This window comes from Canis aureus, chromosome 11, assembly GCF_053574225.1.
Source record: "Canis aureus isolate CA01 chromosome 11, VMU_Caureus_v.1.0, whole genome shotgun sequence".
Lineage (NCBI taxonomy): Eukaryota > Metazoa > Chordata > Mammalia > Carnivora > Canidae > Canis > Canis aureus.
This window is the reverse complement of record NC_135621.1, coordinates 15,130,178-15,373,970: the sequence shown is the minus strand read 5'-3', so window position 1 is coordinate 15,373,970 and position 243,793 is coordinate 15,130,178. Positions and strand designations below refer to the sequence as shown.

General features: G+C 44.1%; 1 protein-coding gene, 1 long non-coding RNA gene and 1 pseudogene across 2 annotated transcripts; 2 read left to right on the top strand and 1 right to left on the bottom strand.

Moving 5' to 3' along the window:
- Positions 1 to 728: 728 nt before the first annotated feature.
- Positions 729 to 11,083, top strand: LOC144323421 (uncharacterized). The gene is made up of 3 exons (XR_013388861.1): positions 729 to 2,065; positions 4,991 to 5,122; positions 8,786 to 11,083. It is a non-coding gene; the product is annotated as an uncharacterized LOC144323421 (long non-coding RNA).
- An 8,002-nt stretch (positions 11,084 to 19,085) lies between these two features.
- On the bottom strand, positions 19,086 to 147,134 carry LGR5 (leucine rich repeat containing G protein-coupled receptor 5). Its single transcript, XM_077913842.1, has 18 exons — positions 146,923 to 147,134; positions 89,956 to 90,027; positions 73,111 to 73,182; positions 64,151 to 64,222; positions 47,499 to 47,714; positions 45,461 to 45,532; positions 42,766 to 42,834; positions 41,371 to 41,442; positions 37,965 to 38,036; positions 37,737 to 37,805; positions 36,299 to 36,370; positions 32,666 to 32,731; positions 31,524 to 31,595; positions 27,569 to 27,640; positions 26,387 to 26,512; positions 25,174 to 25,319; positions 23,309 to 23,392; positions 19,086 to 20,903 (listed from the first exon to the last, which is right to left on the bottom strand). Exons 1-18 carry the CDS (start codon positions 147,132 to 147,134, stop codon positions 19,912 to 19,914), a joined length of 2,628 nt encoding a protein of 875 aa, XP_077769968.1. The 3' UTR covers positions 19,086 to 19,911.
- Positions 147,135 to 192,844: 45,710 nt separating this feature from the next.
- LOC144322958 (ATP synthase F(0) complex subunit j, mitochondrial pseudogene) lies at positions 192,845 to 193,036 on the top strand (annotated as a pseudogene).
- Positions 193,037 to 243,793: the final 50,757 nt, after the last annotated feature.

Sequence of the window (243,793 nt, the reverse complement as noted above, 5' to 3'; positions counted from 1 at the left end):
TTTGTTTTTTTAAGATTTATTTATTCATGAGAGATACAGACAGAGGGAGAAGCAGGTTCCATGCAGGGAGCCTGATGTGTGACTTGATCCCAGGACCCCGAGGTCAGGCCCTGAGCCAAAGACAGACACTCAACCACCCAGGTGCCCCTGAAAAAAGTTTTATTTTCTTAGGGCTGTGTTCCATTTACCACCAGGAAGTCCCCTGGCTTTCTGCAGGTGTTCTTCAGTAGTGCATTTATTATTTAGGGGGTCAGCCCGGTAAGGACATGCTGCCCCGCCCTGCCCTCATTGCCATGGCCCACCACCCCTCACATAGCCTACTCAGTAATAGTTAGGCTGTACTTTGTATTACTTGAGGTGTCTGCAATAAATGTGAAGAGTTTTTCTTTTTTTTTCCTTCTGACATCTTTGAGGTAGATAACAGCTGTGTCTTTCATAGGTAGTAAAATGGATGTAGAATTTGTCTCCACTCTTCATTTGATCTTTTTTTTTTTAATTTTTATTTATTTATGATAGTCACACACACACAGAGAGAGGCAGAGACATAGGCAGAGGGAGAAGCAGGCTCCATGCACTGGGAGCCCGACGTGGGATTCGATCCCGGGTGTCCGGGATCACGCCCTGGGCCAAAGGCAGGCGCCAAACCACTGCGCCACCCAGGGATCCCTCATTTGATCTTTACAAGAGAGAACCCACCAGAAGTCTTCAGAGACTCCACAGAACAATCACATTTTTTTTCTTCATTTCAGAATCAATCTGATGGGCCTCGGTGGCTCAGTCAGTTAAGCATCTGCCTTAGACTCTGGTCATGATCTCCGGGTCCTGGGATCAGCCCTGTGTTGGGCTCCCTGCTCAGTATGGAGTCTTCTCCCTGTCCCTCTGCCCACCCCCCAACTCATGCTCTCTCTCTCTTCTCTCTCTCAAATAAAATCTTTAAAAAATCAACTTGAGCTTTGTGCTAGGTATATGCAAAGATGAGAAGAGAGGCCCATGAATCTAACAGAAGAGTATGTGCCAAGGGAGTTTTTTTTTTTTTTTTTTAAGATTTTATTTATTTACTTGAGAGAAAGAGAGCATGATGGAGGGAGTGCAGAGGGAGAAGCAGCAAGCCAGACAAGGGGCTCCATCCTAGGACTCTGGGATCATCACCTGAGCCGAAGGCAGATGCTTGACCAACTGAGACTGAGCCACCCAGGCTCCCTGCCAAGGAAACATTTTCAGAGGGCTCTGAGTTTGGGCTGGGAAAGGTTGGGAAAGTCTTCTTGGATGAAGTGAATCATCGGCTAACTCATAAAAGTTAAGGCCAGTAATATTTTCAAAAATTACATGCTACTAATACCTGAATATTGTAGAAGGGTTTTCACATTGTCTATAAACCTGTACATTTTTTTTTACAACTTTCTGAAAAGCTGCTTCAACTTTGTACTAATTTATTCACAAATATTAGACATGATGACGAGTCTGACACGTTAAACTCCATACCAGCCTCATATGTCCGTCTCGGGGCATATTGGGCTTCCAAATCCACATGAGCATGTTGAATAGGAGTCAGTCTTGTCAGGCCCAATTTAAACAGCCTTGATGTGCAGAGTCTGATTGGAATTCCAACTGCTACAACTGACGTTTTCTTTTTTTCCCCTAACTCCGTGGGTAATGCATGAATAAAATGCTCCTCTGAACATTTACCAGGATCTGCAGATGCTGCAGAGCCCTGTTCAATCCCCGCCAAGGCTACAAACTTCTGTTCCATGACTCTTGAGACTCACAGTTATTTTTCTGTCTATAAAAGAACTACCTGGAGACAGCCCAGCTTTTACAGTGCTTTTAACTGATTTTTCCAAATGACATATTTTAGCCCAACACAAGAAATGTTTCAGTGTGGGACTCAGGAATAAAGTAGTTCCATTGGGGAGCAAAAAATTTCACATGAGCTTAGAAGGAATGTGTGCTTCCTGGTTTCATCAAGAAAGCAGAGGATCCGAAATACCTGAGGCAAATTTGATTTGTCTTACGTGATTTTTCCGTGAGTGCTCGTGGGCCTGAATCTTTTTCCTCCAATTTAAAGGTACAACTTACTGCATAGATGATCGCGAATAGAATATTAACAACATGTGAGTCAATTGCATATCACAAACACCGTAGAATAACAAATATTTTACTTATATAGAAGATGTTAATAAATTTGGGGGACCACCCAAAATATAAATGAATGTGACTCTTCAAAGATCCATCTTCGGTAAATTGGGTAAAAGCCTAAATCCCAACAAGAAAACTGTTTGCACAGCTTTTCTAAAAGAGGATACTGCACTTGTCTTTAACTTGGTAACATAAACTTCAAGATTATCAAACTTCAACCAAAATCAAAGGTGGTTTGACAATAGTGTTTGGTCAATGAAGCAAATTAAATCTTGCAAATGCTCTTACCTAGTGATGTAAGCTTATGAAAGAATGATAGCCAACAGCCTAAGGGAGCTGGACCGATTAGGAAGAGTGATAGAGGACTGGTGAGCTGTTTGCATTAGTGGAGATAATCGGGACATTGTTGCCCGGGCCAAGACAAATCCCCCGCTCAGCACATCATACACTCAAAATGACGAGACTGCCTGTGGATAGCTTTGGCATTTCATGCTGGTCGAAACGGAGCCACAAAGGAATAGTTTCAGGAAATAGAGGGGTATGAACCAATGTGAATAATGAAAAAAAACACATAGCTGAAAGATCTGGATGTGATTTAGCTCCACCATTAACCAGTGCGTAATCCTAACAGGGCATTTCATTGCTTCTTGTCTGTTTCCACATACACAAAATAGGTAAGGGGTGCCGAGAGATTATATGGCAGAAATCTTTTTTTTTCTTTAAAGATTTTATTTAATCATGAGAGAGACACACACACACACACACACACAGAGGCAGAGACACAGACAGAGGGAGAAGCAGGCTCCATGCAGGGAGCCCAACGCGGGACTCGATCCCTGGTCTCCAGGATCAGGACCTGGACTGAAGGCGGCGCTAAACCTCTGAGCCACCCGGGCTGCCCCAGAAATTATCTTTTTAAACATAGAAATATCTTGAGGGCAAAGAGATGGTACAAAATAAGTTTGCTTTGTAAAATTTTGTGGACATACCCTACCGTCAGTTGGAGCATGTGATCAAATACTCCAGCACAATTTAGTTGCCGTCCCTAAGAAACAAGGGAAAGCACTACCACTTAAATTTAGTGGTGTTCCTGCCCAAAATAACAGGTAAAACTAGCCATTAGCAGATGGTATTTACTTCAGGTTTAAGTCAGAAGAGAGCAGTATGAAGATCCTGTGTCACCAGTTCTGAGGTTCTGAGGTTTCTCAGCATGTTAGCTTATTTGGGTGGTGTAATGGGGGAGAAGGACCACTTAACTTGGGGCCCCATTTCCGCTTCTTGAAGGGTGGGGAAAGCATGCATTGCTAACTGAGGTGTAGAGAGTAGCCAACACTCTTGGAGTTGCGCCTGAAGAGCGTGGCACCATTGACCAATTCCGGCTGGCTTACTCTTGCAGGCCAGGCAGGAGTAATAAAGTGACCTCCTAATTAGGCAAGAGTTTGTGTGATCCCCAAGCTGGAAGACAACCCTCTGGGGACATACTTAGAAGAGAAATGATTTTTTATTTCTTTAACCATAATTTTACTCTACCATAATGATTCCAAGTCTGGGGGAAGCTCTAGTCCCAGTGGTGGAAAGAAAAGAAAACCAGAGAATGTGTAACAGAGGGAAATCGGTAGCATTCACTTTTGGCTGTTGATTAATGTGCTACTAAATAAAGGCAACATGATATAATTGGGGGGGGGGTGGGGAGGATAGAAAGCATGAATCCAAACAGCCGAGAATAAAATCCAAGGCTCTCAGTATCTTGCCACTTGGATGTCCTCCATGTCAGAACGGACAAAAATGCAAACAGCAGTGGCTTAAACGAGGTGGAGGTTTAAGTACAAATGCAAGTAAGGAGAGGCTGCCCGGCGTGGCACCGCATGGCCAGAGAACCCCAGAGCCCCAGTCTTGCTGCTGGGTGTGCGCGGCCCGTTCTCCAGAGGTCTGCCGCCTGAAGGTCCGCAGGTCACTTCCTGCATGTGGCTGAAGGGCCGAACCGGCAGGTGGTGCCGTCGAGCCTGTGATCAGCGGACTGGGGCCTAGGGAGAGTCAGCCTGGAGGAAAGGGGCCTTTTTATTTTTATTTTTTATTAAAAAATATATTTTTAAAGATTTTATTTTATTTATTTTTAAGATTTTATTTATTTATTCATGATAGACACAGAGAGAGAGAGAGGCAGAGACACAGGCAGAGGGAGAAGCAGGCTCCATGCACCGGGAGCCCAACGTGGGATTCGATCCCGGGTCTCCAGGATCGTGCCCTGGGTCAAAGGCAGGTGATAAACCGCTGCGCCACCCAGGGATCCCTAAAGATTTTATTTATTCATGAGAGACACAGAGAGAGAGAGGCAGAGACCCAGGCAGAGGGAGAAGCAGGCTCCACGCAGGGAGCCCGATGCGGGACTCGACCCTGGGTCTCCAGGATCCCGCCCTGGGCTGAAGGCGGTGCTAAACCACTGGGCCACCCGGGCTGCCCAGGGGCCTTTTTAAAATTCACACAAAGGGTCACCTGGACCCCAAGTTCTATGGGAAGGTGGGCCTCTTTCTCAATTGTGCGACAGCATCTTGGGGGGTGGTCTCGATGCGAGGTGGCTTCTCCAGCCCCAGCCCTTTGGTTCACATTACGATTGGCAGGAAAGAAGAAACAGGAGAACGAACTTTCCCTCTTGAGTACTTGCCAGAAGCTGAACGTAACCACATCTGCTCTAGTCTCATCGTTTGGGACAGGCGCATAGCCACGTCAAGGGAGGCTGGTCTAGTCAAGGATGAAGGCCACCTGAGCCTCCCTGTCACACCACCATCAAAGGGTCAACAGACTATAGGGTGACGTTAGTGACTTTCTAATGGCAAACCACTAACATCCCTTCCAGGTCCGTAGTCCTGCTCCATGAATCTCCCGTTTGGTATAGAAGAGGGGAAAGTGCGTTTCCCAGGGTGAGTGGGCCCATGTAGGTTCACAGGCAGCCATTCGTACAGGAGCTAACACTGAGGCCCCAACTCTGGTAAGTGCTTCAGGTTTGTTAACAGTTAAATCCTCACAGTGCTCCTATGAAATATTTTTTTTTCTTTTTACTTATTTATTCCTGAGGGACAAAGAGAGGCAGAGACCCAGGCAGAGGGAGAAGCAGGCTCCATGCAGGGAGCCCGACACGGGACTCGATCCCCGGTCTCCAGGGTCATGCCCTGGGCCGAAAGCAGGCGCTACACCCCTGAGCTCCCCAGGGGTCCCCCCATTTTACAGATGACAGAGCTGAGAGAGGTTAAGGAACTAAGCCACCAGCATCGTACATGACAATGCAGGAAGGCAGCTACAGGCCGTGCCCTGCCCTGGCAACTTCCCTGAAGTCTAAAGTGAGCTAAGCTGGTCCACCGAGAAGCAGTCCTGGAGCCTGGAGGGAATTACTGAGAAAAGCTCTTTTGGGTACTGAGCTGGAAGGATGCAAGCCTGGAGCTTGGTGGCCGCCTGGCCAGCATGCCGTGAAGGGCCCGGGAGTGAGGCCCAGAGGGAGGTGGCGCTGAGGGTGCCGCAGGATCCGCTCTGCCTCAAACCAGAGACCTACCCCTGAAGGATCAGGCATTCAACAGCTTTCATTCTCATCAGCCCACCTGCCTCCCCTCCCCTCCCCGCACCTTTTTAAAATGAGATTCTGAGATTCAGCGGAAGTTCTGATCCTCGGGCGACCCGGCAGGTTGACCAAACTCAGCACCTGTGGCCCCATACCTGAAGAACCAATGGCATCACTGCCTAAGACACTGGGGACAGAAAGTGGAGCAAGTCCACAACCTCATGAATAAGGCCGCTCGAGCAGTGACTTCATGTTGAAATCGAAGAGTCTGGAAGACCGGATGGTCAGAGAGTCGTATATCTAGAGATGTAGGGACTGGGGCTGGGATGAGAAGCCGGGCTGGCGCTGGGGAGCTCTACTGGAAATTCAGCACCCACCGCAGGACCTTGGGAAAGCTCACTGGACTCCCCAGGGCACCGGCTCGGCACTTGAGCATGGAGGAGCATGGGTGAGCGTGGGTGAGCATGGGTGAGCATGGAGGAGCATGGAGGAGCGTTGGTGAGCATGGAGGAGCGTGGGTGAGCATGGAGGAGCATGGAGGAGCATGGAGGAGCATGGAGGAGCATTGGTGAGCGTGGGTGAGCATGGGTGAGCATGGAGGAGCATGGAGGAGCGTTGGTGAGCATGGGTGAGCGTGGGTGAGCATGGAGGAGCATGGAGGAGCATGGAGGAGCATGGAGGAGCATGCTAACTGCTGAAGCTTCCTGAGGGTAAGGAAGGCCTGAGGAACACACTGGGACCGAGGAAGTGGAATAGGCAAGTAAATTAGCTGTGATATAATTATTATCCTCAACTTAGGCCAATACGTATTTGGCAAAGGTCTACTGGACGCTTGGAAGCATCGTGGTGCTGAGGGATGGGATGGACTTCAAAGAGGTGAGAGAGGGCGCAGCCTTCTCTGTTGGCGGTTCCCTAGTGTGGGGACGTACTGACCCGACGCAGCGATCCTCCTTGCGCCTCTGGGCCTACAGCATCTGGGGCATCTGGGAACTTGCTAGACGTGCAGGAGGTCAGGCCCCCTCAGACCTACGGAACTGGAGTCTGTGTTCTAACGATTCTGGGGTGATTTTATGTTCATTGGAATTTGAGAAGTGCTGCTGTAGGGTAGAGGGAAATTCGTGTTTTTTTATGCAAGAGAATAAGAAATGTCCGGAACCATTGGAGTATCTACTTAACTATCTGGAACACAGTGGCTGTAAGTCGCATGGTTTTCCTCAGGCTCTGTCCCGTTCTGCGTGGGCACCCACCAAGTCTCAGGAACACTACTCACCGCAGATCTACGTCGTCGTCGATGCTCTGTTCTAAAACCTGCTCGGGAATGGTGCGAGCTCCACGAGTCTTAAATCTTCATGTGCTCTTGAAATCTAAGAGCTGTTGGATGACAGCTGCTGGTGTAGTCACAGGGACGTTGCAGGAGTGACTTACTGCGGTGTAACAAGTTTCCCCCCGAACTAAGCGGTTTATAACAACACAAGCTTTTGCATCATCAAGTCTGCGGGTCAGGAATCCGTCAGGGCCGAGCCAGGCGGTTAGGTGCTCTGGTTCAGGGTCTCGTAAGGAGTTGGAGCGAGCTGTTGGCGGGGGTGCAGGCCCTCGGCCGAGGTCTAGCTGGAGCCCAGGGGTCAGTCTGGAGCTTGCTCACATAGGTGTTCAGGGCCTCGGCGTCTTGCCACTTGGATGTCCCCATAGACTGCCTAAATGGCTCTGTGTCATGACAGCTGGTTTCCCCAGAGAGAGAGAGCCGGGGGACACAGAGATATGCCAAGACAGAGACAGATGACACCAAAATAGAAGTTGGCGTCTTATAACCTAACGTCGGTGACGGCATGCCATCACTTTTGCCATGTGCTACTGGCCATGCAGACCAACCGGGTACAGTGCGGGAGGGGATTACCCAAGGGCGTGACCACTGCAGGGGGAGATCCTGGAGCCCGGCTGCTGCGGTGGGGGAGGCAGGTTCCCTATGAGCAGGGAAACCCATCAGTAGCCCAGGTGCAATCTGGGCAGCCGGAGCCTCCTCAGTCTCCGCAGAGGAGGCAGGCCAAACTATAAAGGACTCACAGATGTCACACCCATGCTTGAACTACTTCAGGAGCTACTGATCCCAGCACAAATGGATTCTAGTCCTAACTGGATGGGGAAATGAGGGGAATATGGAAGCAAAGAGCCTGTTCAGTTGAGACAGCCTTTGCATTCCAACCCCTCTGGGTGCAGAGTGGTCCCAGCAGTTCTTCAATTCATCATTGTGTCAAAAAGTGGGGAGGGATGTTTTACCTGAAAATAGTCAAACTGATTCCTCTAGACAGGCCATACTCGTTGCACAGAATGACCTTCCCACATCAAAGGTGGGTCTTTTTGACCTAGAGCCACAGAAGCAGGGAACAAGGAATATAACCAAATGTCCAAATGTTGGAGAGACTCCTAAACTCCTCTTATCAACAGGCCAGCAGATGGGAGGGGGGGATTTCTATCACTTTGGTATCATTTCCTTTTATTTTATTTTATTTATTTATTTATTTTTATTTTATTTATTTAATTTTTTACATATTTTTTTAATTGGAGTTCAATTTGCCAACATATAGCATAACACCCAGTGCTCATCCCATCAAGTGCCCCCTTCAGTGCCCGTCACCCAGTCACCCCCACCCCCCATCCACCTCCCTCATTTCCCTTTATTTTATTTTTTTTAAGATTCTTTTATTTTATTTTTTTTATTTATTCATGATAGACACAGAGAGTGAGAGAGAGACAGAGACACAGGCAGAGGAGCCCGACGTGGGACTTGATCCCTGGTCCCCAGGATTATACCCCAGGCTGTAGGCGGCACTAAACCACTGCACTACCAGGGCTGCCCCCTCATTTCCCTTTAAAATGGGACTGCAGGGACCCCCAGGTGGCTCAGCGGTTGAGCATCTACCTTCTGCTCTGGGCATGATCCTGCAGACCCGGGATCGAGTCCCACATCGGGCTCCCTGCATGGAGCCTGCTTCTCCCTCTGCCTGTGCCTCTGCCTTCTCTCTCTTTCTGTGTGTTTCTCTCATGAATAAATAAATAAAATCTTTAAAAAAAATAAAATGTGACTGCACCCTTCTGCTTCAGGTGGTGCCATCTGCTTCTTACTCAGCCCCGTGCATCTCCGCCATTGGAACAAGCATATGACCAACCCAGCTTGCTTTACATCTCATTGTCCACGAACTATTTAAGTTGGAAAAATTGCACAGAGGAGCTATCGTCCATCTCCAAGAAATTTTGGCTGGACATGCCTCAGTCACACATGACCAATATGTAAACTATATTTTTCATTAAAAAGGTGCTCTGAAGAAAAATTGGATATTCCAGAGATCGTAGCAGGCAAAAATCAGCTACACAATCTTTTTCTAATCATCACAACAAAGCAGCACATCAAGAATTCTCATTTTTCTATTGGAAAATAAAGTTATGTTAATCAGAAACAACGGCATTTGGTCTACTTTAGATCAAAGGCCCCTCCATACCACAGAGGGCCAATTCCCGCTCTTGTTAAGACAAAAGCCTTGGGTAAAAAAAATACGACAGTACTTTTTTTCTTTTTTTGTGGACCATTTCCTCATTGTGGCTTCCAATAAACCTCTCAGTGGTTAGCAAGTTTTGACCAAAATGTTGAGCAAGATCTTTTCCTACGGGGGAATGGAGATTTAAACTTTGAGGTCTCAATCAGGTAGGCATCAGATAAACATGAATTGCAAATCCCTCCAATGAAAATAAATTCTTCAATAATTAATAAAGCTCCGTGCCCCACTTCACCCTGGATTTCTATAGTCAATTGGAAAATGAACTTTGTTGACAGATGCGGTTTACTGTGGGTATCAACCCCGTGTCCTAGCGAGCACTCTGGAAGGGGAAGTGAAGACACCTGCTCGTTAGGAAGCACGAGAGCTGGGATTGGCCCCCAGGCCCCCGGCTTCACAGCCTGAAGCTTCGGTCACCACGGTCACCACGTTCGATTCCTCCTCCACGTGACCACCCGTTGCATGTTTACTACCTACCTGATGTGCTGTAATGTGAGCTACATGAATTCCCTGTAGACAAATGTCAAACACAGGAGGGAGATGCTTTACAAATATTTCTCTTAGTCAAGGCTTTGGCCAACATTTCCACTAATTTTTCTTAAATTTGAAATAAGTACCATCCTGTCTGCCTCTACGACTCTCCTTTTCTCTACACTCCAAGGCTACTTCACTTTTCCATTTGTTTCCTATTCCCCTAGCCTTAGCAGGGCTGGCTCCACCCCCCCACCCCACCCCGCCCCCAGGGACCCAGGCTCCTTGGGCCGGAGAGCAGGAGCCCGTGTGCCTGCATCAGCATCACCTGGAGGGCCGGTTGGCGGTTGGCCCATGTTGCTGGGCGCCAGCCCTGGAGGTCCTCGAGCACTAGGTCTGGAGCGAGGCCCGAGAATGTCAAGTTCTAGGTTCCTAGGGGCCACACATGGAAAATCAGTCGTGTGGCTCCTGAAAGAAAGAACCTCTGAGGGGATCCCTGGGTGGCTCAGTGGTTTAGTGCCTGCCTTTGGCCCAGAGCGTGATCCTGGAGACCCGGGATCGAGTCCCACATCGGGCTCCCTGCATGGAGCCTGCTTCTCCCTCTGCCTGTGTCTCTGCCTCTCTCTCTGTGCCTCTCATGAATAAATAAATTAAAAAATCTTTAAAAAAAAAAAAAAGAAAGAAAGAACCTCTGAGATCTACCCTTACTATTTACAAGGCGAGGGATCCAATCTGTGTTGATCAGAACTTGGTGGGGGCGCCTGGCTGGCTCTTGACTTCAGGCTGGTAGGTTCAGGCCTCACGTTGAGTGTAGATGACTTATAAAATAAAATTAAAACAAAAACAGCTTTGTACTACGGCTTCCTCATCTATAAAACGGGGGTGATAACAGGACCCATCTCCTAGGCTTAGCTCCTAATTCACTGAGGTGTCCTACAATACCGACACCGCCTGGCATAACCAAGCTTCCAGGTAACAAAATACATCTAATACTCAAATCATAGTTACTAGCCAAAAAAAAAAAAAAGTATTCCTTGATAATTACTTCTCAGTAGAGAAGTGTTTTCTTCTGTCATGACCCTGGCCTCTCAGGCTACTTCTCTCAGGGGAGTAGATGAGCTAACCTTTCCTAGAAAGTCCAGGAGGGGCTCTGGCCTGCCCGTGTAATCCCCCTTCCTCTCTTTTTGGAAATTTGGAGCTAAAAATATAAAATTTGGAGCTAGTCTGTGCACAGGAACCATCAGTCTGCTGCCCCCTGAAGTAGCAAGGGGAAAGCCGATGCCCCTGTGGGAGGCCTGGGTCACCCAGGGCTGCCTGTGTCTGGGAAGAGAAGACCGCTGATCCTCGAGAGCTCGCTCATGGAGGCTTTGAAGGCACACCCTGCAATATTAAGTTTATTATTAAAAAATGTGACACATCCACCCATTATGTGCTTCATTTTTTCTGATTTCTCAGTTCCTTAGAACGCAGGCGGAGAGAAGGGATGCACGGGCCTGAGGCCTCTGATGCGGGGTGAAGGCTGGACCTCCACTCCGTGATGTCCCCGCCTCGGTGGACGACAGGCCTCCGGAGTCTGTGGCCCATGAGCTCCGGGGAGGTTGCCTTGGGCCACGGAGTGCCTGCGGCCTGAGCTGAGAAGGGACGGGGCTCCTCGGAGAACGCCTTCTGGAGACTGAGCTCCGGTTCTGGGGGCCCAGGGATAATTCGCCAACGTGGAGCGAAGCACCCTGACTGGCAGCCGAGCGGGCCTCTGGAGGGGTGGCCCTGCGGCCCTGAGCCCAGGTGGGGGACAGGTGAGGCTGCGGCCTGCCCGGGGGTCCCAGGCCCTTCATGGGGTGGGGGTGGGGGTGTTCATGCTAACCAAATTCCGTTGGAGCTTTCGGTGCAAGCACCCATCCCATTATCATCTGACTTAGTTAGACTGCCTCAGTGTCCTAACTCTGAATTCTTTGGAAAGACTATCTGATTGGTCTGGCTGGAGTCAAGGAGAATATGATAGGGGTGGCTGCCGGGAAGCGGTGGCAACCATGGTGCAGCCATGGGCTGGACAAGAACCTCCGATCTGTTTCCTTTACTAAGGAGAATCGAATTCAGTCACATGTACCCAACGGGCCAATCCAGAGCCCCCAGACTCTTCTAGAAGATCCATGCCCAGGCAGTCTGACAGGGAGATGACGCTGAGTAAGTCCTGAGGGTCGGGACTTTGGCCATATGCCCCTGACTTCTCATCACCACCATGATTAATTGGATCAGGAAGGGTTACATGACGCAGAGGCAGCCTGTGCATCACCTGGGGAGTGGTGTCTGGGCCTGCGTAGCCCCCGAAGCTCTGGCCCCGGGGACAACAGCGGTCCATCAACGTCTTACCCTTCTAGGGTAGGAGTGGAAGACCCAGGATGAGCCACAGCAAGGAGAGCAAGTGGGGGTCCTACAGTGAGACTTGGGGCATGGTGGGGGCTCCTGGGAGATGCCAGGTTGAGGTCGTGAATGACCCCAAATTATAAATAACCCCAACTGTGCATTAAAAAGAAGTTACAGAGTGGAGATGGTCCATTGGTAGCAGTGGAAGGAGTGGAAGCACAACGACTGGGTCACTTTAAAGGTGAGAGAAAAAAAAAAAGAGAAAAAAAATAAAGGTGAGAGACCCATAAATTTAAGGGGTAAAAAGAATGTTCCATTCCTAGAGCTGGGTTGAAGGCTCCTAGGTCTCCAACACCACATGGAATTTCTTAGGCCCAGCTTTATTGTCCCTGTGTTCCTATGAGATTCTTGTTGTTTGTTTTTTTTTTTCAAAAAAACACTTATTATTTTGAAAGAGAGAGAGAGAGTAAGCAAGCACATGCACCTGGAATGGGGGGAGGGAGCAAAAACCTTACACAGACTTCCCGGAGCACAGGGCCCAGGCGAGGCTGGATGTAGCCGTCCTGAGGTCACATCCCAAGCTGAAATGGAGAGTCAGATGCTCAACTGACGGGGCCACCGAGGCTCCTGCTTTTCCCATTGTCGTGGTGTCCTCCCGGCTGCTCTACTCTCCCTCAGCATGGTCACAAGGCCCTAATTAGCCACAACTACTGACTGTCACCTCAGCACTTTAGTGTGTACAGCGTAGGGTAGAAAACACAGGAGAGGAAGAAGAAGGACAAAAAGGGGGGAATAAGGATTTGAAACAACCGAGGTAGAGTTTGGTATGTGTCCACCAGCCTGGCTACACATGACCTTTGGGCTGGTGCCTCCCGTGACTTTGGGCTGTGACCCTCCGGCTTACTTGGCCCTTACCTGCCCCTCTCATGACCCGGGAGAGACAGCAGCAGGAGAGAAAGAGGCTTCAAACCTATTGTACCCTTGGAAAGTTCAAGTTCATCGGTAGTTTGAAGAAGAATGAGAGACAGTGAACAGCCGGAGAAATTAAGAGCCGCCCACGATGCTTGAGCGTCTCTAAGAGGGGGTTTAAGTTCCAAGTCTTTGCTCCTCGTCGTCACGAAATGGATGGACAGAATGCCATCACTTGTGACCCACAGCTCCGTGCTCCAGCCTTCAGGACGTTGGTTTACGATCTCACCGCCTTCCCCAGCGAATTCCTACATCTCTAAAATTTCCTCTACGTTTCCGACACCAAGTCCCATGTGTGGGTTTCCTTCCCGCAACCACAGTTCAACCCTCCCACTGGTTCAGATGCCAGTGGCAAGTCCCAGGTTGTGCTTCTGGCAAAGTGGCTGCAGATGGGATGCTCCAAAGACACCCTCCTAGGGTTCAATTAATCTATGAGCTGGAGCGGCTCATGGGACATAGAGGAGGAACATTTTACTTCTTGGACCACTGGTTCGTTATAAAAGGACATAACTTGGAAATCGATGGAAGAGATGCGTCCAGCAAAGTATGGGGGAAGGCGCTTCTTCCACGGGTACTCCAGGACAGCCACTGTCCCCACGTTACATGCTCACTAACCTGGAAGCTCTCAGCCTTTTGGGTTTCTATGGAGGCTTCATCACATAGGCATGATTGATTACATCGTTGGCCACTGGTGATTGGACTCAATCTCCAGTCCCCTCCCCTCCCTGGAGCTCAAGAATAGGGTCAGGGCTCCGGGCGGGGAGGTGGTGGGGTGGGGGTGGGGGTAGACAGAAGCTTCTGACCCTCTCATCACAGGGTTGGCTCCTCTGGCAACCAGCTTCCATCCTTAGGTGACCTAGGAGTTCCCCCAAAGTCATTCCTTAAAATAACAGAACAGACTTTCGTGGTTCTCATCAGTTAGGAAATTCCAAAGGTTTTAGGAACTCTACTAGGAATGGGGAATAAGACCAAATACATATTTCTTATGTTAAATCACAATACCACACTCTCCAAGAATTCATCTACAACATTGAGAATTGAGAAGTTAACCATTATTTGATGTAGCTTCTCGCTCGATATAAGAGACTGTCTTTGGAATTCAAGACATCTGACGAAGTGAATCTTGCTTACATTAAGCCCAACTCTGCCTCCCTGAATTATCCACCAAGTGGTTTTTGTTCTCTAAAAGAGTAATTTGGGTCATCCAGCGACTGCCTTTCAAGTGCTATTATGTAAAATCCAAGTTTTATTTATTTATTTTTATTTATTTTAATTTTTTTTAAATCCAAGTTTTAATCATAGCTCCTTATTTTTTTATCTTAGAGAGTCACTTCTTCACTCTGACTCTCAGTTTACCTACAAAATGGCAGATGCCGCTTTGCTTATGTCCTAGGGCTGTTGGTAAAGGGGAAAAAAGACAGCAGTCATTTATTAAACATCGGCTCTGTTCCAGGTGCTGTGGTGAGCGCTTTATACACATTGAGCTCTTAATACCCCTGGTCCTATGAGACATTTGAGTGAGGACAAAGTCGAGGCTAAGAAAAATTAAATATTAAAAAGAAAGAAAGAAAAATTAAATATTTTGCCCAATTACCACACAGGTAGCAACAGAACTAGAATTTGAACGGGGGTTTGACCGGTGGCAAATCCCTGGGCTTAACCATTTTACTATTTGGCCTGCTATGAGCTGCTACTTAGGAAAGCACTTAAGCACTAAATTTCAATTATTCGAATATCTCAAGTGCTTTTCTTGAGCTTCTTTTTCTCTGGGAAAAACATTCTCAGTCTTTTCTTTGGAAGATTTTAAGTAATGTCTGCACATGATGTGGGGCTCGAACTTGCAGCCCTGAGATCAAGTACTGCATGCTCTACGGGCTGAACCAGCTGCACGCCCGTCAGGTTTACCTTGATGAGCTATCATTTCCCTATATCCACATCATTAGATTCCCTCGACTCATGGACGAGCATGTTTTTAATGTTCCAAAACTAGGGGTGGTGGAAGGGGAGGAGGGCGGGGGGTGGGGGTGAATGGGTGAGGGGCACTGAGGGGGGCACTTGACAGATGAGCACTGGGTGTTATTCTGTATGTTGGCAAATTGAACACCAAAAAAAAAATAAATTTATTATTAAAATAAATAAATAAATAAATAAATAAATATTAGTAAAGCTTAAAAAAAAAAACCTACAGTAAGGATGCCTGGGTGGTTCAGTGGTTGAGCATCTGCTTTTTGCTCAGGGCATGATCCCAGCGAGAGTCATGGGATGGAGTCCCACATCAGGCTCCCTATAGGGAGCCTGCTTCTCCCTCTACCTATGTCTTTGCCGCTCTCATGAATAAATAAATTAAATTATTTTAAAATTATATAAATAAATAATAAAACCTACAGTAAATCAGAAAACGCAACTTTTAATGTGGGCTGACACCAATTAAGAAACATTGCTGAATGTTATTCCACCCAATATGCCATGTATTCAAACCGGAAAAAACAACATGCTTATTGTATGTGTTCCAAATCCATGTATCAATGAGAAGGATGCCATCATCCCTGTTACCATGTTAGTTTGGGTAAAAATAGATGAGGATGCAGCTAAGTTGCATAAAATTTTACTGGAGAAAAAAGATGTCTGAACATACTTCGATGGAAAAATTTTTCACTAAATTGCTGCTTCCCCACCACCTCTTAAACTTAGTTTTTCTTCTCTGCTTACTTTTACATTCTAAGAATTTATAGATAACTTAAAACTTTTGTGATTAATATGGCCAATAAAATCTTTAAATGTTAAAAAATAAAATAAAATAAAATGTAGCAACCAGAATGGGAAGTCACGTCTTAATGTGGCCAGAGTTGGAAAACCCAAGGCGGGCGATGCTTCTCCAGTGCATCACATTCATTTTCTTCTAGTTTCTTCATCCAGACAAGCTAAGGCTGTGTTATCATCCTACCCTATAGGCTTTTAGGGTCAGACACGCTGGAACCTGGCTTTGAGATGAAGGAGTCAGTGTCGAATCTGAGTCCAGCATCTTCAGAAATGCTCATAAGGAGCTCATTGAAGTGGGGCTACGGTTACAGGAACAGCCTCCCAGACCTAACTGTATTTTAGGGCCTCAGAGGCCTAAGAAAGAAGAGTGTCAGTGTTCAGTGGTTTGGGGCGGGACAGTCTCTTTTATCTACATAGTTGAACTGTAAAACCAAGTTTCCAAATGCAGAAGAGCATGAAGGGAGTTCGTGTGATCGCAGGGAGCCCCATCTCGTTATCTAGGACTCGTTCTCATGGTGGCTCATGGGCCCCTGAGCTACATGTAGGGATAAGATTCAGAAAAAAAGCCAAACACTGTTAGTTTTTCAGATGTTGAAGCTTTCCAGGTTCTAAATAATACACAGGGAGGTTGCTATACTTTTATTGCTTTTCACTACCTTGCTTTTCCATTTTGGGCCAAAACAAAATGAAAAGATGTTTTCTTTTTTGTACGAGAATGATTTTCTCTAGCAGTAGTTGTGAGAATAAATTATGTGCAGTAACAGCCACCTATTTTTATATTAGAATGTCATTTAAAACGATTTGTTGGGGGTGACCTATGAAGAGGGAGACTAAAAACGATGAGTTTTACTGACGTCACCGGTTGAATAGTAAAGCGAAGGTAGCTCCTTTGTGAATAATATCTTAGTTTAAAAGGTGCCTTTCTGGGCACCTTTTCTTGAGCTCTATATTCAAAGGAATCTGAAAAAAAAAATCTATGGAGAGGCCGTCTAGAGTGGCCAGTCACTCCTGCCATGCTGTTGAAGCTTCCTTTCCTTCACTCGGGTTCCTATCGCGTATTTCCTCGTTTATATTTGTGAACTGTCTACCTCACCTCCCCTAGGGTGCAAATTCCAGACCAGGCTTGGCGAAGAAACCCCAGTACAGGATGCGGCTCATCGTGGGCACACGTATTTGTCGAATGAGCAAATCCATCTTGAAAACACAGTTACCCCCCTAGACTAGCCCCCCAGTTGACAGTCCTCTGGTCTTTGTTTTTGCTGCTGTTCCATCGGTCGCCGATCGATTGTATCTTTCCTGCTTCTCACTGTAGGTCTATTTATTTGCCGATGCAATTCCAGCTGTTCCCATTTGCCATAATACAGTGGAGAGCATTTATGGGACGCTGATAGGGCTGTGTTTGGTGGGAGGAGTATCTTAACTAGGTTTTGCTAACAAAGTCATAGAGTTTGTGGATTTTTAAAGGAACACGTCAGATTGGATTTCCCCCTCCCTTAAAAAAAAAGCTACATCGCCAACTTGTGTTTTCTTGAGCGGGGCAGAAAGAGGCAGGCTGTGGGACTGGTCCCTAATTTCAGGTACTCTAAAGCAAGTACGTTGAGAGGGAGGACTGAGCTCCATTGTTCTAGAGGCAACTTTTGTATCCGCTGTCTGGGGTCTGAGGAAGGAGCTCATGTGAGAACCCTGGTGTTAGATGAAGACAAACCAAGTGCGGGCGGCCCAGTAGACACCACAGTGCGGGTGGCCCAGTAGACACCACTGGATACCTGGTAGGGTGGTTAGGTTGAGGCATATGGTTACACAGGACGGGTGGTGGTGAGCTCAGGGCCGGGGACTCAGTGTTCAGTAAATATGGGTCAAATTAAATATGGGACAAGGCTGGGCCTCCAACCAGACTTGACAGCCTCGCTTCGCAACCCACATGGGGGCAGCTGGAGTCCCCGCTGGAGCGGGGAGGGTTTGGCACAGGATGTCGGGGAAAATCATTTCATTTCTTATGTGTCGGGGGATGGGAACTGAAGGGCAACAGCACATTTCTTTGAGTCCTTGGAAGACGTCTTGGCCTTCACGTGGTCATGAAATGTGGTTGCTTTTCTTAAAGGGAGGATGGATAGAAAAACTCATCTTCATGTTGGATGATTTTAACAGTGATTTGTTATTTATATCTTTCTTTCTAGCTGTGGATTTTTTTTTCTTTCTTCTTACACTGCAAAAGAAATAGGTTCTGGCTATGAAATCCAAATCCTCACCGGGGGCAGTAAACTTTACCAAGTCGTTTGCCATGATAAAATTGCTTGTTAGCCCCACTTAACACGATCCGGGAGTTGGTAGAGACACCTTGATTTGTTCTTGTGGGGGATTTGCTTCTTAAGTCCACAATACCTAAAATGTTAAGGTGCAAATACATAGCAGAGGTACTTATTCATCAAAAAAACAAAACAAAACAAAAACAAAAACAAAAAACAAACATTTAGGAGACCATATATTCACCTCTGGGCTCAATAAAAAAGCTGAAGATATATTGTTTTATAGTCACACATTTTATTACAAATTTATCTTATTTTGTACCCAATAGAAAAGCAAGTTTGGGATCTATTTACAAGTACTATACATTTACACATATTATATACAGTTAATGAGTTTTAAGAAAATGGGCAGAGAAGCACAATATATACGGAAGATTATGCCACTGTACATGGTTCATTATCATGGCCCTTTGTGTTACTGGATCTTTGCTGTAGTAATAAATACAGTTCTATATTTACACATCTTATAAAACATCTCATAAATGTATTTTTTTCAATTCCAAGTTAAAACATCTGATCAAAATAAACATGCTTATATAAAAATAAATCTACCTAACGGTCTTTTGGTTTGGATGTATTGAAGCTAATGTAGTATAACAGACGTTACAAATTAATCCTTTGACCTTTAGTATTTAATGATCTTGCTTCATAAGATACTTAACACCTGTATTATGTATGGGATAAGCAGAGAAGTCATGTTCCTGACATCAAGTGGGTTGGTCCAGAGAGGACACAGCTAAACCCAAGCTAAGTAAAAAGGCTACGTCACCACATCCCCGGTTGAGTCCAAAGTGGTTTCAGACATCATTGCATGGAGCTACCAGCAATGTGTGTGCGAGAAGCTTCTATGCCAGTGGATTTCACTTGTGCTGGTTTGTGTTGGATCAGTTCCTTAAGATGCACATCGGTTCGGACCACCTGATAAAGCCTCCTGCAAGGAGCCTGCACTCCCTTGAAGACCAACCAACCAACCACCCACCCACCCAAACCCCTCCCAGGTTGCTCGCCGTCTTTCCCAGGTATATCCATCGCCGGCAATGGACTTTTATTCTGAGCTCTGCACCGCAAGGAGGCGACCATGAATGCGACAAAGCAGACCTGGCTCCTACCCCGAGAGCCTCGGTGGCCAGGTACGCATCTAAGCTCATGTTCCTTTCAAAGCACTTGTAGGCAGTTGTACATCAGCAGGAACCATCTGCTGATACATAAAACCTGGCGTCTCTAAGACTGACATGACTGTAGCTCGTATAGCCTTGCATTATCCACTGGGGGGTGGGGGTGGGGCTGGAAGGATCCTTTGTGAGGAAGGGCAAAGGGCGGGGGCGGGGGGGCATTAAAAACAGAGTCCTGGGGGCCATGGTCTTTCCTTACTGCCTGTTGAGGACTGTCTTCTGCAAAGAGCTGCAACCATCTTCTAAGGGTCTAAGACGTGACTGTAGGTCATGAGGCCTTGCACTATCCACTCGGGGGAGCCCTGGAAGGATCCTTTGTGAGGAAGGGCTAAAGGGCGGGGGGGGGGGGGGGGGGGCGGGCATTAAAAGCAGAGTCCTGCGGTCCCGGCCTTTCCTTCCTGCCCGCTGGGGACCACCTTCCATCTAAGCGTCTTTTCGGGTCTAGGTCTTCTTTGGTGAGCAGGTGGCTCCGCCCCCGGCCCCCAAGTCGTCAGCCGGGCGGGTTGGAACCGTGGAGCGTCTTCCGGGAAGGCTTGGCGGCACCGCCCCGGGGCCCGCACAGCAGCGGCGGCGGCGGCGGCTCGTCCCCACCCCCACCCCCACCCTCACCGTCATCCTCCCCGCGGGCGGGGGCCGCGTCAGAGGCACGGCACGAAGGGCACGGAGGGCAGGCGGCAGCCCTGCGGGCCGGGGCGCGGCGGCGGGTCGCGGGCCGCGGCGACCAGGGCCTGCGTGGCGTCGCCGGGGGCCTGCTTGTCGGCGTCGTCGGAGCTCACGGACGCCAGGCTGGGCTCCCTGGGCCTGGGCCGCCGCGGGCCGCCCGCCGGCGCCGGCCTGAAGTGCGGGTGGAAGAGGATGTAGAGCAGCGGGTTGAGGCAGGCGGGCAGCGGCGCCAGCACGAGCAGGACGAACCTGCTGAGCTCGGGGCCCGCGGCCGCCACGCCGAGCAGCGCGCACAGGCGCAGCAGCGCGGGCGGCCAGTACAGCACGCAGTTGGCGAGCAGCAGCAGCGCCGCGTGCCGGGCCGCCGCGTCCCCCGCGGGCGCGCACAGCAGCCGCGCCGCCGCCGCGCCCATCACCGCCGAGCACGCGCCGTTCAGCAGCTGCAGCGCCGCCGCGAAGGCCGCCGGGCCCGCGCCGCCCGGGGGCAGCGCCAGGCACAGCGGGGACGCGCCCCGCGCCGCCGCCCCGAGCAGCGGCCCCGCCGCCACGGCCGCCGCCGGCAGCGCGCACAGCGGCCCCGCCCGCGCGCCCCGCGCCCCCCGCGCCCCCCGCGCGCCCCGCTGCAGCGCCGCCGCCGTGAGCACGAACACGGCCGCCTGCGCCGCGAACAGCGACACGCACGCCAGCAGCCGGCAGCCGCCGCCCTGCTCCCAGCGCGCGCCGTGCCGGGCGAAGCTGCCGAACGTCGCCGCGTCCACCGCCGCCCGCGCCGCGCTCGCCGCCCCGGTCAGCAGGTCGGCGGCCGCCAGCCAGCCCAGCAGCCGCTGCGCCGGCCACGCGCCCGCCGGGGCCCGCAGCGCCGTCCACGCCACCGGCGCGTTGCAGCCGAGCGCCAGCACCGCCACGGTCCACACGCCCACGCGCGTCAGCCAGCTGCCCAGCAGGTCCTCGCACAGCTGGAACGGGCCTGCGGGCGGGCGGGCGGGGGGAGCGGGGGCGTCAGCAGGGCCGGCGGGACCCGGAGGGAGCTCCGCCCCCAGCACCTGCACGCCGCTCCCGGGACACGGCCTCCCCCCCACCTCCACCCCCAGCACCTGGAGGCCGCTCCGGGACACGGCCTCCCCCCCACCTCCACCCCACCTCCACCCCCAGCACCTGGAGGCTGCACCCCCCACCCGGACCTCCGCCCCCAACACCTGGAGGCCGCTCCCTGGACACGGCCTCCCCCCCACCTCCACCCCCAGCACCTGGAGGCCGCTCCGGGACACGGCCTCCCCCCCACCTCCACCCCACCTCCACCCCCAGCACCTGGAGGCTGCACCCCCCACCCGGACCTCCATCCCCAGCACCTGGAGGCCGCTCCCTGGACACGGCCTCCCCCCCACCTCCCCCCCACCTCCACCCCCAGCACCTGGAGGCTGCTCCCCCCACCTCCACCCCCAGCACCTGGAGGCTGCCCCCCCCACCCCGACCTCCACCCCCAGCACCTGGAAGCTGCTCCCTCCACCTCCCCCCCCCCAGCACCTGGAGGCTGCTCCCCCCACCTCCACCCCCAGCACCTGGAGGCTGCTCCCCCCACCTCCACCCCCAGCACCTGGAGGCCGCTCCCCCCACCTCCACCCCCAGCACCTGGACACCGCTCCCGGGACACGGCCCCCCCCCATCTCCACCCCCAGCACCTGGAGGCCGCTCCCCTACCCCCGGACCTCCGCCCCCAACACCTGGAAGCTGCTCCCCCCACCCGGACCTCCACCCCCCAGCACCTGAACGCCGCTCCCGGGACACGGCCCCCCAGCCCCGGACCTCCACCCCGCCGCCCCCCCACCCCCTCGGCCCCTCCCACGCCCCGGTCCCCCAAGCACCTGCGGTGGCTCCCTCGGACACACGCTCACGCCCCCTCATTCCCCCACCCCGCCCCTCCAGCCCCCCCAAGCACCTGCGGCTGCCCCCCCCACACACACCCTACCCACCTTAGCCCCGCCCGCCCTTCAAACACCTGTGGCGGCTCCCTCCCCCACAGGCCACCCCCTACCACCACCCCGCCTTCCAGGGACCTCTCGGTTGCTTCCCCGGAAACCCCTCCCCGCCTCTGCCCCTCCAGGCGCCTTGAGGCTGCTCCCCTCCCCCCAAAAAAACCCTCCTCTCCCCCCTCCACTCCCCCGTCCACTCCCCCTCCCCCCTCCCTTCCCCCTCCTCCTGCCAACACAGGCTGCCCGCTGGAGCAGCTACACGCAGAGAACCGCGGGGGGGGGGTGGGGGGGTGGGATTTAAGTCCCTTGATCCCAGTCCCCCAGGGACGGAGGACTCGGGGCCAGCTGCAGGGCCAGCTCTCCGGGGCTTCCCTCTACATGTTTTTCTAGAATGCCTCAGGAATGTTCTGGAAGCAGAGAAAGAGCATCTCGAGGACGTACCCCACAGGAGTAGAAGAGGCAGGGTGGGTAGTGTAGACGTGCATTTCAGGAAAACCTGGTCTCAGGTTGATAAGGACATTTGATGTCTGAGAGCAAGAGACAGGCTAGTTGTTGAAACTAAGATCTCAGCCCTTCTCGGCTGTTGTTTTCCTTTCGCCTGGCCCACCCTGTTCCTGGGACTGGGATAGCTCTGTGAGGTCCATATACAGGATTTTGCTGGTCTGTATGGACTGTTATTTGCTTTAATCAAATGGCTATTTAGGGAAGATGACACTTTAAAAAAATAAGTGATAGGGACGCCCGGGTGGCTCAGCGGTGGAGCACCTGCCCTCGGCTCAGGGTGTCATCCCGGAACACAGGGATCGAGTCCCACATAGAGGGCCCCGCGGGGAGCCTGCTTCTCCCTCTGCCTGTGTCGCTGCCTCTCTCTGTGTGTCTCTCGTGAATAAATACAAATTTAAAAAACTGATGACGTGAAGCAAGACAGCTGTATGCCAGCTCAGGCTGGATGGCCAATATCTAGGCAGATGCTCAGGTGAGGCGCCTGGGTGTCTCCGTGGGTTAGGGTCAGACTCTAGGGTCAGGCCCGCGTCGCTGTCCCTGGTGTGGTCCGGGGTCAGCGGGGAGGCGGCTCGAGAGCCTTTGCCTCCCCATCTGTTGCTCAAGGACACCCCCACCCCATGCTCCCTCCCTCCCTCTGCCTCAAATAAGTAGGTAAATAAATAAAATCTTTAAAAAACTGGCATACGCTTTTCTGACTGACTCCTCCGTTTTCACTGATCTGAGTCAAAGGTCTTCCGCAGAAACCCTATGACCGGACACCGACCCCAGGGCATGGGCGTCTCTATCCTAAAGGTCCCCACGGGAGGGATAGAAGAGCCTCGGAAGCAATTCTGCTGGGACAGGTGGCGGGTATGTCACCCCGACCTCAGGGGCAGGGCGGAGACGCTGCTCGGCTCACCTGGGGCAGGTGAGCACTGCGCCGAGTGGAGGGCTTTCAGGTCTTCCTCAAAGTCCAGCAAGAAATCTTCAAGATCCCGCTCATCTGCAGGAACGAGAAGCCCTGTAATGGGGGTTCTGGGTCTCTTGGCTGGAGACCACATCCCAGGGGAGAGAGGCCTGCATTATCCTCAAGACACGAGATGGCGCCAAGGGAACTGAAGGCCAAGGGTCCCGCGTTCCCCCCGGGGCTCTGGCTTTCTTGCAATCTATTCTGGGGATGTTCTCCTCGAGCTACTGGATGACACAGGATTCCGGGGAAATGGGGGTGAGGGAGGGAGCCCCAGGCCCCCCCCACCCACCGCCGTAGCGCCTCAGCTCTCATTCTGTTCCCTGCAGCTCACGAGGGCCCCGAACCGCACTGACCTCACACTGGGTGCCAGCCCCCCCAACACCGGGGGAGCCTCGTGGGCGAATGTTCTGGGCTGTGCTCTCGGGGCCCAAGAAGGAGAACCAGGTGCAGTGAGTTCAGCCTTTCCGGGAGATTGTGCTTAACAGAGGACCAAGCAGGACACTAGTGGTGCTCGGTTTAGCGCCTAGTTCTGCAATGGGAGCTTTCTGATCCAACACACGGCATCACTGCCCTTAAAAATAAACTCCTTGAAGAACATTGACTCTCTTGTTATCGTGTATCCTGGCACACGTGAGGCATGCTTACCTTTTTTTTTTTCCCCCCTGAGTGACTATAGTAAAAATTAGCATGGATGAGGCAGGGAGCAAAAACTCAGGGAAAAACCCGAGCGAGATGCCTCCTGTGGCCTCAAACAAAAAAGCCATGGGCTACAATATCAGCTCCTTAAACTGATGCGTGTACATGAAGAAATGGTGGGGTGCCTGGGTGGCTCGGTCGGATGAGCGTCTGCTTTCGACTCCGTTCATGATCCCAGGGTCCTGGGATTGAGCCCCGCATCGGGCTCCCCCCTCAGTGGGGAGCCTGCTTCTCCCCCTCCCTCTGCCTGCCGCTCCCCTGCCTGTGCTCTCTGTCTCTCTCTGTGTGTGTCAAATAAATAAATAAAATCTTTAAAAGAAAAATAAATGAAGTAACATTCAGACAGACACAATCACACTTGCTTGGGAATCAACAGATCATTAGGGCCCAATGGAGGAGAAGCCCGTCTGTGCAACTCTGTGCAAACTTGCAAGGCTGGCAGGGAGAGGCGAGTGGGAGCCGCGTGGCGTCTCCCCATTCCCACACGTGTGGTTTCAGGGGCATTGCTGTCTGTTTAAGTAAGCTCTTACTTCAAGGGGAGCCAAGTGCCTTACAGACATTATCTCATTTCACCTTCGTGACAGATACCTCTGCGGGGGGTAGGAGGGGAGAACGTTTCAGAATTAGTTGGATAAGAAGTGGGGTGCTTAGGCCCTTCTGCTCCCATGCGGAGGCGTCTAAGTGCCTGTACGGTCCGCTTCTCTCATGCCGTAAGAATAAAAATGGATTTTATCTTCTGGAGAAGGACGCTCAGAAACACGGCTAAAAAAATAAAGCCAATGAGGAGGAGGCCCTTTTAAAGGTTTGTGAAAAAAATAAATTAAAAGTTTGTGAAAATACTGGTGATGATTAAGAATTATCCCCGAGGATAGTACATGCTAAGGGGGATTGAATTATTAATAAAAGTATGAAGGAGTCACCTACAGAAAAGATGAACTTTTAGAGTGAATCTTAAGGGGGTATTTCTCTTTCTCTGGGCATCTCTAAATACTGGGATTGTGTCCCGTCTTGCTGGGGCTGCTTACATAGGGACTTGTCCCGAGTTCAGATGACCCGTTTGATGATTTTTCAAGACCCTTCTGGATAGGATTTCATCACTGTGACGTAGCAGGTCTTACCTTGAACTTGAAACATCCCGGCATCCTTCTTATGAAGGTCATCTGTACTGCTGTTGTCATCCTTAGTCCACTGATTGGAGATTTTATAGACATTCTCACACACCCCAAATACACAACACTGGTAAGCATAAGGCATTTCTATGACCCTTCAAATGAACGAAACCAAGCAAAAAAACACAGGCTTAAAGACACAGGTTGTCAAATACCGTCTTCATCTTCTTTCACTCATTAATTCTGCCTTTGGGTCTTAGCCTTAATTAATAATCTAAAATAATGACTGTGTACAAAGATGTTCATTACTGCGCTATTTATAATAACAACGGAGTCATTAAAAGTTATTGCCATGAAATGTTGATAGTTGCTGAGCTTGGGCGATGCACAGATTCTATTATTGTCTCTACTTCGGTGCTTGGGAATTTCCATAATAAGGAAGTCGAAAAAGAACTGCTAGGAAAATTGTAGCACCATTAAAAAAGTGCTTATAGTGTGACATAAGGTAAAGCAGTGAGAACATGATGTAAGTCCGTATACGTACTGCGGTTCTAACCGTTAAAAATATATCGCAAACAACGAAGGAAATACAATAAAAAGTTGTTTGGGGGGCATTTTTAGATTTTTTTACTCTCTTCTCCCTTCCTAAATCTCTTTTGGGGTTATGGTTCTAAAAGTATGTAAAATGTAGTGTGTCTTAAAAAAATATGCATGTATATGTACCCCCCCCCCCACATACCTACTACATACATATATGTATATATATGGTCTTTCAAGGGATTTTTTTTTAAACAGTAATATGCATAACAGGTTTTAAAGAGCATTACTTCCTCAAAGAAATAGCCATTTCGGACATTTTATTAGAATGTATAACAAGCTAGGTAAATCTTAAAAAGTAAGCAGGACTGCGATCATGTTATAATGTTATTTAATTACGTGTCCTAGTTTCTACCCCATGGATCGGTGGTTTTCCAACTCTTCCGGTGAAGGCTAGGATGCGGGGGTTTGGGGGGCATCTTCGAGGAAGAAAGGAACTGCGGTCAGGATGACGCTCTCCCCCTGCAGGGGTCGTCCTAACCGTGCCGCAGGGGTGGGGGACTTGAGGGCATGAAATGCAATTCAAAGGAGTCCCATGACCTCATAAATTTCGAAAACCACTCTAACACGTCTATTATTTCGCATGACCACAAATGTATCTTATTAGTTTTAATGACAAACTCACTTGAGTTCTGGAAAGTTTTCAGATGATATCAAGCTCTGTAAGGCATGATTTCCTGTTAATTTTAAGTGAGTTAAACCATGTAACCCCGTTACAGGAAAGGACGACAGGCGGTTGGACGACAGGTCCCTGCAAAACATCAACAATTGGCTTTTGGTCTGTGTTAGCAGAAAGTGTCGATGTTAAAAAAAAAAAAGAAAGAAAAAAAAAAAAGAAAAAAGCAACCTAAAGATTATTAAACTGCTCCATAAGGACACCTAAGCAGGGTCCATACCCTGGCAGTAGAAATAACCATTTTGGGCTTAGCTCCTGATAACTTTTAGGTTTACGATCAGAGTTGCAGGGCCGGGGGGATGTCTCGGGGGCACCTGCACTGTCACTTCTGCGTTCAGCTGCATTTTGCCTGGTGGGGACATCAGACATCAGAAGGAGCTACAGGTCATCCGAGAAGTGCGGTGGAGCGGATTCAGCTTGGGGTGGGGGAGGCGCTGTGGGTTTAGTCCCTTGGGTCCCCGCGCCCCCGGCTGACCAGCTCCTTCCCTCTCGGTCCAGTCGACAAGGGACAGGCTGGAGGGAGTCCCGCGCAGAGGAGAATCGGGACAGGAAACCTCTTCGTCGGGATGGCAAATAGGAAATGAAATCCCTTTAGGGGGCACCCGGGGGCTCAGTGGTTGAGCAGCTGCCTTGGGCCCAGGATGTGACCCTGGGGTCCTGGGATCGAGTCCTGCATCGGGCTCCCAACGGGGACCCTGCTTCTCCCTCTGCCTGTGTCTCTGCCTCTCTCTCTCTGTCTCATGAATAAATAAATAAAATATAAAAAGAAAAGAAAAGAAAACCCTTTGGAACTGAAATGACATCTATTTTGCCCCACCTGACTGCTCAGAGAAAATGGAAAATTTCACCTCAATAACCAGAACCAGCTGCCACGCAGATCGTCAATTAGGCGAGTCAGGGCCCATGTGGTCTTGGTGGGGGGGGCCTTGGAGGAGGGAGGGCCTCCTAGGGGGAGGGTCAGCAGGGGCGTGGGCTCCCCCCCCCCTGGTCCCATCCAGCTCCAGGGTGCAGAGCACTAAGGGCCAGGCAGTGTGTGCATCGTGGCCTCTTCAGCAAAACCAATGTTTCCGATGAATTTAGGTGGCCCCCAATTACATAAAATATGCCACCAACGAGCCATGAAACACTCACAGCTTTCTTAGAGATGGCATCGTGGAAAATGCATTGGGATGAATGATGGCAATTTTGTTCCAGGCTAAATTCCTATTAAAAAAAAAAAAAAAAAAAGAAAGGCAAGTGAGAGGATTTTACATATATATAAGATTGTGTGAAGTTTTACCACATATATTCATTCTTCTGCCAAAACTTAGCTTCCATTCAGGACAAAACACTTAGGCCATCACATCAGCCTCGAGATACAGATGTCTATAGTACAAAGTGACTAAGGCTGGAGCTTTACATCAATCTTGTTTTAAATTAATCAAGGGAATATTATTCAAGAGGATATTTTAGATTTTACTCTGCTAAAAAGTTGACTTAAACATGCTCGTTAGATTTTATGAGGGCAATTCTGAGATGAGTAGGGGCAGAGGAGGAGTTAGGGACCTCAACTTCGGAGGGTCTTCCTCTGACTACCAAGTAAACTTGGAGAACATCCTGGAGACGTAATGAAACTCAGCCACACGCTGTGGCTGAGTTTGTCAGGTACGTCGGGGCCGCAGGAGAAACACTGAGAAGTATTAAAAAAAAAAAAATCCCAGTAACAGAGATGCACATTTAAATTCTTAACTGCAAAATAAATCAAAAAGGGGCTAATATGTTGGGAAGTCAAATTCTTTGATTACCAGGAAAAACCTACAATTCACACTCACACACACACACACACACACACACGCACTGAAATGGAGATGATTCAGCAGGAATAAGAACTTACACATTTCAAAGAAAGGAAAAATGAACTTAAATTTTGTATTTTTAAAATGCCGAACTGGGGATGCCTGGGGGGCTCAGTGGTGGATCATCTGCCTTGGGCCCAGGGCGTGACCCCGGGGTCCTGGGATCAAGTCCTGCGTTGGACTCCTCCCAGGGAGCCTGCTTCTCCCTCTGCCTGAGTCTCTGACTCTCTGTCTCTGTGTCTCTCATGAATAAATAAGTAAAATCTTTAAAAAATAAAGTGAAATGCCTAACTAATGGGGATAACCAAGGTGTAGGCCTGTGAGGAACCTGAAAGCGGCCACCATCCACTTCCCGGTGGCTCGTATGAGGCCGGCCCTCCTGCGTTTCCCTAGGGAGATGCTCTTCGCAGAACATTCATAGTCGAATGTGAAAGGCTCCCTAACCTGGATGAAACTTTTTATTTTGGTCCATCATGGGTCTGGGAACCGAAAATGATTTTGGCCACGAAGGGGGGGTGGAGGCAGTGGGAAGCTCCAGTGGAGGCTGGGCAGTGGGAGGAGGAGAGCGCCCTCCAGCAGCTCACAAAAGCTCGAGGGCCAGGGGAGCAAGTCATCCCCGCCCGGCTCTCCAGCGTGGCCCCCTCCTCGGCCCTGGCTGTGACCTTGACCCTGGCCGCGACCTTGACCCCTGCCCCCCCCCCCCCCCCCCCCCCCCGGCTGCCGGGTGGAAGCTGGCCCCGCCAGGCCCCTCACCGACACACCCTGGGCGGCCAGGTGCGCATTCTGGCCGCAGGTACCGAGGTCATGACTGCACACTGACCGCTGGGAGGTTAGGAGCCCAGGGTGTTGTTTCTGCGTGGCTCTAACCCTCAGCTCGGGGCTGAGGCCCAGGCAGTTAGTGCCTCTTTCAAAGCTGCAGAATGAGGTCAGGGGCTGGCCTCTAAGCCCAGCTGACACAGGGTCTCGGCTGTGGCTCAGAACCTGCTGGAAGCTCTTCAGTAGATGGTGCGCTCGGGGTTTGGGTGCCAGATACCCAGGGCTGCGCTGTGTGGGCCACACAGGACAGGCCTCAGGGCCGGGGACCCTGTGCTTCTGGCCCGGGGACGGCCACCGTGGGGCAGAGGCCTGGCGATGCCTGGGTGCATCGGGGGCTGCAGGACCAGGCTGCGGTCGCAGTTTGAAGGCGGGGCGGGAAGGGTCGCCTGCACCTGGAAGGAGACCCTGAGGCTGGGGGCGCGGTGACCACGCTGGTGCCCGAGCCACAGTGCGTGCGGAGGATGGGATGAAGAGCGGGGCGGCGTGGGGCACAGGCCGCTCAGGAGGGCGGGGACCCGGGGCAGAAGCCTGGCCCACCTGGGGACAGGTGGGTGACCCGTAAACTCTAAGGAGCCGCGGGAATTCAGGGGGACTCAGACTCTGGCCTTCAGGGCCTTCTGCTGTCGGTAGGGGGCCGCCTTTCATTTCATGTGACTGTGAGAAAATCTACGTATGCATTTCCTGTGGAGACACTGGAGTTCTGCGACAGCAGCGACTTGCCGGGGCCGCAGGGACCGTTACCAACTCTATCCGCCGTTTAAAATGGGACCGACTTTGGGAAGCAGCCAAAACTCCAACTGGGTGACCACGGCAGGTAATGGAAATAGGTTAGGGATTTTTGTTTTATGTCTGTTAAAAAAAAGTGCAAGCACTTCACAAGCTCACACTCGTGACAAATAGGGAAAGGGCAACACGTTTAAATTCAGAACAAGATAGTTTTCATGGTAAATTTTTAGGAGAAGATAATTAAGGATAAATTTAAAATGTTTGGAGGACGAGTATTATTTTACAAAGGTGTAGGGACGCCTGGGGGGCTCAGTGGTGGAGCCTCTGCCTCCAGACCAGGGAGTGACCCTGGGGAACCGAGATCGAGTCCCACGTTGGGCTCCCTGCATGGAGCCTGCTTCTCCCTCTGCCTGTATCTCATGCCTCTCTCTCTCTATTCTCTCATGAATAAATAAATAAAATCTAAAAAAAAAAGACTATTTTTCAAGGGTATAGTCTCTTAAGTATTAAGAAGAACTTCGGGGTGGGGGGCGCCTGGGCGGCTCAGTGTGTTGAGCATCGGACTCTTGATTTCAGCTCAGGTCATGATCTAAGGGTGGTGAGATGGAGCCCTGCCAGGGGCTCTGTTCCTGGGGGGAGTCTGCTTGAGATCCTCTCCCCTCTCTCTATGCCACCCCTCCCCCTGACTCTCCCTCACTCTCTAAAATAAATAAATAAATCCTTTTTTTTTTTTTAAATTTCATTACTTGAGAGAGAGAGAGAGAGAGAGAGCACGAGCGGGGGTGGGGGCAGAGGGAGAAGCAGATGCCCCGCTGAGCAGGGAGCCCAACGTGGGGCTCACCCCAGGACCCCGGGATCATGACCTGAGCTGAGGGCAGATGCTTCAAGGACTGAGGGACCCAGGTGCCCCAATAAGTAATCCTTAAAAAACACAAAGAAATACTTTAGAGAAAAAAGCGTTTTTAAGAAAATATACCGGAATTTAAAGATTAGATATTGTCATTATCCATCAGAATCACATTGAAATTCAGTTTTGAGATGAAAAAGATTTAACTGTCCCAGAAAACAATCTGTTACCAAGGTGTTTTTTGTTTTTGTTTTTGTTTTTGTTTTTTTGTTTTTTTAGATGTATGATTAATAGATGGTGTTTTCCCTCATGGAGTGGAATTAGATACTCTATTTACAATTCTTAATCATCTGGTCAACAGGAGCGTTTGCCACGGCAGTGGTACTCAACCCTTGGGGTACTTGCTCAAAGTAGAGTATTTTGAGCAAGTACCCCACTTGCAGATGGTTAGGAACCACCTGAGATTCTGACTGAGGAGGTGGGTGGGGACGCCTTCCTTCCCGCAGCCCCCTGATGATTCGTAAGCCCTTTGCAACACCTACTGGGAACCGTTCACCCAGGAGACACGAGCAGGTGGGAAGAACTGGGTGGTCATCCCATCCCTGTGTGGGAAACAACCCCTAGCAATTCCGGGCTGCTGGCAGACACACGTTTCGTAGGCAATTCAACGACTTGGCCTCCTTCTTCTTTAGCCAAATTCCAAGCCTGCAAATTTACTGCTTTTGCATATATTCCTGGACATGATCACGAGCAAGATATTTGCCTTTATGTAGCATAACTCGGCACAAAGGCCCAAGGAAGCCAGCGTAGGGGGAGGATGCTGGGGAAGGGGCTGGGGAAAGTGCCGGGAGGCGGTACTCACAGCGCCCGGAGGCTAAGCAACTGCTGGAAAGTGTCAGCTTTAATTTCATAGATTTCATTATGTCGCAGGTCTCTGAAATGACAGAGGTCCAAGATTGATCCAGAGTCAGTGGCTTCAAAGATTAGTCCTCGGAGAAGGGCTACAGAGGGATTAGCTGCCCTCACCCAAAGGAGCAGGTGACTGTCAAGCAACCAATTTAACAATCTTGCTTAGCCTAAAGAACGGCATCGGCATCCCAACCTTTACATGTAAGTGCTGCCTCTTTCGAGGCAGGAGTTCCTCGGGTGGACGTGGGCCTCCGCCCCAAACGCGGGCATCGCTCAGCCACGTGGTGCCTGGCTCTGCCTCTGGGCCTCAAGAGCACCCAACCCTCACCTTTCAGGGACAGTTCTGCCCTTCTTTCTCTCTCTTAGGTGCCCGAAGGCATTCAGAGAAAAATGAAATGGGAAAAGATAGATGGTTAATAGTGTTCTGATCAAAACTGAAGTATGCCTTGAAAGCAGCAGAGCCGACGTTTTACGAAGGCAATTTTAAGGAAGGAGTTTCAAAATGTTTCATATGGAAGTGGCACCTCCTCTAGAGGTGGCTGCTGTGAAACGAACACCCCAACAGACCCCAATCCCTCCCATTTTTACAAATAATACTGCTCATTGGCTATGTAAGCTTAAAAAAATTCAAGGCTCGGGCAGCCTGGGTGGCTCAGCGGTTTAGCGCCGCCTTCGGCCCAGGGCGTGATCCTGGGGACCCGGGATCGAGTCCTGCGTCGGGCTCCCTGCATGGAGCCTGCTTCTCTCTCCACCTGTGTCTCTGCCTCTCTCTCTCTCATGAATAAATAAATAGCATCTTAAAAAAATTCAAGGCTCGAATGACACCAAAGTTCCATCATAAGCCAAGTTTGGGGAAGGGGGAGGGCGGAAGCATAATAAATGCTTTACTTACAGTGAAATGCCTGGTAAAATAATATTATCTATGTTTCCCGAACTTAATAGACATCCTACCCAGTCACACCTTGTGCGCGTGAGAAGGGAAAGCGCCAAATGTCTCCCCGGGGACTCGCGGGGCAAGCAAACCAGTGACCCCTGGAAATGTGAGTCTTGGCTCTCGTTTTTTGTCAGGCGACTTAGAGACTCGTATAGACGTACATTTTCTGAAGTTTCCGGCAGACTGAAAAACTGGGTAAATCTTCCAGCAGGTTGTAAGACAGATCTCTGGAAAACAGAAGGTACGAAAGGGGAAGTCTGTTACATATTAATCCTAAGGAAACATGCTCTGCTCTCCTTTCCCATCCACAGGGACGCATCTCCCAAAGGCCAGCCCGACCGTCTCCCCGGCCCTGACGTGGAGCCGGTAGGCCCGGGCATTATTGGATTAAGCGTAGAGCCAAACATTTACTGAAATGTAGCTGTTGTGCTTCTTTAATTGATTTAAATAAGTTGCTTAAAGGATTTATTTATATTTTGTTAGTGATGATCTACAATGTTCTAGCTATTATCTTACCGAAATGACTACAAATTAAATTAAATGATTTGTGCCTCCCTGAGCGCTGCTATAGCTCTACAGCTAAGAGAATCACTGTTGGTTCTTTTCTAATCAACTTAAAAAAAAAAAAAAGCCAAAAACCAAAAAACAAACACACAAAAAAACAACCCAACAACAATTCGAAACGTAGCACTAACTTTGAAATCAATCACCGCAAGGGGGAAAACAACCTAAGAAAGTCTTCAGCCAAAACTCAACAAATTATAGAATAACAAAAACATATGGACGTATTTAGGGTATAATATAACTAATCTAAAACAAGCCGTGGTAATTTGCAGAAAGCTTAAAAAAAAGAAAGCTGGTAGATAAAGTAACATAGATACTTTAAAAAAAAAATTCCTGTCTCATGTTTAAAAAGTTATCAGCTAATCAACTAACACACTTTCATGCCTGATTCTAATTCTTAAAACCAGATCAGCACTACGCAACTGAAAAATCCACACTGTGCTCGAGGAGGGTTTTTCATGATCTTGTTCTCCTAGTCGATCACTCCCTTCTACAGTTACTGCATGAATGGAATTCACACAGAAATACAGTTCACCTACTACACATAAAAATGCAGATGAAGCTGTTTGCAAACACAAATTCATAGTTTATCCAAGAGGCTCGAGACCAAACTAAACCAAACCAAACAAAAAATAGGAAAAAAAACAAACAAACCCCAAAACCAGGCCCCACGCCTATGCACAGATGCACCTGGTCAACAAAATGCTGTATATTTTTAAAAAAGCAGTGGTTGTGAGAAAATGCACGTATGTCTCATGAAAGCCGCTCATGATTTGGTTCACTCATCTGCAGGTGGCCCGGGGGTCGTAAACCCGCCCGCGCGGCTCTTCCTCCACGATGCACAAAACCTTCTTCTACATAGACACCGTGTCCCCTTCTACCACCTTCCACCTAATGATTTTCCCGGCTAACACCGACTGAGCACTTGTCATCTATAGACACCATGTTCACGGTGTCACCTAAGTCATTTCTTTCTTTCATTTTTTTTTTTAAGATTTTATTTATTTATCATGAGAGACAGAGAGAGAGAGAGGCAGAGACACAGGCCGAGGGAGAAGCAGGTACATGTGGGGTGCCGGATGTGGGACTTCATCCCAGGACTCCAGGATCAGGCCTTGGGCTGAAGGCTGTGCTAAACTACTGAGCCACCTGGGCCGCCCCCTAAGTTATTTCATTTGCTCCCTGTGGTCCCCTCATGAGGGAGACGCCGATCACCACTGCGCAATGTCCAATAATTTGCTAAGGTCACCAGCTGCTTAGTGGGGAGAGCCGGGCCCAGCCCAGGCCCTCCCATGGGGGCAAAGAGGCCTGGGGGTGAGGGTAACAGGTGCTCAGCGAGGACCGCAGCCCGAGGTGGGGGGCTCACACACTGATGCTTCCAGAACATCAAGTGGAGTGTAGTGGAGGCTGTGACCCTGGCTTGTACTTTCGGCCTCCCCTGGTTCTTCAACTGGGCCAGTGCAGGTGGCCACACAGTAGGGCCCCTTCAGTTCTCCCCTTGGAGGAGAAGCCTGCTCCACCCGCCCTGAACAAGTCCCAGTGACAGGCCCAAGCACATTGGGAACGACAAGCTCCTGCGGGTGATGGGTTTGCTCTCTCAGGCCTTTCAGCTGGAGGAGGGGGGCTGGGGAAGGACCAGGGGCCTGGGACCCCGGGGGGCCTCAGTGGTGGAGCACCTGCCTCTGCCCCGGGCATGACCCTGGGGTCCTGGGTTCCAGTCCTGCATCGGGCTCCCTGCAGGGACCCTGCTCCTCCCTCTGCCTGGGTCTCTGCCTGTCTCTCTGTGTGTCATAAATTAATAAATAAAATCTTTATATAAAAAAGAAAGAAAAAAAGGGAAAGAAAGAAAAGAAAGAAAGAAAAAAAGAATGAAAGAAAGAAAGAAAGAAAGAAAGAAAGAAAAAGAAAGAAAGAAAGAAAAAGAAAGAAAGGAGGGAAGAAAGAAAAAGGAAGGAGGAAGAACGGCCTAAGGGAAGGGAGAGGGGTCAGAGGAGCTGGGGCCGCCTGAGCTCGTGTTCTGGGTGTGAGCCCTGGTGGGTGTAGCCCGCTGGACCCTCATGCCCTGCCCGGGCGGGTGTCACCCCCTCGACCCTCATGCCTTGCCCCGAGGGAAGGGGCGCGTCTCCGCCGCACAGGTGGGGAAACGGAGCCCCGCGGGGACGAGTAACCGGCCCACGACACCCCGCGGGTACCTGCGGAGCTGGACTGCGGCCCCAGCCTCCCGCCCGCCCGCCTCCCCTCTCGCGGGGCCTGCCCCGGCCGCAGCGGAGACACCTGCGGTGTAGACCGGCTCCTTGGGCCCCGCGGCGAGCTCGGACCCTGCTGCCCTCCTGCAGCCCCGAATTCCCGGTCTCCTCGTCGGTATCACACCTCCCGGGCAGCGCGGGATGAAGACGGCGCTTGCCCCATCCCCCACCCCCATCCCCCCATCCTCACCCCCCCCCCCCGCCGAGGCTGTGGCGGGGGCGAGACCACGGGGGGGGGTGGCGGAGGGCGGGGGGGCCCGTGGCCGAAGGTCCGCCCTCCCACCCCACGTTGAGCGGCCCGTAGCTGCGCCACTAGGGGCCTGCGCTGGAACCACAGGCTGCGAGTGCCCGGGTGCCCGGGGAGAAAGAGCTCACGAGGCTCGGGGGCCGCCACAGGAGGCTCAGGGTCCTCGCGCGGACCTGACCCTCGGGGTGGGGGGGTGACCCTGGAAGGTCAGGACAAGGCCCTTCAAATCCCCAGGGCCTTCTGTTCAGAGAGGGGAGGGTGGGGGGCTCCGCGTGCCCGGAAGGCCCCTGGGAGCCGTTTCTACCCGGGGGCGTCAGGCCGAGGCACCGCACCCGCACCTGCACCCGCATCCATCCTGCCCCCGCACCTGCCCTGCCCCTGCCCCGCCCCGCACCGCCGCGCACCCACACCTGCACCGCACCTGCCCAGCACCCGCACTCACCCTGCAGCCGCCCCACACCTTCACCTGCACCCGCCCCGCCCCGCACCCATCCTGCACCCGCACCCGCAGCCGCACCTGCCCTGCCCCCGCACCTGCACCCACACCTGCCCCGCCCCGCCCCCGCCCCGCAGCGGAGGAGCGCTGCTCGCCGCCAGTAGGCTGGTTTGGGCGCGTTTGCTGGTAGGGGCCGGGGCCAGGGGAAACCCGCGGGGGACGGGTGGGCCTCGGGAACGAGGGGTCCCCGCGACCCCCCGCGACCCCCCCCACCGCAGGGAGAGCACTTTGTCCTACGCACAGCACTCGCAGGGCGGGCAGCTGGTCCCAGGCCGCTCCAGGGAGGGACGAGATCTGGGCGCCGGTTAACGTCCTGTGGAGACACAAGCAGGCGTCGCTCGTTCACTGAGGCCTCACACGCCCGGGTCCTCCCGCCTGGGTCCTCCCATCCCACATCCTCCCGCCCAAGTCCTCCCACCGAAGTCCTCCCACCCGGGTCCTCCCACCCAGATCCTCCCACCTGGGCCCTTCCACTCAGGTCCTCTCACCCAGGTCCTCCCACCCAAGTCCTCCCACTCTGGTCCTCCCAACCCATGTCCTCCCACCCGGGTCTTCCCACCCAGATCCTCCCACGCAGGTCCTCCCATCCCACGTCCTCCTTCCCCGGGTCCTCCCGCCCAGATCCTCCAACCCAGATCCTCCCACCCAGATCCTCCTATCCTGCTCCTCCCATCCCATGTCCTCCCACCCGGGTCCTCCCACTTGGGTCCTCCTGCCCGAGTCCTCCCACCCTGGTCCTCCCACCCAGGTCTTCCCACCCCCACCTAGGTCCTCCCCCCGCCCCGGGGGTCCTCCAGCCCGAATCCTCCCACCTTGGTCCTCCCACCCAGATCCTCCCACCCAGGTCTTCCCACCTCCACCTGGGTCCTCCCACCCAGGTCCTCCCGCCCGGGGTCCTCCAGCCCATGTCCTCCCACCTGGGTCCTCCCGCCCAGGCCCTCCCACCCTGGTCCTCCCACCCTGGCCCTCCCACTCTGATCCTCCCACCCCCACCTGGGTCCTCCCGCCCAGGTCCTCCCACCGAAGTCCTCCCACCCAGGTCCTCCCACCCTGGCCCTCCCACTCTGGTCTTCCCACCCTCACCTGGGTCCTCTGGCCCAGGTCCTCCCACCCAGGTCCTCCCACCCTGGCCCTCCCACCCTGGTCCTCCCACTCCCACCTGGGTCCTCTGGCCCAGGTCCTCCCACCCTGATCCTCCCATCCCCCACCTGGGTCCTCCCACCCAGATCCTCCCACCCTGATCCTCCCACTCCCCACCTGGGTCCTCCCACCCGGGTCCTCCCACCCGGGTCCTCCCACCCAGATCCTCCCACCCGGGTCCTCCCACCCAGGCCCTCCCACCCAGGTCCCCCACCCTCACCCAGGTCCTCCCACCCGGGCCCTCCCAGCCAGATCCTTCCACCCGGGTCCTCCCACCCAGATCCTCCCACCCCCACCTGGGTCCTCCCACTTGGATCCTCCTATCTGGGTCCTCCCACCTTGGCCCTCCCACCCTGGTCCTCCCACCCCCACCTGGGTCCTCTGGCCCAGGTCCTCCCACCCCCACCTGGGTCCTCCCACCCAGGTCCTCCCATCCGGGCCCTCCCAGCCAGATCCTCCCACCCAGGCCCTCCCACTCAGGCCCCTTGGGTTTCTGGGGAGCCGCCTGCACAGAGCCCAGAGCCGGGCCAGGTACCTACAGGCTCTCCAGGCTCGCCGTTCCCGTCAGGTCTGGAAACTCGGTTATTTGCGAGGCACCGTTCAGAGTCCTAGGAGGAGGGGGACAGGAGCACCATCAGAAGGAGGGTCCAGGAAGGGGCAACTTTAGTGCCATCTGCAAAGCGCTTTCACCAAGTGAGACGGTCACTCGGTGTGTACACCCCCCCCCCCCCGCCCCGGGGCAAGTGGCCTGTAAGAGAAGCACTTACAGAGTTCTTAGCTCTGGTAAATGTTGAAAAGCGGACCTTCCGACAAGCTGGATGGGGTTGTCATAGAAATGTCTGGAAAAACGCAAACACCGAAGCCTTAGTACAAAAGTTGAATGACAAATGGAAACCTGCTCAAAATTCCAACAAACACAGGGATCCGTGTGCCCTTGCCGATGCCGCTCACGTGGCATTCCCGATTCCTCGGTACCAGCAAAGCTCGAGGGCATTCTAACTCTGAGGACACTTTGGGTGAGAAATGTGTAAGAATGAGAATTTCTGACAGCAGGGCAGAGAGAAGGGACAGGTGGCGGCTGGGGGTGTCCCCGAACCCTTCTCTGCCTCCAGTGTCTGTGGAAGAGCCACCAGGAGGCCGGAAGGTGACTCAAGGTGCTGGCAATTGCATCGTTACAGAAAGAAAGTTGAAGTTCTCTCTCCACGTGAAGGTTAGACCCTTGGGCCGAATCTTCCCCTAACAGACGTGAAGGACTCCTCGGATGATCTGAGAGGAAATCGGATATTCTGCTTTTCTGGGGGGTAATATTAGGTTTTTAAAAGATCACCTACTGCTTTAAAAGGTGAGGCATTCTTAGAACTTAAATATTTTGAGTTACAGTAGTCTGCAGTGTAGAGGTATCTGGACCGTCTGGTCGGTGAAGCCCTGCAGATAGTTCGTAGCGGAGACGTCCCAGCTCAGGGACGTTCAACACACATCGCTCGGCGTCAGCTGTGCTGGGTGTGAGGCGGGACTGTGCGAGTCTACAGGTGGAGTCATGAAGGGGGCGGGCGCCAAGTGCCTACCGCGTGCCTGACATTATCCCAGGTTCTGGGAGCTCGAAGAGGATGGATAAAGTGTCGCTGCCCCAAGGAAGCTCGGAATCCGTGGGAATGGAACACAGCGTGACACGTCCCGGTTGATAAAGCACTTCCACATGCAAAGCTCAATCGACCAACTCAACGACTTTATGGGATCCATAGCACAGACACTTAAATACTATTTATCTCATTTCTGGAGGGGAAAACTGAGGCTCAGATACTTTGGCAAGGTCAGCGTCTCCCAGAACTTCACTTTTCTAATTTGTTAAATGGGATAATAAATCTGAGTTGCAGGGTTTGTGCACAAATTGCTCTACACATTAGTTTGCTAATGCTCCTGTAACATCCGGCATAGTCCCTGGGTTGGAGTTGTCACCCAACAAACCTAAGTCCCCTTCTGTGCCCCTGTCCCCTGCCCTCCTCCCTTGAGTGGGATAATCCATAAGAGAAAGAGCTAGAGCTAGAATGTCAGTTTTATAACTAAAAGTGGAGCTCTCCTCAATGGATGACACTGTCCCTTGTCCATATCATATGCTGGGATGCATGCCATCGGGTTAGCCTGCGTATACATATGGACGTACACTGGGCGCATACGAATCCACACGCTTGTGTTCTAAGTTTCGCAAACACAACTAAGGACTACAGCTTTCTCGGGAAGGAGATTTCCTGAGAGATCAAGAAAAAACCTCATATAATGTCACTTGAAATGGGCCCTGGAAGACAGAGTTTCAGTAAGCATAGTGAGAGGATGGAATCAGAGGGGCAAAGGACGTAAGAGTTGGGTTCTACAAGCACTGTCGACGTGGGCTGTGGCGTCGGGGGTTGAGGAGAGCTGTGGAGAGCTAGCTGGTCAGGAGACGGGACTCTAGACCATCCTGAATCTCCGTATGTTTTGCAGCAAGACGGACGCTGTGTTTCAGGGCAACAGCTCTGTTCCCGGTGGAGATGGGGGGCGGTTTGGAGGGGCGATGGACGAGGTGGCGGGGATGAGCCTCAGGTTGACAAGAATGTTGAGGTAAAGGCTAGCTGAGGCGGAGGACGGGACCACAGCCTGGGGACATGGGGACTAGGTGGCCAGTGGGACCACATAGACTGGGAATTGGGGATCTGTGAGAGGATGGGGAAGCCAGGAGAGGGGAGTTTCAGGGAGAAAACAGTGAACACCATAAAATACTGGGTGGAAGCACTAATAAATTTTGGGGATTGTTAGTCCTTTCTCGAGTGGTATTAGCATATCAAAAGAGTGATTAAAAAAGCACCCAAACAAACCCAGTCTTGTGGCTGGGAGGAAAAAAGAAGCAAAAGCAATGCAATTTGCCAACTTTTAATATGTAAATACTCTCTAATGAGGCCTAATGTTTATTGGCAATAAACCTTAAAACACTTAGTTTGCCAACATGCTGTCAGGCTATCTCAGAAACGATGAATGGTATTTTTTTTTTTTTTTTCAGTTGTCAGGGCTAATTGGGATTCCAGCTCATTTGTGACGGATACTACACGGTTCCAGAAAGCCTCTTAATCAAGTTGGCATGGGATGAATATTTGCCAAGAAATGCCCCTAGAGTCCTGTCCAACAGCTGTCCGTACCCTCCTCCTGCCTATTGGGGCCCCTCCTGCAAGACCAGGCCAGTCCTCCGCCCCGGACCCACCAGCTCTTCTAACTACGACCCATCTCACACCTGTGTTCACCTTCCCATACGTCTACCCGTGGCCCATCTTCTGTCCATGCTGACGGTGGAACACATAGCTCATTAATTACAAGCCATAGCTCTAGGTCTATTTTATGCTTTTAGGGCGTATGAATTCTGATATACGACTTTTTAGAAAATATGCACCTTTCTAGAATTACAGCCTAGCTTATGATTGTATAAACGTGACTTGGTGCTTGGGTTTGATAACAAATAGATGCAGAGACCTAGCATGAAACAGTCTTCCCCACAACACCTGCAGTCAATGGAATCTATTGCCATAAAGGACTCCTATTTGTATATAATAATTTATTAGGACACTTGGCTGGCGTCAGCCTCCAACTCTTGGTTTCAACAATGGTTCTGATCTCAAGGTCTTAGGATCAAGCCTTGCATCTGGCTCTGCACCCAGCGCGGAGTCTGCTTGAGTTCCTCTCTCCCTCTTCCTTTGCCCCCCCCACCCCCGCCAGCTCCTTCTCTCTCCCACAGAAATAAATAAATCTGTAAAAAAATAATTTCCATTTCTAGTATACTTGGATTCACGTTCTGAATGACTAGCTGACCTTGACAATGATTCTCTAAAAATCAGTTTTATTCCTTAGAAAATAGAGATATGTAAAAGTAAGTCCTAAGATTACTGCGAAGGGAGACAAGGCATCTGGGGGAATGAAGCACAATGCCATGCACGCTTGTAGGTTCTAGGAAAAAAAAGAAACTTTTATGTTATTTCGGCATTCAGCTAAAACCCGGCAAAACATCTCTGCGTACGCTTCTCTGTAAAGAATCTTATTTTGATAAACACAAAACTCGAGACCATACAGGACACCCATTTTATTATATTTAAAAGTGCAATATGTATTACATTTCAGGATGGAAAAGAAGCAAAAAGAACCCCGGCCACTTACATTGTAATAAGAGAAGGATTGCCTACAAATGCTTTCTCCGGTATCGACTTGATATTGTTGCTGTGAAATCCTCTAGAAAGAGAGGGAAACATTTGTTTTAAGACAATGCCATGGAGGGTGACCTCATGTAACAGTACCCCCTTCCGGTGGCAATGATCACCATCTTCGATAGCCAGAGGATAAGGCTCATTTCTTCTACGTGTTTCGAAGCGCATGTGCTCTCTAGGAGGAAAAATCGCAAGCTGTCATCTTGAAAGAGGAATAAAGAACCTGAAAATAACAGTGGTGCTTTATGGAAACTTACACCCTAATGTCATAAAAGGAAGACTCATCTGTTTCCATCCAGGAGGGCATCGCCGTATAACCACTTGGGAAAGGGGGAGCCATTGCTGGAGAGAGGATTATGATCACTCCTCTGACCCCATATGAGGAGACCAGAAAACAATGTTGGCCTAAGCTGCTGTCAAGTAGAGATTTAAGTAATCGCCTTTTGAGGACAAGGTGTCCTGAGCTGAGGGAAGGCGCTCAGTGCGTCGGTCTGAGCACACTGACCCTCCTGTGGGTCCCATGTGGGCCGCGGCTGGAACGAGGTGAGGGCCGGGCCGTAGTTGGGCTGCCGGACCACAGGCCGGAGGGTTTCCCAGTCAAGCCACATGTGCGGTTCCTGAGGGAGACCCCACCCCCGCCACCCTGCAGGCTTTCTCTTCCAACGGGCTCTATTGTCTACTCCTTTAGCTGTGTGTCTTACTTCCCTTGGCCAAGAGAACAGCCTCCATGTCCTTTCTGAGCTCTGGAACATTCCTTATGTATGTTATTTATATTTTTAGATACGAAGAAGAGCTAACTGAATGGAGTCCTTCAAAGACAACGTATGCAACCTAACAGTTGAAAGCTGGCTTAACTCTGGTAAAACTGTGGGTCTGTAAAAATTAAACATGATTCACCAAGTATCTAAAGGATAGGAAATGACGTAGGTGAAAGCACCGAGCGCGGTACTAGACACATGCATTTCATTTCTCTAGTCCTAGACCTACATGACCTTAAAAAGCTTGTCTTTCAAAATACTCAGCAGGCAGCTGAATTCCATGACAGTTCTCTATAAACGTGTGAAGTGTATAAATGTAGGGGAATATAGCTGAGGAAGAGAGCATGATTCAGAGAACTATGTATTTTTTTCTCATATACGTATATTCGAGAAATCCATTACATGTCTAAAAAAGATGATCTGATGTTTGTTGGCAGTAGAATAAAATATATTTTAAGCGTACTTAACCATCATTTATACAAACGTTGAAAACCTTCTCGTCAGTCATGCTCTGTACAAAAATCAAACATATTTTAAAGTGAATTCACGAAGAATAGACTTTTCCCATTAAATCTGTCCTAAATACTCACAGTTCTTTAAGGTTGGAGAGTGTCCTGATGGCGGTGGGGAATTCATCAAGATTATTATAATTTAAGTCTCTGCAAATAAGTAAACAGTATTTTCAGTTTTTAATTTAAAAAATTCATGCATACGACACATACGGAGACAGCTGACATGCTCTTCCAAGGGGCCACCGAGGAAAGCTCTCGTTCCTTCTCTTCGCGGAGAGAGGGTCTGGGCTTGCTGACCGAGCCCTTCACCAGCGTCTGGCTTAACATGGTCATCACACGGCTCAGGGCACCGAGGTGTTGACAAACAGAGGAGGCCTAGAGCCGTGGGCAGGGCTGGCCCAGCAGGAGGGGGCCGGGGCCAGGCTGAGGGGCCAGGCTGAGGGGCCTGCGACCAGCTCTTCCCCCGAACCTGGCTCAGCACTCCTCCTGCCTCCCCTCCCAGCTCCTCCCCCATTCCCACCTCACACGCTGACTTTCCCCCTTGCTTTTCTGTGTCCCCTGAAAGGGCACCTCGGAGGGCTGCTCTGTCCCTGAGGCCTGCAGAATGCCCGGGATTCCCCAGCCCGCGTCCTCAGAGGCTTCTGTGCTACGGGCCCTCCCAGGAAGGGCATGAGGCCTAGAATTTCTGCAGGGTCACAGGACATGATTCAGACCAGGAGTAGGTTTTCCTTGTCCTTTGAGGCCAAGCTCCATGTTACCCCCCCCCCCCCCCCCGCCACGCAGACACAGCAGGGCCAGGCCGTTTCAACCCCTCGTTTCCCTAGCTGTCCTGACACCAGTGGCTTTTCAGTCCCATCACTCAGACTGACTCCGCCTCGTATCTACAGCTTCGGATGGAAAAGCCATTGCGTCCTGGGCTCGGGGGAATGGCAGGTGTCCCGGATGACGCAGAGGGACCTTTGGGCCAGCCGATCAGATATGCTCAGATCTTCCTCTATGGGGAAGGACCGCTTTTGAATTTTAAGGGAGATCATCTGACCGAGGCAAGCATCGAGAGCCCTGCTTGTCGGGCACGGGCCATCCTTAAGCGGTAGTGCCGCCAGGAAAACTGTGTCTGTTGTGGACATAAATTTTCTTCCTGTTTGTGAATCTCTCCAGATGCTCTGTTTTGATTAAACGAGGACTGGGTCCTTATAAATGACTTGGGTCTCTTGTGAGGGAAAGGAAGAGGTTGGGAGGAACCAATGTACTGATGCTCTGTAGCCCTGGGCAAGGTGCCGGGGCAGGGGGGCGGGGTGGGTGGCGGAGGGCAAGGAGACTCAGATGAATTTGCCCTGAAATGTTTTACTCCTCGGTATTTACATGAAACCAGGTCCTCATCTCAACCAAGGGCGGGGGAGGGAGACTATTTATGGAAATACCCTTGAAAGCCAGCATTGGTTTTTGTTCCTCCTGCGTTGGACGGGAGGGTGCTTTCCACTACTAAGATCCCGCGCCCAGCCCTGCAGCCCCAAGAGCCCCAAGTGTTTTCCAAGAGCTCGCAGGAACGGCTGCCCAAGCCCCTACATCGACCTCAACGGTCTGCCTGGTCCGCCTGGGGAGCTCCATCTGCGGCATCTCCCCACGAGGGTGGTGCTTCCCTCCCAAGAGGGAACACAGAGTGGCTTCAGCAACCTTGGGCGGGAGGCTGTGAGCACCCAGGGGCCTCGAGAAGGCCACCAGCCGCGGGTGGCCCGTCGGGAGATCGTCACACCCGGACCCGATGAGCAGCTACTCCGAGCACGTGCAAAAACTAAGCTCCAGGTGCAAGTGGCCGACAGGCTCCTTGGCCCCACAGGAGGTGGGCTTTGGTGTCTCACCCCACAGCCTGCCCAGAGCCAACCGTGTGGGTTCGGTGGTGCTGTGTGGCTTATTGCACTTGAGTGTTAACAGCTTGGGGGCAGGAGGGGCACAACTGGAAGCACGTGCCCTGCTCCAGACACTCCGGGCGCTCGCTGCCTGTCTCCTCACTAGGGCGGTGGGGGGTGGCTGGCCAGGGGGGCCCCGGGGCTCAGCGCTGGACTGTCTCTATGAGGTGCCAGCTCAGATCTGGGCTTGTGCCCTGACCTTTGGAAGCAGTGCGCACGGGCAAACACGGATGTCCGGGCCAGGCTAGAGCAGAAGCGAACCCCAGCCATGCAGCCGCCTAGATGTGTCACGCTGGCAAAGCGACTTCACCCGACTAGAGCTTAGCATGGAAGGCTGATAGCTGCTCTCACGGGGTGCACGTGGGGTCAGCTGAACCCGCGCACCTGGCTGTGCGATCCCCGGAGGTGGGTGCACCCAACAAATGGTAGCCGTTACTCCTTTCTCGTGTGCACTTCTGCTGTCTGTTAGGGGGATCCCTGCTCATCTCAGATCGGAGAGCCCTGATCGGAGAGCACTCGCCTGGGCGGAATCCTCGTGGGGGGTGCAGGGAGGAGCAGACTCGCGAGGAGATGATCCCTGACACCCACAGCCCACGTTCCTCAGCAACCCGTCGCTGCTCGGCTGAGAACATCTCATTTAGCTTATAACGGCCCTAACTAATTTACCACCCTCGTCCCATTAGAATGAAATCTCAGTTTTGCTACTTAGCTGCGTGTGCACGCGCGTGTGAGGTGAAGCCACCGTAAATATCTGTTCAGAGCAATTAACCAAACCAGACAGCAGGTTTGGCTTTAAGGCCATCTTGATTCTTTCAGAATACTCATGAAAACACTGAAAAAAGGAAACAAATAAAAGGTCAACTCACAAAGTCTCTAGGCTGTGGAGCCCATCAAAGCATCTCTTTCCCAGGGAGTGAATTCTATTGTTATGGAGATGCCTGTAGGAGAAGATACAGACACAGTCAGGAAGGCGTGCGCGTGGAAACTTCTCGCATTCTGATTGCTTTCATAAAAAGCAAGAAACTTAGAGAGAATGCATTCATTACATAGAGGAAATGCTTTAACTTTAAAAATTTTTTTTTCCCTGAAAGGCCAACTGACCCATCCACTCTCATCGTAGATGAGTCTGTGCCATAGAATTAATTAATTAATTTATTAATGAACTAATTATTTTTATTTTTATTTTTTATTTTTGTACCATAGAATTTTTTTTTAATTTTTTATTTATTTATGATAGTCACACACACACACACACACACACAGGCAGAGACACAGGCAGAGGGAGAAGCAGGCTCCACGCACCGGGAGCCCGACGTGGGATTCAATCCCGGGTCTCCAGGATCGCGCCCTGGGCCAAAGGCAGGTGCTAAACCGCTGCACCACCCAGGGATCCCTGTACCATAGAATTTAATAGGCGATGACAGTCTTACCTTTTGGGTCTGAGACATCAAGGCGCGTCGAGTAGCATGGGCAACACGACCGATACAGGGAAATGCAGGTTGTTAACATAGCTTTGGGACGTCGGGCGTTAAGCAGAGATTCTGGTCATTATTGACAAATGAAGGATGGAGGGAAAGTCCTAGCCTACCGAGCCTATTTTCTCTTACAGTTGCTGGCCTAGAAAGGGCCTCATTCCTGGGGCGGGACCCAGGCAACAACAATTTTAGCCACAGGGGATGGTGATCAGGTTTTTTTTTTTTTGGCTGCCCAAGGAGATCAGTTATCTCGACGCAGTATTAATGCGTATGATTATCATCTCTGGTTCCCTGGTGAGTCAGTTAAGTCAGGGCCAATGAGAACAGCTGTGCACATGACTGAAAACTGGACTAAGACCGAAGGGATTTTTGGAAAATGGGCCTAAGGAGCAGAGGGTGACAAAGAATCGCTGGATCTCTGCAAATCCACTCCTTCAGGCGGGGGAGAAAATTAAAGCACGGCCCCAGCTTCTGGTGGGTCAGGAGCATCATGTTCACATGCGTGAGTCAGAGCAGAAATTGGCCAATATCACCCCAGGTTTCTTGTCCTTTAGATTAAGGTTCTGTTTGTGTGTTTTCCCAAAGATCTTATTTATTTGTTTGTTTTACTGAGGGGGGCAGGGGGCGGAGGAGCAGAGCGGGAGGAGAGGGAGGGGAAAGCACCCCCAGCAGACTCCGTGCTGATGCACAGCCGAGCCTGGGGCTCGGTCGCATGACCCTAAGATCACGACCTGAGCCAAAACCAAGAGCTGGACACCCGACCGACCGAGCCAACCCGGCGCCCCAACTGAGGTTTTTGTTCTAATAAATCGATGTGGGTTTCATGTGAGATCTTTGTGACATTTATTGAAGATCTTCCACATGCAACACATGGGGGAGGGCACTGAGGGTGCCTAAAAAGATGGTTATTATTTTTCAAACTATGACCTGAGACCCATTTTGGTTTACTTAACATAATGAAATCTCAACCCATCGGGGGGAGGGAAAAGCCACATGAATGCACAGCTCTCTGTCAACGCTCTGTCCCTACCTCCCTTCCCTTGGGAGGAGCTCAAAAAGGATTTTCAAGCCTACATAACACGAAGGGCGCATTGCAATTTGGCCTGAATTCTAAGTATTGCCAGAAATGAGGAGCTTTGATTCCCCGCAGTCCCAGGGCCAGCGGGCGGTGGGCGACCGTCGGGGGGCCAACCGTGAGCTCCGGGACACAGCACTGCTGTGTGGCGCCCAGCAGCTGCGCACTGCATGTGGCCCGAAAGTCTTCATGCAATGAGAACAGTCGTGAGTCGTTTGGGGGAGGAGCTCGGGGGGTTTTCCTCCCTGTAAACATCCCTACTCGAGGTCTGAAGGACCAGCACTTGGGGCCAGTGTCCCGCGGTGCAAATTCAGAAAGTGGAGAGAGAGAGAGAGAGAGAAAGAGAAAACTTACAGAACCACCAAGCTGGAGAGGTTCCCAAAGGCATAGTCTGGGATGTGGCGGATTTTGTTCAGGGCCAAGGTCATGGCCTGCAGGGCTGGCAAACTTCTGAAAGCCTGCACGGGGATCTCGGTCAGCGCATTGTCATCCAGCCACAGGTGGCGCAGGGCGTGCAGGCCGCTGAAGCAGCCGGGGGGCACTGCGCTGATGTGGTTGGCATCCAGGCGCCTGGGGAGGAAGACAGAAGGCTGGTGACCAGGGCCAACCTGGGCAGGACGAGGACTTGGAGGCAAAACCATCCCCGTGTGATGAACAGGAGGGCGTGGGGCGCGGTGGCTCTCCCGGTGGGCCCTCCTCGCGCCGCCCGGCCACAGCTGCTGGGGCCACGGAGACCCCCGGGCTCTGATTCCCTCCAGGCAGGTGGGTCACACGCCTCTGTGCACGGAAGTGGCCCCTGGGCCACGGTCTGTCAGGTGTCCCCGCTGACGCCGGGAGGTATGCCCCTTGCCCTCCCCTCACCCCAAGCTGAGTACCTGCCTTTGCTTTCTTTTTCTTTCCTTTCTTTTTTTTTTAAAGATTGTATTTATTTATTTATTTATTTATTTGAGAAAGAGAGTGAGCCTGAGGAGGAGGAGGGGTAGCAGGAGAGGGACAAGCAGCCTCCTCCCTGCCCCAACTGCAGGGCTCGACCCCAGGACCCTGAGATCGTGACCCCAGGACCATGAGATCGCGACCCCAGGACGGTGAGATCATGACCCCAGGACCGTGAGACTGTGACCCTAGGACCCTGAGATCATGACCCCAGGACCGTGAGATCGTGACCCCAGGACCATGAAACCGTGACCCCAGGACCCTGAGATTGCGACCCCAGGACCATGAAGCCATGACCCCAGGACCCTGAGATCGCAACCCCAGGACCGTGAGACCGTGACCCCAGGACCCTGAGATCGTGACCCCAGGACCGTGAGACTGTGAACCCAGGACGCTGAGATCACAACCCCAGGACCATGAGACCGTGACCCCAGGACCCTGAGATCGTGACCCCAGGACCGTGAGACCGTGATCCCAGGACCCTGAGATCGTGACCCCAGGACCGTGAGATTGTGACTTCAGGACCATGAGATTGCGACCCCAGGACCCTGAGATCATGACCCCAGGACCGTGAGATTGTGACCCCAGGACCCTGAGATCATGACCCGAGCCCCCAGCAGATGCTTAAAGGGCCGAGCCTCCCCGGCGCCCCTGGGCCTCTGCTGTGCAAACACACAAACTCACCATCCCACTGCTTTGCCCACCGAGCTGTGGGTGAGGATCGGGGGTCATGCAGGCTGCAGGGCGAACCCGCAGTGAGAGAAGATGCAGCCGCTCCCCCCCCCCCCCCCCCCCCCCCCCCCCCCCCGCCCATTACTCAGCACAGTGCTGAGCGCGCAAAAACTGCCAGCTTTCTGGCTCCTTCTAACCATCTGCATGAGGCAGGTATTTGTTTCTCCCAACATTTTAAATAATAATAAAATTAGCAGCTTTCCCAGCTTTTGCTTCTTTCTTCCACACACCGTTATTTATTTATTTTTTTGCAGGCCATTATGTCTGATAGAGGTCTGGTCCCCAGGCTGTTGCAGCTTCAGAACCAGCAGAGGGAGTGCAATGCACTTACTTCGTCCCTACCCAACAGAAACTCCGGCGGTAGTGACAACGACTGGACTTTTCTTATTGGAAGTTGCAATTTTCTGTAAGGTGCGTGAACAATGGAACCACCACCACTCTGCTATGCTTCCAATGACCCTCACTCACTTTTCCAATTTGTTCGTAAGGCTCACACATTTGTTTGCATTTCCAAAGCTAGGATTTAAAAAAAAAAAGGGTTGCATTTTAAGCAGCCCATGTATTAGGAAGGATTAGAAAATCACGAGTGGATTCTGAAAAATGTTTTAGGAAGCATTTAAGACTAAACAGATGCAGGAGGCACACCAGGATCATGAAATAATCCCTTGCAAACCAAATTTAAACAGTTTAGAAATAGAAGTCTCTCTAGTGGGGAGCTAATCTCTTTGGAAAGCAGCTTCCTCGCTTTTGGTCACATTTGTCACTTCACTCGTCCCCGGCTCCTCCTCCTCTTGACCAAATGGGGACAAGTGATGCCTGGCCCTGGACCAGGTTTTGACAATAACTGAGATAAGGTCACCTGGGATGAATTTGCAGGGTTTGGGGTTAGAGCCCCCTCACGAGCACATCTCCAGGAGGGCAGCGGTCATGGGAGGGAACAATAAATGCAGGTTCCAAGGATCTCAAGGTCCTGCCAATAAACAGAACCCGAAAGGTTTAGGAAAACCCAACGCTGCCTCCTCCTCATGCCTCCAGTGACAACCCGTTCAGCCCGGGTTCAAATCAGAAATGATTTCATCAGGGGGAGGAGGTGATGGTTTTCCTTTGACCAGAAGTGAAGCACGGAGGGAAACTCTCGTAACGACTACACCGATTAAAGACCGGGGACTTTATTTAAATAATACGAGCCTCCACGTTCTGGGTGACAGATTGTAGGATCATGGCCAGTTGCTTATGTGATGCAGCAAGTGGCTTCTAGAGGCCTGAAGATGACTCATCTTAAAGTTCGGTGCAAACATTGGGGCCCATTTACAGTGAAGGCTCTCAGCGCGAGACAGAGGCCTGTCTTCTTCCAGCCTTAGGTTCCCGCTAATGTCCCTGCTGGATCTCGAAGTGACCCGGGTCTCAGTTTTCAATGTTAATAAACCCATTTCTCTGGATAGATGAATTTATGAAAAAAATTAATTTATCGTTTATAATTTAGGCATCACTTTTTTTCCCCTCGAGAAAAGAACATGATCTGCCTTCCACATTGTAAGCTTAGGGCAATTTTGCACAGTTCTATCCCTTCACGTACCAATACTCCCAGGTGTCCTGAGTGTGGCACTAAAACGGGTCTCTGCCTCAATAGTTCCTTCATATATTTGCAAATGACATATCAGATAAAGGGATAGTTTCCAAGATCTATAAAGAACTTCTTAAACTCAACACCAAAGAAACAAACAATCCAATCATGAAATGGGCAAAAGACATGAACAGAAATCTCACAGAGGAAGACATAGACATGGCCAACATGCACATGAGAAAATGCTCTGCATCACTTGCCATCAGGGAAATACAAATCAAAACCACAATGAGATACCACCTCACCCCAGCGAGAATGGGGCAAATTAACAAGGCAGGAAACCACAAATGTTGGAGAGGATGCGGAGAAAAGGGAACCCTCTTACACTGTTGGTGGGAATGTGAACTGGTGCAGCCACTCTGGAAAACTGTGTGGAGGTTCCTCAAACAGTTAAAAATAGACCTGCCCTACGACCCAGCAATTGCACTGTTGGGGATTTACCCCAAAGATACAGATGCAATGAAACGCCGGGACACCTGCACCCTGATGTTTCTAGCAGCAATGTCCACGATAGCCAAACTGTGGAAGGAGCCTCGGTGTCCAACGAAAGATGAATGGATAAAGAAGATGTGGTTTATGTATACAATGGAATATTACTCAGCTATTAGAAATGACAAATACCCACCATTTGCTTCAACGTGGATGGAACTGGAGGGTATTATGCTGAGTGAAGTAAGTCAGTCGGTGAAGGACAAACATTATATGTTCTCATTCATTTGGGGAATATAAATAATAGTGAAAGGGAATATAAGGGAAGGGAGAAGAAATGTGTGGGAAATATCAGAAAGGGAGACAGAACGTAAAGACTGCTAACTCTGGGAAACGAACTAGGGGTGGTAGAAGGGGAGAAGGGCGGGGGGTGGGAGTGAATGGGTGACAGGCACTGGGGGTTATTCTGTATGTTAGTAAATTGAACACAAATAAAAAATAAATTAAAAAAAATAGTTCCTTCATTTAAGAAGCTCCCCATAAACCACAGTTCTTCTAAATGCCGTGTTTGGAAGTCCTTGTCCACCTGCCTCGGTGGCCCAAACAGCGAGTGGTGTATTGTTCACACCCAGAGGCATTACCTGATTCAATCCTAACAGAAGATCCTAAGGCTAAACTGGAGTATGGAATTCATTATCAGGCCCCTCGTACATGTGGTTCTCACAGAACAAGGTTAAGACTGCTGACAAAGCCGTTGGCAGGGCACAAGTTGTGCCTATTCAGTGAGTAAACAAAAAGATCATATCATGTCAATCTGGTTTGGGGCTGCTGGGCATTTTCTATTCATATGCTTGGAAAATGCAATATTTAAGTGCTGGCGTATAAGAAAAACATCACCACAGAGCATCGAAAAACACAGCTCTGTAATATTACCAAAGATGACAAAGAAAAATGACTGCACTCTATAGCTCCACTTTTTTAAGTGTTTCTTTGCTATTATTTCTATTTCATGCCAAGACACAAAGTGTGTGTGTGTGTGTGTGTGTGTGTGTGTAGGCAGCTTAAAATCTGAATTAGTGCAGAGATTTGGGACGAGAAACGTCAGGTCCAAGTCAGTGCACAGCAGCTGTGTGTGACCGTGGTCAAATCAATAGACTTCAGCCTTTGCACCTGTAAAATGGGAGTAACAGCTATTTTATAGGGTTGCTTCATGATTAAAGGAACACATACACCAAACTATAAATCGCCTTAATGATTTTAAATTATTATTACTTGAGGCTGGTTACAGTTTGTATTTGTATTTTTATTTTTTGACCATGGAAACCCCTGAGAAAAAAAAAGGTAGACTCAAATTTTGCCTAAAAGTTGGCCAAAAGGAATCCTATGTTGTCGGTGAATTTCGGGTCTGAAAAATGCTACTTCTTTCATTGCTCACGACAGAGATAATTAAGAGGTGTCTGGTCTCTTCAATAAATGGTGCTGGGAACATTGGACATCCACATGCAGAAGAATGAAACTAGACCACTCTCTTACACCATACACAAAGATAAACTCAAAATGGATGAAAGATGGAAATGTGAGATAAGATTCCATTAAAATCCTAGAGGAGAACACAGGCAACACCCTTTTTGAACTCGGCCACAGTAACTTCTTGCAAGATTCATCCACGAAGGCAAAAGAAACAAAAGCAAAAATGAACTATTGTGACTTCATCGAGATAAGAAGCTTTTGCACAGCAAAGGAAACAGTCAACAAAACTCAAAGACAACCTACAGAATGGGAGAAGAGATTTGCAAATGACATATCAGATAAAGGGTTAGTTTCCAAGATCTATAAAGAACTTCTTAAACTCAACACCAAAGAAACAAACAATCCAATCAGGAAATGGGCAAAAGACAGGAACAGAAATCTCACAGAGGAAGACATAGACATGGCCAACAAGTACATGAGAAAATGTTCTGCGTCACTGGCCATAAGGGAAATACACATGAAAACCACCATGAGATCCCACCTCACCCCAGTGAGAATGAGGAAAATTAACAAGGCAGGAAACCACAAATGTTGGAGAGGATGTGGAGAAAGGGGAACCCTCCTGCACTGTTGGTGGGAATGTGAACTGGTGCAGCCCCTCTGGAAAACTGTGTGGAGGTTCCTCAAAGAGTTAAAAATAGACCTGCCCTACGACCCAGCAATTGCACTGTTGGGGATTTACCCCAAAGATTCAGATGCAATGAAACGCCGGGACACCTGCACCCTGATGTTTATAGCAGCAATGGCCACGATAGCCAAACTGTGGAAGGACCTCGGTGTCCAACGAAAGATGAATGGATAAAGAAGATGTGGTTTATGTATACAATGGAATATTCCTCAGCCATTAGAAATGACAAATACCCACCATTTGCTTTGACGTGGATGGAACTGGAGGGTATTATGCTGAGTGAAGTCAGTCGGAGAAGGACAAACATTATATGTTCTCATTCATGTGGGGAATATAAATAATAGTGAAAGGGAATAAAGGGGAAAGGAGGAAAAATGAGTGGGAAATATCAGAAAGGGATACAGAACATGAAAGACTACTAACTCTGGGAAACGAACTGGGGGTGGTGGAAGGGGAGGTGGGTGGGGGTCGGGGTGACAGGGTGACGGGCACTGAGGGGGGCACTTGACGGGATGAGCACTGGGTGTTATTCTATATGTTGGCAAATTGAACACCAATAAAAAATAAATTTATAAAAAAACAAACAAAAAAAATTAAGAGGTGTCCGCACTTAGACTTACTAGAAGTTACCCTTATTTTTCAGCCTTCAGCATCACAATGACATGTGTGTGCACGTGCACGTGTAGAATCACAAAGGGCAAAGGGTTTTGTTCCCGATACTTTAGCGAGTGGCACATCTTCATTCCAAAGGTAAAGGAGGAGAGGTGACACGTGATAGCACGTTCTCAGAGACACGTCCTACCGGGGGTCTTGGCGTTTAAGTATCTAGCAAGACTGTGAAGACGTAGCACAAAACCTGCACGCTGGTAGGTGTAGCGAACTAAAGCCTTTAAACAACGGGAGTGGACCCATCACCTTTTAGGCAAATAAAACCTCTTCATCATGGTCTCGTAAGGTGTTCTGCAAAGTGATCACTGTATGGAAATGGGACCCCTTTTATGCTCCTTCCGTCACTTATAAATTCTAGCAAACTGATAGGTAAGACATTTCACGCTCTTTTCTATGTGGTAACAACTACATGCATGTGGTTCCTGGAAAGTGCACTGAATTAGAAAAATCAAGACAAATTGAGTCAAGTCTCCGTCAGTGATTAATCCTGAGATGTGGAGACACACCAATTAATTTCTCCGAGGGTCACTTTTTATATCTGGAGAGCATAACAGGTCACAGAACTGCGGCGGGAATTAAGCGAGAAAACATGTGCAAGTGTTTTGTAAGTAGTAAAGCGCTCTACAAATGACAGGTGTTATTACTTGAGAAAAATCTTCACGTTTAGGGAGTGATAACATTTCCGCCGCCCCCCTCCCCCCCCAACAAAGGTTTCCCGAATTTTTCCTGAAGGTTCTTAACCCTTTGTCGTTTCAAATCTCTAAATGGAGATGGACATATTTTTGAGGGGGTCCTACGGGCTGGCAGGCCTGCCGCTTTTCTAGTCCCCGTAATCCTTCCTACGTAAGGTCAGTAGCTACGCTGCGTGTTTTGAGTCTAGGAAGCCTCCCATCACGGACAAAGGAGCACACACACCTTCTGTGTTAGGCCCGCAAAGGTCAAGAAGGCAGAGAAAGGCCCAGAAAGGCCCAGAAGGTGAACATGGCTGAGGAAAACTATGACATCACTTGGTGCAAGAACAGAATTGTCATCAAGTGTGAGTCTGGGCAGTGTGACCTTGAGGACTACCATCAAGGCCAAGCAGATCTGTCAAGACTGTGGGGCATGTGTTGAAATAACTACCTCTCTGTAGGGAGGCCTTGAGGTTGGAGGACTCCATAATTACCAAAGGGAATCTGCTGCCCAAACTGTTTGGCCAACGGGACTGTCCCTCATGGACCTGGGGCCGTCCCTCCTCGCCGCCGGGAACTTGTCAGGGCCATCCAAGGTCACCCTGACAGGCTTCGGTGCTTTTGAGTATCCAAGGTAGACATTTAGTCTGGATAACTGCACTAAAGGAGGCCAAATGGACGCGCGGGAGAGAACGTGGTCACTTGTCGGCTGTGGGCCCCACCGTGACTCCATGTGCCCTCCGGGGCGCCTGGGCAGGTGGGGATCACACAAGAGCAGGGATGAATGTTACCCAGTATTATGTGAACTAGAAACAAAATAAAACCGCATGTTCGCTGTGAACGTGCACACGTTACATTACACTCTGTGAGCACGGAGTGTCCTGTGTGATGAAGACTTACGGGCAAGAAAAGCAATCTTTCATGTCAGGCCATGGCAAAAACAAAAACAAAAACAAACAAAACACACAAAAAACCAAAAAGAACATGTAAAAAGCTCATGTTCTTACCTTCTGTCTAAAGATTTTTTTCCCTCCATGATCTTTTCATGTGTAGATGCTGGATTTTACACGTTTTTCTCTCTTAAGAGAAACAATTTGCCAATCTGTTCCCTACTCCAGAAAGGAATTTTTGATTTATCAGTGGCATTACTGTAGGGATTAGAGAAGCTATGAGATCATGCCTGCTATTGTTTTTCCAGAAAAAGGCCCTTTACATCTATCTCATATATGATACCTTGCCAATGTATCACACAGACTCATATCTCTGTTTGAGAATGTTTTTTGATAAGCCACAGACTACAAGGAAGAAAGCGTTAGTCGGAAGATAAGCCATAGATCTTGGCTAATTCCGCATCTGAGATGGCTGTGCTGATGTCAATTATTAACATAGATGACTTGAGAAAAAAAAGCCAAAAGTGTGAAAATGTTGCAGCTGCAGGTATAATAGAAGTTTATGGGGGTTCTCTCAATCGACACAATTGAGAAGCATGGCGTTTTCATCACTGACCTTTCTGTTTTATTTTATTTTTTATTTTTTATTTATTTATTTTTTTGACCTTTCTGTTTTATATTTGGATGAGCAATTTTCTCTCTAAGTCTAACGGGAATGACTGACTCACTGGCACGGACATCCCTGCATTTTCTGAGACCACTCCGAGCAATCCATGAAGGGTCAGAAGAACACAACCATTTAGTTTATTTATAAAATCTTTAAAAAACGAAAGCATTTTCAGTGATTACCTTGCTTTGCCTGTGAGGTGAAAAGCACAGAGTTCCAAGCTCGTACGTCATACAATCTGATGTGGCAGCTGAAATATTTGTTACGGTCAAGTTCTACCGCTTGGAAATTGCATCGCCCTGGAGCCAGGGGATCACTGGAAATTGAATTTGTCAGGTCGTCGTGATAATACTCTTGGGACAGAATTGTATCGCTGGGAGCTCTTAGAGATGGGATTCATGTTGATTTATAGAACTCCTTATACTAATAGGAGCTGTTTTTACTATTATTTAATATTTGCCGAGTGACCACAAGGTGGGATTTCTCTTTGGATGAGATCCCACCCATATGCTGGCAACGCACGACATGTGTGAATTCACAGGAGCAGCACGAGAGCTGACGTGGGCGGTTCTGTGCCTCCCTTTCTAGTCCCCATCCTATTCGTCGCTACACTTACTGTAAACCAGGAACATAAATTAGTGCTTTAAACTCTGAAAAGGTGAGCAAGTCGGCTCATCTCCGCGGCTTGGGGGGCGAGACAGCCTCCAGTGCCCGGGACAGAAGAACCCTAGAAGCGGGCGAGTGGGCCTGGCCACAGCCACCTAAGGGACCCGGTGTCCGCGGCGCCATTGGGCGGTGACAACTGGGTCTTTTTTTTTTTTTAATAATAAACTTATTTTTTATTGGTGTTCAATTTGCCAACATACAGAATAACACCCAGTCTTTTTTTTTTTTTTTTCTTTTGAATAACACCCAGTCTTAAAGTCAATTTGCAAGCCTGCTCAGCTCCTCAGGGGTCCCTGCTGCTATGAGTTTTGTATCAGGGCCTCAAGCACCAGGAGCATTCCCATCTCCAGGTTCACTTTTCTCCAGAGAAAACAAAGGCTTTTATTTATTTGTTTTTTTTTTTTTTGCCAAGGGCAGCCTTGGTCTCCCAGGCCCATCAGGGCCTGAAACCTGCAGGTCATTCTTTTGGATCTTCTCAGCCTTCCAGCCAATCCTGCACCAAGCCCTCTCCCTTTATCTCCCAAACTCTCCACTGTCTGCTTCAGCCTCTTATCTCTTAACACCTGCGGGGCCTGCAACAGTCCCTGAGCTGCTCCCCTGCCTTTGATCTCTTATCTCTGCAATCACTCCCTGGGCTGTGGCCCGGCTCCTGGGGCGGCCCATCAGAGCTCAGCATCCACCTTACCCACCTGCCCCTCGGTCTCGTCCCATCAGAGCTCAGCATCCACCTTACCCACCTGCCTCTTGGTGCCTGTCCCATCAGGGCTTGCCGTCCACCTTACCCACCGGCCTCTTGGTCCCCGTCAGGCTGTCGCGGGTTCGCCCCCACCCCCCCCCCAGGTACTCCGGGGCCTTGTCCCCAGGAGCATCCCCTCCTTCCTGCCCATCTGAATCTCACCAGCCCTCCAAGGCCTCACATTAAGGTCCTTCCTCGAACCCTACTCCCTCCCCCCTTTAAAAAAAAAAAAGTTATCGTGGTACAGTTGACCTGCCCCGTGTCGCCGCCGTGGCTTCAGGCGCACGGCATTGACATTCAACAGCTCTACGGGCTACTCCACGCTCACGACGCTAAGAGCGGTCACCGTCTGTCTGTCACCGTGCCACATTAGGACACTACGACGATCACGATCCCTGTCCGGCCCTCTTCACCTCTGCGACTCGTTTGTTTGACAGTTGGGAATTAGTCCCTCTTAAGCCCCTTTGCCCCGAGCCTGCCCCTTGGGTTCCCAAAGCAGAGACGGGCTGAGACCGTGGAAAGCCAAGTCGTGCGGACACATCGACGCCGAGGCCCCGGAGGAAGCCCTGCGGTGCAACCGCCAGCTCGGGAGGGCAGGTAGGAGAGGCCCGGGTGGCAGGTGAGAGCCTGGCACCTGGGAGAGCCGGGGATGGGGCCACAGCCCCCCAGGGGAGGCTGGCTGGTCCGAGCAGATGCTGAGGACATCACTTAGGGCTTTGGTGCAATAAACTCAATAAATATTTCCTGAGCACGTTTTCTGTAGGTCCTGCTCCGGGTGCTGGAGACCTGATGGCAAACGTGGCAGGCGTGAGCACGCTTTCTAGACGCGTCCATCCAACATTTAAGGAGCTTGTTTCCTAAAGTGCAGCCAGACAATCATCACAAACGAGACGTTAGGTGAAGGGGACTGTATGGTGGGAGGACCTAACCCACAGTTCCCTTTTCCTCGGGAGCCAGGCCGCCTTTCCAGCTGTTTCGACTCAGTCTTTCCTCCACAGCACCCACGTGCGAGACCAGGCCGGTCATCTCCTGCCGCTGCCCCCCCGTGCGGCCCCGGTCCCGGTGTTGCTGGTCTCGGCGACGGGCCTCACTAACACCCACGCGACTCCCCGTCCTCCTGCGTCCTCCGTCGCCAATTCGTTCCCAGTGCCGGCGACTTCACCTATTTCTCAAGCCTGTTTCCATTTTGCCATCTCCACGGGCCCAACCCTGGTAAAGTCCTCCGTCTGCGAGACTGTCCCGGTGACCCAGGCCGGACGACGGCCTTGCTGCCGGCGCACCTCCCGTGGACTCCGTCCGCTCTGGCCACGGACACCAAGGCCTTGGCACCCCCAACGGCCCTCGGGGTGTCGGGCCGGCCGCCTGCTGGACTCTGCTGGGACACCTTGCAGCGCACTTTTCCCGCTTCAGCCCTGTGGCCTTGGCTTCCTGGCTTCTGGCCCTGATGCACGAGGGCCCTGGCTCCCCGACGGCGACCAGTGCCTGCGTAGTCCCTCCGTCTCGAATGTTCTTCCCTCTTGTCTTTGTCTGATCGACTCTCACCTTTGCAGAAGGGCCGAGATACCCTTTCGTGCCTATGGTTCCCGCATCAACAGGGTGGAGACGAGCCCCACCCACAGGCACAGAGGCCGGGGCAGCGCGAGGCCCAGGGAGACAGCGGGGCTCCGCGGGCGCTGCTCAGCAGCCTGCCCCCCTGCCCCTCTCCAGCCACCTGCGGCACCGCCTGACCCCCTGCCAACCTCCCCGGAGCACTCCGGAGGGCAGGTGTGATTGGCTCGCCCCCTTCCAGGGCTCACTCCCAGGAGCTCCGGCACCCGCGGCCGTGCGCCCATTGTCCGGCCTGCACTCCGGAGGCCGCAAGGTAGCGCGGTGGCAAACGTGCAGATGTGGGAGGTCTTAGCTGAGCCTCAGCCCCGGCCTGACTCCGCTAGGAGCCCGATGACCTTGAGGAGGTCACTGAACCTCTGAGCTTCCGGCCTCCTCCTTGCTGAGGAAGGGAGCATCTCGGCTCGTCCCCGGGGGATGCTGCTTCCAGGACGGAGCCGTGTACACGCGCCTCACCAAGAGCAGGGGCTGCTGCTCCCATGACCCCGGGGGGCTGACCTCCTGGGGCGCTTCCAGCAGCCTTCCCAGGCTTTGCTGCTTCCTCATGTGCCTTTTTGCAATTCTGTCCTGACCTCGCCTACCCCGAGGAGGGGGGACACAGCCCCCCTTTGGCCATGCGCCTTCCCAGTGAGGCCCTTCCTTTGGCTTCTTCAGAGTCTAACGTATTTTCCAAAGGAAGGCCTCCTTTCCTATCACGAGACTGAGAAAAGTGGCATTTTACTGCTCATCGATGACATCCTCGCTCTCGCGGGGCTCTTTATCCAGCTGACAGGACGGTCCCCTCCGGGATTTTCCCGGGGCCCGGGCACAGGGCCCGCTGCAGAAAGCCTCAGGCGGGGGGCCTTGCCGTAAGTGCTCGCATTTCTTGTCCCATACGTGATCCTGAGGACTGTGCCCCAACTCGCAGCAAACGCGCTGTAGGAAGGGCCCCCCTCTGGAAATAGCTTTTGCCTCCTGCTTGCACGCGGGGAGGGAGACCAGGAAACCTTGTCCTCCTGACAGGTCGCTGGGTGCTGGTGTGCACGTGGCTCCGGGAAGTGAGCTCCTCACAGTGCATCAGGCGCACGCCGCGGCCTCTGCAACATCTAAGTCCGCCTCCATCCCAGGCTGTACCTAATATGCTGGCACTTTGGTGGAAAAAAACCAAACTAAATTTTTTTTTTTTTTTTTTTACTTACTGGATGTGCCTTTTTATTGCGTAAGCTTGTAATTTTTCTTTCGGGAGACCATCTTAGGTGGAAGGAATAATGTCACTAATACGAAACCATTGTTTGTTTTTCATTGTTTTTTTAATCCCTTTGGTCTTTTAAACTTCTCCTCTGGGTTACCTCACCCTGCTTTCTTCTTGTCTGCTTACAGCACCTTGTCTTTTGTTCCGTCCTTCCCAGTCTTTATCCAGGGTCTGAAACCCAATAGGCTCCTGGATGTCAGAGGGAGAAGCCGGTGGCTGGTTCTAGGCTTGCCTTGCTTCTTGCTCAGCTCTGCGAGCCCTGCCCCTTCCTCCTCGTCTCTTCTTCTTGCTTATTCTCCTGGGGACTCTTGGCAGCAAAACCCCACACAGTGGGCCGTGGGCCGGTGAGGCTATTACAGCCTCACAGGGCTCAGAGGGGGAGCCGGTGGCTGGGAAGCTGCCATTGCAAGATGCAGGGGCACATCATGGTCCGGGCACGAGCTACGTGTTCTCCGTAGGTTTTAAAAACAAGGCCTTACGCTCTGAAGATGAACATCAGCCGGTCGGAGGATAGAGACCACACTGCAGATACGTCAACACAATTGGCTTCTCCAGCGCGAACGTGGAACCCACGAGAACTAACGTGTATTAAATAACACTGGGCCGACACGCCTACGTCACTCTGTTGGATCACCTTGGACTTCACCACGGGCGGCGAGATGACTGTCAACGGATGAAGCAGTGATTCTTTTTCATAGACCGATCTCTTAACTACAGATACAAAGGTGTGAGGGCCCGGGAGGGGAAAGTTTCGGGTTTCCATCAAATCACTGTAATCTGAACCTAGTCCTCAGATGACTATTATGCCAACAGTTTCTTGGTGAAATACAACTCATTGTGAATTCTGATTACATTTCCTATTCCGTCCCAAAGAGACAGAAAGGAAGTTAAGTTGTATTCGATCACATTACCCAAAGCCACCTGGTGTCTGGGCGGTCATTGCCATGCAGAAGCAGACAGCCGTGCCGTGCAGGGGCCAGCTCTGGGCTGCCGGGCTCTGGCGCACGGCCTTGACCTCTTAGGCTTTAGGCAAGGAGTTCGTAAGCATCAGGAGCGGGTTACAAGAACACAGGTGTACCTGTGTGCTTTAATCATGGACAAAGGCGAATGACTTTCGCTCATGTTAAATGAATGAAGATGACGTCTCTTGAAACGCGAGCACGATTCGTCTCTTGCTCACAGCAACGTTACCGATTTTAATATATCCCGTTTCTCCAACCATATTCCATGAAGCCAAGTCCACAGGGTGGAGCAGGTGTACCAAGGATCTATTTCAGTGGGGATGGGCCGCTCTGGGTATGTGGATCACTCCTGAGCTCATAGAACAATGCGGATGGTCATTTCCCAAGCGTGTCGGCCACACCGATCCCCAGAGTTTGTTAGGATGAGGTTTCTGATCAAGACGGAGATGAGGCCGGTTTCCTGGGCGGCTCAGAGCTGCGGGGGCTGTGATGGACCCGTTAGGGTAGCAGCCTGGCCTCCTGTCTTTAGGGGCCCCAGACTGTCAGCAGAGTTAATAGGCGCACGTGCGCTATTTTAAGTCCACACAACAGTGCAAGCCCCGGTTCTCCGTCCTATTCTTAGCACACATTGCTTCCTCCTGGAAAGCTGAGTGTGGGTTAGGCCAGGAGTTCGGGCTCCAGCACAGCTCGGGGGGCCGCCCAGCTCCGGCTCCCGGTCCTCGGAGGGCGCCTAGCGTTACCGTCGGGCCAGGCAGGAAGGCCCCAGGGAACACAGCCTCAGGCTTTGGGCTTGAGAAGCCCCCAGTCCAGGTGCCACGGGGGTGATGCACCCCAGCTCCGGCGGTGCAGGGTGCTGCCCAGGGAGCCGAGGGGGAATGTGAGAGAAGTAGTGACTCCCAGAGAGAGAAAGAGGAGGCCCCGGGACCCAAGGGGCTGACTGGCTGCAGTGCATGGGCCTGGGGGGTGGGAGGCTGTGGGTAGGAGGTGGGTGGGGGGAGGCCGGGGTGGGGGAAGGCTAGGTAGGAAGCCTGGGGGGGGGCTGGGTAGGAGGCCGGGGGTGGGGGGGTGGACACCAGGTGAGAAGGGGGGGTGTAGGAGGTGGGAGGGGGGTGTAGGAGGTGGGAGGGGGTGGGGTAGGAGGGAGGGAGGCCAGGTAAGAAGGGGTGCCGGGTAGGAGGCTGGGTGGGGGGAGGCCAGGTAAGGAGCCTGGGGAGGCTGAGTAGGAGGCCGAGTTGGGGGGATGAGGCCAGGTGAGAAGCCTGGGGAGGGGGCTGGGTAGGAGACCGCGGGTGGAGGTGGGGTGTGGGTGATGGAGGCTAGGTAAGAAGGGGAGAGTCCAGGTAAGAAGTGGGGGTGTGGGTAGGAGGCAGGGTGGGGGCAGGTAGGAGGTATGGGGGGCAGGGAGCACGCACACACCCCAGTCCTGGGGTCCCTGTGCTGCACCCAGGGCCCCCCCACCCTGGTCTGGGTCCCCCTGCTGCACCCAGGGCCCCCACCCCCACCCTGGTCCGGGGTCCCTGGGCTGCACCCAGGCCCCCCCCCCTGCACACAGCCCCTGGAGGAGGAGCGATCCCGGGGTGGCCTGAGGGCGCTCCTGAAATGCCGCAGCCCTGTGGGGCCCACAAAGGGGCCCTTGTGCGTCTGTTGATCCAGGGCCCTGACGCCCTGGGAAGGCCGTTTGGCTGCGCTACAGCCCTTCGCATGGTCTCCAAGCACAGATTTGCTTTCATTAAGAAGAAAAAGATCAAAGGAGGAAGGTCTCATCTTGAACCTCGCTGTCCTTCTCTGTCCTTCTCTGGGCCAGCCGCTGAGAAGCATTAGCAGACTATATATAACGATTGACCCTGACCCATGGATCTCTCTCTTGGTTTACTTTTTCTTCTTCTTTGAAAGGGGAGGGGCGGAGGGAGAGGGAGGGAGAGAACCTTAAGCCGACTCTCCTCTGAGAGTGGAGCCCGGCTGGGGCTCGACCTCACAACCTCGAGGCCATGACCTGACTGGAAATCAAGAGTCGGTGGCTCAAGCGACTGAGCCCCCGGGGGGCCCCGTGATGAACCAATTGATCCTTTGAAACACTTTTCAGCTTTTCAGCCAGAGTCTGCGGCACGTGTTTGGCTTTTTAATGCACTTCTCTCCCTCATCGTGCCAGACCGGGCGCCGGTATTTTGTTGGGGGGAGGAAGACTTCCAGTGCAAGTAAGACAAAAGCAGGTATCACACATGATATATCGGGAATTATGTGATGGGACGTGAACACCTACACATCCCGAGGAGATGAGGATTTCCTGGCCAGCCACTCATGGCACGGTCTTGCCAAATAATCACTGTCAACAAATGCTTGCACCCCAAGCTCTAAAACATTTAGTTGGTAGGAAAGGGCTTTTTTTTTTTTTTTTTGTGAGAAATAACTCATTTTTGCTTATCCAGAGATTCTAACTCAATGAAGAATGGAGACTCCTGATGGAGAACTCGTGTGTTCAGAACAAGGAACGATAACACCCCTGCTGTGTGTTGTGTGTGTGTGTGAGGCTGCAAGACGTACCATTAGATCCTCATTTACTGATATGAGGACCCCTAATGAACATAAAGAACTTTAAATGTTAAATCTTTGACTCAGCACACATTTTATGGCAAGCAGCTCAGATAATCTAAAAACAGAATAAAGAGGCCACGATATCTAGGTTGTGAGACTCATTTTTTTTTCTAGATAAAAGGAGAAAGCATGATTTCTACTTTGACCTCCAGAACTAAAATGTTACAGGGGAATGCAGGGCGAGATCCTGGATGGTCTGTCCTGTGATCCCAGCAGGGACGAGAGGCTTTTCACTGCAGGTGCTGGGAGTGTCTGATGGGGAACTCCACACATACTGCTTAATGAGGATGCGAAGGACTGTCGCTCTAAGGAAAACTCTCCTGCACCACCTATGTAGGTTTGGTCCCCAACCAAGGAGTTTATTAAAATGGTCATCTGGACATTTCCCATATTGAGCTCCTTCCCATATTGATCCTGAGAACATCTGCAATTTATACTTACAGGGACTGAAGGCTTCGCAGGTTCTGCAGAGCTTCCGAGGGAACCTGTCCTAGGTGATTATTCTGCAGCATGCTGCATGTGAAAACAGATGAAGAAAAGCATTAAAAGAGGTTCACAATAATTTCTTTTTACAATATTTTATTTATTTATTCATAAGAGACACACAGAGAGGGGCAGAGACACAGGCAGAGGGAGAAGCAGGCTCCCTGCAGGGAGCCTGATGTGGGACTCAATCCTGGGACCCCAGGATCACGCCCTGGGCCCAAGGCAGATGCTCAACCTAATCAATAATTATATAATTATACGGTTAAAATCAATAATAACCGGCCATAGCAGTGCCAGGCACTGATCTAGGTGTCAGGGAAGCAGCAGAGCCTCAGACCGAGTCTTGGCCCTTTGGGGAGCTCCCATTCCTGTGTGGACTGAAAGATAATTAAATATGAACGGATGAGCGTATGGTATCAGACAAGGGATAGGTACTGTGGATAGAAAACAAAACATGGATTTGGGATAGATGGCTACAGGGGTGAGATTTTTTATTTTAAAGGTGGTCAGAGAAGATCCTTCTTAGGAGGTGACAGTTGAGTGGAAACCAGAATGGAGTCAGGGAGCAATTCGTGTGAACATCTGGGAAGAATTTCTGAGGGGGGGGGGAGTAAGTGCAAAGGCCCAGAGGCTGGAACTTGCCTGACTCGTTCAAGGAGCAGCAAAGGATCCGAGTGAGGAGGAGTGAGTGAGTGCAAGAGGTTGGGAGAAACTGAGGCCATCCCATGGAGGCCTTGCAGGCTCCGGTGAGGCTTTAGGTGTGGCGAGAAACGAATTGAAAGGTTTATGTAGGGAAATTATAGGATCTTATTTATGTTTTTTTTCCCCCCCTTTTTAAAAAGTTCAGTAGAATCGGCACACAATGTAACCCTAGTTTCAGGTGCATGACCTGTTGATGTGACTTACGCTATGTTCATCACACGTGTAGCGACCACGGGCCCCTACGTGGCTGTTATTACGAGGTCGCCTACTGTGTTCCTTGGGCTCTGCATTTTATTACTGCGACTTATTCATCCCATAACCGGAAGCCTGTATCTCCTACTTCCCTTCACTGATTCTGCTCACCACCCTTACCCCCGGCCCCCTCGGGCAACCATCAGTTTGTCCTCTGTATTTATAGGTCTGAGTCTGCTTTCTGTTTGTTTATTCATTAAAAAAAAATTCAACTTATGAGTGGAATCATGTGGTATTTGTCCTTAGTCGGATTTATTTTCCTTAGCATAACACTCTCTGAGTCCATCCACGTGGTCTCAAGTGGCATGACCTCATCCTTTTCATGGCTGCATAATATTCTCTCACACACATTTTCCTTATCCATTCACCTACTGATGGGCACGTGGGTTGCTTTCATATCTTGGTCACCGTAAGTGACACCGCAGTAAAGACAGTGGTGCATGTATCTTTTCAAACTAGTGTATTTGTCTTCTTTTTTTTTAGTTATCTTTTTTAAATAAATTTATTATTTATTGCTTAGTGTATTTGTCTTCTTTTGGTAAATCCCCAAGAGTGGAATTATTGGAACGTATGGGATTTCCATTTTTGACTTTTTGAGGAACCTCCATGCTTTTCGCCACAGCGGCTTACCTGATAGGCATTCCCACCATCAGTGGACAAGAGCCCCCCATGCTTTCTCCACATCCTCACCAGCACTGGTTTTATTTATGTTTTTAAAAGACCACTCTGATGACTATATAAATTAGGCAAAATGGAAATATGGATACACTAGGAAGCTATTCAAGATCCCCTTTCTTCTTGTGTGTGGTCCTATTTTAATACAGAGCTGTTGCACTTTTGCTCGCAGGGGTTCAACAGTTCTTTTTAGGACGTGAGGACCACGGAAGAGAAACACCTGGTAACAATGAAATAAAAAAATATAAAAAAAAGAAATAAAAATATATCGTTGCGGGCAGTGAACTAGCAAGGAAAAAAAATCCCCATTAGATGCCTTGTATTTTGCTATCTTATTCATAAATGTTTACAACACCCTAATTTTGCAGGCATTCCCCCTGTATTCCATAGTTTATGTAAACCAGAGGCAGAAGACTATTTTAGGAAAGCAGACATTTGGCGGAAACATTTTTTTTTTTTTTGGCAGAAACATTTCTGTTTGTTAGGTTACCAGCTTACATTTGGATCTCAGACCATTTGTCTAGTTCTCTTCTGCACAATGGACGTTTCTTTACATTAGGCGACCAGTGGGGATCCAGCCCCAGGGACATCTGACTCCGACCTTGGTGTGCTTTTTGCAGCACCTTGCAGCGTTCTCCTGAGGGGTATTTGCTCAATGTACAGATTCCCAGGTCACATGGCGGATGGTATGATTGAGGTACGGGTGGGTAGGAGGGTGGGTTCTTTTTTTAAAAAATATTTTATTTATTAATGAGAGACACAGAGAGATGCAGAGAGAGAAAGGCAGAGACACAGGCAGAGGGAGAAGCAGGCTCCATGCAGGGAGCCCGAAATGGGACTCGATCCCGGGTCTCCAGGATCAGGCCCTGGGCTGAAGGTGGCGCTAAACCGCTGAGCCACCTGGGCTGCCCAAGAGGGTGGGTTCTTGAATCTGTCCACCTCTCCCCTGCCTCCAGCAGTGTGGCCTTGGGGAAATCATTCAATTTCTCCACATTTCAGTGACCCATAGTAACACCTACCCCGAGGGCTTACTGCCATGATCCCATGAGCCAAAGTACATGGAACAATCCTTGCTGCGTGGTAAGCATTCAATGAAGGTTGTCCCTTTTTGTATGAATAGATGGACTCCTTGTCAAAACGAGCAATATAATGAGATCATACTGGATGTGACATTTTAATTGACCAGAAGATAAAATGCACCCCCCCCCAAAAAAAATCTGTGCCAGTGGTTCTCAGACTTTAGGGTTCATCAGAATTCACAGGAAGACTTGTTAAAAAAACACAGCTTGCTGGGCCCCACCCTCAAAGTTTCCGGTTCAGTAGGTCTGGGTAGGAGCCAGAGATTTTGCATTTTGCACAAACTTTCAGGTGATCCCAGTGCTGAAGGGCAAAGGCACCACACACTAAGCATCACCCTCTGCTGCACTAAGTTGTTGCTGGTAGCATATGTCTCCTAGACTTGAGGCTACATTGAGCGGAGTCTTAAGGAGCAACCCATGGAATCTCCCCGACCCTTGGTCATTTATCTGTAAAATGGGAGAATAAGAGTGATGGATGGGGTGTTTGAGGTTTGAAACATGAAGGCGTTTATAACCCTTTCATCTGCACAGATACGCGTTTGTAAACAAGTAAGACATGAAAAATATTCAGAGGTCATAAAATTTATACTTTTCTTACCGCGGCTGAGATCCTGTTTAATCAGGAATAGAATCATGTCACTTGTGTTCCAAAAGTATACCGAGATAATTTCATTATTCAACTTGAATTCAGTTAACATTTCATAAATTAAGAGGGTCAAATGTATTGGTTCCTTGGGAACAAAGTCAAATTTTAGGAAGCTCTCACACTATACATACGTGTTAAGGAACTGGGAAAACTGTAGCTTGAATTCCGTATTTTGCATAATTTACCTGAATATTACAATTTTACATTTCCAGGGTATGTTACACTTTTCCAAGTAGTTCTAATATATTATGTTAAACCACAGAAAGATTTTCTAAGTCACTCAGTAATTGAGTGATAAATTTAAATGATGGTAAGACACAAATAATGGACTTAAATCGATGTCTAAACTTTGTAGGTAATATATCACTCTATAAAGTATTTATTGGACTGTCCCTCTATGCTTTGCTAACCAAACAGTGGAACTATTAAAAGGTGGACTTCTTTTAAAAAAATTGTAAGATTGAAGTAGAGGATAAGACTTATTCAGATGGTTTTCCTTCATCAAGTAGTTGCAAACTCTTTCTGAAGTTTTATGTATCGGGTTTCAGAAAACAGAGCTTACATGAGCTTTGCCAATGATAATTTTTAGAGCTACTCCTGCACTACCTCTCAGCTATTTAATTTTTGAACTACTTCTACTACCAGTAAAATACCAAAATTATAATTAAAAAAAAATCACTTGAGTCCTGATCTTTCCCTAAAATAAAGAACTTCTATTTAATTACTTTTAAATGACAAAATAAGAGCAAGTTATCTCCATTATATCCTTATAAGTCTCCAGTGAGTTAATTAAAAAATTCTGTTTTTGTTTAAGATAGCCTAGTGGGAGACAAAACAATTAAAGGGTTTATAGCACTAAGGAGTGCAATTAAAACAGAAGGCATTCACAACATGGCTACTGATTTCTTTTGCAAATACTCTTTATTCAGTGCATTGAATATCAGCAGAAAGCACTGAGAACTGAATATGGGTTCAGGCACTGTTAGCTTCATTTTTATCATTTGCATATGGGTGAGAAAAGAAAATAAAACACTTTCTCTAGAGACAGAGGATGGCTGCATCATTTTTTTTTTGTGCATCATATTTTCTTAATTTCTTTCTCTGATTTTCAAATACTAAAAATCTTAAAATATTTTTATTTTTAAAATTCATTAAAAATCTAAAATTTTTAAATTATTAAACATGCAAAATATTATTTCCTATAGCACCCCATGCTTCTTAATAATACAATGTTTGGTTATCTCTTTTGCCAACAGGACTGATTGAGAATAGGTACAGCGAAGCAAAGGGAGATGAAATCCTATGTTGCAAGGGGACTTCCAGGGGACTTCCTCATGATCGGTGGCTTGGTATTCCTTCTGCCTAATTGTTCTGCATTTAGATATCAAGTAACTGTGGAGGCTCTGTTGTAAGTCTATGTGGCAATGAGAGAATTTTGGCTACTGGTGACTTTCCTGCGGTGGGTTTTACCCATTACTTCCACATGGCTTTGGTTCTGGTGCTGGGTGGCAGGATGACTCAATGGCCTACATGAGAAAATGAACCTCGCAAATGAGAGCCTGGTTCAGAATTCCATTGGATTGGATATTTTGCAATACAGAACCAATAACTTATTTTTTTATGAGGCCAGGATACAGGGGTACTCTTAAATATTAATGATCTTCCAGAGTTCACAGTAGCAAGATTTCAGATATAAGAGAGTCCTAGCCAAGGAGGGCGTTGCTATCTTCATTGTCTTAATGGACTGGATTATTATTCTCTCCTCCTCTCTCTCGCACTCTCTCTCTTTTTTTAATAAAAAATCCTTACCCTCTCTATGCTGGTCAGGGACCCACGTAACTATAACTTTTATATTACCTTTCTTATCATGCTATACTGTTATCAGTTATTTCTTTCTTCCTCCTAGACCCAAGTCTCTCTTTAATATGAAATATTTTATAATACCCTCTTTATTATATTTAGATAAAAATTCATAAAAAATATTTACACATCATTTTGAAGAAAAAAGTCAATATAATGTCCTGCCCTGACTATATTATGAAGGACAAATAAAAAGAAATTTATAATAAAGTGATACATGTATCATTACACACATGATGTTCAGATAGGAGACATCTTTATGAACGAGTCAGATATCTGCCTCTCCTTTTGATGAATAAGGTTGGGCACGAGAGGAACAACATGATCCGAAGCTATTCTGTTCAAGAAGAGGGAATGAGATTATAGGTCTTCATGGATACTAGAATAAGAACTAGAGTTAAGATATATAACAGACTATATTTTTATGGGAAGGATGGAAACAACCTTTATTAAAATAAAGATAACATGTTAAGACAAATTTTAGATGTTCTAGGGGAGAAAGTCAGGAAATGTTAGACTCTCACAAATGAGCATGGATATTTTCACAAATGACTTCCTTATAGAGAAGAGTAGTGTCAAAATAATTCTCCACTAGGACAAGATAAAGGTAGGGTTGAAATACCACAGGGAACGTTTATCCTATCTTAAAGCTCCATCACACGCTGCGGCAAGCATTCATTCTCCAGTCGTTCAAGAGGTCCTGGAGAACATATAGGCAATGGGGAATTGAAGCCAAATTGGAAAAAGGAATATCACACTATTGCCTTCATAGAAGTTGGGTGGTAGACAGGGGTGGAGAGTGGAAGAGCAAGGTTACAAAAGCAACAGGCCACCCCCAATAAAGAAATTATTATGTAATCGTCACAACCTAGATTTTTTTTAAATGACTATTCTCCTAAACCTTTTAAGGGCCCAAAATACAAAGTATTTATAAAACAACCTCTGTTAATGAAATTCAGTGAGACCCTTATGTTTCATGTTTCTCTTCCGATTTAATGGCAATTATTTTTTAAGAAGTTTTACACCTCCGCCTTTATTCATCTTTAATTTGTTCTGTGGCTTTTGAAGTAATCCACCTCACTAACATTATTTTCAACTAAATATTTCATTCAATACCTGGAATAATGCATAAACAGAATTGTTTAATGGTTTTAAGAGAATATACTTATGCCATTTAACTTCTCCTGTACAAATTATCAGGCTTATGCAGAACTTCTTGTAAAACCTTTTAGTATTATTATGCATGAAGATATTATTGATTTCCATTTGGCCTGGAGGGACAGACTGACGTCAGGTCATGTGCGGGAGATTCCTTTATGCTGGGCTGAGTAGCACATCACAGGACAGTTTACTCTGTGCCGATCATCTGGAAAACCAAAGAGGTCCCCATGCATTTCCACACCACTCGGTGGCAGGCAAAGTGACCGTGGTTGAGGACCCTTGTTCTACTGTCAACACATTTTCAAAATATTTGCTGACTGAATTTGCTCATTGAGTATCAGTGGGCAAAGGAAGAGTGAAGACCCCTCCTGGCAGAGGTCTTGCTCCTCTAAGGTCCTCTTCAGGTGCACAGCGATCCCGCTGAACTGCTAAGTCTGAAACTGCCACTCCTATGTTGACAGCTTTTCCTTGAGTCCTCATTATGCCCAGAACAGGATAACGCCCGTGTGTTTTTGACGTGATGTACACGATCCCCGGGACCAGGACCCTTTCTATCTGTCCAGGCTCTTCTCCAGATACTTTGCACCTTTTGCCAAAGGATGAGTACCAACCTTCTTAGAGCTGCCTCTGTGTCTCTGGGGACATTATCCCCTCAGGTGGCCACCTGCTATGGATGGCTATTTCATAGGTGTGCCAAGGTTCAGCTCCCAGGTCATCTCTGGAAAAACATCTCTCCCAGGAAGCTAAACCTGACCCATCAGACCAGAGTAAACGTTTCCCAACCTCTGGAGTTCCACAGTGTCTTGCATAAATTTCTAGACACACTTCTCAGATGAATCAGAGATCTGTTGGTCTTCGTCCTACTATCCTGACCCCACAGCCCATCACTATATTATAAACTTTCCAAGGGTATGGACCACACCTATTGATTTTTGTATTTTTAGCAAAAATGTGTTCAATCCCGTGCATGCACACACATGTGCGCTCTGTCTTGCTCAGTACACCCAGAACACATTTTGTGAAGTGAATTAAAATAGTTGATTCTAGTATTATTTATTTAACAAGTATCCAAAATACTCTGTGGCACATACCTCAACCTTGACAAAACAACATCTTATTTGTCTAATCTAAACTTGATTAATTTATGACGCATTTTGAATGGTTCCAAGTATTTTGCTGGGTACATGGAGTTGTCAGTGCGCTAAAGAGTTGATGCTATAGCTCAAAATTTAACCACGTAATGAATTAACATGAGGATTTGGTAATAGGACAACCTAAAGAGATTTCTGACTAATAGCGAACCAAATTAAGCATAGGGGGATCAAACTTAACTATGTAAGCAGACCAAACTGATGGTTCTGCTATTAAATTTAATTTTTAATGAAATGCTAATTTTAAATAAAACTGCTTTTCTAATAACCTATGAGTGTCTCATGCCAGTGAAATGCAATTCCCATTAAGGAGAAGTATATCAAATACCTCCCTAGAGTTCATAACTTTTATCTCAAGAAAAAAGGATATTTATCAGTATATTCTCTGAGATAAAATTTTCCTGGTTTGATTTTTTTTTCTTTTTGGTATGATTTTCAACTCATGTTACCTATTTTCTCTACCTAGGTGACTTTTTTTTTCCCTACAGGAATAAAGTGAAAAAATATCTAGCAGTGAGTACTAGAAGAAAAACGTATTCAGTAATAGTGAATTTTCTGATGAACACACTGGGAAACTGGATATTAAATAATAAGAAAACTACCTTTACAAGTCTCAATGAATGAACGATTCTCAATGAAATAACTACTCAGTATATTTGTTATGCACTAGGCTTTTCTCTATTCACAAGTGGAACATAAACTTGGTGGAGGTTTTTTTTTTTTTTTTTTTAGCTAATCCTTATTCGGTGCATTACATGGAAACCAGCTTGACAAATGGTTTGAGGCTGTGGTCTCATGATGTCAGCATCATAATGATTTATTCACTTGGGGATGAAAATGATCCAAGACACTGTCCCCAACTTCATTACACAAAAGGAAAGGGAAATGCTCTATTAAGAGTTTGAGCTAAGTTGCTTCTTTAGGGGCATTTTAGATATTAAATTAGAAGAGAAGACATGAATTTCTTTTCATACATGAATCCAGCCAGGTATAATGTGGTTCTGCAGTACCAGTGAAGGTAGACTTGAATTTATTTTTTATTTTTATTTTTTAAAAGATTTTATTTATTCATGAGAGACAGAGAGAGACCGAGAGAGAGAGGGAGAGAGAGAGGCAGAGACACAGGCAGAGGGAGAAGCAGGCTCCATGCAGGGACCCCAATGTGGGACTCGATCCCGGGACTCCAGGATCACGCCCTGGGCCGAAGGTGGTGCTGAACTGCTGAGCCACCCCGGCTACCCAGTAGACTTGAATTTAAATGAATTATCTTATGGTTCTAAAGAGCTTATTAGAGGACTTTAGTCTTTACAAGTTAATTAGCATCCACTTGACACTAAAAACAGAAACATGACCAAAAAATATATAACAAATAACACTCTGTTTACTTACAGAACTTTAAGACTGTGAAGGCCAGCAAATGCTCCCTTGGGAATGTATGTCAAAGCGTTTCCGGCAAGACGTCTGTGGGTTTCAAGGAGAGGAGAGACAGTGAGCAGAGTTCTCTTCATGTGGAATTCATTTAGTTGTTAAGAAATGCAATAGAATTTTGTTCAAACCACAAACGCCAAAGATAACTGTAAAAAACTTTGTCTTGTCATATTCCGTGAAAAGTTTGTGTAAATTTCTAATAAAAAAACTGGCAAAAGAGATGCCTGCGAAGGCATATAATACATGACCTATCAGACAATAAATCATTTACTAGCTTAGACTATATGCAGTTCTCCTTTCTAAAAAATTTTTTTTATTTTTAAATTTTTATTTATTTTATTTTTTTTCTAAAAAATTTTATACAGAAGTTAGCAACACATAATATCCTTCAAAAATTGTATCGTCCAAATGTGATGGTCACATGATTTTTACAATTAACCTCTATAAGCATAAGTAACATAAGAGTATTTCTGTTGCAATTATCTCACAAAATACCCAACTTTCTTACTTGTTGGCAAATAAGAATGTAGACTATTACTGTTTCTTTCCCCCAAACCCTATCGGAAAAGGGTAGAGTAGCTTAATTAACGGTGTGATTGAGCGATGCCTTAAAAAGTGAAAACCAATAAAGCGTGTTTAGTATGAAAGACATTAACATGGTTTATGTAATGGAAGGTTTTGACATCATGAACCGGTAAAACTTAAAAAGCCTATAATGTTTTTCTGAGTGGGAAACAGTCAAGGTGGCAACATATGCAAAAAAGATGGGCAAGGTATGGCCCCCAGAGCATCCGGTTCAGTCCTTTTTCAAAGTCCCATAACCTTGGGTATTCGATGGTCCCACAAGATGGAAAATCCAACACCACCAACACAGTGACTCAGGAGAGCACAGGACCTTTTACGGAGCTGATCACACTGGAGAGGGGCGGGTAACACTGGGAATCAAGACACCCCTGTGTTTTCTTGATGGAGATGGAGATGGAGGTAGAGGGTGGAGGGGCCTACTTGACTGACGCTTATTCCTGAAGGGCTTAACAGCTTCACATTCATATTTTGATATTATCTCCAAATGAGACAGAACTCAGTTCTGCTGAGTTCCCCTGATGGGACTGAAATGGTCCCCTGACCATTGGGCGTGTGCCTTCCAATCAGCATCCTGTGCGGGTCCACACGCTAATAGTAAACTCTGAGCATTTTTTAAAAAAAGATTTTTTTTATTTATTTATTTATTTATTTATTTATTTATTTATTTATTTATTTATGAGAGACCCGGAAACAGAGGCAGAGACCCAGGCAAAGGGAGAAGCAGGCTCCATGCGGGGAGCCCAATGCGGGACTCGCTCCCAGGACCCTGGGGTCACGCCCTGGGCGGAAGGCAGGTGCCCAGTCGCTGAGCCACCCAGGGGCCCCTAAACTCTGAGGATTGACGTAAGTAGGATCCCATACACAGAACTTCTGAATGGCGCTTTTCATACGTGCATTAGGAAGCATGATTTGTTCGATCCAAGTCAAATCGACTTGAAATGAGAATAGATCACAATTGTCATCTTGCTCTAGTTGTCAAGTACGTTTGTATTTCTAAGTTTCATTTCCTCCCTGATCCCATGAAAGATGGAGATAACGTAGCTATTCAGGTCTCCCTAGCTCTGGAACTCTGGTTTCCCCGACTCGTCTTGGGTTCATCTGTTTTCCCTTCTGTTAACCAATCTAGTCATGTCGAGACGTGGACAGCTTTCACAGCGTGCTCCCCTGCCTTCCGTGTGGTGGCCACGGGAGTCTTTCTCAAACCCGACATAAATTGACTGGCTTGGAAGAGAATCGAGAAAAAAAAAAAAAAACAAACCCAAAGTACAACAACCACAGACTGAATTTTCTACTCTAGTAAAAGTACCATTTTATGAAAACTTTGTTTCGAAATATGTTGGTGGGGGATCCCTGGGTGGCGCAGCGGTTTAGCGTCTGCCTTTGGCCCAGGGCCCGATCCTGGACACCCAGGATCGAATCCCACGTCAGGCTCCTGGTGCATGGAGCCTGCTTCTCCCTTTGCCTCTCTCTCTCTCTCTCTCTCTCTCTCTCTCTCTCTCTCTCTCCCCCCCCGTGTGTGTGACTATCATAAATTAAAAAAAAAAAAAAAAAAAAAAAAAAAAAGAAATATGTTGGTGGAACTGGCTTGCGGGGAAGAAAGTGATTTCCTCCTGCCTGTGGTCAGAAGAGTGTGAGGGCCGCCAGCGCAGAGCACGGTGAAGGCTTCCACTGCGTGTCGGTGACGTGGGAGTCAGCCAATATGTAACCGGGGTGGGTCCACGGGTGTTTTGCTTGTTTCCTATGAGGTTGTCTTTCTAGAACACCCCTTGAGGCTCCCAGGATGGCCTCCAGCCGGCCTCCCACATTGGATCCCCCACCCCCACTCATCCTGCGTCCGCTGGTGGTCTTTGGGACACCAACTCTGACCGTATCACTGCCCTGCTCAGCATCCTTCACCGGTTCCCAAGCCAGATGGAAAGGAAGGCCGCATCCTCAGCCGCCCCCGCCATCCAGGGCCTGAGCTGGGTGCTGGAGTGCGCGCACCCGAGGCTCGCTGGCCCCCGGCCAGCATCCCCCCCGGCCCCTTGCTCTCCCTGCCCGGCCCTCTCAGTGACTGCATCACTTCGCTTTCCAAGCTTGATGGGCAACCTCCCCTTGGCCTGGCCCCGCTTTGGGGGCACTTTGTGCCTCTCTAGTGGGTTCACTGGCCACTTCGCGTCCGGTGTGCACTTGTCCTGTCACAGACATGACACCGGCTATTCCCTAGGTGTGGGAATCCTGTGTATCCAGGGTAGGCCCTTCTGCAGCGCCTGGCCCTGAAGGGGCTGCCCCATACATCGGAGTGAACACCACCAGCTGTTCCCTGCCTCCGTCGCCCCCTCCTTCCAGAAGAGCTGCCTGTACCCAGAGCTTAGTGGACTGTCCAGTCACCCGGCTCGAGACCACACCTGCCGGCCTTCCTTGCAGCCGCACCGGGCTGTGAGCGGAGCGCCGTTGGGGGGTCCTGGGTCACCCCCGAGAGAGGCTGCTTGTCCTCCGCTCTGCCTGACGGGGAGCTCCTGCGGGCAGCGCTGGCCTGGAGAGCCCTCCGAGGAAGGCGTGGCAAGGACAGGGAGGCGCAAGTGGCCCTGGGCCCCCGAGGGCTTCACGGGGCGCAGCCGCCCGGCCCTCAAGTCAGATTAATCAGCTGGCGAGGCTGGTTGGCCTCCCCTGTCACAGACCTTTCTAGATGCCGGGCTTGAGGGACCACGTTTGCAGCCAGTGTTCCGACTGCGGCGTCGTCGCCTCGCTTGACCTCCCTTGGTCCTTGCATGGTGGCTGGCAGCCACACTCCAAGCTCTCTGGGGCACTGCTGTCGCCGTGCTCCCGACAGCCATGCTGAAGCAGGGGGACATGGCCTTCCCCTTCCTTCCGGCAGCCTGTGCCTGTGTTGTGGGGTGCTGGGGACGCCTGAGGGGGGCCAGATGTGCCTGGCTCTGACCCCGCCAGGTGCGCCCGGCCCGACCTTGCCAGGTGTGCCCAGACCCCACCAGGTGTGCCCGGCTCTGACCCCACCAGGTGTGCCCGGCCCGGCTCCCACCAGGTGCGCCCGGCCCTGACCCTGTCAGGTGCGCCCAGCCCAGACCCCGCCAGGTGCGCCCCACCCAGACCCCTCCAGGTATGCCCAGCTCTGACCCCACCAGGTGTGCCTGGCCCGGCTCCCACCGGGTGCGCCCGGCCCTGACCCTATCAGGTGCGCCCAGCCCAGACCCCGCCAGGTGCGCCCCACCCGGACCCCTCCAGGTATGCCCAGCTCTGACCCCACCAGGTGCGCCTGGCCCAGGCCCTGCCAGCCTCCTTGCTAACGGGCCACGCAGTCGTTGGCGACGCCACAGCAACACGCCACACGAGACCCACTCCGAGAAACCCACCAGGGTAGGGGGCTGGCGAGCAGCGTGTGGGGCAGCGAGATAGTATTTCAGCCCCGAGGTTGCACGGGAGCCTCTCGGCGGGGACGGCGTTTCAGCGGACATTTGAGCCACGCGGGCCCCTGGGTGAGGGCAGCGGTCGTGCAAAGGCCCTGAGCGGGTACTACAGGGAGGCCCGCACAGCCGGAGCGGGGTGACAGACGGAGACAAGGGCAGGGGCGACTTGGAGAGGCGCCCGGGCCTACCTCCCGCAGGGCTCTGGCGGCCACGGCCCAGGAGAGGGCATGTCATCAGATCTGGGCTTTAGGTGGTTTAGTTTTTGAAGATTTTATTTCTTCATTTAAGAGGAGGGGGAGAGCGAGTGAGCAGCGGAGGGGCAGAGGTGGAGGCAGCAGCAGGCTCCCAGCGGAGCCCGGAGCCCGAGGCTGGCCTGTACCCCGAGGCCCCGGACATCACCCGAGCCAAAGGCCGCCGCTTACCTGACAGAGCCCCCTGGAGCCCCGCATCTGTGCCTTAAACTGGTCCTTCTGCCAGGAGCTTTTAAAGGCGAGAGTGGAGTGGAAGTGTGTGTGGGGGGGTGACCAGAGCAGGTCAGGTGGGGGCGCTGGCGCAGGCATGTGGGGCAGGAGACAGGGAGGCCCAGCCGGCAGCCTCCGAGGGTCGGGGTGAAACACAGGCTGCCCCAGAAGAAGAGCGCTTTCTGTTTATGGCCATAGCGTAGGTCACTCACGTTGGCCGGCTACCCTACGTGCTGGTGCAGCCTGCTAAGGAGCTGCGTGTGGGTGGGAGCCGGTTACGGATCGAGGGCCCACTCAGGCTTGGCTGGTGACATGTGACTTGACCAGTTACACTGAGCTGACAGATAATGGTCATTTCATCCCAAGGGTCCCTAACTGCCCCTGCTCGCGGCCCGAACCTCAATGGTACCTTTCTGAGTCCAGGGCAGAGCTTTCAAACGTGGGCTCGGCTCCTGGGCCACCAAAGCCACCAGGGTCATCAAGGAGCCTTGATGGTTCCTGAGATGCAGACGTTGGAGATGAAAGGGAGGGAGTCCAAACTTTTTATTTACTTATCTTGTTAGTTGAAATCGTTGTCAGGCCAAATACCTTCCTATCACTTCCCACGCATTGTTTCTGTTTCCTGGGCGAGGGCTGCGAAGCCCAAGTCTGCATCCACAACTAACCCGTGGACCCGGGAACCTGTGCTTCCGGGGAGCTCATCCTAAAGGGATTCACGTGGCGCTGTTAGCTACCTGCTGGGCTGCTGCAAGACCCAGCTCACTGACAAAAACAACCATTGACGGCAATCACTGGGTCCCCCTCTGATTTCTTCACCATGTGGGATGCTCTCAGGAACTCTAAAATCAAATACATATAAACTATAGAGGAAAGAAGGCTTTCAAACAAATACACGGATAATGAGAACTGTGCACACATCTTTCCTGGGATGATTTGAACTAACAAATCTCCGGCAACTGTTCCAGCCCCAGAGACCCACATACCATTGGTCTGAAAGTTTTTTTTTTTCCTATTTCTAAAATTATTTCATGGGAATATCTCTTCCATCATCTTCATTTCTATACTAAGATACCACTTAATAAGGAAGACTTTTTATATATTTTTTATATGGCATAAAAAAACGTTTTTATTCCTAAAGATACTGCTCCAGATGTAAGATTCATGTTGTCCCTCTATTGTTAGTTTTACTGACAAGAGTCAGATGCTTGGGGACTCCTGGGTGGCTCAGCGGTTTAGCATCTGCCTGCGGCCCAGGGCATGACCCCGGGGTCCCAGGATCGAGTCCCACGTTGGGCTCCCTGCATGGAGCCTGTTTCTCCCTCTGCCTGTGTCTCTACCTCTCTCTCTCTCTCTCTGTGTCTCTCATGAATAAATAAATAAAATCTTAAAAAAAAGTCAGATGCTTAACTGGCTGAACCACTCAGGTGCCCCTATGTAACATTTTAAAATTTTATTTACTTATTAATCAGTTTATTATTATTTTTTTCTTTGTAACATTTTAAAAAAAGATTTATTTATTTATTTTGGAGAGAGGGAGGGAGGGGGAGCAAGGGTGCATTGGAGGAGGGGAGAGGGAGAGAATTTTTAAGCAGACAAGCCCGATCTGGGGCTCAACCCCAGGACCCTGAGATCATGATCTGAGTTGAGACCAAGAATCTGACAATTAAACTGACTGAGCCACCCAGGCGCTGCCCTCGCCGTGTAACATTTTCATTTTCCCTTACTTCATAGCAGGACATAGATCAGAGATTATTATAGTCCATATTTTGTAGGTAAAGATACCAAAGCTCAGAAAGGTTTTATGTAAAATGGAAACCAGTGTCCTTTGCCCAGTTTTACTTACACGTAATGTAGTCTTTGTTAGGGAGCACAGCAGTTATGTAGCAGCAGGGCTACTTAAATAATCAGAGCAGGATGAGCTTGAATATGATAACCCTTATGATTTAAAAGAAGACATTTCTAGGGCGTCTGGGGGGCTCAGTCCATTAAATGTCAGACTCCTGGTTTTTGGTTCAGGTCATGATCTCAGGGTTATGAGATCGAGTTCTGAGTCGGGCTCTGTGTGGGGAGTCTGCTTGAGATTTTCTCTCTCCCTCTCCTGCTCCTCTACACCCCCCTCTCTAAAAATAAAAATAAATAAATAAATAAATTAATTAATTAATTAAAAGAAGACATTTCTGACTACTTAGCAAATTCATGCTTCGCTCCTAGAAATTACTGCTTTATTTTCCAATTTTTTTACAGAGTACATGAGACCCGGACAGCACACATGCCATCCTTGCAAAATTAATTTGTTCTAGAAATTTGGTGATGGCTAAGATCAGGCTTGATGGTAGTAGTTGCCCCCGCTCTTCCTGTTCTGAAGCTCTGGATGACACCTGCTGATTTCCAGTGTTCTGGTACTGTTTTCCTTCTCTGTGATTTTCTGATATCAGTTTCCAGTGACTCTGTTACTGTTTCTAAACGTCTTTTCATTCTTCTGGGTTGTGATCAATAATTGTAGTTAAACTATCACTTAAACATGAAATCTCTAAAGTTTCCTATTCCTGCATGATGCATCAAAATATTCTCATGTGAAAAAGTTCTTCTATAATAAAATTAGCAAGAACTGTAATAATTTTGTAATTGATGACTTTCAAAAGACAAAGTGATGAAAACAAACCTCATGGTCAATTCAGATTGGCCATTCATTATTCAACTCTATGGATTAAGTGCTCTTCTTGCTTTTGGGGCCACCCCGTCCATTGATGAGTGTGGCTTTGGGTTGTCCTTAAAGGAGCCAAGTGTCTGGATGATGAAGAGTTAGACATAAATAGGATGAAACTCTTAATGAGATGTCATCTACTAATCTTATCTCTGCTGGATGTAATGCATCATCTTTGTAATTGACCAAGCTCACCGTGGTGGGTTTTCTTTTATAAGATGTCCACGCTACTCAGAAGGGCCCAGATGCTTAGACATTAACCCACTGGTATTCATCTTTGGTAAGGTTTGCTGAAGCCTATTTAGCAGTCTTGGATGCAAGGACCTTGAAATCCTATCAACTCTTTTTCTTCCCATTGGAAGAAATAAGTGTCTTTCCTAATATGTTTCAAGAAATTGTGATTTTCAAAAAAAAATATGGTTTCCATCCCTCCTCCTCCATAAGTTAAGCATATCCCATTGGTCAAGTCCAGTCAAAAATCGTTCTTTTTTTCTGTGTATTTGTGAGCTATCCATTTTGTTTTCATTATTAGGATAATGATATTCAGATTTCAAGTTTCAAAGGCTAAGACCACTGGAGTGAATAAATGAACTCTTCAGGGTAACAGAGAATAATACTTCAGAGGGCATAAAGTCCTATGGTTTCTTTAATCACAGACTAGTAAAGTTCAATATTAACTCCTTTGTGAGGTTTCCCTTAATTACTTCAGTCCACAGTCAACTTTCGTGTAGGACATATTTTATGTCTATGAAGGTTCATTTTCTACCTTTTTATTTGTAGTTTACCCCATTGGATTATAGATTCCTAAGGTCAGGAATCTTACTGCTCCCACAGAGCAGGTAGCCGAATCAATAAGTATTTTTTTTTAAAGATTTTATTTATTTATTCATGATAGACATAGAGAGAGAGAGAGGCAGAGACACAGGGAGAGGGAGAAGCAGACTCCATGCAGGGAGCCCGACACGGGACTTGATCCCGGGACTCGAGGATTGCGTTCTGAGGCCAAAGGCAGGCACCAAACAGCTGAGCCACCCAGGGATCCCCTGAATCAATAAGTATTGATGGATCATTTGATCTTGTTTCTAAAGACAGTTGGCCATCGTGCTACAGTTGCTTCTGGTCTGGCATAACTATTCCAAGATGCCTGGTCAGTCACATAACCAGACCAGAAATAGCTGAAGAATATTCCTTCGTTATGTATCAAATTTAAATTCAGCAATTTCTTTGAGTACTTAAAATTTTTTTTTAAAATTTATTTGAGAGAGATAGAGAGCACGAGCAGAGGGAGGGGCAGAGGGACAAACAGACTCTCCACTGAGCAGAAAGCCCAGTGCAGGGCTCAATTCCAGGAACCTGAGACCATGACCTGAGCCAAAGGCAGATAGATGCTTAACCGACTGAGCCACCCAGGTGCCCTTCCTGTGAGTACTTCCAATATGCCACATACGGTGCTTTGTGGCGTAAAAGTAGTATCTACCCCTTATTAGTTAATTCATAAGCGCCGGGCACAATGTTAAGTACTTTCCATATATTGTTCTATTTAATTGTTATAAAATCATATTAAACAACACGACTATTCCCCTTTTACAGAGGGGAAAATGAGCCTAAGAGAGGTTATTTGCTCATGCTTACATAGAAAAGTTTACACAAGAGAATTTGGTTCATCATAGCATTTTGGCTCAAAAATTTGAGTTTTTAACCATTACTTTGGCTAAAAGTAGGGTGCTCCGGAACTTAGGTTGGTCAGGAAAAATCCATCTAAAACAGGAAGAACACAAGGACACAAATAGCTGCATCACTGTGGTTTAGGCCAGAAGAAAACCGTACTCACTGCTTCTTACTCAGATTCCTTGATGGCTCTCCAGATCTTTGCAACCTTGTTGCTCTCACCACTATCACTGGCAGTCTCTCTTTCTTCTCGCTAGCCCTCTTTTAATTCTCATCCTCCAAACATAGGTGGTCCTCAAGTTTCTGTCCTTACATCTTTTCTTTTTTCTCTGTCTAGTGTGCTCAAACTTTAGTGTGTATTGTCATCTCCTGAGAAGCCACAAAAAATTCAGATCCCCAGGCCTCAACCCAGATTTAGTGAATCAAGAGTTTCTAAGGGGAAGGATTCAGGGATCTGTATCAGCCCAGGTGATTTTAATATGGGTGAGGGCCACACTGGGAAACACAGAGCCTATACCTTCTCTCAAGGTTCTCATCTGCCCCAGCACCTTCAAAAATCACTTCTTTTTTTGTTTTGTTTTGTTTTTTAGAGGAAAAGAGAGGGGTGGAGAAGAGCAGAAGGAGACGGAGAGAGAGAATCTTAAGCAGGCTCCTCACCCAGCATGGGGCTTGATCTTACAACCCTGAGATCACGACCTGAGCCAAAATCAATAGGCGCTTAACTGACTTAGCCACCCAGGTGCCCCGCAAATCACCTCTTTGTAAACAACTCTCTAGTCATTATTTCTGGAACACAGTCACCATGCTCAAGACTCACATTCCAACTGTGTTAATGACACCTCCATTTGGATGTCCTACACGTAACAAAACAAGACATCCCCTGCCTCCAAAATATCAGTTGTTGCCCTTCATTGAATTCCCTGTTTCACTGACTACCTCTCACGAGTCTTCTGGCATCTAGTCTCATAACTTTACTCACAATCATCTCTCACCTTCGGACTTCCATTTGACCCCCTTATCAATCAACTGATGAGTCCCTGACTGTCTTCCTGCGCTGTGATGCTTCCATATAACCCAGTGGGTCTCAGCCCACCTGCAGAGCTTTAAAAAAATTCTGTCTGGGTCCCCACTGAGACCCATTATAGCAGAATCTCTGGGAATAAGTCCCAGTAATTAGTAGTTTTAAAAATGCTCCAGATGATACTAATGCATATGCGAAGATGGGAAACTCTGAAATAGTTCTCTCAGTATAATATTGATAAGATCAACAAAAGGCCTTTATGGTTTCCATTCCCAGAAACGATGATTCATTCATTACTTGTTGGAGAATTAGGAGAGGTGATTATTTAATGGATTTTAATAGTTATCCAGAAGAGACAGTAGGAACCTGAACTATGTGGTGATAAAATTGAGCAAATGAATGGGAAAGACAGTTGTGGAATTGTGGGTTCTGGATCTTGGAAATTGGCGGATACTGGGGGTGAGAGAAAGAATTACAGAACAAAAGGAGTGACAGACACAGTGATCACAAATTTGGGTAAGAATGCTGATGGCAAGCAGGAAAGGCAAGAGAAAAAGCTTGTTGGGGGGGGGGCTGGACGAGGAAATCTGGTTCTGCACTTGTTAGGTTTTAAAGTATTGGTAGGCTAGGTGGAAGTGTCACTTGGCAGATGATTCTCAAAATGTGGACTTTAGACTAGTAGTACCAGCATCCCCTGATAATGTTATATAAGTGCAAATTCTTGACATCTTCCCCTCCCACGTCCAACTTGGTGAAGAAATGTTGTGTTGGGTCTCAGTGATAGGTTTAGCAAGCACTCCAGAAGATTCTGATCTCACTAGAATTCAAGAACCCCTGGCCTAGAGTAATGGTCCTCAAATTTATCATGAATCAAAATCACCTAAAGAGCTTATTAAAGGCAGTTTCCTGGGCCCAATCCCAGAATTTCTGATTCACTAGGTTGGAATGGGGCACAGGATTTGCATTTCTAACAAGTCCACGGGAGGTGCCAATACTGCAGGTCCAGGGACCATGCTTTGAGAACCACTGGTGCAGCGGTCAAAGACAAAAGAAATATTGATTTGGTGGTCATCTATCTTAACAAAAATAGTTCAACTCTTGGGTTTCTTTCCAGACAACTGCAGTTGTCTCCTAATGGGTCTGTAGCCTCCTATCAGGTTCCTCTGCTTCTGTAATTCCCCAATCTCTTCTGCACACAGAAATCAGAGAAATCTTCTAAAATCATAAACCCTATTGCTTCACTAGCTCTACGCAACCCTCCAATGGTTTTCCGCTGCTCTTATTTGAATTCTATACGTAGCCTGATTGGTCGTGCATGATCTCGTCTTTGCTTCTCCAACCTCATCCTGTGTCAATCCCCCTGCCTCCGACTATGTTTCAGCCCTGATGACCTTATTCCATGCCCACTGACATGTCATGTTCTTTCCTACCTCAAGACCTCTACTTACACTACTCTTTTGCCAGAAACATTCTATCCCAGCCCTTAGGACCACCAATGTCCTTTCATTCTCCTGATCTCCTGATCTCAGTTTAGATGTCATCTTCTTAGAGATACTTTCTGATCCTTTTCCTCTCTTGTTAGTTATTCTCCACCTGTGTTTGTGTTCTTCCTCACTCTTGATACAAATAGCATAGGTGCTGGTTTCCTCACTGAGTATATCTGTCTCCGACTAAACTGTGAGCTCCCCTGGGATGGGGACCTATTGAATGAGCGGGTGAACCATAGCAACTCTTCTCTGTTACATTCCTGGTGGCTCCATAAAGATGTATTCAATGAATGAACTGAAAAAGTACCTGAGAAAGGAAACAATGAAATGAACTGCAATGATCTGGGGAACACCTACATTTTATAGGAGTTGGGAGTGGAGGGGAAAGGATGCTAAAGAGAAAAAGAAGAGGAGCCAGAGAGGTAGGGCACTTGCAGAACACTGCCAAAAATGTCATAACAAAAGGTACATACACGTGTGCACACACCCGGGGACAGCTCCTTAAATGTCTATCTCTAGCTATATGGGTAGACATTTGGAAGAGAACCAAAATAACTGCCATGAAATAACAATAGAGAAAAAGAATTTCAAAGAGGCAGCATTTTTCATCATTTGCCAGACCTACAAAGACAAGGGACTGAGCACTGTGACAAAGCCAAGGGGCAGGAAGATTACTCACGGGCATGAAGGTGTTTCCACTTTACTAACACAACCAGTATGTGAATTACAGTTTACCAAAGTTCTTTCATCATCATTTCATTTGATCCTTAGGAAAAAAAAAATCTCAAAAGACAGGCAGGACAGCTCTCAGCACTTTCAGCAACATGATGAGGAAGCAGAAGTAACAAGCATAGATTGTGCTTTCAGGAAGTTTGGTGGTATTTCTCATTACACATTTCATCTGCAATAATCGGTATCTACTATTTATGTAGAGATTCTTCAAGGCCAACCATAATATGAGCAAATAGTTCCAAGGAACAATAGTAACTTAAAAACAGACCTCCCTAGAGCTTCTCATGTTTCCTTGACGGCTAAATCGAGTATTTGATTCCAATAGCATTAGAATCTGGAAAGATTTTAAAATACTCCTCGGAAACAAAGGCCTTCAAACGCACACTGTTTAAAATGGTAACAGTTCATTTTCCCCTCTGGTTTCACCAGCCTACGAACCTAAGTTTCATGGGACCAGTAGATGTCCGCCCTAGGCATGCTCTCCCATTAGCTCTTCTCATCTAAATACGCTCTGAGGGCTCAAATGTAGGATCTTTTATTTGTCCAAAGAGCGAACATGAAGACAAGTCCTTGTTAGAACCAAATCAACAGAACCAAGAGAGACACTGTTGGAGAGAAACGCAATGAGTGCACGGATTGTCCCAATGTGGTAAAGGGCCATCCCGCCCTGATCCTGTAAACCCTTTAGAGTTCACAGCTTGAAACAACTTTTCCTTCCCAAGTCCTGGATCCCCGAGTGGCCGCACAATCGGGCTCAGGAAATAGGAAAGAGGGAGGTTAGAATCTTCCCGAAGGTGCTCCCATTTTGCTAATACAGCTCAGGGCATGAATTAGAGTCTAGCAAAGTTCTCTCATCATCATTTCATTCGATTCTCAGAGACATCCCAAGACGCAGGCAGGTAGCTCTCACTGCTACCCTCGCAGGCCCAGCGGGGCCAAGTGGATTATCAGCTAGGGAATGGCAGAGACAGGACAAGAGTCCTGCGTGTTGCCTCTAAATACTGTGCTTTTTCTCTCTACACAGCGCAGCCTTGCCACACTCATACGATTTTTGTTTTTTGCTTTTGTTTCCGGAAGGAAAAGGCTCTCCTCCTCTTTGCCACAACAGGACATTTGGCCTGTGCATGTTTGGTCACCATGCAGAGTTAGGAAAAGGAATAACAAACGATAAGCAGGACATGAGTGTGCCAACACACGTGGCACAGGTAGGAAGCATTCCAGAATGTCACGAGGAAGGGGAGACCATGAACGGTGATCGCTTTTATTCTTCTTAAACACGTGCTTCAGGCAGTCACTTTCTCCAGTGATTGTAATAACCGTGTATTTCTAAATGCGGAGCCAGTGAGTGCCTTTAGGATTTTCTGGATTCTTAGAGGAGTTTATTTATTTTATTTATTTTTTTAATTTTTATTTATTTATTATAGTCACACACACAGAGAGAGAGGCAGAGACACAGGCAGAAGGAGAAGCAGGCTCCATGCACTGGGAGCCTGACGTGGGATTCGATCCCGGGTCTCCAGGATCGCGCCCTGGGCCAAAGGCAGGCGCTAAACTGCTGCGCCACCCAGGGATCCCTCTTAGAGGAGTTTAAACTGTGACACCTTTGTCAAGCTCCGGGGACGGATGAGGGATGAATCACTGTCTCTTTTTCATTCCTCCACAAACGCACAGACAGAGAATATGACAGACCGATCATTACCAAACTCAGTTTAACACAACACTTTAAAGGATTCAACTGTGCAAACTGCTGTTCTAGGCCCTGTTAGGGGAGAGAAATGCACGGACAAACCATGTGCAATTCCTAAGCCTCCCTCAACTTTGTGAGGGTAGCTTCGAAGGTGGGTTTGAATCTTAGCCCTGACACTTAACCATCGCATGATCTGGAACTGGTTCCTTATTTTCTCTGTTCGTCATTTCTTAAAAAACAAAAACAAAAACAAAAAAACAAAAAAAAAAAAGAAAAGAAAAGAAAAAAAAATCTACATTTATGGGCATGATCTGGAACCAGTTCCTTATTTTCTCTGTTCATCATTTCTTAAAAACAAACAAACAAACAAACAAACAAACTACGTTTATGGAGCTGTTAGGAGGGTTTATTTATTTTTATTTTTTTTATAAAGACTTTATTTATTTATTCATGAGAGACACACACGGAGAGAGGCAGAGACACAGGCAGAGGGAGAAGCAGGCTCCATGCAAGGAGCCTGATACGGGACTCGATCCCGGGACCCCGGGGTCACGCCTTGGGCCAAAGGCAGATGCTAAACTGCTGACCCCCCAGGGATCTCCTGTTAGGAGGGTTTAGTGGGAAAACGTGTATATAGTGTTTTGAAAGTTCCTGGTACAGAGTAAACCACTATTTGTTGTCCTTATAATATAACATGTCATTATTTTGAAGCTCTTACACTCTGGAAGAGAAGAGAGACTTAAGCACAGCTAAGTCTGATAGAAATGATCAGCAATCTAACTGAGGCATAATCGCAACGCTCTGCAAAACAGGTGCTTTCTCGTTATGGTTTGTTTTGTTTTAAAGACAACACCCTAAAATTAGCCTTGGGAACAAAGGAATAAACCAAGGGGAGTTGAGCATTTCTCCAGGTTCTATGAATACTATGCCCTTCTGCCACGAAATGAAAAACGATGTCTTCGAAACATCAGTCAGATGCAACACAGGATTATATATGTGAAAGCGGTCTAGCTTTTGAATTCCGCAAGTCAGCCAGCTCAGCAGAGGGAATTCCAGAACAGAATGAAAAAACTAGAATGAATAGCCCTTTAAGGGTCCCTGCGATTTCTGAAATTCCGTGATTCCATGGTCGACACGCTTAATGGACTTTCCAGATATAAAACTAAGACAATACAGAAAAATATCTTTTTCAAAGGGTAGTCCCCTCCCTCTTTTTTTTTTTTTTTTAATTTTTCTTCCTTGAGTTTTCTCAATTACCTTTTGAAAAAACGGCCTTGGAACAGAATTAACGTTTACTTCATGAAGAAAGAGGAGTTATTTTGAATGAGTTGGGTCGAGGAGGGAGGAACTCTGCTGAACAAAGTCCTTGGGGAAGTGAATGGTTTATTGATTCAGTTCGTGGTCTACAGTTGAGGTGCATGTTGACTCAGGACTCAGGCCTGTGCCATCGCGGGGCGTGAGGACATTTAAGAGGAAAGCAGAGCAAATGCACACCTTCGAAATACGGTCTGGGAGGGTGTAAATGGGACTGAGCATCATGTATTAATTACAGTGAGGAAGGGAGGATGGGAAGGATGGAAATCAGGAGAAAAACCTTACTTGAAATTTGCTACAGGTAACCTTTAGAAATATTGGCTAGTGTCTATCCCATCCGTTTTTTTTCCTAAGGCAGCTAACTGTTCACGTGTCCTGTTTTCTCAGTATTCATTCACGCGTGGGTTCATCCAGCAAAAAAATGCTGGTTATTTATAACATCCAAGCCTTGACCAAGATGAGGAGGACTCGGCCCTGACCAAGGTTACTCTTCAGTGATGGAAATCGCCAGAGAGAAAAGAGAAGAGGGGCGAAGGGGAGCCTGGACAACCCCGAGCGAAAACCCACAAATGATACAAACTTGCTGGACAGTCTCATCATCTGAGCCCTCCCCCGGCCCCCACCGTATCCCTGGGTAATAATCTGGGCAGATATTCAACTGATTTCAGTAGTAAAACAACAGCACTTGCTAAAAATACAAGGCCATCAAAAATACAGATGAAACCCTAAGGGGGGAGACTTGAGAATACCCTCCTTCTGAAAAGGTGGACATAGTGTCATGTGGTTAAGATGGAACATTCCTCCCACTTCCCGCGGTGGATCACGCAGCACTTGCATCATTACAATCACTCTCCAGATTGGACCCTGACTCCCGGATTTATGAAATAAGTATTTTCAAAAGAGGTCGTTGCCTCCACACAACTCCTTTAATCAGCAGTGGGAGGACTGACTCGGGCCATGGTGCCAAGCTTTCTTCGCGGCGCCTGCGACTGCACGGGGCTCCCTCGGCCTCCCTCACTCCAAAGGGTAAGAGGATCACATGAATTTTTAAATGCAGATTTTTGGACTATACAGTTCTTTTTCATCTTCTGGCAAGTGATTACGAGACTCAATCAAGATTCTTCTGTGTATCATTAGCTAATTTTAGCTTCCTCCCTTTTTATTTACTTATTTATTTATTTTTTGCAGTGACTTTGGGAGAGCCCGGCCTCAAGTCCTCTGTGGCTTTCACGTCTTTCTGCTCAAGCCTTGAGGGCACCTCAATTAGGGAGTCGGAAAATAGTGATTAAAAGTGATTAGGCCGCGACGATTCGGTGCCACGGAGCGTGGACTCCGTCCTCTCCGTCACAACCCGAACCGAGCGGCAGTTTTTGGTTTTGATTATAGCTTTACTTGCTATTTTTTTTTTTTTAATAAACATGAGCCGGTATTCAAACTTTTAATATCCTGCTGCTTAACTCTTTCCAAAGAGACATCCAGCGCTCTTAAACAGCTTTTGTTTTAAAATTTTAATTTGTTTGGCCGGGTCTCACCTTAGAAAGTTGTAGCCTCATGGTAAACTCTTGTATAAGTTGATTTCCAGAATCAGAGGCAATTCTTTTTTTCTTTCCTCCCCTCCCAACTAAGTGTTTCCTCATGTGCCAAGATTGTTGGTGCTGACAGCTTTTTTTTTTTTTTTTTTTTTGCTTGTTTTCTCGGGCCTTGGTCCGTCTGGTCCCCCAGCAAGTGCGAGGCGGTACTTACAGCTCCTCCAGGAAGCGGAGACGGGCCAGGGCGCTCGGGGGCAGCTGGCTGATGTTGTTCATACTGAGGTCCCTGGAGAGGAAGGACAGACAGCACGTGAGGGGTTGCGAGCGCCACCGCGGGGAAGTCCAGCCGCTTGCTGCACACGCTTTCAAGCAAACCAGCCAAACCACCCCACTCCTCTGCTTGCCAGGTGAGCTGCTACTTTGCCTCTGAAGCACAGCCTCCCCGCAGCCCCGTGCATCCCGGGTGCCCTGTGCCACAGTAGAGGAACTGCAAAGGATCCAGACTGTTCCCGGGCATGGTTGTCCCACCCCGTGGTTTTTTTTTTTTTAATATTTTATTTATTTATTCATGAGAGACACAGAGAGAGAGAGAGAGAGAGAGGCAGAGACACAGGCAGAGGGAGAAGCAGGCTCCCTGCAGGGAGCCCGACGTGGGCCTCGATCCCAGGTCTCTAAGATCAGGCCCTGGGCTAAAGGCAGGTGCTCCACCGCTGAGCTACCCAGGGTTCCCCCCACCCCATGTTTGAAATGACATGAGGCAGACAGCAGAGGGACCAGGCGTAACTCGGGCTGGGACAGAACCCTACGTTGCATCTTGCTCTGAATTTGGCCACAAAGAGCAACGTCTTCAGCATGCAGCTCTGCAAGGCTACAAGCACCTTGTACAAACCACTGTTTTGATTCAAGAAAACTTAAAAAAACAAAACAAAACAAGACAAAACAAAAAAAGGCCTATTCCCTCCTTCTAACATGTTCCCTTTGCAGGTTCTCGGATTGCATTAAATACGTGAAATGAACCATAAAACAAGGGTGTAATGTGATCCTGCTCCGTAGCACACTTCCTGCTGGGCCGGCACAGTAGTTCCTGGCACAGGAAACAAGCCACTTTGGGCAGAACTCAATCAATTTTTGTTTTAAGGGAAACGCCGTGTAATTAGATTTTATTCTGTTTTTTATGTTTCTATTTCTTTACTGTCTCCCACATAACCCCACAGCATGGTTGACATCTGCCATCTGTATCGCAGAGGACAAAAGACCTACGGTGGTGGGACAGATTGTCATCAAGACCGGCTAAGACTTTATGCAACAGTCAGCGGAAGGTTGACTTAAAAAAAAAAAAAAAAGTCCTCCTTGCTCAAACCTGAAGATTCAGATTATATTCAGGATTCATTATGATCTCAGGTCAGGTGTACAAACTTAAAACTTCGCTCAGGATAAGACAATGGGCTTTTTATTAATTATTTAAAAATGGACTCAATTGGCATAGGACATGGTATTAATTTTCGGCGTCCGACGTGATGAAGTGATATATGTCTATACTGCAAAACGATTACTGCACTAAGTTAAGCTAACATCCATCACCGCACATTTTTTCTTGCGATGAGAACTCTTAAGATTTACTCTCGTAGCAACTTTCAAATAAACAACCCAGAATTATTAACTATATTCATCCTGCTGTACCTTATATCCCCCGAAATTTGTTTCTCATATAATTGGAAGTTTGTATCTTTTGACCACCTTCACCTATTTCACCCATGAGCTTTAAAAAAAATCCGAATTATTCCTGTTATTTAAGTGGCCATCCCCATAGCGTCTGACCAGTTGATGTCAGTATGGATTGCTTGGTTCCTTTATCAAATATTAACTTTTTTAAAAAAATAGATTTTTATTTATTTGAGCGAGAGAGAGCAAGAACATGAGTAGGGCAGAGGGAGAAGCAGACTCCCCAAGGAGCAGGGAGCTAGACGTGGGACTCGATCCCGGAACCCCCGGGATCACGAACTGAGCTGAAGGCAGACGCTTAACCAATCCGGCCACGCAGGAGTCCTTAAATATTAACTTTTAATCATTGATGGAAAGAATTGAGGGATTGATCATTTACTCTTTAACAAGTCAGCAATATACAGGGAGATAAATTATTCAGTTTAAATGTTTCAGATGTATGCTTAAAAAATTATAAATTTTATTATCTGCTACTGAGCAGTTTATAGCTGAGCAAAATGCTATATTCTCAAGCACAAGCTAAACCATGCCAAAAATACACACTAAAAAAACCCTTATGTTTCCATTTATTACAAATCGGGGTGATTTTCGGTCGAGGTAAGAGTGCCAAATAATTGATTAGCAATTTAAATTTGTCATGCAGATATTGCTGTGTAGTAGCAAAGGTGTATTAGTTCACTGAACAGACATGGATTAAACTACTCAATGAAGTTTCTGGATTCCTCACGGGGATGTACAATCCCTGCGACGTCTAGAGAGATCTGAGGTGCTCACTTATGTCTCGTTGACAGCCCACTTACGTCCTAAAAGAATCAAGGGGGTTTGCTTTGGGAGCACGTTGATTAGCAACCCTGATCAAACCAGTTCCAACGTCAAGGCAGCTGGTAGGGCTGGCACGAAGTTTCCTGGCCTCTTGGGTTTGCCTGCGTGATGTGCAAATGAGTTTGGGACAACCTTCGCTCTTGTCTATATGCAGAAAGCTCTAACTAGAACAAGGGAATTAAATGTTAAGGAGATTCATAAACATTGTTGTTTTGACTTATTATCCTATTATCCTATTTGACTTATTATCCTATTTCAGGTTCCTGGCAGTGCAACTTATATAAGCCTTTGCTCCCAGGGTTTCCCCTGGAACAAGTGTGTAGTGTCTTGGGTTTGAATCCTGACTCTCCCCCTTCACAAGCTGCATGGTCTTGGGAGAATTAATGTCTGCGTGGCAGGCTTCCTTGTATTTAAACTCTAGTGTCCCTGGATGAGTAGTTTACGCTATTAGAGTATTGCTAGCTGTTTCCAGTCAAAAGAGTGACTTGTTTCTTTCTTTCTTTCTTTTTTTTTTTTTTGAGTGACTTGTTTCTTAAAGAGTGTGTCCCCTTCCCAAAATGATTTAGTAACGTCTCTGTGTTACCTGATGCTGGGGGTTCCTCTCAGAAAATGAGCAAATGCTGCTAAACTGTCCCTTTACCACTATTTTCTAAGACATATGTTTTCTTTTTTAAAGATTTAATTAATTAATTAATTAATTAATTAATGTATTTATTTGGGAGACAGCAAGTGGGGAGGGCGAGCGAGAGAGAATCTGAAGCAGACTCCCCGGCGAATGCAGAGCCTGGTGTGGGGCTCAAACCCGCGACTGCAAGATCAGACCTCAGCTGAAACCAAGAGTTGGATGCTCAACCAACTGAACCACCCAGGCGCCCCGAGTCTGCTTTCTTTTAAAGAGCTTCCAAGCAATGCGTGTAAGCTTATGGCAGAAAAACAGCTTCTAATATCAATAGGGTAAAATGAAAGTGGGCCTCTGAAATATAAATTCAAAGCAGATAAGGTAAAAAAGAATTTGTCTGCATTCCCTTTTTTCTTGTGTTAACCTTTGCGTTGATAGTTAAGTGGAACACGGGGCCTCTAGCTCGGTGCTTCCCAAACTAAACTATCCATCCTGAAAGACCAACTTTAAAGAATTCTGAATTTGCCGTGGGTTTAAAATTCTTTTTTTTAAAAAAATAGTAAAATTAATTACTAGAAAAGGGAACTGAAAACACTAAAATGCATAAAACAGGAGCTGAATACTTTGTTATGTGATTTGACAGAGATTATTCAGTTACTATAAAAATTTCCAAATCTTTACTCTCAAATTCTTATCTGTTGTGGATCAGTAAAAAACCGCCTTGTGCTGGGAAGGACGCTTCCCTGGACCACTCTTTGATTAGCAATGCTCTTCTTGGTTTCATGTCAATTTTGAGTTAAAAATTATAGAATGAGAACATTAAAACTCTGTACAAAAATACTCTCTTTCTTACTTAAATGATTTGTAAAAACCTTTCTTTTTAGTATTTGGTCTCTCTGGCACCCGGAACACATATAACCTTAGCAGGAAATCAGGAGTCTTAAAATAATTTCCAAACCCGTACATGTTTATTTTTCAAAACGATGATTTTAAAAGGCGGCCTCATGTTGCACCATATTTTGTCTATAATTCAGTTTCCTAACATTGGTGAAACAACGTGATGGATTTCTTTAATTTTTTTCATCTTTTGCCAAGATGTGGGAATTAATTTTGAAGAAGTGGCCACCATGCACCAAGATTTCATAAGACACGGAGGGTTTACTGTGACAAGATGCTCAGATATGTTCACCCATCCTGCCCTGCCTCTGACCCCGCTCTTGGTGGTGGTGTGTTGATGACCATGTCTGGAAATCTAGAACCGGGGGTTGCAAGGCTCTATGGGAGCAGTTGACTGTGTATTGGAATCACCTCAGGAGCTTTATGGGATATTGAGGTCTGCGTCCCATCCCCAGAGCACCTGAGTTGATTGGTCTAGTATGGGCACGGAGATATTTAAGACCTTTTGCTGTGATTGGAACATTCAGGCAAGGACCCCCCCCCTGCCCCCAAATTTCCAGGTGAGTGCTCTGAGCTCTGTGACTCACTTAAGAATTCAGGAGGCCTAACTGTTCCCTAGGAATAGACTTCCGTCCAAACAGACGGTAGCTCTCTCCTGCCAATGTCTTCGTTGCTTGCAGCTCTATTGTTTTTCCTCATTTGACAAATATGAGTTGAACATTAATTGTGGGCAGATCTAGGGACCCAGTGGGGAGAATCAATCCCCAAGTCATCTTCAACTTTTCCCTTTCCTGCTTTCCCTATGTCCTTAAAACACCCAGTATTAATTCCATACAGCTTTCTTCTGGATCTGGCCTCCCTTCCTTCTTCCTGGCTGCTACCTTTGGTCAGGTCCTTGTGATGGGGATCATGGTTGTGCTCTCCATGCGGTAATCACTGAGCCCCCTCATACTGGGTCTAGTTCATCTTCTACGCCCCAGCCAGCTAGGTCACCCTGAAGAGCCCATCTATGTGGGCTCAGAGCCACTGTTAGCCAATAAGAAAGGCAACCCCTCAGGTGCATCCACAGGAAAAGGGGCCTCCTCTGTAGGTGGGCATGTGAGCGACAGAAAGCATCCTCTTGTTTGCACTGAAGCAGAAGCACAAGGGGAATAGTTTGCAAGCAGCGCCTGGCCTGGAGTTCAGCCCCGACGGAGTAGTCCCCGTTCAGGGCAGGCCTGCACAGCTGTGGCCATATGGGCCTCCTCCATCTGAGAACTCCTGCAGGCTCCAAGCTTTGTAGAGGAACGAAGGCCTCAACTATTTAGGCTCTTCACGATCTGGCCTTAATGTGTGTTTCCACCTCTATTTTATGTCACTTTCCTCTCTGCATGTGTGGGCCAGTCACACACTTGGAATTCTTAATGTTGCCCTTTGCATCTGTTTTTACACATGTGATTTTCTTTCCCTAGAATGCATTAGCCTCTTTATTTCCAAATGCCTCCCACCCTCCCCTCACCCCGATTCAAGATCTAGCTTTACAGACCCTTGTGTTTCTGACACAGGCTTTTATCTTTCCAGCTTAGTTTTCTATTTCAGTCTCTAGTCCTTTGATACCTCCAGTACGAAAGCTTTGTCTTCGCCCAAGAATCTAGCTTAGACCACACATTGGTCACCTGGATCGCTACCTCACCCACACCCTCAACCCCCTGGTCCCTTGTCTTTTGTTTCATTCTCCTGGCAAAATCCCAGCCCTGGAAAAACACCATAATTCATTCTCTCTGTTACTATCCCAGGGTACTGAGCACTACTAGAAAAGGGAAACTCACAAATGTGCAGACTGGTGACTATAAATTCATGATCTTTGTGGGTTCTCAACACAGCTGCACAATCCTGTTATTTGGGATTGCTCAATTCACTCCCATAGGAACTGTGGCCAATCTTTACCACTTGCCTCAAAACTCTTAATCAACAATGACTCCCATCATGGGACACCTTCCTTCTTACTTCACAGAAACAACCGAGATTCTGTAGGCCACCAAACATGAAATAAATAAATAAAATTCTTATTCTTTTTTTTTGTCCCCTCCTTACTATACCCATACTTTTCTACTTGCTTAGCCTTGCTTATGGGTCCCATCCCCTCTACGATGCTATAGCTCATTACTCCATGAATAATTCCTTCCACTTCCTCTATTTTCCACCTATTTTTCTTCTCTCTCCATGTATAAACAGAATCGAGTCTTTTCCACTATTAAAACAGATGGGAAGTGGGACCTTCCAATTTCATGTCTTCCTGTACTTGCTACTCAGTCTTTCCCATTCCCTTTGGAGTTGTTTATCGTCTACCATAGTAGTCTCCGCTCCCCATCCCTATACCTCAATGAAATTGTTCTTGCCAAAGAAACAGTGACCTCCATATTGTCAGATTTAAGGAACACAGGACTTACTGAGCCTCTTTCCTGCATTAGATTTGCTCTTTCTGGAAACTCTATACTCTATTGGTTTCCAAGTCATCATTCTCTCAGGATTCTTTCCATATTTTCCAACCTTTCTACTTTATAGGCTCCTTTGTGGGATTTTATTCTATTTATTCCGTAAATGTCAGTGTTCTCTGGAATTCCGCCCTTGGCCTAGCGCTCTTCAATCTCTGCCCTTTCTTCTTGGAGATTATTACTTACTTTCATGGGTTCAAGTGCCTCTTAGATGCCCATAACTCCCCACATCCATATTCCTCGTCTTAATCCCTCTCCCCTAAATTTCAGAACCATGTAATCTGATTTCCTTCTGCATACGTCCATTTAGCGATCTTGCAGGAATGCACCATGTCCAAAATGGAAAAATTATTTCCTGTTCCAAACTTGTTTCTTTTTCTGTAGTGCCAGTTTCTAGTGAGTGCCATCACTACCTCCCTGTCAAAAAGTCCAAATCTTAGATACTATTCAAGTTTTCCTTTCTTAAAATTTTCATCCTATCTGCCTATCCTCTTGTCCTCTCTCTTTCCTCTTCCCTGCTACAGCTGCCTCAGTCATCTGAAATTGTCTCCCAACTCTGTGGTTGCCTGCTATCATCAGTCTTATCCCTTTAGGCTCACCCTCTAATGACTAGAGATACATCCAAAAATGCAGAATTAGCCAAATGACCATCCTACTTAAGACCTCTCAGTTACTATAATTTTCCAAATGAAATCCACATTTGTTAGTCCTGCGTACAAGCTCCATTGCGCAGCACACCGATACTTCACTACTCTGGCATATTGACTTCCCTTCTGTTTTCAAGGCTCAGGTAAGATGTCATCTCCTCCTGGGAGGAAGAGGAGGAAGCCTTTGCCCCAACTGCAAGGTTAGGGTAAGTGATTTGCCCTCTGTCCTCCCATATCATCCAGACATTTAATGGCATCATATTGAAGTGATGCGTTTATGGGCCTCTCTCCTACAGTAGGCTGGGACTCCTCATGGTCAGTGGCTGTTTTTTTGGTTTTTGTTTCTTTTCCATTAGACTGCTTCTAGTGTCTAGTTGAGTCTTGCCATAAAAGAGAGACTCGGTGAATGCTGAATTGAACTCTCCTCTACTGTGGCCTTCCTGTAAGTGAGCTGATGATTTTACCTGATCCATTTAAAAAAAAAAAAATCCTGTTTCTCATCAAATGGCTACATTGCTTCTAAGTGTGAGGTATATATCACACTTCTAGTATTGGACACTTTTGGGAACAAGACCCACTTGGAGGGTACCCACCTTCCACAATGATTGATTTTTGCTCAAAATTAGTGTTACCCTTTTTCTCTTCAGTCAGCCTGCTTCTGTCCTAGAGATTCCTCAAAGATTCTTGTTCATTGAAAGTTCGCCTTCTACTCCCATACCCAAGTGCCTCTACCTTGCTACTATTGCTTCCTCTTCCTGTCCTCTTCCCCTCCTCCTCCTTTCTCTTCCTCTCCTTCTTTCTACTTTTCCCTTTCTCCTCTTTCTCCTGCTAAAATATCTTTCCTATCATTTCTTTAGATACATTGTGGGAGGAATGACTGCATTAGGTACTTAATCCACTGTCTTAAAATCCAGCTATTCTGTTTATATGGGAGACTCAGTACATGCATCAGTGAACAAAGAGGACATTCCTTATAGTGTGGCTATTAAACAAATTAAGAAAACAACTCCCCAAAATGGTTCTTTAATCTCGGCCACCGTTGAAGACAAATATTTTCTTCTTTAGCAGCGCAGTGCTATTCCCATTTCTTCTAAGCACAGTCATTTTAAATTCATCTTGGGAGATCCAGTAGCATTTAGCTTTCTGCCAGATACCTTTGCTAACAATGGATCCAGGCTGGAGCCATTCCAGCACTTTTTAAATCGATCACTTTTCAAATATGCTTCTAGAGATAAGCCCTCCTGTGAACTTCAAAGGGAAAGGTGCAGGCTTGAGTAGCATTTTATGATAGTATGAATAATGTTATTTCCACATAATTTTCTCATGTCATTAACTTCAAAATAATGTATCTTTGAAAAACATTTTTTTATTGAAGTGTAACATATATGGGAAAATGAACAAATCTTAACTGTCCAGCCCACTGAATTTTCAGTGTGAACATACCTTCACAAATCCACACAAATCCAGAAATAGAACCTAGTCATTGCCTCAGAAGCTCCCTTATGTTCCCTTCCACCCACTTCTCCCCCAAAGGGAACCAGTCTGCTGACTTCCAACATTTTATATTAGTTTTGCTTGGTTTTGATCTATCTATATATAGAATTACACGGTGCATAATTATTTTTTTAAACACATTTTATTTTTTATAGCGGTTTTAAGAGGACACTGCAGAAATTTCCCATGCGCCTCTTGCCTCCACACATGCGCAGCTTCCCCTGTGATCAACATTCCCCACCAGGGTGGTATATTTGTTACACAATTGTAACAAGCAAAACGAACCTATTGAAGCTTCATGATCACCCAAACTCTGTAGTTTACAGGAGGGTTCACTCTTGGGGTCGTACATTCAATGGGTTTGGACAAATGTATCCACCATTATAGCATCATACAGAGCATTTTCACTACCCCAAAATCCTCTGTGCTCTATCTACTCATCCTTCCATCCCCAATCCTCAATCCTGGTTATCCTGAACCTTCTATTTTCTTCATAGTTTTGCCTTTTTCAGAACGTCATATAGTTGAAATCATACAATAGGTAGGCTTCTCAGACTGGCTTCTTTCACTTAGTAGTACCGAGCCAAGTTCTTGTGTTTTCCTAGCTTCTCTCGCTCATCATGTTTATGAGATTTGTCCATGTGTTGCATGTAGCACTAGTTTATTCCATCTCAATCTAATACAGTATCTTGTTTTGTTATTATACCACAACTCAACTCTTGATGGGCATTTGGGTCAGTTTGTGCTCATGATGAGTAAGTAGTGCCCCTATAAACATTCTTAAATACATCTTTTGTTGAGCATATATGCAATGTATGCATTTCTATTGGGTATATATATATGAGTGTATATATACTAATATGTATACACACATATATACACATATATGTTGTTGCGTATACATGAGAAATATGCATTTCTATTGGGTATAGGAGTTGAATTGCTGGGTCTTGGGGTATGCATATGTTCAGCTTTATTTATTTTATTTTTTAATTTTTAAAAAATATTTTATTCATTTGTTCATGAGAGACACACACACACACAGAGGCAGAGACACCCGGAGAGGGAGAAGCAGGCTCCATACAGGGAGCCCGACGTGGGACTCGATCCCAGGACTCCAGGATCACACCCTGGGCCTAAGGCAGTGCTAAACCACTGAACCACCCGGGATGCCCTATATTCAGCTTTAATAGATCCTGCCAAGCAGTTTTCTAAAGTGGTTATGTTGAGTCATACCTCCACTAGCAGTGTATGAGAATTCCGATGGTTTCACCCCTGTTTTTCTCCATTTATTATCATCAAAATTGGTATTATTTCTCTATTACATTTTAGTCATTTTTGCTAAACGTACAATGGTATTTCACTGTGGTTTTAATTTGCATTTCCCGCATGTCTAGGAGAGTCAAATACCTTTTCATATGACTTTTGGCCATCAGGATACCCTTTCCTGCAAAACTCCAGAAGAATATTTGATTTGATTTGATGACCTTTATTTTTTAATTTTATTAAAAAAATATTTTATTTATTCATGAGAGACACAAAGAGAGAGAGGCAAGACACAGGCCGAGGGAGAAGCAGGCTCCCTGCGGGGAGCCTGATGCCGGACTCGATCCCAGGACCCCGGGGTCACAAACTGAGCCGAGGGCAGACGCTCAACTGCTGAGCCCCTCAGGTGCCCCTGCTTTATTAAATTTTTAATGGAAACTTAAAAGACAGAGCCTCAGAGCAAAGCTCATTTGAAAAAAGTTTACATTGTCATCCTTTTCTAATAGAGATAGTTAACGTGACTGGGTAGTCATGTACCTTACTTATATTATTTAGTAACAAGAGAAGAGATAGATGTAGAGGCCGCATCTAGGCACCCAGGACTGAGCGACAGGATGCGGATGGGGCCCACTGCACCCCCAGGCTGGGTCCATGCAGGCCCCCAGGGACCCACCTGCCAGCACCCAGAGGCCCTAACTGACCAACGGGCCTGCAGCCCCGGGCGCAGCTGCCAAGGAGGGAGACTCCATGCGCCCACACCTGGTCACTGGCCCCCTGGATGCCCAGCGCCTCCCTGGCCTCCCCGAAGTCCCCGCGCTGTCCCGCCCGCAGCCCCCCGGTGTGCTGAGCTCAGGGACCTCCCCTGCCCTTCGTCTGCTGCAGGTGAGCCTCTGGCTGCCGCAGCCTCCTGCACAGTCGCTGCGCTAGGCCCGGCCCTCGGGACACCCGCCCCCTGAGCACCCGCGGGGAGCGGCCACTGACTGGAGAGTCTGGGCCCCGAGCACCCGCTGCACACGGGGGGTAGGCGGGCAGGCGACAAAGGGAACCGCACACGGATGGACAAAGAAAAAGAGTAGGGCCAACCCAACCTTCCAACCTTCACCCGAAGCTGTCGGATCCGCAGCCCACGGTGGTCGCGAGCGGCCCTGCACCTGCCGGAGGGAGCGGCCTCGGTCGGAAGGGAAGTACTCTGGGAGAGTCCTGGGTGAGGTTCTTGTTCTGATTTGAAGTCCAGCAAATCACCGTGAGAAGCAAACGTGACAGGGTTGGCAAGGAGGTGGGAAAGCAGACTTACGAAGTCAAATGCCAGGGTGCCCCGGGTGAGCGCCGGCCGTGGCTTGGGTCACGACCCCGGGTCCTGGTGGGCCCGTGTCCAGCCCCATCTCCAGCCCCATGTCCGGCCCCAGGCCCTTAGCTGGGCCTCTCCCCAGCCCCGGCACGCTTGTTCCCTTGCTCGTTCTCTCTCTCTCTCTCAAATGAATAAATGAAATCTTTTTTTAAAAAAAGAAGCCAAATGCCATCAGCAGCAGCACTGTCGTCATCAAACACACAGGTCTTTGGCCACGGAGTGTAAGAGGTCTAGCCATAGCGTTTCAAAAGGTCTCAACCGATTCGGAACTGAGTTTCCCCTCCACTACAGGGTGGTGCCTTGAACAGTCGAAAGGGCTGTGCAATCACCAGAAATCACCAGGAAAAATTACATATCCAGGAATTCCCTGAGGTTCCATCTCTTCTGTTTTTCTCTAGTCTCTGGGAACAATCTCCAGCCTTGGGTGGGCAGCTGTTTGCAGATCTGTACTTCTCCAAGCTTTATTTCTGAACTTCTCCATGTGGTTAGTCAACTGGTCACTTAAAACTCAGTACGTTTCTAGCTGAATTTATCGTTTTCTCCCTTTCCCCCCTGGTGCTTCCTCATATCCCCAGTGAGTGCATCCTGGTTCTTTCAAGTGACCATCCTGGAGGCCTCAGGCTTATTTATCTACGTATACAACACCCTGTCTACCAGTCACCCCCACTCTCTAAGTGGTCATTAGTCTCACTGATTATAACAGTTGCCTGTGTCAGATAATTAATAATAACTAGCATTTCTCTCTCTTTCTCTCTCTGACACACATACACACACACACCATCTAAGGAATCTTCAGGTTACAATCCAGTTTACAGATGAGGAAATAGAGGCACACAGAACTCTAGCTTTCCTAGGATGACCCTAGCAGTTGAGTGGAAAGCCAAATCTGAACCCGGTCCATGGGACCAGTCCTTTGCAGCTGGAATCCATGATCTGATTTCCTGCCATAGCTTAAGCTCGGGTCCTAATATTTGCTCACCCTTTTTGACTCTTCAGTACCATGTTATCTAAGAAGGCGCCTCGGAAAAGTCCCCTCTCTACCGTTCACACTTCTGTGCGGCACGTCTGGCTGCTTTTACCTCTTAGCTAGCCCCTGGAGTGACTCTATTTGAGAACACCGCCCCCCAGACCATCCACTCTGCTTCCACTTGGCCTTTGGAATCCATATTTTGGGTCCTTCTTGGCTCCATGGTGTGGAGCCCGTGGCCCATTCCTCTCCCAGCCCCAGATTTCAGGATTCCAGTTGGAACCCCGGGCCTTTCACTTATCTGGGAGGAAAGAGAGGTCAAGCAACTTCAATGGAATCTTCATGGTCCTCTCTTCTTCATTCTGTTCCCCCTTTCCAGTCCACCAGAAGTTATCTTGATTGGTTTTCCCCTGAGGGATGAAGGAGCTAATATTTTACATTGTGCTTCCTTTTTTTCCCTTTTAACAATGACTCCTTTTATTTGTCTAAACAGTTTAGGAAGCTCGTTCATGCCACAAATTGGTCTCAGCGTGAGGCAGCTGAATACGGATATTAGTAGAGTCCTACTCAAGACTGTGCTATAACTCACAACAGGAATGTTCATGTGAGTGATATATTCTGTTTCTCTTTACACTAGAAAAAAATCAGACCAACCAAGTTTGGAACTAGAACAGTGTTTCTTAAAATTGGCACTATTGATTTGGGGGCTTGAGGATTCTTTTTTGGTGCAGGGAGGCTATCCCATGCCTCGTAAGGTGTTGAGCAGCACTCCCAGCTCTACCCACCAGGTGCCAGGAGCATCACCACTCCTCTAGGTGTAGGAACCAAGAACTTGTATAGACTGTGACAGGGTGACTTATATTCCACCCCGCACCCCCCCCCCCATTTGTATACTGACGTTCTCAAGCTCCGTAACTTGGTATGTGATTGATTCGGAGACAGATTCTTTCAAGAGGCAATTACGTTAAAATGAGGTCATTAGGGTGGATCCTACTCTGCTAGGACTGGTGTCCTGATGAGGAGAGGACATTTGGACACAGGGACAGAGGGAAGACCATGTGAGGACACAGGGAGAAACCAGCCAGCCACAAGCCAAGGAGAAAGGACTCAGAAGAAAACAACGCTGCCAACACCTTGATCTCGGATTTCCCAGCCTCCAGAACTGTGAGAGCATGCATTTCTGTTGTTTCAGTCACCCGGTCGGGGGTGCTTTGCTCCGGCGGCCCTGGGAACCTTGTGTACAGACATGGCCAAATAGATGTTCCCTGGGGGCCAATCACCCCGGGCTGAGAATCGCTAAACTGGCACACGCCGATTATACACAGGGGACTATTCATTTTGCCTTTTGCGATGACAGAAGTTAGTTCCTAATGACTTTTTTTCTTCAAAAGAGGAAATGTAGGAAAACCTTTCCTCCCCACTCCTCTTTCACACCATACCTGCCTTTTAGCAGATAAACTCATTGCTTAATTATTGGACAACAAAAATATACAAGAAAGAGAGTAAAAGGCTCTGGGATCTACCCTGCATGTGTCTGTGGGTGGATGACACTGGGCCTGTGGCTGTGTCTGATGGCTCCATAATGATTACACTGAAGAGACTCCAGGCCCGGGTTGCAAAGAAAATCTTTCAAGAGCTTTCATTAAAGGGACTAGACCCACTTTATTCCACCCAGGTGGAAATTCCCATTGTTTTTCCTGTGCTGCGCAGGAAGCAGGATGCTGAAAGATCTTGCAAGCAACCTGGTGTGACTAAGGGATCCTTCCACGCCAACAGGATGAGATCTTCCTATTCCATCTAACGTGCTGAGCACATGCGAAGAATCTGGGTTATTATTTAAAAGGCAGATATGATTCATCACCCTATAGTATCCCAGGGGTTCAAAAAGCCTTTGTTGATTATGTACCATCTGCAAAATGGAGCCTAAATACTGTCATCTAGGCGTGGTCCGCGGAGAGGAAAGTGGGTTACAGATTTGGAAGTCAGGGTCTTGAATGATGGTTTTGCCACCACCTTGCTGTTAGATCCTGTCTCCCCCTCCCCCCCCTTTTTTTTGCTTTTGTGGCCTTGACTTCTTCTTTTTAAAAGATTTTACTTATCTATTTGACAGAGAGAGTGAGTGTGCACACAAGCAGGGGGAGCAGCAGAGGAAGAGGGAGAAGCAGGATCGCTGCAGGGAGCCGGATGCGGGACTCGATCCCAGGATCCCGGGGTCACGCCCTGAGCTGAAGGCAGACGCTCCACCAACAGCCCCCCGGGCGCCCCGAGCCCTTAGCTTCTTGATATCCTGTCGTAGCACCTGTTTCATGGGGCCACAGTGAGGATTAAGTGACCTAAGGTGGGTTCACACCCTTGGCCGGGTGGGGCCCTTGGAAGGGCTTCCTGGTGGTAGGCCGAGGTCCCCAGGGCCCAGTCCCGCCTCGCTGGGTTAGGTCAATGTCCCCAAATTTCCCGAGTGCAGATCCGCCTTCCCTATGCTCGAGTCACACCCTCACAGCCCGACCCAAGTGCAAAACTCCGGAGGCCCGACGCCTGTAGGACCCTCGCCTGCCGAGCACGCGGCTTGGCCGGGCCGCCCTCGAGGAGCGGGGTCGTGCCAAGCCTCCCGGTGCCGGCCTGGCCTCTGAGCGGTGGCCACCATGTGGGGCCACGTGGGCCTGTGGAGCTGCCTCCCGCCCAGGGTCCCCAGAGGCCGAAGGGCCCAAGGACCCCCACTCCGGCGGGCTCCCACTGAGCCTGAAGCCGGGACAGCGCCCAGGCCAGCCAGGTGAGCTGGGAGCAGGGGCCGGCTGCTTTGGGCCGCGGCCTGCACCCGGGGTTCGTGCCCCCAGGGACACAGCCGTCACTTCCAGGGGGGCTCGTGCTCCAGGGCAGGGGCCCAGAGGCCTGGAGGCTCCCCGATGCTCCCTCCCCTGTCCTTCCCTGCCCCGGGCTTCCAGCAGGCTCTGCACTGAGGCCAAAGCCAGCCTTTCAAAAACAGACAATTCCCTGGCACTGCCTGGAATCTTCCAGCGGATTCCTGTTTTCTCTTAGATTAAACCCAAATGCCTCAGGCCTGGCTGACGGGCCCCAAGGCCTAGGCTTTCATGCTCGACCTGGCCCCCGGCCTCTCCCTGGCCGCACCCAAGGCACAGCTCCCCTTGCGGCCCCCCACCCCCCACGGGCTTCCCTCCCTGCAGCCTGTCCTGTCCGTTCACCTGCACCCAGGGCACAGCTCACCTTGCAGGCCCCCCACCCCACAGTCTTCCCTCCCTGCAGCCCGTCCTGTCCGTTCACCTGCATCTAGGGCACGGCTATCCTTGCAGCACCCCCCGACAGGCTTCCTTCCCTGTGGCCCATCCTGTCTGTTCACCTGCACCCAGGGCACAGCTCCCCTTGCAGCCCCCCCTTCCCTCCCTGCAGCCGGTCCTGTCCGTTCACCTGCACCTCACCCTCCTCCTTCCAAAGCTTGGCTCCTCTTCTTCCTTAAATGATCCTTGTTTCGGGTGCTCCTCTCGGCCTCTCCCAGTCCAGAGCAGGCCTCTCCCCCTTCCCTGCTCTTCCTCCCGCCGACCCCGGCCCTCCTCCTGCCTGGCTGCCTCCCCCACCCTTCCTTTTTGTGGTCACCTCTTTACTTCCCTTCCTGTCTTCCTTTCCTGAACGCCACGAAGGCAGGGTGTGCTAAATCACCAGCTCTTAGCCCAGCGTCTGGCATAGGGTTGACAATCAATAAATACTCTTGGTGAGTGACTGACCAGCTGAATGAATGCTGCATTCTCTGGCATTATTCCCTTCCTTTCTTATTTCTGGGAGGATTATTTTTACTAAGTATGTTTTTGTGGGTCTCCGAGGAGAGTATAGCAAGCAGATTAAAGAACACTGTGTCTACGCCGTGGTGCCTTTAAACAGTTGGCCGCAGTGTCTTAAAAATAACTTTTAAAAATAACATGACTATAAATGCTAATCTATTTATTGAAAATATATTAATGAACAATGGATAGGAAAAAAATAAAAAGGAACTCAGTCCTGCTGAGTAATTTTTGAATTAGTTCTAGCTGAGTAGGGAAGATGTAGAAACATGACTGCGTTTTAAACAAATAGGGTATTTGTTTTTTTGCATTTTTATTTTGCTATTGGACAGTAAAATAAATAAAAATTGCTGTATTTTTATTTTGCTATTGGACAGTAGCTGAACCTGCATAGACAAATTTCTCCCTAAATTGAATTTTCCCTCCCGCTAAATGGAAAAATCTTTACAGTTCTTAGCTCAGTCATGTGGGGAATGTGAATGAAATATTTATAAAGCATATTCTGAGATCCTTTGAAGTGTCTACTTAATGCTCAATGAGCTCCTGTTATTTTTGCAGTGCTTTTAAGCATTTTTAAGCTCAAAATAGTAAAAACAGAAATCTAAGTCTCCGAAAGAACAAATGCTACAAGATAGACTTTGAATCAAATTCAACTACCTGAAAGTTTGATTTAAGATTCCTCTTCTTTAGACTAACGTAGCTCTCTGGACGCTGCATCACTCTGCTGCTCGCCTTCAAAAGAGGAAAGACGAAACGTGCCTTCATGTGGTGGTGATACTTTTCAATTAAGCAGTGGGAATAATCTAACTTAATGTTTGCCTTTGCTTCTCTCTGGGACTGCTGGGGCAGCTCCAAAGGGACACTATTCCATTTCAGGTAAACCGCTTTTCCCCCTCAACCAACCTTCCAGGTGTGGAGGCTGAGTCAACGATCAGAGAAGAGAGATTTCAAAACCTCGGACACTCAACAGTGAAAAAGATCAAATGCTAAACCAATTTGAGCAATAGAAAAGATTTCATTTTGGCTGCCACTCACGGGGTTTATCTCTTTAGCTTCCCAAGCATCCGTCATAAAGCAAGTGTCTGCTTTTCTTAAGCATTTGCTATGGAACATTCATTTATATGCTCAGAGTTGCCTAGAGAGCCAATAAGTCACCCATGAACTTTTAAAAACAACCCAAGGCGTAATTATTCACTGTTATTGGTTAATGAGTTACAAAGCTTCAGAAAATGTAGATATAAGTATGACATTTAGGGTCTTTCACACCAAGTGCGACTACAGATTATAAGTAGAGATATAAAAATGTCAGTGTAAGCTGTATCAAAGGCCTCATTATTAACTGAGAAAAGATGGAAGAGAAAAAGAAATGGGGGAAAATCCATGCTTGTATTTTTACAATGAATCTTGTTAAAGGCACCGAATATCCTACGTGGGAATTTAACAAGCACGTGCTGATGATTAAGCCAAACAAAAACCAAGGCCAAACAAAAACCAAGGCAAGTAGTTGTACCAACCTCGAGGAGGTGGGTTTACAAGTCTCACTACGAGTTCCAGAGCAAGAAGGAGCGCCCTAACACTCGGACCCTGACCATTGGTGGTCCCACTGCCCATCCCAGCTCCCGTGCTGCTGGGCCGCACACAGCCGTGTGACCATCCTGCCCACCAGGGACTGGCAGCGAGCATCAGGAGAGGAGGTCATCGTGACAATGCCCGGCGCAGCTGGTGGAAGAAAGTACTGGTGACAGGACAAGGATTTTCTTCTTTGGTACAATACTGTGTAGTTTTTAATTGCATTTTCACGAATATGAAACTTATTTTTTTATTTGACTTCCTTAAATTAAAATTAAATTTTATTTTAGATCAAAGTGATCATACATTTGCACCTAGATACATACATATGCATTATAATACATATTGATTATAATATATTATCTATGTGATAGATATATCACATATATATATATATATCATCCATTTGTACATCTGAGGCCAGAGTCTCTCCGGGCTCATTCTTTTCAGGCCTCAAACAGGATTATCGTTTGTGCCGGAAGTTTGGGTGGTGAGGAAAGAGTTGTCGGGCTGTATGAGGTAAGAGATGTCTAGCTGCTTCTTATTAAGACTTTCAATGAACCTCCCTATTTTTACCAGTAGTTGGACTTTCAGAAATACTCTTTTCTAGGAATTGGGTTGCTGCTTGACCAACCGTATGCCATGTCTCTGCTAACTCTTGTCCCAAATTTGTTGAGACATCTCCTGTATTATCATTTTCTCTCCTCTTCTCTTTGTCTTTGTAGGTTTATGCTCTTCAAACTACTTTGCAGCTGTCTGAGGTAAACGCATGTGTAATCTCTTATGTGTTTCTGACATTTTTCTTAAGCTGGAGCCACAGGCCAATTATTCCGATATCTACTTGTGTTAGGAGTAATGTTTCATTATTCCAATCCATGCCAGCCTGATTAGAAATAGCCATGATATATCACTTACAGGGTGTGGTTCCCAGTCACACGGCACTTAGGAGGTTTAGTCTCCAACAGATTTCCTTCCCAAATCATTCTGGAAGTTCCAGCTTTGGCTGGGATGACTCATCTGCAATGCCAGAACTCGTGTTTTTGACCACAGGATGGTATCTGCTGTTTAGCCCCTCTTCTGCCCAAAGTTGCCACAATGATGTGTCAAACAAAATGCTATCAATGATCAATCAGTTTATACCCAGATAATCATCCCAGGCATTTTCCACCTGAGACTACAAAGCATCCAGGGCTCTATCGCTCCCAACATCACCAGGGCCACCACCGTCGCCCATATGCTCTGGACCCAAACTTCTGCAGTTAGGCACGATTTCTTTTCGATACTTCCGAGAAGTTTCCCCCATATAAATAAACCCTTCCTCAGTCATGCTTGAATCCCAAAATAGAGACAACGTGGATGCAGGTTAAGAAATTTACCCGTACTGATTCCGCTTATAAGTCTATATGCCTCCAAGAACAAGTCTGTAAGTACTGCGGGTCCAGAAAGCTGTCAATACATTTAGTTAGAGAGGGCTTCTTGAAGGAGTTAAGATTTCAGCAGTGTTTTTAGTGTCCAAAGAAGAGTAATAGTAAGGTAAAGTGGCTGTTCTAAGGGAGTAGCTGCTGGGGTGCCTGGGTGGCTCAGTCGGTTGAGTGTCGGATTCTTGATTTCAGCTCAGGTCATGATCTCAGGGTCATGGGATCGAACCCAAGTGGAGCTCTGTGCTCAGCACAGAATCTGCTTGAGATTTCTCCCTCTCCCTCTGTCCCTCCCCCCCTGCACTCTCTCTCTCAAATAAATAAATAAATAAATAAATAAATAAATAAATAAATAAAATCCTAAAAAAAAAGCCCCAACAAACCCAAAACCCACAACAAAGGGAGTGGCTGGAGTCCCAACCGAGGAGTTTGGGCAACTCTGCTGTCCACCTACTGATCTGGCTGGCAGAGAGTACCCTAATCTTCCCTCATTAATAGGTCAGTCCCATCTGCTTAGCTCAAAGAGAAAAATCCTCCTAACCAAAGGAAGCCTATGTTTTAAGCATTGACATATTGGTGATTTTTCTAGCCTATTAGCAACTCCAGGCTAGCTCTCAAGATCCCAAGGTGGAAGTAAAATGACCAAAGAGGAAATGAAATGTACAGAATAAAAGTCTTCATTTTCTAAGCAGGGATAAAAATGGTAGAAGTTGCTTAGCCCTAGAAAATCCAGTATAAGCCCAATCTCCCCATAAAATCCCTCCCAGATCTTAGCTGGTTAGGAATGAAAATCTTCTGCGACCAAACTCTCAAAGAACTTCCTTTTATTAACCTATGTTAATCACAGTGCCCCTAATACCAGAGTTCTGAGAGGACCAACACTTACACTGAGGCTTTGAGAGATGTGCTGGCTGAGACCAGGGAGGGGTGGAACAGGGAAGAGCACTTCTGGAGTGTAGGACCATGCGCAGAAGCATCAGGGCCTAGGAAAGCAGGCCATCCTCCAGAAGCCCCCAGTGGTGCGGCAGGGTTGAATGGAAGTGCTCATGTCGCAATATGACCCCACACACCAAGGCCTGGGGTGAGGGCCAATGGCCAGAGCCAAGGCCAGCTGGCCTCATGGGCCATACACAGAAGCTCAGACCATCCTGGAGGCTCTGAGAGCCACTGCAGGATTTGAAGCAGAGAAATCATCTTTGCATTTAGTACATTTCTGGGGCAATAGTTCTTTTTCTTTTATTTAAAGATGTAAAAAAAGGAGTGATGTTTTATGGGGTCGGGGGGTCGGGTAATATATTTTACTTTATGTTCTCTCTTGGGAGCAAGCACTGAATTTTGTGTCATTTTTTGTGCATATTACATATTCATTTTGAGTTAGACACACTAAGAGGCTTAAATCAGAACAGTTCTTCACACGTTATTTCTTTTGTGGCCAGGGATTCCTTCTAGACGCATTTTTAGGAGACTTTACATGTCTGCTAGCCTCAGACTGGCTGTAAGAATCTCCCCAACCTGACTTGCAATTCCAATTAGTCATAGATCAAAACATTAATGTGGACAGATTAAAGCAGAAGTCCTCATGCTTTATTTCCTAATATCATCTGTCTTTGCTTTGAAAAGCACACCAATGGAATCTTCTGCATCTGTACACCCCAAAGGCAATTTAATCTCCCTTGGCCAACATTACAGCTTTAAAGTAACTCTATGCTATGATATATTTTTCCTCGTTTCCCGAGTTTAAGCATTATATAATTCCCTTTTTTTATCAGCCTCATTCCTGCAAATGGTCAGTTGTCACATTGTTTATAGTTTTTACCATCGTCTAAAAGGAGCCTTACAAGCTTGGAGTTAAGTAAATTGATTTTCCACATATTGTCACGTGAAACTGAACATAGGCAAGGACATAATCTAGAGCGTATTAACACATGTGGCTTTAAAATATTTTTATTAATCTAGTATTTTCAAAGGTTTTGAAGGTAAAGAACACTCATGTATAAACTTTATTTTTTTTCATGTATAAACTTTAAATGTGAAAAAATTTCCCCTCATTTGCTGGATATATCTTAGAACAGATATTCCATACATATGAGTTACCCACTTAAATTGAATCTTATCCTTTAAAATGTCTAATTTTTTTTCAATGTTAAAACCACATATAGAAAACTTTAAAAATTTTGGTTCTATACTTTAATGCCATCTTAAATTAAATTGCTCATGGTTACCATTGTAAAAACACCAGTACCTGCACTGAAGCTTCTTTTGAAACGGTTCAGTGAGGGCCACAGGATTCCTTGTCTGTACACCGGGTGATGGCAGATAGGGTTGTTTTATTTGGAGGGCTTAGTTTAGAAATTCTTTCTCCTTTGCTATTGATTGGGTTACCAGTTGATACATCTCACAGTTATCAATGAAAAGTGAAAGACTTCTTAGTCTTCAACTTTTATATAATTGCTGTTTATACTAAACATGCATTCAGAAGCTAAATAATCAACCTTATCAAGATTATACGTGAAAAACCCCAAAGAGAGTGTGAAAGAGAGTCAAAGCCTCCTTTTCAAAGAGGCTTAAGTGTATGGGATTTGTACAGTAATATTTGATGCTCAGAGTCCTATTACATTTCCTGGCTCTGTCTAAAGTTGCTGGAAAACTGACCTCTGGGAAAGAGAGGTGTTACTCATCTGCCCTGTATGACCCCGACTCTGATGGTTCCTGATGAACACAAAGTGTATAGAAGATATGTATATATATACAGAAGATATATATATATATATAAAACTTTCATAATTTCGCTGAGTGCCATACTTTGAAATCACATTTCAATTTCATTAAAAAAAAACATATGCTCAAAATTAAGGAAGACTTAGCTTAGCACCCCAAATTTACCTTTCTTTTTTAAAGCAAATTTTAAAAACATTTTTATCTATCTATCTATCTATCTATCTATCTATCATCTATTTATTTATTTTTGTATATTTTTATTTTTATTATTATTTTTTAAATTTTTATTTATTCATGATAGGCACACAGTGAGAGAGAGAGAGGCAGAGACACAGGCAGAGGGAGAAGCAGGCTCCATGCACCGGGAGCCTGACGTGGGATTCGATCCCGGATCTCCAGGATCACGCCCTGGGCCAAAGGCAGGCGCCAAACCGCTGCGCCACCCAGGGATCCCTATTTTTGTATATTTTTAAATTGGAGTTCGATTTGCCAACATATAGCATAACACCCAGTGCTCATCCCGTCAAGTGCCCCCCTCAGTGCCCGTCACCCAGTCACCGCATCCCCCCGCCCACCTCCCCTTCCACTACCCCTTGTTCATTCCCCAGGGTTAGGAGTCTCTCCATGTAAAAACATTTTTAAATGAATTACACAGACAGGATAGTGAACATTAATGAAAATCTTATTCATGCTTTGGTCTCTTTCCAAAAATGCAGCTTGTCATAGTAATCCATTCATCCATCATTCGACATATTATTTATCTAATTTTTAAAAACTGAAGCGTAGTCGACATACAGTATTATATTAGTTTCAAGTGTGCAACAGTGATTCAACGATTACATACATTATGAAATGAATTACGAAATGCATTTAAAGTCCATTCATTCGTCATTCAATAAATTAATGATGAACATTTAAAAAAGTGTTGAGTAGATAGATGTTAATTTATAAATGTGCCATGCAACTTCCCCCCAAATTCACTCACTCATTTACTCATTTATTGACTCGACCAACACTTAACTGAGAGCCTTCCATGTGCCAGATCCACGGAAAGCGCTGGGAATATAAAATCCAGCAAGACGTGAACACTGTGAGAATCTCTCAGACTAGATTGTAATCCCTTTGACAGCAGAGGTTTAGTGAGAATTAAATACTACACATGGCTCTGACCATATATTAATTATTTATAATCTAGCATATGTGGGGGAAGTTTGACCTATGGATTCATCGAATACTCTTGGAGAGAGAGAATTTAATCTGAAGCCCCATAAACTTTGTTCCCAGATGTTCCAAGTGAATTCTACTATCCACTTAGGATTAGTTTTGCATTGTCCTTTTTGATCATAGGATGTGCTTCATACAATCAACTTGTGTTGCGGTATGCATACGCCATGTGTAACACATTTTTTGCTACTGACTACAGTGATTGAAGTCAGATGTTATAAGCGCTATTCTTAATAGTGTCATAATGCTGGTGTTGAGAGAAAAGGCTCACACTCTTCTGCTACAGACCCCCCAGGCCTACCCTTTCTGAGGTTATATTTATTTAACAGCATTCTTGAGACAAAGCCTCTGCCTATTTTCCATTTCAAAAGAATATTTCTTATTGTAAAACCTCAGACAAGACAGGAGGGCCTGTTGTGGCAGTTTCACGTGGGAGATGTGTTTAAATGAGGAAAGCACTGTGAAGTCCGCCACTGCCACTGAGCCGGTGCTCTCCGTGGGCAACTGCCCTGTTTTGGGGGGGTGTCTGTGGGCACCCCTGGTGTACCGGAAAGGGCACTGACTGAGGGGTCGGATGCCTTCCATTCTGCACTTATGAGGCACGGGAAGTTGAGCAAGTTGTCCTCTCTGTGTACTCCTTCACTTGTCCATAAATCGGGGACAAGTAGTAGTTATCTCACGGGTTGTCCCGTAGGGTAAACCGTAACCTAATGTGTGTATATGCGTGCATTTTATGATGAGCTGTCCATGGTGCATGCAGGATGGCGTATTGACCATAAAATATTCAATATGCTACAGGTATATCACCACTTGTGCAAGAACTACGACAGTTCATATTACAAGTACGTTAACATTTGTCACATTTCCCCCTCACGACTCCGTGTGCCCTACCTAATCTTTTAGCAGTCACGGTACGTGGTGCTTTTTGAGTGCTATCATTTCACAGGCAGTGTGCTAGGTGTGCTAGGCATATTCAGTGTTCATAATGATCCTCTGTGATGGGTACTATTATTACTTTTGTTTTGTGGAAGAGAAACTGAGTCACAGAGAAGCTAACTACCTTGCCCATGATCACTACCTGGTAAATTATGGAGGATCTGACGATCTGACTTGGAGGCTTCACCTTGTTTTTATAAAACAGCTTTACTGAGCTATCATTCACACATCATAAAATTCACCTGTTAAAAGTGTGCCAGTCAATAATTTTTTAAAGTATATCCACAGAGTTGGGCAACCCTCTAAAATCTAATTTTAGAACATTTTCGTCAGCCCAAAAAGAAACCTTGTGCCCATCAGCAGTCACTAACCAATACCCCCCTGCCTTCTCAACCGTGGGCATTTGGGCTATTGCCATATTTTGGTAGGCTGCATTATTTATGAATCATTTACTGTACTATTATTAAGGTTTATTTATCGGATATCTTGCTCATATGCCTTCCAGATAAAAATAATGTGTTGATTGATCAAACATTTATTGACTCAACGTCAAATTCCAGACAGGTGTGTCAGAGACCTAAAGGAAATTCCTGTCCTCGTGGGGTTTATTGCATAGGAAGAGAGGTAAACAATTTGAATTACAAAAGTGACAAATGATGTGGGAACAAAGGCAGAAGAAAAAACATTAAATTTCCTTACTACCTACAGCCCATTGACAAGTCCTTGAAATGGGCAGAGTGATCTTCCTCTAGGGTGCAGCTGCCTCGATGTTGATACTTTGCTCAGGGCAAAAGGCAATGTTAGCTCGAATCCAGCATGCTGTAAATCTACTTTAATATATAAAAATTCCTTTAGAAACTTCCTTCATCTCTAAACCCCCCAGGATATGTGTTGGCGATCATCCCTCCCGCCAAATATATGACCACCGATACACATCCGAAGGGCCTCATGACTCAGGTTTTATGAGATGGCAATAAGTGACCTTTTCCCAACAATAGCCAGCCCCCTCAAGGCCCTGGAACCCTTGCTTCCCCATCCCTTAGAGACTTAGTCCATCCCTCACCCCCTCCCAACTTGAAAGTACAGAACGGGCGGCTCCTCATCACGTGGTGCAGCTCCTCCTGCCCACGGCTCCTGTGCCCCGTGCTTTCATAAAACCACTTTTGTGCACCAAAGATGTCTCAAGAATTCTTTCTTGGCCGTCGGCTTGGAACCCTAACGTCTTTTCTTACATCAATAAATGCTCTAATAAAGATATAACCAAGATGTTGTGGGAGCTCCACGGAAGGGATCCTAATTCAACAAGGGGAGCATGTGCAAAGGGTGGGCAAGATAATGGGGCAGAAAGGCTTTCTTGAGGGGGTGCCCTAGGGCCAAAACCAAAGGGAGGACTAGGGATACGTGGAGAAGGATGAGGGAGACAATGTAGGTAGAGAGACTGCGTGTGCTCTACACGGGGGCCCAGCGTGTACCACGTGTGGTACATGCAGTTTGCCATCCATGAGTTGTTATGACTTGTTACAGGATGTGCATGAGGCAGTGGAGGGATCTGAGCCTCCCGGAGACAGGAGTGAGTGAGAGATTATAGCGGGATTTATAGGCCATATAAGGAGTTCGGACTTTATTTCATAGTTCTGTGTTTCCCCAAGTATCCGGTCATGATTCTGGCATAGAAGGACAGTAGCTGAACTATGAATAAAAACATTTTTTAAAAAATACTTAATTTATTTATTCATGAAAGACAGAGAGAGAGAGAGAGAGAGAGAGAGAGGCAGAGACACAGGCAGAGGGAGAAGCAGGCTCTATGCAGGGAGCCCGACGTGGGACTTGATCCCAGGTCTCCAGGATCACGCCCTGGGCCGAAGGCAGGTGCTAAACCACTGAGCCACCCGGGCATCCCTGAACTATGATTTTATATTCCTCACATATCTGCATACATCTACATCTACAGCTAGGCACATGTGTCGATGTGGTAGGTAGACATATATTAATTGACTCAGATTGCTTAGGTAAGTCTCACAAAAACGGAACATTTCTATCCCTACCTGTAAGTGGAAAACAAGAATCACCTCTCATAAATAGAAGGAAACTGTTAAAGTATATACAATGAAAACCAAATGATGTCATTAAATTCTAATTAGATTCCTCGTTATAACTGCCAAGTCAAACTGAGCCCGAAACTCGTATTCCCTTTGGAAAGAACGGGATGTAGTGGGTTCAAGAGAGATGTGGAAGACAAACCAGGCCTCGTTGAGGTCCTCCCACTGATGAAGCCAGCAGGTTGAAAAAGAATCGGAAAGGGAGTAACTTTCCCACTAGGTGAGGCATTGGTTTAGATTCAGTGACCAAGTACCAATACTCAGATACTGTTGGGTATGGGTACCCAAGGAGTCACCCAAGTTTTTTGGGAGAAACATGTATGATATTAGGATGGCATTCCCAGAGAGATCGTCCCATGTGTGTGTGTGTGTTGTGATGCTACTCTGGTTGTGGGTGAGCCTTTACCGGGTGCTAACTTTTAAAAGAGTAGGAAAGTGAGTACCAGGCTTTTTAGCTGCTGCGGGAGGGGCTGGAGGCTCATGTGTACACATCCTTCCTTCATGGCATTGGGCTCATAACTATTACCAAGGCAGTGAAGTGGGAGCATTTCTTCCTTGGTTGGGGTGGCGTTGGTGGTGGCCAACTGATGGAAGCACAGAAACCTGCCCTTAGCCCTCATGTGTTTATCCTCCCTGCTTCCACTTCACTGGATTTTCTCAGTTTCTCTGCTTTGACCTCATCCCCATCTCCTGCCCCTTTCGGCTTCTTTGTGTCAGTGTTGCTTTCTTCAGATCATTGTCAGCGACGAAAAGGGCAAACGAGGCCAGAGCATAGGCTGCTCCCGACCCCGCCGGCGCCTGGGGCAGCGACGGGGCAGCTGGAGCTGCACAGGCCGCACCCAGCACTAAGTGATTCATCCAGCAATCCGGGGATCAGTCAAGAGGATAGGAGGTGTCATCTTGTTTAGGAAATCCTCTTGAGATTTCACTGAAGTGAGGAGAAGAAGGTGATGACAAAGTATAAAGTGGGGCCAATTCTAATCCACATTGTGACCTGGTATTTTATAATTGCATAATACTTGAAAACTGCATTCAGATTTTTATCCTATGAAGAAACATGTTGAATATAATCTCTTTGGAAATGTTCCTCTTCAGGCTGAATTACATTTTCCTTGCGCCAAAAAAACCAATGGGAAGATGCACAGAAGACTGACTGGCAAGGAAAACGATGCCAATGTTCATTAAAATCTGATTTATAATGTCTATGAGGCCATGACATTCTAGAAGTCTAAGGTAATGTACATACCAAAAAAACCTAAAAAAAAATTTCCAAGCACCTTTGAAAAGCTTTAATTGTATACTTGACAATGTTATTCTGAACTTTCAATACTGGGGAGCTATTTACAGCTTCCATTTTAGTAGAAAGGTATTTGAGAAAGACACTCTGTGTGCACAACTGTCTGGAAGGATTTATCTCATTCTCCCTGATGGAAGCATACGGGTACCTTCCAAACGTGGAAATACGTTAGAGGAAGGTTCATCATCTTCTTGTTCTGAGCCACATATTTTAGGAATTCAGCAAAGATGCAGAGAGGGGTGAAGAAGGCAGGAAAGAGAAAACGCAAAACATCCACACACCTAAAAACCAGAGGCTACCACAGAGATTCTTCAAAGTCGTCTTCTATAGTGGGAGGATTTCCTTTAAATCCTTTTCAAAAGCATATGGCTGGCTTTGAAAGCTTAAATGGCATTTGTCAACCATCAGTAAATCTTTAAAATTGTTTCTGCAAATAGGCCAACTCAGTTTCGGCTTTTCCCATTAATCTTTAGGTAGGACCACTGAAGACTTTTTCAGAACCTAGAGAATGCCTTGATTAAAAGGCTCATTCAAGAGGGAAGGCTTTAGCATTCACCTTGGGTACATAGTCATTTCTCCAGGGTATTCATGGGCTGTTGTTATTTCAACTCTGCAATTGTGCCCCAAACAAGACATTCCCCTCCCAGCAGCCCCCCCAACAAAGCTTTGAGTAGAGACATTCTTTAGTGAATTACTGAAATCTTGCCCTATTTGTCACAGCTTGTTTTTTTTCATCAAGTGTAATCAGTTCAAATAAGAGCCTTAGTTTGACAACTTTACAATTGTTACCATTTAAAAGAGACAACATTTTATTTTATTTCTCCAAGTGTACCAGTAGTCCTGCTCCAACTACCTGTACCTGTCTTGAGGGCTGTCTTGCTTGCTAGTTCATGATTTATAGCACAGTTTCTGGCCTTTAAAGATAGAAACGAGGCAGATGAAGTCTGATGCATGAACAATATTCAGTTTTAATTTTTAACTTTCGCAATGTCTAGTGAAAATTAATCTGCTCATCACACATCACTATTACATAATGTTTTTTGTTCTCTTCAATATTTTTAAAAGTATTTGCATCCAATTTAGAGAAATACTGTGAGAATTAATAAAAATTTGGATAAGACCCTGGGATGTTCTTGCATGTAGTGTTGCTATACGAGTTTAAACAATAAAACACTTCTTAGGATTTTCATGAAATTAAGGCATATCTATCGAGGGATTTCACCTGAGGTTCATCTCTAGAACTTTCAGCATTTTCATGGAAATGACATGAACAGAACAAGTAGTTTCTAGGCACGATATTCAGAATTATGGCAACTAAAATTAGCGTCTGTGTCATTTTCACGGCACCTGCCAGTTTGGCCTCAGTTTTTCCAGTGTCTCAGGTCCAGTGGAAAATATCCACTTTGATATCTACCATCATTCCAAGATATATATTTTTAAATTTATTCATGAGAGACACACACAGAGAGAGGCAGAGACATAGGCAGAGGGAGAAGCAGGCTCCATGCAGGGGCCCGATGTGGGACTTGATCCAAGATATTTTTTGAAGGTACTAACGGTCACTGAAGTTACATGCAGATAACACTGTCCTTAGGAAACAACACTACTAACTGGCCAACAAACAAACCAACCACTTTGATTACCCCAAGAAAGATCAAGATAACCAGACACAGTTGGAATGCCAGCCGGCCATTCCTGATGCAGATCTTAATCATGACAATGATGGAGACTCCATAGCATCTTTGGTCCTGAGATCCCTAGCAATTTTTGGTGCTTCCATTTCTCCAGGCCAAAACCATCCTAAAAGTACTTCCATACCAGTGAAATCTTGAGCAACACTCTTGCAATTGTACAATTGCCTTTACCACCTTTTAAAGTCTCTTTTTATGCATGAAAACTTCAACCTTCTAAAGTAGTCATCATAGCTGACATGAAGGCAAAGTATTTGGAAATTCTTTGTGTAGTCCTGGGGAAAGCGTAGGAATCAGACAGACCTCTTTTCAGATCCTCTCTCTCCACCATTTATTAGGTTTATGACCTTGGAAAATTCTTCAACTACTTTGATTTCTTTATTTATAGAATAGAAATAACAAATCTCACTGGCTTGGCATCAGCGGTGAATAAGATAACATATGGGAAATCTGGCACATCATAAACGGTGGCTATTTTGGTTAAAAAAAAATCTGGTCTACATTATTTTCTTCTTTGCATTCCTCATTCTCCAAGTATTCAGACCCTGCCTCACATAACTATTTTGGTAACTCTCATTATCACTCAGGATCCACTGCAATGTTCAAATCAGTTGCATTCTCCTTATTTCCAGTGAGGACATGTTGCCAATTTCATTTAATAATAGCTCCTGAAAGAACCATAGTTATGTTTCTATTCCCACAATTTCCTTAAATTTGGAAAATCTGAAAATGACAACCAGATCTTAGATACCCAAAAAAAGCCTTTTAATTTTTTAATTCCTTATAATTTGCCAGATTTCCTTAGATACTACTCATGAAAGGCCAGGACAGCCAGAGGATATCATTAATCATATATAGATTCTATTTTTTTTTGGCAGGTAACATAAATGCAAAATAGTGTCATCATTAATGTATTACTTTCTTTTTATCCCCCAAATAACTGGGTGACTTTTATTTAAGCTATATTTATTTGCATTGCATTTCTTCATCATCTTCCCAGTTTAAAGGTATCGATGCAAGACAATTTTTCTCTGTATGATGCCCTCATTTGCACATCATATGGTATTTTATCAAGCCAGAAGTCCTGAATTACTGCAAGCTTAGTAAGAGCATCTCAGATTTAATAAAAGGAAATCTTTGCTAAAATGAAATGAAGGAATGTTAAGCCCTCTCTCAGGATTGATATTACAGAAGTAACATAATTTTATAATCCTCCTTGCTCCTTTAATTCTCCTCTTGATTCATAAAGAAAGATTATACCGGTATATTTTGTCCTCATTAAAAAAATACAAACAAAAAACTGTTCTATTCAATGGATAATCCTCATAGCAGTCTGTCTTTAATTCATGACTTTCTACTTCTACCTAAAGGCACAGGAATCACTCAAGTACACCAGCCATCTAGTTGGTGGCAGCCTGCCAGTCTTCCCAGGTGCAGTGTTGGATAAAATATTATCTCATTCTATTGAGTTCTAACAGTGTGCTAGACATTGTGCAATGGAAAGGCGTGCAGAACAGGTGCAACAATTACTGCCTTTCAGGAGCTCATGGTTGAAGACCAACAAAACGTTTGTCTTTGCTGCTGCTGTTTCACCAAATTATTTTTACTTAGATTTTTCTGAGTAGTTAGGAAGTGGCATCTGATAACCTCTGCGCTGGGTGAATTACCAGGGACTGCTTGTTTTCTCATTTCCAGTTAATCAGTTTATGTTACCTAAAAAGGGAATTTTGAGGTGAGTTTCTACTAGAGGAATTGAGAGACACACCTCTGCCAGGTTTTAAAGGGCATGAGGCTTACCCGATGGGCCAGGAGAATGTAAATATAGGAAGGGAGAAAATGTATGCAACTGTTCGGGAGATGGGGCTGTGCTAGCATGGTAGCATTCGGAGGCTCTTCTATAACTCCCTGGGGAATCTTAGGAGACAGAGATTTGTTTAAAGACAGTGGAGGAAAGCCAAAGAGCATATACACATTCCTTGGGACAGTAGAAATGCAGAAACATGTATACATATGATTAAGATGGGAAACTGGTTAGGACTTTATAAGGGAGCCTGTGGAACAGAAGAAAAAGAAAAAATGGAGGAGGAGGAGGAGAATAATTAAAGTCTGAAAGCATTTTCAGGATCTTGCTGTGGGTTGGCCGTTCTCAGAGTAGCACGGCCTCAATATAGTGAGTCAAGCCCAGTTGCTCTCCTAAGAAGCACGGCCGCCTGGCATGTTCCCTCCCACTTCCAGACTAATTCTTTCTTGACCAGTTGTAGGGAATGTGACGGCACGCTGTCCAGGTGCCCCACCTTCGGGACCGAATGGCTCACCCCCACAGCTAGGGCTCCCCCTGAATCTCCCTGTCGAGCAATTAGAGGGAGCCTCCTGAGGACTTTGCTGCAACCTCATCTCGGTCCTACTTCTCCCTCCCCACTACGGGTGTCACCTTGATGCCCCAGGAAACTTTCTGCCCTCCAATCTACAGCTCTGAGCCTACTTCCCAGGAAAACTTTTCTTTTCTAACCTCCAATCCTGTTTTTTGAACATAGAAATCTCATGCCGATTTTTAATGTTCGAAGAATTTCAAATGAAATATCACTACAAGAATAAATCAAAGCAATGACAGTATTGAACGCACCACATCCTCAAACAATATCCATATCCTCCCACAGTCCAGCTTGTTGAAACTCACTTTGATATGGACTTAGGACTATTTCCCTTGTACCTATTCCAGGGCTATCACTGTAGCTTCTGTGATAGAATTCTGATTTTTCTTAACTGGTTGTTTATTTTTCGGTCTCTTTTTCACCCCCATCTTCAGGATCAGCTTGGAGTCCTACTTCTCCTCTACTTATGTTAACCCCCCTGAACAGTCATCATCTTCCTAAAAACATTTATTAAGTGTACTGGACAGTAAATATTTCTAAATATTTCAGGTATCACTACACTAGTTAGATTTTAAACTTTGGTAAGTTGAGGTTGTCATAGTCTTTATATTTTGTTGTTGTTGTTTTTTTTTAAGTCTTCTTTATATTTCACATGTGGTTCCAAGTTTATTCTGTGCACTGCTCCTGGTTCTGGGATAAATATGTGGGAGTGCTGCCCTCCCCCATTTCCCTTTTCTCATCTTCCTTTCTTGTTCTCACTCTACAAGCATTTTCTTGGTACTTACTATGTGGCAGGCACCACGCTGGGTTCAGGGGATTCAATGGTAAACAACACACACATAGTTCCTGTCTTTCTGGAATCTCACATTGAGATATTTGTCATGGAAACAGACAGTTAACTCATTGTAAGGCAAGTAATTATTTAATTATAACTGTAAATGTTGTGAAGAAAAATAAGATATTTTGGTGCAAAAATGATTTAAATAATCTTTATTAAACTAACATGTAAGCTCCACTACATAATTTTATATTCTGGCAAAGGCTTCTATGTTACTTTGACCAAAGGTGGACACATCAAAGGGCTATCTAGTAACCTCTGAGACAGGGCTTTGTTTTTACCTGTGCCAAAAAAAAGGCCTCCTAACTCTTTTGGCTTAAATGCCAGATAAGGTCAAGGACTTTTATATGGCCGCTTAAAATATTAGAGATTACACACACACACACATACATTACATGTATAAAGTATAATTCATATATGCTAAAACTCATTCTAATAACCTTCAGAGACATAAATAAGAAATATAAGAGATATATAATCTTTACCAGTAGAGGGATCAATTCACTTACGTTAATATTTCCTTCAGTACTGTGTAAATTGGTTTTGAAGCTACCTGGCCGCTTAGACACTTGAAGAGAGGGACTTAAATCATCACCATTGTCAAGAGAGGGACTTAAATAATCATTGTCATCGTCACAGTCAACATTTATTGATTACTTGCTGCGTGGCAGGTGCTGTCTTGAATACTCTGGATTCGATCTGATTTGATCTTCCCATAAAGGAAGTCTCAGGATTGTCTCATTTTACAAACGGGGAAACCAAGGTTTAGAGAGATAAAGCAATTTCCTCCAAGTCCCACAACTAATAAGTGACAAAGCAAATTCTAACGCAAATGCTTCTGGTTTTGCTAAAGTCTGGGTAGCACTCAACGGAGGCTGAGGGACTGCAAGCAGAAACTGTGCCAGGCTGCTGCCCAGAGCTGTGCACTGCACAGTTCCCAGGGTTGTGCGATTCGGTGAGCTTGGCCGCTGGGGCACTGTTCAAACACAGATGCCCAGGTTCATTTCCAGGTCTACCCAGTCAGAATCAGGAATGTGGACTTTAAAAAAAACTCCATAGATGATTCTGACTTTTGCCCCAGTTATGAACTCTTGAACTAGAGTATAAATACAATGAAATATTTATGGGTTTCACCTAAGACCTATTGTTAGGTGGATAAATGTGCTACAACCATAATACTGTAACCAAATTTTTAATAAAATGTAATCACAGTTGAAGTCTTTTTAAGTACATTTTTTTCCTATTTTCTGATTTTATACTAATGTGTAAATGCATTTTCCTGGTCATGATATAATTAAATATTAAAAATTCAGGCTCCTTGCAGCTCAGCTCACTGGTCTCCTTGTATGACTGCAGTTATATTGGCTTAAGTTTGCTGTGAATAGTGGTTGACAGATGAGAGAACAAAGGTTATTTGGAACGTGTCAGTGAAGTTTTCTGAAGCTTTGGGTAAAAGGTGTTGGATTAGAGGCGTTGGGCAATGTCAAGGCCTGGTGGATCTTTAAGCAGGGGGTGGCACAACCAGAGCTGGCAAGAGGAAGACAGACTTGACCAAAGTGCAAAGGTGAGGCAGTGGGGGAAGAGTGAGGAAACAGTGGTCCAAACGGGACTTCCCTAAGGTGAATCCACCGTAAAAGAGGATGATCGATACCCTCTGGGTGGGACAATGACTCCTGGCCATGGAAGAGGAGATGACACCTGAGAAGAGCCTGAAGGAAGAATCTGTACACGTGGAGATGGGAAAGCAGCCAGTCCGGCCAGAGAGATTGGGAAGAGAAGTAGAGAGGCAGGAAAGCGAGGGGCATGTTGGGGAAATGGGGTCCCTTCCCATTGGCCAGAAGAATAGAAAATTTGCCGGGAAAAATATGGAAAAATGAGGCCAACATGTAAAATCACCGACTTTCATGGCCAACTGGAGCATTAGCTCTAAATGAATCTAACATTTCAATTTGCTGATGGAGACACGCGAGATAGAGAGAGATTAAGCGGCCAGTAGAAGCCAAATGGAGCCGTCTCCGGGATTCCCGTTGGTGAGCCCCGCTGGCACACTTGAGCTGGACGTGGGGCCCCGGCAGATGGGGCCGAGCTGCCCCAGCAGGGAAGTGACACGGTTGGTGAAGCTCAGGAAGGTCAGCTTGGCAGCCGCGCACATGTCACAGGAGCGAGGTCAGGGGAGCAATTAGGAGGCTGAGCGTGTGTGCCAGACACAGATAGTAGGCTTTATTAGCCCCATTTCCCAGATAAGGAAACTGAGCTTTGGGCTGTGGCCAGGCTCGGGCCTGGCGGATTCCAAAACGCGTGCACTGGATGGTTGGCAGGGTAGCGCACTCGCTTGGCTGAGGGTGGGAATAGTGCTAGCGGGCAGGGCTAATGCTGCAAAGAGGTCTAGAAGGCCTGAGGGCTGAGGAAAGGTCTCGTGGATTTGGCAGTCGGAGGTGGGGCGGGTGGAAGAGAGAGTGATTTCGGTTGGATGATGGGAGTGGCAGGCTGACTGCACAAGGAATGGAAGAGTGAGTGGGTGGGAATGGAATGGCACCAGCGAAAACCACCTCCCCTTTCAGGAATTTTGGCAATGAGGGGCCCCTGGGGGGCTCAGTCGGGTAAGCATCTGCCTTTGGCTCAGGTCATGACCCAGGGTCCCGGGATGGGGCCCTGTATCCGACTCCCTGCTCAGCAGGGAGTCTGCTACTCCCTCTCCCTTTGCTCCTTCCCCTGCTTGTGCTCTGTCCTCTCTCTCTCTCTCTGTCTCCCTCTGTCAAAGAAATAAAAAAAAAAAAAAAAAAAAGAATTTCGGCGGTGAGAGGAAGGAGAAAGAGAAGCAACCGTTTGGGGAAATAGCAGCACAGAGGGGAGGCATCCCTCCTTCCACCAGAGAAGACATCTGTAGGATGCACATGTGTGTCAGCTGCTATGCTAGGTAGTGGGGACACGACCATACGTAGATGAAAGACGATGTTCCGGAACAACCATCTCTAAAGGGAAATCCCTTTGTCGGATAACATGCCAGGTGACCACATTTATTTATTTATTTATTTATTTATTTTTATTGTTTTTTTTTTTTTTTTAAAGATTTTATTTATTTATTCATAGAGACACAGCTAGAGAGAGAGACAGAGACACAGGCAGAGGGAGAAGCAGGCTCCATGCAGGGAGCCCGATGTGGGACTCGATCCCGGGGTCTCCAGGATCACACCCTGGGCTGCAGGCGGCGCCAAACCACTGCGCCACTGGGGCTGCCCGGTGACCACATTTAATACATAAATTAATACCAACATTTTAGATTTCTTTTTTTTTTTTTAAAGATTTGATTAATTTATGAGAGAGAGAGAGAGAGACAGGCAGAGGGAGAAGCAGGTTCCATGCCTGGAGCCCGAGGTAGGACTCGATCCCAGGACCCCAGGATCACACCCTGGGCCAAAGGCAGGTGCTAAACCGCTGAGCCACCCAGGGATCCCTAGATTTCAAACTTCTACGAGATAATCCAGGGATCTGGTCTTCACCTGTGTGTCCCCTCCAGTACCTTGCATGGCATGCTCTCCATCAAAGGTGCACCGAAGGAATAAACCATGGGTCCCCGAGAAAGAAGGGAACTCGAAGATGAGGGGCAGCTTTGGCAAAGCCTTTGGAGACTCGAGGGAAGGAGGGATGGGGTGGGGGGCTCATAGGTCGACAGAAGCCTGGAGGCCGAGCTAAAGCTCAAGGGTGGATTCCAGATGCAGGCCTTATGGTCACCAAAGGGGCAGGAGTTGAGATTATGACCCTCAAATGGGAGATGCTCTGGCAAGGAGAAGGGATAAGGAGCCATTTCTGGGAAACAGCCGTCGTAATCTGGTTTTCAGCAGGACAGCAGCGATTGACCCTCAGAAGTGGGTGGGCTTGACTTTCAAGAGACAGCAGGCTTGAGAGTATCATCCAGAAACCGTTGGTTCATGTGTTCTTACTCTGGGGGTTTGGGAAAGGACACGGAGAAGGAAGCAACCTAACCCGGTTTTACAGCTGGGAATGGGAGTGGGGTCGAAGGCAGGCTGGCTCGGAAGCCAGCGTGGTGAGGGCTCAGAGCTGGAGGAGGCCCCGGCCTGACTCCACGGCCGCTCTCCCAGGGGGTTGAGGACATGCAACCCCCGTGGCTGAAACCCGGCGGGGGCCTTGGCTTGCAAGTCCAGCCTTCATTCCTGGATGTAAAGTCAACCCAGGGTGACAACTGCACTAAAATGGACACTGGATGGCCTCTCTTACTCAGCAGATGACAAAACAGAAGGTCCCCGTGGGCATATAATCAATCAGTCGCAGGGCAAGATCAAAACCCTGAGCCTCAGGGGTGTGGCCTACTGTGAGGAGCTCCGTCGTTTGAGGGAAAACCTGGATCAAGGCCCAGGGCTTCACCTGGCAGGTGTTGCCCACACTGGAACTGTGCTTCAGCACGTTTCTCCACCCTGAACACTCGGTGTCTTCCCAGGAGCCCTTAGCCACTCAGATGCTTTCTGGGCTCTCGGCCTCTTCAGAGCGCTCCCATTTCCAGGCACAGGTGCCTGCAAGGAACTGAAGGAGAGCTTCAGGAAGTTTCCTCCCATGTGCTTTCCTGCTCGTAGCGCCTCTGCTCCTGTGCCTCCATGGGCCACGTCCCGTCCGTGGGGCAGCATCCTCCCCAGCCTCTAGAAGCAGGGCCCGGCCCATCCTCTCTGGCAAGTCTGTTCAGCTGTAGGGGGGTGAGTGGGTTCCTTGTCCTGCCCCCTCAGGACTCCACACTGACCCCGGAGTGAGGGTCATAGCTGTCGTAGCCGGCGTGTCAGGCCCTGTCCTAAGTGCTGTGCACGTAATGACCCTCATGATCAGGCCCGTGAGAAACGTCCTGCTGCAGGTGGGGAGGCCGGGCCGCAGAGCAGTACAATGCTCTGCCCAAGGTGGCAGGTGCAGCATCAGGACTCCAGCAGGGAGCGTGGCTCCAGAATGTGGCCCCGACCATGAGGCTGCCTTGGTTTCCCAGCCCATCTTCCTCAACTACGCTGTGAGCTCCAGAGAGCAGAGGCTACTGGGTTCATCTTGGGTTCTCAGGCCTAGTCGAGAGGGTAAGGGGCAAGTGGGTGAATAGTTTAAAGAATGAATAAGTGTGCACAGCCGGGTCTGACCAGGCCCCCCGTGAAGAGGAACTGGAAGCGTTTGCTGTGAGCGAGAGAAGGGTGGAGGCAGAGCTTGCCCCCCGCCCCTTGGCTCCCCACCATGCAGGTGGGGACACAGGCCTGTGCAACACAACAACTGCTTCTTCTTTCCAGGTTATTCTTGGGGGTGCAAGCGAGTGAGTCCGTAGTTCTTGAACTATGGGGGCAGTGGGTTCAGCGCGCCCAGTAAAAGGATCGGCTGGCAAAGCACAGGGTACACGGGCGGGACCGGCACACGGCTGCAGAGCCTCCTGCCACACAGACCTCGGAACTACGTCCTTACGGGATGCTTCTCGGTGATGACAGGTCAGATCTGAAAGGAGGATCCTGCCCCCGGAGGGGAACCGTGTGATGACTTCCTGCAGCCCGAGTCCTTGGAGGTCCCTGCCTCCTGCTCCATGTTGCAGCGGCCGACAGCACGGAGAGGATCCAGCCAGTGTCCACACTGGAGTGGGACAGTTGGTCCGGAATGCTCTCCCTCTCCTCCTGCCAATGCCAGCTCGTCCTCCTGTCCCGGAGGCACAGTGACGGTCGTCTCGGTTCCCCTGGAGCGCACTAAAAGTCCCCATCAGTCTTTTCACATTTCTTTTTCAAAGATTTTATGTATTTATTCATAAGAGACACAAGGAGAGAGAGAGAGAGAGAGAGAGAGAGAGAGAGAGAGAGAGAGGCAGAGACACAGGCAGAGGGAGCAGCAGGCTCCATGCGGGGAGCCCAATGCGGGATTCGATCCCGGGACCCTGGGGTCACACCCTGGGCCCAAGGCAGATGCTCCACCGCTGAGCCCCCCACACATCCCCTCTTTTCATAATTCTAATAACATAAATTTAAATAAGCCTTTACTTCATGTTTGTCTCCCCCGCGAGGGCCCCGCGGCCATCCTCTCTGCATCCAGAACAGTCGGCAATAGACGAACATTAATTTCGGGAGGGAGTTCATGAACACGCAGGAACATGATGTTAACACAGCGGAGGATTTGCTCCCCAGCCGTAGACTAAGTTCTTATTCCCGAGACTTGCCATCTTTTCTAGACCTTTCAACAGTCCACAAGAAAGTGAAATAGACTTCTTGGTATTTTTAAGCACTTATGGCCAATAACTTATTTATTTATTTATTTATTTATTTATTTATTTATTTATTCATTTATATGCATTTATTTATTTGTGTGTATGTATGTATGTATGTATTTAATTTTTTTATGGCCAAGAACTTTTTCTTTTTTAAAGAACTTTTAAAACAACGATAAACGAGTTAAAATGTCGACTGCAGCTTTCTGAAAGGAGGAGAAGACCATGAGCAAAAGTCCGCCAGATTGTCTCAAGGAATTTTAAAGGCAGGCTGGAAGGGTGGTTCTAGTTCCCAGTTTCCTTTGCAATCATTCTGTCAACAACAGCTTCTACATAACCTTGAAGGCTGCTGAGCTCCAACCTCACGGAGAGATCCCGTGAAAAGATCCGCTTATTCTCTAAGACACATTGAGGGCGACATGAACTGTACTCTTTGGTGTCTAAGAAGCCCTAGCAAAGGAGATTAGCAGCCCAAAAAGCAATGACGCCTACGGGAGGGTCACAGATACTGTATCAAGTACAACAGCCTGGCAAAGGGAGTACAGCAAAGGTCATATCAACAAGAAAAAAATAAAGTGACATTAAATAGCACATTTATTTATTTATTTTGGGGGGGGTGGTAAGACACAGAATCCCATATTCCCCAAATCTTTCTTTCTCATCTGATAACTAAATGTGTTTGGGTGCTTGGCAAAAAAAAAAAAAAAAAAAAAAAAAGCAAGAGGCGAGGACGCGGCATTCCCGAAGCTGGTAACGGGCACAAACCCCAGGGGGCCAGGCTGTGAAATAGAAGCATCTGGAGCGTCGGGTTCCTGATGAGCTTTTGCAGTTTGATCTCAGCTCCCGGCCGAGTATGTCCAGGGTTGTGGAGCCTCAAGCCAGCTGCGTCTGTGAGCAGCCGCTCGGGGTGCCAGCGGACGCATCTAGGCACCCCAGCTCCTATGTGACCACGTCAAGGCTGAGTCGCTGGCAACACCAGCCAGGTGTCCAGGGCGAGGCAAGAACTGGGCCTTCATGCACCCAGATGAAGGGGTCCCCAGGGAAGAGCAGGCTCCGTACCACGGACGCCAATCACCAGCCAGCCCTTGGTCATTCTGCTCGGCCACACAGCCTTGCAGGCTCCGGCGCTTACAACGGTGGCACAGCCCACGGGGCTACCCTGTGCCAGGGTCCCATTTCTGTGTCACTGTCCTGTTTTGAACCAACAATGCTCCCAGATGGGCCGAAAAGATGTATTTAGCTCCCACCAGTACGATTTCTGATCCTCTTTACTTTGGCCCTTTTGAAATAACACGAAAGCTTTGGCTGAGCTGCTTACTTTGATCCAGCCCATAGAAAAATTAGTTTATCTTCCAATCAAAGCAAATTAGGCAGATCACGGCTGATTAGAATGCAACAGTAAAATCGCCACACTCTCCCTCCCACCCCCTTTCTCTCAGGACGAGGGCCTGTGTCAAATACGTAGGTGTTTCCCACGGCCAGGCTGGACTCTGTTTCCAACAGGGACCGCAGCCCGGACAATGGTCCTCACACAGACACTGAAGTTCTTTAGTCCAGTCATTGTGTTCGAAAAGAACCAGTAACCCCTTTGCCAGCATTTGATGAAACATCTAGATTTACATATTTCCTTAATTGCATTTTTGAATGTGAGTAAGATTTATCTGACCAGAGTTAAATGCCTCTTTTATTCCCCTACCCAGGGCAAAATTCAACTCTGTGCTCTTAAAAAAAAAAAGAAAAAAAGAAAAAAAGAAAAAAAAAAGAAAAAAAAAGAGGGTGTGTGTGTGTGTGTGTGTGTGTGTGTGTGTGTGTATGTGTGAGTCTTACTTAATTCCGATCTGAATAAATGTGAGGGTTTCAATGAAGTGGGACGAGGGGGTTACATTACCCAAGACAGGAAAGATATACCTTTACCTTTCAAAGAGGAAATGGCAACTTCCAAAGCTCTGGCTTGCTCTGCTCTCTGGAAAAAGGCTATTTGGGTTTTAATAATGAGTGCCATTCCTGGTTGCCAGGTTCCCCAAACGAGTTGCTCAAAAGCTGCAAAAATTGTCGTCCCTAATAACTTCTTGTTAGCGTCCCTATGTGACTGTAAGAAGTTGCAAGTTAGGGTTCCTTTCCCTTATTTATTTACTATAAATTAACAGTAAATCTTGTATTTAGCTCCATTTAAACCTCCCTCTGCAGCTGCCCATTTGAAAACTAAAATGGTTGCCTTCTCTCACTTCAGTGGGCACAATACAAAACAGCCATTGAGCTCTCCCTTTATTGCAGCTGCCAATGCCCAGCCGACTTTTAACAAACCAACCAAGCGGAATCACAATGCAGCTGCAACATTTTATGGTATTTCTGTTGGTTCTCTTTTGAGACTGAAGGTGTTAATTAGGAATCAAAGAACACAACCCTGCCAGCTTTCTTTCACAGACCCGCACCCTGGTCACTGCAGTTTTCAGAAGCAAATAAATCTAATAAAGGGATAAAAATGTTGTTTGTCACACCAGTAAAGTGTACTTAAGGCCCTTTGATCAAAAGCTTTTTATGTAGTCTTGTCAGATGGGTTGGAAATATTGTATTTTTCCCTTGCCTCTCTCTTCTTCACGCAGACTTCTCTGGATTTTGGATTTAAAGACTGTCTAGAAGGAAAAAAAAAATAGAAGCGTAGTCATACGTGGGATCATTATTTATAGGGGGTCACATAGAGCAGAATCATTTCGCTTCTTAGAAAATGGCTCATATTCAACAGCCCATCGCCTTACAGCTTCACACAAAGCTGGGCCTTCCTGCGTTGGCGCCTTTACCGAGTTCGAACCGCAGGCTCTCGCGCTTGCACCACATAGACACCTGTCAATACTCTATCTGGGGTAGATCACTTATGGCATAAATCCTTTTCTGTGTTAAAAGGATCTTAGTCTACGCAGAACTGCGGATTTTCATCAGCGTAAAAACCATACACACGCATGCACATGTATACCCACGCACGCGTGCGCGCAGACACCTTATGCAGTGTCAGTTCATCAGACAGCGTGTCCTTTCTACAGAGTTTCTGTGCATCTCGAGTATCACACGTTCAGATGTGACAGCGTGAAGTCATTACCTTTAATCTTCAGTCAAAGTTAAAAGCTTATGGTAAGTTTATGAAGTTAGCACTGCTGGGAATTAGTCAAGGCTGCTAGCTTTCTCAGCAAGAGCTTTTGCTGCTAGATGCACAAATCAGGCCAAAAGCCATTAATCCTGCTGGAGAGCAGTGGAAAGAAGGTCTGCTTGTTGATTTAATGTTAATGAAATGAATGGGCTCCCGAGGCTGCCTACGAGGCCCTCTCGCTGCAAAACAAATACAGTCGCTCCAAGTAATGCTCGTGGCAGGAGAGGAAACAGTGCTCCCGATTTGGTGCAAGAGGCCTGCGGGTGTGGCCGCCCCCGTCTCCTAGCACCTGGCCACACCTGTCCTGGAACCCTCGGGCAAATGTCAGGCTGACAGATTCCCACAGCCCTGGAGGGGCTGCACCTTTCTTTCTTTACAGATGTGCAAACTGAAGCAGGGAGGGTAGGTGTCCTGCCGGAGATGCGCCCCCGGCTGATGAGTGGGGTGACTCGCTAGACCTAGTCCCGTGGGTCCCCAAACTGGGCTGCATATATTAAGCTTCCCTGGGGGAGTAAAAAATCATTCCGAAGTGCAGCTTCCTCCCCCAGAGATGCTGCCTGGGTTGGTTTGGTGCATGATCCAGGCCTCAGGATGCTCAGCATTGGGTTCCAGGTACAGCTATGGTGCAGACAAGTAGAGGACCACGGCCTGGAGTTGGGACCCAGCCCCTGCTCCTGTGCACGTCGGGTGTGTCTCGCTACACCAGGGTGTGGGGTGTGCACCCCAGCTCCTAGGACGATGCGGGGGCGCTCACCATCCTATGGGCGGAGTAGACCCCTGTGCTTGGAGATTTGGATGTTGTTTCCAAAAAGAGTTAGTTTCTTCCATGTGTGAATGCAAAGCCTTGCCCGTGTGCGTGTGTGTGTGTGTGTGTGTGTGTGTGTGTGTGTAGCAGGCGGAGTAGGTATGTAGACACTGCCAGGGACTGACATCTACCCAGGGGTGAGCCCACCCTGCCGCGGAGACGGTTGCTGGGGCCGCACCTCACTTTTCTCCCCATCCTGCAGTTGACCTCACCTTTGAGGCTTTCAGGACTCTTCTTTATTCTCTCCGTCCTTGCCACAGTCTCCTCTGGCCTGTTGCTGTCCTCTTACCTCCTCTCTCTGCCGGGAGAACTGGGCTTTGCTGGAGGGAGATCCTTCTGACTCTCCGTTTGGAATTGTTCGCCTTCTGCTGCCCTCGGATTCGGCCTGGCTTGGTGATTGTCTACACTGCTTACTAACCCAGGCTGATAGAGCCCTCTTGCCCGATCTGAGCTGCTGGGCAACCATCACAGACATCCGCCCGCAACTTCCTTTGGTTTTGGCTTTAGGGCTGTAAAATAAACCAGCTTCCTACTTTAGTGATTCAGTGCGCACTTGAGAATTCCAGAATCATCCTTTCGCACGTCGTAAGATGTGAACGTGTCCTTAGAGGGGGAGATCTCCCTTGTCCCTTTCAGACCTGCTCTCTGGATTTCATTGGTCACGGGCGGGGTGAAGCAGCTTGCCTCTTCTGCAGAGGCGGGGGGTGCGGAGAATCTGTAGAGATGGTGACCCGGGGCTCATCCAGCAGAATTAAAAGGCTGTCTGGTCCAATAACCGCCCACCCATCTCTCCTCTCTGCTGGGGATCCCTGGGCCTAATTCCAAGGTCCCCCTGCTCAGAGACAAGCCTGAGTGGTGCTTTGACTCTGTATTTAACTTGGAATCCCTTCCCCCTCGCAGAGTCAAGTCATTGGTATCTATTCTTCTCCAGGAAATAATTTTAGCCTCGTTGGCATCGCTGACTGCAAAGATCCTTCCCGCAACTGCACGGAACTAACTGCCTGTTTTCAAAGACAGCTACCGTCATTCCTCATGAAAATTCAACTCTTTGAAGGTATTTTCAGATAGACATATTCCTTATATGGGTTTTTTTTCCTTAGAATTATTTTTTTTCAGCTGTTAATGTATTTAAAAAATCGAACTCATTTTTGTTGTGTTGAAGACATAGTTTTCCTGGGTGCCTCTCTGGCTCTGAGAAAAGGCCGGATTCCCTGTGTCTCCTCTGCCCCCCCCCAGCAATCCATCATCTCTCGCCTGCAGCTACAGCAAGTCAACTGCTGAGACTGGGCTTCTGAGAGCCCAAGGAATCCCCACACCGATTCGTTCCTACCTACTCAGGAAAAATCATGGGGAGGGGTAAAATGAAAATGAGAGGAGAAAAATAGTTTCAGCCCAGGACTACAGACTGCAGGCCATTCGCTGAATCCTGTCTAAAGAGTGGGCTTTTAGCATGAGGCCGCTGGCCCGCACTCTGTGACAAAGCGTCTGCCCAGTTACCAGCCACCCCGGAGGTCTGTGCGGCGCCTACAAAATGCCAGGCACCCACGTGAATGAGACTTCATTCAATGCACAGAATCTTTTATCTATTTGATACCGAGGATCAAAGACAACAGAACCTTTTAAACTTAAAACAGGTGTTGGGTGATGCACTATTCATGTGAAGCTGCCCCTTTTGGCTTCCCCTATTCTTTTACCCAGTAGGTAGAAACTCTTGTTTAAGGAAAATTATACAGTTTTAGGGCAATAAATTTAACTACTTGGGGCAAGAGCAATAAAAGGCAACACTGTATTTAAAAAGCATGGGTTGAGGGCCACCCGGGGGGGGCTCGGTCGGTTAAGCGACCGACTCTAGGTTTCCGCTCCAGTCATGATCTCAGGGTCCTGAGATCGAGACCCGTGTCAGGCTCCAGACTCAATGCGCAGTCTGCTTGAGATTCTCTCTCTCCCTCTCTCTCTCTGAGGCCCCCTCTGTGCATGCTCTCTCTAAATACATAAAATCTTAAAAAATTAAAAACAAAAAGTGCATGGGTTTAGTGTTTTAACAAGTGTAACCTCATCGCCAGCAAAGGCAATAGCACCTGACAGGTAACGGGTGCTCTGTATATGAGGTGCCGCGCAGAGTGCTTTACACGAATGGGTTTCCCAATCCCGCGATGTAGATGTACTTATTGCCATTTTACACGTGAGAAAACCAAGACATGGAGCAACCTGCCTGGGTTACTCCAGACAGGCCTACGATCTTTGTCAAAGCAGTTCTCATTTCTAAAGTAGGGAGCACTTGATGGGATGAGCACTGGGTATTATTCTATATGTTGGCAAATTGAGCACCAATAAAAAATAAATAAAATAAATAAAAATAATAAAAATAAAGAAAATCCATAACAAAAATAAAGTAGGGAGAATTACGACTATTTTACCGCCAGCTATGGGGGTCGCATGAGGCATCGAGGGCAAAAGTGTTATAAAAGCACTTTCTGAATTGTTTTTTCCTGTCTCTCTTGGGAGTTTACAAACAATGCAGTCTGCCAAGTTCAGAGGGAAGGACCTCTGCTATCACAATATGAGACCAGAGATTATATCAGCTTGCCCCACTTTCTGCTACACGTCTGACAGCCAGAAAAATGGTGCCCTGTATCTTAGATGCAGGAAAGTGCTATTTTCCATTGAGTTTAGGGGACAGGAGAGTGCCCCCTGGACAGAGAAAATGACTCTCCCTTGAGCATGGCCCAGGATGGGCATGCATGCACAGAGGGTGACTTAAAATGTAGGTCTTGATGTTGTTTAGGTACGAGATGGCCAATAGGTCAGGAGACAACTGCTGGTGAAAAGACAGTTTGTTCCTCGCAGTTGCCAAGAGCTGGGAGCCCCCGGGGCCTTGCAGGATCCACCGGGGCCAGAGCACCAGGGTCAGTCAGGAAGAAGGAGACGAGGAAAGCATGGGCACGATGGACTTCTACTGCGGTTCCCATGTAAAGGAGTAGACAGGTGAAGCAGGCGAGGACCTGGCTAGCTGGAATAATTTCAGCAGGCTCTGGGGTCCAGGGGCTGTCCAGACTTGTCTGGGACCTGGCCCTGGGGTCATTAGGGTAGGAAATATTGACCTAGAGTGTAAAAGCCCTGTAAAAACCGAAAAATGAAGGCGCTGGGTCTGGGCTTTGGATTGGTTGGTTTGCATATGAAAGGCACACTTGCAGAGGAGTCATCTCTATCTCCAGGGGGTTTAGGCAGCCCTGAGAGTTAGGAGCCCTCTCTCCTGGGTCAGCACGTCCATAAGAGAGCAAAACATCACAAAACACAGAATATGAGACACATGATTAACACACAGGGATTCCGAAAAAAAAAATACATGGGGTTTGTATGTTCTGATCTAAATCCCTTTGGTTCAAGAAAATCTATAATTCGGGGAGGGGGGGGTTATACATAGCCTAGTACTGAAAACAGACAAGTGTTTCAGACAAGCAGACAGGTAGGATGACCACGTGCGGTGAGGTCTATCCCGGAGGTGGGCTCAGCAGGATGGGAAGCTAGAGCTTCCAGATTCTTGTTTCTGGAGCGGTGGGTCACAGGTGGCCTTCCAGAAGAGGTATTGTTTGTTTGAGCTGAGTATGGAAGACTCCCAGAAGTCGGCCAAGTGACACAGAAAGGCCCCGCAAGGATCCCTGGGTGGCACAGCGGTTTGGCGCCTGCCTTTGGCCCAGGGCGCGATCCTGGAGACTCGGGATCGAATCCCACGTCGGGCTCCCGGTGCATGGAGCCTGCTTCTCCCTCTGCCTGTGTCTCTGCCTCTCTCTCTCTCTGTGACTATCATAAATAAATAAATAAATAAATAAATAAATAAATAAAAAGAGAAAGGCCCTGCAAGCAGACACCAACACATGTGAACAGCGGAGGAGTGCAGGCCGCGTCCAACAAGGCTGCAGTGAGGAGAGTGGGCGGGCCCAGGTGGGGGACCTGGCCAGGTGTGCAGGAGCGAGGCAAGAGAGGCCTATTCCGTGGGCTAAACTGAGAAGTTAAACTTCATCGTGAAAGCCGCAGAAAACCGTTTGGAGGATTGAATAGAAGAGCGACATGATCGGAGCTGCGGTGTAGACAAGAGTGTGCTGGGAAGGGACGCGGGTGCAGACAGCAAAGGGAGCCCGAACTCAGGTGATTTCGGTGCCGAAGCAGGTGGGGCGCACCTTCAGGGGACACGAAGACAATCTGAACGTGGTCGGGTTAAGGTCGCAAAGGAAATTCCGATGACACTAAACACACGTTTAACCACTATGAACAGAAATTTGGGGAACTATTATTTATTTATTCCTCAGACTAAATCTGATTGTTCCCTTCCATGTGGCAGATTTTTTGGGTGATACAGAGACACTTTATCTGTACCCACAATGGGCCCCCAAAAAAGACGACGCAGTTAAAAGCTAAGCACACGTATTTTCCGTAGGTAGCACGTGTAAGCAACGGTATGATTTGGCGACATCTGGAAAAGTAACTGGGAGTTTTAGAGTTCACTGGGCTATCTGGCATCGGAATAAAAAAGTGACAAGAAGGGACAGTCAACCGGGGTTTTCAGGAGAGCTGGGGCCCGATTGCTCCTTTGCCAGCCATGTGTTTTGGGGAATGTCATCAGCTGTGAAATGAAGGTGCTGGATTAGGTGACCTCACAGGCCCTTCACGTTCTAACTCCCTCAGGCGGACACAGCACGGGGGACTCATGAGAACACGGCCACAACCTAGCTCAGGGACTTGCATTCCGTTATGTGGGCAGTTGGGGCAATGCTCCCGCAATCACGATTAAACTCCATTTTTGCACAGTGTAACGTGACCCTGGGTACACGGGTCGGTCCTGCTGGTAACCTGCGCATAGAAGATGATCCTCAGTTCCTTACAGCAGAACATCCTCTACACGTGGCTCACCCTCTGAACTTGTAGTATAATTAACAGCAATCTATCAAAATTAGCCTTTTCTTTCCCAATATGCAATCAGCTACGTTTTGAGGAGTTTCTACCGTGAAGGCCAAGGGGGCTTCAAATTACCACCTACTGGTCACTGGGGACCAGGCTATGTCCACCTAACACTTCTTGTGATTACAAGACCCTGGGGAGCGGACTTGATGCCGCACGGCCAGCAGCTGTAAGGTGGAAGGTACACACTTCTTGTCACTTAATCATGTTGCTAAAACTTTTGAGATCTTCAAATGAGATATGCTTACACCCTGGGAGAATCCGGTTTAACTAGGATTTCCTTCTGCGACCCGAGCTTGAAGAGTCCATGAAAAAAGATCTGGAACTTCCTCTGTGGCCCTGAGCCTCCGAGAACAACAGCTGCCGAGCGGGGCTGCAGGAGTGCAGGCCTCCCGCCTTCTGCAGGGAGAGGGCTGTGGCTTCCCCGAGTTAAAATCAGAGACCCCGATTTCGGTGCATCAAGAGTTGATACTTTAATTCCAAGAGAGACTCTTCTCTCTAAACCTCCCTTCATCCCGCAGCTTGAAGCCCTAGGGGAAAGTGTCTGAGATAAGGAAGGTGCAGGCTTCCAGGCCTCTGATGCCAGGTGGAAGCGAGGGATGGACAAGGACAGGGAGAGACACAGACGTGCATCCTGTGCGTCAGGGACCCTAGCAGAGGTCTTGTAGTCTCTCAGTCCCACCCCAAGTTTCTTGGGTAGCAGATGTCCTCACTTGTCTTTCCACCTCTCTTGGCATTTCCCCCCCCCAGGCTTTACTTTCTTGGGCAATGGACACTCTTAAGGGACACAGAATAGGTCTACAGCCACATGCAGGCATGTCTGCTAAGGATCTCCCAGGACAGGAAGTTTGAAGGGAAAATAAGGAAGATTTCTTATTTCAGGTTTCACGAGAAGACTCCAAACTCATTCTGTAGATTCAGTCAACAAACATTGGGAAATAAATGTTTATTACAGAAGTCTCAATATATATATACCAAAAAAAAAAAAAAAAAAAAGTAGATGACTTAGGAATGTGACTCCTTCCATGGACAGTTTTACTTGGTTTTTATAATCAAATAATCTTCACCGTCCGTATATGTATACAAAAAGTGAGAAGTGATTTTATGCTGATAGATTTAAAGACCAACTGATTATGTAACAGAGTTACTCCAACGAAGCGCCTCACAAGAAAATTTATAACCTGAAAGCTTCAAGTGCCATGTGGTGTTTTGTGTGTTGAACCAATAAACTCATTAAAATAACATTGGGCAAACCCAAACACAACACAATGAAATTTCTAACACAGCCCACATTAACCAACCAACTTTAAAATAATATCTTTGTTATGTACTAAGGTTAAAAATTCAGCAAATTCTTTATATTTTTTCCACTTGAGATCATGTGTGGTTTTCTACTTCCCTGAGAAGTACACTTCTGTGGCTTTTTTGATCAAAGGCAGGTTATTTTTGCAAATAGACATCTTTTGTAGAGGTCCCTTGTTCTCCTTAATCAAGGTTTCAAGAAAAAAAAAAAAAAAGAAGCACAAAAATATTTACTGTTTTTTTTTAAATTTTTTTATTATTTTTTTTTTTTTTAGTGACACATCAAAATTCTTAGCTTCCTTTCTGAGTATAGGCTTTGGAAAGAAGGCAGGGATGTAAGGTTAGCCATCACAGTGCGTGTGTGTGTGTGTGTGTGTGTGTGTGCGTGTGTGAGGGAGAAAAGGAGGAGGAAAGAGGAAATAAAGGAATTTGGCTGCAAAATTGAGTAACAGTTTGAAACACTTGGCTTCCAGTTGTGAAAGATGAGCAACACTGGGGGAAAAGGCTGGGCTGACAAGGGACCACTTGAGGGAAGCTTAATCTCAGCTGGCAGGCTGACCACGGAGGTCAGCTCAGTGCACGCGTTCTCAGCTGGAGCTGGGCTCCCTTTGCCAGGACGATTGTCTTCTGCATTTCAGCTTCTGAACTAAACTGAAGGTGCCTCCAGACAGCCAGCCACTCAGTGTCTTCCCTTGAAAGCCTTGGCCCTGCACCGCCAGGCCATGTCAACCTTATGTATCATTTCCATTTGTGCGACTGGGACAAAGGACACGGTCTCTGATTGGTACGTCGGGGCTGTGTGTGTTGGTGTGTGCGTGACAGAGATGGCCCTCCTGCCCCTTGACAACCACAGCCCTTGTTAGAAGGCGAAAGCAAGCTCCTCCGAAAGGCAGGCAGGATCACCCGACTGCAGATACAAATGTGCAGGCCTCACAAATGAGACGCCTGCAAATGACTGCTGCAGAATTTAATTTAAATTTTTTTTTTATTTTTTATTTTTTAAGAATTTTAAATTGTTGATGTTAATACAAAACTACAATGGAGGGGCATGCGAGGGGGATTTGGAGATTAAATCCGTATGCAGCTGACATTTCCTAAACATCAATTCGTACTTGATGGGGTGCTCTTTCTACTGAATACAGTTTATAATTAATTGGCCAGTTGGGGGTTTTTCATATTGTTGACTTTGTAGTACGGTGAGTGATTAACACACATTAGATTTCCAGCAGCAAGGGAAATGAAAGACTGATGAACTAGGATGGACGGTTTAGGAAGAGTTTTTCTTTGTCCGAAGGAGGGAACTTTTCTCCGATTTATCCAGATTTCTAGTTCACACAGAAGTCTGTGTCCCTGGCCTGACTGTTAAAGCATGCAGTTTCCAGATAGATCTAAGTAGAAAAAACGTTGAAATAATTTCCATTCTGAATCAAATGCCAGTAAGGCAGCCTTTATGACATCAATTCATCTTATCGGTTTTAAAGGTGAATACAAATTCAAATAAAATTTGCCTATTAAGAAAGTTCATGTCTCTCTGAATGGAGAAATAGTTCCAAAGAGGTTGTCTACTTTATTTGACACACAGCTCTGGTCATAGGAAAAAAAATCTGTTTTATCCTCGCCTTGGAAGTTATTAGTCAACTGATCACTCCTTAAGATGCTGGGGCAGCTACCACAATTTATCTCTGACTTGGAGATGAGAAACATTGTTTTGGTGGTAGTAGGAAAATGTATCTATGGAAAGATACCTACTAAACTGCAAACACTGGTCGTCAGCTATATAATGTTATTCTCATTCTACTAAAAATTAAAAACTGCCATTTCCCAGCCAGTTGAAGAAATATTTTTGGTATTAGACCTTCATAAATTGCGTTCCTGGGGAAAAAAAAAAGTGCTTAAATATTTCAGCACCAATTATAATTCCCGTGAAGCATGACTATGAATTAGAAGGCCGGTATTCTTATGCTTCTGGTAAACTGGCCCTGAAGATGATTTCAGAGAGGCCCCCAAACCCACGGAGCAATGTAAATACCTTGGAATATGCAGACAGGCCTGCAAGTTAGGGATGATGATAGTATCTGCCTCACAGGGCCTCTGCAGGGCCTACGGAAAAGTCAAGTACTTAGCATAATGCCTAGTACTCAGGAGAAACGATATAAATGTCAGCTCTTATTACAATAAAAGTGATTTAGATATGTAAATTATGGTGTGTTTGTTAAAATCAGCAACTCGTTGCATCCTTTAAGCTGAATACAATTTAATTGTATTTCAAGTGGGGCTCGGCCAGACAGGCCTCTTTTAGCCACTGGGATTTTAGCAGCTGGCTCAGCCAACTCCAGTCCTTCAACACCATCAATGCTTCGGGAACATCCCGGGAGTGTCAGGCACTGGTGTGGGCGCGGGGCTACCAAGTGGAAAATTTCCTCCTCCCTGGAGAAGTCCACAGTCTAGGGGGGAGGATAAGCCGGGAAGGGAGGAGAGCTCATCATCACACCCTGGAGTGTCACACCATCTGACCTTAAGGGAGATGCTTTCACGGACATGGTCAGTTCTTCTGTGTCCTCTCAAAGCCAACCTCTGCTTCTCCAAGCCCAGACTTAAACACTGACCACAGGGGTAATAAATTTACGAAGGGATGAGGAAGGAGTCCAGCTTCTTCCTGGAAGCTGGGGGTCCCTTAAACAGCTCTTCTACTAAGGCGGACACCCTGCTAACAGTCCTTTAGTGTCACCGGTAGGTCAGGTCACCCCATCGCTTGAAATCAAATGACTTCCCCCTACCAGTTTCAAATAAGGCATTTCCACTGGGCTTGCTCCATGTATTTAAAAAAAAAAAAAAAAAAAAAAAAGAATTGGGAGAGGTAGGAGAAAATACCAGGGATTTCAAGAACGAGCCTGCTTCCCGCCTCTGGAGAACAAGATTAATTTTGAATCATGAAAAATTTTATGAAAATCTCCCCCTACTAGCCCATGAAATATCTCCCTTTACCGTAGAAAATGAGTTGCCTGGGTGAAACGGAGTGTGGAAGTTGGCGTCTATAATGAGTGAGTACAAATGTGGATTGAAGCTGACAGATATGGGAATAAAAGAGTTGCAGCAGGTTAGAACTCGTGGATACATTCAACACATGAAATTCTGCTAAGATACATCAAAAATAGCAACAGGACCAGATATTCAGCTTGTTTTCTTTGGTACGTAATAGATCAGTCGTGGCTCCGATGCCAGTCTGATTTGTCTTTCTGCTAGAAAATGAGACTCCATAAAGGAAAACATTGCCAATAGGATTGAAGAGGTTGAAACTCATAGGAAGGAATTTGCCTTTTCACGAAGAATTCAATTTACCAAAAACATCCACTTGTGGGGTGTTTATGAGGAAATGTACCATTTAGCATTATTCTAAATTTATAGAAATAACTGAACAAGAACAAAAATTTACCCCACAAAATGCTCAGTGCAAAGCTCACTACTGTTTTTCATTTCTATCTTATGGCATATGATTTGGATTAATTGGAGACATACTTCAATTTATAGCTAAAATTACTTAAACGTATGAGTTTAATAGAAGAAATATTTTAAAATGCTTTACTAAGGTAGGTAGTTATTAGGTATCAGTTTTAGAACTACAAATATTCTGCAATGCCTTTAATTATATATTTGAGGTTTACATGGATACTAGTTCTATGCCTTTGACAGATACCTTGAAAATTAAAAAAAAAATCAAATCGTTCAGATAAAAAATTTAACTATAAGAAATCATAGACCAGCTTAGTGTTTTTGAAATTCTTCAAACACATCCAAGTGGGAACAGTTCCATTATCAAAACACATTTTATTTAACTACGAAAGTTCTTTTTAATTCCAATCTTCTAATTCATTTGTGATTGCTATCAGAGCTCCTTTACTTTGAAAAAAACGCATAAGTACAAAAAAAAGATTGAAGATCCTATTGAAGATCGTATTTCTTACATGTAAAACTTCATTCTCATCACACAAACTCTGTTGTGCACATGTTGATCATATTCAATAAAATACTTATTTTAAATTCACGCCGAAAAATTGAATCAGAACTACTGCTTTAAAATGAAAAATCACTCGGAATAATTTAGTCGATTAGTTTCAGTAATTGCCCCCATAACAAAAACACGACTGAAGCAACCCTGGGAATCCTGGGGGAAAAGAAAGAACTTCTTCAAAATGAAGAAAAGTCACTGACATCATTATACTTTCAACGAATTCTGAAAGCAGTCTGTAGAGCAAACTGTATAAATTTTGCAATTGATCTAAAATTTAAGACTGTTACAACAGCTAAAGGCTTTTGTAACCATTTCTAAGCTACAAACATTCTCCTTGATTTAAAATACTTTTCTTTGCTTGAAGGGAAGCAGAAATATATTAAACCATTTCAAAGAAGATTCTAAAAATATTCTTTAATTTTGAAACTGCATCTTAAATGCTTAAAACATATGTATGACACCAGGGCCATACTTAATTAGTTATAATTGAGGTTTTTGATCAGTTTTTATTAATACCAGTTTTGCTAACTATGTGTAAAATTAAATTTTGTTATAAAGTTACATATGGAAAAGTAAGCAAGCTACATAAAAATAAAAAATAAAAAAAAGTCATTCTCCCGGTTGCTTTGGTTCATGTGACATGAATTTGCTTGTGGATGAAATGTTCACATCTTTAAGCAACAGCAGGGAAAAACTCAGTTTGCATTTACAAATAAAATAGCTGCTCCAGGTCAATAAAGAAAAGTATATTTTCTCTACTAGAACTATATTAGGAAGTTCTTAAGGATTTAGTTTTCTATCTGGATGTCACACTAACTGGATGAAAGACACATCTAAGTGGCAGAGGGGAACTTATTTTTAAGACTGGATTAGCAAAACACATCCACGTTTCATGCATTAAAATAATTTCCCTATAATAAGATCATATGCCGGAGCTACTTTATTTCTGACAGATCATTACTGGTAGATAGAGATGTATTAAACATTGTAAACAATTATTGCCTGCTTTTATGTCTCAACCTTAGCGTTTTTCCGTATTTTATGCAGAGTGAGCTTTATTAGCCTATTTATTAAGCCTATTTATTGTTTTGTGAAATCAGAGCCCAAAATGACTGGAAGAGAGAGAGGGAAAGAGAAAGAGAAGATTGAAATTTTCCAGTGTTTCCACCATGTTCAGTGGCCCAATTACAGATCTACTGGGGAATGCAGTTCAGTTAAAAAAAAAAAAAAGAAAAAAGAGAATTAATATTGATGTTTAGACTGGCTTAAGATTGAGCTTTTCTGGGGGACCAAAGCTTATGAAACTGCACATAAATAGCCCTTGCCTCCTATGAAGAGGTTTAGGAAACTTTCTTTACCTATGAGTCTGACTAGCCAGCCAGCTATCGGATTATGGCAAATCTACTGGCCGAATGTGTACAGCTGCAATCTGTACACACAAATTTGCCATCATCAATCTGTTTGAAGAAAATGAAACGCTTGTTCTTTTGTGGGGAGGGGAGGAAGATTGAGAGATAATATTTTGACTCAAATAAATGGTGATAACCTACTACAAACAATAAAAGATAGTAGTCTGGCTTTTGACCCACATCAGTCCCTGCGCATTTTGAAGTTCTTGCCAAAGCTTAATCACGCCGGGGCCCCAGCGGTATGGGGCTATAGCCTAGTGGTCTCTTTCAAGAGCAAAGGGAAGTTATTTCTTTAAATAAGTAAACCGGTATAACACATACTTTATTTATTTGCATATGAGTAAATAAAAACTTCTCTTTTAGGTTAGGAGAGCACATGTGAAGGCAGACACGGTCAGATTATTCTAGGTGTAACCAAAAGAGGGCACCATCTACCCTTGATGCTTGCAGAGTTCCTCTGGTCATGAAAACAAAATCCCCCCAAAAAAACCCCAAGCCCCTGAACCCCGGAAGAAAGGGCATCCCACGGTTCCTGACATTTTGTAGCTCTCCGTGGAGACCGAATTCTGGAATCGCCCCTTTATGCAGCACAGCACTTTGGTTGTTCACTTCAGGACTGATTTAGCACGAGGAGCAAGTATTTAACATTCCCTGAGACACGTTTCAGAGCCTTCAAGATTAATATTTTATAGGGCACTGAGACAATTTCTCCTTAGGCTGGAGCACAGGCTGTCATCAAGCAGCACGAGAAAAACGATGACAATTAACTTCCTAATGCTATCCTAACGCCAAGAGGTTATCTGTAGTGATAGATAGATAAGGAACGGTGGCAGAAGGATCTCCTGACACACGGAGGACACAGTTAAGTGCATCTGAGGTATGTGGGAAATAATTTGAAACCGCATTTGATGCCAACTTTTAGTAACAGAAGCCTAACAAATGTTCATTCTTGCAAGTGGGAGAAAAAAGCATCCCGACGCGACTCATAAATGTATTTTCTGTATTCTCAAACATGCTTTATGACAAGTGCACGACTTACATAGGTAAGTGTTTGGGGGGGGGATTGTACACCTCCCTTGTATCCAACTGATTTCTTCAGGGAGGTGGAGAAGAGTAGTTTCGGGCTCGTAAATCTAGTTGCCAAACTGCTCTCAAAAATTCACCATTCAGAAGACCGCATGATTCTCGAAACCACGAGTCTTGCATTTTTAAACCAGAGGCTGGGGTATGAGCGTTTCACTGGGCAGCACAGACAAGCTGTTGAGGGAGAAGAGATGTGAAATCCTAGGGAAGGGCCATCTCCGTCTCCGTCTCCATCACCAGTGAACAAATACGTCACTACCTGTGCTATGGGTGCCACTGGAGAAACCTGGTGGGGAAAGAAATAGTCCTGGAAGCTTTTCAAGTCAAGCAAAGCACCAACAACAGCTTTATGGCAGATGACAAGGGGACTGCCCTCTGCTGATGCTACTATCCCGCAGGAGGGTCCCCTCTTTTCAAAGCAGTAGTAAAGCCAATAAAAACAAAAAACAAAAAACAAAAAACAAAAAACAGAATTTTTATTTTCTGTCCTATTCTGTCTCTGTAGAAAGAGAATGGCTAGGTAGTGGAAGGTGTTGTGCAAGCCTCTTCATGTTTCTTTTCTCCAGAAAACAACGGAACAGAGGAAGGAACGAGTTCACACAAACATCCCGACTGGCTCCTGCCAAGGGACATCAGAGAAGCCGCGATGGGGATTGCGTGGGTTTGGGGGGGGGGGGCTCCGGACGGTGGCTCCCATTAGGCCCTGAACGTGCCACCTGTGACCACCCCGTGACCCACCGTGACCCGCTGCCCCTGGTCTCGGTGCCTGGAGATACTGCACGGGGCTGGGGGCGAGCAGTGTGTGGGTCCCTGCAGCTGCACAGACACCTGTTACCTTCGGGCCGGGTTGGGGTTGGGGCTCATCCCGAGGGTGTCGCCCCCCCTCCCCCGCCCCACTTGCCCCTTCCTCCCCGGGAGGGGGAGACGGTTAAAGATTACACGGGCCGCGGCCACTTCAAAGGGCGGCGCGGGCAGCCAAAGGTGGAGATAACACTCCTGTGGTTGCCACACTCTAATCACTTCATTTAAAAAAAAAAGAAAAGAAAAGAAAAGAAAAAGAAAGGAAAGAAAAGAAGAAAAGAGAAGAGAAGAGGAAAAAAAAGATCCCATCCCGCGCTGGCGCAGGGGATGCACAGTGAGTCCCTCCCGGGCTGGGCAAGTCGGGGCTCCCCTTCGGGGACAGTCGCCTTCGGCTGCCCGCGGGGGCGGGAGGCCGCGGAGGGGAGGTCGAGGCAGGGGTCGTCGGGCGCCCGCCCGCTGGGTTCCAGGCGAACCGGCCCGCGACCTGCCTGCAGCCGCATCTCGGCGCCGACGCCCCGGCGCTTCCCGGGCTTGCACTTGCAGCGGGGCCTCCGCGGCCCTAAACCTGCGCTCGGGCTGCGCCCCCCCCCCCGCCGCCGACCCCGCCACCCTGGCCCTGCGGCCTCGCGCGTGTGCCCGAGACGCCCTCTGCGGACTCGCCCGGCGCCCCCGGGACCCCCCGGAGTCCCCCGGTGTGCAGCTGGCAGCTCCTCCCCGATGTGCACCTCCCTGGATCCCCCCAGGTGTGCGGCCGGCAGCTCCTCCCCGATGTGCCCCTCCCTGGGCCCCCCCAGGTGTGCGTCTGGCCGCTCATCCCCGATCTGCACCCCCCGACCCCCCCAGGTCTTCCCCCAGGTGTGCGTCTGGCCGCTCATCCCCGATGTGACCCCCCCCTCGGTGCGCGGCTGGCCTCTCATCCCTGACCTGCACCCCCAGCACTCCCACCCCCCCGTGCAGCTGGCCGCTCATCCTCGATGTGCCCCCCCAGCAACCCCCCTCGCTGAGCGGCTGGCTTCTCATCCCCGATCTGCACCCCCCCTCGGTGCGCGGCTGACCTTTCCTCCCCGATGTGCCCTCCCGGGCCCCCCAGGTGCGCGGCTGCCCTCTCCTCCCCGATGTGCCCCCCTCGGTGCGCGGCTGCCCTCTCCCTCCCGATGTGCCCCCCCGGACCCCCCAGGTGAGCGTCTGCGCTCTGCTCCCCGGTGCGCCCCCCGCCCCCGCCGCGGCCGAGCGCGGCGCACTCACAGGTAGGAGGTGAAGACGCTGAGGTTGGAGGGCAGCTCCGAGAGCCCGCGGTCGGAGCAGTCGGCCCGGAGCAGCGTCCTGCCGTCGGGCTCGCACTGACAGCGCGCGGGGCAGCCCCGCAGGAGCGCGCGGGGCCCGGGCGAGCCGCCCACGGCCGCCAGCTGCAGCAGCGCGGGCAGCGCCAGGAGGGCACCGGCGGGGGCGGCGGGCATCGTGGGTGCGGGGCCGCGGGCGCTCAGCGCGGGCTGGGGCCGGGGCCGGGGCCGGGGCCGGGGCTCGGGCTGCGGGTCCCGCCGTGCGCGCTGCCGCCGCCGCGGGGGCCGAGGGCGCTGCTGCGGCGGGCCGCCCGCTCGGCGAGGAGCAGCATCTCCGCTCGCACGCCGCTGTTTTAAAGCGCTCCGGCCCGAATCGCGCGCGCGGTGACGTCAGCGCGGCCCGGCTCCCCCCTCCCCCCCCGCGGCCGCACTTTCCCTCCCGGGCCCCCTCCCTCCTCGGGGCCGGGGCGCGGGGACCCCACCCCCGGGCGAAGGGCCACGTCAAATAAGGGATGGGATACACGGAGTGATTTAAAAAAAAAAAAAAAAAAGGACTAAAATTCAATCCAGAAACACAGTCCCGGTCACCAGGGTAAGGAGGCAGGCATCCCTGGAGACGGCAGGGCCCCTCCGAGCCTCGCCCACAGCAGTCCTGCCCCCTGGGGCCCTGACCCCCAGGGGCGGGGGCACTGGCTGAACCCGGCGCCGGAGGGCCAGGGGGCTCCTTTTCCCAGGTGCTTCACGATCCCTGGGAAGGCACCTTTAGGTGCACAGGGAGCTGCTTGCTTTCGTCCAGCGAGGGGCCTTAACCTGCCAGGTGCTCCGGGGTCCTCCGAACGCAGCACCCCTCCACCTCCACCCCAACCCGGGGGGCGGGGGGGGGGGCGAGAGCAGGACGTGCGTCTCCTGCAGTGAGACAAGTGAGACAAGTGAGCGGATGGGAGAAAGGAGGAAAGGGACTTAGGGCTTTCTTGCAGAGAAGGCCTCCGTGGGGACAAGTCAGTGCCCAGGCCTGTCACATCAACCTACAAACACGCACGATTTGCTCTCTGGGGCACAATGCCTCCTTGTTTCAGGAAGGTGGAGAACCCTTTTGGGTCTCAAGGCCTCTCTTAATCTTCTCCCACTTAGCCTTTCCCACCGAATTTCCCACATAAACTTCTGAATTTTACAGCTGGGAAGTGCTCTTCCTGTTTGGTTAGGCATGTTTACCCTCCTTCGCTGAAGGAGTGATCCCCACACCTGCCTCATCAATCACCTGTGCAGCTTTTCCGATTAAACAGGTACCCGGACTGGAATCAGTATTACGGATGTGTCCTTTTCTGGAGTGAATCCCTTTATTGGCAAGTTTGTGAGTGTCCGGGTTAGGTGGGGGCTGGGGGGTGGGTGGGAAGCAGAGTGCCTAGGAATTATAAACTCCATCCTCCTCATTTTGCAAATAAAGGAACTGTGGTCCAGAGATTTTGGAAAATTTGACAGCGGCTGCTGCAAACTGTGAGTTAAGCCTGGTCTTTGGCCGTCAGTGCGGTGCCCAGCTCTGGACTGTGTTTGGTGCACACCACATCCCCTACCATCACTTTGCTTGCTCTCCCCTCATTCCTGTTCCTCCTAGCCATCCCTTCCACAGGTAGAGAATGACTTCTAATTGCTAATTTTCCTCCCCGCTTTTTTTTCTTTCCCTAGATTACTTAGGCTGTCAGTGCAACTCAAGATTTACTTTTTTCTATGAAACCTCCCATGCCCACAGTCTGCATTAATCATCAAGCAAGCAGTATTTGTAGAACAGCGAGGATCGTGATGCGGCAGCGACCAGAGGGGCAAGTTAGCTCTCCGCAAGGGGCTTGCAGTCTACAGGGGACCTTAGGCTCCTGATAGGAATCCCACAGAAGATGAGTCTCACTGAACAGTATGTTGTAAATAGCACAAAATGTAGTTCTGCAGCTTTCTTGAAAGCATATTTGTTTCATTTGGCCAACTTTATTGTGATAACTTTGGAGGCAGTGACCATGCCATTTGTTTTATCTTTACCTATAGGACTGGAGCTCACGGTCGTGACCCCAAACCTAACAAATATTTACTGACTGATTGATTTATCAAGATGGGCATCCAAATACGGTTGTGTCCACCGTCTGCCTGAAAACTTTTGGCAATACTTTCTTGACTTCAGCGTTGCCGAGGAGAGCATAACACTTCAGTTTTGAGTGAACGGGGCAGAACCAAATTTAAATGTAGGCTCTGCAAGTTTCAGGCTATTTGATCAGAGGCATGGAATGAGCCCACCTGTCTCAGATGCCTTCTCTGTAAAAGGGGGATAATTATTTGCCTGCGTCGTTCTCAATGTGAAAATGTCTGGGACTTGGCCTAGAGCAAAGTAGATTTTCAACCCGCGTTTGCACCTTTCCTCTTCTTTTTCAGGAATTGAAATTTCTCTATGAATTCATGTAGAGCAGAGGCTATTTCTGACTCAATTAAAGGGGTAGGCAGCTGTGCTTAATGAAGCCAGGTGTAATGAGCATCTGTCATAGATCTGTCTGTCTGTCTTCATGCCAACATTTCTCCCCTTTCCCATAGGTAGGAACACTCCACACTTCTCCTTGGGAAACTTTAAGTGGGTCTGGTGATGCTGTCTATTGTGTGGCTCTGCCTCCCTGCCCTGGGCAGGTTTACGACCCAAGCAGAGCAACCCGAATCTGTTTAGGGGATTTTCGTAGACCCCAGGGTGGACAAGATCCCTGGTTTCTTGAGTTGTAAGGACAAGGAGATTTAGAGTCGGGGGGTGGGTGGTGAGTGGGTGTCATTCTGCTGTAGAGAAAACTCACTGGACATGATTAGCACTAGCAAAGCGAGAAACAAAATCCTTGGGTCATCTTTTAAACACCTGGATCTAAGGCTGTTTCTACCCATCACCTCTAGGTTGGTGAATCAATCAATTTTGTTTTGTTTTGTTTGAGGTAGTGAGTGAGGATTTAGTTGTGATCACTTACAAGCAAGAATGTTCAGTAAAAACCTGAAAGCACAGGAAGTATGAACATTTAAGAGTGACTTGATAAACCCCCAATGTCTTGTAGATCTTAAAAGAAAATCTCATAGGTTGCAAATAAGAAAGATTTGGCTAATGGTAATTTTATTGATTGAATGCATGTAGGTTAGTTGTTAGTCACTTTGTCTGAACTAATAAAGATGAAAACATAGCAAATCAGATTCCTTGCACACCAAAGACAAAACAACAGTTCTAGTGAGAACACTTTGTCTATTTTGTGGCAAATGCCATTTAATTTATAAGATCAGGCTCTCAAATTGCATCATAATGACCATCAGCATTGACTCAGCCCTTTATACATTCATATCCTCCCTGGAACCTTATGAGATGATAGTATTCTTACCCCAATTTTAAGGATAGGAAATGCAAGTAGTTTTCCTAATGGAGACCAGCAAGTCAGTGATAGAACTAACATTCTGAGACTTATGGCTTTAGATTCTTTTCCAAATCCCTTGAGAATTCTGAGCACCACCACCACCACCGCCACCCCACCCCGACCCCCAAACATGTATGTATAGACTTTAACTGGATAAGATCTTGGGTTTACTGTCATTTCTTTAAGAAAGAAATTCACATTTAAAACAATTTCTTAAAGATTTAATTTTTCAAGCAATCTCTACACTCAGTGTGGGGCTTGAATTTACAACCCCGAGATCAAGAGTTGCATGCTCTACTGAGTGAGGCAGCCAGGGACACCATTACATATTTTCTTTTTTTTTTTTTTTTTTTTTTACATATTTTCTTTAATAAAAAAAAAAAGTATAGTCTTTTGGGCTGCAGTGGACCCTACTGGAGCTGAGAATGGTGGCTCTTTATGTGCAGAGTAGAGGCAAGTATACATTCAAACTTCTTCGTCTTAAATATATGCATTTCTGTTCTCTCTTGACAACTCACAGGAATACATACAGGTGAGATGTCAGAGCAAAACAACAGTACCTTTACCTGTGATAGCAAGCTATAGGCTAAAGCAGATTTGTTTAGTATTTTGTCTGGGTGAAATGTTCTTATTGATGATTTTGGAAGGTATCTCAGTGTTAATGAGCTGGTATGTAATGGAAGATCTCATGCCAGAATTTAAATCGCTTATTGCTTCTCAGACTCTTTGATTGCAAGTTCCTAAAATCGATTCTGGTAAAGCGCAATCTGGTACGTGTCTACTTTCGGGGCTTGCTAAATGGATGATTTCCTAATTCTTTAATCTTTGATAAAAGTCCACAACTAGAAACATTCATGTACACCACAAGAATTACTAATAAGCTTAGTTGAAGCATGCCAGGATAATTTTAGTTAACAGGTAAGTCAATATTTCTTTTACAAGTATAGTGAAATAGTGTTTACACAACTGGTGGGCTATTATGGACTTATTTAACTTGTTTGAAAGCGTATAGAGCCCATTATTTGCCCTGCTCATTTTACATTCATGATATAATCAGGCTTATGCTGAATTTCTTAACTTCCTTTCACCAACAAAATCTAATTAATTGGGAAGGGAGGAGGATTTAAGAATAGAGATCTATTTTTCTTCCAGAATTATTTATTTTGCAAGAAAGCATTAGTTCGGCTAGTTCATTACTTTGAAATAGCCTGTTGTATAAAATCAATTGGATCTGTCTTTGATATTATCCAACAAAAAGGAAACCTTTAAATATATCCACATGCTCACAGCAGGCTAAAAGAAAAGACAGTGGTGTATGATATTATCAATTCGTTAGCTCATTTGATCCTCTTGTCTTATTTCATGTATGATAATGAACATGGTTCTACTGGTATGAGGCCTACTTCCTGAGAACGAATGTCTAATCAAACTCACATGTAAACCAGAGATAGATTTTTCTCTTCAAACTAAAAATAAAGTAAGTGAGAAAAATATAATAAAATACTTCAAATTAAATGAACTTACTGCTTATTCACATGCTTTATTTGATTCTGCTAAGGACTACCTGAGTATCCAGACAAAGCCTTCCATTTGCCCAATATGATGGATCTTTTCCTGGTCTTTTTAGAAGTAGACTTTTCAGATTTCTAACCGTCTACCATGTACACATGCTCTTATTTACCCGGCAGGGCTCAGATAGAGCGTAGACCTTATTCCAAAACGATGATGAGGTGCTAATAGGTTCCTATTCCCAGAACTGCTTCCCCCAAGGCATGTTGCTAGAGTATATAGAAATCTACAACCCCTCATCCGCAATTCCGAAATCCTAAGAGCTCTGTAAACAGAAAGGTTTTCTGAACAAATTTGGTGGCACAATCTGAACTGAGTGGATGTGAGTCTTTCTTGCATTTCCTGTTAACATTCACTCAGTTTGCTGTAGAAATATTGATGTCCTCGATTGCAGCATGCTATCCCGGGTTCCCCTGGGAGTTTCATGTAATATATGGGGTCTCCTTCTCAATATAGTTAAGTTTTTAAATCTTTCAAAATTCTGCATTTGGCAAGATCTGGGACCCTGGCATTTTTGGCAAGGGGATTGTGGACCTATATTTATATTTGGAATATTTATTTCATAAACAATTTTCAGGGGAAAAAGAAAGACAAAAAAGGAATATTAGAACCCATATCAGTGGGACACCTTGGTGGCTAGGGGGTTGAGCGTCTGTCTTCAGCTCAGGGCATGATTCTGGGGTCCAGGGATTGAGTCCCGCATCGGGCTCCCTGCATGGAGCCTGCTTCTCCCTCTGCCTGTGTCTCTGCCTCTCTCTCTCTGTCTCTCATGCATAAATAAATAAAAACTTAAAAAAAAAACACATATCATCAAGAGCAAGACTTAGAAGAGAAAGGGAGTAGCTCAGGTGAGTAAGTGGCCATCCCTGAACATGTTGTCCTTTGCAGAGACGTAACAGGAAGTTACGTCTCTTGTTCTGGGCATACGTTTGGGAAATGGCTAGTAGAAAACATCCTATATATTAGAAGTTAGTTCTCTCAAGCACTGAAGAATAAATAACAAATGGTAAGCATATTTCGGACAAGAAAAACCAGAGATGTTAGGCAGAAATAGTAAAAGGAGAAGAAAATGTGGAGCTTACCTAGAAGAACGAATTTATGGATTTGCAGGATTTGTAAAGTAAAATAAACGAATACAGAGTATGCTGTTTCCCAAAATGCTTTATTTTGATAAGTCTGGTGTATTTTAATTGAGTATGCATAGTAGCATTTCACTGCAATTACAATCCCATAAAGCGGGGCAAAATATATTGCACAAACATTGTGGTTCAAGTAAATGAGTCATAATAAAACATTGTCCAGATTGCTGCAATTAAAATTTACAGAAACCTTTTGTTGAGTGTTGTTAGGTTTGTGGATTAATAAAATGAGCCTGTTTGTTTTAATTTTTCTTTAACTAGGGCTAACATTTTAATTTTAAGTTTCATAGATTTTTCTTCTTTTGCCTAGATTGTTAGATCAGTACTTGGCAGAAAGAACTCTCTTTGCAGTTTCAAGAAACAGTTATTTTCTAAGAGTTGATCCCTTTCATTTCCTTATTAACCTTCACTCTCCTTTGTTTACGGTCTCTCTGTTTTTCCCACTCCCATTTTCTTCCTAACTTCCCCTCAAGATTGCTGGGAGAGGGTGAATAGCATGAGGGCCATTGGTTGGGTCACAGGGGAAGGGCAGCGTGGCACAGCAGTGCAGTCTGAGTTTGGGGTTCTCACAGACTAGGCTTCAAGTCCCTGCTCCGTCATTTACCACCTGTAGGGCTTGGAGCAGCTTCATCCCCGAAGCCCAGTTTCTCATCTGCAAGGTGAGGACAAATAAATAGTAGACCCCTTAGCAGAACAAGGGCTAATGCATTACAGGGCTTGACATGCAATAAGTACTTAATATATGGCAATGATAGGGGACTTTCCATGATTAGAAGGTAAGAATCACTGAACTCTTCAAGAGTTGTCGAGTTGTCCCCTTAACAAAGTCTGTTCGACTCTATAGAGACGGTAGAATAGGAAGTAGCAAATGGGTCTTTCACTTTTTTTTTTCTTTTGCTAATGACTTGAGTACTTTGAACGTTTACTGTGGTTTCACATGAGAGTAGAAATATATCATGAAATTTTGAGTTCACCTTGATAGGGAATATTTGCTAGTGAAGCAGCCTGGGTTTCATTCAGCATACCTCGGTTTTCAGTTGTAGTAAAGCCTCAGTTCCCAGTTTTAATTAGAATGTATTTAATCAAAAGCAACTCTTGCATATGGAGAGATGCCCAGATCTGGGAATGGGGGATAAATACATATGGCACCCGCTTTCAAGTGATTTACTATTAAGTTGAGAAGACAGATACAGAGAACAGATCATTAAAATGCAGTATGTAAAATCCAGAGATGGGAAAAATGCAGTTAGGGTGAAAAAGGAGGAACAACTAAGTGAGAAAGCCTTCCTAGACAAGGGCACCAGGAATTTGTGAAGTGAAGAGGAGTAGAAGGATATCCTTGGGACCGGATGGGGACCAAATGTAGTCTGTAGGTGATGATTAGGGCGGCTCCAGCTTAGGGTGAATACACGTGAAGCTTGGGAGACCAGCAGAAGGTAAAGCTGGAGAGACGCACCGAGGCAGGGGGATTGTGAGAATGGGTACTAAATACCATCTTCCTAAGCTCAGGCTTGATCTTTGCAACTAGGGGCCCAGGCCCATTACTGCAGGGGAATGACATCGTCCTATTTCATCTCTGGGAAAAGAGAACAGTGGTGTCTCTACAGGGTCCTGTTGGAGAAGTCAGAGATGAGAGGTAGGAGCAAGAGTAAGGAGTTAGTCCTGATTGGCGTCTGCAGAGCTGAGCAGGAGGCAGCAGTCAGCGTATTAGAGGTGGGCGTGGGGAGGAGGCGGATCTTAGATTTCTGGAATCTTCTGGGGGCACAATTGACAGAACTTGGTGATTGGGTGACTCCAGGGAACAGCACAGCAGTAACACCTCTGGTGTCTCTGGCCTGGGAGGCTGGGTAGATGCTGATTATTGACTGCAAAATATGGTTACCATTCTTGAGTCCTTATTTGTGCCAGGTGCTATGCTGGGTGACTTAAGCACATTCTTTTACTCATTCATTCCTCTCAACCTGGAGGTAAATATAGTTACCCTCTTAAACAAATAAGGAAAATGGGGCTCGGAGAAACTAAGTAACTTTCCAAAGTCACTCTGCCAATAAGTGGCAGAGTTAACGTTGAATCTGTGGTCTCCTGGACTCTAACGCCATGCTTTTAAGCCCTGGAAAGGGAGCAGGCTTTGAAAAGAAGGTTGTAAATTTAACTTTGGATATGTTGAGTTTGCAGTTGAGAAAAGTTTCCAAAATCATGAAAGGTGCTGACTCTTAACGTGGACCTTTGCAGCTTCAAATCTTTCTTGATGTGGACTCTTTGATTTCAGCCAGACATAGATTCTTGATCACAGGCTTGACACAATGGCCTCTCTGTAGTGCGTTCTCCCAATGGTAGACTGGATGGATGCAGGGCTCTAAAAAACAAAAACTCAGGCACTGCCTTGGTGTCCTGACCAATTATGGGGGCAAATATTTTTGGTACATTTTTTTTTCTGAAGTTCTTTATGGTACTTGAGCTTTTCCAAGTCACAGTGTGACTGAAGTTTGATGCATTTTGAAGGTATAAATATCCCCCTCCCTTGATTTTTTTGGATGTTACTAAGCTTCATCTATTACCCTAGTAACCTGTCTTAATATTTATTCTTATAAAATGTCTCTCTTCTTAATCCTTTTTATATTATTGGGCCATAACATAGTTTCTATAAATGCTTGTTTGATGAGTCAGTTACAAGACGAATACAAGATGTGAGGTGAAAGACTATTCCTTAGGAGGCTTACTAGGGCAGCGGGGTGGGTGGCGCACTGAAGGGAGAAGGTGGCTGAAAGACCATTGACTCGGTGTGTGCTTGCTGAGCACCGTTATGTGCCAGCATGCTGACTAGAATGCAACCACAGAGAAGTTTCCAAGTTGGTTGTTTGGAAGAAGGGTCATGCTACTTAAAAACGAGCAGACTTGGGGAAGAAGAGTCCACATCTGGTTCTGTTGAGTTTGAGCGACTCAAGACTCAGTTGGGTATTTAGGCTGGTGGTGCCTCAGAGAGAGGGCAGGGGTAGATGTCTTACGTCTAAGAATTTGGTTCATGAGGTGGTCCTGGTTGATACTGATATTGAAAGATGATGGATCTAAGTGTAGGGACTGATGAAATTAAGGAGGGAGATGGTAGATAAATAGCTAACATTTGTTGAGCACTAACTACTCGTTGGGAACTGTTCTGAGCATTTTATAGCTACTGTCTCATTGAATCTTCACAACAACCCAATGAGAGAGATACTGTTAACATCCTCACTTTATAGAAACTCCCGCTGGGTAGATGAGGAAACTGAGGCCCAAGGTCACCCAGCTAGAAAGTGTTAGATCTGGGATTTTGCCTCAAGCAGGCTGACTCTAAACCTATGTCGTCAGGCCCAACTTTATGCTGCTTCCCAGACTGAAGGGAGAGAGGAAACAAATCTGAGGACCATTCACCCATAGAGGAGAAGTCAGGAAGAGGAGGGAGCAGAAACCAAAAAGGAGCAGTTAAAATAAAGCACGGGAAAGAAGCCAAGAGAGGCTGCTGCCAGGATGGTGGGGAGGCACAGTATCAGATACTGTGGGCATTCTGTGTCCGTGGACGGGTTCGTCATAGTTGTCACGAAGCAGGTGTCTGTGGGACACCAAGGCTTCATCTACATGGTTGGAAACAAGGTTTTCTTCACTTACTTATCCAGGAGGGATATTCAGAAGAAATATGGCAATGAGGCAACTAGTACCTGGTTGGTTGAGAATACTCTCTATCTACATTTAAATACTCCTAGTTTTTCAACACCACGACTAATTACTAATCGCTGGAGATTTGATGTAAGCACACCCTCTAATAATTTTGAATACCTGAAGGAATAATTTATCCAAGGGAGAGGAGAGTCTGACTTGTGTGTTTTGCTGAAAAGAAATGCATTTAATAATTTAGGGCATGAACAGAAAAGAAAACTATAACCGGAATTCGGTTTAACAAAATTATGTCAAATTAAGCACACGCCTGAAGGGAAGTTACAAATGACTTCCAATTATTATTTCAGTGTTTTAATGAATCAATTTGTAATTCCAGAACCACCTCCCTCAAGACTATCCTCTTAATGCAATTCAGTAAGAATTTATTAACCGCTGTTACCGATTCAAGTATGCCGGGCATGGAGGGCCATAAAAGGCACAATTATTTATTTGTTGAATAAATATTTATTGAGAACGTACTCTGGGCTTGGCACTGTGTTTGGCACTGGCGATACAGGGAGAGTAGACCAGAAATCTGGCCTCCTGAAGCTAGTGGCCTAGTGGGAGTCACAGACGGTGATTAAAAACAGACACACACAAACATTTGTTTACAAACTGACCTGAGTGCCATGAATGATCTTTTCGGGAAGCAAGATTTACCAATGAAAGAATAAAATAAAATCACAGGCAAAAACAAGCTCCATTCCTTAGAATGGTTTTTATATCATTAACTTGTTGAGCCGTCCTCCTTCTCATGGAAGATGAAGCAGACACTGAATATTAATTCAATGATTCTCCTTCTCAGTTAGTGGGGGTACAGTTTTACTTTTCATCTGCCTTTTTAAATTTAGGCAATTTTTTTCCCTCTCTCTTTTTATTTTTCCATGGCTTATGAAGCCATATCATTGCGGTGAAGGCCTGTTAGTTGCAAGTTCTTCCTAGCGGCAAGGGGACGTTGAAAATGGAGCAAGGAATCCTATTGATAAATGGGGTTTTTACACCTTACTTTTCTGGCTGCTTTGAGGGTTGTAAGAGGTGTGTGTGTTGTCTTCAGCATGAAGATGGGTAACTCTGTTACATCGCTGAACTTCCTTAGATACTTATTAAATTGAAATCTTTCAAGAACAAGACTGATGTTTTCTACAGAGTGTTAAAAAAAATCTATAGTGACCACTCTAGTGCCCAGTCACAATGGACAGTCAATTGTTAATTGACACAAATGTTGACTTCTAACGTTGTTTTGTGCTGTGGATTTGTCTATATATAAAATGTCGGAACAGGTCGTATTTTTCCATGAAATTCAAAACACTGGACAACATGCTTTTCTTCCATTCCAAATGCTTTCAACCTTCACACTGAGAGCCTGTGATCATCGCCCCAAACAGAACATGTGGCAAAAATCTGGCAAGTCTTCTTCTTTTCGAGGAATAGGTGTATTACTTACAAAGAAAAAAAAAGTGAATATTACAGACCTTGGAAATGGAGAGAAATCCCAAAGAAGAGACTACTTTGAGAAGAAAATAAATAAATAACAACTTAGCTTGTTATGCAGCGCAAATGGAAAATATATACACTTAAAAAAATTAGTCTTTCCTTGGAAACTGCTGAAATACGTAAAGTTTTTTCACTAAAAGCCATTTAAAATGTACAATCTTTATTTTATGTAATATGGATAAGACGACAGAAATAATTTAAAAAGTGTATGATGAAAGAGTATTAAAAGGAGCACTTCTTTAACTGGTAGAGTTAGAAGAGTGAAAGAAAACCTTTATTCTAATAATAATATTTCACTGATACTAGAAGAACATAGGATCTTATGCTGGTTTATGGGCCAGAGCTCCAGGATAGCTTCTTATGAAGATCAGAATTTTTTTTTTTTTAAGATCAGAATTTTTTGAAGTACTAGATGGTAGTAAAAACAAAAAGCAAACCTGAAAATAAAAAAAAATGTGATTAATAAAGAGCTTGTAAGGGAATTTCGCCTGCCCTGTGACTTCCTTCCCTCTTGGCTATTTCGCTTGGGTTCTAGAAAGAAGTAGTAGATTATTTTCACTCTGTTGAGGACTCTCCTGAAGGAGGGGAAGCTGCTCCCTGACTTCTAATTTAGATTCTTATACATTAACTATCCTTCCAAAAAGGGGCTGCTTTGTGAGTAATCGCTGTTACCCTCAAAGAGAAGCAAGATTGGTGGAAGAAAAAGAGCAGCAGCGGATTGCTAAGTCTTAAATTCTAGTTTGATGTATACACTACACTTAGTGAGGTACTATAAAAGGAATGTGTTTGCCTAGTGGGTGATATATATTTACGTACGTATATGTATACACAGACACAAATACAGACGCAGACACACACCCCACACACACCCCACACACAGACTACTGGATGTGAAGGGACCAACTGTTATGTGTGCTACACTAGATTTTGTTTCGTAAGCAAGTTTTTAAAATTTAAAACTGATCTACGTAAGTGCCAAAAGCCTTAAGGCTTTAATTATATTTAGGAGGTTAATTAACATCTTTTCTTGGCCTAGGAAACCTACCCCTTCATCATGTTCACTTATTCAACCAATAGTTGCTAAGTGCCTGCTAAGGCACGATGTTGCTCTTGGTTTTGGAGACACAGCAAACAAACAAAACAGACCAAAATTCTTGCCCTTTTACATTCCAGAGAGTTTACATTCTAGAGAGACAATTAACAAATACATCACTGAAATATATAGGGAAGCGGGAGGTAATTAGCTAAAATAAAGCAGGGATGGGGAGCTAGGAGGTGTGTGAGCAAGGAGGGTGGATGCAATTTGAAGGTAGAGGGGCCAGGGCAGGGTTCACAGAGAGGGGACGTGGAAGCAAAGACCTGAAGGAAGTGGGAACTGGGACTTGCAGACCTCTGCGTGGAGGACCTTTCCAGGCAGAAAAGATAACAAAGGCAAAGGGCCACGAATGGGCAGGAGCAGGCCTGCCATGTTTGAGTGCAGGAGGGAGGCTAGGGCAGAGGACACTGAAGAGGGAAGGGTCATTGCAAGGACTCTGGCTTTTACTCCGAGTGAGGTGAGAGCCACTGGAGGGTTTGAGCTGAGGAGCCATTTGGTGTCATTTACATTTAAAAGAATGATTTTGTCTGCTAGGTGGGGAAAAGATGATTTATGAGGAGAGCTAAATGAAAAGGCAAGGCTGTTGTAGCCCAAGTGATGGCTTGGGCCAGGGTGGTAGCAGGGAGGTGATGACAAGGGACAGGATTAGGGGTTGCCTCCTGGATATGTTGAGAGTACAGCTGACTGAACTTACTGATGGATTGGATGTGGGCTTTGTGAGAAGGAGGGAGGAATCAGGGAAGAATTTAGGGTTTTTGACCTGAGCAACTGGACGGATTGAAGTTGCCATTGATTGAGATGGAGAGGCTGTGGGAAGAAAAGGTTTGGGGGACGGAGGAGGTTGAAATTGAACATGTTAACTTTGAGAGGATAGTATATGTCTAGATGGAAGTACTGAATGTGTAGTTGTATATATATGTCTGGCATCCAGAGACTCTAGGCTGGAAACTTAAAATTGATAGTAGTCAGAAGAAAGGAGGTATTAAAAACCACAAGACTTTTTGAGATTATTAAGGGAGTGAGTGCAGATAGAAAAGAGAAGAGATCCAAGACCCGACTTGAAATACTCTGAAGTCTACCCTGTAACAGGTCAACTGTAGAGACTGGGACACAGAAACATTTCCAGTGAAGGTCAGCGAGGGAGGAGGAAAGTCAGGAGAAAGATGTGTCCTGGCAGCCAAGAGAATAAAACATTTCAGATGGGAATGCATGATTAACAGTAAAATATGCTCCTAATAGATTGAAGAAGAAGAGAGAGAACTGTCTATGGAGTTCAGCACGGCGCAGGTCATTAATAATTTTCATAAGAGCAATTTTGATGGAGTGACGGGAACAGAGTCTACTTGGAATGATTCGCTTAAGCTTTTTGAAATAACAATAGAAGTCATTTAATCCACTTGAAAATGTGAGATAAATAGCGCACTCCAAAAATACTCTGAGAAAGACCAAAAGCAGACTTTTAGGAATTGAGACAAAAAACAACTGACATTTATTTAGCACCTACGTGAGCCCGGCACTGTCAAGCAGAAGTGCTGAATTTATCTGACCTTCACAGTAAATCTATGAGTTAGATGCTAGTTATCTCCATTTTATGTGAGGAAATTGAAATTTGCAAAGGTTAAGGGGCTTTTCTAAGGTCATATAATGAGTGACTTGATGGACCTAGGATGTTGAATGTACTTTCATAATTCTCTTAAGGTGATTATTTGTTTCCAAGATATAACTTGTTTGTTAGAAGTTTAATGGTCTCATTCTTTAGAAACGAAGTATCATTCCTTCATTTTGTCCATCCCATGTATTTCAGGTGTCTCTATTTTCCAGATATGGAGCGCTATGGAGTGCTTCTACAATATTGAAAATTTATATCCAGTTGCTTTAGTAGTTGTTTCCCCCCCCCTTTTTTTTTTTTTAAGATTTTATTTATTTATTCATGAGAATGCACAGAGAGGAGAGAGAGAGGCAGAGACGCAGGCAGAGGGAGAAGCAGGCTCCATGCACCAGGGGCCCGACGTGGGATTTGATCCCGGGTCTCCAGGATCACACCCTGGGCCAAAGGCAGGCGCCAAACCGCTGCGCCACCCAGGGATCCCATGTTTCCCCCTTTTTTAATGCAAAAAAAATGACCCCAAATGCTTCAACTTCTTGAATTAGATTTACATGGTCAATCATACTAAAATGTTATTAGAATGCAGTTCTCTAGAATGATTTCTATAGAAGTTTGTTGTATAGAAGTTTACTCGGAGGAACTTGATTACATTTTTGGAGGTACATTCTTACCATAAAGATCTGGAAGGAAAACCACTGAGCATTTACCATGGCTCTTTCATGTTCACAAGCGCTCTGTGAGGTGGAGGTTGTCATCATATACATTTTACAGATGGGGAACCAGAGGTTTGGAGAAGTTGGATACGTTGCCCAGGCACCGAGCTGGTAAGTGGTGGAGTAGGGACTGACCCCACGTCCTCTGAAATTACATTCCATGCTCTTTCCACTACAACATGCATACAAATTTAGTTAATTCCAAAGAACGGCTTGAAATATTATCTTTCCTCATCTGTGTAAAATTGATTACCCTCATCTGATGCACCATTGTGACTCTAACAGCTGGCGCAACCAGGGCCGAAATTTTAGGAAGCACGTATACATTTTTTAATTAGACAAATTTTCTCTGGGAAATATGTTCAGTGGGTTGATTTTTTTTTCCTGTATTAGGATTGGTTCTACCTAAACCTATAGAGGGGGGAAAAATCCCCACCAGTATTACTGTTTCCTTGGCTATACTTTCCATAGTTGTTGATCTTTTTTGAGGATGTAGCTGGGATTGGCGTGGGGAGAGAACTGCAGTGAACACAGGGTTATGCCGCAGATCCTGGAGCCTGCCATGAAATGGGCCAGAGAGTATGTATTGTTTTTCTAGAATAATCTTACAATTTCCCATTGCCCAACACCCCCCAACCTGCCCCAACCTCACATCGCATTCACAACAAAAGTATTGGTTTCTTTAAATGAGCATGCTCTTCCCCGTGTCTACCTTTGAGCCTCTTTAGTCAAGCTGCCACTTTATGGCCAGAATGGTCTATTAAAAATGCAACTCTGGGGGATCCCTGGGTGGTGCAGCGGTTTAGCGCCTGCCTTTGGCCGAGGGCACGATCCTGGAGACCCGGGATCGAATCCCACGTCGGTCTCCCGGTGCATGGAGCCTGCTTCTCCCTCTGCCTGTGTCTCTGCCTCTCTCTCTCTCTCTCTCTGTGTGACTATCATAAAAAAAAATGCAACTCTGATAACCCACTTACGTGCTTACAGTTCCTCAATGACTCTCTGTTATATTTAATATATAGTATAAATACTATAAATATATAAATATAGTATAAATACATAAATATACAAATTATAAATATATAAATATAGTATAAATACTATGTATTTAGTATAAATACAGACTACTGTCTATAGCCTATGGGGTGTGATGGGACCTGGCCCTTGTCCTACTCTCCAGCCTCAGGCTGGCACCATTTCCCGTCAGCCCATTGTGTTCCAGCCCCCAGGCCTTCTTGAAGCTCCTTCAAGGTTTTTCTAAATTCAGGTCTCCCATAATACTATTTCATTTGCCTAGAAGTTTTGCTCCTTTATTGTCAGGGTAGCTGATACCACCTTAGAGGTCCTCCTTGATGACCCAATCTAGATTAGACCCTTGGTTATCATTTCTCTGATGACCTTGTGCTTTTACTTCCAAGTACTTATACCAACTTAGGATTGCATTTTATTTGTATGTTTGCTCCATATCACTTTTCCTTCACATGAGCATAAGCCACAGGAGGACAGTTTCTATACCTGCCTCCCCTGCCCCCCGCCACTACTGTCTGGCTTATAGTAGATACGCAATACAATTTCTTAAGTAAATGAATGCACGTTCACAAACTTCTCAGCCTGGAGCACAACAAAAAGGGTAAAATTTATTTTGTACTCACACCCTAAGCACCACAATGATATACAGCTCGAGCCAAGACAGCAGGTACATGTATATAGTCAGTAACGGTGAAGATGTTTTATAGGTAGTTACACTAACTCGAGTTTTCTTCTGGATTTCACAGACTGCCTTAAAAGCAAGGGATAGGGAAGGGGCATCGAAGGATTGGGTCAGACGTCATGGTCTGTTCTGTTCTATCTAGACATGTTGCAGAGAACACCATGCAGTTGAGAAGCTGGGGTATGTAAGTGTGTCGGTATGGGTTTCTTTTAAAGAGGCTAATATTCATATCAACTCATATTACTTTGATGGGATAATTAAAGATGAAAAAAAGTCATCTATCCTTTATTTTCTCTGAATTTGGACATAATTCTTTTTCTGTCCTCCCAGGAAACAGAACTGGGAGCAGAGACTGGGTAAAGCTATTGTGTTAGCCCCCCCTGCTGGTGGTGAGTGACTCTTCTAGCAGAAGGCGTGTTGAGATACAGTTTAGTGTTACAAAGTTCACCTGTTTAAAGTAGTTTTTTAGCATATTTGTAAAATTGCACAACCATCCTCTATAATCTAATTTTAGAAACGTTTTCTTCCCCCCCAAGAAACCTTCCATCCATTATCCATCACTCCTCATTTCTCCATCCATTTCCTCCTGCCCCTAGCCTCCTGGCAACCACTAACCTACTGTCTGTCTCTATAAATTTACCTATTTTGGACCTTTTGTATAGATGGGATCATATTATGACGTGGTATTTTGTTATTGCCTTATTTCACTTAGCTTGCTGTTTGGAGGTTCAAACAGCATTGCTGTTTTGGAGGTTCAACACGTATCAATACTTCATTGCTTTTTATTGCTAAACAGTATTCCATTTTATAGATATACCATGTTCGTTGATTTTTTCTGTAGTCAATGGACACTTGGGTTGTTGTCTCCACTTTTTTTTTTGCTATTATAAATGATGCCACCGTGAATGTGAGTGTACAAGTAGGTTTTATGTGGGCACATGTATTCAGTTCTATAGTGTGTATACTTAAGAGTAGAATTGCTGGGTCATATCTGTATTTAGCAGTTGAGGGACTGCCAAATTACTTTCCAAAGTGGGTGCACTGTTTTACATTCTCACACACACGCTCTTTTGGATAGTTTAAAAAACTAGTACTTAAGAGAAAGAGAACCTCAGTTTAGTAAATATCAATTATTCTTCCATTTTCCTTAAGTATTTTTATGTTGCCTTCATTTGCCTTTTTATTGTGGCTCACTATCTCTTTTTCTCCATTACTATTGTGAAATCTCTTTAGTTTTCTCTCCTGAAGGGATGGGTGATGAAATAATGTCTAAGCTTCCACTCAGCTAAAAACTATTAGGTGAGGGAAATACAAATCAAAACCACAATGAGATACCACCTCACACCAGTGAGAATGGGGCAAATTAACAAGGCAGGAAACAACAAATGTTGGAGAGGATGCGGAGAAAAGGGAACCCTCTTACACTGTTGGTGGGAATGGGAACTGGTGCAGCCACTCTGGAAAACTGTGTGGAGGTTCCTCAAAGAGTTAAAAATAGACCTGCCCTACGACACAACAATTGCACTGCTGGGGAATTACCCCAAAGATACAGATGCAATGAAACGCCGGGACACCTGCACCCCGACGTTTATAGCAGCAATGTCCACAATAGCCAAACAGTGGAAGGAGCCTCGGTGTCCATCGAAAGGTGATGGATAAAGAAGATGTGGTTTATGTATACAATGGAATATTACTCAGCTATTAGAAATGACAAATACCCACCATTTGCTTCAACGTGGATGGAACTGGAGGGTATGATGCTGAGTGAAGTAAGTCAATCGGAGAAGGACAAACATTATATGTTCTCATTCATTTGGGGAATATAAATAATAGTGAAAGGGAATATAAGGGAAGGGAGAAGAAATGTGTGGGAAATATCAGAAAGGGAGGCAGAACGTAAAGACTGCTAACTCTGGGAAACGAACTAGGGGTGGTAGAAGGGGAGGAGGGCGGGGGGTGGGAGTGAATGGGTGACGGGCACTGGGGGTTATTCTGTATGTTAGTAAATTGAACACCAATAAAAAAAAACTATTAGGTGAGAATAAAAAAAAAAACAAATATTGTCTTGATCATTAGCTTCCTCAATGACATTGCTGTAAAAGTCCTTCTGGAGAAGTGGCTTCAAGTGTTGACTCTTGAGTCAGGCTATCTGAGTTTAGATCCTTGGTCCACCACTTTCTCATTGGGCAAAGATTTAATTTTCTAAGTCTTGTGTATAAAATGGAAATAATGCTAGTGGTAATCTAATGGGATTGTTATGGAGATTAAATGGGACAATGTGCTTTGCATAGGGCCAGGTTCATATGCAGGGAGCTCTCAGTAAATACTGGCTATTATTATTAGTCTACCTTTTCCCTCTGAGCTCTTTGGACCTGGAGGTGGAACTATGAATAGGTCGGTAGATGTAGAGATTGCTCCTGGAGAAGAATGGGTACTTCATTTAATAATGGCTCCTTTAGAAAACAGGAAGAGGAAAAGAGTAAACAATTAGGATGATTGCTGTTGTATGAACATGCCCGTATGTTATGTGGAATCTTCAGTCTATACCTGTATCTTTAAAAGCAAAATGCTCAACCTTGGCAAAAATTTTGTGGCATTAAAGGGCTGAAAAATAGGATGAGATAGGGATTTCGAACTTCTTATTAATTTAGCTCCTCTAAAATTTTTTGAGCCCATTTACCCTATTTAAAATCTTATAAAAGCAATAAACCCTGTCTACAAAAAATACTCACACATGTATATACCCAAAATTTGCATAAACTTTCAGGGTACATACACTGAGGCCCTAAAGACCATGGAAGTCCATGCTAATAAGTGCATTGAGCATGAAAGATTATGTAGCTCCCTTCGGCATTATGAAATTCCTTATTTTTACCTTAAAAAATTCTATTTTCATTTTCCTTAGGAAAACTTGGAAAATGCATGTAAAATTGTTGTGCTTGAACCATTAAAATGTTCAATTTATTTTTACCCTACAGGTTTTTTTTTTCAGATTTTATTTATTTATTCATGAAAGACCCAGAGAGAGAGAGAGAGAGGCAGAGACACAGGCAGAGGGAGAAGCAGGCTCCAGGCAGGGAACCCGATGCGAGACTCGATCCCAAGACCCCGGGATCATGCCCTGAGCCGAAGGCAGATGCTCAACTGCTGAGCCACCCAGGCATCCCTTTACCCTATAGTTTTAAAAAAAGATTATACTCGTAGATTTTAGGGAGATAGTATGAGCTTAAGCTCTTGGTCCAACAGAGACAAAAAAAAAAAAATACTCAGAGAACAATGTCATGGCTCCCAAGTATGTAAGATTCTTGAGCTTCACTGTGATGAGACCAGGTTTGTGTTTATGAAAGCCTTGAACATTTTGTACACAAACGCAGGAGAGCAGAATGGAGAATGTGATGGCCTTTTTCCATGCTGGGATGGACGGGGGAGGCAGCACCTAGGGAGGACTGTGGTTCCTTCTGATGTTTCCAGGAGCCTTGAGTTCTGCGAATAGTCCAAAAGTTTCTCCTAGACCTTGGAGCTCTGTCCACTTCTCCAAGACTATGAAGACAAAAGAGTTGGAAAGTGGCTCGTGCTTTGAGGTTCATTCCCTACTGGCTGAGGAGTTCCCCCTTGATCTCTAGAACTTGCAATATCGAGTTGGGCTCAGGTGTGAAATGAGGGCACTTTACGTAGATGCTCATAATCGAGGATGATGCCTCAAGATTTCCCCTCTGTTCTGCCCTCTTCTTTGGCTTCGTTCTCTTACCTGAGCAATTCCTCTGCTTTCTTCCCACCTCCCCAAATACCCAGCGCCATGTGTATCGTGTGAGATATACTCTTCCTACACCTACAGGCTTAGTTGGATTCATCATCTAGTGTCGTACTACAGAGATGAGGTCAAATTTTAGCTCTTCACTCTTACCCAGAAATTTAAAATGAATTCTAAATCAAGAAGCTGAATCTCTGATTGGAAAAAGTGCATGGGCATTTATAAATTGGACTATTTTTATGGCTAGATATGTTAACTTTACTCTTAAGGAACTTGAAAGTTATAAACTGCAACTCCAATCTGCTAGTTGAATAAGATGCTAATCAAAGATTTTGTTGTATTTTTTTTTCATGAGGGCTTTTTGGACCTGTAATGCAAAAGGCATTTCAAATTTTGGATTGCCCTTAAAAAGAAAATGCCAAGTATGTTAAATTGCGCACTTAGTTTGTAACGTGGAGGGACAAATTCCAGATTCAATGAATTAAAATTTTTCAGAGCTCTAAGGTGTACTTGCAATTAAGACCCTGTGCTTGCTGTACACTGGCTGATTCTTTCCCCTGGAAAGCTTTGTTTCTCTGTGAAACCAAAAATCCTGCCATTGATCTGTACTCACAAAACCCTGTTGATTTAAACAAGACTCCCAGAGGTGGAACAAGAGCAAAACCAAGAGACTCAATTTACTGAGCTTGGGTTACAGGAAACATATTTAATAGCAGACAGTTCCTGTTTTCATTGTTTTCCATCTAAGTTCCTACAAAATCAGATTGTCTTTAAATAGATGCTGCTGCCATTGGGACAAGGTTCAGTTTCACATCCCTAAAGAAATAAAGAGTTTTGTAAAAATCCACTCTACCTTGGCCTCACATATAATGAGCCTAAGTCAAGCCAGAAGGATCAAGATGGATATCACGCTAAAACAGTGATAGAATAACAACACCAAAGATGTGAAACACATACTTTTTTTAGACTTTTTAATGTAGCCCTCCGTAACCAAGGAGTGATTGCTGGTGGATGGAAGCGAAAAGGATTTTCAACTGAGAATAATAGGTTTTGTCTGCTTGAGAAGCACAAGACAGGTTGGTCTTAAAGATATCTGAGGCGAGAAAGGAGGGGAAATAGTGTGAGAAAATTATCACTTATGGTTATTCCCACTGTTTGGAAAGATCCTGGGTTTGTCAGGATTCCTGGAATTTTGCCCCCATGGAGGTGAGCTCTGCATAAACAGCAGCAACACTAATGCTAGTGATGATGATGATGATGATGATGGCTAATATTATTGAGCACATAGCGTATGTCACAAGCCCTATGCTGAGCAGTATATATGTATACAAACATACATACATATATGATCTTATTTACTATAATATCAGTTCGTAATGTTTGGATTAACACCTCCATCCTGGATGGCTGCATAGTATGATGGTTAAGGGAAGGTATAGGGTTTTTGTTGTTCTTCTATCACTAATTTAGTGACCTTAAGTAAGTTACTCTCTGAGTCTTCATCTCTTAATCTGTAAAATAGCTCAGTACGGCTTACCTCATTGGGTTTCGTGAGATTAAATAATACAGGCCAGTAGAGGAGATAGAGAAACAACCCTGGAGTTGGAATACAGTGATATCCATGGGATGTAGGTATAGAGCCCTGGGAACAGCTTGCAGGAGGATTTTCTGCTGTTCCAGGTCTTTGGGTATGCAGAACTTCCTCAAAGAGCTGCCCTCTACGTGGACACTTGGGTTATGAATGGGAATAAGTCAGAAGAAAATAAGAGAGGGATGTGCTAGGTTGAAGGGTTAGCGGGTTCTTGGGGAGTGGTCTGTGGATGAACAGCGGCAAGATCAGGAGTGGGCAGGTTGGGAAACCAGAAAAAGTAAGCAAGCTCGTTTCCTGAAGGAGTTGGGAAGGCGTTCCAGGGAGTTTGAACTTTCTCCTGAGGTCAGAGGGGAGCCACTGAAGAGTTTTAAGTGGGAGAATGACATAATTAGATTTGCTTGCAGTGATGTTCACTCTCTTTGAGATTAAAGATATAGTGTGAACAGAGACCCTTTCTTGACCCCCCAGTAGAGCGAATCTATGACTTTGACCTCTTTGGTTTTAGGATTGTCATCAAGTGACCACAGTATCATCCAGCAGGTATTTGACTTCTGCTGCTCTGATTTCTGTTATAACCCTATGGCTCTGAATTATTTCCTTCTCAAAGTGGGGTGGTTCCTAGGATGAGAAAGGAGCATTTCTGCTTGCACATAAGGCTGGGGCCCTTGATGTGGGCCACACAAATACATTTTTTCTAGATTTGCCTTATTGCCTATACTTAATGTATTAAATATAGCTAAAATTTAGTCTTCAGGTTGAGTTTCAAGGGCTTTCTTCTCGATTGCAACCATTTACTGAGAGTTGGTTAGGCAAAGCAAACCATTTTCTCATGGTTAATCTAAGTAAAACAATGGGAAAGAACATTTGTAGACACTTCATCTCTTCTTACTCTCAACCTGCTGCTTGTTATTTGAATGAAACACACAATGAAATCTAATTGCATACATGATTTGGGAGGGGGTTGTGGAGTGGGGAGAGGGCATGAAGGTTATCCATGCTGCTCACTCTGAATAGAAAATTGATTCTGGGACACCTGGGTGGCTCAGTGGTTGAGCATCTGGCTTTGGCCAAGGTCATGATCCCAGGGTCCTAGGATTGAGTCCCCCATCGGGCTCCCCATAGGGGGTCTGCTCCTCCCTCTGCCTGTGTCTCTGCCTCTCTCGGTGTCTCTCATGAATAAATTAGAAAATTGATTCTATTTTAAACATTTTATTTTTTTAAAGATTTATGTATTTATTTACGATAGACAGAGAGAGAGAGAGAGGCAGAGACACAGGAGGAGGGAGAAGCAGGCTCCATGCACCGGGAGCCCGACATGGGATTCGATCCCAGGTCTCCAGGATCGCACCGTGGGCCAAAGGCAGGTGCTAAACCGCTGAGCCACCCAGGGATCCCCGAAAATTGATTCTATTTTATGATCACAATCTTACATTCCTTGAAAAGTCTAAATTTGATTTGTTTTAAAATCACCTTTAAAACAAAATTAGATAACAATAGCTTTCTAGGGCACATTTTATTAAATGGTTTGCAATTACTATTTTATAAAATATTTATTAAAATATCAATAAATGCATAGTAATAAGTTTAAAGTTAGGTAGGACAAAAATAAAAAGTCACGCTGGATTGTTTGAATTTCTGGGGAAGCAAACATTTAACATGTTGAAATCAAGTAAATGCTTATTTAGAACTCCATATGTTCTAGACTTGTGATGAAATTAGAAAGTTTTTAATATACCCGCAAATAGTAACCTATACATAATACCCAAAAGGTAAATAATTATAATTTAATTTCAAGAGAAATTAAAATGTTAGAGGACTACGCTACAACTTTTATTGGAAAATTTTAGAATTCCTTAAGCAAGAAAAATGTGTATAATGGAAATCAACTATATTTGCTTTGAGTTGTTCATGAAGTGACTTAGCACTCTTGGAGCATTTCATGTTTTACTAACGTTGTTAAATCCCATCTGGTGTTTGTAAAGTCTTTTACTATCCCCTGCTGGGACAGGCAGACATTGGTTTGCATGACTGCGTGTTCCCAAAATATTTTTAAAAAGTATCTAGTGGATTTTTACCAACTGTAGCAGGATGATAGAAGACCACATTTCCATTATGATGCCTTTAGGAATGGAGACAAATGTCATCAGGTCACAAAAGATTCATCAGTTTTATACTGTGTGACATTTGGGGAAGAATGTAAATGATTAGTGGTTTTCAAAAGTTGTTTGGAATTTAACATTCTGTGTAGATATTACTTGAAAAATATTTATAGGTTCTGAGTCAGTGAGATGCAATTTATTCCTCCATGGAATTCATTCGAGAATGTGTGGAATATTGCCTTGAACCTTAGTCATTCCAACATATTCCCTGGAAGTATCATTATTGTCAATAAACAGGTTGTTCTGCCTCCTTGAGTGATTTTTATTGTATTATGATCACCCTGTATTTCTGGAAATCGACAGGATCTTTGCATGGAGAGAAAATAATTCAGCAAGAATTTATTGAATCACTCCTATGTTCGAGACAGTCTTATAGGTATTGGGAGAAATGAAAAACAATCAGACATGATTCCTAGTCTCAAATAACTTATAGTTTAGGTGAGGGACAGATAAAAAGCAAGGCAAGCTGTTTCAAAAATGGAATATAAGTATCTCACTGATACTGAGAAGGAAATATGAAACTTGATTGGGGGATGAAAAAAAAGCACCATGGTGATAATAAACCAGGCCTTGAAGGATAAGCATAATTTTAAGGAGGTGATAAAGGTCATATATGTAAAATAAGTAGTAAAATTCAAAATATATTATATTCCAAGAAAAACTGATGTAAGAGTCAGAATGTAGTCAGAGGAATACGTCGATGGACACCTAAATTTTAATCCTTGCTCTGGAACTAGCAGTGTCAGCTTAAGCACTGCTCAACTCACATTTATTGAGTCCTTATAATATCTTGGACAGCGTTTTAGGTGCTGGAGTTACAATGCTAAATGTGACAGGCAGGGCACCTAATAGCATGCATTTTAGTGGGAGGATACAGGAAGAAAGAAGTACAAAATAATAATAAAAAAAAGGAAACAGCAAGGAGTAATTAGTACTGCGATAAAATAAAACTGGGTAGTGTGATAAGATGATGGGAATGGGCTGCTTCAGGTTGTCATGAGAAAAGACTCATCTGAAGAGGGGATATTCCAGCTGCAATATCAATGACAATGAATTTTTCATGTGAAGAGCTGTGTGAAGATAGTTGGAGAACAAGAGCCCTAGATTAGGAGCTAGCTCACAGTGTTCCAGAAAATGGGTCTTGATGGCTGGAGAGAGGGAAGAAAAGGCTTGAAGTTAGAGTTCTTGGCAGATTATCCAGGGTTTTGTGTACGGGATGAAATAACGTGGCTTCTATTTTAAATATGGTGGGGAATCACAGTTTATGTTATGAGTTATGTTTTCACAAAGATCACTCTGGGTGGTGGGCTGGGGTATGGAGTGGACAAGTGTGGAAACAGGGACATGAGTTAAGAGGCTCTTGCAGTAGTTCAAATAATAAATGATGGTTATTCTGATTGCTGAGAGTAGTGGACATGAAGACATGCATAAACTTCAAGGATGTCACATAGGTTTTTTTCTCTTTGGGCAACTGAAAGGGTGGTAGTGACATTTACTGAGGTGGGAAAGACTTGGAAGCTATGGAGGTTTGGAGGGCATGGCTCTCGGCACCCTTAAGCCCCTCTCCCTGGTTATAAAATGTCAGGGATAATATCGATCTTACTGGATTGTTGTTGTAAGAATTAAATCAAATGAAGGAACCTATATAGAGTATCTTGCAGGGCTCAGCAATTGCCAGTTACTTTTTCCATATCCAATAACAAGTTTAAATAAACAGTTCCACACGAGGAGAGGTGGAAATCAATTACACATTTTTCATGACTCTAGACTTCAAAATGTAGTGTTTAAAAAAAAATTCTCAAAAAAAAAATAAAAAAAATCTCATTTCATATGTTTTATTCTAAACTGATTATTTGAGATCTTGTGTTGGATGTGCTTGCAGCCAGGAAACATTCTATTGAGGCAATTACTCCTGGAAGGAGATATAAATGGAGCCATGAGTGGGACATGGGAGATTCTACTTAATGGAACCTGAGAGTGTGGGGTGTGAGTTGCTTTCTGTGCACCTGTAAGGATATTCCCATCTGAAGATATGCCAGTGATGGTTGAGTTGGATCTTGTTGTAATGCCCGCAGGCTTCAACTTAACCTTAAATTACAGTGGGATACTCATGTCACTCCATTGGATGGCTCCGAGGCTTGGGCCTGTGATAGAATAATTTCTCTATTGCCTCCTTTAGGCCCCTAAATCAGTAGGCTTTTGATTACATTGTTTGCTTTGTCTCTGATATCAAGATTAAGTGGAAAACATGTGGAAACTTGAAAAATAAGGATCACCAGGTTGATTACCGAGTATCAGGCTGTGGTAAGAGGGAGTGGGTCCTTGATCTTAGGAACTGAGAAAGGTTTCTATTTTTGACATGCAATGAAAGCTTTTGGACACTAGAGGACACTTTGCAGACTATATGCTCAGGACAAAGCAACAGCCTTCCCTGTGCTTTGTCTTCCGCAGTACCGGGTTAGGATCCCTGAAGCAAGGGTTTGTCTAGCTGTTGCGAAAGCTCTGTGTCACATCGTAGACTCCTGTTGTCTGTGTTGGAGTCCTACCTTTGTCTTAGGGTGACTCCATGCTGGAGTTGTCTTCCAAAACTCAGTACGGGCTTCCTGAGCCCTTTAGGACCTTCTCCTTTTTACCCAAGACACCTGTCCTGTGGGGAAATCTTCCAGATATTATTGTACTTTCTAGTCAGGCTAAATGAGGCCCAACTCTCCATTGGCCCATCAGTGTCAGGGAACTGCCTATGTTCTAAATTTAGATAACTTAATTATTATTTGCATTTATTCCTCAAAATCTGCTCTTGAGTAATTATCATTTAACTATTAGAAAAAATTTTAGTATTAGCTACTGTTCATTTTTTCCCCTGTATTTTTTCTTTTTTTATGGTTTCCAACACATACAAGTGCTTAAAATCTTATTTACTGATGAAGCTGATCAACATTCATAATTGAAATCGAACAAGACAAATTATAAACAAGAAATACAAAATTTTTCTGGATTAATTAGACTTAATTCCATTTATAGGTTCACAAATACTCTTACCCTTATTTATAAGATAGAGAAAGGCAGAGTGACAGTAGAACTCTTGGTGGTGCACTTTGGTGAGCGGGGATGTGAGGTGCCTTGAGGTCAGGGTGTAGAGCAGTCATTCATTTCTCAACCTAGCACCTGGGTCTGCTTTGAGGAAAGAAATTCACAGGTATTTAAGTGCATACTAACTTAAATTTTAAAAATAAAGATCATCCTTTTGTTAAAAATTTTTGCATAGTCTCATACTTAGATTGAAGATATGGTATTTATGAAATTAATAACAGACACTTTGTGAAGATTAAAGTATAGATTTTAAAAAGATTTACAATTTATGAAATCTTATAATGGAATATCTTATCTATCTTTTCTTTTATATTTTGGCCTTAAATAGGACATTATTATTCCTTAATCCTTAATTCCATTTGTTTTTTTAAAGAGACCTGAACCTTCTCTTAGACCTATTTATGACCTCTTATCAGTGACTTTGCAAATTAACTTGTCTTTTCCCCCCACCAGACTCTTCCCTCTCCCTTGTTGTTTATAGTAGACATGAAAATCTTGAGGATTCTCTTGTTGTAGACACTTCACTTATGTAGTTGTTTGATAGGAGAGTTAACTTGCTCTTGGTATAAATAGCACCTCCAGGCACAACTGAGAACACTGTATTGTTTCCCCAAGGTGAAGGGCAGGTGCCAAGAAGGAATAGTAAATGATTCCTCAGGCTGTTTGATATGATAGGCTTTAAAGAACATTCGATGATGAGATAGTGAGTAAATCACTGTTTTTGAATTTTCTTTCCATTCTTCTGATTAATTTAAAAGTCAGTCTTAGTTTGATGTTAATTACAGTTATATTTTTCAAACACTGACTTTTTCATCTTAAAGAAGAGGAGCAGGATTCATACTCAGTCTCAGTAGGTATTAATGTATCATTAGAGACTTTTTTCTTATTCTTTTTGGTATCGTTAAAAAGAACATTTCTTAAAAAGAAGTTATTTTAAGGTAAAATATAAGTAAATAATAATAGAAATACATTTTGTAAATAAATATTTCAAATAAATGAAAATTGTACTTCACTGATTAAAGCTTGTGAAGTATTGGTGTAACTGGTAAAGGCACAGACTTTGGACTTAAAGTCTCTTCCATTAAGTTCATGACTTGGATGAGCATAAAATCTTTTCTAAATTTCGGTCTCCTCAACAGTAAAATGTGATAATAACAGTACCTATCTCATATGGCTATTTTGAGGATTAAGTGAAATTTAATATTAAGTCCTTAGCGCATTATGATCATTCAATGAATATTAGCTTCCTCTACTTCTACTATTTCAATTACCACTATTACTTTTGTCTGTATTTTTGACTAATCACATACACATATTGAATAGAAACTAAAAATAAAAAATAATACAGATATAGTTTCATTACCATAGCTTTATTTTTATGAGCACTATAAGGCTCTCTACTTCCTTTTAGATAGCCTAGTGACTAAAATATATTGAATTATGATTGCTAAGGTTAATGAGATCTCGGGGGATAATAACAGTAAAGTATGAGGGTGAATGGTAGAGCAAAGGAAAATTAAGAAGGAAAACACAAAATCAATATAACTCTTGGGTTGACTTTGAACTGAGTCTAACTAATCTAGGAATTCAGAACCATTGACTTAAAACTCTTCATTTTCTCCATCTTAGGTAGATTTTATTTCCTCTGCATTCTACTTTATTATATTCTTCAAAGGTTTTCTATATCTATTAGGTACAAGTGATATATAATGAAATGTACTGCACCTTTTAGAGTCAAATACTTTATTTATTTATTTATTTATTTATAGATTTTATTTTTAAGTGATCCCTACACCCAATATGAGGCTCAAACTTACAACCCTAAGATCAAGAGTCACACGCTCTACCAATTGAGCCAGCCAAGAGCCCTAAGAGTCAAATAATTTTAGAAGTAGGTGAATGAGACAGCAAGTGTATTTATTATTTATGTAATAAACTGTAACTTTATTAGATAATACTTATAGCAGAATTCATTACAAAGTGACTTAATTAAAATGTCCGAAGTACAGTGCCAAGACTATTGAATGGATAAAGGGCAGTTTTTTCAACAAGTGGTGCTGGGAAAACTGGATATCCACATGCAAAAAAATGATGTTTGGGCCCTTTCATTAAACCATATATAAAAATTAACTTGAATCAAAGACCCAAGCATGGAGCTAAAACTATGAAACTCACAGACCAAAACAGAGGACAAAGAACTCATGACATTGGATTTGGCAGAAATTTCTCAAATACAATACCAAAACCCCAAGAGGCCAAAAAGAAGGTCAGGTTTCATAAAAATTAAAAAGTTTTGCACATCAAAAGATACTATCAAGAGAGTGGAAAGGCAATCCATGGAACGGGAGGAAATTTTTCCAAATCACATTTCTAATAAGGGATTGATATCCAGAATATGTGAAGAACTCCTACAATTCAACAACAAAGCAACCTAATTAAAAGTGGTCCAAGGACTTGAATATACCTTTCTCCAAAGAAGGTATATAAATGACCAATAAGCACATGAAAAGATGTTCGACATCACTAATCATTAGGGAACTGCAAACCAAAACCACAATGAGATAGACCTCTACACACATTAGGATGGCTACTATTAAAAAATCCAAAGAAACAGAGATAATAAGTGTCAACTAGGATGTAGAGAAATTGAGGAACCCTTGTGCATTATGGGTGGGAAAATAAAATGGTACAGTCACTGTAGAAAACTGTATGATACTTCCTGAAATAATTGCATATAGAATTATCATGTGATCCAGCAATTCCAGTTATATATATATATCTATATCTATCTATCTATCTATCTATCTCCCCCAAAGAAATGAAAGCAGGGACTGGTACAGATATTTGTACACCCATGTTAATAGTAACATTATTCACGGTAGCCAAAAGGTAGAAACGAAGGAAATGCTCATCAATAGATAAAGAAACAAGATGCGGTGTAACATACGTTAGAGTATCATTCAGCTTTAAAAAGGAAGGAAATTCTGCAACACGGATGGACTTTGAAGACATTATGCTAAGTGAAATAAGCTAGTCACAAAGGACAAATATTGTGTTGTTCCACGTAGATGAGGTACCTAGAACAGTCAAATTCATAGAGACAGAAAGTAAAATGAGGGTTACCAGAGGCTGGGGGAGAGGGGAATGGGAATTACTGTTTAATGGGTACACAGTTTGTCGGGAAGATGAACAAATTCTGGTTAGGATAGTGGTGATGGGTGTACGATAATGGGAATGTACTAATCCATAGAACCATACACTTAAAAATGGTTAATATGGTAAATTTTATGTGTATTTTATCACAAAAAATAATAAAGTCGGTAAATGTGTGTTTCACGTCTACTCTGTGTTTAGTCCTGAGCTGGGGGAAGAGACATTTCCGTAAGCAATATAAGACCTGGCTTTTGCCCACAAGGAGCTCAGGAAGTTCCTCTGCAAGTTCTGTCGTAGTTGCTAAAGATAATGTATTGACTTCATTTATATCCCAATTGCTTATGGAATGCTTGCCATGCATCCGGCGATGATTGGTTTTGAGGGATCTTTAATTCTTGTGGGAGAAGAGAGGCAGTGAACAAAATGAGTAACATATAGGATGCACGTGGGAGGGGGTGATTAGTACTCTGCAAAACAAAAGTAAATTAAAGCTGTAAAAGGAGAGTAATGTGCTAGAGGTTGGGGTAGAGAATGTCTACTTCTGAATAAGGTGGTGAGGAAAAGCCTACTTAGAGGTGACATTTGAGCAAAGACCTGCAGGAGTTGAGAAGGAAAGACATGAGATTATCTGGGGGAAAACTATTCTAAACAGATGGGCTCTGCTGAGCCTAGAAGTGAGAAGGAGCCTACCGGACATAATAGGGAGCAGTGAGGAAGGGGAAAAGTGGAGCATAGGGAAAGAGGAGTCGGGAGGGTGTGGCGGGTAGGGTGAGGAGTAGATTTGTATGATCTGGAAGGTTGGTCTAAGGTCTTTGGCTTTTTGCTCTGTGTAAGAAGAAGGAGGACAGCAACTGGACTGGAGGTTTTTTTTTTTAATTTTAATGATTTTATTTATTTATTCGTGAGAGACAGAGAGAGGCAGAGACACAGGCAGAGGGAGAAGCAAGCTCCCTGCAGGGAGCCCGATGTGGGACTTGATCCCAGGTCTCCAGGGTCATTACCTGAGCCAAAGGCAGAGGCTCAACCACTGAGCCACCCAGGTGCCTCTGAACTGGAGAGTTTTAAGGGAGAAGTGATATGATCTGACTAATGTTTTAACAGGATCACTCTGTCAGATTAAAAATAAACTGTAGGTGCGTGTATTAGTTTCCTATCTGTGCTATAATGAATTTCTACAAATTTACCAATACAAATTTATTACAAGTTTAAACCAATACAAATGTATTGTCTTATAATTCTGTAGGTCAGAAATCCCACTGGGCTAAAATCAAGGGGTCAGCAGGATTGCATTCCTTTTGGAGGCTCTAGGGGATAATCTATTTCCTTGCTTTTTCCAGCTTCCAGAGGCCACCTGTATTGTTTGGTTCCTTTCTCCATCTTCAGATCCTTCAGATCCTTCTCACTATCTCTTAAGGACCCTCATAGTTATGTTGGGCCCACATGGATAATCCAGGATAATCTTTAGAAAGTCTTTAACTTAATCACACCGGCAAGGTCCTTTTTGCCATGTAATGTAACATAGTCACAGATTTTTGTTATTAGGATGTGAATATTTTTGGAGGGCTAGTATTTTGCCTACCACCGCCCACCCTCTGGCCCCCAAAAGATTCAGATCTGTCCGACATACATAATGCATTCTTCCAATCCTAACATCTCCCAAAGTCTCAACTAATTACAACAGCAACTCTCAAAGTCCAGACAACCTCATCTAAATCTCACTAGTTTACAAGTCCCAGATCTCATAATCTAACCAGATACATTAAAGGCTCTGAGTGTAATCCGTCCTAAGGCATAATTCCTCTCCATCTGTGAACCTATGAAACTCAAGAAACAAGTTAGCTGCTCCAAAAATACAGTGGTGGGATGGGCATGGGATAAAAGTTATAGACATTTCCATTCAAAAAGAGAGAAAATGGAAGGAAAAAGAAGTCACCAGTCCCAAGTAATTTTGAATCTAGGTGGGCAAACAACATTGTTTCAAGGTCTTTGGGTTTATGGCTCCCCCTTTGAAGCTGTCCATACTCTTCCATGAAGAGTAGTATGGGTTTGTATCTGAGTAGTTTTATCAGTCTGCTTACTGTTTGTAGAATTTTGGAAGTCTGACAGCCTTTCTCATTTGTTGTCTGTCTTTTTCAGTCCACACTAGTTCTGCTTTTATAAAATTTTTGAGTTTTGCGTGTGTCTTGTGTACATTTTGGGATTTATTCCATTAGACAAGAGTCCCTTCAATTGGTCTCTCCTAGATAATCCCATCCCATTGTTTTATTGAGATGGTCCGGGGAAATCTATGAGTAATGTATTTAATCTTTTAAGAGTCCTTTTTGTGATCAAAGACCCTGGTCCTTTTGACCCTTCCAAGGCATATAGCACACATGTATTATAATTATTTGAAGTATGATCTGTATACAGTAAAATTCATGAATTTTAAGTAACCAATTTGATGGATTTTAACATATTTATGGATCCTCATAACCATCACCCAGATCTGACTATAGAGCATTTCACCTCTAATATTTTTTTGTATGACTTTTCTTTTTTTTGTATATTTTTTATTGGAATTCGATTTGCCAACATATAGCATAACACCCAGTGTTCATCCTGTCAAGTGCCCCCCTCAGTGCCCGTCACCCAGTCACCCCATCCCCCCGCCCACCTCCTTTCCACTACCCCTTGTTCATTTTGTCAATACCCTCAGCAGCTTCCCAGAGGTAATGACTATTCTGATCTCTCTCACTGTAGAGATAGTTTGGAGCTAATATTTTCTGATGGTTTGGATGTGGGATGTGAGGGAAAGAGGGAAATCAAAGATGACCTCAATGTTTTTCTCCTGAACTACTAGATGTTGTTATTAATGGAGGTGGAGAGGATTCAGAAATGGGGACGTTAGAATATCAGGCACTCAATTTTGGACACATAAACCTTGAGATATATGGTAGATGTCCAAGTGGAAGTACTGAGTAAGCAATTGTTTATGTGCATTTGAAGTTTAGAACTAGTGACATAAATTTGGCCATCCTCAGCATTTTGATGGTCTTTAAAGCCCTAAAAGTTGAAATAATCAAGGTATATAGAGATATTGGAAGATGGAATGCTGCAATATTCCAAGTAAGTGTTAAAAGATCAGGAATTTGAGAGGAACAAAGCAGACCAAATAGGAGCAAACTGAGAAGAGGAAAACCAGTAGCATTGCTACACTGGAAGCCATCTTAAAGTCCTATGTAGCATTATGACTACTCTAAATATTTAACATAAAAATCATTTTTATGGTTCTTTTTTAAAAAGATTTTATTATTTATTTATTTATTTATGAGACAGAGTGAGAGAGCACTATATATAGAGAGAGCAAGCATGAGTTGGGGGCAGAGGGAAAGTGAGAAGCAGATTCCTCACTGAGCAGGGAGCCCAATGTGGGGATCCATACCGGGACCCCGGAATCAGGACCTGAACTGAAGGCAGACACTTAACTGACTGAACCATCCAGGTGCCCTCATTTTTATGGTTCTATTATTTTTTATTTTTATTTTTTTTAATTTTATGATAGTCACACAGAGAGGCAGAGACACAGGCAGAGGGAGAAGCAGGCTCCATGCACCGGGAGCCCGACGTGGGATTCGATCCTGGGTCTCCAGGATCGCGCCCTGGGCCAAAGGCAGGCGCTAAACCGCTGCGCCACCCAGGGATTCCCATTTTTATGGTTCTTAAAAAGCATATGAACAACTGCATTAGTAATATTTTCCAGAAATACAGGTAATGAACTGGTGGCTATTATAAGAGTGGACAAGAAATTGTATCACTAGTACTTTTGAATGACTAAGCACAGATTAATCAATATTCTTTTAAGTTGATTGCTTACTTTGGACTTTAATTTGATACTTGGGCTTTGTTTGTCCCTAACACTGAGCTTCTCTCATAAGAAAATTGGCCTTGGGATAGGGTACCTAGGTGGCTCAGTCGGCTTAGCGTCCGACTCTTGATTTCAGCTCAGGACATGATCTCAGGATTGTGAGATCGAGTCCTCAGTCAGGCTCCATGCTGCAGCATGAAGTCTGCTTGAGATTCCCTATCTCCCTCTCCCTCTGCCCCTCCCCTGACTTGCGTGCTTCTAAACAAACAAACAAACAAATAAATAAATAAAATCTTAAAAAAAAAAGAAAAAGAAAATTAGCTTTGTAAACTTTACAGGAAACAGATTATAGAAATAGAGACCAAGAAAAATATCTCGGTCAGCCCAGGTGGCTCAGTGGTTTAGCGCCACCTTCAGCCCAGGGCCTGATCCTGGAGACCTGGGATCAAGTCTCACATCAGGCTCCCTGCATGGAGCCTGCTTCTCCCTCTCTGCCTGTGTCTGTTCCTCTCTCTCTCTGTGTCTCTCATGAATAAATAAATAAATCTTAAAAAAATATCTAGAATCCATACAACATCAAATAGAGGTTATTAAAAAGCCACACGATTCCAACTTTCAGAGAGTCAGGAGTTTCTCTTTAAATATCACCCTAAAAATTGGGCTTTAGCTGGAATAAGCTTAAAAGATGTGCTTGGATCAGCCAGGTCTAGACTAATTTCCACCTGGACATCCACTAACGGTCAGTCAAGTGATACCCAAGTCATTCAGAGTTTCTTCCAAGCAATGGTTGTTGACTCTGCTCGTATCATTGCTGACTTTGGTTTTCTAATGAGTGAATGACTCCTGGAACTAGGTAGCTACTATGAAATTCTTTTTGATGTGACAAATTGCAAGACCCTTATATTACTTATGATAACATTTATGAAACTTCTGAAATTCTCATTCATAAATGATGAGAATACCATGTGTGCTAGTCTGATACTGTCAAACTGCAAGTGGGAGATTATACACCATGTCATAGTCTCCATCTTAAACATTTTTCAGATTTTTCCAGAGCTGCTTAACACAGTGGTGCTATATGACCCTCATGCCTTTAGGGACGAAATTATAGAGAAAATTACTCTCAGCAGATTGCCTGATGACTTGTTAATGATGGCAATGTAACCTGTTCTAACGGAATATTTGTCAGCAGCATTTCAGGTGGCTGATCATGTGTTATTGTGGTCTTAGTTACAGTTCTTTGTTGGGTTGGTTGACCAATGCTTGTCATTTTATTTTATGTATTATTATTTTTAAAAATTTTATTTTATTTTTCTAGAGAAAGAAAGAGAAAGCTCTCGCATGAGCAGGGTGGGTGGAGCAGAGGGAGAGGGAGAGAATCGTAAGAAGACTCTGTGCTGAGCATGGAACCATCATGGGGCTCGATCTCACCACCCTGAGCAGAAGTTGGACGCTTAACCAACTGAGCCACCCAGGAACCCCTATTATTATTATTATTTTAATGTTTGCAATTTTAAACTGGTTCTTGGGGGGGGGTAGGTGAAAGAGAACATTAAATTCTCTGAGCTTTCCCTTCTGTTTTTATATATGATTGGAAACCAACCTTTATTTATTGAAGAGAGTAAAGTGTGGCCAAATTTACAAAGATCTGATCAGTAAACTAATCAGCAGCAATTTTAGGTATGATTAACCAATAGGGGCCTTTCGTTTTGTACCTTTTTCTCCTTAGTTTTCAGCGTGAGTGTGTGTGTGTGTGGCGGGGGGGCACATATGTATGTTTCCTAACGAGTAGCCCTGGAAATGTAGAAAGTTGCTTTCATTTATGGAAATATTGAATGTCAAATAAGGAAGATGTGGGAACTCAAAATGCATTAAAAAACCCCACAACTCGTAGTGAATGATGATTAGATGACCTGGTATTAGTATTACATTTGGTGTTGTAGTTCTTGTACTGTTATAATGTTAGAGTGCCTGACTCAAAGTAAATGATCAATAAATACTTTTTTAATTTCACAGGGGAACGAAGGTGGGCTCGCCCAGAAGTTTCATCATGGATCAGTTTACTTTGCTAGTTTGTACATTAATGCATCTATTCATTTATTTTACAGTTAATACCTGCCATCTGTCATAGATTGTGCTGAGTCTTATAAAGAAATATGTGGAATATGATGTGGGTTTTGCTGTCAAAGGATTTACAGTTTCAAGTGGGAAATGCTATAGATGCAGGGAACTAAAAGATAGATTTAAAAAATTATTACAATGGGAAAAGATATGCCAAGTTCTAAGTTTTTAAGTTCCAAACCCTAGAATTTTGGAACCCAAAATTGTGGTAAGCTCAGGGCTACCTGTGAATATTTATATGTGTATCTTTGTTTATTTACCTGTTATAAACACTTGAAAATGATGTAATAGGAATTTTTATTTAATGCATCAACATAGTTTTAAATTTCGCTTCCATAATACAAATGCTCTAGTGCCTAATGACATTGATACAAAACTCACAGGAGGTTGGCTTCTGATGCCTGCTGTGTTGTAGTAACTGAGAATCTCTGAATGAGCTCTGCCTACTTTCTCTTACAGGTAATATAATATAAAAATATAAAATAGAATTTTAAAACTTTTTAATATTGGAAATTCTAAGCATAGCAATATGGTTTTTTCCCCTTCAATACCCGAAGTTCTCCTAAATTTCATGCTGAAAGTGCAACATTTTTCAAAATTAAGATGTACAACTAAACCGGCGGTTGCTACCATGATTCTGACTGCCTTTGTAGGGTGTTCCCGATGCTTTGGCATAACAGCAACTAAAAAAGCAATAATAACTTCATATTGTATTGTAAAACATTTAATTCTGTTAAAAATATTTAAAAAGCATATAATAAATACGGCATTTGTGTCTTTTTATTCATGTTCCATCTCTGCTGTATTGTACTTTAAAACATTATTTGGTTGATTTATTTTTTTTTAAATTTTTTTTAAATTTTTATTTATTTATGATAGTCACAGAGAGAGAGAGAGAGGCAGAGGCACAGGCAGAGGGAGAAGCAGGCTCCATGCACCGGGAGCCCGACGTGGGACTCGATCCCACGTCTCCAGGATCGCGCCCTGGGCCAAAGGCAGGCGCCAAACCGCTGCGCCACCCAGGGATCCCTATTTGGTTGATTTAATTTTATCAGTAGGAAGGCACTATTGACATTCTTTCCTTTCTTCAGGATTTTTTTTTTACATATTTTTACTTATAAGAAGCATATGCACAGAGACTGTGGTCCATGTCTGCCTCCTTATTTAGTCCATTATGTTTATTAGACCTTGGTCACAAAGATCTGGGTTTGAATCTTAGGTTTGACAATTGCAATAAACAAAGAAGATATTTAGAATATTTAATATTTGGGACTCATGGTTACCAAGCAGTCTGTCTTCAAGTCCTTCGGCTAGACAGGTATTAGCCTTAGAGTTGCTGGATCACGGAGAGGTCCATGGGTCCAAAGGGAGGAGCTGGAGAATGGGGGAGGAGGGTGGTTGGTGGAACATGGGATGTTTTCTCAGTGAATCCTTGGGAGTATTTCAACATTTTAGTACCTGACAAGAATGTACCATTGCGTGCTCACTGAACACTAGCTCTGTCTATAGATTTAATTTCACTTTCCTCATCTGTAAAATAAGTAAAAAATACCTACACATAGAGGCTCTGCCTGCCTTATCGAGTTTTTGTGAGATTCAAATAAAATGTTTGTAAAATACTAACAATAGCTTTAGGTCAAGCACCATTGAAAGTGCTGTAATCACTGCAGCATACAATTCTCACAAGAATCTTATGAGGTGAGCATTCTTATTCCTGTTAGAACAACTGCCTGAGCCAACATGTTTACAATCCACATTTTACAGAAGGAGAAACTGAACTCAAAGATTGGGTAATATGCCTAAAATCACATCACTGGGTAATTCCTGGATGGAGAGAGGATTCAAACACTGCTCCTCATTAAAAATATGAAAGTAAAACTTACTGATAGTAAAAATCAGTTTCATAGATCACACACCTGATAGAGTGGTATGAAACTTGGAGATTTGTATTCCAACCATAAATTATTGTAGTCCTTTTTCAGATGGCTAACTAATACGTACACTCTATCACCCTGGTCAAAATTTGGCAAAGGGAATTGAGAGAACATAGGAGGTAAAAGCACAATTAGAACTATGTTAAGTTGGGAAAATTTGTTCAAACACGGAGTTTAGTTTGGAGCTCAGTGTTACATTGGCAAGAAATTCAGTCTCTCAAAATGAGGTTTTCAATTTCTTTATTAATAAACACACCATGAGACATGGTCTTTCCTAAGTGGCAGATAGGGTAAAATGTTCAAACATCATACTTAATGGAGAAACCTTGGAAGCCTTCCCTTTAAGGTCAGTAACAAACAGGGATGCTTGCTGTGACCCTTTCTGTTCAACAAAGAACTGGATGTCCTGGTCAATGAAATATGAGGAAAAAAAGAAATAAGGGATAAGACCATAAGGGAAGAGACAAAACTGTCAGTATATGTAGAGGATTTACTTATTTACACAGAAAACCTAAGAGAATCAACAGACAAGCTTTTAGGGCTGAAAAGAAAAAAAAGTTCAGTGTGGTTGCGTGAGAACAAATCAATAAATAACAATCAATGGAATTCTTTTACACCAATACACATTAGAAAATGTAATAGAACATAATATGATATTTACAATAACCAGAAGGAAATCTGTAAGGATCTAGGAATTGACTTAAAAAGGCAAAAGTTATTACGGAGAACATTTTAAAACATTATTGAAGGATACAAAAGTAGATCTGACTATGAAGAAATATCATACTTGTGGAAGGGAGATTTAACATTGTAAGGATGTAAATCCTTCGCCAATTAAAATATATATTTAATGAAGCTAAAAGAAGGAACACAACAGAAGTGAAATGGGCATGACAAATCCGCACATACCTAAAACAGTTCTTTTTTTTTTCTTTTTAAAGATCTTATTTATTTATTCATGAAAGACAGAGAGAGGCAGAGACACAGGCAGAGGGAGAAACAGGCTCCATGCAGGGAGCTGATGCAGGACTTGATCCCGGGACCCTGGGATCACACCCTGAGCCAAAGGCAGACGCTCAACCCCTGAGCCACCCTGGGGGCCCCTAAAACAATTCTTAAAAAGAAAAGTTATGTGGGGAAATATCTTACCAAATACTAAGATATGTTAGCTAGCTATAGTAATCTGATATTGATACTAAAGATTCCAAGAATAGAAGAGACTCTAAAATAAATCCACATGTATATGGGATTATGGTGAATCGTTGGTAGATAATTGGGGAAAGTGGTTTATTTGATAAACGAAAGATTATTTGATAAACAGTATTGTGAAAATTGGCAAAATATTTGAAGAAAAAACAGGCCCAAAACTTATCACCACAAAATAATGCAAAAATAATCTCCCATTGGAATAGACATCTAAAAGTAAAAAGACAAAACTCCAAAGCTTTTATAAAAAAGATTGGAGAATATCTTTGTAACAATAGAATGGGAAAGTATTTCTTAAATTAGGTTAAAAAAATAAAAAGCACAGACCATAAAGAAAAAAATTACTGTCATGGATGACATCAAAATGAAGGATTTCTGCTCTGTGCAGGATACAATAGACATTGTATGTGATGTGAGGAACCAATAAAGGATTAAGCTATAAAATCCTACAAACTAACAATACTGAGCCAGGCAATCCAATGGAAGAATGACCAAAGACTCTACAGAGACAAATCACAGAGGGGGCAAACCAAAATAACTAAAAAAGCACACGAAAAGAAGCTCAGATTGAATAATTGAAAAGTGAAACTTTACACGAGAATGTCAACAATTAGAAAGTTAGATAATATGTAGTCTTGCCAAAATGGCTGAGGTACTAACTACGTGCTCCTTCATGTGGCTTCTCTCCAGCAGAACCACTGGTCTTTCCCACATGCCCCTCGGAGCTCAGAGAGAAAGGAGCAGAGGCTATAGGGTCAGATAAGGGCTGCGTCCTAAGTAGCGGAGGGTGTGTGTACAGGACTCCACCGTCCAGGCAGTCACAGGGCTGAGATCCCAGGGGGTGGAGAAATAGATTCTACCTCGTGGCAGAGCAGGGAGTCTGCATCACTGATGAGCTTAGGAGAAGGGAGATGATGTTGCATATTTGAAAACTTGTTGCTCATTCATTTTTTTAAATTACGCTTTTTTCCCATTTAAAAAATACTTTCATTCAAATCTCAGGGGCTGGAGTATTTCTTAGAGTAGTTGTTTCACAGGAGAGAGACCCTTCCTGAATCTGTCTTGGATCTTTTTTGCCCTTAGATGTAAGTGATAATGTGAATGCATACGGAGTCCCTGGGTCACAGTGTTTGTCTTTAAAACCGATCTGGAGCATTTAGTGTTGTAGAGAGGTCTGTTTCTAAATGTTTTTCACTTTGTGCATTTTCTCTTGTTTCCCACCTCCCACCCTCTAGTCTAGTTTGAGCATACTAGTTCTCCTTTCCTAACGTCTTCAAATTCAGGAATTTCGTCAGTGCATGTCCAACTTTGTTTCTTTCCACATAAATTTGACCTGGTGCTCATTAACCCATTTGGGCTAAAAAAATAAGCCTTTTAAGCTAAAGGAAAACTTATTCTATAATGATTAGTGATTTTTGTCTTATCTTCATATGGTCTATTTCTCTACAGAATCCCTATTATAAGTAAATTGTATCTCTTGGATTTGTTCTCCTTATCTCTTATTTTTTGCATTTTTAAAACAAATTTACTGATTCAATTTTTCTCTAGTAATCTCTTATAAAATGTGTCTTTATGATAATAGTGATTTTGAATAGATCAATATTTGCACCCTTTAGATTATTCCTCTTTCATAGATATAGCATATTTTAAATTTTTGCTTAGAATACAGTTGAAAGATTTTGTAATGCTTTCTCCATTTCTTTCAGTAAGTCTATTTATTTTATTTTTAAAAAAATATTTATTTGAGAGAGAGAATGAGCAGTGGGGAGGGGCAAAGGAGAGAGAGAGAGAGAGAAAGACAGAGGGAGAGAGAGAGAGAGAGAAAGAGAGAAGCAGACTCCTTGCTGAACAAGGAGTCCGACTTGGGGCTCCATCCCAGGACCCTGAGATCATGACCTGAGCTGAAGCCAGAAATTTAACCAGCTGAGCCACCAAGGTGCTCCGCAGTAAGTTGTTTAAAGGGAAATTTTTATCTAGTGCTTCAGGTTCCTCGTCCTCTTTAAAACTACTAAGTAATGTCGTAAGTTGAGTGATCTTTCTCTTTTTGCAGATTCCCACGCTGGGGATGTAGGAGTTGATGCTTCCCCAGCATTCGGAGTTATGCATTTTATAGATTCTGTAGATTGTCATTCAAGTCTTTCAGATCCTAAAAACCTAATAGCAAAACATTTGTTGCCATGGGCCAAAGAAGGGTGGGTGTGGTTCCTTCTCTCTTTCAGGTCTCAGTTCCAGTGCTGTCTCTTCATAAAGGTTTTTCCCGGTTGACCCTTAAATTTAAAGTGACCTACCCTGATTTTCCTTTTTCAAGGGTTGACAACAAAACTATGGCCCACAGGCTAACTCTGGCCTGCTGCCTACTTTTCAAAGTGAAATTTAGCGGAAACACAGCCACACCCACTCACTTATGTATTGCCTATATTCATTTTTGTGCTGTAGTATCAGAGTGGAGGAGGAGTTGCATCAGAGGCCATGTGGCCTGCAAAGCCATTCCCTTTCCAGAAAAAATTTGCTGACTCCTGCTCTATCTCATTATCCTATTTATTTCCTTTGTGCCATGTATCATACCTATAGTTGTCTTATGTATTTCTTTGGCTATTTATTATCATATCGCCACAAGGAGGAAAGCTCCATGGGGCCCTTAATCTGCCTTGTTCATCTCTGTACCTCCAGTAACCTGGTACAGTATTTGGAATGTAATAAACATATAATGTTTGCTGAATATATAAATTAATTAGATAGATATTAAAATGTTACATCATTCTACTTATTTCACTGAGAATTTGAGGAGCAGGATGGGGAGAATTAAGTGTATTTTGGTATTTTGGCCCTGTTAACATATTAAATTGGAGGTAGGTGACAAAAATATTTAGGATCTGAAACACAGATTTTGAAAGGAAGGTTGGGCTAGAACAGCCTAAAAGATAGGAGAAAACCAGGAGTGCTCAAAGACCAAGGGCAGGAGGAGTTCAAGGGCAGGGAGTAAACAATTTCATCAAATGCAATAGAGAGGCATCAAACAAGACTTGAAAATTATCCTCTGGGTTTAGCAACAGAGACCTTTTGACATTGGCAAGGGTTGTTTCAGTGGAATGGTTGGGGCTGTATTAGTTTGCTAGGGTTGCTATAACAAAGTACTACAAACTTGGTGACTCCAAATGACAGAAATTTATCCTGTCACTGCAAAGCAAAAAATCAGACGTCTAGAGGCTAGAAGTCTGAAATCAAGGTGTCGGCAGGACCACACAGACTCTAGGGGAGGGTCCTTCTTTGCGTCTTTCTAGCTTTCGATGGTTGCCAACAATCCTTGGTGTTCCTTGGCTTGTTGTTGCTTGACTCCAGTCTCTGCTTCCACCCTCACAAGGTGATGTTCTTTAGATGTGTCTCAGTTTCATTGTGTCTTCACATGACTTTCTTATAAGGTTGCCAGTTATTGGGTTTAAGGGCCCATCCTAATCCAGTATTACCTTGTATTATCTTGATTCCATCCTCAAAGACCTCATCTCCCAGTAAGGTCACATTCACAGGTACTGGGGTTAGGATTTCAACATGTTTGAGGAGCACAATTAAACTGGTGACAGGAGCAGATGTCAGATTGCAGTGTGTTGAGAAATGAACGTTGCAAGAAAGTAAAGACAATGAGTAAAATCTTCAGAACACTTGGTGGTGAAGAGAAGAGAAGCAGAGCAGTAGTTAGAGAGACCCAAGGTTTAGAAAGATGTTCAGATGGCCCAGGGAAAGATTCACTAGAGAGGGGAAACTAAAAGATATGGAGGAAGGAAAATGTGAACATAATGAGGAGGAGGAGAAAGAAGAGGTAGAGACTGTTGCTTCTGCCCCAAAATCCATTCTCCCTCGCTTTGCTTCCCTTCAGTTTTAGCTGGGTTCATAATTGTCCATATGAAGAGTACTTTTCCTAACTTCCTTTGTGGCTGGGTGGGCCTTGTGATTAGATTCTGGCCAACGAGAGGAAGGTTGATGCCTTGTGTGCTGACTGGAATGTCTACACATTGGCTGGAGCTTCAGTGGTTATCTTGGACCATGGGGTGGAAGCCATGTGCTGAGAGTAATGAAGACACATGTTTAAAAAGGAGCCACCTCTCTGATGACTGTGGAAGTATTATAATAGCCCTGATTTGCTTAGGTAGAGTCTTACATAAGCAAAAGAGAAATAAAGGTCTGTTGTGCGTAAGCCACTATCATTTTGTGTTTTCCTGCACTTTCAGCTGAACTTAATTGTGACAAACATAGATAGATCTAGGGTGTGGTGTATCAATTGGGCTCTTTTCAGGCAGAGGGTAACCTAATTCATTGAGGCAGGAGGGGAGGATGGTATAATGGTTGTGGATGTGGATGCACTGGTGAGTAGATGGTGGAAAGTTTGGAGAGTTGGTGTCTGAAGGCTTTGGTTTTCTCCGTAAAATAAGTGCATAATTACTTTGTTGAGACTAATGGAAGCAATTTTAGTAGAGCAGGTTTGAGTTGGATGGTGATGATTTAAAAGAAGTCATTATGTCAGAGAGCTGACAAGTAAGGGTTCGGGAGGGGGGACACTGAGGTTAGAAACTACATAATTACAAAGATCAAGTGAATTCCTCTTGTTCAGTGGATGGACGAATGTTCATAGCAGAGGTATGCATGATTGGACTTTTGCTTTATGGGAATAAAGAAGGGACCGGGGCAGGGGTCAGGGGCTTTGCAGAAACACCTGAACCACTTTCTATTTGACAGTTCCCACCCGGCAGATGGACTGCAGGAATGTCCCGAGATGAACAGTACAGACCTCACTCCAGCTGTAAGAGGAACCTGTTTGGAAGGTCTGGTCCTTGGGGAAAGCTCCTGAACTCAAGGGCACAGTGTGTGGGGAGGTGCGTAGATGCCACTTGTGAACATGTTGAGAGGTGAAGAAATGTCCTAACATTTCACAGGCCATACTGGAATCACCATCTTGAAGACAAAGGGACATAGATCTGTCTGGGCAGCTGACTCACCGCTGCTCCACATTCTACTGACTCTGCTCAGAGACATGAGGACCGTTGTACGATCGCACGACACAGGGAGAGAGTGTGGCAAGCCCAGCTTTTAAACCTAAAGAATCTTTGTTAGACCAGTAGTTTGTCTCGGATCTATCACTGTCCTGAAAAGTATATCGTTCAGATGGAAAAGTCCGTACTTCAACAAATAGTGATATCAGCGTCCTGAAATTTGTTACTGATTTTAGAACTTGACAGTTTTCAAGATACGCTCTGAACATATATGTTATCTCATTGGATCTACAGACAACGCTGTAAGGTGGGTTTTCATTGTGACTACTTACCTTACAAATGAGGACGTTGAGGCTCAGAGAGTTTGATGATTTTTCCAGGACATGCAACCAGCAAACATTAGAATCAAGTTTTGACTCCAGGGCCCCAAAGGGGGGCATTTCACCATGTCCATCCTTAATTTGATGATTACTCACAACAAGTAATTAGTCTGGACAGCTCCACTGTGAAATAGGCAAGGTTTTCATTTTCCATAAAGGTTCTCCAGGAGTCTGAGGCTTTTTCAAATTATTATTTAAAACTTCAATTTGTGGTTTGTGGTTGTTAGTTCAAGGCAACATATCCACCTAAAATGGAACCTCTCTCCTCTTGAATTTGCTTTATTTTCTAAAGCCTATAAATCTCAAACTCCTGAAGATTGTACTTGGAGGCACTGTTGAATGAATAAAATATATCACGTTCATGTTGGCCTCTAGAGGTCACAAATGCAACAGAATCTTGTTCCCTTCTCTTCTCTCCAAGAGTGTTTTTGACAGCCCACAAACCACTATGGTTCTGATGCATGTGTGTGGTCACCGTAAATCTTATGATTGCATTACAAGAATAAGCTTGCTTACAAATATGTCCAGAACTCTACTTTTTGTATTAGCATTTTCTGAGTATTCATAGAATAGGAAAAAAACAATAGAAAGGAATTTTTTTTTGAGTCTCAGCAAAGTTTTTTTTTTTTTTTTTTTTTTTTTTAATGCAGAAAGTGAGGTAATATTATTCTGAGAAGACCCCTTGGGATGATTTACTATCACTTTTGGAATCTGGGTAAATCAATGTACCAATGACAAATAACACACTTATTTTAGAGGCCTAGGCAATAAAAATTTTTGAAAAATAATTCACTTGTGTATAAAAATAAATGAGAAAGTATTGTCAGCTGTTTACATGAAATAGTTAAAACTTAAAATTTAAATTGGCTTAAATATTATGGCAACATTTTAAGAAGCAATAAAGTTGGTGGTCAGTAATGCTTTTTAGTATTTGAATTTTATGGCATTTTCCTAATAAAAATCTCTGCCACTTACTGGTCATTTATAACCTGCTGGGCATCGTGCTAAATATTATTTAAGCTTATTATCCCATTTATTTTCATGACAACCCTATGCAGACCTTTGTTGAATTTAAAAATTAATGCTTTTTATTTGCTTGTTTCTTTCCTAGAAAATGTTTCAAACAGTTCCCACTATATATTAATTTGGAGAAAATAAGCACAGCTATTTAAAATTTCAAGTGACTGCTTTTTTTTTTTCCAAGTCGTTGGCAGTGGGTGTCACCACAGCCTGAGCTGAGGGTCTTGTGCCGAGATGCTTCAAAGCCTTATTAAAAATGTTTGGATCCCCATGAAGCCCTACTACACCCAAGCTTACCAGGAGATCTGGCTGGGAATGGGGTGGGTGAGTGTTGTCATTTATAAAATCAGGAGTGCTGATTAAAGAAGTAAAGCTTTGGAAGCTTCGAGTTCTGGCCCTGCTCATAGCCATCATTAACCAGCTTGGGGCACACATCAGGTGGAAGATCAGTCTGGCTGTAGGTGTTGGCCTGCTCTGTTAGCCGGGAACACGGAGCTCTGCTGCACACTTGTAGGCGAGCTGTGTCCTTGTAGTGTGAATAAATGTGACTGTGAGGTGCAAAAAAAATTTTTTTAAATAAAATTTCAAGGGACTACACAAAATGAAAATATTTGTCAGCCAAGTACGCATGTTCCCATTGAGAGACAACTACGGAAACAAAAGGAATTCCAGGTAATCTATAAAATATACAGTGATTATTGCTGTATCACTACCTAATCTTTGTCGGCGTTTCTTGGAGATGACTTCATAAAGTCACTTCTCAATATACTGTAGGCTCTGAATTACAATCATGAACGGCTAGTATGTAGCTGTGGCTCCGACCAGGAAACAATATTGAACGTTACTCATGACGTTAGTTTTACAGAGGAAGAGGCAATACTCAATGGGATGGACGCCTGGCCTCAGGACAGCTGTCCTCTCCCTTCTGAGCTGGCTCTGCAGCGTGGGAAGAGCATGGCTGGGCTTTGGGGGGACACAGGGCTGGGCTTAAATTCTGACTCTGGGCAAAATATTTATCTCCTCTGAGCCAGATTTCTCTGCATGGAAGGGGATAATTCTATGTCCTTGGTTTGAAACCACTGGCATGGTGACCGCATGGCCATCCTTCATCCTCTTTACCTTTCTCTGACAGGCAGTTGTGACTCCTTAGCGTGTAGGAAAGAAGGAAGGAAGCAAGGGTGAGATGGAGTCTTCCCTGCTCTCCATTAGCTTCAGTGTTTCCTCTCTGGCAGGCGGGTTCTATTACTGCTCTGCAGTCCCTACTGTTTATTTGGATGGTTGGAAGAGGAAGGGGAGCACGGTGACTGCAGCCGGGCATCTGGATCAGTTGGCAAGAGCAGCTTGGAATAACACACCCTATGAATCAGGGGTTTTGCACATCATGCCCTAGGGGTCACAGAGCAATTCCTCAAATACAAAGGACAGCAAAAGAGAAATACCATTTGTAAAATGGGTAATACAGGATCCGGGTTGTGAGAACAGGTTCCAAAGCCAGGCCACCTGGCTTGAAATTCTACCTCTGCCACTTGCCATATCTAGAACCCTTTGCACATTACTTCACCTTTCTGTGCCTCAGTTTCTTCATTCCTCAATGTGATAATTATTAGAGCCCTTACCTGATATGAAGTTTCCATGACTTAATATGTAAAGCAGTAGAGTGGAGCCTAAAATGTTGTCAGCCCTGCCAGGTGTTTACTGCTGTTATTAATGATTACAAAATAAAACAATGCCAGCTTGGCTGCCTACATTAAGAAAGTGGAAATTAGGCTCGTTAAAAAATGTAATTAATATGGGTTGTTTCCCTCCACACCTTAAATTTTGATCCTGGTGTGTGGGTGTGAATAACTGAAAACAATGCACAGTTGAAACCAGCGTGTAAGTTCCAGGAGATGAAATAGAGCAGAACCATCATATTTATGGTTTTCACACCAAACCTAAAATGAAACCAGGTTTGCTTTATACTGGCACCTGCTTTGTTTGGTTTGGTTTTAAAGAGTAGGTGGTCTCTAAAAGACAGTGTGCCCTTTGCTAAGTGTTTCAAAATGTCTGATGAGGATTCAACATTTGAACTAAGACTAGGCCAGGTGATTTCCATTATAAAAAGTAGGCTTGATTTGTAAAATGCAGTTAGAACCTCTGAAAAAGAGCACTAAATCTTTCTGAATCTAGTATCATAAAGACACAATGATATGATGTATCGTCATTTGTCTTTTCTTCTTTTTCTGTCTTTTCTTTTTTCCCACTGCAGGCTAACTTAGGAAAAAAAGCTTGAAAAGTAGAGGAAGACCTGACTTTAGATTGCCTTTAATTGCTTGTGGGTAGATAACTTTCCTTGCATCTGGATGAATTTTCTTTTTCTTTTGTATTTTTTTTTTTTTGAAAGAGAGAGGGAAAGAGAGAGAGAATTTCCAAGCAGGCCTGGTGTGGGGCTCAATCTTACGACCATTAGATCATGACCTGAGCCAAAATCAAGAGTCAGACGCTTCACTGATTGAGCCACCTGGATGCCCCTGGGTGGATTTTCATATCTATAGTTACCTCAACCTCAACACAATTAGGAAACATTCTCTCTCAAGACTCATTTATGGGGCTCCTCGAGTTCCGTTAAGAGCACATCGTTCACCCAGTCCATCCTCGATACCTTTGAGTCATTGTTTTGATCATAGACTCTTGTTAAATCTACATCTGGAGAAACTGTGAAGCCTCTTTCATTCCCAGAGCCAGGCTCATCCTCTGTCACTCTTCACCTTACAGCTTAGCTTGGCCATATTGGGTTTTAGGCATTTTTATGGTTTTGGGTCTTAAATATAAAATTTTCCAATAAGATTGCTTTAAGGTATTAGTTACTTATAGGATCTCAGTTTAGATTGATTAGAGAACTCAGCATTTCCTTCTAGCAGCCCAGGAGATCTTCTCTTCATTTCCTGAGCAAGTGTGTGTCCTAGAAAATGGGAGATGCTCCATGAATGTTTGTTGATTGAATGGATGAGGCCCCCAAAGGGTGCCAATTTACTCATGTGCCAAAATGGCTTCGCATAAGGTGGTTTCAATTATGAAGTAGTTCTGAGAAACAAAATGTAAACATAATTTAATTGAATTAATGGCTAGGAGAGATTCTAGTTTCAAAAGTATACATAGCTTAAGAAATCTAAGATTGGAAGAAAAGTATTAGTGAAGACTAAGTTTTTCTAATACTCAGAGTGATTAATCGATTAGATCTGCAATCAGGTATTTTTTTTTTTAATGGAATAGGAATAAGAGCCAATTCCTCTCCAGGTACACTCCCCTGGGGTAAACAAAACAAAACAAAACAAAACAAAACGAAAGGCAGAAATGGCCAGCTGTCCCTTGGAGACTTTTGCTCCATCCTTCATAGTGTGGAGCTATTTCTAGGAGCTAGCTGTGCAGACAGCCCTTCCAGGTGTTGGTGGTGCTATGTCATTAGTTCCCACAGTGGATAATAGGGCATGTGAGTTACTTTACCCCTGGACTAAAGAGGTTAAGAAGTGGTATACCTTCTCTTTTCTGTCTTTCTCCATTCACGAGCTTTCGTCGGAGGACTACAAGACTTCTAGCAAATGGCAGAGAAATAAGGTGGAAAGAGCCTTTGCTAAATTAAGATTGATTCAGTAGAGGCTAGGGTGTTTAATAGTGAACCCAGATTCACCAGAAGACCACAAAGGAATTGAAATAAAGAAGTGTATTACTCACAGGTCTTGAAGAGGTCCTCAGCAAGCCTCAAGGGTCTTGAGAGGAGGTAAAGGCAGGGTACTGGTAGACGGAGCAGCAGCACTTGAACACATGTTTTTACAAGGGTCTGTGGGTGGAATGCTTTGGAGTTCACAGGCTAAGGCCTTTTCAAGCAAAAAGAGTAGAGGAGAGTGCTTATCCTAAGGTGGTTGGGGAAATCATGTCAGGAGCTTAACATTTACGTGCAACTCTGTGGGCTGTTATCTAGGGCATGCACTGGAGGGAGAGGCAAATGTCATCTTAAGTTCTCTGCAGGCCACTTAGCCACACAAAATTGTTGTTGAGGCAACCATGATATGGAGTGGTTTAGCTAAACTTTCAGTAATCATCAAATGGAAGAAAACCACCTTCACACCAGGAATATATGCAATGGATTCTTATTGAACATGAGATAGACATTTATTAGGTTAAATCACCAGAATTTTGGGGTGCATTTGTTATAGCTGCTAGTATTTCTCTAGTACATTGTCCTACTCCCACGTGTGCATTTATTGACTCTGTAGTAATAGTGCATGTCCTGCATGGGCTGGCAATATGTCAGTCTATCGGAGAAGGACAATCATCATATGGTTTCACTCATACGTGAAATATAAGACATAGTCAAAGGAATTATAAGGGAAAGGAGAGGAACCGAGTGGGAAAAATTAGAGAGGGAGACAAACCATGAGAGACTCTCAGAAACAAAGGATTACAGAAGGGGAGGTGGGTGGGAGGAGGGAGTGACTGGGTGACAGGCACTGAGGAGGGCACTTGATGGGATGAACACTGGGTGTTATACTATATGTTGGCAAACTGAAATTAAATAAATAAAAAAAAGAATGGTAGTGTGGATGGTAAATCTTTTGACTTGATTGCTAGTTGTTGTTTTTTTTTCTTTTTTTGAATAACAAACTCCACTGAAGAATTTTCAGGGCAAGCTTTGACTTTACAAAGTTTCCTGACAGTTTTACCTCATATTCCCCAAGGCAAAAATGACCAGCCCCTCTTTTACGCTTATAAAGACATTTTCTATAGTAACTGCAACCTGGTATTGCTCTAAGTTGCTTGTATATCTGTCTCTCTCTACCATAAACTCTCTGAAATAGGCACCATGGCAAATGCATCTTTTTTATCTCAGCAGTCTAGAAATTTAGCAGGGACAAGACTTGACTTCTGCTCTGAAGGTGCTATCTTTCACCTACTACTGAGTGAGGAATGGATGTTTCAATTGTTAGCTGTGTGTGTTACCTTCTCTCCCTAAACGAAGATGGCTAAAGCAGATGGTGAATTGTATCAAGAGGAAAAATGTCTGAAATGAGATCATGATAATAAAATAATAAAAGTAAAATTATGTCAAAATCTTGCCCATATGCAAATCTGAAAAGAATCATATTTTAAAACACAATGGCTGCTACTGTTTCGAGAGATGGATTCATAAATGAGAGAAGGTAAGAAGGACACTCATATATTTGAAAAAAACTGGTATTACACTGTATGTTAACTCCCAATGTTTTATTTTCTCTTAGTATTTTTAGAGAGGAAGCATGATAAAATAGATTGTGAGTCTTTATTCTAAAATGGATTGCCTATATATTACTGGGTAAGTTACTGGTCATTTAACTTTTCTGAGCATGAAACTTTCTTATCTGTGAAATGGAATGTTGGATCAGACGTTCTAATTTCATGGTTTAATTACTTATTTTGAATGCAGGATGGTTAAAGAATATGATGTTCACTTAAAATGTTTTGCCTAGGAATTATTTTACTTGAATATATTTTTTGAGAGATTTATGATATTTTAAGTATTTGTAATCACATTAATCTTGTGTCTTACTTTCTTGTTTTTTAATTACTTTTTAAATAATGTAATTTATTTTACTTATTTTGACTTAAAATTACTTATTTGATCTGATTTAAATATATATAAAAAATAAGAAAAAAGCTTAAATTACTATAGTCCTTCACCAAAAGAAAGAAACCTCTATTCATATCTGGTTATAGATTCTTTCAGTATTTTGATTATATATATTCAATTGTTCTGCATATAAATATATTCCTTTTATTTCCTTCTTTCTTTTTGATTTTAACATTATCTTTTTTTTATAATAAATTTATTTTTTATTGGTGTTCAATTTACTAACATACAGAATAACACCCAGTGCTCATCCCGTCAAGTGCCCTCCTCAGTGCCCGTCACCCATTCACCCCCACCCCCTGCCCTCCTCCCCTTCCACCACCCCTAGTTCGTTTCCCAGAGTTAGGAGTCTTTATGTTCTGTCTCCCTTTCTGATATTTCCCACACATTTCTAACATTATCTTTAGAGCATGTTTCTTTGTCATTGATTTGATATTCCTTTGTATGGAAGATCCAGAGTTCATTTAACTCTTTCCCTGAGATTAGTTTAGTTATTTAGTTATTTGCACATTTTCAGTTAGAAAAAAAAAAGCTATTCTAAAGAGATATCATTCTCCTCAGGCTCTGTTTATAAAAGCTGATCATGAAATATTGTGAAGTGCATTTCAAGTAGAAAAGACTAAAATTCCATATTCTTAGGTTAGTTTTCTACGTATGAGAAGTCAGGTTGACATTTATCATCATATATAACTTTCGTTTTACTCTTAAACGTAAATGCCTTAATTACTAGTAAAGCAAAATAAACTGGAAAAGTCAAATAACATGAAAGCACCTTTTACAGATCAGGAAGTGTTTCTAGGAACCTTCTTAAAAAACAATTAGAAGAGCTTATGCCTTATTCTTTTAAGAAATTATTTATTGAGGGGTGCCTGGTGACTCAGTGGGTTAAGGGTCTGCCTTTTGGCACAGGTCTTGATTTCGGATTCCTGGGATGGCCTCCTCTCTGCTCAGCGGGGAGTCTGTTTCTCCTTCTCCTTCTCTCTGTGCTCTTTCTCTCTCAAATAAATAAATAAATAAATAAATAAATAAATAAAATCTTTTAAAAAAGGAAATTATTAACTGAAGTGGCACTGAGTTAAAGTAACAAATGCATTTTTGAACTTTTCTTTCAAAGGCATATCATCATATTTAGTCCCTATTATCTTTTTGTTTCCACTAAATAATGAAGGATAATGATGGATAGAAAGAATCATTTGAAAAAAGTTGCTTCGCATTCACAGAATTTCCTGCAAATGAAGATTTCATTATTTGAATAAAAAAAAAACCTTACACATTTCCAAATATTGTTCTGAAAAAAATTTATCCTGAGTGAAAAGTTATTACTACACATTATTTAAAGAGGTTGAGCACTCTGTGGGGCCAGTGGCATGGTGTGCTGAAAAGGCATGATCCTAGAACTTGGAAAACCTTTTTATCTTGGTTTTGTAACTGCTTAGCTGTTTGACTTTTGTTTTTCTTATTTATTTTTTATTATTTTTTAAAGATTTTATTTATTCACTCATGAGAGACACACTGAGAGAGAGAGGCAGAGACACAGGCAGAGGGAGAAGCAGGCTCCATGCAGGGAGCCCAACGCGAGACTCGATCCCGGAACTCTAGAATCATGCCCTGGGCCTAAGGCAGGCACTTAACCGCTGAGCCACTCAGGGATCCCCTGCTTAGCTGTTTGATTGTGAATCAGTAAACCCCCTTGTGCTTCAGGTTCCATACTGGTAAGTGAAAGGATTTGGGAGCATCACCACTCAATTCACTTTCAGCTCTAAAATTTTATGGATCTCTGTTTCTCTTTCTCTAAGGTGAGGAAACAGAAACAGGCTGTATCAGAGAAAAATAGATTATGATTCATGATGCGCTGATTGCAGCAATGGCCCTAATTCTTCAGCGTCCATACCCAAATGTGACCTTGAATTTCTCCTCATCAGAAAGTAGAGTCTAGTTCCCTACTCTTTAAACCTTTGTTGATCTTATAATTTGCTTTGGCTGATAGAATTTGCAGAAGTGAAGCCGTCCACAGTTCTGAGCCAGGTTTCACTAGGTCTTGTGAGCTCTCACTCTCCCTCACTAAGTCTTACCACTGACTTGAGAATTAGCCTGTTGAAGGATGAGAGATCACACAGAACAGTGCTTGGGTCAGCCCAGCTGTCACAGCCTAAGACCTGACCACAAGAGCAGGAGTGAGTCTAGCTGTGACCAGAAGAACCACCCAATCACCAGCAGAATCCTGCACTAAATAACTGCTTATCATTTAAAGCCATTGAGTGATATCATTGTTTGTTACACAGCATCATTGTGGCAAATAGATAGCTGGTACATAATCCTCTAGGGCTTTTTCATATATCTTGCATTTTCCCTTACTCTTGAGATTTCAAGCAGGGGTATCATTTTCTCTTACTCTCTCCACTCCAACATCTCACCCAAAGGCATTTGGTCCTAGAGGTATTTTGCATGATTTTTATGATTGAAGTCATCATTTCTTCCCTCTCAGTCACACCAGAGCTATTCCTTATGTGTTTCCTATCTTGGTAAATATAGTATCAAAACTCTCTCAGGTTTCTCCCAACCAGAAAAAATCTTGGACACATCTCTAATACTTCTTTTTCTTCTCCATTGTCTCCTCTCCCCCGTCTCATTGTTGCTGTCTTAGCTTTAGCCTTAGCATCTTGCTTCGGAAAAGTTGCATCAACTTTCTAACTGATTGCTCTTCACATATCAACTCTCTCATGAGCCAAACCAGGGGAGCCTGGGGCAAACAAAGGCACATGCTGAACTTTCCATAGAGAAATCTATCATTGTTGGAAACCCAATTGAATTCTCAAAAGTACACAAAATCAGCTATATATACAGTACAGGATCCAGGTCAATAGTTTTATTGAATCTGCTATAGTAATAATAAAAGAAAAAATCCTTAAAATCTCAGCAGTACAGAAAAGAAAAACCAACCATGGCTGTATCTAAATAATTTGCTTTGCTAAAATATTGTTTCTTTGGGGGAACTTTAATACTTGCTGGAAAATTTAATGAACAAATTCATTAATCATGGCATTGAAATGCTATTTTTTAAAAAATAAAAGTTTTTGTTTATCTTTCCACTGCCTGGCACATACAGACACACTCAGCAAATATTTGTTGTTGTTTTGCTTCATTTTAATCATTAGTGCTTATCTGCTTGAATTTCACAAGGGTGGTAGATTTCACGTTGTTGCATTGAATGCCATACTTAGGTTCCGTAAATATTTTCACATACCAATGTGTGCAATCAAGGCAGGAGATATTTAAACTGACACATGGTTTTTCTTCAATCAGGACTAGAAACAGTCACTTTATTTTGTGGCTTTCTGAAAAGTACACTTCTGTGTGTGAACATCAGCCTCTGTTTTCAAAGAGTGGAATAGCTACAAAATGAAAACAGGGTCTGTGGTTGTGAAGACAGATGCTGGGCTTACAGTAAAAGTAAATAGGATTTTGTGGCTGGCACCTGCTTTTTGGTGAAGATCAAAAGAATGGAAAGAAAATCTACTCACTGCTGAGAAAAGGAATCTGGGGTCTTTTGAATTGTCATTAAAGTGTTGACCAGAAGAAGTAGATTTGCTGGGAAAGAGTCCTCTACTGTAGTGCAGGGGTTCCCAAATCTGCAAAGTCACGAAGCCTACCTGGAGAGTGCTCAATAAAAGCAACAGATTCCTCAGCTTGACCCTTGAGTGTGGCCCAGTCATCTGCATGCTCTGAGAGCCGACCAGGTGATTTCAATAGTCAGGCATATTTGGGCCTGAGTGTAGGATCAGTAACTATATCCTATTTTTTGCAGGACAGTGATGTTTTCCCAGTGCTAATTTTCTGAAGTCTCCAGATAATTTTTTTTTTAAGAAAAAAAGGCATTATAATATTACTTTTCCCAAAAGCTATGTAAGAAAAAGGATTTTTTTTTCTCCCCTGAAACTGACTTTTCTAGGGGAAAGGGTTGGGGGTTGTTAAGAAACTATATAGACCTCTGTTGTGAAATATAAAAATGTCAAGGTCACAGAAACAAAGTGTGGAATGGTGGTCACTATGGTCTGAGAGTTAGGGAAATAGGGAGATGTTAGTCAAGAATACAAGCTTCTGGGTATAAGAAGAGAAAGTTCTGGAGATCTAATGTATGACATGGTGGCTATAGTTAATAACATCTACTTGAATTTTGCTAAGACAGTAGATTTTAAATGTCCTTACTACATACACACAAAGAGTAATGATGTGAGGTGATGGATATGTTAATTAGCTTGACAATGTATACCTATATTAAATTTTTATTTGTCAATCATACCTCACTAAAGATGGTAAAAACATTTTAAAAAGCTAAGCTAAAAATAAGGGAAATAATGTAGATCATGTCTGCTTATGACAAGTTTTGATTATAAACTTTTAAAACCGAATTTCTCTATTTAACCAGAGGAAAAAAGTCATTTATTTTGCATGATTATAATTCTTACTTCCTTTATTTTGCCATCTGGGCATCTTATGACAGGGGATATTGTGAAAATACCTTTAAAAAAACATTATGCTTTTGTTTTGCATTTTGTTTCATAAGGCTTATTTGCAGTGCCATGTTGTCTATTTTGTATTGAAAGTTAAAAGCTCCCCTTATAGCCAGTAAGTTATCAACTGTGACAGTTGACTGCAAAAAGAGAGAGTTCTTAAAAAAGAAAGGAAGATATGAATCCTTTCTGGGAATGGTTATTCTGAAAACAAGTTCTAAAAACTCAAGAATTTCTCTAGGGACGATGGGTTGATGATGGGTTGGATTTTGTCAAAACATTGGCTGCCTTTGTTAAAAAAAAAAAAAATCAACTGCCCAAGGTTTAGCTACAACCACTGAGAACAGTCAAGAAGCAACCAAAAGGCAACCTACCTGTCCTGATAAAGCTGAAATGTTAATACGCATTTGACTGGGAGTACACTCAAAAGCCCTAGTTCTTCAATATGCCTGTTTCTACTTGGAGCACTTTTTAAAGGAGCAAATATCTCCAGGGTCACAGCCTAGGTTTCATGCATCTTTTGATGATATTTTGAACCAAGAATAAATTCCCAGAAGACAATTCAGTGGGTAAGTCAAGAATAAAAGATAGAGATTGATGTTGAGTATGAAATAAAGTTAAGTTTTACTTATTCAGCAAATGCTTCTCTACTGGCACGTTACTCTGTACCACACCAGGAGGTGTGAAACGCTATGTATTTGCTATTACGAATGATCCAGAATAGTTTCGTGGTCCTTTGAAATTAATTTTTATTCATTTAGTCGACAGATTTGAATACCCAGTGTGTGCTGGGGATACGGGAAGAGCTAGTTCCTTGCCCTCATCAACCTTTTGGTTTAGATAAACTCATGGCGAAATCTGACCTGTGACCTGTTTTGTAAATAAAGTTTTATTGGGAGACAGCCACAGTTCATTTGTTTACATATTGATCAGGGTTGCTTTCACAGTTACAACGACAGAGTGAGCAGTAGTAACAGACTGAATGGCTTTTGCCCAAAATGCTTTCTGACCTTTTACAGAAAAAAGATTGCTCACCCTGGCCTAGGTTCTTTCGGAAGCAGTAAATCTAAGACAGAGAAGGTAAAAACACAAATACGTCAATTCCATATATTAAAAAAAAAAAAAAAAACCCAAACACAATTTTATACATATAATGGATACTGAAAAATCTTTTAACTGGATAGAAAATATCTTTTGTTGACTGGCTCAAACGGTTATGACACCACATTAACAACCCAAGACCATGTACTCGAACCTCACATGAGAGATGATTTTCCCTTTAGTTATTACAATCTAGTGTCTAGGCTAAAATATCGATGCCCATGGCAAAATCATGGTGTTGGTTAGAAGGGTAACAGGTTGAAAACGTGTGATTTAATCAATGCAAAATTCTTTTAACATGGCAAAATAACTTGAAGCATATCCCTTTTTGGTGATGGGCTCATAGTACTTTTGTGTGTTAAGCTTAGAAAGAAGTGTTAGGGAGGAGGAATGGGAGATGGGAAAGAGACAGCAACCAAAATGGCAGCACCTTGAGTCTTTCTGTTCAGTGGGAGTGGCTGATGTCACAACCAGATCACTATCCACTTGGGAGATGTTTTAGTCCAAAAAAGTCAAGAGTCTCATCTTGTCAGATAAAACTAAGGGATGGGGCATAGTGCCACCGCCGTGCCACTGAACTGCTAGATTATCTCCAGTATTGCCCCCAAGTGATAAAACGGACAACGCTTAATTTCACTGAATCATCAAATAATGCAAATTCTTTTTTATTTTTATTTATTTAATCTTTAAAAAAGATTTTATTTACCTATTTATTCATGACAGACACAGAGAGAGACAGAGAGAGAGGCAGAGACACAGATAGAGGGGGAAGCAGGTTCCCTGTGGGGAATCTGATGCAGCACTCGACACCTGGACTCCGGGATCACGACCTGAGTCGAGGCAGATGCTCAACCACTGAACCACCCAGGTGCTCCTCTTTTTAAAAATTAAATTAGTGTTACTTGTTCATGTTTTGATTTATAATATCAAGCTTGTTGAATCATATAAATTGTCTGGTTTTCAACAAATAGGGGTGACCAATTCAAGCAAATGACTTCACTTGATCCAGGAAAAGTTGAGTCAAGTCCCAGTAAGAGGACTAGAGAAGAGAAATACCATTTTAGTAGAGTAAATTTACTTAAAATTATGAAGCTTTGTGAATTAGGCAAACTATCTGGTTTCAAGACTTTGGCCTTCAATCTGGGCATCAGGAGCTCATTGCTGTTTCACTGTAAGTGAGTTTCCTGCCTTTGCTTTGTTTTGAAAGTTTATTTTTTAAAACATAATCAAACTTTTCAGTTGACTAAATATATAGCTCTGTTCATTTTCTTCTTCTACTTAAAAAAAGAACTGTGATTTTAGGAAATTCCTTTTTTTTTCTTAGAAAAAATATCTCCATAATAAAATGGTTGTTGAGAAGTGCAAATATATACTGATGTTATAAATACAAAAAGAGGTTTTCTCCCTCTTCTTATAAGCTTATTCTTATTGGTGGTTCTTTCTAGTTCTTAGGTCCTTCAACTCTCTGTCCAAGATGGTTGGGTGGACAGCTAGCATTGCCCCAACTTCCCATCCCTCCTGGGATTGGGGGAAGGACATTTTCTCCGACACTCTTTCCCTTCTTTTATAAAGTCTAGATTATTATAATGCATAACTAGGTTTCTCATGAGGAAACAACACAATGCATGTAAAACACCCAAGTGTCTAGCATATAATAAGTGTTAAATAGATATTAATTATTATGATTCAAAGTTCAGAATAAAGCATGGCAAATATTTCCCTACCCAAGCAGTGATTGTAAATTGAAAGCATGTGCCCTTTGCCAGAAGTCAGAGTTTGTGGGTTTAAATCTCAATATGGGATTCTAAATGTTTAATTGAGGAGAATCCTTTCTTTTTTTTCTTTCAGTTTTTCCCCTCTTGTATAAATTTTACTTTATTTTAATTTAAATTCAATTAATTAACATACAGTGTATTATTAGTTTTACAGGTGGAGTTTAGTGATTCCTCAGTTATATATAACACGTAGTACTCATTACATCATATGGCCTCCTTAATGCCCATCACCTTGTTACCCCACACCCTCCCCTCTTCCCCTCCAGTGACCCTCAGTTTGGTTCCTATAGTTGAGTCTTTTATGATTTGTCTCCCTCTCTGATTTCATTTTATTTTATTTTTCCCTCCCTTCCCCTATGTTCCTCTGTTTTGTTTCTTAAATTCCACATATGAGGGAGATCATATGATAGTTGTTTTTCTCTGATTGACTTGTATCGCTCAGCATAATACTCTCTAGTCCCATCCACATCATTACAAATGGTAAGATTTCATTTTCTGATGGCTGAATAATATTCCTTTGTGTGTGTGTGTGTGTGTGTGTGTGTGTGTGTGTGTGACCACATCTTTATCCATTCATCTGTCTATGGACATTTGGGTTCTTTCCATAGTTTGGCTATTGTGGACATCGCTGCTGTAAACACTGGGGTGCAGGTGCCCCTTTGGGTCACTATGTTTGTATCTTTAGGGTAACTACTTCGTAATGCAATCGCGGGGTCATAGGTTAGCTCTATTTTTGACTTTTTGAGGAACCTCCACACCGTTTTCCAGAGTCAGCCTTTTTTTCTGAGCAGGAATAATTTCTTTCGAAGTCCCAGGTCCCTTGAGTGTGATGGGATAGGCTTTGTCTTGTCAGGGCTGAGCAGAGAGGAAGTAGAGAGGCCTCATCTTCTCCGGAAAGGAGACAGTCGTTTAGAGGTTCTAACTATCCAGTAGTTTTACATTATGCCTAGGACCTAGGCAACAGACATGGTGATAAAGACCAGGAGAAGCTAGGGATGGCTATTGCAGGGAGTGGATGTTGTGAATATAGTGTGAATCAGAATGGATATGTCGTAAAGGGGATATGACACAGTCTGGGAAGGCAAGCTCTATTCACTTACTGTAATTTGATGTGTTGACGATGGAGTGCAGGTGAGTGGTACACCCAGGACGTATGGATGAAGATGTATGGTTGAAGATGTCGGGAAGCCCTGCTGTGCTGTGTGCTGGAGGTAGGTTATCTCAGTGAGCGTCCCAGGTGGTTATTATTCCTTCAGTTCACAGGTGATTCAATAGAGGCCGTGGGAGGTTAGGCAGTCCTCTTGAGACCTGAGAGCAAGGAAATGGTAGGGCTGGGATGCAAATTCAGTTCTTAGGCTCTACAGTTCATAAACTTGTATTTTATTTTTTAATTAGAAAACACTGCCTTCCTTTAAAATAGCATGTGCAGACAGAAAGAAGCAAACACACAGAGAAAATCCATAGGCTAAATACCTGGGATTATGGGATTGAGAAAGAGCCTCAGAGAAAAACCCTAAAGCTTAGGGCACAAGAAACTGAAAGTGGAGACTGAACCATATTAACCAAAAATGGGATTTGTGATTGGGAAGTCAGCCAGAGCCACTGTGCTTTCCATCCTTCTTCCTACCACCTCTGACACACCTCTTACTCACAGTGACGTGATGGGGAGACAACATGATGTCATGGAAAAAGCCCAGACGTCAGGGCTGGATACACTCCGCCTGGAATCTCGGCTAGGCAGTTGATGGCTCTGTCGCATTAGGCAAATCACTTAACCTCTCTTAATCTGTTGAATGGGCTAATCTCCCATGTAATCGAAAAGAAAAACTGCAAGCAGCCTAGTATAATTGATCTAAAACTCCTGCTTCCTCACAATTAAACTAACCCTCCTCCCCTCAGTTACCTTTTGTCCCAGGGAAATAGACCCTGAAATGGAAATTTGTATGTAGATTTATTGGGAAGTGACCTCAGAAACATCACCTGTCAAGGGAAGAGGGAAGCTGGATGGGGCAGGAGGACAAGTTCATCGGTGATACGTCTGCAGCGTGTCTCTGTTGATCCCTTTCCTCTCTCGAAAGCTGAGATGATGCTTCAGAAGTGCTCTGAATGGAGCCTTTGTACCCATGTCCATCTCCGGTCATGAGGGCAGCTACCTCCAGGAACAGAGCAGGGCTTTGGGCACACACCCCTCGTCAGCCAGGGGCCGTTCTCTGAAAGGGACTCAGCTGTGGGCTGGGGGCTGGCAACCTTGTTGGCCTTCTGGGAAGGGGCCCTCTTGAGCACCCTTTGTGTGTCCAGCACCTTGGCAGGCATGTCGCATACATCATCCTATTAAATCCCCCAAAACAATTCTAAGAAGTAGGAGGAAACTAAAGTTTATGGAGTAACTTGGCCAAAGTGGCCAGAGCCAGGTTTCTGATGCGAAGTACTTTATGGCCAAAGGCCATGCTCCTCCTGTAACATTGCTGTTATTCCTTGCCCATCACCCTCCTTTTACCGACAGTTTTCAACATTGGGATTTCTAGTATCCCTTCAGCAGATGTCTCAAAAATATGCCTTACCACATCACTTTTTGGAAATGTGTATAGTTTATTTTTTTCATGTATAGTTTATTTAAAAATACCAGCATCCTCCTCCTTTTTAATACCCTGTATTTAATTTGCCAGGAGTTATACAGTTCAAAAGCCAATAATCATCAAAGATCTGTGCGCGTCGAGGTGAAGACGGAATAATTTCATTATATTAATCAGGAGCTCACTGATTTATTGTTTTGAAATTTTCCATCAAAGATCCTTACAGTATGATAAAAATGTAACTTTACTTTTATTTTATTTTTTTAAAAAATGTATCTTTATTTTATTTTATTTTATTTTTATTTTTATTTTTTTAAATGTATCTTTAGATTGGAATTCGTTTCTTAGACCTGACAGGAGTCACTAAATTCTGTCCTTTATTTTCGGTGGAGACTTGGGAAAGCAGTAATGTAATTAAAGAAATTTGTTGGACTATATAGTCAATTGGACAGTTTGTTACTTTTTTATCTCTAATTTTCTTAAGTTTATTATTTCTTGAAAATGAGGATAGTAAAGTGATGTCAACTTAGTAACAGATAAAGGGTAATTTTCTCTTCTTGATATCTTTTCCCTGTGAAGTTTTGCAGTAGTTCCTAAAACATATCATAGGCATTTTTCCCCCCTTTTAGAAGTGAACAAGTTTTCTTGGTCAAATTTATTCCTTCCAGAACTACTGACACTTCAATGAATCTTAAACCAATTTTTGTTTTTTTCCTTACTTTCACTGAAATATTTAAGATATATTTGAAAAGCTTTTGTGTGTTAGTCCTACAAATTATCTGAAATATATTTCTGTGAATCCAATTTTCATACCAGCAGCTTTTTTCCCCCCTACCTTAAAAGGTAAGGTAATTCTTTAGTGTTCTCTGGCCACTAAATTTCCAAGTCCCAGAAGCTACTGATTCTCTACACCCATCCACTGCATCAACAAATCCTGCTTGTTATAGAGATGCCTCCATAGGATGTTGAAAAGATCTTACTGTTTCTTTACCTTCAAAGAGGAAGCTATTTTCTTGATTTAAGAAACAAAACACACGTTTTCAAAGTCAAAGTCATGGTGCTCAACATAGAAATTTGACGAAATCCTTCTGCAAAGCCCACAGCCAAGATGTCACCTTTCTTTTTTTTTTATAATAGATTTATTTTTTATTGGTGTTCAATTTGCCAACTTACAGAATAACACCCAGTGCTCATCCCGTCAAGTGCCCCCCTCAGTGCCTGTCACCCATTCACCCCCACCCCCCGCCCTCCTCCCCTTCCACCACCCCTAGTTCGTTTCCCAGAGTTAGGAGTCTTTATGTTCTGTCTCCCTTTCTGATATTTCTCACACACTTCTCCCTTCCCTTATATTCCCTTTCACTATTATTTATATTCCCCAAATGAATGAGAACATATAATGTTTGTCCTTCTCCGATTGACTTACTTCACTCAGCATAACACCCTCCAGTTCCATCTACATCGAAGCAAATGGTGAGTATTTGTCATTTCTAATGGCTGAGGAATATTCCATTGTATACATAAACCACATCTTCTTTATCCATCATCTTTCGATGGACACCGAGGCTCCTTCCACAGTTTGGCTATTGTGGACATTGCTGCTAGAAACATCGGGGTGCAGGTGTCCCGGCGTTTCATTGCATCTGAATCTTTGGGGTAAATCCCCAACAGTGCAATTGCTGGGTCGTAGGGCAGGTATATTTTTAACTGTTTGAGGAACCTCCACACAGTTTTCCAGAGTGGCTGCACCAGTTCACATTCCCACCAACAGTGCAGGAGGGTTCCCCTTTCTCCACATCCTCTCCAACATTTGTGGTTTCCTGCCTTGTTAATGTTCCCCATTCTCACTAGGGTGAGGTGGGATCTTATTGGGGTTTTGATTTGTATTTCCCTGATGGCAAGTGATGCAGAGCATTTTCTCATGTGCATGTTGGCCATGTCTATGTCTTCCTCTGTGAGATTTCTGTTCATGTCTTTTGCCCATTTCATGATTGGATTGTTTGTTTCTTTGGTGTTGAGTTTAAGAAGTTCTTTATAGATCTTGGAAACTAGCCCTTTATCTGATACGTCATTTGCAAATATCTTCTCCCATTCTGTAGGTTGTCTTTTAGTTTTGTTGACTGTATCCTTTGCTGTGCAAAAGCTTCTTATCTCGATGAAGTCCCAATAGTTCATTTTTGCTTTTGTTTCTTTTGCCTTCGTGGATGTATCTTGCAAGAAGTTACTGTGGCCGAGTTCAAAAAGTGTGTTGCCTGTGTTCTCCTCTAGGATTTTGATGGAATCTTGTCTCACATTTAGATTCTTCTCGGCTAAGGTTCCCTAAAGGTTTAGTTCATACAGACTGGCTGCCTGGCATTATAGCAATTGAACTTCTGCAAATCTTTCTTTGTTTCTTTGATACCATCTCTTTCTCTGTTCTTTTATGTAATTTAAAGCCAATAGTATTTTTTCAGCACTTTACTGGTTAAGCATTTTCCATCAGTTCCTCAAAAAAAAAAAAAAAAAAAAAGGAGTTTCTGAATTTTGACCACCCTGATTAGTAAAAATGTTGAAGCACAAAATGATTTAAAGTTTGTATGCTTTAAAGATCAAGTAATTAAAAAATATCCTTTGTTCTTAGTTTTATGTGTAGGAAAATGTTGAGGTTAATTCGCTGACCATGTGGGATAATTTGACTCTCAATCAGTAAATTTAAAAGATCTTTCATAACATAAAAAAGATCCAGCCCTGCCAAGGACAAATGACTGGCACTGAAATTCCTTTGTTAGCTTAAGTCATTGACATGTAAAACAAAAGAAAAATTCTTTGGCAGAAAACACAAGAATGTCCAGATGGTTTCTATCTATTTTCTCATTGATTGTATAATTAAAATCCCCTTTAATCATCAGAAAAATTGAGATAGAATGTTTGTAATAGAACAGTACTGTGTTTTGAAGAAATCCTTCTTCTGTGGTAGGTTCACTAGTAATGAAGTACGGGCAGCAACTATTTTGTGAATTTGCCCTATGGAGAAAAAAATATCCAGATAGTTCCTGAGGGGATATGATTGCCTATTTGTAGCATTGTTGGTTGTGTCAGGTAAGCTCGAACTCTGATCCATCAAAATGAATATGATTTAGTGGTGATCACCTGCTTGTTAGGTGGTATTTCCCTTTACCTGCAGCAGAATTCACACCTTCGATGAATGGAAAGGCAGACTAGTTCATTGGGAGGCTAATTACTAATGAAAGAACCAATAAACTAGTCAGCAAACTACTTATAATTCATGTCATTATGGGATGTAATTTATATGCCCAGGAAACCCCGACCTAATCTTGCTAAACCATATGGAGTGAATGGGTGATGGGCACTGGGGATTATTCTGTATGTTAGTAAATTGAACACCAATAAAAAATAAATTAAAAAAAAATTCTGTGCTATTGATCCACCTAAACGATACCGGTCCGGAGAAGTACGTTCCCGTGGGTTCCTTCCTTTGACATTTGAGCTACTGATCACTCGGTTATATATTTTTACTCTCTACGTATAGAATGTGCATGGATATGCATGTTGTAGACTTGATCTTGGTTTTATTTGGAGGATGGCTTTTTCTTTTTAGGTTGAATGGCTACTTAGAACTATATGGTGACCTTACGTGACATTCTATCTCTATGTTCATGTCTGTGTCTATAGTATCCATACCTAAATCTATCTTCTTGGTTCATAAATGGAGAAAGTAATGGTTTTATTTTTTATTTTTTTAAGATATTAGTTATTTATTCATGAGAAACCTAGAGAGAGAGTCAGAGGCACAAGCAGAGGGACAAGCAGGCTCCCTGCAGGGACCCTGATGTGGGACTCGAGCCCAGGACCTCGGGGTCATGACCTGAGCCAAAGGCAGATGTTCAATCACTGAGCCACCCAGGCGTCCCAGTAATGGTTTTAAAATGGAAAACAAAACAAAACAAACAATAAAATGGAAAACAAAAACCAAAAGTGCTAGTGACTGGCCAGCAATTTCTGGGATTTTTTCTTCTTTTCTTCTTCTCTCTCTCTCTCTTCTTCTTCTTCTTTTTTTTTTTTTTTTTTTTTTGATAACTTGATGGTTATTTTCAAGGATTTTACTTTGGTCTAAGTAATGAGACAGTATTGTCATGCTTTTTAGGATCCCAATGAAACAAAAAACAGGAACATAGAATCTCTCTCCCAGCAGTTCTGGGAAAAGGCTACAGAGTAAAGTAATGGTGGACCCAGGAGCACAGAGAAAGCAGTACTATTGTTCTAGTTGCTAGGTTCAGAGAGAAAAGGTGGGGAGAATATGGTGAGGGTTTAGTTTTCTATGGCTCCTTGCTAGCCTGTATGAATCCTGATGGGTAATGAGTCACAACCAAGAAGCCTCAAGACACAGGAGGGTAGGGCAGGAACCATAGGTTCAAATAACTGCTGTGCTTATGATGTACTTACTATAAACCAAGGATTTATAGATGCTAAGGACTTCACACAGAATATCTTATTTAACACTACTACCCGCATTCCATGCATGAGGCTGGCAGAGGTTTAGGGAAGTTGGGTAATTTGAGGGATCATATATTTTGACTTGACAGGCAACCTTCCTGGGCCATTACATTGTTCTCTCTGGAGGTATAAACACCATCCACATTGCATAATCAAGTAAAGGTCTTCATCACCATTTTAGTTACGTCCTTGAGGGGCACCTGGGTGGCTCAGTCGGTCGAATGTCTGCCTTCTGCTTGGGTTATGATCCCAGGGTCCTGGGATGGAGCTGTGCCTTGGGCTCCCTGCTCAGTGGGAACCCCTCTCCTCCCTCTCCCTTCTGCCTCTGCCTGCCACCTCCCTCTGCATGTGCCCTCTCTGTTAAATACATACATACATACATACATACATACATACATAAAATCTTCAAAAAAATTTAGGACCTTGAAAGATCCATATCAATGTCAGGGAACATTCCTGCAGCAAACATTTCAAGAAGAGAAATTGTTCTGTTTCAGTCTGCTAGTTTCCTTTCCTCTCTCCTGAGCTTTGGTTGTTCAAAGGGGAGTGATGGTTGTAGGAAAGATTGGAAAGGGGTGGGTGGTACTCAAGGTTTAACCTGTCCTGATTCTGCGTGACAGTTGCAAGGATGTTTCAATACCTTCTCTGTATTTCCAAACTGAAGTTTGTTTTTGTGTAGATTTTGTATGCCTTTGGTGGGTATGTGACTGTTTTTTTGGTTGGCTGATAGAGTCCTGTGGTGACCCTGAAACATGACCTATTATTTACAGCTTTGCTTTTTAAAATTTTCCAGTAATCCAAGGAGTCAGGTATTAATTAGTCTATGTCATGAATTTTGATGTCACACATCTCTGGTTTATAGAGGCAACCATAGAGGTTAAATAACTTCTTCTGAGTTACCCAACTAGGGGTTGGTAGTGACATGTGATGGCTAATTGTTGAGAGAAATAGTTTCTCTCTCTCTTTTTTTCTCTTTTCTTTCTTTCTTTCTTTCTTTCTTTCTTTCTTTCTTTCTTTCTTTCTTTCTTTCTGACTTTATTTGAGAGAGAAACAGTTATATATAGAGAGAGCAGGATGGGGAGGAGAGGGAGAAATAGTCTTCCCACTGAGGAAAGAGCCTGATGCAGGACTCAATCCCAGGACCCTGACATCATGGCCTGAGCTGAAGGCAGATGCTTAACTGACTGAGTCACCCAGACAGCCCTAGAATCAACTTCTCTTTCATCCTGTGCACGGTTGGTCTACATTTTTCAACCTCCCTTGCAGTTACATTTGGCATGAGACACACTTATAGAAGGATAGCTGGAACCACAGAAACCAATTGTTTTTCTCCACTTTTTTCCTTTTCTGAGTTGGCTAACTGGATATTCATGTCCAGAGCAACCTTGGGAGCCACCTGTAAAAGGCGGCCAATCTGATTCATGAAGGACTAGGTGAAGCACAGCTGCTCCCTTCCCCTTTCTCTAATCTACCGATTGTCTTTCCATGAGTGAGCGGTAAACTTAAATTGTGTGAGGCCATTGAAATTTTGGGATTAATGTGTTAAAATAGATTCTCTTACCTTAACCAATGAATTGGTAGAGCTGGGACTCAAACCTTGTCATTCTAATTCCAAAACCTGTTTTCCTAACTAGCATTTCTTAAAGTTAAGTGGTATTATATTGGATAAAGGTTTTCATGGTGAAAGAAGTTTGGAAAATACTTAGAGTAAATTTTGTGATGTAAGACTTCTTGGAGCCATGCAAGTATACATTGTGCATCTCTAAAAAGTGTCATGTGCTTTTTTTGGACGCTGACACTGACTGTATGTCAGACTCCCTCTAATGACATTGAATCATGTCTCTGGAAAAATGTGTTACTCTGTATGGGGCCATATTCTTACTGGAGCTGGTAAATACATTTTGAATTATACTTAGAAAGAAATTATTTTTAATGATTTTCTGGTGTTATATTTTTCAGTCTAGTCAGTAAATTTTGCATCCATTTGAAGGACTTAATTACCATATAACTTATTTTGTATGTTATTAAGTGATAATTTTTATTAAAACTGTTTTGAGGACAGGGCCGGAAGTTTTCTTGTTCATCACTGTACTCACAGCTCCTTGGCACAGCGCCTCATGCGTGCTTAGGCACTTGGAAAATACATGCTAATGTAGTTAAGGAGGGGGCATGGTATAGTGCAATGAATGTTGAATTAGGTGTTGAAAAGTGTCCTTAGTAGGGGATCTGTGAGCCTCAATTTCCTTACTTATAAAATATGGGTAATGATATTACCCCTTTTGCTTAAAAGGATTCTGTGATGATCAAATGGAGTCATGTACGTATGAGTACTTGGTAAAACTTTAATGCAACATATTAGTACTACCATTAGAATTAAATGCTTAGTGCTTGGTAGACTTTATTTAAAACCTATATTCTCCCAGAATTATTAGGCTTTGGTACAGACTTTATATTACATGTAGTTGGTAAAATGGAATCATATGTCTCTTCCTTATATTTTTTATTTATTTATTTATTTATTTATTTATTTATTTATTTATTTATTATAGTCACAGAGAGAGAGAGAGAGGCAGAGACACAGGCAGAGGGAGAAGCAGGCTCCATGCACTGGGAGCCCGACGTGGGATTCGATCCAGGGTCTCCAGGATCGCGCCCTGGGCCAAAGGCAGGCGCTAAACCGCTGCGCCACCCAGGGATCCCTGTCTCTTCCTTATAGAACATCAGTAAAACTTATGTGCGCATCCTTGCTCTGTCTTTGGGACACACCAGGTAGTTACATGGAAATGCATTCAGCAAGGATCTGAAAGAAGGATATAAAGAACTCCAGAAGAACCCCCCCCCCCAAAAAGAAGTTAGCTAGAAACCATGAAATGAGTAATCTTTTAGATTATTTATCTGGGAAAAATAATTCAAGTTTGGAAATCTTTGTTCTTCCTTTGAATTTTGCTATGGCTGTTTGTCCTAGAACGAGCAACACATTAATAATCAAAAACAGATTAGTGTTGGAGCAAGTGTCCTTCGCGTCAACCCCCGATTTCCCTGTGCTTCTATGTAAGAAAGGGTTCATTACTTTCACTGGCAGAAACTTCTCATTTTGAAAAGTACTTGGATGAAATGTGTCCTGTGGTCCTGAGTTTTCTCCCTGTTAATGTACTTCGTATATTGGATGTGTTGTCGGGTTTATTTGGATCCTCTTGAAGTGTTAGCAGTGAAATTATCTCAGATTGCTTTCTTTCAAACATTGATCTTTCGTCACCGTTGGATCAGATATTTTTATTGCCAAGTGACAGGGCCACATGTGTGGAGTATTTTCAAGCAGCGATATATGGTACAGCAGCAAGGGAAGGAAATAAAGCCCTTAGATTTTAGTAATGTACTGAATGGCTTACTCCCTTTTCCAAGAAACAATTCCAGAAACAAAATGTTTTCTCCTGAGCCTAAATGAAAAGCAGATACAACAAAGGCTTTAACTGAGAAATAATAGATTCACTGGCATCAGGTACTGAAGGAATTGCACATTATTTAGACTTCTCAAAAAATTGGCTATGCTTGTTAGCTGGGGGTCCAAAAATTTTCTGGAAATTATTGTCTATGTTAACCATAAAACTACTAAACAGTTTATTATTGTCAAATTCACTTAAAATGGATAACCTTGATCTCTGAATAATCCCCTTCAGGGAATCGCCTGTGGTAAGAATATATTTTAGAAGTCCATTGTGAAGCGTTTCAATAAATCAATATGATTGAAGAAAATTTGATATTCCTATGGAAATTTCCATGCTTTCATTGCTTTTTCCCCTCCTCATTATTAAGACTAGTGATTCCTATGCTAAAGAATCTGGGACTAACATTTTCTCAGTTTAAAGTATAGTTTATGAATACGGATGGAAAGAATGTGACTGTGGAAATTCATTTGTTTCCTTTAGTCTGCATTATCTACCTTATTCCTCTTCAAGTTCACCTTAAACTCCTGTCACCCTAAATTAGTTTGGTTATCCAATTCAGATAGTCTACGTGTTTACCAGGAGGGAGATGTAGGCCCTAAATATTTAGTTAACCCAGTTTTCTGATGGAGCCTTATGAAAGTTGTGGTTGAGATCATATAAAGTCTGTGATACAGGTTTTAGCTGTAGGTAAACAACCATCCTTGTTTGCCCAGGACTGAGGAGTTTCCTGGGACACAGCACAGCTCTCTGCAGACTGGAACAGTTAGCCGTCCCAGTGCCTTAATAACATATACATACAACATTATATAAAAATACCTAACCCAACAGTACAACATTAATTGTGAAATATATAAAACCCCAATGGGTCATTTTTCTAGGACTTGCATTGGCATTGAACTCATTCTTTGAAAAGTTGTATACTTGATTACTGATCATTTTAACAAAAAGAGATCATTGGATGTTTCTGACTTTTAGATAATATAATTTATTTTTGTTTTTAGATTGATTTTATTATGTTCAAAATACAGAATTTTTTGTGACTTTCCTATATTCTTTCCTAGTTTTAATTTAATAAGATATAGGAAATTACAAAAACTTCGTTAAGAATTATTTTTTAATAGTTTATTTTCCTGTTGCTTATTTATTTTTTGCTGAGATATTTACTTTTGGAGGTCGTTAAACATATTTCCACTTCTCTGTGAATTTGAGCAGAATAATTACAAAGTTCCCCATGTATTGTTTTTGCTGAAAATCAGACAATCAAGTTTTACATGTTTGCAAAATAAATATCTTGTCAACACTCTTTACTTCCTTTTATTTTCTCAGAGCTCTGATTTGTAAAGCAAACCTGATGTGAGTTGGCTTTTTCCTATAAGATGACTTCGCTCCTTTTCATGAAATGTAATCCAAAGCTCCAAAGAGCTCAAACTATCCCAAATATTAGGTATTTTAGGATTTGTTCTAGTGAGACAAAGCATTACAGGACAAAGACTATCTACTAGATTTTTGGAGAATTTGAGCTTGAAGGAACAATCGTAGAAAACCTCTCTCTTTTTTTTTCTAAGATTTTATTTATTTATTTACTTATTTATCTGAGAGAGAGAGAGAGAGAGAGAGAGAAAATGAGGGACAGCAGGGGTGAGGAGCAGAGAGGGAGAGACAAGCAGACTCCATGTGGAGTGTGTGGAGCCAGATGCTGGGCTTGATCCCACAACTCTGAGATCATGACCTGAGCCAAAAGCAAGAATTGGATGTTGTAACTGACCGAGCCACCCAGGTGCCCCCCAAAGTATCCTCTCTTAAACTTTAATCAGAAGGGCTCTCTTTCAGAGTTGCGAAGGGTCAGTTTTATTCTAGAAGAGTAAAATGGGTCATAATATTGAACAAGGCAACAAAAGCACATTAATTCACTCTGGTGGTAGCTAATAGATGCATCGTAGACATACCTACCTAGTTTATTTACTCCTGCTGATGGAGCATAGAATGACAAATGTGTTGAATGCCCATTTCATTTTTGAAGGAAGTGAGAGGAAAGAGAAGATCAGTTTGATCCCACTGTCTGGGAACTTTTGGAAATGGATGTTCTAATGTTACACGGCAGGAATGCCAATAGGTAGCCATATTAAGTGATAGAATTTGTTGTACGTATTTTTCCTTTCTTGGTTTACTTCATGGACTGTTTTGCCATATTGCACATTATCAGGGCCTCAGATGCTGTCTATGGTCTTCTACTCGTCTTCATTCTTCAACAGTGAACAGACTCTTATATAAAAAAAGGGCCAGGAGTTAAACTGCATGTCATGCCTAGTATGAGGTGAATCCTGCTTCCAGGAGGAACGATTACCATTTCTTTGTAGGTCTTTGGTAATATCTATCTGTATTTAATTTTTAAATAATTATTATTTAATTATTATTTGATTATTTTAAAATATTTTAGTATTTTTAATATTTAGTATATTTAGTATTTTTAACATTTCATATTATATTTATACGTTTTTTTCCATTGGGAAAAGACACATTTTAATTATATCACAAATAGCTTTTCATGGTATTAGTCTATATTTACAGATCTTCTGGCTATACAGCTATTCCTTGAGTATGAGATATAGATAGATACATAGATACATAGCTAGATACACAGATAATCTTCTATGAGGCAGGAAAGCTGGGTACTAACTCTTAGCAGTATTGCCTACTGTCTTTCTGTACTCAAAATGATTCAGTTATCTATCCAAGACCCATACCTGATAGCTGCATAAGAAATGCTATTTGTTTGACTTTTGAAGACTAAATTTCTTTTTCTCTTTGAATGGTAATCAGAAAATCTAGGAATGTGAATTTTCGTCCCTAATGACCATCCTTAAGATTTCACTTCTAGGCCATTTTTTTTCATTGGTTGATGGTCTTCCCTACCACCCTCAACAATGCACAGCAAGTCATGTACACCCTAAGAAATGGAAATCACACATTATGTTTATTCAGAATTAAAACATCTTTGGGATTTTTCTCTCTATAGTGAATCATGCCTTAACCATATGCGCTAAATTATTCATTCCCACCCATCAGCAGGTTTGCAAATGGAACTATGAAGGAACCCTGAAGTGGTCCATGGTTAGCTGTTCTCTGGACAGTCATGAATGTCTAGTGTGTGGACCTAAGTGTTCATGACCAAATGCACAGTGTCAGAAGAAATTAGGTGTCAGGGGTGCAGAAGTAGGCTGAGGTTCTAAAAAGACAATAAATAAACATTGCCTGTCCTTCAGAGGACATCTTTTTTTCCAGCATACCATTTCAAAAGAAGGGTTTGAAGAGTGAGGATAAGACTTTAATACCAAAGCAAATGAACCATCTTTTACTTGTACAGTCCAAAGAAAAGGATTCTGAATCTTTCCACCTAAAATAATTCAGAGCAATGAATTAGACATGAAAGTCCTCTAAGAGTTCACATTGTTCATAATTTCTGCTGAAGAAAATCTGAGGAGTTTGATATTTGTGAAAGGAAAACTAGCAAAGCACACAAAAGCAAAGCTGCGGGGGGGCAGTACAGATAGTGGGCTCTGTGATGGAATACATTCTCAGCCCTTCAAATCTCTTCTTAACTTGTCTTTGAGGCTGTGGAAGGATTTGCGGTACTTCAGCACCCTCACCCCAGCTTTATTGGGGTATAAATGACAAATAAAAGCTGGATATATTTAGGTTGCACAAAATGATTTTTCAGAAGGTGTACAATGTGAAGATTTAATTTATGTGTACATCATGAAATGGTTGCCACAATCAAGTTAATGAACACATCTATTACCTCACATAGTTACCTTTCCTTCCTTCCTTCCTTCCTTCCTTCCTTCCTTCCTTCCTTCCTTCCTTCCTTCCTTCCTTCCTTCTTTTCTCTCTCTTTTTTCTTTCTTTCTTTCTTTCTTTCTTTCTTTCTTTCTTTCTTTCTTTCTTTCTTTCTTTCTTTCTTTCTTTCTTTCTTTCTTTCTTTCTTTCTTTCTTTCTTTCTTTCTTTCTTTCTTTCTTCTTTTTTCTTCCTTCCTTTCTTTCTTTTCTTTCCCTTTCGAATGTGTATGTGGCAAGAATACTTAAGATCTACTCTCAGCAAATTTCAGGCATACCAAATGGTGTTATTAAAGACCTATAGAATGAGAGAGAACATTTGTAAAACATATATCTGACAAAATATATAAGGAACTCCTACAACTTGATAGTGAAAAACCTCTTAATAACCCAATTAAAAATGGTCAAAGGACCATTTTTGGAATAGATATTTTTCCAAAGAAGACATACAAATGGCCTATAAGTATAAGAAAAGCTACTCAACATCACTAAGTCATCAGGGAAATGCAAATCAAACCCACATCTCACACCCTTTAAGATGGCTATTATCAAAAAGAGCAGAAATAGCAAGTGTTGATGAGGATGTGGAGAAATGGAAACTCTTATACACTGTTGGTGGCAATGTAAATTGGTGTAGCTGCTATGGAAAACAATACGGGGGTTCCTCAAAATATTAAAAATAGAAATGCCATATGATCCAGCAATTCCATTTCTGGGTATATATCCACAGGAAATGAACTTGCTATTCTTTGAATGTGCCAAGATCCTACACTAAGCTTCCAGGACTTTGCATTTGCTGTTCTTTCTGCCAGGAATGCTCTTTCCCCAAATCCCAGATTGGGTCTTCATTCCAGTCTCAGCTCAAATGCCTTCTCAAAGAGGCCTTGCCTAGCAGGTCACACTGCTTTAATGTGTTCACTAGAGCATTAGAGACTCCAGAGACTAGGGTCTGAGGTTGCATAATAATTCATTATTTGTCTCTGGCACTAGAATGTGCGTTCCATATAGGCAGGGCCTTTGTCCAGCTATGGCCACACACCCAGCTTTTTCTACATGAGGTGCTTGATAAATGCTTGTTGGGGAAAGAGTGATTGGATTTAGGGTAAAGCCAAAAATGTCATATAGCTGTTTTATTATGAGAAGGAGATATTTATTTTTCAATTTAGAAGCACAAAGAATCTACTTCTGGCTTTACCATATACTAAGATCAGGTGAGCAGTGCAAATTGTTTATAATAGACACCTTGTGGTGAGTTGTATTGGAATAAAGGCCCAACTGGGGAAAAAAATGAATCTCTTCCTAAGTTCCTAAAATCTAAATCAGAAGCATACCCTGGACCTACCTGATGCTTCTTAGGCAGGCAGTCAACATCATTATCATCACCACATGAACACATGCTTATTGAACAAAGTGTACCTCTCAACAGGTGGTACCTGGACATGAAAATGAACATGAGAAATTGCATAAAGATTATGGGGACATCTTGGCTCTACATCTCTTCTCAGTCTAATTTTAGTTAATCTCCTAAAAGCATATGGCACTTATCACTCATTACCTCTTGAAAATACTCCTCCCTCTTGACTTTTCTTAAAATACTGAAGTTTTCCGTCATTTGTCTACTGACCTCTTTTTTAAACTAGCTCCTCTTCCTTTGTCTTCTCTGTAAAAATGGATGTTCCCTAGAATTCTAGCCTTTGTCCTCTTTTCATTCAACATCTACCTAGGGGAGGCTACGCATGATGCTGCTGTTGATTCCTTAACATAATGCTTGTAACATTGGCCTTTCTTTCAAGTCCCAGGCCCAAATACCCCACAGTTACAAGACATCTTTGTGTGGATTTTCTTTCCTTTAGGCACCTCAAAATTAGCATGTTTCACCCCAAATCTGTTATATCATTTTTTCCTCCTGCTTTTCTTATTTTAGTTTCTAGTCCTCTAAGGAGCTGTCTTATCTCCCATCTCGCTAGCTGTCTTCTTGTTATTTTCCTCCTACCTTTTTCCTCAGTCACTGCTCAGTTCAGACTTTCATCATTTCCCACACTGGGTAGTGCAGTAACTAGTGTGACTTCTCTCATCGTGTCTCTGATGCCATCAATTCATGTCCTTCTGTAAAACTCCCCCCCAGAAGGAATGTCCAATTTCTTTATAAAGACATAGAAATACTCCCAAATCTGGCCGCAAGATATCTTTCTAGCCTCATTTGCCTCTACAGTCTCCATGTACCCAGCCCCATTGGATGGTTTGGGTCCATTGGATTCTCCCCATGTCTATTTCCTCCATGCCTTTAATCGTGCCCTGCTGTCAGTCTGTGTTCCTTTCCTTCGATTCTTCACCTTAAGAAATCCCATTCACTTTTCAAAACCCCACTTAAAAATTTCCTATGAAGCTTCTCTCTGCCCTTTGAGAGCCATGCTTCTTTCTCCATTTATTTCATTCTTCCTCTCTTTCTAGACTATAAACCCATTGAGATCAGCTGCCTTATGTGTCTCTCTTTATAGCCCTCCTTAGCATCTCCTAGTGTAGAGTCTTGACTATAGCAGACACTCAATAAATATTTTTAAGTGGTATATGTTGCATGTCTCAGGTTGAGAGTAAAGTGCCTATTCTAAGTGATACATAATGAACAATGGAAGACTCACCATTCTCATGTTTGTAAGATGTTATTTATAAGCTCTTTATATTTAACAAAGTGGTTAAGACATGGGGTATGGAATTTAGCAGATACAGGTTAGGGTCCTAGTTATGAAGGTTAGACAAATTACTAACCTTATCTAAGCCTCAACTTATTTGCATATAAATTGGGCATAATATTCTTTATCTAACATAAGGTGGCTATGAGGATTGAGGTATTATGAATGTAAAGTGCTTAGCACAATGTCTCGTACATAGAAGGTTTTAGGTAAAAGCTACTTATTGTTGTTGTTATTCCAAGCCTCTAAGTAGTCATGTCCAGTCCTAAGATCTCTTCATTTTAAATATTATCTGGGGAGCAAGCTTTCCATGTAACTCCTTTATGTCTTTGGAAACAGATTAGACATGTCTTATGATATAAAGTCTTTGGTTATGTAATTCCTCAATATGCCTATTGTCACTCTTGCCTTTCCTTCCATCTTTTGAAAAAGCGAGACGATACATATAAACATTGATCATGGCACAAACAATGCTTGTTAATGATATGAAAACAAAACAATTATAACCCGATGTGGGTTACAAAGATAACACACTAAAGTCATCAATATTGTCCTCTTCACTTTCGTTTTGAACAACCATTTAAAGCTAAATTAATCTAGATGGCTGAAATATAACCTTGGCTACAGTTTCTGGCATCTTAAAGCCAAAAGTAAAATCACAGTTTAATTGGCTTCCCTGACTTTGGCAATAAATAGTCTGATAGATTTTACTTAGGAAATTTTGACATTTTCGGAAGAATCATGATTTGTTTTTTTTTTAGCAGTCCCTTAAAGAAAAAAATTTAAACCTGGGAAAGGGCAAGAGAGAGAGAGAGAGAGAGAGAGAGAGAGAAAGAGAGAATAATGAGAGAAGTATATATTTTGGTTTAGGACAAGTATGATTTTTGGATAAGAATTTGGAGATTGAGGTGATGTTTGTGAGGCAATTTAAGCTTCATGAAAGAAAACTGGCATGACAAGCACAGTGTTATTATCTGCATATGTGTTTATGTGGCATCTATCAATATGCTGTAAAAAAATTAGACAGAGACATTAAATGGGTGTTATTGAACATTAAATGGTGTCAGGTGAACATGCTGAGAACACTGTATCCTGGAGTTTCTAAGGAACTAACAGGGTTGCCTAGCCAGGTCCTCCCCTCTGCGTGGAAACGCACCTAAGGCCTATGAGGAGGTTGCTTAGCTTGTTTTATTTAAAAGCTTTCCACAGGTAAAGCCCATTGGCTGATTTCAATGTATAGTAGACTTTGCTGGGAAAATTGCTTCCATTTCGTGAAAAGTCTAGCTCTCTTTAAGTCATCATTTGGGCCTAGCTGCTATCTTTGTACTTCTTTCATCAGAGCACCACTGTCTTATTTATGGATGCACTTAACAATTGTTACTAAAAAGTAACTAAAATTATACCATTTATTGTGGTGATCACTTCACAATATATATAAATATTGAATCATCATGTTGTACACCCAAAACTAATGTAATATGTCAATCATATCTCAATAAAAAGTGACGTACACAAATGTGAATATTTAAAACAGTATGGAGATGTGCACATGAGAAAAAGGAGTGTTTCCTTTTCTCATGCTCATCGTACCTCTCAGAGAAAGCTTTTTGGTCTTTAGGACCCGTTTAGACTCTTGAAAGTTGTTGAAGAGCCCAAAGAGTATTTGTTAGTCTGTCAATATTTATCATATTAGAAACTTAAACTAAGGGATCCCTGGGTGGCGCAGCGGTTTGGCGCCTGCCTTTGGCCCAGGGCGCGATCCTGGAGACCCGGGATCGAATCCCACATCGGGCTCCCGGTGCATGGAGCCTGCTTCTTCCTCTGCCTATGTCTCTGCCTCTCTCTCTCTCTCTCTCTCTGTGACTATCATAAATAAATTTAAAAAAATTAAAAAAAAAAAAAAAAAAAAAAGAAACTTATACTAAGAAAATGATAAAATATTCATTTTTCAGTTCATTAAAAACAGCAATAATAAGCCGATCGCATACCCACATTTTTAAAAATGCCATTTACCAGCAGATGTGTCCCTAGAGCCTAGCACTGTGCCTACAACATAGTGATAATTCAATAATTCTTGACCATAAACGTATGACCTTGAAGCTTTTATTCCAAAGCCTGAAAAGGTAATCAAACACAGCTCAGCCCAAGAAGAGCATATTTCAAATGACTGTCAGGTGGACTGTGTCTTCCCACATCTTGATTTTTCCTTCAACGCATAGCTGTAACTCCTCTGGTCTCTATCCAGGCCCTCATTAGTCTCATCCAGTTAAGCAGCCTTCAGACTAAAAATATGAATGCTAATTGTGAAAAGCTAATATTCTTTCAGCAAATATGCATAATGTACTTCGTACATGGGGCATGGTGCCAAGCCCTGGAGGTCCCCAACTGGATAAAACTGACACTACTATTCCACTCCTCCTCTCCTAGTGGAAGGAAACCAATGGATAAACACTTAAAATATTTTTTAAAATGCCATTTCATGAAAAATGTCAAAAGAAATTTTTCATGGTAGTGAGAAGAGTGGCGTTGTTCTGTTTTTTTTTTTTTTTTGTAAATCTCTTTAATGCCGGGATTGATACACGAGAGGATTCTCATCACTCATTCTGTGTTCAAACTGTTGCAGTAGTACACATCATGTAGCCGCCAGAAAACCTCAGTGTACAGTGATGACAAAGTGAGACTGGAAAAGGTCAATAACATTTTGGTATTATTATGAAAAGAGTTTTGACCTTGTGGCTCTCAAAAAGTGTGGACTCACCTGGGTCCTGGGACATATTTGGAGCATCGTTGCCTCAGACAAAATAATTTTGGATCATTTCTGGGTTTGTCTTTTCTGATAATTATAACCACAGTATCATGCTTATGCTTCTTGCTTACTTTCTGCTTAAATTTCTATTTAATCGCTCCCTGCTCCTTAAGTTGCCTCCTAATAAAGCTGGGCACTCCTCTTTCCTTCTAGCTACATGAATGGTGCACTTTGGTGCGCTTCCATGGGCTTCACCTCCCTCGCTTCTTCTCCTTTATCTCTTTTTAAAACCTGCAAACTGTACCAATGTTTTATATCATTAGGTTTGCCTGCGCTGGATTCTTTGCCATTGCTATAAATAGAGCTTCCATGCTGCAGACGAAGGCTTTCCATTTCTGTAAATGGGATTTAAAATGGAAAGTAAAATGTGATAATTGTGTAAATATTTCTACGTGTAAAAATCCATATGAAAAGAAATAGAATCTTACATCTCTAAATATGTAATGTTTAGAAGACGATGTTTCAGCATAAAGTCAAATAAGTTCTTTTTCTCAGATGCCTATTGCCCCAAACAATGACATTGTAATATGCTTCTTATTTGGACCATATATTTCTTGTATAGTTTTTTTAATTCTTCTTAGAGTTTCTAATTATCTTTTGTGGGTCTTTTTTTCTGCAGAAAGAACTTGTGTGCCTTAAAAAAATAAACAACAAAAAATTATATCCCTAAGATAATTCAGCTTCACAATTATGCTACTTGCCAGATGCACCAGTATGTAACCTAGGCCTGCTGCAGAGGCCTAATTCTGGGTTCTCTGGGATCTTATGTCTTTCTTTTTGTTGTTTCCTTTTAAATTTAGCTGCAGTGCATCTTCAAGTAATTATTATTATTGTTATTTTTAAATCTTCAAGTAATTATTATTGTCATTATTTTTACAGAAAAGGAGATAAACATACTGATTATCTGTATTCACAAAAATGTCTTTATAATCTCTTCACATTTTGATAGAAAATTTGGCTAGGTGCAGAATTCTGAGTCAAAATAATCTCCTGTGCTACCTATGAAGATGTTGTTTCACTAGTATCCAACATTCAGTGTGGCTGGTGAGAAATGTGCTACTAGTCTGATTTTTCTTATTTGTGTAACTTCTTTGTTGCTGTGGATACTTTCTGTTCGTTTTCTTTGTCTTCCATTCGAAAGTTTTGTGAGTGTGTGCTCAGATGTGACTGTGATTTTGTTGATCTTACTTTGGTGTTTTAATTTGAAGGCTTCTGTTTTCAGTTCTGATAAATATTTTTCTGTTTTTATAATAATAATAATTATTATTATTATTTCCCTTCTCTCAATTTTTTACTTTTTCTCTGTTTCTGGAACTTGTAACAGGAAATTGGATATTCTTGATTGTTTCTTATTTTTTGTCAGTTTTCTCTCATATTTTAAACATTCTACCTTTTTCCTTAACTTGTACATTATGTTAACTTTTCCTTCCAACTTTCTACTGAAAATGTATTTTGGCTTTTGGATTGTATATTTTCCAAGAGCTCTTTCTTTGTCCTTATTCCTCTTTTAAGATTTTCTTTATGTATTATGAAAATCTTTCTGAGTATCTTTGATGATATTAATTAAAATTTCTCTTGGATCAGAATTATTTGTGGTTCTTCTGGGGATAGTTCTGTTTGTTCAGCTTGATCCTTCTCTTCGATGTTGCCAGTCTTCAAGTGTCTGATGACCTTGGTTTACTATACATATTTGTGAATGAAGAATGAGGCTGATTCATATACATACATGCTTTGTCGTTCCTTTACCAGCCTGAGTCCTGAATGTTGGCCGGGTTCTGTGTGGCCTGGGTAGCTTACTGGCTGCTGTTTCTCACCCTAGGTCGTATAGGCTTGGACAGGAAAGCAGAATTGTTCCCCCCTCCAGCCTCACACAAGACTTGCCAAAGCAATGAGGGCCCTGCGATGCAGCTCTAGTCTCGGAAGCCCTAATTCCTCCAAGGCAGGTAGTGCACATTTTTCACAGCATTATTTCCTGCTTCAGTTTAGGTGTGTATGGCCTTCCAGCACGTGAAGGAATGGGAAAGTCAACCAATCCAAGTATTCGGCCGGCAGATCTCCAACCAATTGCTCTGTTTTCTTTCTTTCTTCTTATTCTCTGTGTTTATTCTTATTTCTGCTGTCTCTTTGTCTGCTGCCTGGATGGGGATAGGGCTGTGGGGGCTCAGCAATGATGTCCTCTCTCATGGAGCTCTAGGGTGGTATGACCAATGTTCATTAGAAGACTTTTGGCCCCGGTTAAATGAGGTGGTCATCAAGTTATCTTTTAGCCTGGTCCATTCTCATTCTCTACGAATAGCTAGAGAAGACAGCTTTGAGGGCTCATGACACCCAGAGGGGAATGCAGGCAGCCACATCTAGCTGACAGATTACTTGGCGAAACCCTTAAAAGGTCTGCTTTTTATATTTCAAACATTATCTGAGGAAACCTGACCCATAGACTTTGAACCTTGGCTCCGTTAGAGAGAGTTGTGGAGTCGCCTAGAGGCACAGGGAAGGAACAACTTGATTCAGTGGACGGACGCCTGTGTTACATTTTCCTAACAGCCTTCTGAAATGACCCTCTCAAGGATGTACATGAGCCTTTATGAACAAAATATGAATATTTGCCAAATGATATTTTTAGGAAGCATTTAGTGAGTGCCAGAAAGCCTACAGGACACTGCAGGGAGAATAACAAATGCTGCATTTTATTGATGTCAGCAATAGCTTGTAAACCTCAGACGTGACTTCACACCCAGAGATTGCTTCACTGCCCAGAATGAAAAGCCATTTTCAAGGGAACTCCTGGCATCACTTTCAAGAGTGCTTGGTGCCTGGCCGTCCCACCAGGCTTCGTGTGAAGGGCACGGAGCAGCAGCTGGTGCGGACATAAGGCTCTCACTTCTGGAGGTCTGAGTCCATAACTTAGCCTTGCTTTGGCCACAAGAAAACGTTTACTGGGTTCATTCTCTCCCTGCTCAGCTTCATTAGAAAACCACCACACCATGTGGCTGCGCTCACTCCAGCTGGCAGGGTCTGCTGAGGAGGAAGCCAGGGGTTGGGTAAACAGGGCTTGGCGAGGTGTGCTGGCTCTTCTGAAGGGAATTTTGCCTGCCACCTGCCTGGGCTTGAGCTTTCCTCAGGCCAAGTGCTATTAATTCTTCTCTGTCATGAACATTACGTCCATGTCAAACTTCTGTTTTATCTTAAAACTAATTCATTAGGTGCCGGCTCTTCTGAAGCTGGAATCGGTGAGGGTTTCAAATATGAGATGGATTGGTAAGAACTGACTGATAAAACTATCGACTGGGACGGACAAGGTTCTGTTTTTGAAAACATTTGTTTTCATCTCACCAGGGTATTCATGGACTCCCCGGTGTGTTACTGTAATTTTTTTTTCTTTTTTCCTTTTCTTTTCTTTTTTTTTAAATGTGGACTGGAAGTAAGGCGTGGGTGTTGTTGAAGGTTTTCCATCTGAGACTTTAAAAACATTGGGAAAAGGATAAGTGGTTTGCTTGAAGGGAAAACAGGGGTTATCAGGTCTACAGGATGGAGAGATAGTGACAAAGTCTGTCCTTTCTGTATCATGAATCCTAAGGAGCTTCTTGATCCAATAACAGTATTAATCTAGGAAAGTTTTAGATTTGAGGAGAAAGTTCCTGAATGGGCTTTTCTGCTGCTCCGTGTCGGAGCCCCTCTCAAGCCCAAACAGGCCTTCACTTTCTGTCCTCCTGTGGCCACCAGTAGCTACACCATCCCTTCTTGCCTCTGCCCAACTTGGCTCCTGCTCCCCAGCATGACCACACTGGCCCTTTCAGTTCTTTTTTTAAAGATTTTATTTATTTATTCATGAGAGACACACAGAGAGGCAGAGACACAGGCAGAGGGAGAAGCAGGCTCCATGCAAGGAGCCCGACTCGGGACTCGATCCCAGGATCCCGAGGTCACCCCTGGGCCGAGGGCAAGTGCTCAATGACGGAGCCCCCAGGCATCCCTGGCCTTTCAGTTTTAAGAGGGCCTCCAAATTAGCCTCAAACCTCCAAATGCTTTACAGGAATTTAGAATCTTTTTCTGAAAATGATGTAGTAAATTATACATTGTCATGAAGTCAGAGCAGAGAGCCAGGGATGATAAAAATCTTTTTAAATCTTGGAAAAAATTAATTTCAGCATTTTAAAGTAATAAGCCCTGATTGTCCTTGACAGACGGGTTTTTTTTTTAAGATTTTTTATTTATTTATTCATGAGAGACACACACAGACACACAGAGGCAAAGACACAGTCAGAGGGAGAAGCAGGCTCCATGCAGGAAGCCCAATGTGGGACTCGATCCTGGGATCAGGCTCTGGGCTGAAGGCGGCGCTAAACCGCTGAGCCACCCAGGCTTCCCGACAGACAGGTTTTTAAGGTGAGGTGCAAATGACCTGTCGTTCACTGTGCTGCTCCAATCCTGCCATTTGGAAGAGAGGGTGAAAATATTTAAGAAACCAAGATTAAAGATGAAAACACACACACACACACACACACACACACACACACACACACACACATTCTAACTTAAAGAATACAGACTCTCCGAGGCTCCATTCTATGATCCCCTAGGAGCAAAAAAGTAAAGATTGAAGGCGTGTTTCTACTGAAAATCTCAAAGACAAAGCACTTTTGGAGATGCTTGGTCTCTAAATGATCTTTTCAAATTCTCATATCAAAGTAGAGGGGAGACTGGATGAGGGGAGCAATCGAAGTTCACCTTAAATCTCACTTCTTTTCTTGAAACTTTTGTCACCAGGGAGCCCCAGGGATCGCCACCCCTCCTTTTTTGAACTTAGAACTCTACCTCACACTCAAAAAATATTTACTGAGCACCATTTCCTCACCAGCTACTGGTCCAAGTGCTGGGGAGACAGTGATAAATAGAGCAGCTCTGATGGCAGCTTGTAAGGAGAGTCTGTACGAGTGGAAGAGACAGTCTGGGTGTTCTGAGTGTTACCCGACGTGCCGCAGTTTCACAAATGTTGCTGGAAGAGGTGAGACACCCGGGTTGGAGACGCAGGACCGTTTATTACTCACAGTGATAATGACAGTAGCCAGAGAGTCAGCATTTATGAGCAAGTTCTCCGAGCCCCAATTCTCACAGGGTGGCTGTGAGGAGAGTCAGATGGCACCTGCCGAGGCAGAAGAGGAATGCTCCTGTTTCGGAGGTGAGGAGCCTGGATCCACAATAATGGGATAATAATGGGCAAATAATTTTATCCAAATAATGGATAAAATCCATAATAATGGGCAGCAGGCCTGCTGGCCCTTTGTTTTGGAGAGAGATCTCATTTTCATTACGCTGGGCAGTAAACACCCCAGCCCTTTCCTGCGGAGGGAGACCCTACCTCTGACTTTCAAGACTGTTCATTATACAAGCATCCTGGAGAAGGTGGCCTGGAACTGAGAGCCGCCAGCACCTCATTTGCAAGACAGGCAGAAACAGGAGAGGTCCGTGGAAAATTCTTTTCCAACAGTTCAAAGCAATGGCTTGATTTGTCAGAGTAGAGACAGCTCTGCCTACAAGAGTGAGAAGTAATTTTTTTCACATGCTGCCTTCTGGGGCTTATGGATGTGACCACAATACTAAAAAGGGCAAGTCTTCGGGAAGGATAGAGGAGGACCAGGGCTGAGCCAAGGAAATCTCTGATGTGACAATTCATTGGCAGCTTCTAGAAACCTGTGCAGTCCTGTGACAACATGAAACATTAGCTACGCATCTCATGGTTCGAAGTGTTGGGCTGCAGGTGTTCGCCAGGCTACCAGGGTGACCAGGCATCCATATGGGGAGGGGCGGGTAAGGGGTGTGAGCCACTTGGAGGAGAAATGAGAGCCAGTCGTGGAATAATTGTATTAAAAAAAAAAAAACAACAACCCTGTTTTGAAGTGAATTAGCCTAAATAAGTGTCTCATGTTGGCCAGGATTTATTTTATTTAAGCCTGATACACAGGAATTTAGAAACAGCCATATGGATTCTCTTGAAGGTTGGTAAAAACAAAATGTGCTTCTAAGCTGTCTGCCAAGTTTCAGCCTTAGTTAATTTTTATGGATGAGTTTTAAACTCCTAAAAAACAAATGTATAATACAAGTACTGACGTAGAAACAGATTTAACTATAAAAACATGCAGTGGAAGCTGAAATATATATCACAGAATTTTTGTAGGAAAAATTTGATAAAGGTGTATTTGGTATAATAATAAATTCAAAGCAGTAGCAAGATGTAGTTAAAAATAAGAAACTAGTGATTGTTGGTGGGAAGAATGTATAAAATGAATGAAAATGTCTCTTAATCAGAAACTCAGGAATAAATGGTGTATATTTCCTGAAATGCTCAGTGCATGTCTGTCTGGAGTAACTAATTGACCTAATGCAAACTATCTTTGAATTCTTGGACCTCCTGTCTGAATCCTTCCTATTGTTAATAAAATAGTAGCTGGAAAACTAATTGTCTAGACTACCTAGGAGAAAAGCTGTTATGCATTTAATTAGTCTTATTTAAATTTTAATTTTAATTCCTCTTCTCTACACTCCCTGTGCCAATACTTGCCATATGTATGCTGGAAAAAAAGTATTGGTGTTAAAAAAAAGTTTACATTGTTCTTTTGTATACATTGCTGTGTTTGACCCCATTTATTCCTAACAATTACATTTTGCATAGAGGAATTATTATGCTTTTTACAGATGGAGAAAGTGAAAAGTCAGTGATAGTCTAGAGCCAGATAACCGGTGAGAGCACAGAACAATGAATTGTCAAAAAATACTGATTTGGTTCCTCCTGAAACAACGTGGTTATGCAAACAACTTATTTACTTGGTGGGATTGGAATTTCTAGTTTAGATTACGATGATAATGGAACTACCTCTATTAAAAAAACAATAAAAATATATAGATCAATAACAACAACAAGGGAACCCTGGGTGGCGCAGCGGGTTTAGCGCCTGCCTTTGGCCCAGGGCGCGATCCTGGAGATCCAGGATCGAGTCCCACGTCGGGCTCCCGGTGCATGGAGCCTGCTTCTTCCTCTGCCTGTGTGTCTGCCTCTCTCTCTCTCTCTGTGACTATCATAAATAATAAATAAAAAAAAATAACAACAACAACAACAACACACACACACACAGTGTTCTCTGTGATTCAGTTTTGAATTAGACCAGTTTTGCCAATGCTTCAGAAATGAAGAAAGAAAGAAAATTAAAGGAAAAGAGGAAAAGAGGATGCCAGTCAATGCCTTCTTTTTGGACCTTACTTTCCAGCTTATGATGACCTCAGAAGTAGGATCAGAACTGCTGAAAGATTTAAGATCCAGAGTGACTTTATTTTAAAAAAAATCGAACATTTTATTTTGTTGAAAAATTATGGGGGAAACTTTGAGAATTCATTTACTTAATAAATATCATTTAAAAAAGCAAATGTTTTTAATAAGGAGATCAATTTTAACTACTCAGGAGGCAGTAAATACATTAAAACAAATTTAATTCTGGCCCATACAATTTTGAATTACTTCCCTTTCCAGTTTAAAATATAAACAAACATTACAGTTGGTATAGTACTAAACATAATGGCAACTGACATTTTCATGGTGAAGAAAACTTCACCATCAAATGGGTATTAAATTCAGCAATAACCTAACAACTAGAGTTAGAAAACTATGCCTGTATTAACAAAATCATGACGTTTTGGATCTTTATGAAAAGAAAGTTGAAGTCAAAATGGATATGATATAATTGCTATAACTCTTTTTATGCATAGAGAATAATGACAGTCATAAAACAAAAAATAATATGAGATCATGGAGATGCACTCAGCCTATGTTTCTATTTCCGCTAGTGGCCAAGAGATATATTTGCAAAGTCCATTGTTTTATGCAGTGGCTATGGTAAACTTTTATTTTTATTCTATTTTATTTTTTTTATGGTAAACTTTTAAATGAAAGCCCCCACTCCCCACCACTTCCTTAACCCCTCCTTCTATATACAGATGTAGATAGGTAAGTGTAAAAGGGATAATTTGCCTTATCCTGAAAACTTGTTCTGGGAAAAAGTAGAAGGAAGTTGAAATTTAATAAGGCTTATGGGATTTTCCAAAGTTCAAAATACTATTGTGACTATTTTTGTGATTCCCTGACCCCAAATGCATGCCCTACCAGATACCCGAGTGCTTAAAATTTCACAACGGATTTTTCACTTTGGGTTTTAAAATGTCTTTGGGTCATTGAGAATCTCTCTGGGAGTGATAACACCCAGTCTGACACATAATGAGTGTTCACTAAATGATTTCAAATGGAAACTTCATTACTTTCTCATGGGGATTAGTTGACAGCCAAGTGAGGTTAAATTAGGTCCTCAGTTAAGACAGGAGAGCAGGGATGCCTTGGTGGTTCAGTGGTTGAGTGTCTGCCTTTGGCTCAGGGCATGATCCCGGGGTCCTGGGATCGAGTCCTGCACTGGGCTCCCTGCATGGAGCCTGCCTCTCCCTGTACCTATGTCTCTGCCTCTCTCTTTGGGTCTCTCATGAATAAATAAAAAATCTTTTAAAAAAAAGAGAGAGAGAAGGATTGCATATAGAGAGTACTTCAGAGGCTAGGAGTGAGGAAAATGAAAAGGAAAAGAGAGTCCCAAAACACTCTCTTCAGTTTATAAATTCACTGAGGCTTTGTCTTTCCCATAAATAATTTGCCAGAACTTACTTTCTCTTCCTTTTATTCTTCCTCCTTTTTCTGATTTTTATCTTTCATGTCCTCTTCACTTCCTTTTCTTCCTCATCTGTCTATTCCCAAAATGGATTTAAAGGTGTACTAAAAACATTATTAGAATCATAAGAAATATGAAGAATAATTTGTACAGATGATAAATCAGAATTATTTCATGGGGCTATGCATCAAGTCAAGAATTTTTTCTACCCATTTATATATTTATGCTTATCTACATTGTTCTTCAGGATATTTAGGGACGTTAAACACATTTGCAAATAGTGTGCATTTTACTCTGAAATTCACAAATGAGCAGCAAACTTGCCTTACTATTTTAAACTAGTAGTTAGCATGAAATAAATATTTATTGTTAGCATGAAATAAATAGTTAGCATGAAATAAATATTTATTGAGTGTCAAAGGGTGGTGAGATCACTACTTAATATTTGAAATTAAAACACAATACTGAATTTATTTCTTATAATAATGGAGGTCTATACCAATTGCACATAGTCCCTTTGAGAAGAGTAGACTGCTGATCTTATGTAGGGCTTTTGAACATCATGGGGTTCAGGAATTGGCATACTGTGAGAGGCATAAATGAGTTGACATACCTGTTTCAGCATGATTACTCAGGTGCGATGGTTGTTGATTGGTTGACATTCAGAGGCATGTTTCTTGGAGCAAATCTGTTTCTCACTGGCTGCCTTTCAGTAGTGAGGAACTGTTATTGATTGGTTAGCTTGTGAAAGCATGCTAATTGAGGCAAAATTGTCAGTGATCAATTAAGTAGACTTAAAAGTGGTTCTGATGGCTACTTGCTACTATGGCTAAAGAACAATCATTCTTTTCCCTAAGATCGTGTGAATGTTTTCATTTGCACTCCCACATTTTGGTCCTTATCCAGATAAAGCTGTAGGAAGTTTGCCAAGAAACTTGCTACTGTTGTTTATTCTCATGAAGATGAGATTTCATCTTTGATCAGCATGTTTTCATTTTTGAATCATTTGTTAAATCATCTGTTTGGATAGTGGCAGTGCAGAATCATTCAAGACAATGGACAACAAATATTGAATAACTGTGACACAAACTAGTATCAGAAGTGTTATAAAAAAGGCCTAGAAGACACCATGGAACCTATACATATAATTTCTTAGTCAGGAAGACTAATTTCCTGAGTCTAATTTAGGAAGTCAGTATACCTTTTCTTTTTTCTTTATTTTCTTTCTTTCTTTCTTTCTTTCTTTCTTTCTTTCTTTCTTTCTTTCTTCTTCTTCTTCTTCTTTCTTTCTTTCTTTCTTTCTTTCTTTCTTTCTTTCTTTCTTTCTTTCTTTCTTTCTCTTCTTTGATTTTATTTATTTATTTATTCATGAGAGACACACAGAGAAAGGCAGAGACATAGACAGAGGGAGAAACATGCTCCATGCAGGGAGCCTGATGTGGGACTCGATCCCAGGACCTCAGGATCACGCCCTGAGCGGCGACAGATGCTGAACCACTGAGCCACTCAGGCATCCCAGTGTATCTTTTCTTTTAGCTTAGATGTAGATTTTTCCATCTCATCTGTAGCATTAATCCAGGTATAACAGGAGGTAGAAACAATGGTTTAGAATCCCCCCATTGACCAAAATAAATAAGTAAATAAATCAATCATGCTCATTAATAAATAAAATCCAGAGCTATTATATTGAGTCAAGGAATCAAATTGGCTTATTGTGTCCACCTTGTCTGGGCTTACTTGTTACTGAGAGAATGAGGAAACAAATATTTTTGGTGACTACACCAAGTTGCCTAGCTGCTATTGATGGAGTCCTTATCAGGAAAGTTATTATCTATTTTCTCTGTCATTATTTGCTATACGTTTATTAAAAATACCATATAGACCAAATAGATATACTAGCCTATTATATTCTAGTCTATTTTGATTTAAGAACAAAGAGAAAAATTATATAATATTAGGTATGATAAACTGGTTATAAAGTAGAAAATTTTAAAATTTGGGTATAGTTGATGCACAATGTTACGTTAGTTTCAAGTATACAACATAGTGATTCAGGAACTCTATACATTATGCTATGCTTAAATTAGAAATTGTATTATATAATTTGTTAGATAATTTATCAAGCAAAATAAAATACCAGAATTTTCCCCAGAAAAGATAGAAAACCTAAATAGATCAATTGCTGTAGAAGAAATTAGAAATGTTGTTATAAAAGGTTGCTGCAGAACACTCAGTATTTTTAAACTCATGAAAATCAGATGGTTTTACATCTGTATTCTAGGTGACATTTAGAGTCTTTTGAGGTATCAGTCAAAAAGAGATAATTCACATATTAATAAAATTATTCAAGATTATGGGAAAAGTGTACACACCATTTACAAAACTAGCATAACCTTAATATCAAACTCAATACTGAAAGTATAAAAGTTATAGACCTAGACCTATATAGGCAAATCAAATTTATCAGTGTATTAAAAGAATGAAGTAAGTTTTGTTCCAGGAATGCAAGGATAGTTCAACAAAAAAAGCTAGCAACATAATTCATTTCATTATCAAATGAAAGAAGAAAAAAGCATTATCAGTCTATCAATTCTATCTAAAAAGAGAAAATTGAATCAAACTTAAAGTTAGCTACATTCCTAATAAAAATGCTAAGAAAAATAGTGACAGAGAAAACTATCACAACACAATAAAGACCCCTTATCAAAAAGTTCAATAGCATGCTTCTTAGTAAAAATATTAGTTATTTCCATTAAAAGTAAGACTAACACTGGAATACTCACAGCTTTCTCATTATTAAATGCTATTTTGGAGGTTCTAGAGAAAGCCACGAGACTAGAAAACAAATAAATGGCATATATATAAAAAGAGACATATTTTTATTTGCCTATAATCCAAATGATTCTACTAAAGGTATTAGGATTTGGTAGAGTAGCTGGATATATGAGCAGCATAAAAACAGATCAATTGCTCTTCTTTATATTGGTCATCAGAATAAAGGAATGCATTTAAAAGAAATTTTCATACTGTGTGTGGACAAAATGTTATTGAAGTTTCTAAATAAATGAAGAGACATGCTCCATTCTTGTTTTGAAAGAGTTAGTGTTATGGAAATATCAGTCACTCAAAAATGAATATATAAAACCAATTTAGATATATCCAATCCGAATTTCTATGTGTGCTTTTTAAAGTTAGATATAACAATTTTGAAGTTTATCTGGAAGGCTATATATTGTAGAATTACCAGCAATTCTAGCAACAATGATAGTGACTGGATTCTTGCATTACAGGATATCAAACCTTACCATAAAGCTGCTATAATCAAACCTCTACTGTTTGGCACAGACATAGATGAGCACAAGAGGACCCAACAAAGAGTCCATGTATATAGCAGAGTCTAATATAAAATGAAGATGACATTTCAGTTTGGTGGGAAAAGCTTGTATATTTAATAAATGGTGTTGGCAGAATTGAAAATCTTGTTGGGAAACAGAAATCTAGATTCTCATGCGATGTCATATACAAACATTTTTAGATATATTAAAGGTTTAAGCTATAAATAAGTGAACAAAGAAAAGGAAAAAGAAAAGAAAGAAGGAACACCAGAGGCCTTAATGAAATAGAATACAGAAAACAATCACATTTCTCTATGTGTTGAGCTATATGGCAAAAGAAGTCAAATGACAAATTCAGAGAAAATTTTTTTGATACTAATGACAAAGGGTTATTATTGCAAACATTTAAAGTATTGCTGAGCTTTGATTAACAAAAAGACAAAACCTAATAGAAAAAGAAGAGTAAATTTTAAGTGTCCAATAAGTACTTGAAAGTATGATCAACTTCACTAGTACTCAAGGAAATATGTAATAAAGCAATAATAAAATATAATTTTTCACCCGTAATATGGAAAACATTGAAGAGCTTTGTAACATCAACACTCATTTGTTAAATCATTTAACTCTCTGGGAAAGCTGTTTGATAGCAAATACCTCTTTTGGAACTATGTCCTAGATAAATACTTGCACGAGTGTATAAGAAAATATGTATATGGATGTTTGTAGTGGAAACAGCTGGAAAAAAATCTGAATGCCCATCAATTTCGAGAAGTATTGAAAATGTTTATTTGATAAACCTGTGAAATACTATGCAGGTATCAAAACAGAATAAGATAAATTCATATATCTATATATTCACCTACAAGCATTTCCAAGATATATTTTTAAGTGAAATAAAACAAGTTGTGAGTAATTTATAATGAATAATCTGAATTTTTTAAAAGATTAAGTGAGCAAAAATCAATATATGGGTATATATATATGTTGGTATATACCTTGATGAATATAGAAACAGCTTCGGGATATCACACAGGTTACACTGGCAATTCCTTGAGATGGGATCAGTTGAAGATTAGAGGGGATAATTAACTTTTATTTCTATAGTTTAATTTTTACAATGAGCCCATACTATTTCAAACTTATGATAGTAAAAAATTTCAAATTATGATAGTAAAAAAACAAAATAGATATTGACTCATAGATCATGTAAAGCATTTTGAGATATTAAACCTCTTAGAACGTTAGGAATTCTAGGGAAAAGAATAAATGCCATAAACCAAACAGGCACAGAAAACCAAGGGGACTAAGGGAAGGAAGAGAGATAATAAAAATCCTATGAATTTTAGGAGTTCCTGTAAACCATAGCTCTAAAATTATTGCAACACGATAACTAGTGCGACCAGATGTTAGTTATTATATTCTACATCTATATATTCATGGCCAACTTGAATTAATATTAAAAAAAAACAAGCAAGCAACAGGCAAACAAGAACCTTGAAGACTGATTCTTTGAGATTTATCTAATGCTAGGGATCTGGAATTATCAGTACTGACTCTTACGTCAAAAACACAACCTCTGGTTCTCTTGATTCTCATCCAGCGTTGCTGTCTGTATACAGATGTGGCATTAAAGTATTCTCTGAATCACCAGAACTTGACCAAAATAATTATTACGAGAAGTTAACAATAGGAAATTTGTGACTCAGAGTTCCTAGCTTGCCAAAGTTCAGGTGAGTCAGTGGTGAAATTGAGATGGACCCTGGACAATCTTTTTTTCTTTTTCTTTTTTTTTTTTTTTTTTGACAATCATTTTAAAATAGAATCCTCCCGTCCTTCTAAATTTTAGGCACTAAGGTTAGGTCTTGTAAGATAATACCTTTTCCCCCAGCAAACCATAAATAATGCCGTTTAAAATAGAAATGAACACATGTGATACGACTGTACTTGTTGTTTGATTTTTTTTAAATATCTAAAGACTGTCTTATTATTCATAGTTTTGGTTTTCAGTTTGCTTTCTACAGCCAATGTATAAACCGACTAGATTAGCAGAGATTTAAATCTCACAGATATCCTGTTCCTGTTTTTTCCTGCGTTGACATTTTACAGGAGACAGACCCAGAGATAACAGAAATGTAGTATAAATAACAATGTGGATGCTTATCTGAACTCTGTAAACATATATAGTTAATTCATTTAGATTCTGTACATGCGTTTAAAATGCACACACACACAAATATATCATGAAGTTTAGGCTCCCTCGGGAAGGTCTTTTTTTTTTTTCTTTCTTTCTTTTTTTTTTTTTTCCTCGGGAAGGTCTTGATGGGTACCTGATTACTCTTCTAGTCACAGAATAACCATTGATTTTTTCCAATAAGTGATCATTGGGAAGAAGAAATGTGTATATATGAGGGAATATTTCTCTTAACATAATATATTTTTCTACTTATGTTCACAATCAAGACCTTCATGTGTCTATGTCATAATGTAGGGATAATAGGTCATCCATCCACTAAGGGTTGAAAACTAGAATAAATTTACCATTTGTATGTATTTTGAGTTTGGGCCCATGTAAAAAAAATATTTAGGAGCTTAGAAGAAATCACTTTAGACTCATTCCTACTAGAAATAATTAGAAACAGCTTTGCATGGAAACATTCACTGATGCTTGTTGCCTGGACTAGAGTCTAGGACAGCTCACTTGTTTTTCTATGGTCCATGAACTAAGAGCGATCTTCACATTTTTAAATGGTTGAAAAAAACAGAATTTTTATTTTATTTTATTATTTTATTTTATTTTATTTTATTTTATTTTATTTTATTTTATTTTATATTTTATTAAAATGTTTACTGTATGGCTCTTTACAGAAAAAGTTTGCTGACCGTTGGATTAGAAAGTCCCTGAATATATATGCTGTGTGGAGTTTATATGCAATGTTTCTTTTGTGGGCAAGCTGAACAATGTTCAGTAATTCACTTATTCAACCTTTTATTCTTTCACTCAGTAAAAGCTATCTTGAATATTGACCCTGAACCAGCATTAGGAATAGAGAGAAATGTAGGACAGGTTCTTTTGTCCTAGACATTATAATGATGGCACATTAATAAGACAGTTGTACTAAGAATTTCCACAAATAAATGCCTTACTGGGCAGAGGACCGTAGTAATTTTGGGTCTTCCAAATTCTTTCCCAAGATTTGGAGCAAATCATGCAGATTATGAACTTTTCCTTATATCCTCCACGCCAGCATCTGGAACTTCCTTTTCCCTGCCCGCAGGGCTACACGAGTTCCTGCTCTCTGGAGATAAGCACTGTGCTTCCCTATCGGGACAGTTTTAGAGGCCCAGATGAGCAACCACGATTACTGAGCTTTTTCCATGTAGCAAGTATGAAGCTAGGAGCTTGACTTGAAATAACGTCACAGAGACCTCACACTTTGCAAGGTAGACATGATCATCCTCGTTTTTGTAAATGAGAAAACAGAATTTCAGAAAAGCCAAATAAACCGCCTCAAACAGTGGCAGAGGCGATGCCTCAAACATAAAGTTGCTTGTTTCCAAAGCTAATCCTTTTAATGACAGTTTACTAAGTTGGCCTGTTCTTGAGACTCAAATTGTGTCCACACAGGGCTGTCTTTTGGTTACTCTTGAGATGTTAATTGTTAGCTAAGTCTCTCGGGCTGTGGCTAAGCAATAGAAAATAAATATTTTCTGGTAAATATGCTGTTTCCATGTTTGTGGGTGGCAGTGACTTTACACAAGAACTAGCTCACCCTGAATTCCACTTTTTTCCCTACCTTTGTTTCTAAAACATTTGTGTTTACTTGAATGAGAGGAATTTTCCAGGCAGTTGTGACTCACTCTAGGTTAAAGCCACAGGGTAGGTAGCAGAAGACACATGGGTTCAAATTTACATTTTTTTCTTGGTGGGAGCCCTTGTCAATATTACTTCATTTTCCGAGTCTCAGTTTCTTCATTTGTGAAACTATTCATGGTGGAATTTGACTTCCCTTTATGCATAGGGCCATCTTTATTTTTTTTTATTATTTTTTTATTATTATTTTTTTTAGATTTATTGCATAGGGCCATCTTTAGATTTCATTTCCCAATCAGTCCTGTCAATAGTGATGTTGGGCTGGTAGGACCATAGAATCTGAGAGTTGGGATGAGTAGTACAATATATCCTTTTTTTTTAAAGATTTATTTATTTATTTAAGACAGAGAAAGAGAGAGAGAGAGGAAGAACAGAGGGAGAGAGAGTGAGAATCTCAAGCGGACTTGGTGCTGAGGGCAGAGCCTAAAGTGGGGCTCGATCTCATGACCCTGAGATCATGACCTGAGCTGAAATCAAGAGTCAGACCCTTAGTTGACGGAGCCACCCGGGAGCCTATACAATGTATAATCTCTGAAGACAGATAGACTGGAGTTATTACTAGTTAAAGGATCTGAGGCAAACTGACTTCTTTGCCTTGAGACTCAATTTCTTTATGTAGAAATAGGGGAGTGATAGGACTACCTCATATTAATCATAGACTTGAGTGTTTATTGTGTGCCAGGCACTGTTCTAAGCACTTTATATGAACTGAATGATTTAATCCTCATAACGACCCCGTGAGGTTGCGAATATGAACCCCATTTTGCAGAAAAGGAAACTGACACATGGAAAAGTGTAGGAGGTGAGGAAGCCAGGGTTTGAAACTTAGCAGTCTGATTTTGGAGTCCAAGTTCTTAATGATTATATCACAGCTCCCACAGAACTGTGCTGAGGTTGAATTAAGGAAAAAAAGGAAAAAAATGTATGTATAAAGCCCTCAACATAGAGTGGGTTTTCAGTAAATATGGGTTACTTTCCTTCAAAGAGTGCTTTAAAAAGTGTGACTCACATACACCTGCACTGGAATCAAGTGTTGTGAGGGATGCATTTGTCAGAAATGCTGATACTTGGACTGCAACCTGGACCTACTGGATTCTGAGAATCCTGCATTTTTGGCAGGCATCTTTAGACACTTGGGTTTGTCGATATCCCTCTTAAAAAATGGGGTCCTCAGAACTGAATACAGGGTTTTGAGGTGGCACCACCCTACTGAGCACTGCAGGTCCTCCACCTCTCTTGTTCTATGTGTGAATTCACCACCAATGGCCACACCAAACTGCTTCTTAATTAAATAGGTTATATGGATATCGTAAATAACTCACTTCTGCTAAGGCAGCCTAAGATCACACGAGCTTTTCTAGCTGCCAAATCACGCGCTTGGCTCATATTACAACTTCTGTCAGTGAAATCCCTGCAGTTCTTTGTCACATAAAACACTACTAAACTAAAACAAATTTGGTTTGTATTTGTGCAGTTGAGTGTTTGAACCTAAGTTCAGGATTTTACATCGATCTCTGTTAAATTACATCTTGTTAGTTCTGGCCCAATTGTCATGCCCATGGAAATATTTTAAAATTCTACTTCTACCATTCAATATATCTAGCTAATGCTTCCATCCCTGTGCCATTTAAAACATTGCCACGCCTTCTATACCCTTGTCTAAGTCACTAATAAAAAGTATTTCACAATAACAGGCTTGCTGTGTTTTCCAAGGATCCTCTTCAGGATCCAAGGATGGATCCACTGTCCAAGGATGACATTATTTCACTTGTTGATATTCTCTTAGGTACCTATTATGTGCCAAATGTCATGTTACATCCTGGAGATAAACGTATGAACATGGCCCAGACCCTGGTCTCAAGAGTTTCACAATCTAATGAAGATTAACAAGTTAGTAGACAAACGCAATACTATGTGATGAGGGATGTAGCGGAGGGATAAATGAGGGATAAGGGTAAAATCAGGCCTTTGGTAGAATAATCATAGAATGATGGAAATCCATCTGGGGTCTGAGTAGACCTCCATAACTTAGAAACACTTTTCTCATGTAGTTCTAATCTTATGAACCCTTTCTATCGCTCTCTTTTATTTTTCTTTTTTTTTTCTTTCTATCGCTCTTATGTAACACTTTAAATGTTGCCACTACTTTTTCTTTGGGTAATAACCAGTAGTGGAGTTATTGGATCATATGGTAATTCTCTTTTTAAATTTTGTGAGGAACCTCCCTACTGCCTTCCACAGTGGCTGCACCAATTTACATTCCCACCAACAGTACATGAGAGTTCCTTTTTCTCCATTTTGCCAACACTTGTTATTTATTGTCTTTTTGATTTTAGCCATTCTGACAGGTATAAAGTGACATCTCATTGTGGTTTAGTTTGTATTTCCCTGATGATGA

Excerpts from the sequence above, each read along its gene's own strand:
- LGR5 (XM_077913842.1), bottom strand. The coding sequence starts at position 147,134 with ATGCCCGCCGCCCCCGCCGGTGCCCTCCTGGCGCTGCCCGCGCTGCTG. Across the intron at positions 41,443-42,765 it reads CTCTCCAACCTTAAAGAACT|AGGATTTCACAGCAACAATA; the intron begins GTGAGTATTTAG and ends CTCTCTTTCTAG. Across the intron at positions 26,513-27,568 it reads ATGCCATCTCTAAGAAAGCT|GGACCTGTCGTCCAACCGCC; the intron begins GTGAGTGTTTCA and ends GATGTTTTGCAG.